This window comes from Schistocerca gregaria, chromosome 2 (assembly GCF_023897955.1).
Source record: "Schistocerca gregaria isolate iqSchGreg1 chromosome 2, iqSchGreg1.2, whole genome shotgun sequence".
In the NCBI taxonomy this organism is placed as follows: domain Eukaryota; kingdom Metazoa; phylum Arthropoda; class Insecta; order Orthoptera; family Acrididae; genus Schistocerca; species Schistocerca gregaria.
The window spans coordinates 447,063,358-447,351,715 of NC_064921.1; the positions used below are offsets into that span (position 1 = coordinate 447,063,358).

At 39.9% G+C, this 288,358-nt stretch overlaps 2 protein-coding genes across 3 annotated transcripts; both read right to left on the minus strand.

Annotated features, from left to right (window-relative positions):
• Positions 1-3,078: 3,078 nt before the first annotated feature.
• Positions 3,079-174,532, minus strand: LOC126325488 (mitochondrial ribosome-associated GTPase 2). The gene is made up of 8 exons (XM_049995197.1): positions 174,443-174,532; positions 60,866-61,022; positions 54,690-54,836; positions 47,665-47,781; positions 33,313-33,534; positions 20,280-20,418; positions 3,389-3,618; positions 3,079-3,275 (listed from the first exon to the last, which is right to left on the minus strand). The coding sequence occupies exons 2-8, from the start codon at positions 60,989-60,991 to the stop codon at positions 3,141-3,143; spliced, it is 1,116 nt and encodes a 371-aa protein (XP_049851154.1). The 5' UTR covers positions 60,992-61,022; positions 174,443-174,532; the 3' UTR covers positions 3,079-3,140.
• LOC126325469 (semaphorin-2A) lies at positions 128,526-152,296 on the minus strand. 2 transcript variants are annotated; one of them, XM_049995177.1, is made up of 2 exons: positions 152,150-152,240; positions 128,526-131,618 (listed from the first exon to the last, which is right to left on the minus strand). In XM_049995177.1, exon 2 carries the CDS (start codon positions 131,579-131,581, stop codon positions 129,488-129,490), a length of 2,094 nt encoding a protein of 697 aa, XP_049851134.1. In that variant the 5' UTR covers positions 131,582-131,618; positions 152,150-152,240; the 3' UTR covers positions 128,526-129,487. The 2 variants fall into 2 exon arrangements, with proteins under 2 accessions (XP_049851134.1, XP_049851143.1); XM_049995186.1 differs by lacking the exon at positions 128,526-131,618 and adding an exon at positions 137,353-142,443 and having other exon boundaries at positions 152,150-152,296.
• Positions 174,533-288,358: the final 113,826 nt, after the last annotated feature.

Genomic DNA, 288,358 nt, shown 5'->3' on the forward strand with positions numbered 1-288,358 from the left:
CGTTAGGTTCAAAATATTTACCAGTACAATTTTCCACATTCTAAATCCTTTATAGTGAGAATGAAAAACATTACATGTGGAGATGCACACTTTTGAACTGATTAAAATGAGTTGTTGAAGGAGGTTGTATGATAAATAGTTCATCTTCACCCATAATTAATAAAATAACAGTGGCAAAAAATCATAATTTAAAATTCAAAGTTGCACATCATCCGTACATAAAATTAACTGCTCCTTCCACTGGTGCAATCAAATTTGGTTGTGCTTGCACATTCAATAAAGCTATTATGTTTAGCTGTTGCAAAAAATAGCTCTTACGTTATAAGAACATCTGTCAGTGGTTTTGTCTTATTAATTTAAAGAGGCTTCACCTAAGTATAAATGAATTTTGAAGAGTGCCTGATGGAGCCAGTAAGATCCTCAACCAAACCCTGCCTACTCTTCCTTTCCATTCAATTAGTTAATTGATACTCCAATTGACTTATATTTTTAACCAGAAAGTTGTGGGCCTGTTTTGATTTATTTCATTCTATATGTTTTTTGGTGTACTCAATCGAATTCTGATGTTTGCCAGCAAAATTTCGTGTCAATATGTTGAAAAGGATATAAAAAAGGTAAAAAATCTCATTTTTGGCAGTTTTTTTTGCTTATAATGCAGAAACTATCAACTTCTAGTAAGGCAATATTGATTTGATTTTCCTTTTGTACGACGAAGATACATACTACCTGTATTTCAAATCATTCAGGCTAGTTACATGTTCTTTTCCTTATAGTACATGAGATTTGTATACAGTACATTGAAGATTTGTGTATAGTATGTTTCACAATCAGCAGTGAAAACTGACACGGGTGAGAGTGTAATAGTGAAGAGGGCACCAAATGATAAGTCACTTTTGTGGAAAAACATTTTCAAACTGGCCTGGTAAAGGGAGAGAATAAATAAAAGGAAAAGACATACAAGGCAGCAATATATTTGCATAGAATTGAAATACAATGGGAATATGAAAATGCTTTATTTTATTTTATTTATTTATTTTTTTTAATACTGGAGTTGGCATAACAGATCAAGCCAGCCTACATTGTATCCAACTTGCAAATAGTAAGAATTTATTAAATTACAGTTTTGTTGTGGAAAAAGTGGTGTTTTGTACAAACAGCTGAAATACAGCAATTTTCAACCAGCACTTGAGTCCCAATATTTCATGGGAGATTTGTTGGAAATTTTATAGATTTTCATTTTGATTATTTATGAAAAGTTGATTTGTTTCCCAGTTATAAGCAAAAAATGCCAAAAAGAGATATTTTTTACATTTTTTGAATTTTTTTTTTTCAGTATTGCATCATGAAAGTTTTGTTGGCAAACCTCAGATTCACACTAGCATAAAAAAGAAAAAGAACAATAATGACTTATAGACCAAAAGAAATAAAAAGTAACTCACAACTTTATCGCTGGGGCCCTCCTGAGCACAAATTTACTGTATTATGAAACATCAAAGAATTTATCTATTCATCATCGTTCCACAGAACCCATTAAGGAGAACTTTCAGGTATGTAGAACAGTTTTTAAGGTGTACTTTAAAAGACATGCAAATCACTGAAATTTCATGTGTATACTGTAGTAACAATAAACTAACAAACTGCTTAGTGTTGTTCATGCTTATGCCATTTCAATTAAATCAAAAAATTAAAAAAGAAGTCAGAAAAGGGGGGGGGGGGGGGGGAATCACATGCTTACACTAAATAAGCTTGATGTGCATCTTCATGTTTTCACAGTGTGAAGAATGTTCCATAAAGTTATGGGCATGCAGCCCAAAGAAGAAGCTGAATTTACGCACCTGCGTGCCCAAAACTTTATGGAACTAAATAAGCTGTTTGTCTCTGATTGGTGCCTTAATATCCTCTCAATTACACAGCTATTTTTCAAAGAAAATAGTTACTCACATCTACAAATAACAAGCCCTGTTTTCTGTACTTTAGTATCACCACTAATCACTTCATCTTGCTGGAACGGAAAAGATAGTGAATAGTGAAGTTCCTGTGAAAAGCCTCAACAGAAAGGACATTCTCGATGATGAGTGATGCAAAGCTGATGTGAACCAAGTGAAAAATGTGTTACCTTTCCCTTTTGTCATGTGAAGATGCTATAGGCAATGATTTTCTCAATAGTCATAACACAGCTCCTCTACTGAAGAGATTTTAATGCAGATGTGACGCAAAACAGCTTTGCTATTTATGTCTGCCAGAGACTTGTAGAGTTAAGAAGTTTAAACAGGCAGAAAACTACGTTTACTGGACACCCAGGAAAATAAACTCTTCTGCAAGGGATTATTTTCAATCTTCAAGCACTCATTGTGTTACCCAGTACTTAGTGACACCACACAGTGGGATGTAGTCCACACTTCAGTGACATTTCTTAGTTTTATCAGCATATCCTCAAGAAACTGTTGATGAAGTTAAAAGTTGATATGATATACTCAGAAAATGTGGCAGCTATGTAAACCAATCAATATACTCCATGTTGTAGTGAAAAACTGTGGAAGTTGTAAAGTGTCATTTTTTTGTGAGTGGTTAAATTGTAGAAATGAATAAACAGTAGTGAGATTAGAGTATTGAACACTAACTTACACTTACTATGGCAGTGAAAGACATTAGATACCACTTATTACAGAAATCATTTGAAACTTCACATATGACAACTTGGCAACACAGTTTATATGTGGATTTCTTACTTTGGGTAAGGAGAGACCTCACACTATGCAATAAATGACAATGTGCTAATCTTCTTGGCAAGTTAATATTATGTTCTAGAATATGATATGACTATAAATCATTCCCATCCACAGATAATGCTGGCAAATGACCACTTGCTGCAGTCTGATTCAAGCTTCAATGTTCTATGTAATCCAGATCTTTCTCAAGCTAATCTTCATATTTTTGGATACTTGGATCACTGACTTTTGTTCAGCACGCAATTATGAAAGCAAGTAGTTGGACATAACAGGACTATTACCAACAAAAAATTCATATAGGATAGAGATGTAACAGATTAACTGTTCAATTTAGTATTTTAGAATGAAATTTAATACAAAAACTTTATTCGTTTTGTTTATAAACAGACAGCTATTAACAAGTAAAGGTTACTACTCATTTTCCTTCACATTTTGCTGATATATTTCTCGCATTATCTCCAGAACCAGTGACAAATTTATTCCCAGTTTTGCAGATATGGGTATTATTTTTTCACCAGTTTTCTGCTGAAACTCCTGAAGATTACTCTGCAAAAAGAATTGCATCCAATCAAATTGCACACTGTGATATTTAGCACACAAAAAAGGATTTAAGGTCTTCTACAAAATGCTGTAGGTGGAACACATATTACTAGCATTACCTTTGATTCTGGTAGGTCTATTTTGTTGCCAATAATAATTTGAGGCCTCTGAGCAAGATCGCGGCTAAACTGGCTCAGTTCATATTTCAGAACTTCCAGTTGATCCCAAGGTCCACTTGACAGGTCAATCACCATTAAAAGTGCTGAACATCGTTCTGCATGTTTTAAAAATGTGATGCCTAAACCACGATTCTTATGAGATCCTGGTATAAGACCAGGTAAGTCTGCAACTGTAAAAAGTATTGATAACAGTAGCAGTAATTTCTTAGTTACTATTCAGAATAAGAACACAATGAACATAAAAAGAAACCGTAAATGTTATGAGAGATTTTGTACTGTAGCTTTTAGCAGTTGAGACATTAAAGGCTTCAATTCATTTCAGATAAACAAGTTTGCAAATATTATTGTACTCTTACCCTTCTACTGTCTGCAAATTACTTCCCTCTTTCAAGATTTTTCATGCTCTTTTGTCATCTCAATCCAACATTTACTTTCCATTTCGCTGGCTACATTCTTGTTTCATATTTGTTCTTTTTTTTTCAAGCAGACTTTACATCAAAATTTTAGCTGATTATTCCATTGGATAGTTTCCCAGACATGTATTTCCTTTCCATCCTGGTGCAACATGAGTATTTTGCTGCAGCATACTGATACAGCACTACATGCACATCTCATTTTGCAGTAGCATTACCCACAATGCGAGACTACTACCCACAATGCGAGACTACAAACTAAAATCCTCATTTCTAGAATCAGGTAACTTAATATTAATGTTGCCTAATGTTTATGAGGAAGTATTTGAAGGACTGCTGCATGATAGTGAATAACAACTACACTCTCGGGAAAAAAAGTTAAGCACTCAAAAGATATGGTCAAATGTCAACATAAATTCATGCACTCGTACATCACTAGTGGATATATACATCATTATCATCACAATTCCCTATGACAGGTAGAACCACCACCAGACTGCATAAGTCTTATTCACGTTTTGTGTTGTTACCAGGCCAGGTAGGCTGTATATGGAGTGAGAACAACATCAAATGCTGACTGCTCTCTGTGAAGGACACAGAAATTCTATGTGCTCATGTGGGAGCATTATTAGCTCCAAATAGAGACTGAAAGAGGCCTCAATGTGGGTCTCCATTTAGCTAGATAGCCAAATCACGAAATATCCAGATATGTGCAGCATTCAGATGTGGCAATGGCCCAGTGCTGAACTGCACGGGAATGTGAGACACTCGTACTCGTCATCAAATTTTCAGTTGACCACATCTGATCATCACAAGGGAATATCATGTACTGTGCACCAAGCACACTTCAACCTCTACACATCTGTGTCTGCCATCTGAGAACAACAAATGGACTCCCTGCAGCATTCTGTGTCACCCCACACTATTGGTTGGAGATTAGCAACAGACATTCTTGGGAATTACTGCTCCATAAGAGGCTGCCTTTAACACTCCAACACAGAGAGCTGCATTTCAAGTGTTGCCATGACTGGGAAGCAAGGACCGCCAATGAGTGGCATCACATTGTGTTCAACGATGAATCACGTTTCTGGACTACCCCAGATGACCATCACCAGCTAGTATGGTGGCGACATAGGGAGGGTTCCTGTTCTTTCAATGTTTTGGAGAAGCACAGCTATGTTACTCCTGGTGTCAAAGTTTGGGGAGCCATTGGGTCTGACTTCAGGTCACAGCTGGTAATATCTGAAGGAACTCTGATGTTACAATGCTGTGTCACACACATCCTTTGTCTTCATGTGTTACCTCTTGTGCGGCAGTATTGTGGCACCATTTTTCAACAGGACAATGCTTTCCACACACAATATATGCCTTTATCAACTGTCTGAATGATGTTTAGGTACTCCCATGGCCAACAAGATCCACAGATTTTTCCCCAACACAACATGTGTGGGAGCAGCTACCACAGTTGTGGACCAGCTTGCCTCAGGAGAGGAAACAATGGCTTATGACACCATTTCCAATGGAATCAGTGCATGCATCCAGACCAGAGCACGTTGACTCAATTTTGTAATCACAGAAATAACATCACATACCATTTCAACCCGCAAAGATTCATTTAGTTTCCTTGTCCCTTCTGGGTGCTTCACTGTTTTTTTACCAGGCACTGTATTCTAATCTGTACTACATCAATGAGTTTCAAGAAATGCAGCAGTAATTTTATTTATATATGTACATACACATTCTTTACATTCAATGATTCTTTTATGAGATGTAAAATCAAGTTATTGTTTTGTTATTTATGCAAGAAACAGCAGTGGCTGCCAGACTCTGCTACAGTAAACTAAGTGCCATTTGTCTTTGATTCCCTGTCTCAAAATACTGAGATTGATCTCCTCTATAATTAGCTTTAGCATTACCACAGAGATCTGGGATACAATGTATAAAGGCTACAATTACAAAGTTCAAGAAATGTAAAAGTTCAAGTCCCGATCTGGCTCACAGTTTTAATCTGCCAGGAAGTTTCATATCGTTGCACCCTCCACTGCAGAGTGAAAATATCATTCTTCAAGAGATGTTGTCACAGATTTATGTAAAGTTACAATACTGTTTCTTTTTTAAATGAATATTATAATTGTATTCTGGACTCAGACTTTAACTTCAATATTTGGCTTTTGTTGACGATGCGCTTCACACAGGCACATTTGAACATTCATTCATCAAAAGTAACTCAAAGTTTACGTCTCACAAAACCACACTCCACCTATTCAGATTCCAGTTTAGCACACAGTTTTAATCTACCATGATGATTAATTTCAACAAAAACTGCTGCAAATTGAAAGATTTTATTCTGAATTGCATCTCAGTTTCATTATTTCATAAATGGGTACAAAATATTTGATTCTGAAACAAATTACTATTTCCTTTTACAATGTCAATTAAAATATTACAGTTGCTTTGAGAGCTCTGATATAGCACAAAATACTGTTGAAAATCTCATACTGGTAGGACAACCAATTAACTGGCATATTATGTTGCTTCTTCCAGCGAAGTCTACCCAGTTTTCAACAAACTCATAAGAAACAGACTGAAGATTACACTGTCGTTATTTTCATAATTTTTGTTTCTCTATGATTATTAGCTCTGTTTTTAATTTCAGTCCATCCACCATTGCCTCTATTGCAAAGACAGCAATCTGATCTATGCTTCAGTTTTTGAAGCCATTTACTGCTCCATTAAAAAGAGAAACTTAAAAAGACTGAAATCTCTAAAATCATGCAGACTGAGACACACTTGACAGAAATAAAGGGGCACTACAAAACTGAACACATATTAGAAGTACACATTAGGGAAGCAGAAGTGGAAAGAAATGAAATGGTTTTGAGACTGTTACAGTCAAAAATAAGAGATAAATAATACTGAAGGCACTACCACTGTTGCTGTTATTGAAGGTTCATCTGTCATAGAAAAACTTACTCTGACATGACAGCTCGTAAGTGATGAGTGTGGCTAAATTGTGACGCATCTCCAAGAGACAAAGTTCAATGTGCTTTACCATTCAAAGGACTAAGCACTCACACAATATAGACTTACTGTACCAATTAATGTACTTTCTAATGAACTGAAAAGGTTTTTGACCAGTACAGTACAGAAAACTGTTTTAAGAATCCATAAGATGCACGAAAGATTAACACAGATAACAATTTGTAAGTGCAAAAGTGATATTTGTTGTAACTAGTAGTCATTTAAGTCATTATTTTATGTTTTATTTGAAGTGCAAATACACTGTCAGGGGAAAAGACCAGATACAATTCACATAGTTTAGATAAGTGCACAAAAGAGAATAAAACTAAATGATATTCACCCAGAATTGGGCAACAGCAACTTCACCACCCTAAGCCCTCATCAGCACTGCATGACTTGGCATGGACAGTGGCACAGGTAATCCATATCTGTTTTTCCACAGTCATGTTGTTCTGTGCCTTTGAAATATTGTAGTGCTTTGAGAATTTCTGTGTAAATTCTAGAACCACTTGGCCTTCCTCCATCTTTAACACATGATATTTTAAATAGAAGTGTGAGAGAGATGAATACAACCTACTGCACATTGCATGTTTGTGTGTGCAAGTCTAAAAACAGTCACGAGCAAATTGTGGACACGGCGGCCGACAAGTATCTGCTGTATGATCCACAGAGTTTCAGTGTATGTGTAGTAAATAACAAGGAGTGTTTATGTATTACTCTGTGCTTTAAGTGACTTTGATGATTGGTAAGAACAAATGAAGAAATGAGGTTAGACTTTCAAGTAATTCATGTGTTGGACTTGCTAGAAGAAAGACATGTTCATAAATTACGAGTGGTTCTTAAACCAACTTGCTTATGAATGTTAATTTAATGCGTTTCTAAAGCTCGAAATACAAGAAGACAGAGATATTTACACGTGAAATACGAGAATGTTATTCTGCATACTCCAATACATTGTTAATTGGCGAAAACATAAAATTTGCATATTTACTCCACACGTCTATCATCTAAAGCATTAGAGCATGGTGGCCAGTGAAAAGGACTAAAAAAAAAAAAGGGGAATTTTGAGAAGAAATTGAAGAAGAAGATATGATAACAAGACAAGAGAACTGTTTCATGTAATTGGATTATGTCCAAAAATCAAATGGAAAAATTTGTGGTTGAAACAAAAGAGAAGAGTAAGGAAAGAAAAGAAGACCTTGACGTATTTGACGAAGAAGAGATATGACGAGAATAATTCAACTAAGAAGATCCAGTGAAGGGAGTATACAGCTCTCACACACATTGCGGTGACGCCAACACGGAAACAACATCCGACGCCACCGACACCAGTTGCGGTTCACCGGTGCTTACCTGCTTCCACAGTTGCCTACCAATGCCGACGTCGACACCAATGTCTGACACTACTGGCTTGCTGTCCACTGGTGCCAACTTGCTGTCATATCTGCTGTCACATCTACGTTGTGAGAATTCTACAATGGGTGAGTGCAAGATAGAACTTAAGTACCTTAGCACGAAGTGATACAAACAGTAGATTGACTTTTATTGGTGTAGTTATTAGAGTTGATTTAAAAAAAAAATGATTACTACGTCTAAAGATCATAAAAATATGGATCAGGAACAGCAAATTGGAGAAATGTCAGAACCAGGCAAGGCAATGAAAATTAGTAAACAAGGACCAGACTGGTCTGAATTAGTAAACCTAATCAAAGTTCAAAATGCTAAATTAGATGCCCAGAGTGCAGCTTCAACTGCTCAAAATGAAACCTTACGTAAAGAACTAGGCTCAGTAAATTCTCAATTAAATTTGTTAAATGCCAAAGTAGAATCACAAAGCAAAGAATTTGGTAGTCTATGCAAAAGCATGGGGGTTTTAAATACTAAATTTGATTATTTAAACAATAAAGTAGAGGATTTGAAATTAGAATTAAAGAATGAAGTAACCAACTCTTTAAACCTCCATGTAAATCAACTGTTCACTGGCTTTAGTCAGAATCAGAATGGTCAAACCCAGGGTTTGACAAAGAAATTAGAATTTGATATTGAGGAAAAATGTAATATGGTCGAATCAAAATTAATGAAAAGTTAGGAGCATTTGAAAATGTACGTGATGTTAAGTTTGATGCTGTAAAGCATGTGCTACATACTTTAAAAGATGTGACAGCCAGCACGATAAGTTAACGGCAATAATCCAATCACAAATCATAGTCGTTAATACATGAGTAGATAATGTAGAAAGAAACTTCAAATAGAAGTTAGCAAACTCAAACTTAATAAATATAAGTAGTCTGGAGAAACAGGTAGAGAAAATAATTGACCGAAAAGTTACCAAGAGTATAACCTCCAGAAATATTTCAACTATTACTTTGTCCAAACTTAATGATACCAGAAAGGTTATAGGTGACATCAAAGCACCTAATGTTGTGTTACCTAGTGAAGTGGTGATTGTTTTGAAGTGGGGAGACTTTCAAACAAAATTTAACGAGAAGTACTGGTCTGCACTTGCTCAAGTGAAGTTAATATCAGATTCATGGGATCCAGGCAGAGTCATGTATCCCCCAGGGATGTTAACATTCTTAGTTAACAGGAGGAGTGACGACTGTTGGGTCCCGGGTTGGTTTTGGTGTTTCTTCAGTAATAATTATCCTGCACCGAATTCCCCCAAACTCTTAAACTATTCTATCCTCCCACACTTAGAGGTACTGGTAAATACCTTACCAGCAAGAATTTGTTATTACATCATTCAAAATTGTTCCTGGTAATGATTAACTTGTTCCAATCATTTAGACTACTAACAACCTCTAACTCCCTATGAATTTTTGATTGTGTCGTCCTCGGCAGTGAGAGAAACATACCAGTGAGCATTTGTTTTTACATCATCCAAAATTGCTCCTGGTAAGAGATTTTCTTGTTCCAGTCAGTTAGATGTCCCGACTTTGCACAGCTGCAGCATGAGGCGGAGAATTGCACACATGTTGTCTCCGATTACTATTATCAAGCAGAATGTAATATAGTCAAGCCAGGTTCTGCCTTTTTGTTCTACACAAGGTTTCCATCCTCGCTGAGCTGGCCTAGGGCAACTGCATTATTCTTTGACAGCTGTACCCCATAGTCGGTCCAGAGTTCAAATTTATGCTTCCTAACACGTTTGTCTTAATGAACATATGTGAATATCACGTTAGCAGAACATATAATATTGGACGAATAATTAAATAATGATGATACTATAGCATATTGTGTTCTCTTTTGTATAGTATATTTTATACCTTTTATGAGACATGATGTAGGCGGGAGGTTTTGTATTGATTTTGAAAGGGGTGGGTAAAGTAAATAAGAGTATGATTTACACCAACAGATAAATCATGGCTAACAAAGAACACACATCACACCTTTCAAACAAAACTCACAAACAAGTGTGACTGCTTCTTCACCATTTGACATTTCCATAGGGTTGCTAAGATTTTCTTCGGGGACCTCAAGGGTGAAGGTGGGAATGTCCATTCTGTAGGAGACAATTTAACACCATACCTCCTCTGGCTTATCACTCAAGTACTGGTGAGGTAGGGATCCTGGGGAAAGGGGGTGGGAAGGGTTTCCTGTCTTTGGGGTTGTCTTATTTCTCTTCTTCGATCTTAGCAGCCATTTCTAGTTTTTCCTTTCTTACTTCTCTTTTGAGGACCTAACTATTTTTTCCCTCTTTCCATATTCATATACTTCGATTGCAGAAGTCCTTCCTAGTCTCCGTGATTTTCAATACCTACAACTTATTTTCACATAAGAAGGCCAAAGAATCAAAACACACAAATACACTTATGCATATACACAAAGAAATATGAATACACAAATAATGAAGTCACAGTTTAGAAGGATGTAAGAACTGCCAAGGGCTGTAGGGGAGAAGATATACGTACATCTAGAAAGATGCACACATTGTTTTCATTTTTATTATGACTGTTCCACATCACATATTTACATGAAAAGCCATTATATAAAAAACACGTATGTCCATATGTATAGAAAAACTACTATGATCTTACAATGAGTATACATAAGCAGGAAGCATGAGTAATGAAGGAGAACGCAAGCCAGATAGGAGTAAATTGTGATACTTATTTAAGGAAAGACATTGTAGCGAATACTCGGATAAATTGATGAATAGTAGGATAGTGGGGCTTGAACAAAATAGGTAGACATAATATCTACCATGAGTTCAATAATATGTGTAGACACAGTATCTACTAAGATAATAGGAGTTGAAAAGTAGAGGAGGACTCTAGGATATTAAATGAGGTACTAAGAAGTGAGAGTGAAGTGTAAGATAGATTTTTATTTTACCAGGAAATATTTAATTATAGTGTACACAAAAATGTATACTAGGGCAATGAACCATGAGGCCTACTCATGAAGGATAGGGGGGGTTTGTACCTGACAGTTGCTAAGGATATAGGGAAGGTGTACCTACATAGAGATAGGACAACCTGTGGCCTGATGAATAACAATGTTTTATAAAGGGGCATACCTACCAGAGCAGAAGGAGGAGGTGAACTCATGTACCTACCAGAACAGAAGGAGGAGGTGAACTCATAGGATCAACCCACATGTAAGGTATAGGTACTCAATCTAGGGGAAAAGGACAGTATCATGACAGAAGTCACACATTTAATAGGAATTATTTTGGTAAGTTTGAATTCTATATATCACTAGCATTATTATGTTTTATGCGAATTTACAAGTGTCGAAAAGAACACTTTCATTGGCCCAGAGTTTCTCCAGACTACAAACTACTATAAATAACGATACTAGTACATACTAAGGAAAAAATAGTACAAGAAATTAGAATAAAGAATAAAGTACTCAAGTGTAATGCACACCTGGAGCTTATGATTGGAAACTAAAAGTTTAGTCCTCATGATTCCTAGATATAAGAAAATGAACTTCAACACTGATTGAAATGTTCACATTTTATAACTAAAGTGAAATGAAAAAAATAAGAAATTGCTAAATAATAAGAGAAAGCGTATTCATGATTTTTTTTTAAAAGAAAGGTGTACTGTTGAAATATAAATTGTTATTACATGTGATATAAATGTACATAATGACAGTATATAAAATATCTCATTGTCAGTCTGAGGGGGGGGGGGAGGAGGAATATGTAAATTCTAGAACCACTTGACTTTCCCCCTTCTCAAACACACAATATTTTAAATAGAAGTGTGAGAGAGATGAATCTGAACTACTAAGCATTGCATGTTTGTGTGTGCAGGTCTAAAAACAGTCACAAGCAAATTGGGGATGCAGCGGCCGAACGACTGGCTGACAAGTACGTGCTGTACGATCCACAGAGTTTAAGTGTATATGCAAAAAAGAAAAAGGAGTGTTTATGTATTACTCTGTGCTTTTAGTGACTGTGATAATTGTTAAGGACAATTGAAGAAATGAGGTTAGACTTTCAAGTAATTCATTTGTTGGATCTAGAAGCAAGACATGTTCATAAATTATGTGGTTGTTAAACCAACACTATTGTAAATGTGTTTAATCAAGTCTAATGCAAAACGAATCAGTTGACTTGCAAACATTCAAATATTTATGTGAGAAATGGTGAATTTGTTCTTTCTGGAAGTTCAAATATACCAAGACTAAACTAAAAGAATTCTTATTTCATGAGTAGAGAGAGAGAGAGAGAGAGAGAGAGAGAGAGAGAGAGAGAGAGAGAGAGAGAGACAGTCTGATAAATTCTGTTAACCAGCAGTATTCTTCAGAGAAGAAGTTTTTGGAAATTGACGCCGGCAATCCAGAGAAGAAGCTTGGCAGTGCTTACCAAGTAAGTCAACTGATGTGAGAGAGGTGTGAATTTTGCTATCCAACTTCACATTGATTTTTGTCGTCTAGAGCTTTAGAATATCCGCATTTGATAAGGTTGTCTCTGGATCTACCTATACAGGACCTCGGTCTGTTCTATAACCAGCAGATGCACCAATCTAAAGTACCTCAGCAGGCTTCTTACACATCTACTCATAGTTGTTACCTGGCAGTGTATGGAGACATAGTATTGCTAATGAATAGAGGCAACTTCTTTTGCGTTTCAACCTAGGTCTCATTGATTGGTGGCCATGAAGTGGATGTTGATCTAGTTCAGCCTTCTTCCTATCAATGTCTGCAGTTACTTTATGACATGCATCAGGCAGTGCAGTACTTGCTAAGCAATAAATCTGGCCTTCATGTGTCGGTTTCAGACATGCAATAATCAGTCATACCGTTTAATTCAGTGTGATGTCCACTTGCTTTTCTTGGATGGATCTGTACCATACAGGGTACTCATACTCTCCTGCAGAGAAACAGAGTGCCTTGGTGCAGGTTCTGAAGATTTGAGGGTGGGCCAGTTACTGCAAGTGAGTTTCTGAGCGATTTTATTTTGGTGTTGAGAAACTGTTAGTAGTATGTTAAAGACCTGCCTAAGATATTTAGGGGCAAAGCAGTGTACCAACTCTGTGCTCTTCAAATTAACTTTTAGTTTTCTAATTGCCTTTCTGTTTCAAAAACAGAAAGCACAGACTTGCATTTTCTGAGGATTAGGTTTCAGGCGGTTCTTACCATAATACTCAGTGAAAGTTCTCAGCACTGCTGTAAGAGCTTGCTGAACTTCCTTAAACATCTTTGCTTGGGTTTGCTAAAGCAAGTTCATCTGGTTTCTCCAGAGAATTCATCTTCTTTGAATCTCAACAAAGGACCTTTGACTGTGCAATAAAGTGCCGAATATTTCCATGATGCCTTAATCGTGTGCCACACAGTAGATCTTCTTGCACATTATATGATGCTGAACAGTGTCATAGGTTGAAGACAGATCAATAAAAACAGCTCCCGTGATGTCACTGCTTCCAAACCTGTCCTCTAAGTAAAGGGTTATGTTTGCTACTTGTGTTATGGAATTCCTTTGATGTCTGAAGCCTGCCTGTCCAGGTATTAATGGACTGCTGATCATAGGGTTCAAATGGTTCTAAAGACACTTTTCTAACACCTTACAAAGTTGGCATAAGATTGAAGCAGGTCAATAACTTTTATAGTTGGATGGTTTTTCTCCATATTTTAAGATGGCAATTACCTTGTTTTTTTCTTTCCACATTTTAGGGAACAGGTTCTATCACACAAGCAGTTATTAAAGAAAAGCTATGTCATGGTTACTTGTCCAAATTGTTTTATTTGGTCCCCCCGTATATCATCAATGCCAGCTACTTTACGGTTCTTGCATTGTCGAACAGCTTCTTGCAATTCTTCTTAACTAAATCTGTGAAATAGTTCATTAGTTTCCAGCCCTGTTTGTCTCTGTGTCAGATCCAGCATTATGTTTGCTCTTTCTACATTAAATCACAAATGGACAAAAAAATTATGATTACAGGCAACAGTAGACACAGATGCACATAATGCTAACTTTGATAACCAGAGCTTTCTTCATTTGGCAAAAAGAGAGGCAAAGCTTTAAGGAAATGGTCAAATACTAGACAGGGAAATTGGTAGGACTCCAGGTTATGAGGGAGATACAAGGCATGTTCAGAAAGTAAGTGTATTAGATTTTTATATTCTTTTTAGGACAAGCGTGTCAGAAAAAAATACATGATATTGCAGATACACCTGTCGACTATTTTCCCACGTAAAGGCCAAACTGCTCAATGCATGTGATGACTTGTGGCACAAGCTTCTTTATGCCATTCTCAAATAACTCTCTGTCCAGCTCCATCCCCCACTCCACAACCTGTTTCTGCACGTGGTACCAGTTGAAAATTTAGTTCCTCTGATGTGTGCCTTTAGGGAGGTGAAAAGGTGATAATCTGAAGGTGCCAAGTCATATGGGGAATTTGGGGGGTGGTCCAAAACATCCAAACCATATGAGTCCCCCAGAGCACTTTGGAGGCTAAGGCTGTGTGAGGTTCGGCATTGTCATGCAGCAAGCACACTTCTCTTATCAGCATTCCCCTCCTTATGTTTTGAATGCTCCTTTTGAGATTTTTAAGTCTCCACAATGTTGTTGTGCATTGATGGTCTCTCCCTGACGCAGAAGTATGACCATGGTCCCAAAACATACAGGTCATGATGTTTTTGCCTGAAATTATTGTTTGGAATTTTTTGGCAGATGGGGAAGTGATGTGACACCACTGTGATGACTGTCTTTTTGTCTCAGGCTTGTAATGAGCCACACATGTTTCATCTCCAGTCTCCTAGCATTTCTGTGAGTGTCTCATATAAGATAGTTCTTGAGAGTTGTGGCGAAGTTGCAGAAATTTCGCCCACTGTCGGCAGTCTTCACGGACAGTTTCTTTAATTTTTTGCATCTACTCATCAGTCAAAATGGAAGGACTACTGCTCCTCTGTTCATCATAAACATTATTTCTGCCTCCACTAAACTTCCTACTCACCTTAAACACATTCATTCTATTCATAACACCTATGCTGTAAATCATTTTGATTCACAAAAAGATTTTAGTAGGTGTTATTCTTTTCATGAGTACAAACAAGATCGTAGCATGACTTGCATTTGATAGGATTTCTTACTGACATCTTTCATGCAACTAGACTCTAAAACATGAGTTTACATTCTACCATATTCCTGTGATGCTTGCTCTGGTCAGGGGATCCCCCTGTACCACTCAATGTTGCCAGCCCTCATGACAAAACACGACTATTTTATGTTCATAGTACACTTACTTTCTGAACTTGCTTCATAGAAGGATAGGATAATAGAAGAACAAACAATGAAACACTAACAATGGAATCATCTGAAAATTAGGAAACTCAGAGTAAGCAGAGATGACTGTTGACAAGTAATCACACATGCATGAAGCACAGAGTGAAACTAAAACTTACTTCAGTTAAAATTGTGCAGCAATACCCGAGGAGGAAAGTGCAATAAATGGTGAAAAAGGCTGTGGTGTTATATAGTATTCTGGAAGAGCGGTGTGTAACCCTATGCTCACCTTGCTGATGAATTATGCTCACAAATTATAAAATGGCATAATAATTTAATATTTAGTGAAGTGCAACTGTTGTTAATTTTTTGGTATGCATGTTTCACATGTTGAGGCATTTCAAGGGATGATGCATGTCTTTGAGGTGGGACAATGATCACATTAACTCTGCAAGTGAAAGTACGTTTGGGAGTGTTAGTGTACACTCTATGGATCATTGCCCCAAGTCAAAGTGTATTGGCTCTGGGGTGAGAGCCACTGATGGCAATGTGGAAGGCAGCTGAGGCAAGCAAAGGAAGCATACAGAACATTCATAGATTGATTGATGCAAGTAGATGCCAAACTGACAAATACAATCTTACCATATTGTAAAGTTTTGAGTAAAAGAAGTGGCCGTATTTTGCAGTTAATACACAGAGGTTGTTACAGAAGAAACTCTTCATATTTATTTATGAAGTTCCATAAATCTTGAAGCAGTTCAAACTACTGTGTATTCCTGACTGCAGAGACATCAATGTCCTATCATCCTGCACTGACATGGTCATAACATAAATATATTTCATATGCAGAAGTCAAGAATGCAAGTCAACAGAATCAAGTTTGAAGTCAGATATACAGGAAACATTGGGAGGCTTGACCAGTGGAATGAGAATAAAATAATAAAAATTATTAAATAAAAAAATCAGAAAAAATAAATTAATGTCATGCACTGACTATACATGGCAGAAATGAGGGATGTGTGAAAATGATAATGATTAGTTACGGTTCCCTTTTTTCTGTGTTGCTGGTTATTTTTCTCCTCTATCCATCTTGCTGACTTGTTATTTGTTTTTCCTCTCTTTTCTATCTTCTTAGCTTTTCATATGGGGCATGTTGAGAATGTAAATGTATTACATTTTTAAATTTTTTTAGAATAAGTGTATCTGAAAAATTGTTGATACACTTGTGGAGTATTATTCCACATAATTACCATCCCATTAAATGCATATATGAGCCATGTCAAAAGCTTCTTTATGGCATCCTCGTAGAACTCTCCCACCAGCTCCTTCCCTCTCTTCTCAACCTCTTTCTGTACTGGCTCGTCAAGTAAAAAATTCATTCCTCTCATGTGTGACTTCAGAGATGGTAAAAAGATGGTAACTTGAAGGTGCCAAGTCAGGGGAATATGGGGGAAGGGGAGGGATTCAAAGCATCCAAAACAAATGAGTACTTGAGTGCTTTGTTGGCTAAGGCTCTATGATGATGGGTGCTGCTGTGCAACAAGCACACTCCTCTCATCAGCATTCCCCTCCTTTTGTTTTGAATGCACCTTTTGAATTTTTTTAGGGTTTCACAATATTGTCGTCTATTGATGGTCTCACACAGAGGCAGAAATTCAACTAAAATTATGCTTTTTTGGTTCCAAAATACTGAGGTCATGATTTTTTTTGCCTGAAATCATGGTTTTGAATTTTTTGGGGGATGGAGAATTGGTGGGTCACAAATGTAACGATTATCCTTTGTGCTGCTCTGTCAGCTGTTTTGGGACCCAACTAGTGCAGTTTCTCGTATCCCACGACTTCTGTGAGTGTATCATATAAGATAGTTCTGGAGAGTGGTGAAAACATTGCAGAAATTTCGTCCACCATCAATTGGTAGTCTTCAAGTACAGTTTCCTTGATTTTTTGCACCAACTCATCACTCAAAATGGAATTCTTCCACTCCTCTTTTTGTCACAAACATTTCTTTTGCTTTCATTAAACTCCTTACATCAATTAAACACACTTTTTCATGACACTTTTGCTGTAAACCATTCTGATATGTGAAAAAAGTTTGGTCGGTGTTATCACTTCTGCGAGTAGGAAGCGGATCTCATCACGTGGCTCACATTTGATTTCTTGCTGACATCTCTCACACAGCTGGAAACTACAGGGTGGGTTCACATACTACCATGTTCATATGCTGCTTGCTGTGGTCGGGGTTTGTCCCCCCTCTTCCAATCACTGTTACCAACCCTCAAACAATTAAAAACCATAGCCCATTGTGGTCAAAGTACACTCGCTTTCTGAACATACCTTGTATTTTTTGTGTTACCAACATTTCGTAAATGAGTTCAATCTCATTCCGTTCTGCTGTATCACCTTCAATCTAGGGCGCTGAGTGACTTTTCTAGTCCTTCTGTGATAGTCATCTTCTCTTCTACTTTGGAGAAGAAAGGCAAAGGCTACAAAATTAACATTTGTGTTTCTGCTATTTCTGCATAAGTAGAACTTCTTTTCATTTTTATTCCTTGACTGTAGTCAGTATTTGATTTATATACAGGACAGACAATTTAGTGCTAGAGTCATAGCAGGGGGGGGGGGGGGGGGGGTGAGGGGAAGAACACCAGACGAAACTAACTTTTCTCAGAAATTAATTCATTTTTGTAAAATAGCCAATGAATTGACTTCCAAATTTGAATTACAAAAGAAAATGGCTTTTAGAAAATATGCCAAACAAAATTCAATTTTTTGTAAACAAAGTCCTTGTCACTCACAATAAAATTTCAAACAATCGAAAATCCAGGATGGAATGTAAAAGTATTATGAATAGGATAGTTGCCACTCTTCATGTAGCAGAGATGCTGAGCTGCAAACAGGCACAACAAAAAGACTATCACAAAATAAACTTTTGGCCAAGAAAGCCTCTGAAAAAAGAAGAACCACCAAACAAAAAAAACACACACACACACACACACACACACACAGAGAGAGAGAGAGAGAGAGAGAGAGAGAGAGAGAGAGAGAGAGAGAGAGAGAGAGAGAGAGAGAGAGAGTCTGGCAGTTGAAGCCAGACTACGAGCAGCATATCATGATGGGGATGGCAACTAGGTGAGAGTAAGGAGGAGGCTGGGGCGGGGAGGGGGTATGATAGCAGGGTAGGGGTGCGAAACAGTAAAGTGCTGCTGGAAGCAGGAGGTGGAGAGAGGGTAGGGCAGCTAGGACAGCAGAAAAGGAGAAAGTAAAAAGACTGGGTGCATTGGTAGAATAGAGGGCCGTATAGTGCTAGAATGGGAACAGGCAAGATGCCAGATGGGTAAGGACAATGACTAAAGAATGAGGCCAGGATGGTTATGGGAATGTAGGATATATACCAGGGAGAGTTCCCATCTGCACAATTCAGAAAAGCTGATGTTGGTGGGAAGGATCCAGATGACACAGGCTGTGACGCAGTCATCAAGAAGAAAAAGAATGTCATGTTGGATGGCAAGTTCACCAGCAGAGTGGTCCAGCTGTTTCTTGCCCATAGCCATACCCTGGATTTGTTTGTACGTAATTCCTTCAAAGGAGAAATAATTGTGGGTGAGGATAAGGTTGACCATGGTGACTAGGAAGGAAGTTGTTCATTTGGAATCTGTCGGGCATTGGGAAAGGTAAGGCCATGGGCATTAGGGATGGGCATGAATAATAATGAACAGGGGTCGGTGTGGTAAGTAACAGGAACCCTGGAGGGTTTGTGGAGGAAATGGTTGGTATATTTTATATAGGAGGTTAGGTTGCAGATAATAGGCTGAAGGCTGTGGTCGACTAGAGCTGAGATTCTTTCAGTGGGGGCACTATACCTGGCCACAAGGGGGCATCCTGGATGGTTGGGTTTATGGACTTTAGGAAGCTTGTTAATGGTAGGAGTGGTAGGGGTGAGGAGGGAGGTGGACTCTGGGGCAAGGTTCTGGGATGGGCCTAAGGATTTGAGGAGAGACTGAGTGGGGTCACTTCTGCCATGTAATCTTTGCAGTTCAAAACAACAGTAGTGGAGCCTTTGTCTCCAGGTAAGATTACAAGGCCAGGATCAGTTTTTAGGTGGTGAGTTGTAGTTCTTTCTACAGATGTAAGGTTAGTTTGTAATGCTGAGGGATTTGGGGAATAATGATGAAGAAAGGTTCGAGGTTAAGAAATTCTGGAAAGTTAACAGGGGGTGATTTGGGGGCAGCGAGGGTGGATCACAGTTGGATGGAGGACTGCACTGAGTCAGGCAGGGTTCAACATTGATCTTTGGTTGAATCTGATTGGTGGGGTTGGTGGTGAAAAAGTATTTCCACTGTATAAACCGGGAGAAGAAGACAAGGTCTTTAACAAGTCCTGCATGACTGAATTGGGAAACGGGACAAAAGATGAGACCTTTGGAAAGAACTGATATTTCTGCAGGGCTAAGGATTTTGGGCCTGTTTAGGTTCAACATTCTGTGTAGTGGTGGTAGGGAGTTTGGAGGGTGGGACAAATGTAGCAAGTGTGCAAGACAGGGTTTGTCAGCATAAAACTTCATTTTTTGTCAAAGACATTCGGATCTTCTCTGATCATTCATTTTCTCCCAACCCACTTACATATTTTTTTTTTTTTTAAATATTTATCACTAGAGAGAGAACGTAAAATGATAATACTATACTGTAAACATTGCATTACATTTACTCAATAATAGACTTACCTGTAACACGTTCATAATCTATATATTGAACAACTCCTAAATGTGGCTGAAGAGTTGTGAAAGGATATGAGGCTACCTTTGGCCTAGCTCGGGAAATAGCTCTTAGTAGTGTGCTTTTTCCAGCATTTGGAAACCCGACCTGAGAAACAAAATTGTATGTTTTTTTATCAAGATGTTTTCATATTCCAGTTATTCTATTAATATCAGTAACCATCCTCAAATGCTGTGAAATCTCAAATGTGGCTGTAAATTCAGCACCTGCATGACAGTAAACTAGGAGAGGTTGGGGAAAAAAAAAAAAAAAAAAAAACAAAAAAAAAAAACTTACAAATAAAGGCTTATTGGAATCCTTGATCTAAGTTTTGACAATTTCAAAATTGTCTTCTTCAGGAAGTGTAATGACCTTGTTACATATGATGTTGACAAAGTACACTGAATAAAGCCAAACAGGTCTTGCCATATAAGGCACCATTCTTAATAACACAAAAATCACATGCAGCAATGCAGGATCCAGTTGTGAATATTAAATGCAAAGTGTAGGAGTTCCTTAACATAAGGAACGTCTCCAAGTATCCTCAAATATTTTTAATTGGCAGTTTGTATTGATGGGTGTTGGGGGAGGGAAATTCTGTACCATCTAACAGTTCCCCCCCCCCCCCCTTTCTCTCTCTCTCTCTCTCTCTCTCTCTCTCTCTCTCAACAGGAAGGACATGACTCTCAGAAAATATGTTTATGAATATGCAGTTACAATATAGGGATAGCAGGGACAGTAGAGAAAATGTGATTTACTTTGATTTACCTTGTTAATTGAGCTTCACCTGTTCACTTGTACTTGAGGCATAACCACATTTTCCTGGTTGCGTGTTACTACTATACTTACATAAGCAATTATTATTTATTTTTAATTTTATATAACATACTGAGACAAGTGACAAGTATATAGTGCAGTTGAAAGTAGCTAGTTAAATATCTTTTTGCAAACAAATACGTCTCTAGATCGTGGATGAAAAAACAAATCTATGGCAAGATTATTTCTGTGTATTGTATCATGGGTTAAACTCTTATTATTATTATTCATGGCAACATTCATGAATAGATGTAGTGGAAAGTGAATGTACAAGTTCCAATTTTCTTCAAAAGATATGTCTGGGTGATGTGTGATCGCAATTCCATAAACCAAAGAGTGAGAGTAAGGAAAGTAAGCTAACATTCTTATTGTCAAGTAAACACAATGTGATGTCCTTCTAAGTGTGAAACATACCACACTGAGCTTCTTGATTAGTTAATATACATTTTCAACAATGTAGGGAAAGATAGGCTGCTACTTACCACAAAGAAGACACATAAAGTTGCAGACAGGCACACTTAAAAGACTCACATGTAGCTTTCAGCCACAGCCTTCATCAGTAGACACATACCCATGCATGCATACACGCATGCACACGCGCGCACATGCATGCGCGCGCGTGTGCACTCACTCACTCACTCACACACACACACACACACACACACACACACACACACACACACACACACACAATAAAAACAAGCACACCTCATGCACCAGCACCAGCACCATCAACTCCAACATCTCTGGCCTGAGAAGCTGGAATTGGGGTCGTGTGTGTATGTGTTTTGTTAACTGATGAAGGTTGTGGCCAAAAGCTACATATGAATGTCTTTTAATTGTGCCTGTCTGCAACTTGATGTGTCTTCTTTACAGTAAACAGCATTCTATCTTTCCCTAGATTGTTGATGATGTTCCTACCTAAAGTTTCCATTGCTTAGTAACCATTTTTACTAGTTATTTAGACTAAAACCCAAGCTGTGACTCGTTTAGTGTATGAAGGTGTGCTGAAAAGTAATGCCTCCAAAGATTTTGTGTAAAAGCCCTTTAAGATTTTTAAATAAAACAAATGTTACCTATCATTCTACACCCTTATTATTCACATCTACATATTTGTAGACCTCTGTTGGTGAGAAGGCTTTGAATTGCAGTGTAATATGGCAGTGTGTAACATAACTGTGTCAGTGTATGAGAAACAGCATGCTGTAATTTAGTTTCAAATTCGAAGAATTCGTCCCCACATGGAACACCCTCTCCTTCAGCATGAAAATGCCAAAACACACATGAGATCTACAACAACTGAACGCCTTGGATTTACTGTCATCAGTCACCCTCCTTAGTGTCCCTCATTGACCCCACCCAATTTTCATTCGTTTCAAAAACTTAAGGAACACCTTCCAGGACTTCACTTTGACAGTGATGAGGCAGTGCAAACAGAGATGAGGTTCTAGTTCTGTCAACAAAGTCAAACATTCTACAATGACAGTATCAAAAAATTGGTCCCTCATTGTGAGAAATGTTTTCACTGCCCAGGTGGCTATGTTCAGAAACTTTCCTCTGACGACCATGCCTCCATCCTTACTACCATCCCTGTTTACCTTTCCCTGTTCCTTCATAACCTGGGTTGTGAGTAACTGAATCCACTTTCCCTTCTTCCCTTTTTTCCCCTCTCTCCTCCCCGATGAAGGAACAAAGTTCTAAAAGCTAGGAATGTAAATTTTCTGTTCTGTTTTGTGTATCTATCAGCTGTACTGAGCTGAGGTAAGTACTGACCAGCCCCTTTATCTCTTTGTTAGTATTTGTTTCAGAAACAAATACATAGACATGAAGAACAAATATGTGCAATATCAATAATGTTTCTTTCATTTAAAAATCTTTAAGAAGTTTTACATAAAAAATTCAGAGGCATTTCTTTATAGCATGCCCACATGTTGTCATTAATGTGTATTTTTGGTATCATCAGGTCAATTTAATGTGTCTGAAATATCAGAATATGTAAATTTATGAGATTAAGACTTAAATAATGTGGTACCACTTATGAAAATGAAAACAAGGTATTAGAAGGTTCACCTTGTACACTCAATCTGTATGCCTGAGGGTCTTATTTAAGATGTTGAAGATGCTGTTCCAGTAGTCATTATTCAGTATGCAATAAGCAGCTGCATATTGTGGTACATATTGGAATGAACGATACCTGTCGTCCTGTTTCTCACACTACATAGAACTGTCCTCAAAACTGATAGTAGCCTGAAATGAAGCTTTTGCAAGAAGCTAGACTTGACTTCCTCGACTTATTACCATAGGGTAAAGAACTGTAGTGTTCCACATTATAGCTCAGTGGCTGATAAATTATATCAAAGGCTGCTAACAAGGTAACTAACTGTGTGTTGGGAGCATGCAAGGCTTTTTAAACTATGTAACTTTTCATCCAGTCCAGATTATCACAGTTGTTTGAAACACATATGTATTGATGTAAGAACCAAAGAAATGCCCTTTATGGATTGGCATTAAACTCCTGCTGATCAATTGTCCAGGATGTGGAACTCTCCTAAAAAGCTATAAAGGTCACATAATACTGGGACTTGAGATGATGTATTTGTCACAGTAGACAGGAAACTAAAAATTCAATTGGTTAGAAATGGAAACTGTGTCCAAAACCATTTGTGCAAGACTCATTATTAAGGGTGGACATAAATTTAAAATATGCTCTTTTCAAAACTGTAGAGGAAACTTCAGCTCACTAGTAAGTTCTCCAATCATACTGTCATCATAGGAGGATACTTAAATCATCCAACACTCAATTGACATAATTAATTACATTTTGGGAAGTAGTGGGCTTGACAACCCAACCTATGAAACTAAGCCTTTCTCTAAAAACAACATAGAAATGGTAGTTCAGAATCCTACCCACGATAGAAATATATTAGGTATAATGGCCACAAAAAGACCTGATCTCTATGAGGATGACCACAATAAAATTTGTATCAGTGACCACAATGCTGTTTTAGCAACAATGATTACCACAGTACAAAGGGCGACTACAACAAGAAGATTTACATGTTCAGTAAACTAGATCAAGAGTCAGTGGTGTTATATCTTTGGGAAGGACTCATAGCTCTAGAAAAGAGCATGTAGAGGAACTGTGGCTGAATTTTAGAACAATAGTTGAGCAAACACTAGACAGATATGTATTTTTTGTGGTTGTTTCTTTTATTGTTGTTGTCCTCTTCAGTCCAAAGACTGATTTTGTGCAGCTCTTTACACTAGTGTAAACTGTGAAAACCTATTCACTTCTGCATAACTACTGAAACTTCCTTTCTGTAGTCAAGTCTTGGTCTCCATCTACAATTTTGCTCTCTCCACATTGCATTTTACCCTATTACCAAAGAGATGATTCCCTGATGCCTCAGGATATGTCCTTTCAACTGATCCTTCCTTTTAGTCAATTCATGCCATAATTTTTTTCTCCCCCATTTGATTCAGCAACACTTTATTAGTTATCGGATCTTCTCATATAATCTTCATTATTATTCTGCACCATCACATTGTAAAAGCTTCTGTTCTATTCTGATCTGTACTGTTTACTGTCCATGTTTCACTTACAAGGCTACAATCCACAGAAAATACATAAATGACTTCCTAATATTTAAAATGATATTCAGAGCTACTAAATTCCTCTGTTTCAGAAATGCTTTTCTTGCTGTTGCCTGTGCATTTCATATCTTCTCTATTTTGATCACTGTGGCCCAAATTGCAAAACCCATTGACTACTTTTAATGTCTCATTTCATAATCTAATTCCATTACCATTGTTTCACTTTTACTGAAATTCATCTTATAACCTGTTTGCAAAATGCTATTCATTCTGTTCAATTGTTCTAAATCATTTGCCATGTCTGACAGAAATGTGCCATAGGCAGACCTTAAGATTTTTATTCTGCACCACCACATTGCAAAAGCTTCTGTTATATTCTGATCTGTTCTGTTTATTTTCTATGTTTCACTAACTTACAATGCTACACTCCACAGAAAATACACTGTTCAGATTGAATGACATTATGGAGTGGCTACATATCAGTCTCACTCCCTTTTCAACCACCATCTCCCTTTTGTGTTATGTGACTGTTACAACTGCAGTCTGGTTTCTGTACTAGTTACAGATAACTTTTCCGTGCTACCTGTAGAATTTCCAAGAGTTATGCCTGACATCACTGTCACAAACTTCCTCAAAACCTACAAATATTATAAATGTAGGTTTGCCTTTCTTCCCTGTTCCCATTTTGGTGCTGCACAACCCTCTATTGCACCCTCAGTCTTTTACTCCTCTCTCTTTCTGCTCCCCCCACCCTCGCCCTCTTTCTAACCTCCCACCTGCAACTAGCTGCCCTACCCTCTCTCCACCTTGTCCCTGTACGCTCCTGCAAGCAGCATTTACTGTCCCCCACCCCTACCCTGCTATCCTCCTCCCCCCCCCCCCCCCCCCCCTGCCACAGTATCTTTTTTACCCCACGACCTGGTTGCTTCTCTCATCATGTACTGCTGCTTGCAGTCTGGCTCCAGCAGCCAGAGACTGTGATCATGTGTGCACGAGTTCTGTTTGCTTGAGTGTGATGTGTATATTATCTATTTTTGAGAAAGACCTGGTTGGCTGAAAGCTCACTTTCTGACAGTCTTTTTGTTGTGCCTATCTGTGACTCAGCATCTCCACTATATGGTGAGTAGCAATTATCCTTTTCATAATATTGTTACATTCCATACTGGTTTTTCTATTGTTTGATAAAAGGGTTATGTTTACTGACCCAAACAGCAATTTCAGGGGAAACCGAAATGCTAATGTTAAGTAATGGTACCAGCAACCAGATCATGGGGCTGGAAGAAGTTTGTGCTTCAGGGTATTATGAGGGGAAGTGCTATGCTCATTCTTTTGATACAGAATCTTATAGTGAACTAGTAAAGAGAAAAGCACTGTAGGCTAAAGAACTAAGTATAGAAGAGAAGGAAGAACTTAGGCATTTTTATGGGAATACTGTGTTATTTTCAGGGAATGACCTGGAAGGGTGAAAGACTATAAATGCACCTTGAGATTAAAACCCCCTGAACCTTTCATTATAAAGTACTATAGCATTCCCATTTTTAAAAGAAAAGAGGTAGATAGAGGACTCCTAAAAACAAAAAAAGGAAAATAATAGAATGTAGTTGTAGTATCAAAGGCTGATCGAGGCATTAGATTAGTTCTTGACTCAATACATTTGAGAAAACTTTTAGAATGTGAGACTGACCTTCCTGAAAATATAGACAAATTACTTGACAAGTTTGACAGTGTAAAAAATATGACTAGCCTTCAATTGACATCTGAATTCCATCATACTGAATTGGAAGATGAATCCAGAAAATAGCCTGCCTCTCTCTTCAATGGAAAGAATTACCAATACTGTTAGTGTCTTTGGCTTAAATGTGCCTGGAAAGAATTACCAATACCGTTAGTGTCTTTGGCTTAAATGTGCCAGCAGCAGAGTTCATCACAGGGTTGGATTATGTACTCTGTAAAGAACTACTAGAAAAATTGACTACATAAGTAGGTGATATTTTATTCTCAACCAAGGCTTGGAAAGAACATATGGAAACTTTGAAAGAAATTGCTGACAAAATGAGAGAGAGAGGAAAATGCTGAAGCTATCTAAATGTAAATTTGCTTTCAATCAGCTTTTCTAGGACACAGTATCACTGAAGATGGGATTCTCCTTGCAAAGATAAAGTGCAAGCAGTTTCTCATTTCCCTCCTCCTAAGACTTTAAATAGCTTAAGTAATTTTTTGGTTTGGTGGGGTTCTTTTGCAAATATGTGAAAACACAAGCACTAAATGCACTATGTCTTCTTAAAGTGCTTATGCATGTATGGAACAATGAATTCCAGTCTGCACTCCACGACACCAAAGCACAGTTGGTTAGCAGTGAGATATTACATAGACCTGACTTATCCACTCCTTTTTGCCTTACAATTGACAGCAGTGAGTTTGGAATAAAAATAGATGGGGTTAAAGTGCACCATTCAGTTGCCTTCGCAAGTAGAATACTTAAAAAACATGAGAAAAACTACTCCACTTCAGAAAACAAAGTTTTAGCTATAGTACAGGGATTTCAAAAATTTAGGAATTACTTATTATGTCACTATGTAAAGGTACACACAGATCATAAAGTCTTAAGCTATATTCAAGAATGCAAACTCTACCGCACTAGACTGACTCAATGGACTATGTTTCTTCGGCAGTTTAACTTTTCTGTGGAAAACGTTAAGGCAAGTGACGACATTATGGCTGATGTCTTGTGCAGACTACCAGTGGGAAATGTAAATGACACTGTACATGGGAATCAAGAGAAAAACTTCACCATGATGTACATAAAGGTGAAAGATAAAGGGATATCAGAAGAATTTGCAAACAACTCATACATAATCAGAACCATGATGACAATTGGAAATTGGTAAAAAGTTATCTCGAGGAAAAAGGGCCATAAAAAAGTACAACAATACTACACAGTTTTTGGGGGGATTCTTTTTTATAGGTACAGCACTGACAGTCATAGGCAGAAGATTTGCTGGCCTGAGGAGTACACAGACACCTTATACTTTACACTCATACCAGTATTGGTCATTGTGGGATCCTTAAGGTGTACTAAAAAAATACAGGAGTGCATCTATTTTCATAATGTTGCCCACAGAGTGACATGTCAGTTGATAATCACACCTGTAGGGGTCATTTACAGAGTTTAATGCCTAATAAGCAGATGGACCTTGTGGGCACTGATCTGCATGGGCAAAAGGTGGGTATTGCTACATTTTTGTAATGGTAGACCTATTCTTGAAGTTCATTAAAATGTATCCCCCAAGGAAAGCAACCAGCAAGAAAATAATTCAAAAAATAACCCAAGAATGCTTTCATACATTTGGTACACCAAAAGCTTTACAATCATATCATGAAAGCCAGTTCATATCCAAAACCTGGAAGGAGTTTACAAGTGAACACAACATTAAACATATTCTCACCTAAGTCTACGCCCCATCTTATAATCCAACAGAACAATACATATGGGAAATAGGTCACCTGTGCAGGACCTAAGTGTAGTTACATACAGGGTGTTACAAAAAGGTATGGCCAAACTTTCAGGAAACAGGAAAAGAGCATAAAGAAAAGATGTTATGTGGGCATGTGCCCGGAAATGCTTAATTTCCATGTTAGAGCTCATTTTAGTTTCGACAGTATGTACTGCACTTCTTCGGTTAACCGCCAGTTGGCCCAATTGAAGGAAGGTAATGTTGACTTCGGTGCTTGTGTTGACATGCGACTCACTGCTCTACAGTACTAGCATCAAGTACATCAGTACGTAGCATCAACAGGTTAGTGATCATCACGTACGTGGTTTTGCAGTCAGTGCAATGTTTACAAATGCGAAGTTGACAGATGCCCATTTGATGAATGGATTAGCATGGGGCAATAGCCGTGGCGCAGTACGTTTGTATCGAGACATTTCCAGAACAAAGGTGTCCCGACAGGAAGACGTTCGAAACAATTGATCGGCATCTTAGGGAGCGCGGAACATTCCAGCCTATGACTCGCGACTGGGGAAGACCTAAAACGCTGAGGACACCTGCAATGGTCGAGGCAATTCTTCGTGCAGTTGACGGTAACCCTAATATCAGCGTCAGAGAAGTTGCAGCTGCACAAGGTAATGTTGACCACGTCACTGCATGGAGAGTGCTACGGGAGAACCAGTTGTTTCCGTACCATGTACAGTGTGTGCAGGCACTATCAGCAGCTGATTGGTCTCCATGGGTACACTTCTGCGAATGGTTCATCCAACAACGTGTCAATCCTCATTTCAGTGCAAATGTTCTCTTTACAGATGAGGCTTCATTCCAACATGATCAAATTGTAAATTTTTGCACAATCAACATGTGTGGGCTGACGAGAACCTGCACGCAATTGTGCAATCACGTCGTCAACACATGTTCTGTGAATGTTTGGGCAGGCATTGTTGGTGATGTCTTGATTGGGCCCCATGTTCTTCCACCTACGCTCAATGGAGCGCATTATCATGATTTCATACGGGATACTCTACCTGTGCTGCTAGAACATGTGCCTTTACAAGTACAACACAACATGTGGTTCATGCACAATGTAGCTCCTGCACATTTCAGTCAAAGTGTTTGTACACTTCTCAACAACAGATTCAGTGACCGATGGATTGGTAGAGGCGGACCAATTCCATGGCCTCCACGCTCTCCTGACCTCAACCCTCTTGACTTTCATTTATGGCGGCATTTGAAAGCTCTTGACTGCTCAACCCCGGTACCAAATGTAGAGACTCTTTGTGCTCGTATTGTGGACGACTGTGATACAATATGCCACTCTCCAGGGCTGCATCAGCGCATCAGGGGTTCCATGCGATGAAGGGTGGATGCATGTATCCTCGCTAACGGAGGACATTTTGAACATTTCCTGTAACAAAGTGTTTGAAGTCACACTGGTACGTTCTGTTGCTGTGTGTTTCCATTCCATGATTAATGTGATTTGAAGAGAAGTAATAAAATGAGCTCTAACATGGAAAGTAAGCATTTCCAGACACATGTCCACATAACATATTTTCTTTCTTTGTGTGTGAGGAATGTTTCCTGAAAGTTTGGCCGTACCTTTTTGTACCACCCTGTATATTCTCTGATGTCAGACTAATTCAGTCATGGATAAATATTTCACTTGATTTATAATTTACATATTTTATTCTGTAATTATAACATGTTATAGTGTCAATTTTACAAGAATATTTGAGACTGGGCAACATAAACTTTGACTGTATTATTGTTGAAGAAACTTGCTGAAGACATTTTGCCTTGTGTCTGTCAAGTTATTTAGAACACCTGTTGATGATAAAGACACTTTACTTATTTTATTACTATGCTTGACATTACATATGCTGCGTGTTGAAAGAAAATGTATCTTTTAAGAATTTTATGCCTTAATTGACACATCAGACAATTTGTAGCTGATCTTACAATAAAATTGTTGATTAAGAAATTGTTTAGGGAGAATGCATTTATACTTTTGGCAAAAATGCTACGCTTTGATAACTATGATTGTCTATGATTTATACTAAAACACTATTACACTGTTGAGAATTATTTTAAAATACTTAAGATATTTTATGAGAATTTGATACAAACTTTCTCACTTGAGGTTACCGATGTCTAATGAGTGACAGAAAAAGAGATGATTCAGTGCTGATGAAAAATCTTGTGACTTGTGAATTGAAATGAATACTTTGATGAGCAGTTATACTTTTACAATCACACACATTAACACACTATTAGGAACTTTGAAGATTTTGAAGATATTTTGAGGATGTAGAGATTTGATATTACTGAGAAATGCAATGACATATTTGAAGATATTTTGTCACATACCTGTACACACTGCTTATGGTAAATTGAGAGAGAATTGTGTTGGGTAAAAAGAAATGCTGAAACTTATGCTTTTTGTGTTAGCAAGTGATGAGGTGAAGAGAGAGTTAGAAATGACTCTGGAAGTAAAGTTGTAACAGCTAACATACCTAATTTTAAAATGTTTACTTATATTATGCTTGTAAGTGGACCAGATTTTGGGAAAATGCTGTTAACATTACTAGACTGACTACACATCCACACAGATACATATGAAGACATTACCATTATTTGCCCTGAAAACTCTCTGCCAAAGTTATTGACATTTTACTTGTTTTTGTAAGAAATAAAACATTATCAGATGAATTTTGTTGAGAATTGATGTGGAGTAAGATTTTATTTGTAACTTTGACACTGTTTTACATGAAAAATATGGATCAACACTACTTATGTGTGAAAGAGGAAAGACTTTGCCTTTCAGCTTCATAAAGTGCAAACTATTAAATGTAATGTAATTGGATAGATAAAAAATCTACTCACCAAGTGGCGGCAGATCAACACACATACATTTTTTTAAAAAAAAGTTTTATGTATGCAAGCTTTTGGAGCCAGTGACTCCTTCTGGCTGAAGGATTGAAGGGTGAAGGAAAAGGACTGTAGAGATTTAGGAAAAGGGGTAGATTTCAGAAAAATCACACAGAACCCCAGGTCAGAGTAATCTTACTGGATGGGATGAGAAGGAAAGATATTTTCTTTGCTTCTCATCCCATCCAATAAGTTTCCCCTGACTTGTGGTTCTGGGGTAACTTTTCCAAACTCTTCCTCTTTTTCTAAACCTCTCCAGTCCTTTTCTTTCATCCCTCTTCCTTCCGTTCAACTCTTCCCCTAGAAGAAGGAGCCACTGGCTCTAAAACCTTGTGGCTCCAAAAGCTTGCATAATTTAAACTTTTTTTTTTTATATGTGAGTTCTCCTGCTACTGCTTGGTGAGTAGATTCTTTGTCCATCCAATTACATTATATTGTCAAAAATTGATTATTTTCATTGTTAAAATATTAAATTTAAGAATTTTTATTTTCTATAACTATGTATGTATTTGCTTACAAGGAAACATAGTAACTAAAAATCGGATTGACGGTAGATAATACTTTAAGATTTCTATGCAAATATTTTTAAAATTTAAACGAATGGACTGATTCTCTGTGTCTGTGTTAGAATAGGTAGTTTATTACAAAAAGGAATAATTCTCTGAGTCTATGATAAGCTACATGGTTTATTAAGGAAAAGACTGATTTGTTGAGTCTGTGATAGGATTACACAATAATGATTTTTAAATCTTTGAAATGTGCAATCTCTGTGAACAAACTTAGAGACAAATCTTAAGATAACCCCTGAATGTCAACTATCTCAGCCTATGCAACTTTGAAAAGTCAATTTTGAAAAAAGAACCCATGAGCAAACACTATATTTATTTACAAAAAGGGAACCAATCTAGTAACTCTGTATTTCACTGTTTATCTTTATAAATTGTATTAGATGATTTTTCAGTAATTTCTTCCATGCTGTATAATATTTTGATGATAATTCTACACTTTACTACACGTTGTACCTTTTGAAATTTATTACTCTGTTTAGGTTTTTTTGCAAGTAAAAAAAAGTTTTTAGTATCAACCATTTTTTTTGAAACAAGTCAGCTCATTCATGTCAATCAGTTGTTCAATCTTTTAAAGCTCTTAAAAGATTTGCCCAATCATCATATTGTGCAAATATTTTAGGAGGTTTTGTAGCATAGCAGTTGATTTCAACTGTATCTGAAGTCACATATACAATATTCATTTACTAAATACTGACATCCAGATCTGATAAGTATATTGAATTTTCTAGCAAATACATGTAACTGTAGATGCAAACAATACCAAAAGACAATAATACAAAACAGCCAAACATGAGTAAAAATCACCTTATGGAAATATTGTGGGAATAATAACTATGTAACTATGTACTGAAATGTGCTGCTCACATTAGTAGGCATGAATAAGATTATCTGGCTCTTCTAGCATTAGTGAATGTGTAATCACAAACAATGAGTGATGCAATGTAATTTATCAAACAGTACTGTGGTCATATTTGAATGTAATATTAACCCAAATGTATTTCTTTTACACGTTCATAAGCTTTTCATGTGTTCAAGGCTACAAAAAACAAGTCAATATGTTAAAATGGTACAATTCAGAGTGATGACATTATTAAAAAATATAAACAGCTCTGTTCTCAGTTTGTGTGCATACTGTGAAGTGGGACATTTGAAAATGGTTTGAGCTTCAAACCTATTTTTTTTATCTAGACAGTGCATTTCTGAATGTGGTTTCTTCAAGAAGACTTTATCTAATAAGTGCCCTCTGCAACCTGTAGAAGGCTAAAATAGTAATAATGAAATACGCTATATAATGAAAAAGGTCTGTCTCTTGCTTGTAATATATCGTACTTGTAAGGGTATTCTCTCTAGAACGGTTATTTATTCTTCTTCCGCAGTTTGCAGCTCAGCCAGAAGGATTTTATTTCTTAGCTAAACTAGTTAATAAAAAGAATTCCCACCATATATAGAGTTTTGTGATATAGACTAAACTTATGTATCTGGCTTGGTTATCGGAAAGTGAAATTTGTTTATATTTCCTAATAATGTCATCACTCTGAATTGAGCACTTATGAAGGAGGTACAGTAGGGATGAAAAGTAGAAAGTGGCAAGATTTATGACATACCAATCCAAAATTAGCCATACTCTGTAATTCTAGTATATACTTCAGTGCTTCTCCATCAGCTCCATATTCTGCTACTTGTGGTGCCTGCATTGTATCTGATATGAAAAAATGATTTCCATGGCCTCCAGCTCCACCACGTGCTGCCACGAACATAGATCTCTCTTTGTTTAGATCAGCTACAACACACCCACTTTGATCCTTTACAACTGTACCTACAGGAACCTATAATCAAAATTGATCATGATGATGATCATTACAATAATAACAACAATAACAATAATAATAATAATAATGACAATAATAATATAAATACTAGAAACAGCCAGTGTAATACAAGCAAACATAAATGCAAATATGAGAACATATCAACTCTTTCTAACTAATTATGTAATTTTTGATTTTTAGTATCTAATAGTCACTTTTATTATATGTTCTGCTGCCACAGGGACCATATAATATATATATAAATAAATAAACTGATGTAATTATACAAATACAACTATCCATTATAACTTTAAGGTCTGCAAAATAATTTTGGAGTTATAATCAAGACAAGTACTTGGCATTTCAGTGTTAACCGCTACCTTCTTTCCCATCTTTTCTCTGTAAACTCACGCTCTCTATCACCCTCATTTTATGTTACCTCACAATGTATCTTCTTATTTAATTATAACATTTATGAAGATACACAATTAAAGTTCTAGTTAACAACCACTCATAATCCTACTGTCACTAAAGAACTTACATTTTCAAGTAATATTTAAGAACAATCTGCACAAAGAAACTGTAAGAAACTTCTTGATGAAGGAGCTATCAAGTCTGCTAATACTTTACTTAAGGGCATTTTATTTTATATTATGTCATCATCATCTTCATCATCATCATCATCATCATCATCATCTTGTAGTTTCCTGCCACTGGTATGTCTGCTTCCAACACAAGTTTCTACATTTTTTCTAGTCTCTGGTCTCTGTCACTAATCTGACCCAGTCTTCTCTGTCTTTTTAATGCTTTTTCCCACTCCATTAAGTCACTTGTCCCTTGGCTTTCCCCTTATTCTTGCCCTCCATTTTCATCTCGTGCATCTTCTTCATTCATAGTCTCCACATGCCCATACCATTTTAATCTTTATCCTCGACCTTCTTTTGTAGGAGTTCCTAATGCGTTATCTCCCAAACACTTTCATTTCTAATCGTTTTCATTTTTGTTACACCTGTATTACTTTTCAAAACCTTTATTTCACTTGCTGGCATCTTACTTTTCTTCCCTTTCCTTCAAGGTGCAGGTATCATCAACATGGAACATAACTGGTGTATGTAATACATTTGTTACATCACCTTCTTATTTTTCTGGGGAACTTCTTTGTTCCAAATCTGTCTTCTCACACTTCCCAACTTGGCTTGCACACTTACTTGTCTCTTTGTTATTTCTTACCTTTTCCTGTATTATACTTCCCAGGAACTTGAAACATTCTGCTCAACCATTTTCAGCTGCTCTCCATGAAGCATCATATTTGCCATTTGCCTATTCTTGCATCTTGTTGTGACCACCAGCTCACATTTCCTTGCAGTAAATTAGGCCATACTCTTGCAGAACATGTTTCCAAACATCCAACTGCTTCTGCACTTCCTTCTTATTGTTCCCCTACATCATCACATTATCAGCAAACAACATTGTTGTCGTCATGTATCCCATCTCTCTTGCCCCTTGTGTCTGTACCTCAACCATCACCACTATAGAAAGTAACAAAAACAATGCACTTTCTCAATTAAGACCATTTCTGCATATCACTCATTTTCCTCTCTCTTTACTCACTCACACACTGGTACGACTTTTTCTTTAATCATCAATACAGTCTGCCTCTCTATATCTTTCCTTCTTAGTTTCTCCCAGACATTACTTCTGAATAGTGTTTTGTATGATTTAACAAAATCCAGAAAGACTATCATACTTGTAAGGGTATTCTCTCTGGAACGGTTATTTCTACTGTGCTCTTAAAAATCATTTATTCTTCTTCCACAGTTTGCAGCTCAGCCAGAAGGATTTTATTTCTTATTTTCCTGTGTTTTGTCCCTTCAACTTTCTTTCTTTTAGTTTCCATACACATATTCACCTTTCTTGGCTTTTTGATCCTTTTATATCCTTCATTTCTCTGAGGTTCTTAACTAACATCCAATGGTCACTATCAAAGGCCTCTGATAGTGTTACCTTAATATCTGCTGTTTCACATCATTTCATCTAGTAGGATATAATCAAGTACTATATTTTGGAAACAGATTTTAAATTATGAGACAGTCTAAGGGCAGATGTTGACTCTGAGGACAATTTATTTGTTATTAACTGTAGATTAAAACTGAAGAAACTGTAAAAGGGTAGGATTTTAAGGAGTGTAACCTGGATAAACTCAAAGACACAGAGGTTGTAGAGGGTATGAGAGTGAGAATTAGAGAACTATTGACAAGAACAGGAGGGAGGAATACAGCAGAAGAAGAATGAGTAGCTTTGAGGGGTGAAATAGTGAAGGCAGCAGAGGATCAAGAAGGTAAAAAGATGAGGGCTAGTAGAAATACTTTGGTAACAGAAGAAAAATACAAATTTAATCAATGAAAGGAGAAAATATAAAAGTGTCATAAATGAGGCAAGTGAAAGGGGTTCCAATGTCTAAAAAATGAGACTGACAGGAAGTGCAAAATGGCTAAGCAGGCATGGCTAGACGACAAACGAGAGAATTTAGAAGCATATAGCACCAGGGAAAAGAGAAGATGCCGCCTACGAGAAAATGGGCAGCATACACTTGAAATATCATGTTTTCCTCTTGAATGATATTTTGGTCTTTTTCACTCTCTCATTTATTCCAGTTACTTCCTCTTCTTCCAGTCTAGTTCTCAGAACTATACCCAGTCTACTTTTGGCTTCCCCCTTATTACCAGTACAGTCTAAACTCATTACTCAGTTCGCACCTTGGTTCACCACTTCACCTTGTTTCTGCTATCCACAGCACTTAATTTTCATCTTTCCATCATGTCAACAAGTTCTTTCACTTTGCCTTTTATAATTCGTATACTTCACATTCTGAATTATAATCCATGCCCATTGCTGTGTTGTCTATTTATAAATCCATTTTTGTTCTGAGGCTTGTTCCATTTTAGGAAGTTTATCCACTGTTGGCTTGCTGAACCTATCATAGGTTCACCAGAGCTCCAATTTGCCTGCTCTTCTGGGTTCCTGCAGGACCTCCACAATTGCCATACTGCTAATGAGACATGGGTCCTCACTATATTTAACGACCGTACGCAGTCTCTTGCTTCATATTGTTGGCCGTATACTACAACTTGAACAAGGGGTTGAACTTGTATAAAAGTTTTGTGGTTTGGAGGGTTCTGATGGGGTTTAAAGATTTTAAGGAATAATGATAACAACTCACCATAAAGTAGACACAGACTCTGATAGAATCTCTCTCTCTCTCACTCACTTACACATACATATCCATCCGCACATACACAGACACCTGCCCTTTTTTCCCCTTAAGGTAAGTTTTTCCGTTCCCGGGATTGGAATGACTCCGTACCCTCTCCCTTAAAACCCACATCCTTTCGTCTTTCCCCTCTCCTTCCTGAAGAAGCAACCATCGGTTGTGAAAGCTAGCAATTCTGTGTGTGTGTGTTTGTGTGTCTTGTTCATGTGCCTGTCTGCCGGCGGTTTCCCGCTTGGTAAGTCTTCGAATCTTTGTTTTTATTATATTTTTCCCATGTGGAAGTTTCTTTCTATTTTATTTACATTATATATATATATATTAAAAGTTAAAATTCAAATGAAATTTTGATAGGTAGGACTTATTTATGCATTGGAGTGTCACTATTATAAAATTCTCACTTATGTTAAGTGCAAGGACTTTAAAAAGGTTTCCGGCTGGCTTTTGCCACATCTTATTCACACAGTACATAAAATCTTTATTTTTTTCAAGTGGGTTGCAATACTGCATTGTTTCACTTAACCAGCCTAAAGTTGTTGAATACATTCCACTAGGGTTGATTTTATGTGCAGATGAATTAACAGGAGGAGCAACATTTTGCTAAAATATAAGTATCTATCATGTTACACATGAAAATACCAAGTGTACCTCCTGTCTAGGAACAGAGATGAAGAAGACAATCAGGTGCTATGGCAGATGAAGAAATTAACATCAGTGGCTGAGGAGGTAGAAGACACTTCCCCCCTCTCCCCTCCAGAACAGTCTAAGTGGCACTGCCAGCACAAGCACAATGCAGTAACTATGCACTATCAAGCTGAATGTTTGCTGGCACAGACAAAATGCCATAACTGGTGTTATACACAAGGCAGCACAATATTAGCATATTATCTCTATCAAGTATTATTATTATTTCTTTCCTGTCTCAGATGTTATGTCTGGTTAAAAATGGAAAGTGACGCGGACCTTGATCAAGCATGACTTCCTTTTAACTGTACGGTATATGTTACATTGCATTTAGGAACTTTCGGGTAATTGAACATGTATAAATAATTACGGATTTCTGTAGTTGTATATGTAAGCTTGGATGTAGCTGTATTGCATTGATGTACTGGTGGATATTGTGTGGTATGACTCCTGTAGTTGATAGTATAATTGGAATGATGTCAAATTTATCCTGATGCCACATGTCTTTGACTTCCTCAGCCAGTTGGATGTATTTTTCAATTTTTTCTCCTGTTTTCTTCTGTATATTTGTTGTAGTGGGTATGGATATTTCAATTAGTTGTGTTAATTTCTTCTCTTTATTGGTGAGTATGATGTCAGGTTTGTTATGTGATGTTATTTTATCTGTTATAATGGTTCTGTTCCAGTATAATTTGTATTCATCATTCTTCAGTACATTTTGTGGTGCATACTTGTATGTGGTAATGTGTTGTTTTATTAGTTTATGTTGTATGGCAAGTTGTTGATGTATTATTTTTGCTACATTGTCATGTCTTCTGGTGTATTCTGTATTTGCTAGTATTGTACATCTGCTTGTGATGTGATCTACTGTTTCTATTTGTTGTTTACAACTTCTGCATTTATCTGTTGTGGTATTGGGATCTTTAATAATATGCTTGCTGTAATATCTGGTGTTTATTGTTTGATCCTATATTGCAATCATGAATCCTACCATCTCATTGTATATATTGCCTTCTCTTAGCCATGTGTTGGATGCAACTTGATCTATGTGTGGCTGTGTTAGATGATACGGGTGCTTGCCATGTAGTGTTTTCTTTTTCCAATTTACTTTCTTTGTATCTGTTGATGTTATGTGATCTAAAGGGTTGTAGAGGTGGTTATGAAATTGTAGTGGTGTAGCTGATGTATTTATATGAGTGATTGCTTTGTGTATTTTGCTAGTTTCTGCTCGTTCTATAAAGAATTTTCTTAAATTGTCTACCTGTTCATAATGTAGGTTTTTTATGTCGATAAATCCCCTTCCCCCTTCCTTTCTGCTTAATGCGAATCTTTCTGTTGCTGAATGTATGTGATGTATTCTATATTTGTGGCATTATGATCGTGTAAGTGTATTGAGTGCTTCTAGGTCCGTGTTATTCCATTTCACTACTCCAAATGAGTAAGTCAAGATTGGTATACCATAAGTATTTATAGCCTTTGTCTTGTTTCTTGCTGTCAATTCTGTTTTCAGTATTTTTGTTAGTCTTTGTCTATATTTTTCTTTTAGTTCTTCCTTAATATTTGTATTATCTATTCCTATTTTTTGTCTGTATCCTAGGTATTTATAGGCATCTGTTTTTTCCATCGCTTCTATGCAGTCGCAGTGGTTATCCAATATGTAATCTTCTTGTTTAGTGTGTTTTCCCTTGACTATGCTATTTTTCTTACATTTATCTGTTCCAAAAGCCATATTTATATCATTGCTGAATACTTCTGTTATTTTTAGTAATTGGTTGAGTTGTTGATTTGTTGCCGCCAGTAGTTTTAGATCATCCATGTATAGCAAATGTGTGATTTTGTGTTGGTATGTTCCAGTAGTATTGTATCCATAATTTGTATTATTTAGCAAGTTGGATAGTGGGTTCAGAGCAAGGCAGAACCAGAAAGGACTTAACGAGTCTCCTTGGTATATTCCACACTTAATCTGTATTGGCTGTGATGTGATATTATTTGAATTTGTTTGGATATTAAGTGTGGTTTTCCAGTTACTATGTTTAGGAACTGTATCAATTTAGGATCTACTTTGTATATTTCCAATATTTGTAGTAACCATGAGTGGGGTACACTATCAAAAGCTTTTCGGTAATCAATGTATGCGTAGTGTAGTGACCTTTGTTTAGTTTTAGCTTGATATGCCACCTCTGCATCTATTATCAGTTGCTCTTTACATCCTCATGCTCCTTTGCAATGGCCTTTTTGTTCTTCATATTTTGTATATTGTTGGTAGGCATGTTATGGGGCGATATTTTGCTGGGTTTGCTGTGTCTGCTTGATCTTTAGGTTTCAGATAAGTTATTCCATGTGATCGTGTATCAGGGAATGTGTATGGGTCTGCAATTTAACTGTTAAATAATTTAGTTAAATGTGAATGTGTTGAGGTGAACTTCTTTAGCCAGGAATTTGCTATTTTATCTTTTCCAGGGGCTTTCCAATTGTGCATAGAATTAATTGCTCGGGTGACTTCATGTTGCAAAATTATCAATTCAGGCATTTGTGGTATCATCTTGTATGTGTCTGTTTCTGCTTGTATCCACCGTGCATGCCTGTTATGTTGTACCGGGTTTGACCATATGTTGCTCCAGAAGTGTTCCATGTCTGTTATGTTTGGTGGGTTGTCTATTTTAATGTGTGTGCTATCTATTGTCTGATAAAATTTATTTTGGTTTGTGTTGAATGTTTGGTTTTGTTTCCTTCTATTTTCACTTTTTTTGTATCTTCTAAGTCGTTTGGCCAATGCTTGTAATTTCTGCTTCTTTTCATCTAACTGCTCTATTGCTTCTTGTTGTGAGATTTTACCTAACCTTTTTCGTTTTTTGTCTGATATTTCATTTCTTATAAATTGTGTTAGCTGTCTGATGTCTTTTCTCAGTATTTCTATTCTGATCTGTAAGTAGCCTGTGTTGCCATGCTGGTTTTGTGGGTTTCTTCTGTGTGTTGGTTTGTTCTGATCTCTGCCTAGTGTGTATATTTAGTGTAGTGAGTGCTCCTATATAAACCAGTAGTTGTAACTCTTCCATAGTTGTATTTTCATTTATTTTGTTGTGTATGATTGTGTTCATAGTTGTTATTGTTGTTTCGACTGTTGGGTTATTTGGTGGTCTACGCAAGTGTGGTCTAATGTCAGTATTTGTGTCTTTGTATTCTATATATGTTAGCTGAAATTTTTCTTCTATATCTAACATGTGTGTCACTTCATCTTCTATCTGTGCTTGTTCTGGTGGCTGTCTTAAGATTTTGTTTTCCTCTGATCGTTTAATTGATGCGTGGTGTTCTTTGTTTGTTTGCTCTGGGATGTTTGAGTCCATTACTGTATTTTCTTCTTCTTCTTCTGATTGCACATTACTTTGTTCCATATTTGTTGTACTTGTTGTTTAATGTTTTCTAATTCTGACTGTGGTATCCTGTTATTTTTTATTATTACACGGATCTGATCAGCTAGTCGTTGTTCTGTTAAAAATTTTAATTCCGGGTGTCTGATAATAAATTTTGTGTATACTTGTGATCTGTATCCAGTTGTGTTGGTTCCTAAGCTTATTGCTTGGTAATAACAGAACATGAGGTGTCGGTTAACTTCATCAGACCATCTCATCCTCTGTCTGTTTTCCTTCTAGAGTGGTTGCAGGAAGCATATCCTGCAAAAGACCTCTATTTGGATTTAAAACATTTTCCGTGTGGCTAGCAGTGTCGTTACCATTGTGGATGGGCATAGGGTTCAAGCGTCATCCCCAACTATGACAGCTCTTGTCCGAGGCTTCATTAGTTCTGTCCTGAACCAACTAATCACACTAAAAGGGGAGTTATCTCTATTAGTGGTTTGTTCTTTTCATCGCCTTTTACGACTGGCAGAACATGCCAAAGGCCTATTCTTTTCCTGGGCCACCATGGGGATTATTATTATTATTATTATTATTATTATTATTATTATTGATGCCATATCTTTATAGTCTTGCTTTTAAAATTAGTATACTGGCCTTTACACACTCCAATTATGCAATCTGACACTAATTATTCAATTTATTTCTGGATTCATTTACAAAATAGTGATATAACTTGGTGAAGATTCTTCTTTTGTCAAGAAAGTTTGTAAAATCTTTTGTTTTGTAAACTCTTTGGTATATTGTTAGTAGCGCAGAATGTAGAAAGTGGTGGGCATGCCTCTGATGGAATCAGACATGTTTTTATGTTTGGCAATAACAATGTAAATTTCTGTTTTATGGAAGTGGGGATCGTAAAGTCAGTGTGACATAGAAGAATGGAATAAAATAAAAAACTTGTAGAAACAGAGATTACTTTATCAGTTATCTAGTCAACTGTAAACCACAAAGTCAAAATTTCAGCCTCAAGAATCTACTCTTAGATGCGATGAACTGCAGCCAAAGACGAGAAAATGAAATAGTAGGGGGGGAATTACTTGTACATCTTATTCCGAAGGAAGCATTTGAAAAAAAAAGCAGTTATTTTGAAGAGATTAAAAATTTACTGGTGATGTATGGGAGGGCAAGATTTAATTGTGGGCACCATCCAGGATCAGTTGACTGATAATTAGGTTTTGTCTGCTGCAGAAGAAGAAAGCACAGTTATTTGTGTCAACTGCAGTTTATGTGAAATTCGAACCATTCAAAGAAAGAAGAACAAAAGCTGCCTAACAAGGTCGTATCAACAGTGACGAGATACTATCAACAGTGATGGACCGGATGAACTGAAAGAGGACTTTATGACTACGAGAAGGGACATCAAAAAGAAAAGATAAGTACAAACGATTTGTGAATTTTTTTTTTTTTTTTTTTTTTTTTTTTTTTTTTTTTTTTTTTTTTGGACTCATGTTATTGCTAGGAAAATGAATAGAGATGAGAGTAGCAGTGATGAAGTGAAAGCTGTAGGACCCAGCTAGGACATATTTGAACCAAGTGAAAGTGTAGTCAGCAATGAAACACTAAAAACTGATATTTGCACTTCATTTTGTCAAAATTAGAGGAAATGAAAACATAAGTCTGAAAACAATAGTGAACTGGACAGGGTACAATTCAAAATAGACCATCTTTGTAATCAGGCTTCAGAGCTAAAAAAAATGGATTGTCAGGGGGATTAAAACGTGTGAATGAAAAAGTTGATGTCTTAGAAAATAAATTTATTGTTTTGGGAAATGAGTTAGTTGCCCAATCTGCACGACAGTTAAAGAATGCTAATGATATCAGAGTTGAACAGAAGGCCTTTGTCGAAAAAATGGAACAGAACTTTACTAGTTTATCAAAAATTTTTTAGTATTGAAAACAGTATGCAAGCAATGTAAATATTTTAGATAAAAAAAATTCAGCAGTTCAGGAAAACTGTATTCACAAAAATCTGTATTCAAGCAATGGTATTGTGTGGTCCAACATTGCTATCAAAATTTTTCCATCAGACAATTCACATGCAATGGATTTTCTGCATCACTGTAGAGATAGTTTTGTTTCATGCATGAGTGGCAATCAAAAAATTAAATTTGTTAAAAGATGTCTTGAAGTGAAGATCTATCTTGGGTAATACTAAATTTAAGTCAGTGGGAAACATAATAAAGTTTCGAAAAACGTTTTTTAAATAAATTTTGGTTGGAAGCTGAACAGGGGAGAATTAAAAAAACAATGGATTTGTGCACTATGGGACTAAACTTCTGAGGTCATCAGTCACCTAGAACTTAGAACTACTTAAAGCTAACTAACCTAAGGACATAACATACATCCATGCCCGAGGTAGGATTCGAACCTGCGACCGTAGTGGTCATGCGGTTCCAGACTGTAGCACCTAGAACTGCTCGGGGAGAATTAAAAGTGAATTTCTGAATGGTCCTAATTATAGGAATAGGGACAGTATTCGGAAAGAATTTCATAAGAATCAACTCAAGAAATTAACGCACCTTGACAAACCATTTGACGAAATGACATTGATTACAAACCATTTGACGAAATGACATTGATTGAAGCACTCAAAAGGAGATTACCAGAAAGGCTGCAGTGGGATTTAGTACATGGACGATTGTCTTAAACAATTTTTATGATCTGTTAACAGGCTGCATAGGGCAGTAGAAAGAAGCATGTAAAGTAATAATCAAAATGATAGAGATCGCAATAGTAGTAACTACAGAGGTAATGCTAACTTCTATCAGAATCAAAATGGTAACAGAAACAGAAATTTTGAACATCAGCAGAATTGGAATAATGGGGATAGCCATCATAGAGGTAACTATTCAGGAAACAGCATTCCGCCTCAATGAAGGTCCTTAGTTTTGGCAGCCTGTCAACTTACAATTGGACAATAATAACAGTGTTAACAACATCACACATGTATCTGAAGTTGAACAGAAGGAACATCTGATTTCTCATTTATGTTTTGACAAAAGTTTTGGGATACTATGTTTAATTATAGTGATGTAGGTGCTAATCACAAACCAGAATGTGAGAGTAATGAGAATTTTGATGTAGTATGTACTAATGATTTCTTCTCTTGATCAGAAAACAGTGTTAATGATGTATGAAAATCAGATGATGACTGTATTGGATCTGAATTAGGTGGTATTTTTCATATAGATGTGAATGAGAGCCATGAAATAACTGAGACTTGTAAGTCTGAGACTGTTAGCTTATTGCAGATGAATGTAAGTAAGGTGTGTGACTTGGTACTGATGTTGTTGTTGAAGTAATTTTGGAAGAATATTATGATGATGATGATGATGAGTATCTGGTACTTGTGGAGTTTAAAAATAATGATGTTTCAGTGTTATTTGTGAATACAGGTAAGGTAACTGATTTATGTGATGATGTAAGTGAGAGTCATGGAACACCAGTACAGTCAGAGCAGTTTTACATTAACGTCATGCATAGTAATGATCCAAACACTAAAGGCGAGGTATCTGTAAGCCCAGAGATAAAATTGAAAACTTTTTGAAATTTGTTTGGGACCAGATTGATGATAACATAGATAAATGCGTTCTGGAGTAAGTTAGCTGTGGTTAGTCAAAGTTTTTATACAAATTGGTGGAATGAAGTGAAAGAAGATCTAAGCAGGAATTGTACTTTTGACAGTAATATGTTTTGTGTTCCTTCTGTAATAAGTGATGTTAGTAGTTCTATGGAATCCATTCAGTGAGTTCAAACTTTACCTGACAACATGAGTAACCAAAATAATGCTACAATACCAGTCAAGTTGATAAAGCCCTGCAAAAACAGTATGGACTGATGAAATAGTAAGTGATCTTTTACATGAACTGCCTAATAATAGAGACAATGAGTCAGATACTGGATCTCCTTACACTAAGATTAAGATTGATCAGTGGGAAGGGAACTGTTTGACTGATACAGGTTGCCCGATTTGTGGTGCATCTGAACAATTTAGAGACGAAAACCAATATAGTAAGAATTTTGTGAAAATTCCCGTTTCATGTGTAAAGATATGAAGAGCTACTGGTAAGCAAAGCAAATATGTAAGATGTCAAGTACTGTTAACTTTTAGCATAGAGGACAAGACACATGAACATAGATGCATAATGATACCTAATCTAGAGTAAAATATACACTACGTATGTAGATTTCTAAAACTATAACTATAGAACTGAGTTTTATTTATCATGAATGTAGTATGTAAGATGATGTAATTTTTAAAGTTCTATCTTATCCACTGACTGAGTTTAAATCTATTTGTAGATTCATAAAACTATAAAAGTTCAATCAATTATAACCACTACGCCCAATCCAGGGATGCAGAAGTTTGTTGTTTATACTCCAATGAAGGGAGTGACCAATCTTGTTGGAAGAGGAAATCCTTGGGATCAGCAGTCAGTCATGAAAACAACCATAACTGCAAGAGGTGCCCGTCACAGTCTTCTCACAGAAGAAAAATGGCCCTTGTAGCTTCGTGTGTGACATTCCATGGAAAACATTAACCTTCAGTGAATCTTGTTCATGCACCACAATTTCAGGAGGATTTCCAGTACCCCACACCCTCATAGTGTGGTGAATAACATTCCCACATAAATGGAAGGTTACTTCACTATTGAATATCAGCTTCAAGGCAAAATGATCATCCTCAAGTGTTTCCTACATTGTAATGTAAAAATTGGAGGTTGCAGAGATAATCTTCCAGTGTTAATCCTTGCATGATGTGCAGGCAGTACAGTTTGAAATATGCCATTGCAAAATTTTCCACGTAGTTTTCTCTGGTATTCCAAGAGTCTGGCTTGTGTAGATTATTGATATTTCTAGACTCCATACAAAATTTTCCCTCACCTTCTCTATGGCTGCAACTCTTACACTTGGTCGAATGATTCTTTTCTGTTTGGCAGAGACAACCAGTGTCCACAAACTCTCAATTACATGGTCGTTCTTGCCCGTAGTTCCTTGTGAATGCGTGCTACAGGTAAACATCTCACATATTCCAAAACACAACAACCCTTATCTTACTTGGTTACCATTTTGTCAAGGAACTGACTCAATGTGCCAACTGGTGGGCAAAATGCAAACTCAGCGAGTTTATGGCTCTTTTCATGCAACAGTCATATCTGTACATGGAAAAATTTGCAAAATAAAGAATTTTGTAAATGAATGAATCATTTATAGTAGCCTTGTATGTCAGGACTTGTTTTTTATTTTCTAAAAATCACTGATCTTTACATTCCACACTTGAATAATAAGGATTTGTTTATTATAGTAAATTCAATACATCACTATAGTGGTCCAAATTCACTACTTGCTCAATAGACATATGAAAAAAAGGGGTCAAATTTTTCAGTGCTCTGATTCTTGCCAACAGGTCTTCCTTAAATTGAAGTGGTGCCTTTATTCTTTCACCTGTCTAGTTACTTCCATGGCAATTAAGTACCTGACCAATAACAACTGTGCTCATGCCCACTAAGGTGACAATTCCCCTAAGAGTTTGAGCAATCTGTGCGCATTAGCACAGATGAAGGCCAGTGGCCGGGTAGCCTTTAACTATATATGAAGAAGCAACTTGACATTGATGACCATGCAGCTTTTCTAGAATAAAAGATAATTAATTGAAACTGCCATGTAAGCAGGAGATCCTGGGTTCGAGTCCCGGTCGGGGCAAACATTTTCAGCTGTTCCCATCAAGGTATATCAACAACACCTGTCGGCAGCTGAGGGTTTCAATTAATTATCATTTACTGGTTATTGTATTAAACTTTGTGAAGCTTTGTAAGTAAATGTACAGATACCATTATCAGATGATCAATTCAACTGAAATCTAAATAATACTTTACTAAGTAATTATTACTACCATGATAAGATCTGTCTCTGTGAAGACAGAGACAAACTATGTTGAGAAAGTTTACTTTGAAAGTTTCTAGAACTGGCTTTAAGAGTTGAATCTAGGAATTTGCTACAGCCCCCTTACGTATTTTCCCTTAGGGTTCATAAAGACAATAGCAGAATGTCAGACTAATTATAGAATGCATAGAGGTGTTTCAGTAATCATTCTTCCCACACTCCATTTGTGAGAAAAACAAGAAAAAGTCTTAATAATTGGTACAAGAAGACATACCCTCTGCAATGCACTTCACTGTGGTTTATAGAGTATTAATTTAGATGTATAAATTGTAAATAAGAACTTTACATTTCTAGTTCACCAGTAATAATGGATGGGTTAGTTGGCATGAAAGAGTTACTGAGATGCTCACAGATATTAAACAGTAATCTCTGAAAGAAAGGTAACATTCTAGTTATGAGAAGCTGTTGGGTAGATTGTGTGAATCTGTATATTTAATGTAATGACCATAAGAACTAGATCAGGAAGTTTACACTATGAATGGATGCCAGAAACATTTGCTTTTTCATAGCTCTGTTCAAGAATGAAACATTAGGGTATTACAAAATATCCTTTGCCACACGTTGTACAGCACGTAGCAAATTAGCCAAATCCTTAATTTACAAGGGCACAGAGCTTGTTCTTCTGCTTCTTTTTGTTATTATGAATGTCTTGGTCCTGCATAATATTATTACACTAAAACTTTAAAAAATTTACAACTTGTGTGTTATTACAATTAACAAAAATATTCTTGATTGCAAAAACTATGAAGTTCTACAGAACAAACATCATTAGAGGAAGAATATTTTCAAGACTAAATTGATTAACATTTATTATTTATAAAAATTGCAGTACATACGTACCTCAATTACTAAATGGTCAGCATTTTTTCCATTGCAATCTTTGTTATATCCTTTCTCACCATCCTCCGCTTTGAGAACTGATTGAATATGGCCTAAGTTGTTTACACTTGCTGAAGCCTGCCAAGGAGAAAGTTCAGATCTGAATTCATCTAAAAGAGCAGTACACTATACTGAATTGTCATTAATGCACCTTTGCACAGACAGAAAAATAATGCATTGATGGACAGCAAGGGAGTGAAGTAACAAGCTCTCTCTCTCTCTCTCTCTCTCTCTCTCTCTCTCTCTCTCACACACACACACACACACACACACACACATTGTGTTGAGGCATTTTGACTACTGCCACCTTTTAAAAAACATAATCAGGGTACTGCTATTAAAAAAACTGCCATACTGGAAGTACCGAGTGGTCAAAAAGTCAGTATAAATTTGAAAACTGAATAAATCATGGAATAATGTAGATAGAGAGGTACAAATTGACACACATGCTTGGAATGACATGGGGTTTTATTAGAACCAAAAAAATACAAAAGTTCAAAAAATGTCCAACAGATGGCACTTCATCTGATCATAATAGCAATAATTAGCATGATAAAGTACGACACAGCAAAGATGACATTCTTTACAGGAAATGCTCAATATGTCCACCACCATTCCTCAACAATAGCTGTAGTCGAGGATTAATGTTGTGAACGGCACTGTAAAGCATGTCCGGAGTTATGGTGGGGCATTGGCTTCGGATGTTGTCTTTCAGCATCCCTAGAGATGTCAGTCGATCATGATACACTTGTGACTTCAGGTAACCCCAAAGCCAATAATCGCATGGACTGAGGTCTGGGGACCTGGGAGGCCAAGCATGATGAAAGTGGCGGCTCAGCAGACGATCATCACCAAACGACGCACGCAAGAGATCTTTCATGCATTTAGCAATATGGGGTGGAGTGCCATCCTGCATAAACATCGTACATTCCAGCATTACTCATGATTGGCCAGGCTGGGGATGATGTGATTGTGTAACATATGCGTACCTCTCACCTCTACATCTACATCTACATCTACATCCGTACTCCGCAAGCCACCCGACGGTGTGTGGCGGAGGGCACCCTGAGTACCTCTATCGGTTCTCCCTTCTATTCCAGTCTCGTATTGTACGTGGAAAGAAGGATTGTCGGTATGCTTCTGTGTGGGCTCTAATCTCTCTGATTTTATCCTCATGGTCTCTTCGCGAGATATACGTAGGAGGGAGCAATATACTGCTTGACTCTTCGGTGAAGGTATGTTCTCGAATCTTTAACAAAAGCCCGTACCGAGCTACTGAGCGTCTCTCCTGCAGAGTCTTCCACTGGAGTTTATCTATCATCTCCGTAACGCTTTCGCAATTACTAAATGATCCTGTAACGAAGCGCGCTGCTCTCCGTTGGATCTTCTCTATCTCTTCTATCAACCCTACCTGGTGCGGATCCCACACTGCTGAGCAGTATTCAAGCATGGGGCGAACAAGTGTACTGTAGCCTACTTCCTTTGTTGTCGGATTGCATTTCCTTAGGATTCTTCCAATGAATCTCAGTCTGGCATCTGCTTTACCGACGATCAACTTTATATGATCATTCCATTTTAAATCACTCCTAATGCGTACTCCCAGATAATTTATGGAATTAACTGCTTCCAGTTGCTGACCTGCTATTTTGTAGCTAAATGATAAGGGACCTATCTTTCTATGTATTCGCATCACATTACACTTCGCTACATTGAGATTCAATTGCCATTCCGTGCACCATGCGTCAATTCGCTGCAGATCCTCCTGCATTTCAGTACAATTTTCCATTGTTGCAACCTCTCGATACACCACAGCATCATCTGCAAAAAGCCTCAGTGAACTTCCGATGTCATCCACCAGGTCATTTATGTATATTGTGAACAGCAACGGTCCTATGACACTCCCCTGCGGCACACCTGAAATCACTCTTACTTCGGAAGACTTCTCTCCATTGAGAATAACGTGCTGCGTTCTGTTATCTAGGAACTCCTCAATCCAATCACACAATTGATCTGATAGTCCGTATGCTCTTACTTTGTTCATTAAACGACTGTGGGGAACTGTGTCAAACGCCTTGCGGAAGTCAAGAAACACGGCATCCACCTGTGAACCCGTGTCTAAGGCCCTCTGAGTCTCGTGGACGAATAGCGCGAGCTGGGTTTCACACGATCGTCTTTTTCGAAACCCATGCTGATTCCTACAGAGTAGATTTCTAGTCTCCAGAAAAGACATTATACTCGAACATAATACGTGTTCCAAAATTCTACAACTGATCGACGTTAGAGATATAGGTCTATAGTTCTGCACATCTGTTCGACGTCCCTTCTTGAGAACGGGGATGACCTGTGCCCTTTTCCAATCCTTTGGAACGCTTCGCTCTTCTAGAGACCTACGGTACACCGCTGCAAGAAGGGGGGCAAGTTCCTTCGCGTACTCTGTGTAAAATCGAACTGGTATCCCATCAGGACCAGCGGCCTTTCCTCTTTTGAGCGATTTTAATTGTTTCTCTATCCCTCTGTCGTCTACTTCGATATCTACCATTTTGTCAACTGTGCGACAATCTAGAGAAGGAAGCACAGTGCAGTCTTCCTCTGTGAAACAGCTTTGGAAGAAGACATTTAGTAATTCGGCCTTTAGTCTGTCATCCTCTGTTTCAGTACCATTTTGGTCACAGAGTGTCTGGACATTTTGTTTTGATCCACCTACCGCTTTGACATAGGACCAAAATTTCTTAGGATTTTCTGCCAAGTCAGTACATAGAACTTTACTTTCGAATTCATTGAAAGCCTCTCGCATAGCCCTCCTCACACTACATTTCGCTTCGCGTAATTTTTGTTTGTCTGCAAGGCTTTGGCTATGTTTATGTTTGCTGTGAAGTTCCCTTTGCTTCCGCAGCAGTTTTCTAACTCGGTTGTTGTACCACGGTGGCTCTTTTCCATCTCTTACGATCTTGCTTGGCACATACTCATCTAACGCATATTGTACCATGGTTTTGAACTTTGTCCACTGATCCTCAACACTATCTGCACTTGAGACAAAACTTTTGTGTTGAGCCGTCAGGTACTCTGTAATCTGCTTTTTGTCACTTTTGCTAAACAGAAAAATCTTCCTACCTTTTTTAATATTTCTATTTACGGCTGAAATCATCGACGCAGTAACCGCTTTATGATCGCTGATTCCCTGTTCTGCATTAACTGATTCAAATATTTCGGGTCTGTTTGTCACCAGAAGGTCTAATATATTATCGCCACGAGTCGGTTTTCTGTTTAACTGCTCAAGGTAGTTTTCAGATAAAGCACTTAAAAATATTTCACTGGATTCTTTGTCCCTGCCACCCGTTATGAACGTTTGAGTCTCCCAGTCTATATCCGGCAAATTAAAATCTCCACCCAGAACTATAACATGGTGGGGAAATCTACTCGAAATATTTTCCAAATTATTCTTCAGGTGCTGAGCCACAACAGCTGCTGAGCCCGGGGGCCTATAGAGACATCCAATTACCATGTCTGAGCCTGCTTTAACCGTGACCTTCACCCAAATCATTTCACAATTCGAATCTCCCTCAATTTCCTTCGATACTATTGCACTTCTTATCGCTATAAACATGCCTCCCCCTTCACTGTCCAGCCTATCTCTGCGGTATACATTCCAATCAGAGTTTAGGATTTCATTACTGTTTACGTCTGGTTTCAGCCAACTTTCTGTTCCTAGTACTATATGGGCGTTGTGACCGTTTATTAATGAGAGCAGTTCTGGGACCTTTCTATAGACGCTCCTGCAGTTTACTATTAGCACATTAATATTGTTATTCCTTGTTGCATTTTGCCTACTCCTGCCTTGCCGCGTCTCAGGAGGCGTCTTGTCGGGCCTAGGGAGGGAATTATCTAACCTAAAAAAACCCCATGTGCACTCCACACGTACTCCGCTACCCTCGTAGCCGCTTCCGGCGTGTAGTGCACGCCTGACATATTCAGGGGGACCCTACATTTCTCCACCCGATAGCGGAGGTCGAGAAATTTGCACCCCAGCTCTCCGCAGAATCGTCTGAGCCTCTGGTTTAAGCCTTCCACTTGGCTCCAAACCAGAGGACCGCGATCGGTTCTCGGAACGATACTACAAATAGTTAGCTCTGATTCCACCCCGCGAGCGAGGCTTTCCACCTTCACCAACTCCGCCAACCGCCTGTACGAACTGAGGATTACCTCTGAACCCAGACGGCAAGAGTCATTGGTGCCGACATGAGCAACAATTTGCAGTCGGGTGCACCCAGTGCTCTCTATCGCCGCCGGTAGGGCCTCCTCCACATCTCGGATGAGACCCCCCGGCAAGCAGACAGAGTGAACACTGGCCTTCTTCCCCGACCTTTCCGCTATTTCCCTAAGGGGCTCCATCACCCGCCTAACGTTGGAGCTCCCAATAACTAATAAACCCCTCCCCCCGTGTGCCTGCTCGGACCTTGCTGAAGGAGCAGCCACATGTCCACTCACAGGCAGAGCGGGCGATGCCACACGGCCAGCCTCCACATTGACCCTCCGCCTCGTGCGCCGCGAACGCCGCTGAACCCGCCACTCCCCTTGGGGAGAGGGTGGCCCAAACGCGCCCGGTACCCGCGAAGATGTCTCGACAGCAGGGACAGTGGGTGAAGAATGTAACACCTGGGGTGTACCTTGCGACGCACCAGACTCCCCACTGCCGCTACACTCCGAGGCAGCAGCCTGAAGACGGCTGACCGCGGACATCAACACGCTCAGCTGTTTGCGAAGAGTGGCCAGCTCCTCCTGCGTCCGTACACAGCAGCCACACATCCTAGCCATCCTAAGAAATCAATTTACTATAGAGTGTTAATCAGCTTTTAACTAGACTGCTAATTCACTAAAGGCGGTTGATTATTGACTAAACTGTGATTGCTAACCACTTCTTGTAGAAACAAGGAAAATAGCACTACCTGTCTCTGGACGGTATTGAAAACAAACACTAGCACTACTAGCACTATGGCTGACTAAAGGGACTCTCTGACTGTATTCAAAACAAACACGAGATCTATGGAACACTTAATAGCACTCGACTATTAAAGCTTCCTAAAAGCAAAAACACGCAGAAGAAGAAGTGACAAGTAAGAAAAATACAGATAATACTTAAATTAAGGTAGCTCGCTGCACAGAAGACGTGAAGCAGACGGCGGTTAGGGCGACCCATCATGGTAGCAGTTACAAAACCAGAAACACGCATTTCCTCGAAGAAAAAAGGCATAATAACGGTAGATGTGGTAAATCCAACCCATACCGTGACTTTCTTGTCATGCAATGGAGTTTCCCCGACAGTTATAGGATTTTTGGTAGCCCAAATTCTGCAGTTGTGGGCGCTGACAGACCCTCACAGCGTGAAATGAGCTTTTTTGGTCCACAACACATTATTTATTTATTTTATTTATGCATTTATTTTACCTGGCAAGATTAGGGCCTTCAGGCCCTCTCTTACACCTAACCAGGCATACTCAGATTGAACGAGTTACAGTTTCTACAGAACATTAAGGACATATAATGTATTATGCAGTATTGACGTTAAAGAAGAAAAATAGAGATTATAACAGTAGTACAAAGATAACTATAACAATAAAAAATAATTATAACAATCAAGAATAATAATGATAATAATAATAATAACAATAATAATACTCAACCAATTGTCATCTTCTGCCATCTTTTGAAATGCCTACACCGCAAATGCCCCCCGCTTCACTAAATCGCCAGGTAACAGTTCATGATGCTGATAGATTTTGTACGTATAGCATAGGAGGGTATGCCTAAGTGCCAACCAAACAATAGTGTATGGAATGCTGGTGCGAAGTGTGATTGCACGAGCACTGACTTCCCCGTGCATAGACGAACCTGCAACAGTCTCCATTTCTTCCTGAACTGTCTCAGCAGCATTATGCCTTGTGCTCAGTTGGCCACTACAGGGTCTATCGTCTAAACAACCTGTGGCTTCAAACTTCGAAATCATTCTCGCTACAGCTGCATTTGTCAACGGACCTTTACCCATTCGAGTCCCCTTCCTATGGCTATAGGATCATAATGCTGAACTAGCACATTCCCCATTCTGATAATACAGCTTCACTAAAAGCGCCTTTTCAGGTAACGTCACCAAACCCCATGTCATTTCAAGCATCTGTGTCAATTGTTAGATCTCCATCTACATTATTCCATGGTTTATTAAGTTTTCAAATTTATACTCACTTTTTGATCACCTGGTAATGCCAGACTGAAACTTACACCTAGTCTAATCAGGTTAAGGCAGAATATATATGATCTTGACCATACATATACAGAAATGAGACCACATTTATTCAAGAAAAGTATGATCAAGCCAGAAGAACCTTTAAAGCATATCTTCTGTACTTGTAGAAACAGATCAAGAATGATGCAATAGAGTATTCAGTCAACATGGGTAGAACAGGCTAGAGACCAATCAGTAAACATCATAAAACAAACAGCAAGGTGTGAAGTGAACCAATCAGCATTAGGGACGAAGGCCTCTTAGAGAAAGATCTAACTGCAATATATATTTTATTCAATATGCACTTTTTCTCTCCTTTTCATCAAGCCCCCAATTACAGGTCTACAGGCTGACACCAAATAATATGTGTAGGACTAAAATTAGTGGAGGTGAATCAACAAGAGATAAGAACTTAAGCCAAATACTCAATTGGATGAGATGGTCTCTCAAGTATGGTGGTAAAGAAATGTGCCAATGAAATTACTAAACCCTTTATCTATCTTATTAACTGCAGTATTCGTGAAAATATAGATCCAAATGCCTTAAAATGCATGTAATGTAGCCCCACACATTTATACAGAGAGAGAGAGAGAGAGAGAGAGAGAGAGAGAGAGAGAGAGAGAGAGAGAACTGACTTAGTTTAAGTTTCTAGACATCTGTACATACATTCCTGTGTAAAAGTTTTAAGCCTGTCTGACTACCACCACCTTACCTGAAAAATAACGTGACCACCATTTCCCCCGTCTCCTCCATCTGGACCTGCTTCTGCATTACTCCAAAGGCGAAGAAAGGATATTGCCCCATCTCCACCTTTGCCTCCAACAGTTCTCACAACTTTGGCATCTACAAATTGCTGCAACTATGAACAATATTAACAATTATTGTTTATTGAAGCAATTAGTGACAGTCTTCAGCATTTACAGCAGTAGTACATAAAAATATATACAGTTGTACAGTATTTATGGTAAAAGGTAAAAAAAGGATAGGTTAAAAAAAGTCAAACAATAGAAGCTGCAGGTAGGAATATCAACAATGTAGGAAAAGATAGATTGCTACTTACCATAAAGAAGAGATCTTAAGTTGAAGATAGGCACAATTAAAAGACACTTACAGAAAGTTTTCAGCCATGGCCTTCATTGGAAAAAGAGAAACATATACCATTCAAACACACAAGCAAGGTCATCCCATGCACACATGACCACCAACTCCAGCAACTTGGGTCAGAATGCAACTATCATGTGGGATGTGGGATGCAATGAGCAATCTGCAGGATGGGGAGAGAGATGAACACTATCTGGCGGAGTGTGCAGGACTACAATCCCAACACAGGCAGTGGCAGCAGGTAGTGAGCCATGGAGGTGGAGGAAAAACAAGCAAAAAGGGAGAGGAGTTGAGAAAGATGAGCAGGCATGTTGCAGAGGGCAGCTAACAAAGAGGGTGGAACACTTAAATGGGGAGGAGATGATAGGACAGAGGGGCTGGAAACTGTTGGTTGGAAGGTGTAGGGACAGTATGTTATCATAGGTTGCAGCCCGAATAATTACGGGAGTGGAGAATGTGTTGTAAGGATAACTGAGATCTCCGCAGTTCAGAAAAGCTGGTGGTGGAGAGGGGGATACAGATGGTGCAGGCAGTGAAGTTGCCATTGAAATCAAGCATGTTATGTTCAGCTCCATGTTGTGTCACGGGAGGGTTTACTTTGCTCTTGGCCACAGTTTGGTGGTTGCCGTTCATCGTGGTGGACAGCTGGTTGGTACTCGTACCAACATAAAATCCTGTGAATGACTGCAGCAGAGCTGGTAAATGACAAGACTACTTCCACAGTTGGCCTAACCCCTGACGGGGTAGGATGAACTATTAATAGAACTGGAGTACGAAGTGCAGGGTGGGTGAGTTGGGCAGGTCTCACCTAGGTCTTCCACAGGGATATGATCCTTTTGGCAAGGGGTTGGGATTGGGAGTAGCATAGGGATGGACTAGGATGTTATGTAGGTTTAGGGGGCACAGGAATACTACTTTAGGAGGGGTGAGAAGTATCTTGGGTAGGATGTTCTTTATTTCAGGGCAAGATGATAGGTAATCAAAGCAATGGTTAAGGATGTGGTGCAGTTGTTCCAGTCTGGGGTGGTAGTGGCTGACAATGGGGACACTCCTTTGTGGCTGTTCCTTGTGGCTGGTAGGAGGTTGGAGGGTGTAAGGGGAAAGGGCATGGGAGATCTGTTTGTGGACTAGGTCTGGGGGTGGCAACTGAATGTGAAGGCACTGGTGAGACCCTCAGCACACTGAGCAAGGGAGTTCTAGTCCCTGCAGATATACCGTCCCTGGGTGGACAGGCTGTACGGGAGGGACTTTTTGGTGTCAAAGGGATGACAGTTGTCGAAATGTAGGTACTATTGGTGGTTGGTGGGTTTAATGTGAACAGATGTGTGGCTGGAGCTATCACAGTGGGGGAGGTCAACATCTAGGAAGGTGGTACTCTGGGTTGAGGAGGACCATGTGAAGCAGATGGGAGAGAAGGTGCAGAGTTTGTGAAGGAATGAAGATAGGGTGTCGTGGTCCTGAGCCCAGATCATGAAGATATCATCAATGAACCTGAACCAGACTAGGGTTTGGCGTTCCGGGAGACTATCAAGATCTCCTCTAGATGGCACATAAACAAGTCGGCATAGAAGGGTGCAATGTAGGCACCCATGGCTGTGCCATGAACTTTTTTACTTTTTTTTTTTTACCTTCTCTTCAAAGGAGAAGTAATAGTAGTGGGTTAGGATGAAGTTGGTAAGTTGTATGAGGAATAAAGTGGTGGGTTTGGAATCTGAAGGACATTGGGAAAGGTAGTATTCAACAGTGGTGAGACCATGAGCATGAGGGATGTTGGTGTATAGGGAGGTGGCATCATCAGTGACAAGTAGGGATTGAGGGGATAAAGGAGTGAGGATGATGGAGAGTCAGTGAATGAAGTGGTTGGTGTCTGATGTGGAAGGCTATATAACAGGCAGTTGGTTGGACGTGTTGGTCAATAATTCTTTCAGTTGGATCGCAATAACCAGCCACAATGGGGCATCCAGGATTTTTGGGTTTGTGGATTTTGGGGAGCATGTACACTACTGGCCATTAAAATCGCTACACCACAAAGATGATGTGCTACAGACTTGAAATTTAACCAACAGGAAGAAGGTGCTGTGATATGCAAATGATTAGCTTTTCAGAGCATTCACACAAGGATGGCGCCGGTGGCGATACCTACAATGAGCTGACATGAGGAAAGTTTCCAACTGATTTCTCATACACAAACAGCAGTTGACCGGTGTTGCTTGGTGAAATGTTGTGATGCCTCATGGAAGGAGAAGAAATGAATACCATCACATTTCCGACTTTGATAAAGGTCAGATTGTAGCCTATCGCGACTGCGGTTTATTGTATCGTGACATTGCTGCTCGTGTTGGTCGAGATCCAATGACTGCTAGCAGTATATGGAATCGGTGGGTTCAGGAGGGTAATACGGAATGCCATGCTGGATCCCAATGGCCTCGTATCACTAGCAGTCGAGATGACAGGCATCTTATCCGCATGGCTATAACAGATCGTGCAGCCACGTCTTGATCCCTGATTCAACAGATCGGGACATTTGCAAGACAACAACCATCTGCGCGAACAGTTTGACGATGTTTGCAGCAGCATGGACTATCAGCTCGGAGACAACGGCTGCGGTTACCCTTGATGCTGCATCACGGGCAGTGACAGCAGGTAGTGAGCCAGGACTGTGGAGAAAAAATTAGCAAAAAAGGAGAGGAGTTGAGAAAGATGGGCGGGCATGTTGCAGAGGGCAGCTAACAAAGAGGGTGGAACACTTAAATGGGGATGAGATGATAGGACAGAGGGGCTGGAAACTGTTGGTTGGAAGGTGTAGGGACAGAATGTAACCATAGGTTGCAGCCCGAATAATTACGAGAGTGGAGAACGTGTTGTAAGGATAACTGAGATCTCTGCAGTTCAGAAAAGCTGGTGGTGGAGAGGGGGATACAGATGGTGCAGGCAGTGAAGTTGCCATTGAAATCAAGCATGTTATGTTCAGCTCCATGTTGTGTCACAGGAGGGTTTACTTTGCTCTTGGCCACAGTTTTGTGGTTGCCGTTCATCCTGGTGGACAGCCGGTTGGTACTCGTACCAACATAAAATCCTGTGAATGACTGCAGCAGAGCTGGTAAATAACAAGACTACTTCCACAGTTGGCCTGACCCCTGATGGGGTAGGATGGACTATTAATAGAAATGGAGTACGAAGTGCAGGGTGAACGAGTTGGGCAGGTCTCACCTAGGTCTTCCACAGGGATATGATCCTTGTGGCAAGGATGGCGGTATATGGAATCGATGGGTTCAGGAGGGCAATACGGAATGCCGTGCTGTATCCCAATGGCCTTGTATCACTAGCAGTCGAGATGACAGGCATCTTATCCGCATGGCTGTAACAGATCGTGCAGGCACGTCTCGATCCCTGATTCAACAGATCGGGACGTTTCCAAGACAACAACCATCTGTGCGAACAGTTCGACAATGTTTGCAGCAGCATGGACTATCAGCTCGGAGACCACGGCTGCAGTTACCCTTGATGCTGCATAACAGACAGGAGCGCCTGCAATGGTGTACTCAATAACAAACCTTGGTGCACGAATGGCAAAAGTCATTTCTTTTTTTTTTTTTTTCCGGATGAATCCAGGTTCTGTTTACAGCATCATATTTGTTGCATCCATGTTTGGCGACATCACGATGAACACAAATTGGAAGTGTATATTTGTCATCACCATACTGGCGTATCACCCCGCACGATGGTATGGGGTGCCATTGGTTACGCGTCTCAGTTACCTCTTGTTCGCACTGACGGCACTTTGAACAGTGGATGTTACACTTCAGATGTCTTACGAACCATGGCTCTACCCTTCATTCGATCCCTGCGAAACCCAACATTTCAGCAGGATAATGCACAACCGCATGTTGCAGGTCCTGTACGGGCCTATCTGGATACAGAAAATGTTCAACTGCTGCTCGGGCCAGCACATTCTCCAGAACTCTCACCAATTGAAAACGTCTGGCCAATGGTGGCCGAGCAACTGGCTCATCAGAATATGCCAGCCACTACTCTTGATGAACTGTGGTATCGTGTTGAAGCTGCATGGGCAGCTATACCTGTACTTGCCATCCAAGCTCTGCTTGACTCAATGCCCAGGAGGTGGTTGCTCTGGGTACTGATTTCTCAGGATCTATGCACCCAAATTGTATGAAAATGTAATCACTGTCAGTTCTAGTACAACATATTTGTCCAATGAATACCCGTTAATCATCTATATTTCTTCTTGGTGTAGCAATTTTAATGGCCAGTAGTGTAGAAGATGGGTGTGCAGGGTGTCACAGGGGTGAGAAGGGAAATAGATTTCGAGGACAGGTTCTGGAAAGGGCCTAAGGATTTAAGCAGGGATTGAATGTTGTGGTGGACTTCTGGGATGGGATCACTCTGGCAGAGTTTGTAGGAGGGGGAGTCAGATAACTGGAGGTGGTCTTCTGCCAGTTCTGCAGTTCATAACAAAAGTGGTGGAACCTTTGTCTGCACGTAGGATGATTAGATCAGGATTTATATTGAGGTTGTGTATGGGTATTCTTTCTTCTACTGAAAGGTTGATGTTCTGAGCAAGGGACCTGGGGAAGGATGGTGAGGCTACGTTGGAGGTAAGGAATTCCTGAAAGATGACCAGTGGGTGGCTAGGAGGCGGAGAGGATCATGGTTGGATGGTGATATAAACTGGAAGAGGCATGACTGGAACTTCTGTGGAACTCCAAACAAAACCACTCTAATTCCAACACTGAAGCCTGGTTCTTCATACCACCATCCAACTGTGATCCCCATCTAAGGAATATTCTTTATGTGGGGGTGTATCATTTAAGACTAGAAGAATTTTAAGAAGTTTTAACAGTAAGAGTGTGTTTCATCCACTTTCCAAGATCAGGGCACTACTCAGCTCAATGAACGATGATTTGGGGCTTCAGAAGCCTGAAATATACAAAATTCCATGTCAATGTGGGAAGGCTTACATCGGCCGTTCAATTCACGCAGTTCATGGCAAGTGCATGGAACATTGCCGTCATACGAGGCTACAACAGCCAGAGAAATCAGCAGTAGCAAAACATTGCTTAAATGCGGGACATTGTTTGAAATTTGATGAATCTGTGATAGCTGCGAAACTTCCAGTTTTTGGAACAGTCTAGAAAGAGGCAACTGAAAACAGGTTTATGGATAATTTTATTAATGGGGACAATGGGTTTCCTCTTAGCAAGACATGGAATCCCATACTATCCCACATCAGAACAGAACTTCTTCACTGTGGGCAGTCCGAGTGTTCAAAAATTGTCTCTGAGTGCAATATATCATTGCTGGTAGTGTTCTACTAAGGGCGGTGCCACCTGCCCCGTCTTGGAGAGCAGCAACTGTGATTGGCGGTGCATGCACCATATAAGTTACAGCCTATATAGGGCACTGATTTGCAGTCTGGCATCAGTTCGCAGTGGTACTATTGTTAGGAGCAGCATTCTCCTGAAGATGACGAATAGTTGGATTGCCAAAATATTGAATTGAGTTAATTTTAGGAACCGGCAGCAAACTCAAAGAGACTTTCAAGACTTATTACACCGGGAAAGCATACGAAGTCACAACAAATAATAGTCTTTCATAGCATTTCAGTTTTCAACCCTCTGTTGCATTTACAATGCTTAAGGTCATAGTACATTTAACAGAAAACTCAGCTTAAAATAGCTGAATATGAAATTAAGAACAAAGCCAAATATATGTATACAATATAAAACTCAAGTATTCTTCAATGTCATTTGAAGTATTATGCATTACCGTGTATGAATTTTCAGATTTCTTTTTCTTATTTCTGAGTGCTGGTGCCAAATCACTTCTTCCAGTTGCCCTATGACCACGTAATGCAGCAGAGATAGCTGTTGCTGCAAACTTTTTGAAAGACATAATCAGTTTTTGTAAGCCACTGTCATCATATCTGCAAAATAACAAAGAGTCAATTATCAGTATTGCTACAACTGAGAAGTATCATTCAAATTTCAAATGTAAAAGCAATCTATAGTTAGCCCAATAACACTTCTGTAATTGTGTTAGATTTTTCTGTAACACCACTGATAAGTTTTAAAACTGAAGGAACTGAATGGTGACAATATTATAAAAAGGATAGATTGCTCCTCACCATATAGAGGACTGCTATTATTCCATCAGGAATTGAATGGCAATTGAGATATGTAAAAATACAGGATCATTCAAAGGTATAAGTTGTAAATAAAAAAGACATACAATTATATGTAAGCAATTATTTTGCAGATCTCCCTGTAAAAAAATGTTAGAGGGGAATAGATTTGTTAAGTTGTAAGACCATATATCAGAGTTTTTTAATCAAGTAAGTAAACACACCAAAAAACAAAACTGAGATAACTAACAAGTGTACTTGAAACAACACAAAATAATTAACTGACACAAAGATAGCAAAACAGTAGGGCTGTCCTTGACCCTAAGACTGGTTTGAATGTTGCAGTGCCCCACACGCATCGTTCAACTGGCATGCTCCTGTCACCTTACACTAACCCAGACAGTTATAAGGGGATGCACAGTTTAATGTGAGTTCACAACTTTGCGCGTTTCCAGTACCCAAATCATTGACAGTTATGAAAGTAGTGATAAGGGGCAAAAAAATCTAGTTCTGAGGGAGGATTGACGAGTAATCTTTGGATTTCCTGTTTATAACTTATCCACTAGTTGAGCAATCTGCAAAATGACACTAGCCTAAAAGTTTTTTTTTCTTTTTTTTCTGGGAGGCTGAATCTAAATATGAATTCTGTTTTTCTCTATTTACACTACTTTTTTAGACAGCAGTTCTACATTGAATGTGCAGTTCTAAGCTCACTTTGTGGACATCTAAATCACGTATACAAAGACTGGATCCTGTATATTTGCCCTGTTGTTAGCCTGCCATCCAGTTAGTTCCAAGAAAATCCACCAGATGGAGTAGGCATCTTGTAACCCCAGTGAGCTGCAATTCTAGAGCTGAAGTTAATTTGTGAGTCCTGCCATACAGGACACAATATTTGTGTTTATGAAAGAGTTGTTGTAAAGATAACCTAACAGATTCTGTGTTGTAGATTGTTGCATCTGTGTTACTGAACAGAAATAAAATGAGTTCAAGTAGAAGTAGTTGTGTAAATCATCCTGAGGTGTTTTGCTACATATGTGGAGAATACATCTTGAATTTAACAGAAACACAGTTGACTTTTAAAGAGAATTAATCATGGATACGTTGCTGTTAGTCTTGGTGATCAGGATAAAACCCAGGCACTGCATCAGGTCTGAAAAACTTGTACAACATATTTATGAGAGTGGTCTACTGGGAAAAGAAAAAGTATGCAATTAGATGAACTGACAGTTTGGAGAGAACCTAAAAACAACTTTGATGAGTATAATTTATGCATGTTAAATATTACTGGGGTCAGTCAAAACAACTATAACATGTTAATTTATTCTGATTTAATCTCTACATAATGCCCAGTTTCTCACTCATAGGAAGTGTCGATACCAAAGTTTCACCAGTTACCAGAACTCTGCAAGGATGAGTGTTGTCCCCCTCTAATACTAATCGAGATGATAGTGATTATGAGAGGTTGTCATTAACCCCTCAACATTTCAACCACAATGAATTGCATGATTTCACCAAAGATCTCATGTCAAATGAACCTTCTGAGTTACTGGCTTCCAGGTTCAGCCACAAAAGTTTATAGAAAAGCATCTTACAAAATTGTTAAGGCTTTTGTGGCCACTTGTTGACAAACTGCCTATTGGCTCCTGTCTCGGGTTCTTCAGCAAAGAACCCTAGACAGGAGCCAATAGGTAGTTTGTCAGAAAAGCGTCTGTTACCCATCTTCTCTCAAGAAGACAATAATGCATTCTGTCACAAAATAGAGGACTCAGGGAAAAGGGATCTTTCTGAGTATTTTCTAGATGATTGGCGTCCTTATTGACAGCTCAAAGTGAAGTTTGAAATGAGTCCTTCTACACAATGGGAACAAATATGGTTCAATATCAACTGCTCACTCAATGAAAATGAGGGAGCATAAAACCATAGTTTTGCTCTTGGAGAAGATAAAATATTGTGAACATCAATGAGTGATTTGTGTCTAATTATAAATCATAAACTTTCTCCTTGCATAGCAATGTGGTTATATAAAATATCATTGCTTCTTGTGCCTCTGAGATAGCAAAAAGAAAGCACACCACTGTATTAAATAAAGAGTGGCCTAGGAGAAAAAACACTAATAATGGGGAAAATAATATCAATGACTAGCTGAATGAGAGAAAATCATCTTTCTTCCACTGCATATCAAGATATGCAGCTCTGCGTATAAGAGTTGTGTAAGAAAATTGATGAGACTGATTTTTAATCCACAATTTTTTTCCAATAGTAATACAATTCCCTTCAAGGTAGTTCCCTTAGGCAGTTATACACTGGTGGAGTAGTTGTTGTTCCCAGTCTTGGTAGCAGTGCTGAAAGGCTTCAACTGGTAGGGCCTCTAACATGTTGGTCACATTCTTTTAAATGTTTTTCAGAGTCCCAAAATGACATCTTTTTTAGACATTTTTCAATTTTGGGAAAACAAGAGAGTCACAAGGACTCAGATCAGATGAATAAGGGGACTGTGGATCAATAGAAATACCTTTTGAAATAAAAAATTCCATGATGGAGGTGGCCATGTGACATAGGGCATTGTCATGAAAGAGCATCTACTTTTCTGCAATGTCCAGTCTCACTTGGTTCACCCCTTTCCTGACCCTGTCAAGGACATATTTGTAAAACATGACAGTTTGTTCTGGAGGAACAAATTCTTGATGCATGATACGTCAGCATTTTCTTACCTTTTATTTGCTCATTCAAATTTTTTTAGATCAAGGAGATGTCTCAGTGTGCCATTTCTCACATTGCTGCTTTGTCTCAGCATCGTACTAAAAAATCCAGGATCCATCATCTGTGATGACATGGCTGAACCATTCATGGTCATTGGCAGTCCTCTCAAGAACATCAATGCACATTTCTTTGATTGTCCTTCAACCCAGGTGTGAGGTTTTTTGGCACCATTTTAGCACCTCATGACCAAATCTTTGGTCAAAATTTGATGTATGATGAAAGTGTTTAAGTTTAACGGGTCACTCATCATTCATTTTATTAAACCCTTGTCTGATCTCACAAGAGCATGCACATGTTCGATGCTTTCATCGATTTTTGAAGTTGAAGCTGTCCCTCAACAAGTTTCATCTTTGTCTTTTTGGTCTTCCAAAAATGATTGATGCCAGCAAAAGAACTTGTGCTCTTGATAAGGGATGTTCCCCATCCAACTGTTTCAACTTTTCAGAGGTCACTTTCTTGGATTCCCCAAGTTTAACACAAAACTTGATTGCATAACATTGCTCTAAATTCCACTCTTCTATTTTCATAACACACAGCAAAAACACAACTTCACTGACGTTGCTCTCAGATATCATGGAATGGCTGTACAGAACTGAAACTCAGACTAAGCATCTGGAAGAGATGAAAACACCAGTCTACACAAGTAGAACAACAGAGCAGAGCTAGATCACTCACAATGTTGTCAGTCTCATTACTTTTCTCATGCAACTTGTATAGGGAAAAAAATGCCTCAGCTGAATGCATAAATAGTTAAAGCAAGAATATTTGATGGCCCACAAATATGAAAATTCATTAAGGATCCTGCCTTCGCAAATTGAATGACACAGTGAAAAGTCTGGACTTCATTTGTTTCAATTATTGGAAATTTTCTGAGCAAATACAAAGCTGAAAACCATGTTGAACTGGTAAACAAGATGGTTCACATTTTCATATCCTTTGGTTGTAACACAAGTATTATATGAGGAGTAGTCTTCATAGTCACACAGCCTACAACCTGTAGTGGAGGAATGCATCAATCAGTAGCTCTATGAGTGCATCATGGAAGAAAATAGAAGCACACTGGCCACTTCAATTATGACCACTCACAAGAAAAGCACTGGCAAATCCATTGTTATAATGTCAAATTTTAACAAGATGTTAAAACTATGAAATACCACTACCAATGAAGATAGGATATGCACATTATGGCAGGTGACTGTTGAGTTTTTCAAAAGGGATTTTTCCAAAATACAATAAAATATATTATGGAAGAAAAGCTTCCATTGTGTTCAATGACTAAATGGTTTCATTTACGATTTTTCCATTTTTTTGCATATAACAATAAAAGTTCTATGTAATTTTTTACTTGAACCAAGGATTTTACTTAAAATAGTGTATTTCACTAAAATATTAATCTTAGAAATTTGAGCTCCAGGGAAAAAACTACTGCCATATTTGAATTCAGGGCAGCAAACTATGTGAAATCAGGTGCAAATATCCGAGCACCACAACAACTGTTGGTCAGTGTAATTAACTGATACAAAGATGAATCAACAATAATTGAACAATGAAAGAGTTGCAAGCACTTATGATATTGTTCATTATATTTGTAACTGAAATGCAAATTATAAAGAAATGTATAACAACAAAAATAATCAATTATTGATAATATGATGTAAGTGAATAGATAAAAAAAATCTACTCACCAAGCGGCAGCAGGGAAACACACACACAAAAGAATTTGACTTTTGCAAGCTTTCGGAGCAAGTGGCTCCTCCTTCTGGCAGAAGAATTGAAGGGAAAGGGAGAGCGGCAAAGGAAAAGGACTGGAGAGGTTTAGGGTAAAGGAGACAGTTTCGAAAAGTCACCCAGAACTGCAGGTCAGAGTAGACCTACTGGACAGGATGACAAGGAAAGACTGATTGTTGGGGACTGCACCAAAAAAGATTTGAAAACCTGAGAGCTAAAAGGTGGAAGACAGGGTAATATGCAAGGTAGAGATTACTTCTTGAACATCATGCATCAGTTAATATGAGTGAAAAGCTAAGTGCATTGTATGTAACAGAGGTAGGAGGGGGACAAGGAAAAACAGACACGTCAGAAAATGAAAGATGTAGAAAACTAAAATGGAGTAAAGAAAGGAGTGGTAACTGTGAATAAACACTGAGATAGAAGGAATTAATGTAAATTAAGGGCAAGCTGGTGGCAAGAACCAAGGACATGTTGCACTGCTAGTTCCCACCTGTGGGGTTTTGAGAAACTGATGTCTGGAGGAAGAAACCAGATGGCACATGTGGTGAAAAAGGCACCGAGGTCTTGGCTGCCGTGTTGTACAGCATGTTCTGCAACAGGATATTGTGTGTTGCCTATATACACCCTATGCCTCTGCCCATTCATACCGACTGATAACTAGGTGGTACTCATGCCAATGTAAAAGGCCAAACAGTGTTTACATAACAGTTGGTATATGACATGTCATTTCACAGGTGGCTCTCCTCTTGAGAGTATATGTTTTGCCAGTTACATGGCTGGAATAGGTGGTGCCAGGAAGATGCGTGCATAGGGCAACTCTTGCAATGGGGGCAGTCACAAGGGTAGGAGCCATAGGGTAGGGAATGGGGGTAGAAGGAGCATAGGGTCTGACAAGGATATTGCAGAGATTGGGAGGGCGATGAAAAACTATTCCAGGTGTGGTGGGCAAAATCTCAGACAGAATGGTTCTCATTTTAGGGCATGGTTTTAGGAAGTCATGGCCTTGTCAGATGTAGCTGATTAATACATTCCAGACCAGTGTAATACTGAATGACCAGTGATGTGCTCCAAAGTTGCTTTTTGGAGGGATCAGCAGTGCCAGGATTGGATGTGATGTCCCAGAAAATCTGCTTTTGAACTAGCCTGGTGGGGTAATTATGTCCAGTGAAGGCTGAGCTGAGAATGGTGGTATATGGTAAAGAGTCTGCAGCCAAACAAATACGTTTGCCTCGAGTTCCAAGGCTGTATGGGAGAGAACATTTGACATGGAAAGAATGGCAACTTTCAAAATGTAGGTACTGTTGTTGGTTAGTAGGTTTGATGTGGACGGAAATATGTAGCTGGCCTTCAGTGAGGAAGAGATCAACATCAATTAAAGTAGCGTGGGATTCAGAATAGGAACATGCAAAATTTGATTAGGAGAAGGTCTTCAGAGATTCCAGGAATCTTAACAGGTCAGCCCCACCATGGGTCCATATGGCAAAGATGTCATTAACATATCTAAACCAAACCAGGGGCTGAAGACTTAAGGATCCCAGGAAAACACCCTCCAAGTGACCCATGAAAATGTTGACATAGGAAGGAGTCATCCTGGTTCCCATCTCTGTACCCCTGCTCTGTTTGTATGTTTGCCCCCAACAGTGAAGTAATTGTTAATTGTTGGTAAGTGTAAAGTTGATTAAGATCAACAAGAAGTATGCCACAATACTAGAATCAGGTGGGTGTTGACTGAGGAAATGTTCAGCAGCAGACAGAACATATATGGTACAGAGGGAGATGCCATCAATGGTGACAGGCAACAAGAGAGTGGGACGGACATGCATTTCAGACGATCTAGGAAATTGTTGGTATCTTTAACATAGGAGGAAGTCTTTGTACTATGGGTTGCAGATGTTGATCAACTAAGGCAGATATATGTTCGGCACGCCCGTTGAAGTCAGCAGCTATAGGACGACCACGATGATTGAGCATGTGGATATTAGGAAGGAAGTAAAAGGTGGGAGTGCATAGTTTGAGTGTGGTAAGAAGTTCTATGGATTGAGGTGTAAGTCATTGTGAGGGGCCTGAGCTTTTTAGGAGGAAATGGAAGTCAGTTTGAATCACAGGGATGGGATCTTGATGGCACATGCTGTATGTAGAGGTGTCAGACATCTGGCATAGACCTTCACTAACATACTCCTGTGGGTGAAATGCCACAGTGGTAGACCCTATGTCTGCCGGGTGATAATAATGGAATCATCAGCTTTTAGGGAACATATAGCCTGGAGTTCTGCAGAGGATAGGTTAGGGTCATGTTGTATGGGCCGGAGGACAGGTTGTGAAGTAATGCTGGGTGTAAGGAAGTTTTGGACAACTTGATGAGTAGATTTTTTTCAGTCAATTTACATTAAATTATAAAGAAAGAAATAGAGAAATTCATTCATTTGTCATGTTCTGTCTGTACCACTGTGGGGAAGGAAATATCATGGATGTAGAACACATCAAAGATTATACGGTGGTTATAACTGAACTTTCACTATTTGAGAAGGTGACCGTGAAAAACGAGTGATCCTACAGCAATGAAACTTGTGTGAAAATTTGAATAGATATGCAGAGGAAAAATAATGAATAAATCATTGAAAGAAACACATCTTAATTTCCACATGAGAGTGCTACATTTGTTAACTCTGTACCATGTGTATGTTCCAAGTTAAAAACATTGCTCAATGATGACCATCCACATCCATGAGAGTCTGGATCCACATTAAACCATTTCATAATTGTTCACAGCACTTTTCAAACAGTGAACCTGGAAATTTTCAGCTGCCATGATGCAGCTCATCCACTGTGCACATTGCATCCAGCATTCTCAGCCTTGACAACAGTTAACTTCTTCAACAATTTGAGGGGCAATTGGCCATAGCCTCTCTGAGGAGCAATTCCCAATTGCCAGTTAATTCAAACTTCAGAGTCATGTTCTTCAACTCTGGTGCAGAAAGAAGATCTCTCCGTATTCCTCTGCTGCATCAATACTCATATACAGCAACCGCACTATTACTGTTGTTCGGATAAAACAGCTTTGTAAATAAAGCCCTCTTCTCCTTGCCCTGATCCATGATGACTGTATGCAACTGTAATGCACACTGATGCTTGTGTTCCAACTGTCACCATACCAGTACTGACATCTAATGGCAAATCATCAAACTAACACTACTGACAGTGAAAATTCTGCAATGCACAGTCTGAACATAATTCCTATAAAATTGGGTACCTATATGGTAGTTTTCCATCCAAACTGGCTCAAGTAGCAAAAGTTTAATTATAATCACCCTGTACTTTAACTTTGTGAAACTGCTAGAAGCCACATGTGCTCACTGAAGCTGAACTATATTGCCTGAATTTCACAAAACTGGCTGTATGGAGTAGCAGTATGCTACCTATTGTATTTCCACATACTTTTCACCCGCCCCATAGCAGTTGCTGATATCTGGCTGCTTACCTCACAGCTGATGATGCAGAGCGTTGGACACTGCTAACTCTGGGAACAACAGATATTACCAGTCCAAAGTAGACAGGCAGCAATAAGACCTCATTTAGGCAGGGCCCTAACAGCGATGGAGCAGATGCAGTCCAGTCTTTCTCACTGTGTGGTGCCTACATCAACAATTACATACTGCACCTTATACTACAAATGTTGGAACCAACTCTTACTAAACAATCCCTATACAAGTTGCAGAGAGACAATCTAGCACAACCGGAGGACTGAACAAAATTTATAGTCTGAAGTAAGCTGTCTTTGTATGTTGGGTGTCACTCAATGTAATTCTCTGACAGTTTGCCTCACCTAGCTGCTGATAATGACAACAAACTAGAGAAGTCTTGAACCCACAAGATAGGTTTCGCACGGGCTTCATGATACACTCATTCTCCTCCCTGGCAGTGCCTCACTAACTGGATCCAGGGGCTACTACCTCCTGTACCTTCTCACTGGTGGCAGAATCATGATGTGTACAACACTGTGGTCATAAAGCTACGATCAGATGGTCATATTTTCTCGAGATGATCTGTTTGGGCCCCATCCTGTTTAATAATGCAGCCAAGAGAAGGAACTTCTAACAGTGCAAAATGACTTTCTCCTGACTCGCTGTAAGGCATGGCACTCATTATTGTTCCAGCACTCTCCATAACCATTCCATGTTGTCTTTAAAGTCTCTATGGAAAACCAAAACTGTCATTTAAATAAATCATGTGCTGCTTGAGTTTGGTCGTGACACTGACTGTAAAGTGGATGTCTGAGTGTTTCCTTGTTACCAGCATTATGGCGGCAGTTTGGCATCAGCTGTACTGAATTTCTCACAGTCTACAACTTGTAGTGGAGGAATGCATTAATCAGTAGCTCTGTCAATGCATCACAGAAGAAAGCAGGAGGACATTAGTCACCCCAATTGTGATCATTCCCAAGAAAAGTACTGATAGAAGCAAAGCGCATCGGTTCTGATGTGATTACAGGCTCTTGAACCAGTGTATATTAAAAAATGTCTAAATTAACCCAAATATCCTGATGACCAAACACAGTCTAGGGCAATGTCATATTTTATGATGATGGGTCTGTAGAGTCATTACCACCAGTTAGAAGTAGAACCTGAGACTCATCAAAAAGACATTTTTTCCTTCTGTCTGGACATTATCTGTAACTTTGTGCGGCCTTTGGGTTCAAGAATGCACGAGTAAAATTTCAGTATTTACTGGTGACTGCTGTGAAGATTAAAACCCAAGCAGCACAAGATTTATTTAAATGATAGCGTTGGTTTTCCTTAGAGACATTAAAGAGCACATTGAATGGTTATGGAGTGTGCTGGAGCAATGAGTGTCATGCGTTACAGTGAGTCAGGAAAAAGTAATTTTGCGCTCTTAGAAGTTCCTTATCTTGGCTGCATTACTAAACAGGATGGGGCCCAAACAGATCCCCAGATCAAGAAAGTCATGCAGGAATTATATATATCTGCAACAAGGAAGGAATTATGATACTTTATTTGTCTGACCAATTATATACAAAGGTTTGTGTTAAATTTTGTGAAAATTCTGAAGCCACAAACATATCTGTTAAAGAAAGTTATGACATTCCTTGATATCTGGTGTTGTCAATGCATATCCAGTTTATGAAAAGTCATTCATCCTGTCATGTAAGGAAAGAATTATGGTTTTGGGTGCATTCTATAACAAGAAGTATTAAGTCAGGAGCACATAGTGGTTTATGTCTCCATACAGCAGAGAAAAGCAAAGAAAAACTACCAGGTTGGAAAATGTGTTCCCACTTGTAAGTTATGAAAAAAATCTACTTTCACTGTTACCTACATGAGAACAATTTCAAAGCGGTAACTGGCCCTGTAGCATTGAGTTAGCATCTAAATTTGAAAGACATCATCAGTCATTTCTTAAGATAGACATTACAGTTCAGTGAATTTGATTACAAAGTTTTAAATGGTTGAGAGAACAAGTGTGGAAATGCTAGCAGACCAAGTCAACAGATGCGAGCATTTCAGCTGATGAATGGTGCACAGCACAAGTAAATGATCCTGACTGTCAGCAGTTCAAATTGCAACAATGGGATTCTCTACAAGCAGACATGGTCTGGCAGATCTATTGTTGTACTATCAAGTTTCCATGTGGAAGTCTTGTGGTAGATCCATGATTGCCGTTTGTTGGACAAGAACAGCATGGGTCAAGATAGTGCCCTGAGGTGAACCTGAAGTTAATTCTACAGTGATGGAAAAAAAACACCAAAAATTAATTAATGTATAGTAATGAAATTTTGGGAATCCATTTGTGTAGGTAACATATTTACCTGGTTAACACTGCAAGATCAGAGGTCAATGTAAGCACGAGATAAGTCATTGTAAACGCAAAATGCTGGTACAGTCATAAGCGGTGTAACAACCAGAATGTTGAATGCAAGTGTGCAAATGTGTATGCATTGTGTTGTACAGGTGCCAGATGTCAGTTTGTGGGATGGTCCATGTCTATTGCATTTGGTCAGTCAGTACAGGGATGGTAAATGCTGCTTGTGGATGATGCTGAAGTTGTCATCTGGTGGTTTCCCATTATAAGCTCAATTGGAGACAGACATGGTGATCGAGCAGGTCAAGGCAAAAAGTACAACTCTGTAGTGCATATTGGGTTACAATAGTGATATGTGGACGAGCATTATCCTGTTGGAAAATAGCCCCTGGAATGCTGTTCATAAATGGCAGCTCAAGAGGTTGAAGCATAAGACTGATGCAGAATTTTGCAGTCAGGGTATGTGGGATAAACATGAGAGTGCTACGGCTGTCATACAAAATCCCAATACATATCATAGCGGCATGTGTAGGTCCTATGTGTCTGGCACGCAGACAGGTTAGTTGCAGGCCTTCAACTGCAATTCACACACAGTCATCAACGGCACCCAGGCAGAACCAGCTTTCACCAGAAAACACTATAGACCCTCACTCTGCTCTCAATTAACTCTCACCTGACAGCCCTGAAGTCACAAATGGTGGTGGTTTGGAGGTCAGTGGAATGTAAGCTACTGGGTATCTGGCTCAGAGGTCCCTCAAAAGTAAATGATTTGTAACAGTTTGTTTGTGTCACTACAGTGCCAACTGCGACTCAAACTGCTACTGCAAATGCAGTACAATGCACTGGAGCCATATGCTGAACATGATGGTCTTCCCTCTCTGTAGTGCCATGTGGCTGTCCGCAGCCCTGTCTTCTTGTGGAAATGCATTCCCATGATCACCACTGCCAGCAATCATGTGCAGTGGTTACATTCCTGCCAAATCTTTCTGCAATATTGCAGAAGGTACATCCAGCTTCTTGTGGTCCTATTACATGTCCTCACTCAAACTCAGTGAGGTGTTGATAATGGCATCTTTCTCACCTTAAAGGCATTTTTGATTAATACAAACTCACAAACTCCAATCTCAGATGCAACAAACTCTTACAACTGTTACAGCGTGTATTTAAAGCAAACTCGATTTGCATCCTCATAGTGGCGCTACTAGTGCCACTCTTACGTGACTGGCACAAAATTTGAACAGTCATCTTTCAGATGTAGAAACACAACTACCAATTTTCCTTTATGTTGCATAACTCTTTCTAGGTGTTGCTGGTTTACCGGTCAATGATTCTGCATCCAATGTAACATGATGTACCCTGACTAGCATCAAAGAGCATGGCAGGTGCCTGGAATCGCACTCAACTATAAATAACAGTGCAACACCAACAATATTTCACAGTCTGGTTGGAGACCAGGCAGTGGGTACACATAAATACAACTTTCAGCACCTGAATGAGACAACAGGACTGGTCTTCTAAATATGTGCATAATATGGAATCAACAACTTATTGGTAGACTGTAAAGTACATAATTAATTTATTACTGTATTGATTAGATTTCAGCAGGTTATTAAGCTGGGAACTAAGGAATTTTACATGTAACGTTTCATTTAGCATGTCTATTTGTGATATGAGCAGTTCATTTTTAATTGTTTGAAGCTGCATCACGTAAGCCTTCATATGACTGAAACTTTAATTCTTCACTGTTAACTAGTTGTAGCCGTGTTAAGCTTTAATGTAGGCTATGCCTCGTATGCTTCAGTTTGGGTCCTGTATTAGTAAGTTAGAATCATCAGCAGCAAATATTACATTTTTTGAACAGTCTCTTAAGATCGCTATATGATTGTGTGTTGGCCACAGGAATGGACCCAATACTGAATGTTATAGGCTCCACACTTATATTCCCTATTTTGAGTTTAGTTGCATTCCTTTCATGCTGTATGTGACTGTTGGTCCTCTACTTTCTTTCTGCTAGTAAGATAATGTGCCATGCCTGCAAGAACGAAGTCATTACAGATTCTGCTATGAAATGGGGCATGTGAGGGCTCTTGCCTCTGTTTCTGATGTATCACCATGTCTCACACCTGGTGCTGTGACAGTACCATCTTTGGCAATGACCTATCATTTGTCACAGTTCACTGCCTGTATGATTTGTGCTGCTTTATTGTATAACATGAGTGGTACTGAAGAACAATGGCTGTGCATAGTATAGTTGATCACATCATCCTGAGGTTTGTCATGATAAAAATGGACACTAGAAAATAAAATAAATATGTGTATGTTGTGTACATAGTTCCGCGTAGTCAGCGCGTACACAACTTTCCCACTGGAGCGCGCCCCCCCTAAGCACAACAGCGCAGGCACAGCGCTCGTCCGTCTCCGCATTACGAGATGGCGCTGCCTTAGAGACGGACCAAATTCTGGTCCTGTTGATCCGCATATTAATATGTAATGCAGCCAATGAGATTGCTGCTAACATAGAACCTTTTCTCCTCCGCGGATCACACTCGCGCAGTGATACCTGAACGTGCGAGGTATTATAATGAGTGTACAGACCTCTGATAAGTCAGTCTGCATCAGTCTGCATTAGTCTGTAGTCAAGTTTCAGTCTGTGTCTAATAAGATTACCATATTCCTGTACATATCCATGAAGATAAATGAATAGACACTTTGTCAAGTATCAGAGATATGTGAGAATAAGATTAACGTGCCAAGACCAAAGGAACTTCAGATTGTCCATTGTAAATAGCATCCAGAACCAAGTTAAGTTATTTTTATGCTTGTTATTATATTGATAAATGTGTGTGAAAATTAATCACCTTCTGTTTAAAGTTGGTCACCGTCAATCTGATACTCTAAGCATGCAAGTGGCATTTCTATCATCTGACTTAACGGCAGAACATAAACACGCCACGATAAGACCACGAGACACATTGCTGACACTCACCAACTTCGTTAGAGCGACAAGTCAAATAATCTGATGGTGTGTGTACCAAAGGCACACCACAGTATATTAAATACTTAGCATATTTTTACCAGACTTGCTCATGATGAACAAGTTAGGCAAAAGATTAGCACTGCCCAAGCACAAAAATTTATGACATAACAAATGGAATATCTCAGAGATCATTGCAATACATGAGCACCAATGCTAGTTCTACAAAGGCTGAAACTGTATATACCATTTTCTAGTACATGGATATAAACAAAAAAGTAGCAGCAAGAAAATTGACAGATTCAACAAGAAAGTCGTCCACAACACTGAAATAAAATACTCAAGAGTCAATAAAACCTGAGCAGGTTTACACTACAGATTTGAGTGTGAGGGACTTGAAAAGATCACTCCATGATTTCTGAAAGTAACCAGGTTTAAGTTCAAGAAATGAAAATATAGATGGAAATTTTTGCTGGAACAAAGAGATATTGCCTCTTTTAGAGTTTTCAAACAAGTTGCAAATGACTGTCGCAGCCTAAGAAATTTTTACAACCAACTCTTCACAGGTGAGGGCTGGCGTATGGTAGCAAAATCACACATAACAGAATTGAGTGGTGTCAAATCGGATGACCTAGGGAACACTCTCAAGGATCCTATGTCCAACCCACTTGCACCTGAACACTTCATTCAAATATCATCTGACTGTCAGATTGGAATGTATCAGAGCACCATCCTATTGGAACAACATCCTTTAGCATATATGGAGAAGACTGTCTTCCAACAGTATGGAAAATTCCACTTGCAAAAAAAAAAAAAAAAATATGTAAATAATTGTGTTATTGCATTCACCAAAAACTTTTCCTGGTGATGATGTACTGGAATGTAATGGGGATTTCCATATGTCCATTGGTTGCAGCTATGGGCATTAAATACTCCTTCTCTAGGAAAAATATCTTTTCATATACAAACATAATGTAACTGGACAGATAAAAAATCTACTCATCAAGCAGCGGCATGAGAACACACACATGAAAAGATTAAATAAATTTGCAAGCTTTTGGAGGCAGTGGCTCCTCCTCCTGACAGAAGAGTTGATGAGGAATGAGTGGCAATGAAGAAAACTGACTGGAGAGGTTAAGAAAGTGGAGAGAGGTTTCAGAAGTTGATCATAACCCTGGGTGAGGTGAGACTTCCCAGATAGGTGAGAAGGAAAGACTGATGGTTGAGGACTGCACCAGATGGGATTTGAAAACTTGAGAGCTTCAAAGTGGAAGATAGGATAATAACCAAGACAGAGACTACAGACAAATTATCATGCATGAGTTAATATGAGCAGAAAACTATCTGCATTTTATGTGGCGAAGGTGGGGAGGAGGGAATACACATGTCAAAAATTAAAAGATATAGGAAACTAAAAGGGAGTGAAAAAAGGAATAGTTACTGGGAAGAAATGATGAGGCCACATAAAGTAAGGTTGTATGTTGCCAGCGTATCTCCATTCATCCTGAGTGATAACTTGGTGGTAGACATACCAATGTAAAAGAAATGTAAAAGACCAAACAGTGTTTACACAACAGCAAGTAACCAACATGTTTCATTTCACAGGTGATCCTCCTTTTGATCGTGGATGTTTTGCCAGGAACAGGGCTGGTATAGCTGGTGGTTGGAGGATGCATAGGGTAAGTCTTACTGCGGGATGGCCACAGAGGCAGGAGCCATGTTGTTGTTGTCTTCAGTCCTGAGACTGGTTTGATGCAGCTCTCCATGCTACTCTATCCTGTGCAAGCTGCTTCATCTCCCAGTACCTACTGCAACCTACATCCTTCTGAATCTGCTTAGTGTACTCATCTCTCGGTCTCCCTCTACGATTTTTACCCTCCACGCTGCCCTCCAATGCTAAATTTGTGATCCCTTGATGCCTCAAAACATGTCCTACCAACCGATCCCTTCTTCTAGTCAAGTTGTGCCACAAACTTCTCTTCTCCCCAATCCTATTCAATACCTCCTCATTAGTTACGTGATCTATCCACCTTATCTTCAGTATTCTTCTGTAGCACCACATTTCGAAAGCTTCTATTCTCTTCTTGTCCAAACTAGTTATCGTCCATGTTTCACTTCCATACATGGCTACACTCCAAACAAATACTTTCAGAAACGACTTCCTGATACATAAATCTATATTCGATGTTAACAATTTTCTCTTCTTCAGAAACGCTTTCCTTGCCATTGCCAGTCTACATTTTATATCCTCCCTACTTCGACCATCATCAGTTATTTTACTTCCTAAATAGCAAAACTCCTTTACTACTTTAAGTGTCTCATTTCCTAATCTAATTCCCTCAGCATCACCCGATTTAATTTGACTACATTCCATTATCCTCGTTTTGCTTTTGTTAATGTTCATCTTATATCCTCCTTTCAAGACACTGTCCATTCCGTTCAACTGCTCTTCCAAGTCCTTTGCCGTCTCTGACAGAATTACAATGTCATCGGCGAACCTCAAAGTTTTTACTTCGTCTCCATGAATTTTAATACCTACTCCAAATTTTTCTTTTGTTTCCTTTACTGCTTGCTCAATATACAGATTGAATAACATCGGGGAGAGGCTACAACCCTGTCTCACTCCTTTCCCAACCACTGCTTCCCTTTCATGTCCCTCGACTCTTATTACTGCCATCTGGTTTCTGTACAAATTATAAATAGCCTTTCACTCCCTGTATTTTACCCCTGCCACCTTTAGAATTTGGAAGAGAGTATTCCAGTCAACATTGTCAAAAGCTTTCTCTAAGTCTACAAATGCTAGAAACGTAGGTTTGCCTTTTCTTAATCTTTCTTCTAAGATAAGTCGTAAGGTCAGTATTGCCTCATGTGTTCCAACATTTCGACGGAATCCAAACTGATCCTCCCCGAGGTCTGCATCTACCAGTTTTTCCATTCGTCTGTAAAGAATTCGCGTTAGTATTTTGCAGCCGTGGCTTATTAAACTGATAGTTCGGTAATTTTCACATCTGTCAGCACCTGCTTTCTTTGGGATTGGAATTATTATATTCTTCTTGAAGTCTGAGGGTATTTCGCCTGTCTCATACATCTTGCTCACCAGCTGGTAGAGTTTTGTCATGACTGGCTCTCCCAAGGCCGTCAGTAGTTCTAATGGAATGTTGTCTACTCCGGGGGCCTTGTTTCGACTCAGGTCTTTCAGTGCTCTGTCAAACTCTTCACGCAGTATTGTATCTCCCATTTCGTCTTCATCTACATCCTCTTCTATTTCCATAATATTGTCCTCAAGTACATCGCCCTTGTATAAACCTTCTATATACTCCTTCCACCTTTCTGCCTTCCCTTCTTTGCTTAGAACTGGGCTGCCATCTGAGCTCTTGATATTCATACACGTGGTTCTCTTCTCTCCAAAGGTCTCTTTAATTTTCCTGTAGGCCGTATCTATCTTACCCCTAGTGAGATAAGCTTCTACATCCTTACATTTGTCCTCTAGCCATCCCTGTTTAGCCATTTTGCACTTCCTGTCGATCTCATTTTTGAGACGTTTGTATTCCTTTTTGCCTGCTTCATTTACTGCATTTTTATATTTTCTCCTTTCATCAATTAAATTCAATATTTCTTCTGTTACCCAAGGATTTCTAGCAGCCCTCGTCTTTGTACCTACTTTATCCTCTGCTGCCTTCACTACTACATCCCTCAGAGCTACCCATTCTTCTTCTACTGTATTTCTTTCCCCTATTCCTGTCAATTGTTCCCTTATGCTCTCTTTGAAACTCTGTACAACCTCTGGTTCTTTCAGTTTATCCAGGTCCCATCTCCTTAATTTCCCACATTTTTGCAGTTTCTTCAGTTTTAATCTACAGGTCATAACCAATAGATTGTGGTCAGAGTCCACATCTGCCCCTGGAAATGTCTTACAACTTAAAACCTGGTTCCTAAATCTCTGTCTTACCATTATATAATCTATCTGATACCTTTTAGTATCTCCAGGGTTCTTCCACGTATACAACCTTCTTTCATGATTCTTAAACCAAGTGTTAGCTATGATTAAGTTGTGCTCTGTGCAAAATTCTACTAGGCGGCTTCCTCTTTCATTTTTTAGCCCCAATCCATATTCACCTACTATGTTTCCTTCTCTCCCTTTTCCTACACTCGAATTCCAGTCACCCATTACTATTAAATTTTCGTCTCCCTTCACTATCTGAATAATTTCTTTTATTTCATCGTACATTTCTTCAATTTCTTCATCATCTGCAGAGCTAGTTATATAAACTTGTACTACTGTAGTAGGTGTGGGCTTTGTATCTATCTTGGCCACAATAATGCGTTCACTATGCTGTTTGTAGTAGCTTACCCGCATTCCTATTTTCCTATTCATTATTAAACCTACTCCTGCATTACCCCTATTTGATTTTGTGTTTATAACCCTGTAGTCACCTGACCAGAAGTCTTGTTCCTCCTGCCACCGAACTTCACTAATTCCCACTATATCTAACTTTAACCTATCCATTTCCCTTTTTAAATTTTCTAACCTACCTGCCCGATTAAGGGATCTGACATTCCACGCTCCGATCCGTAGAACGCCAGTTTTCTTTCTCCTGATAACGACATCCTCCTGAGTAGTCCCCGCCCGGAGATCCGAATGGGGGACTATTTTACCTCCGGAATATTTTACCCAAGAGGATGCCATCATCATTTAATCATACAGTAAAGCTGCATGTCCTCGGGAAAAATTACGGCTGTAGTTTCCCCTTGCTTTCAGCCGTTCGCAGTACCAGCACAGCAAGGCCGTTTTGGTTAATGTTGCAAGGCCAGATCAGTCAATCATCCAGACTGTTGCCCCTGCAACTACTGAAAAGGCTGCTGCCCCTCTTCAGGAACCACACGTTTGTCTGGCCTCTCAACAGATACCCCTCCGTTGTGGTTGCACCTACGGTACGGCCATCTGTATCGCTGAGGCACGCAAGCCTCCCCACCAACGGCAAGGTCCATGGTTCATGGGGGGAGCCATAGGGTAGGGAAATGAGTGCAGAAGGATCATAGGGTCTGATTAGGATATTGCAGAAATGAAAGGGTACGGGAGGACCAGAGTGGATGGGAGGTGGGGGGGTCAATGGAAAGCTGTTCTAGACATCATAGGCAAAATGTCAGGCAATACTCGGCAGGTGGGAACTGGCATTACACGTCTTGTTGATTGTGCCATGCACCTGCCCCTAATTTGCATTAACGTCTTTTACTTCAGCATCACTCTCAGTAAATATCCCTTTGTCCCCCCCCCCCCCTCCCCCCCACCTCTTACTTTTCTATATGGGTCATTTCATGTCAAGTGGTCTCGGCCTCCCCACTTGACCACCTTGAATTTTGCTGAAACTTTATATGTAGAGTATCACATGTATGAAATAAACTATGGCTATGTTTTAGATTCTGTAGTGGAATACTTGTTTAGATACAGCCATTTGTTTGACCCCATTCCCTGACAACGTACAGTACGACACTGACATTTCATCAACTTTGAGACCTAATATCCCCCTTGTTATTATTAAAAAAAAAAAAAATGAGACTTAGCTAGCTTGTCCAACTTTTTGCATTCTGTTTAATGGTAATAATAATTATTATTTCTGTGTGTGGTGTAAGTGGATAAATTGTGTCAAAGGCCTAAAAAATTGGTGCTCCAAAAAAATTAAAAGTTCAGGGCTACACAGCTCTTTAAATAATTAAGTAATAGATGTCATATTTGATTGTCTACAAGATGTTCTTTTAAAATTTATAATTTGATGTTGCTAGCTCTCTCTGATACTTTACAAATTTAGTGTAAAGTTGATGATTTTTGTAAAGAGGCTAAAAATACACTCCTGGAAATTGAAATAAGAACACCATGAGTTCATTGTCACAGGAAGGGGAAACTTTATTGACACATTCCTGGGGTCAGATACATCACATGATCACACTGACAGAACCACAGGCACATAGACACAGGCAACAGAGCATGCACAATGTCGGCACTAGTACAGTGTATATCCACCTTTCGCAGCAATGCAGGCTGCTATTCTCCCATAGAGACGATCGTAGAGATGCTGGATGTAGTCCTGTGGAACGGCTTGCCATGCCATTTCCACCTGGCACCTCAGTTGGACCAGCGTTCGTGCTGGACGTGAAGACTGCGTGACACGACGCTTCATCCAGTCCCAAACATGCGCAATGGGGGACAGATCCGGAGATCTTGCTGGCCAGGGTAGTTGACTTACACCTTCTAGAGCACGTTGGGTGGCACGGGATACATGCGGACGTGCATTGTCCTGTTGGAACAGCAAGTTCCCTTGCTGGTCTAGGAATGGTAGAACGAGGGTTTCGATGATGGTATGGATGTACCGTGCACTATTCAGTGTCCCACCGACGATCACCAGAGGTGTACGGCCAGTGTAAGAGATCGCTCCCCACACCATGATGCCGGGTGTTGGCCCTGTGTGCCTCGGTCGTATGCAGTCCTGATTGTGGCGCTCACCTGCACGGCGCCAAACACGCATACGACCATCATTGGCACCAAGGCAGAAGCAACTCTCATCGCTGAAGACGACACGTCTCCATTCGTCCCTCTATTCACGCCTGTCGCGACACCACTGCAAGCGGGCTGCACGATGTTGGGGCGTGAGCGGAAGACGGCCTAACGGTGTGCGGGACCGTAGCCCAGATTCATGGAGACGGTTGCAAATGGTCCTCGCCGATACCCCACGAGCAACAGTGTCCCTAATTTGCTGGGAAGTGGCGGTGCGGTCCCCTACGGCACTGCGTAGGATCCTACGGTCTTGGCGTGCATCCATGCGTCGCTGCGGTCCGGTCCCATGTTGACGGGCACGTGCACCTTCCGCCGACCACTGGCGACAATATCGATGTACTGTGGAGACCTCACGCCTCACGTGTTGAGCAATTCGGCGGTACGTCCACCCGGCCTCCCGCATGCCCACTATACGCCCTCGCTCAAAGTCCGTCAACTGCACATACGGTTCACGTCCACGCTGTCGCGGCATGCTACCAGTGTTAAAGACTGCGATGGAGCTCCGTATGCCACGGCAAACTGGCTGACACTGACGGCGGCGGTGCACAAATGCTGCGCAGCTAGTGCCATTCGACGGCCAACACCACGGTTCCTGGTGTGTCCGCTGTGCCGTGCGTGTGATCATTGCTTGTACAGCCCTCTCGCAGTGTCCGGAGCAAGTATGGTGGGTCTGACACACCGGTGTCAATGTGTTCTTTTTTCCATTTCCAGGAGCGTAGGATACTTTCAATCCTACCTAGCACAAAAGTATCTTGTAGAAATGTTTCAAAATCACTCTCATTAGAGAGAGCATATGTGCTGGCATAGAGTGCCCTAAGAGAAGGGCCAAAGTAAGGATCCATTTCTTACAACACCTTTTATTTTAATATTCAAATTCTATCTTTTTTGGTTCAGACTTCTTTTAATACTATTTTTAGTGAGAAATTATTAGTATCCTATTGCATTGGTCCACAGTGACATTGTCACTGCCAGGCCAAGTATTAAATGCGCAAACAGAGTTGACACTTGGTGCACTGGCTGATGGGAGCGGCTGTAAATGGGAAATGCCTTTACAGTCACTCCCATCAGCCACCGTGCCAAGTGTCAACTTTGTTTGTGCATTGCATTGAACTGGCAACCCCATCGCCATAGGGGTCATGCCTAATAGTCGTGCAGTACCAGCAACAGGTGCATTTCTTAGTCCAGGTTTCCAAGAAGGTAATTTGACTTTTTTATTTGAGGGTCCAAAGCCTTAAGTGGGTGTCTGCCAAGTTCCCAAACCAATGATTGGGCAACTTATCCTAGGTTCTCAAGCCTAAACTAGGTATTTTATGTTGTTTCCAAGCTGATGTAGACAGCTTGATTTTAATTTATAGTAACCTTTATTCTCATTCTGTTACATTTACAAGCCACTTCCTTCAGCTTGGTTTCTGGAAATTGATATTGTCGGCCAAAGCAACTGAAGGAGCAGGAAGCATTCAAATCAGGTATTACTCCAGAATCCAACATATCTTGCCTTTATAGCCAATAAAATGAATGCGCAGGACCTGGCAGATGTATAAATTTTTTAAATGCATCATTTTCTTCAACTGAAACTTCAGCAACAATGCCAATCCACCAACTGTTGTCATAGATATAAGCAATGATACAACCAGGGGACAACTCAGGTAATTTCAGATATAGAATAGTGGTGTCGGAAAGTCTGGCAACATAATATATGTCACTGTAAACTCCGCGGACACAAATTGAATTTGAGTCAACTGGTACAAATTGGTGACGCTCTCTAATATCAGATATTGTGCTACTTTCTCAGCATTTTTCTTTTGAAACTTTCTGCTTTCTTCAATTTCAGATTTTGTGACAAAAATATATTTAATTCTGTATATATTTTAATCACCAAAGTTGAAGAGATCGTTTGGTGTCAACATTTAGTAAGAGGAAGGTCTTTGGAGGCTTGCCAATGTAGCCAACCATTTAGCCGTGTCACCAACTCCATCACTGGGAAATTTCCCATGGCTTGTAGCAAAGAAGTTCCATTCAGTCTCAATACTTAAAATCATGTTTATGGTTGCATAAGTTAACAAAGTTATTGTAGTTTTTATATTGAGCTGCTGAGCCATCAGTGAAGTGGTATATTTTGGTAGCATCTGTTCCGAGACACCAAAAATTCGATCAACTTTTGAATGAACATGTGTGCAGACACTGTTTCACGTTGCAGTTTATTGGAAATCATGCAACAGCTGACAACTTGCAAGGTGCCCAGGTGTCCATGTTAATGACACAATAAGCAACAAGATGTACTTTGGCTCGTGAATTATCCCAATGAAAGTCCTGTGCAGCATCTTGGACTACAAATGAGTAGTTTTTGGCAAGTGCATCAGAACTAGCAATTCTCTTTCTTTTAAGTCAGTCTTCAATGACTTCAAGTACTAATTTTGATGTTTTGCAACAAAATGATTACATTAGATTAGATTAGTACTTGTTCCATAGATCATGAATACGACAGTTCGTAATGATGTGGAAAGTGTCAGGTTAATAAAAGGTGTCTATAAAGGATGTTACATTAGACAAAATATTACAAGACACTCAATATTTTTTTTTTTTTTTTTTTTTTTTTTTGAAGATTGGGAAATTACCCACTTACTATATCCAAAAATTCATCTAATGAGTAGAAGGAGTTGCCATTAAGAAATTCTTTTAATTTCCTTTTAAATGCTATATGGCAATCTGTCAGACTTTTGATGCTATTAGGTAAGTGACCAAAAACTTTTGTGGCAGCATAATTTACCACCTTATGAGCCAAAGTTAGGTTTAACCTTGAGTTGTGAAGATCATTCTTTCTCCTAGTGTTGTAGCCATGTACACTGCTATTACTTTTGAATTCGTTCGGATTGTTAATAACAAATTTCATAAGTAAATATATATATTGTGAGGCTACAGTGAATATTTCTAGCTCTTTAAATAAGTGTCTGCAGGATGATTTTGGATGAGCTCCAGCAATTATTCTGATTACGCGCTTTTGAGCAATGAACACTCTTTTACTCAATGATGAGATACCCCAGAATATGATGCCATACGAAACCAGAGAATGAAAATAGGCGTGGTAAGCTAATTTACTCAGATGTATATCGCCAAAATTTGCAATGGCCCTAATAGCATAAGTAGCTGAACTCAAACGTTTCAGCAGATCCTCAGTGTGTTTTTTCCAGTTCAACCCCTCATCAATGCATACACCTAGAAATTTTGAATATTCTGCCTTAGCTACTAATTTCTGATCAAAGTCTATATCTATTAATGGGGTCATTCCATTTACTGTGTGGAGCTGTATATACTATGTTTTGTCAAAGCTTAATGAGAGCCCATTTGCAGAGAGCCACTTAATGATTTTCTGAAAAACATCACTTACAATTTCACCAGTTACTTCTTCTCTGTCGGGTGTGATAGCTATACTTATATCATCGGCAAAAAGTACCAGCTTTGCATCTTCGTGAATATAGAATGGCAAGTCATTAATATATATTAAGAACAGCAGAGGACCCAAGACCGAACCTTGCGGCACCCCATTCTTGATTGTTCCCCAGTTTGAGAAATCACCAGTTTTTTGTATATTATGTGAACTGTTTATTTCAACTTTCTGCACTCTTACAGTTAGGTATGATTTAAACCATTTGAGCACTCATTCATACCACAATACTTGAGCTTATATAGAAGTATTCCATGATTTACACAATCAAAAGCCTTTGATAGATCACAAAAAATCCCAACAGGTGACTTCCGGTTACTCAGAGCATTTAATATTTCATTAGTGAAAGTATAGATATCATTTTCCGTTGAAAAACCCTTCTGGAAACCTAACTGACATTTTGTTAAAACTTTATTTTTACAGAGGTGTGAAACTACTCTACAGTACATTACTTTTTCAAGAATTTTGGATAAGGCAGTCAGAAGAGAGATTGGGCTGTAGTTGTTGACATGAGTTGTATCCTCTTTTTTATGCAGTGGTTTAACAATGGCATACTTCAGTCTATCTGGGAAAATACCCTGCTTCAGAGAGCTATTACATATGTGGCTAAGAATCCCACTTATTTCTTGGGAACAAGCTTTTATTATCCTTCTGGAAATGCCATCAATCCCATGTGAGGTTTTATTCTTGAGAGAGTTTATTATCTTCCTAATTTCAGATGGAGAGGTGGGTGGAATTTCAATTGTAACAAATGGTGTGGATAAGGCCTCTTCCGTTAACTGCCTTGCTTCTTCTAATGAACATTTAGATCCTATTTTCTCTACAACATTTATAAAATGATTATTCAAAATGTTTTCGACTTCCGGCTTCTTGTTTATCAAGTTTCCATTCGCTTTGATGGTGATGCCGTCATCCTGTACTCTTTGTTGTCCTGTCTCCCCAGTAATAATATTCCAAATTGTTTTGATTTTGTTATCAGAGGTATTAATCTCAGACATGATGCACATGCTTCTGAACTTTTTAATAACCTTTCTTAATGTAGCACAGTAGTTTTTATAATATTTGGCTGTTTCTGGGTCATTACTCTTTCTTGTTGTTAGATACAGTTCGCTTTTGTGGTTACAAGATATTTTTATTCCTTTAGTAAGCCAAGGTTTTTTGCATAGTTTCTTATAATTAGATTTAACTACATTCTTGGGGAAACAGTTTTCAAATTCTCTTACAAATGTATCATGAAATAAGTTATATTTTAAATTAGCATCGGGTTCCTTATACACCTTATCCCAGTCTAACTGCTGAAGATTTTCTCTGAAGTTTCTAATTGTTGAGTCATTAATTGAACGCACAACTTTGGAGGGTAGTTTTGAATTACTGAAGGGAGCTATGTCATATACTGTAACTAGCTGAGCATCATGATCAGAAAGCCCATTCTCAACAGGACAAGAATTTATGTTCTTAAACCTATCTTGGTCTATAAAAGTGTTATCTATTAATGTGCTGTTGTCCTTTACTACCCGAGTAGGAAAATTAATGACAGATGTCAAATTGAAAGAACTGCGCAAGACTTCCAGGTCATTCTTCCTATTACACTCTTTCGATGAATCAACAATGAAGTCCCCACAAATAATAATTTGCTTTCCCCTATCTGACAGATAGCACAACAAGGCAGCCAAGTTTTCCAAGAATAAATGAAAGTTTCCTGAAAGGGACCTATACACTGTTACTATTATAAGAGAGCCCTCCTTCAGTTTAAGTTGACAGGCACATGCTTCTATATGTTGCTCTAGACAAAACTTTTTTGTATCTAAGCTTTCTACACAGTGATAACTTTTGACATATGTGGCAACTCCTCTTCCCATCTTATTCTCTCTACTCATATGTGCAGCTAGTTTGTAACCACTGATATTTACCTTTTCCATATCAGACACAATGTAATGCTCAGACAGGCATAGTCAGCTTCCATATCTTGCCTGAGAGGTTTTCAGTTAAGTTCTCCACTCTTAAGACATTAATTTCTAGTGTTTCATGGACAGTGTGAACCCACTGTTTGAATTCAATTGATTCCTCTGCATCTCAGTCCTGGAATATTTCTTCTACGTAAAGCTTAACTGCATCTTCACCAAGACAACCATGACAATGATGCAGCATACAGTCCTTGACACTCGGATTACACACTGCCTTTTCTATTAGCGTTTTGTAGGCATCCTTAATATAGGCACTTTGCAGCAGGAGCTTAACAGTCTGATTTACGGTGCACACACACAGACCAGATGCATGCCAGAAGCACCAGCAGTTACACACCTCTTTGCCTCAGATTGCAGAAGTTGGAGAAACTAATTTCAGCTCCATATTTATTGCAGTACACCACATAAAGCTCTTAAGATTGCACAGCAGCAACTGCTTCTGTTTTTGTAATTTAATACCACCAAGCCAAACTGAAACACATTTTCTTTTTCTTTTTGCCAGAACACTTCCTGCTGTATTCGTCATCTTCATAGAAATTGTTGACTATCAGCGACTTTCTTTGACAATGGTTTGCCAATCTCTGCATCAGGTAATACACCAACACCTTTTTTTGCCTTAACTGTCTGGGCTGTTTTGACTATGCATTCAGAAATACAAAACATCATTTCTGTTTCCTTTCTTGACCAACTTTTTTGTGCCACAGTCAGAAGATGAGCTTTTGTTAAAATATTGCACATTTCATTACACAAGCTGCATTCAGGCCTGGATCTAGATGGTGGTGGTGGTGGTGGTGGTGGTGGTGGGGGGGGGGGGGGGGGGGGGGACAAATAGGGGTATCTGCCCCGGGCAGCAATTTCAGGTGGGTGCCAAATTCTTAGTCTTGGGGGGAGGGGGGGGGGGGGGAACCTCGTTTCACAAAGTGCCTAGCATCCAGCACACGTTGGTCTTTCAATTATTCGTATGATTTTAAAATGCACCCCTGTTGGGTTTTGAGCATATTTGAACACATTCTAAGTTGTTTTCTCAACTAATCATAAGTTGATTTTTGAATGTATGCGTAGAGTATGTGATGTGTCTGCCTAAAGCGCAGTATATACCAAGCTGGACAATTCCCCATTTTGAATCCCAATCCGAGGACAGTGTTGTATACTTTGTGTGGCGTAGAAAAGTGAATCAGTGATTTTTGCTTAGTTTTATTGTTCCAATGCATCAAATGGTTGGGTGTGCAGCTCCAAACCACTCAAATACTAGCAGACATAAGTTCTATCGGTTTCCTTTAGACGTGCCACGGAAGAGGTGTGGACCAACTTCTGCAAGGTGTGGGCCAACTTCTGCAAGGAAAATTAGGCGACAGCTACCAGGTCACAAACTGTTTCAAGCCTAGTTCATCTCTCAGCCAAGTGATAGGGTATAGGATCTTTGTGTAAAGGTTTCACCAAGGAGGATCATGGTGGAATAGTGGGCGAAGCAGGGAACAGTATCGATAGAACCAGGGCTACAGTATTGAGAGTGATCTGGTAAAAATAGCATCAGCAACAAACTGTACCAATGTTGATTTTGTGCCTGTTTTCAAGTAGTACGATCGACCCCAGTGGAACAGCTCTGCGAAGATGGTCAATATGGAGTTGCATCGACTGCTTTGGGCTGGTGCTTGGTCAGGGATTGGTTTGGTTCCTGTTGACACTATTGGTAGGTGGGGCTTTACTTCTCATGGCCTGCGTCTCAATAGAATAGGGAAGGATATACTGACTAGGTTTATAGCAATTTTTTTAAGGGAGGACACTGCAACTCATGGAATTAGTCCTATTTTAGGTTAAGCTCATTATCTCAATATTCAATATTGAAACAAGATGTATTCGAAAATGTTAAGCATAGTACTTATGAAGACAAAAAAAGGTAACAGTAAATTTACTACATCAAAATATCATAAGTTTAAAAAACAAAATCAATGAATTTCAGATCTGTTTAGATGAGCTACAGTCTACAAATTCTGTTGATATTATTTGTATTTCTGAACATCATTTAGGTAGTGAAATTGAAATGCTTAATATGGAAGGGTATACCTTAGCTTCAAAGTATTGTAGAAGAGAGATGGAGTAAGGAGGAGTTGCCACTTACATTAGAAAGGGCCACAATTATAAAAACATTGACATTCTTAAATACTGCAGCATTTTGAAGCACGTGACACCCAAGTAACACACGAAAGAAAACTAATTATAGTCGCAATATACAGGGCTCCAACTGATAATTTCCAGCTATTCACTAAACAGCTTGATGCAGTATTAAATTTCTTAACTTCTAAAAATTATGAACTCATACTAAGTGGAGATTTTAATTTCAGTTTTCTGGAGGATAGTTACTCAAGATCCATACTAGAGTCCCCGCAAAAGGCAAAGGTCCCGAGTTCGAGTCTCGGTCCGGCACACAGTTTTAATCTGCCAGGAAATTTCATACCAGAGTCTCTTACCACTTCTTATAATCTCATTCCCTAAGTACAGTTCCCAACCTGGGTTATGGGTACCAGCAACATTACTATTGATAACATTTTTACAGATATTACCACGCTAGCAAATCATAGTATAAACCCAATATTTAATGGCCTTGCACATCATGATGCCCAGTTGCTTACATTTAATATGGTGGGGTCTGATTCAAATAATAACAGGAAGTGGGAAACTATACGAATAATAAATGAAACATGAATTAAAGGTATAAAAAAACCTGAGGAATACAGACTGGAAACGTGTATACAATTCACCTGGGATAAATGAAAAATATAACTGTTTCTCTCAAATGGTCATAGGTCACATTGAATACTGCTGCCCTAAGAAAGTAATCAAAGCAAATAGATTAAATGTTTCAAAACCTTAGATTACAAATGGAATAAAAGTATCTTGCAAAACAAAAAGAAGACTGTACTTAATGTCAAGGGAAAATGATGACTACAGAACTAAATCACATTACAAATTATATTTTAAAACTCTAAACAAAGTAATCAGAACCTCAAAATGTATTTATTTTCAAGAAAAATAAATGCCTCTAATAACAAGATAAAAACTATATGGAACAAAGCAAAAAGTGAAACAGGAAAAACTAATCAGGCAAATGAGGAAATTATGTTAAATGTAAATAATGGGTTGATCAGAGATACCTCCAAAATTGCAGACAATTTTAACAACTTTTTCCTTTCAGTAGCAGGTAACTTAGGTTTGCATAGTTCCTCAGAAGACAGCTTAAAATATTTTAAAAATGCATTTCCGCAGAAGTTTGACAAAATTCAACTACATCCTACTTCACCGAAAGAGATTTTTAATATTACTTGCTCTCTTAAAAGCAAATGTTCCAGTGGTTATGATGAAATCAGCATAACCATAATTAAATGTTGCTCCTCAGAACTTTGTGACATACTGCATTACTTATCTAATGAATCCCTCCACAGTGGTACTTTTCCAGATAGGCTTAAATATGCTATTGTCAAACCATTACACAAAAAAGGAGACAAGTATAAAAATTCCCTCCCATTTCATTATTGGCAATATTTTCAAAAGTGTTTGAAAGGGTTATGTACAATAGACTTCATAAACAAACAGTACAGAAAAATATTCTCATTCTCAATCAGTTTTGATGTCGGAAAGGATTGTCAACTGATCAAGCTATATACACTTTTACAAATGATATATTAGAATCAATAAATCAAAAGTTATTACCACTTGGAATATTCTGTGATCTGGCTAAGGCTTTTGATTGTTTTAAGTGTGATATCCTTATACAAAAGTTAAAATATTATGGGATAACAGGAGTAGCAGGCTCATGATTCTCATCCTATCTTCTTAATAGAAAACAGTGTGTGCCTGTATAAGGCTTACCACATAACAATAGTCATTCAAAATATGAAACCATCATACAAGGGGTGCCCCAGGGGTCTATTTTAGGTCTGTTGGTGTTCCTATTATGCAGGGTGAGTCACCTAACATTACCGCTGGATATATTTCGTAACCACATCAAATACTGATGAACCAATTCCACAGACCGAACGTGAGGAGAGGGGCTAGTGTAATTGTTAAATACAAACCATACAAAAATGCACGGAAGTATGTTTTTTAACACAAACCTATGTTTTTTTAAATGTAAACCCGTTAGTTTTGTTTGCACATCTGAACATATAAACAAATACATAATCAGTGCCATTTGTTGCATTGTAAAATGTTAATTACATCCGGAGATATTGTAACCTAAAGTTGACGCTTGAGTACCACTCCTCTGCTGTTCGATCATGTGTATCGGAGAGCACTGCAACAAACATCGCGTTCCTACAGAATGATCTGCCAACATTGCTTGAAAATGTCCCACTGGAAACGTGTCAATGTATGTGGTATCAGCATGATGATGCACCTACACATTCCACAATTAACACTAGGCTGACCCTTGACAGGATGTTCGACGGGCGTTTCATAGGACATGGAGGATGCATAAATTGGCCAGCCCGTTCTCCTGATCTTACACCTCCACTGGCATGTGGACGTAATGTGCTGTTCCAGTCTCTTCTGTACCTAAGGTCCATCACCGTTCCCTTTGGATCCCTACGTAATTCGGTGCTCTGATACACATGATCGAACAGCGGAGGAGTGGTACTCAAGCATCAACTTTGGGTTACAATATCTCCGGATGTAATTAACATTTTACAATGCAACAAATGGCACTGATTACATATTTGTTTATAAATTCAGATGTGCAAACAAAACTAACAGGGTTACATTTAAAAAAAACATAGGTTTGTGTTAAAAAACATACTTCCATGCATTTTTGTATGGTTTGTATTAAACAATTACACTAGCCCCTGTCCTCACGTTCGGTCTGTGGAATCGGTTCGTCAGTATTTGATGTGGTTTACGAAATATATCCTGCGATAACGTTAGGTGACTCACCCTGTATATTAATGACATTCCATATGCAGTGTCACAAAATGTAAATTTTGTCTTATTTGCAGATGATACAAGTATTTGTGTAAAAAACAGTACCCATGATCTCACTGAGCAATCAGCTAATGAAATATTTGTATCAATGGGTGGTTCACAGCAAATGGATTGTCACTGAATCTTGACAAGACCTAGTAGACACAGTTTAGTACCTCACAAAGAAGGCCTGACTCTATAAGTATAATGTACTCAAACAATGAAATTAAAGCTGTAGACACTGTCAAATTTTTAGGGCTACAAATTGACCAAAACCTAAATTGGAAAACTCGCACTCTAGACTTCACAAAATGCCTTAGTTCAGATACATTTGCAATACACATGATAGCAGAAACAGGTGATTTAAAAATGAAGAACTTAGTTTATTCGGCCTGTTTCTGTTCACTAATGAGTTCTGGAATCATCTTTTAGGGAAACTCCTCTCACAAAGAGAACATTTTCAAAATTCAGAAATGAGTCAGTAGAATTATATCTGGTGTCAGTCCTAGGTCATCATGCAGAGACTCTTTAAAGAACTAGGTATTCTAACTACTATTTCTCAGTACATATACTCATTGATGTTCTGTTCATTTCCAACATGTCTCTTTTTACACAAAATAGTGCAAAACATGATTATAATACCAGAACCAAAAACATGCAGAGACTCTTTAAGGAACTAGGTATTCTAACTACTATTTCTTAGTACATATACTCATTGATGTTCTGTTCATTTCCAATATGTCTCTTTTTACACAAAATAGTGCAAAACATGATTATAATACCAGAACCAAAAACAATTTGTATAAGGACTATAAAAGCTTAACATTAGTACAAAAAGGAGTCATACATGGGCACTCATATATTCAGTAACTTACCAGAGCATATCAAACGTCTTGTAAGTCATAAAGATTGGTTTCAGAGCGAATTAAAGAACCTCCTGTTGGCCAACTCCTACTCCATCGATGACTGCCTTCACAAGGATTATAGCTCATAACACTGCCTGCATTAGAATTGTACAATAACCGTGTATCTAAGGGGGGGGGGGGGGAAACCTCTTTCCACATCCCAGAATTGACTTTTTTGCTGATATATTAGCTCTTATCTGTAAATAGGATGAAATAGGGAAATTCACATTGTTGGTATGCTAGAACTGCTATTGACACCCAAGCACAAATATTTGCCCACCTTGGGTAATCTTCCATGCTCTGTACAGTTGGAATGACCTGGGTGATGGTCATTATCACAAGGAGAAACCCGAAGCCTTGACGTGCCTTGAGACAATTATGATTATTCATAGAGACAAACTGAGCAACACATGAATGATTGACTATTAACACTGTAATCAGTCATGTTATGGCCATGATACAATTCATATGTGCGTTTTGTAATACATGGCATTATTTTGTACTCTATGAAGAGAGTAAACCAACTTGACATGTTCTTTTTTAAAAACGTGGTCAGAGCATCTCACAAATTTTCAACTTGCCCCATGGATTTCAATCAATGCCCCCTGGCAACCAATGTCTGCAATTCTTTTATGTCTTAATTCATAATGGCTGTGGGATCAAAATTGTGCATTTTCTTTCAGACATGTCTGAAAGAACAGACACCACATACACATATCTTTATGAAATTCCACAGTCATCAGTGTCATTTGCGTGCCCATTTCTCTCAAACGATGGTATACAGCCCTAACAGTGTTGACTGATAATAGCTTTCCATTTGGGAAACGTTCAGCATAACATCGTCTCACACCCACAACACTGCATCATGTTGATCCGCAAACAATGTGAATGTCAGATAGCTAGTTGCTTGTATACCTGTTTGTGGCAGCTCCAGCTTGGCACCACATATGGCAACAAGAGTAAAGAAGCACAAAAACCACTGCACAGCATTAGCATAGTAAGAGAAAGCTGCTCTGATAGATGCAGCCAAACACTTGCATCACCGGGCAAACATCCACGTACATCTCAGTGACTGGCTGTTTTTACATGGCCACAGTTTGAAATGTAACTCTCAGCCATATTTTGAAGCAGAGTTCAATACACTGTGATAGTGTAGCAGCACATACAAGAAAACTTTTCTCTCTGTGGATTGTCTTTTCAGCTTTTGAGCAGTCATTTACAAGAGCATGCTGAAAAGTGATGACTCCAAAGTTTTATGTGAAAAACTCTTCTTCTTCTTCTTCTTATTAACACTACATTTTTATGTGCTGTGATAAAGGTTCTACGCACACAAAAGTTCATTCACACATGGAGCACTCTCTCCTTCAGCATGATAATGCCACACCACACAGGAGTGCTGCAACAATTCAGCAGGGTTCACTGTTATCAATCATTTTCTGTGCCGTTCTGACTTGGCCCCATCCAAGTTTCACGTTTCTAAAACTTCAAGAATAATTTCGAGAGGCCTTCACTTTGATAATGATGAAACTGTGCAAGCAGAGGTGAGGTTGTAGCTTCGTCAACAAAGTCAAACATTCTAGGGCGACAATATAAACAAACTGGCATCTCTGTGGGGGACATGTGTTCATCACCAGGGTGACAATGTTGAGAAATATATATGCAGACATGAAAACTAAGGATGTAGAATGTTAAAAATGTTTATTCTATCTAAAAAGCTTTGAGTTTTCATATAAAATATTTGCAAGCATTATTTTTCAGCACATCCTCTTGTTTTGAGAATATACTTAACATCCTAGGATAATATTATCAGGTTTCACTTCTGTTATTCTGCTATGAAGCAACCACGGTTTTCTTATTATGTTTCTGATATGCTTTTCATTTATCTGTGTTTGGCATTACTGAACTCGGAATGTTGAGAGGTTGGAAACCAAACTCAGTTTTTTCATTTGGCATTGCTTTCTGACTGAGGCATTACAATTTTAGAAGCTATTAGCCTCAACTAGAGGCAGTGATGGTCTCAAATATTCATAATTGATATTTTATGTGCCGCTAGAAGTTAACTTTGCAAGCCCATGTGATTGTAAGGACAATGGATAAATTGGTCAAGAAACTTAATTCAGCAGTTTGCTTTTCGTATGCTCACTTCCGAATACATTTACTCCTTAATGGTTTTTGTTAGACTTTAAAAAATAAGATTTAGCTGAACTATGATTTGCAAAGGCACAATATAAAACAAAAAAATAATTTACAAGAAGACTTTATCTCATTGCCTAAGGTTCAGAGTAGAGGTATGTATTTTGGTGGAAAGTTATTCAACAAGTTCTCATATAGCATAAATTAAAGAAATTGGTAAATTCTACAAATTCAAGTGGAAATTAAAGTGTGCCTCACTAACCACTCCTATAATTATCTGTTTACGAAGGTTTGCATACTGAAAATTCAAATTAGGTATGTGACAAGTAAGTTTCCATTACAAGCTGCTTGGCAAATAGCACCATATTGTAAACAGGATTCTGCTATTTTGAATGTAGGCAACTACTTTCTTTGAAAAATCCCTATGTAATCAAGAAAACATTGTGTCATAAAGAGGAAGTAATTATTATAACCGAGGAAGCAGCATCTTTTCTTGTAAAGCAACAACTTCCCATTTAATTTACTAGGTTACATTTAGTTCACATAAGCACAAAGCCTACTTGCATACGTTGGAGATGTTGAGTCTCAGACAGGCACAACAAAGAGACTACTAAACAAGTTAGCTTTAAACTTTGGCCCAAAGGCCTTCTTATGAAAACACACACACACACACACACACACACACACACACACACACACACACACACACCTACTGTCTGGCTGCCCTCAGCAGCCACAGATTGTGTGTGTGTGGGGTGTGTGTGTGTGTGTGTGTGTGTGTGTGTGTGTGTGTGTGTGTGTGTGTGTTCTGTCTAATTCATAAGAAGGCCTTTTGGTTGAAAGTTTACTTGTTCAGTAGACATTTTGTAGTGCCTCTCTACAACTCAATGTCTCCACTGTATAGTGTGTAGCAATCTATTCTTTTCATAATACTGTCATTATTTGATCCTGAATTTTCTATTTAGTGATAATTTATTGTTAATATAGTGTAAATATTAGTTTTTTCTCATTTTTAATGTATTAGTTGACTTGTTCCACAAACCAAATGGTCCAACAGTATGATTGTACAATTCTCTTGTGTGAATGATTTCTTCAACATGAAATTTAAAACTTAGCTTTCGTTTTGCTATCCTCAGTCATGCCAGTCTAGTCAGCAAGTAACTGGATGGAAGCCTTAGATCCAGTCAACATATGACAGTGGTACTAGTTGTATGCTTCAGGCTTAGATCTTTTCACAGATGCACAAATCTCTACTAATCTTTGCTGGTTGTAATTTGCACATTCTCTTTTGAATTGAGAGTGCAACAGCCTCTGTTTCCTCACCAGTTTCTGAATCTCTTTATCAAACCATGGCGAGTCTTTTCCAGCCTTAATCACTTACTAGGCTCATAATTCTCCAGACTATGATTTACAATCTGCTTAAACAGTGCGTATAATTCCTCTACACCCTTCTCACTGGAACTAAGTGATGTCAGTTCACTGCCTAAGTGATTGCTAACCACTGCTTATCTGCTTCTTTCTTGCAGAAATACTCTCCTAGCCTTCTTGACCAATTTATTAACTTTTGTAAAACCTTGTTGCTTTAATGGTATGATCACTAATCTCTGTTTCTATACAGACATAACTGTCACAGCCCATCTGACATTTAACTTGGTCTCACCTAGAAGTGTTATACACAAACAGATAACTTCACACTCAACTTTGACCTCAACAGAGACAATATTTTTGTCAACTGCAATGAACACTCCTCCACCTATCACCTCTCCAATATACATTCCATGACTCACTAAATATCTCAATGCTTTTACTTCAGGTTTCAGGCAGCTCTTGGTCCCAAGAATAATTTGAGCACAAGAACTTGTGTGGAGGGTAGTAAATTCGAAAAATGTTACGAATACTTTGACAATTTACTGATAAAATTTTGACAATGAAAGTGTCTTTACTCTGAACATGATCTGACTTCCATTGCTGCGTTCCAACTGCCAAGTGTTCATCAGAGAACCTCAAACTACCATCTAGCCTAAAAAGCCTTCATGTCCACTCTACAAGTACACTGCTAGCCAAGTAGCAGCATCCCTGATCTGTCAAGGGGAGGCCTACAAATCCCCAATCGATAACACAGGTCTAGAAATCTGTAGCCAAGACCATCACAGACTTGACGACTCCTTTGGTAGACACACTCTCTTCGGATCCAAAACAGATGATCCCAATCGACTCAAGGAACAATACTGCAAATCTAGAGCTCTGCTTACATTCCATGTCTGATGTCAGCAGTCTTCACCACCTCTGCCAGCCACCTGTATGAACTGTGCATGGCTTCAGAACTTGTGGATGACTGCACCCTGCACACTTGAGATCCTTAGACAAGGCCGCCTCCAGATCTCAGGTGAGGCCCACTGGCAGATGTAACGAGTGCACAATGGCTTTCTTTCCAGCCCTGAATCCTATCTGCCTAAGGCGCTGCATGGCACGCCTCATGTTGTAGCTCCCAATACCTAATAAACACCCGCTCCCCTCCCCCTCCATGTGTCTACTCGGACCCTGCTGAAGGAACAGCCACATGTACACTCATAAGCTGAAGGGGCAAAGCCAGTCACATTGGCTTTCCAATTTGAGTGACACAAAAGTGTTACCACCCGCTACAGGAAAAGGTAAACTCAACTTGTCACTCTGTAGCTGTGCATCTGCCAAGAGCTGAAGCCCCACTCTGTATAAATCTGTGGTTCATTCCTTGTCTTTTTAGCAACAGATGATGCTGGTACCAAAACTTTGTTGGGTCTGGATGCTTTCAATGCTTTTGGTTTTTCCATTTTGAATATGGTGCACCTTGTTTCTGTCCAGATTCCTTACCAGCAGTTAGATTCGCTGTGTTCTGAGTCCTTGTCTCTTTTCTTGGATGGGTTGGATTGGGAAACTAATATCATGGCCCACATTACCTTGAAACCTATGCTGCGGCCACATTTTTTCTGTGTGTGTGACTTATTCTAGTGGCTTTTTGTGATCAAGTGAAATCAGAATGGGACAAGTTGACATTGTTGGGGGGTCATACACCCTATTTCATCAAAAGAGTGGTCTCCAGCCTTTGTGACTGGTAAAAACTGACTGGTCAGCTTAGCCTCTGCACTGGCTTGAAAGTTTTAGTTAATGTTAATCTATCATTAGCAACTACCCTTTGCCCAATTCAGACAAGTTATTGGCTAAACTTGCTGCAGACCAGTTTTTCTCAAAAACTGATTTATCCGAACCTTTTTACAGGTTCCATCAGATGAGGATTCTAAATGGTTCCTTGTGGTTAATAAGACCTTTGGGCTGTTCCAATACCAGCACCTCTCATTCAGTGTGGCTTGCCCCTTCAGTGTGGCTAGTGCCCTAGCGGTTTTTCATAATTTTTTGGAACAACTGAGAATGTCTGTTCCAGAGTGCATCAACTATCTCAGCGACATCACTGTGATGAGTTCGAATACAGAAGAGCATTTATGTAAGTTATACATCTTGTTCACAGTCTTAAGTACTGCTGGGTTGAATGCAACTTGGTAAAGACACATTTTTTCAGCCATCCATTGTGTACTTCGAGTTTGAGATTTCTCAGGCCTTTACATTGTCATGTCACCAAAATCTTGCCCTGCCTCACCCTTCAAAAGTCAAAGAACTCCAAGCACTTTTAGGTACAATTGCTTACTATCTCAAATTTATTGCAGTTCCTTTCCAGTGGACGCCAGCCTGTGAGTAGTGTTCACGATTTTGAAATCTAAATTACATTCAACTCCTTGTTTGGCTACTTTCCATCCTGGCCACTACCTGGTTTTGGTTATGGATGCCTAACAGTAAGGACTCAGAGCTGTTCTTGCACCCTAATATGATGATGGTTCTGAATGCCTGATAGCTTATGCATCAGAAATGCTCAACTTCACTCATTACTGCTACTCCCAACCTGAAAGGGAAGTACTTGCTACTGTCTATGCCCTCAAAAAGTTTTACGTGTTCTTGTGTGGATCCTGATCTTGCATCAAGTTGTTCACCTCATTCAGAACGGTTGGCTGGACAGGCCTCAGGGCAGGGATTCTGATCCTTTGTGTAACTATTTTGCCCTCTGTCACTGAGTTTCAGTATTTGATGGTGGTGTTCTCTTAGTCGCAGATGAGCTGTTGCCTACAGTTGCAATACCTACCACCATATGGTGGGATGTGCTTTGTCTCCTACATCAGGGACATTGGGGGGTTTCGTGTGCCATGCTTTTGGCCCCGCAGCAAGTGCTTCGGCTCAGCATCAATGGTGGCATTGTATGTCTTGTTGCACCCTGCTCTTAGTTTGCCATCCGGGTGATGCTCTCTCCATTGCCCACACCACAGCACCCATGGGAGTGAGTCCATGCTGATTTCATGGGACCCTTCCTGAATTATTCTTGGTTGTCAAAGCTTTTTCTACATTTCCATATGTTTTCCGCTGTCCTTCGATGTCAGTCGCAGCTATTGTTTAGGCCATTTCCAAATTTTTTTCTATTGAAACATTGAGTTTTACGCTTGTGATAGATAACAGCCTGCAGTTTGTGTTTCAGGCACTCCATGATTGTTGTGCCCATCAAGACATTCGCTACATGATGCTTGAACTTTTCACTCTCAATCTAATAGCAAGGCAGAACGTCTTGTCCACATGTTCAAGGTTCTAATGAAGTAGTATATTGTGGACTCATCCACAGACAATGCCTTGATGTGCTTCTAGTGTTCTTACAGGTTTATGTTAGAATCTACTTCCGGTGCTGCCATCATCATCATCATCATCATCATCATCATCATCATCATCTGTAGCAGAAGCCGTAGATATTTTAGTAGTCACCCTAATGTCAACATTGGTGGAGTGCCCTCTCCCAAAGGAGAGAGGGGTCCTATAACCCTGTACCTAATACTTAGGTATGCATTGATGGTGTGCCACATGACTCATGCACATGGTATGGTACCTGTGTACTGTCTACCAGAGTCCTTCGCTTTACAAGTACAGGGCAGCAGACACTAGCCCTCTTATTCTGTTTATACTTACTGCCAGCAACTGCCTGTGTCAGTAGCTACATTGTTTAAATGTTTGGGTCTATGTTCTGTTGTTTGCTTCTATGTGAAAGAAGAATAGACTTTGGTTCATTATGGCCATGCTGTTGTTTGTGCCTTACAATATGATACAGCTATCAACAGCACCATACTACAACTGGATGGTGAAGACCCTCATAAAGCTGGTTGTTTATTATATAAGATTACCAAGCACTTTAAAAAATGTAAAAGCACTACCAATGTTCAGAATAAATGTAAGGGAGTACTTCAAAATAGTATGTTCATGTAGTTTTAAGGAATATTTTAAGACTATTACAAAAGAAGTTGAAAGACATTGTAGCACCAAGATAAAATACTGGGGAACGTGCTTTCTCGACAATATCACGAACTGAATTCTCTTCAATTCATTTGGCTTGAAAGGTTGCTTACTCACTCATTCTACATCTACATTTATACTCTGAAAACCACTGTGAAGTGTATAGCAGATACTATGTCCCATTGTACCAGTTATTAGGGTTTCTTCCCATTCCATTTACATATGAAGCGCAGGAAGAACGACTGTTTGAATGCCTCTGTGCATGCTGTAATTATTCTAATCTTATCCTCACAATCCCTTTGTGAGCAATACTAGACATTTGAAGTATATTTCTAGAGTCATCACTTAGAACCAATCCTGGAAACTTTGTTAGTAGACTTCCTTGGGATAATTTATGTCTACTTTCAAGAGTCTGCAAGTTCAGCTTCTTCAGCATCTATGTGACACTCCCACATGGGTCAAACAAACCTGTGACCATTCTTGCAGAATTTTCTGAATATCTTTGATATCCTCTGTTAGTCCTATTTCGTATGGGTCGCACACACTTGAGCAGTATTCTAGATGGGGTCAAATGAGTGACTTGTAAGCAATCTCCTTTGTAGACTGTTTTATGGATAGAATACTGGGGAAGGGCAAAGTCTTAACATCTTCTCTACCCAGACTCAGCCTATGTCATCATTTCCCTTCATATACCTACAAAGTGCTACACCCAGGTATTTGTATGAGTTGGCCAATTCCAGCTATGACCCACTGATATATTCATAAGATATTACCCTTCTTTTTTTTTGTGAAGTGGACAATTTTACATTTCTGAACTTTTAAAGAAAGTTGCCAATCTTCACACCACTTTGAAATCTTATCAAGACCTGACTGAATATTTATGTAGCTTCTTTCAGACAATACTTCATTATTGATTACTGCTTCATCTGCCAAATTAGGAAGTTACAATTAATATTATCTGCAATATGAACAGCAAGGGTCCCAGCACACTTCCCTGGACCACATCTGAAGTTACTTCTTCATCTGACAATGATCCTCCATCCAAGATTACATGATCTGTCCTCCCTACCAAAAAGTCCTCAGTCCAGTCACAAATTTCACTTGATACCCCATATGACTGTACTTTTGACAGGAAATGTAGGTGTTGTACTGAGTTTAATGCTTTTTGGAAATCAAGAAATACTACACATACCTGACTGCTTTCATCCACAGCTTTCAGCATATCATGTGGAAAAAAGTGTAACTGGGGTTTCATATGATCAATGTTTTCGGAATCCGTGCTGGTTTGCACAGAGGAGATCATTCTGTTCAAGATACCCCATTATGTTTGAGCTCAAAACATGTTTTAAGACGCTACAACAAATCTATGTCAAGGATACAGAATGGTAGTTTTGTGGATCATTATACTACCCTTCTTGTAAACGGATGCCACTTGTGCTTTCTTCCAATTACTGGTAAGATTTTTGTTCGACAGATCTATGAAAGATTATACTTAGAAGCAGTGCTAACTCAGCCACAAATTCAGAATAGAATCTGATAGGGATTCCATCGGGCCCTCAAGCTGTGTTAAATTTTAATGATTTCAGCTGTTTCTCAGCACCACTGGCACTAATAATTATTTCATTTGTCTTTTCAGCAGTACAAGAAATAAATTGGGACAACTGTCCTGGTTTCCTTTGTAAAACATATTTGAACACAGAGTTTGTGGAAGTTGGTGGTTGTATGCCGTTCCTGACTACATGACTCCCCCTAGTATGGACCCTGTGTACCCCATCTGTCTGTCTCTACAGTAAATTACATGTTCTAGTGTGAGAACATTTCTACTGTTTGAATAACTTGTAACTGAGGTGGAATGTGAGTACCAGACCAATATTTACTTAGTTGGATGTGAGAATCCTCCTAAAAACCACACCCAGTCTGGCCAGCTCACCATCCCTTGTCATTAATCTGCGAGGCAGATTCAAACTTCCCAAATCTTGGAAGTGTATTAATTCACTTGCTTATCCAGGTGGTACACTCACTTGGTGACAATAGTAACATACATATCAATGTTGAATCCAAGCAATTCTGCTTGTAAATAAGAAACCCAACTGGCTGTAACTTAAATGTTATTTCTCATGTACATGTTTCCCCAATGGTTGAGGTTATATTAAGTACCAGTATAGAGAATCGAAGGCCAAACTGATTGCTAATTATAACTCTTGGTTAAATGAGACAATAAGCGAACTGACATCTATATCCATATTCTGCAAACCACTGAGATGTGCACAACATAGACTACTTCCCACTGTATCACATAAGAGGGTTTCTTTCCATTCCATTTCCATATGGAGCGAAGATAATTAGTGTAATTTAGTCTTCACATTTGGTAAGGGAGCAATATGTAGGAGGTTCTTTCCACATCAAGTGGACAAATTTTAGTAAGTATACCCACCTGACCACATTAATGTGAATGAAATTTTGTGCAGATGTTCCCTACAGAACAAAAGTAAACTGTAGAAAATTTGAGCTCAAGATACAAAAAATTCACTGTTTTAGGAAGCTTACAGCAGCCAACTGCAAAATGTTGTGGACCTCATGACAGTTTTGGCCAAATTTGAGACAGCTAGAAACTGAAACTAGTAGTAATGTATGCAAGATATGTGGATCACATGCACAATTTCCCATAATGTTCCTACAGCTAAAATTTTAAGCCCGAGTGATTCACAACTTTCAAGCTGCAGGTTGTCGAAGTTCTGGAAAAATCAACAGACAATTTTTCAACCGTTTCATGACTGCAATCACTTTTGAACAAATAAAAGTATTCTGTATGACATTTACTAGTTCTCTAATAAAGTTACTTGTTATTGGCTGTAACAAACTGCACCATTTTACTTGTCAGGATTCTGGATGTTTTCAAGTGAAACATGCCCTGAAATTTTTAAGAGTACTCAATAAACTAACTTTGTCCAAAAATTATTGCAATCACAAAATAGTACAATAACTGTCAAAATTAATTTTTCCCAACTCTGAACCCATGTAGCAGAACAACAATGAATGATACAGCACTGACTTTCAACAGTGTTGAGCACAAACGCTTGTGCATTTGACTAAGATATCTACTTTGGATTAAAACTAGTTTTAATTATAAATTGCTGTGTGGTCTCAGCTCTCACAGACTGCAGGTGTGTGTGTGTGTGTGTGTGTGTGTGTGTGTGTGTGTGTGTGTGTGTGTGTGTGTGTACTGCTGACAAAGGCCTTAATGGCCAAAAGCGTTAATTGTGTGAATCTTTTTATTGTGCCTATTGCGACTCAGCATCTCCGCTATATGGAGAAGCAACTTTCCTTCTCTGGTATTGTTACATTCCATCCTGGATTTTCCATTGTTCAATTATAAACTGTCTCACAACTGGCTAAAACTGTTGTAGACCTCACACATTTTGCAACTCCCTACCGGAAGCCTCCTCAGATCATGTTTACCTAGGGCTCAGATTTTGTGCCATTCAGGTCTATTCCACAATGAACACCTGTACAATATTCATGCAGATTGGAACTTGTCAGATGTGGACCACTTGGTGCAGAAAAACAATGGAAACAGCAGTACATTCCAGGATTCATCACTTAGTACTGGTTCTATAAACTTTTTGAGCAGGTTTTTGCAGAATAGTTGGTGTCCATCTTCAAGTCTCCCTGTCCACGTTTTTTGGCATTTCCATGACACTCCCTCGTAGGTTAATCAGATCTGAAAGCATTGGTGCTGCTCTTCTTTGCATATACGCAATAACTCCTTTTAAGCCTGTTTGGTATGTGTATTACACAATTGAACAATACTATAGGATGGCCCTCACAATGTTTTGTAAGCCATGTCCTCTGCAACAAGTTCTGAAGCCTAAGGCCTGTTCTACTTATGACTGACACTTTCCGATGATTCCATTTCTTACTATAAATCATTAGACCCATTCATTTGTATGTGTTGACTGATACCAATTGTGATTGATTGGTATTGTCATTATACAATATTATGGTTTTTATGTTTTTTGAAGTGGACAATTTTACGTTTCTGAATATTTACCAACCTTTGTGCCAAACAGAAATCTTATCATGATCCAAAAAAATACTTGTACAGATTTTTTACCTATAGTACTTCATAGTAGGTAACAGCCTCACCAGCAAAAAAGTTGATCTTACTATTAACATTGCCTGCCATTTGGAGCTCCCAGAGGCAATGGCCAAGTGTGCTTGCTTGTGTGAATGTTTGTATAGTTTCTTTGCTGACAAAGGCTTTGGCCGATAGCTGCATATGTAACAGTCTTCTAATTGTGCCTGTCTGCAACTCAACAGGTCATCTTTATGGTGAGTAGTAATCTATCCTATTCCTTATATTGTTGTTAATGCAACCTGGAATTTCCATTGTTCGGTTTTAGGACATTGTGTGAGGAAATCACAAAGTTATTTTTGCATGAATTACATTTTATGGAATGTGTGTGTGTGTGTGTGTGTGTGTTGGTGGTGTTGTTTACTATGTCTGAGAACAAGTCGTCTATTAGCTGAATAATCTATAATATTTTGTCTGGCTCACACTCAGTGCCTCATCTATGCAGTGAATAGCATCTATCCTTTTATGTTATTGTGATTCCATGCTGGATTTTCCATTGTCAGGCAACTATAAATATATTATACTGTGATTTTTGTTTTATAACCATTAGGCTGTGGTGTAAGACATAGTTGTCTGCATCCATTCAATGTTTTTTATAGTCAAGCACTGCTATTGTCCATGTCATTTCACCAGATTTGTCATTAATTTTATAATTTAAACGATGGGTTTATATATAAAAAAAGAAACTACCCGTCAAAAGCAAAATCAGTAATAAATATTTAAGGTAGGTATGTAAGGTAGATACAAAACCTTCTCACAGATTAAAACTGTGTGTCAGACCACAACTTAAACTTGGGATCTTTACCTGTCGCAGGCAAGTGCTCTGCCAACTGAGCTACCCAAGCATGACTCAGATCTGTCCTCTCAGTGATAAGATGTACTGTGACTCTTGTGGCGAGCCAAGTTGTTCATTCAGAAACACAAAGTTCCACCTCTTCCTCACAATCAGATGAAAGATATTCACACAAAAACCTTGTTTAAGTAGTTAGTAAGAAGAAAACTTTCCACTGTACTTATGTTGCTTTGATGGATGTACAGAATCAGAGCAAGACACATGAGCACAAAATGTCACCAAGGCACGATGGAGTTGAGAGTCTCCTCCTGTTGTGAAGGGCTTTGCTTGTGCTTTGGTGTTGTGGCTTGGTGGTGTTTTGGAAGGCAGAGAACAAGAAGTGGTGTTGCCAATGACAACACATAGAAAAACAGTTAAAAGCCTCTGAAGAGAAATGTCATTCGCTGTTCTGTTCTAAGAGTCTGTTTGGAGATGGAGTTCTGAGGTACTGCTTAATAAGAATAATTGTTATATCAAAGCAACAAAAAATAGTTACTGAAAGCCATTTACATCATTTAGTAGCTTGAATACTCTGAAGCTCTCTTCCAATCCGCGACCTTATGCACACGGAGAATATGTCACACAGCAAGAGTTGGTGGCACTGCTTAGCGGGTCCATCATGTTAAGGAAATTCAAGAAAGGTGACCATACAAGAAAATAATTAAGGTAAAAAGTATCCAGGATAGTATCAGGGTGACAGATTGTTTGGAAGGTAACACGTCTCCTGGGCTTAGTCCAGCCACAGGACAGCGAAGTCACACTCCATTTTGGCTTCCTAAGAGCACAACATGCTAACAAGAGTGAAGAGTAGAGTATTTTATCAAAAATAAGAATTTTAAAAAAGTAACAGAAGAAAATATGACATTGCCTAGAGCAAATGAGGTGAACAATGAAGGATACATTTTAGTATCACCCAAAGTAATTTGAGAGTTGTTGCATGAAAAGGTAGATTCACAAGCTTAAGTGAAAACTTTCGGCACTTGAGTCAAGTGGTAGTACGCTGATGATATGGAAGAAGTCCAAGTGCGGTGAAGGTACTTTTGTACCATTTACTATTTTTGTTTTAAAAGGCTTACATTGCACCAACTGCCATTATTTTGCTCTAAAAGTGCCAGTTTTGTTACATGTGTTATTTTCAGAACAGAATAATTTCACTAGTTGGTACACCAACAATTTAGAACAAAAATAGTAGGTGGTACAAGGATACCCTGACTGGTAAATAGTTATCCTGATGACTGTACAGATTTCGAGATTACGGGTGCAGCAGTGACTCTGAGAATGTCTCTGTGGCCAGCCGACCATGTCTGGGCAGTACAGCTTGCTATGCATGTGATAAGGCAAGCTGGAAACAGCTGCAAGCTAACTTCTTCTTTTTCTTTTAGTGAAATGTTTCTGAAGTGTTGCAGGTACACTTTCTATTGATTCTTTGTGTGAGCAACAACACAAAATCACAGGAATCCACCATTATTGAGAGTACATTTATTATTGTATGCGCATCACCACACACAAAATGGATAGCAGTTTGTCAGAAGTATTAAAGAAATTGGAAGAACTATCAAATAGTGTTACAAGCCACTAAACAAGAGTCACCTGATATTATGAAAGCTGACAAACAAGAGTTATCTGATGGTATGGAAGCCAACAAATATGAGTTGGCAACTGGTATTACAAATTTAAAAACACAAGGGTAGGCATTAGCTATGAAACTACATTCTTCAAATTGTAAGATTTCCAATATGAATACTACATTAGTAAAATTATTTAAGGAGTTACAGACTAAAGTAGATAAACAATGTGATTTGGCCAGGAAGTTTAAAGAGGCACAAGATAAAATAAAACATACAAAGGGACTGTACATGCGGGAGTTTGGAAGCATGTTGTTGTAGTTGTTGTTGTTGTTGTGGTCTTCAGTCCTGAGATTGGTTTGATGCAGCTCTCCATGCTACTCTATCCCGTGCAAGCTTCTTCATCTCCCAGTACCTACCGCAACCTACATCCTTCTGAATCTGCTTAGTGTATTCATCTCTTGGTCTCCCTCTATGATTTTTACCCTCCAAGCTGCCCTCCAATACTAAATTGGTGATCCCTTGATGCCTCAGAAGATGTCCTACCAACAGATCCCTTCTTCTAGTCAAGTTGTGCCAGAAACTTCTCTTCTCCCCAATCCTATTCAATACTTCCTCATTAGTTATGTGATCTACCCATCTAATCTTCAGCATTCTTCTGTAGCAAGCATAAATAAACAGTCAAATCTAAAACAAGTGAAATCGAGTAGATGCATTAGAACACAATAGGGAATTGGTTGATGTACATGCTTTGGATAGTTTGGAAGGACAGCTACAAGAATTTGTGGAGTTAAAATTAGAAGAAAAGATAGGGTCTGCCAGGGCTACAACAAATTCTGTTTGCGATACCATAGAAAATAATATCAAAAGTTGTGAGAACTGGTAAAGACTCAGGATGTAACAGCGAAATCATAGGCCCATATGCCAAAAAATTAGTTATCTTCACACAAACTATTCCAACGAGGTAATTGTTGTTGAGAAATAAAAAAGGTGTCAGAAGAAGAACAGATAAAACCTATACTAGGAGGAAGAGTGTGGGGAAAACATGTAGATGTTTACTTATTCTCAGGAAGTGAGACTTCTTTGGTATCAAGATTTTTTTGGAGGCAATCAGAAATAAGAGTATTTGCCCGATATTACCAGTCACAAGATTCTATATTGTTGGACTAACAGAAAGTAAAAGAAAAGTAATCAAAGAAGAAACAAGGTTAGTCACTGATATAAATAACTTTAAGTTTGTGCAACCTTTATTAGTAGTTCCTAATGTAAATTTGCAATTACTGTTAGTTATCAGTCAGTTACTAACATATTAGACTCTGCTACCAGCGAACTGTACTAGAACAGGGGAGATTCTAGTTATGTGGTACAATTTATGACAAATTACACAAATGTATTACCAGATGAAATGCATTTAGTTGCTACTGCTTAGGTAGTGAGCAAAGAGGAAACAAGCATGGATTATGAGGAGTTAAATGAACAAATGCAGATTAAAGATTACAAACATAAACTTTTCACGGAAGAACTCATATATCATCTTGTTCAAATATAGCAGGGTATGTGTAATGTAGTGGCAGACAATCTTCACTTAATGACCGAGAGCAGTGGCGTTTGTGTAGGTTTGTCAGTACTAACAGACAAGCAACACTTCATGAAATTACCACAGAAACCAATGTGGGGCTTACAACAAACATATCCATGACAGTGTGGTGAAATCTGGTGTTAATGGGATATGGCAGCAGACATCAGACACAACTGCCTTTGCTAAAAGCACATGGTCTGCAGTCTATCCTGGGTTTTTGACCATATCAGTTGGACCCTAGATGACTGGAAAACCATAGCCTGGTGAGATGAGTCCCAATTTCAATTGGTAAGAGCTGATGGTAGGGTTTGAGTGTGGCACAGACCCCACGAAGCCATGGACCCAAGTTGTCAACAAGGCACTGTGCAAGCTGATGGAGGCTCCATAATGGCGAGGGATGTGTTTCCATGTAATAAACTGGGTTCTCTGGTCCAAGTAAACCAATCATTGACTGGAAATGATAATGTTCAGCTACCTGGAGATCATTTGCAGCCATTTATGAACTTCACATTCCCTAACAATGATGGGATTTTTACGGATGACAATGCTCCCTATGTCACTGGGCCACAACTGTTTGAGATTCTGGGCAGTTTCAGTGAATGATTTGGCCACTCAGATTGCCTAATGTGAATCCAATCAAATATTTATTGGACATAATCAAGAGGTCAGATTCCACACAAAGTCCTACACTGCTATAGATTCAGCAGAGCTCAATAGTTCTGTGTGGGACTTCTAGCAACTTGCTGGATCCATGCCACATCAAGCGGCTGTACCACACTTGGCAGAAGGGGGTCAGACATAATATCAAGAGGTATCCCATGACTTTTCCAGCCACAGTGTAATGCAATGGGTGTTGTTCCTTCAGGAATATCAGACAGAAATTCACTACATAAAAGGTTCACACAATAAAGTTCCAGATGCTTTGTCATGACTGTGATTGTGTGTGAACAACATGATGAAAAAAGGAGGACCAGGGGTTATTTTCTCAATAAATTTTCTAGCTTCAAGTTACACCAGTAATGAAGTAAATACATTATTAGTCTTAAGAATAGGACAAGATATGAAGGTAGACGAAGATTTTAAAAATAAGCTGCCACAATTTGAATGATTAGGGTTACTGTCAGAATAAAAATCTCTATGGACAACAGAAGAAGCAGCAGTACTCTGGAGGTTGATAGGAAGTAAATTTGAATGGAAATAGTGTATTCCATAAATTGTGAAAAAAGATTTAATATGACATGCTATCCAACATTTTTGGGACTGGTGGTGCCATCTGTTGAAAATCTTACCTTTGGACTAATGGTCACCATCACCCGCGAAGTAGTTCCCATCCGGACACACACACCAGTCCCAGCGCTTCTGCCACTGGTCAAATGTTTTCTAGAAGTCCTGTTCTTTGAGGGTGTTTACCACCGCCAGCAATGCTTCTTCAATCCTCTCTAGAGTGTCAAATCAACAGCCTTTCAACATGATTTTCAGTTGTGGGAACAGTGCGAAGTCGCAAGGTGCCAAATCTGGTGACTATGGTGGGTGGGGTACAACCACCATGTTGTTTTTTTGCCAAAAAGGTCCTGGTGAGCAAGGACGGGTGACAGGGCACATTGTCGTGATGCAGCAGCCACTTCCCTTGATGCCAAAGTTCAGGCCATTGTCACCGCATGTTTTAACGGAGCCGTTGCAAAACGTCACAGTAGTACACGGAATTCACTGTGTGGTTGGGTAGAACAAATTCTTTGAGCACAATTTGCTTCGTATCAAAGAAAATGATATCAGGCTCTTCATTTTACTCTTCACCTGTCCCGCTTTTTTGGGTCTTGGGAAGCCTGGGCTCTTCCGCTGGGACTGTTGCTATGTCGCTGAGTCATAACCATACGTCTCCATAGCACTTTTCCCAAGATTCGCACAGAATTTGATGTACACACGCAGTTCTGTTCACGGATCCATCATAAAATCGCCACACACCAAACACAGAATATTACGGAAATCACAGTGGACACACAACACGTCTTCCCAGCTGAATGCCACTCTGCACACTGACTCATCAGATATGCAGCGCTTGCCACCTGGCAGTGAAAAGATCTACTACTCCTACTTTCCAGATGGCAGCACCAGTCCCAAAAAATTTTGGATTCCACCTCGTATGGTTTATCCATAAGGGATATACAGATTTCAGACTGTGTTTTGTGTATTCAACATAGGAATAAGTTTTATTGCTTAAAAAATCTAAGTAGAAAAGGGAAAAGTGTGTTGAGAACACCTGAAGTGTGTCAAACAGTGAAAGAGTATAACTTGAATGTACTACGAAAAGTATGCTCTATAATATCAAAGGCTTTACATGATTTAACTACAGCAGATTTTATTGCTCAACTGCCTAAAGACAGAGGAGGAGTTACTTATGTTTTTGAGCTTAATGATTGTTGGGTCTAAATATATAAAATTATACCCCATTAAACAAGCAAATATGACTACCGTAATAAACTGTTTGAAGGAGTGTTTTACAGATACACAAAAATCTCAATAGCTGCAAACAGATACTGGATCACAGTTCACGAGTACTAATTCTAAGCAATTTCTAGCGTGGGGAGTGTTGAAGATGTGACTATTTCAAAATACTACCTTCAATCAAACCCTTGTGAATGCATAATGAAAGAGATACGGTATTTGTGTACAAATGTATTGTTCTGACAAACAAACTAATTGTGCTCAGATAGTTCACTGACTATTGTTTGGAACTCAGAAACTATCACATGTGTACAGGGTTACCCCTGTTCAAGTTATGAATAAAAATGTTGTTGGAGAACCACTATTAAAATTATTTAAACGGCCGTCTATACAGAAAGGAGAAGCAGATGAATTACATAAGATGCTAGATAACAGTATACACAAATAATCAGAAATTAGAGTAAACAAATACAATGAATTTGCTACTACACCCATATTTAATATATACGACGTAGTACTGCTTATGGACTTTCGTCATATTTAAAATATAAAGAAAGAAACTAGCATTCTTTCTCAAACCACTGTGGCCCATTTAAAATTGTGTGTAAAAATCCAAAAGCAATGTTTTAGGCGGAGCCCACAACAGGGCGAGGAAATGGATTGTATAATATTGATACTATAATGAAATTTAAATCTTCAGAAAAACTTGTACCCCTTTTACACATTCTGTGGAGTGACATCCATCAGCAATCCGAGTTACTGCTTCATTGGCTCATATTTACTTTTGCACAAAGCAGTTCCTTCCTCTTCAAATATCCTATGGTCTGGGACCCATTTCTTACTCCCCTATCCACGAGCACAAATGTAATGGGGAAAGCTTTTTATGCGAGTATAAAGAGCATACATTAGTGAATAACAATTACGTACATTACTTGAGTAAAAGAAATGAATTTTTAATGTTTTGTATGTATTATTTTCTACTTTTCCTTTTCCTCTTATGAATAATGGTCGAGCTTTATATATCTTTTATAGTGTACAAAAATCAAACAATGGAAAATCCAGGATGGACATGCAAGTTGCATTTGCATGTGTGTATGTGTGCCTATTGCTGACAAAGGCCTTATTGGCCGAAAGCTATAATTGTGTGAATCTTTTTGTTGTGCCTATCACGACTCAGCATCTTCGCTATATGGTGAGCAGCAATTTTCCTTCTCTAATATTGTTTTATAGTGTACAGTTAGGTAATATATGATGTTAAGTATGTACTGGAAGCTGTGAACTACAGAGGCACTTATAATCAAATGCACATGTTACACAGTGGTGAAACACTGTGAGTGATCACTGACTTACAGACTGTATATTAAAAGATCAATTACTACTGACAACTGATATTTTGTTACCCAATGTCTACTGGATACTCATATGGGTGTAATTAGCATCAAATTTTGTAGCCTGTACTGGTGAAGATGAGACAATTCCACTCTTTAGGGTATGTTGACCACACTCCATCCTCTGGTGTCTCAGTGAAGTACCCGTCACGAAGGGAATCGTGTGGTGGGGAGTGGTACAGGAATGTGGCTTTGGGGATCTATCTTCTTTATTTATTTGTCCCTAACACACATATTCTTCCCGTTCACTTCGTTCTTCTCCAACAGAAGTATCAATTCTATCTACCCTCTATCCAAATTCATAACGTTTTTATTATTGAAACACTTCTTTTTATTCATGCCACAGAGAGGTGACTACAACCTGTTTCTATAGAAAAAACCAAAAGAGGATTCATGTAATCCAGGATAACAAACATATGACATACTGACACTGACAATTTTTTTGATATATGGTAAGCTAAAGGATAATTGGTTTTTCTGATCTCAGGTTTATGTTAGCAACTTCAAATAAACAAAGAGGATGGGGGGGGGGGGGGGGGTTGGTTGGTTGGTGTGTGTGTGTGTGTGTGGGGGGGGGGGGGGTGTCCTAGGAAGGAGGCTAATACTTGTCCCTAAAAAGATTGTGATGTGCTAACATATAAATGAAAATGAAATAGTGTGGCAAGCAAACTGTTTTGCCACTACCACTGTAAATGCAATTAATGCTTGAATGATATGTAAATAAAAAGGAAAATTTGTTTAGAATATGTAACATGAGACAAGCCTCTTAAATAGGTAGTTCAAAAGAACGTGACTTATGGCATTACACAACAGGATAGTAATGGAACACATGTCTGAAGTGACAAGGTAGAATTAATAAACTATGTAGAAATTTTGTCATTGGAAATTACAAAAGTAAGGGTCATAAGCAAGGTATGTGGTTAAAAATGTTAAGATGGGGTGGAAACAGTTTTATTTAGGTATGGGAGAGAGGATGGACTGACAAACCCAGAGATGGGATGGTCTAATCCATGGTCAGGTGAATCCATGGAAGGAATGGCCTGAACCATTTTTGTATGGAAGGATAAAAATACAATCTCATCGCACTGATGACAAAGTTTGTACGCAGTGTCAGCTAACTGAAGAAAGTGTAATCACAGCTATTAGAAAGGTAAGAAGCTGAAATGTGACTATGAATCACACTCTGCAGTAGAGTCAAAAGCAAACAGACTTACCTGGACAATGATTGAGTCCTTGAAATTTTGTTTCTGTACACATTCACTTACCACAAATCTGAGATTTGGAATAGTGGGGAGTAGTATAGAGTGTAATGTGCGCATAAAACTCCTTATGGTAAACAAAGAAGTAAATCTATCTCAATAAATTTGAGAACCTTTTGCTGTTATGAACACAATTTAAAAACAGTGAAAGTAATGGACTGAGCCTGATCAAATAGGAAAAATATCTCTCACTGATTTTCTTTACCTAAGAAAATCTGACAATATACACAAAGTAATAGTGTAAGATAAAGAGTAACTGTTACAGAGCGATTCACTAGCAATCTGAATACATTATGCGAAGAAAGAAACAAGATTGTTAAAAGGACACTTTAACTAGGCACGCACAAATATGTGCTAATGAAATAACCAAAAAGGAAAACCAATCATTGTTAAAACTAGTGATCATAAATTAAAAAGACTGAACTAAGAAGTAGAATCTCACATGTTGTATTGTGAGGGGATAAGAGATTTTAATTTTGTCAATAATAACAGTCAAACAAAAAGCTAAAGGTTATAAATTCAAATGGAAGGCAGGACAGGCAATGTGTACAAGACACCACAAAAATTATACAAAATGACAATGTTGTTGCTGATAATTCACATGTGGTGAGTACTTTTAACAATCACTTTCTAAATGTAGCAGTAAAAATATGATTTTATGATTTAATGGTTCCATTGAAGAATCGAAGGAGTAAATTAGAAATGTCAATCCCTGAAATGTGAAGCAATTAGAAGTAGCACCAACATCCTTCATTATAGTTAATAGAGTTCTAAAAATTTCAAAAAACAAAACCTCATAATTATGATGATGATGGGATTCCCAACAGAATTTTGGAAAATTGTTGTAACTTAAAGTATGTCCTTGATATATTTAACGCATCACTGCCACACGGAATTTTTCCTGACATTAAAATATGCGATTGTCAAATCTGTTTATAAGAAAGGTAACAACAAGACAGACTTCAACAATTATCATCCAGTTTCCTTTCTGCCATAAGGGTAGTCTCAGATTGAAGTACAGTAGAATCCCTCTGATCCGACCTTGGATGGTCAGTCACTCCGGTTAGTCGACCACACTCAGGCTTGCGAGCCTGTGCCGACTTGGCACTGACTGGATGCCTGTCAGGCCATTGTTGCGGTGTCTATTGCTGTGCATATTGTTAGACTGTACATTATTGTGCAGTTTTATCCTTTGTTGGGACTAAAAACGCCGTCGTTTGCTTCTTTCCGTGTTCTCTTCAGTACTTATTACTGTAGATTCATTTCTGTACAGTTTTCTGTTTTTCAACATGTCTGGATTCAAACATAAACACATAAACTCTTTCACTAAATGAAAAATTAGCAGTGCTACAAAGACTTGGACGAAGGAGAATCGCTCCAAAAAATTGCAAATGAACTGCATGTAGGTGTTACTACAATTAAGGATTGGAGGAAGAATCGTAACTGTACACTTACGATTGATGGTGAAAACACTCTGAAGAGTTGCAAAACATTAAAAAAAGCCTAAAATTGAACTGCTTGATAACGCATTGTGGATGTGGTTTTGTCAAGAAAGAAGGAAAGGAACTCCAATATCCGGGCCAATTCTCAAAGAAAAAGAGATAGTTTTGCACAAAAAAACTGGAAGCTGAAAGTAAATTTGCTGCCAGTAAAGGCTGGATTGATCGTTGGAAAACTTGCCATGGTGTCCCATTTGTTTCTATTTCCGGTGAAAAACTATCTGCCGATGTCGCAACTGCTAAGGAGTTTTCTGTTAAGTTTCAAGAAATTGTAGAAGAAAATGAACTGTTATCCTGCCAAATGTATAACATCGACGAGACAGGGCTGAACTTTAAAATGTTGCCAACAAGAACGCTCGCAGCTTGAAATGAATCCGTGGAAGGAACGAAACTTATAAAAGATCTATAACAGTCATTCCTTGTAGCAACACAGATGGAACCCACAAGTTCCCCTTGTTCGTCATTGGCAAAGCTAAGAAGCCAAGGGCATTCAAAAATATAAACTTATCTTCCTTGCCGGTTTATTACCACAATCAAAAATCTGCTTAGATGGACTTCAACCTTTTAAGTCATGGTTTTCTGACGAGTTTGTGCCATCAGTCAAAAAAGACTTGAAGTAAAAAAAATCTGCCTGTTCGTGCTCTACTGCTGTTTGATAATACACCATCACATCCATCTGAGGAAGATTTGGTGGAAGGGGACATAAAAGCTCTCTTTCTGCCTCCTAATGTGACCTCACTCATCCAACCAATGGATCAAGGTGTTATTGAATGGTTAAAAAGGTGATATCGCAGAAAGTATATCAGCTCAATCTTGGAAAAATCTGAATGAAGTCGTAACTTATTTGAGGCAATGAAATCCCTGAACATCAAAGATGTTATCCACACAATTGCTGCAGCATGGGATGAACTGAAACCTGACACACTGTGGAAATTGTGGTGTAAGTTATGACGGAAAATGAGCATGCCGAAGATGAGCAAAACAATGACGCACTGGAAATCGTTAAAGATCTACAAACTCTGGAGCCGAACGTCCCTGCCAATGAAGTTGAAGAGTGGATCAACGAAAGTGACAAAGACTGTGACACAATTTGAAGAGCTCAATGATGACCAGATTGTTACCGCTGTTAGCCAGGAAACTGTGAATGAGGACTCTGACGGCGAAGACGAACCCCCCACCCAGATTTCACACAATGATGCAAAAAATGCTTTTGACATCACCCTTCAATACATCGAGCAGGATCCGACTTCAACTCCAATCGACGTTTTGCAGATAAAAAAGTTGAGGGACACTGCAGCTAAATCTAGAATAACATCTGCTAAACAAATCTGTATCACTGACTTTTTTCCAAGTAATTTGTTTTCGTTTTTACTGTAAAAACAATGCATACAATATAATCATTTCTTAGTTTATACATACAGTAGTTTATTTCTTTGTAAAAAAATTTCTTTTTTATATACAGTGCTAAAAACATCTTTTAGTTTACAGTATATATCGTTTATACGCTATTAAGTACAGTACAGTACTGTAATTTATTTGTCGTTTTTCCTTTTAAAACCAATACATATTACAGTGTGTGTAGACGTTTTTTAGCTAATATATTGTTTAACACTGTGTAAAAAAACATCTTTTTATATTACTGTAGATGTCTTTTAGTTCTTAAATTGTTTAATTTGTTGTACTAAATGTCTTTTTATATTTTTTGCAATACAAATTAGATTTTTTGGATAATCCAACCATTTTTTCGTTCCGACCATGGTCCCCGTCCCGAAGGTGACGGGTTAGAGGGGTTCTACTGTAGAAACAATTCACTTAGCACGTTACAGTTTGGACTTCAGAATGATTGCTTGACTGAAAATGCTAATTACACATTCACCCACCAAATACTAAAATCCTTAAATAATTTTTTGTGATCTTTCCAAGGCGTTTGTATAGAACACTGTCACGCTCTTAGAAAAACTCAAGATTTATGGAATTGATCGCTTTACACAGAGCTGTTTTGACTGCTTAACAAATGGAATGCAGAAGGTTGTGTTGAATAATTCAAACACCATTGAAAAGATAGAAAGTTTTAATGGATGGGGAGCCATCACAAAATGAATCCCACAGGCTTCAATTTTGGGTCCACTCCTATTCCTTATATGACCCTCCACTTAACATTCAACAAGCAGAACTAGTTCTTTCTGCGGACAACAATAGTATGAAATGATCATATGGCATTGTTGGCCGGGAGACCCCATTCGAGGTTATTCAGCCATCGTATTGGAAGTCCTTTTCAGGCGACACCACATCGGTGACTTGCGAGTCAATGAAAATGATGATGAAGGACACACAACACCCAGTCCCCTGCCGGGAATCGAACCTGAGACCCCTGCGTGGTAGGCGGTAACGCTACCACTATGCTATGGTGGCGGGCAGACAATACTAGTGTTATAATATATCCCATTACAGAAAAAGCTACAGAAGAGATTGTTAATTGCATTTTTCAAAGAACTATTAAGTAGTTCTCTGAAAACGGACCCTCCTAAATTTTAAGAAACAGACTATATTCAATTCTGTTACAACAAATAGTTGTACCAACAGACGTCAGTAAACAGGTTTTTAAGTGTACCTATTAATGGAAGCTTGAACTGAAGACATGTATTGTTGAACTTTCCAAACAATTCAGCTCTTCATATAACTGCTAGTCTTGGAAGCAAATGAATCAACATGCTGACATATTTTCACTTAGTAAAGTCTTACAGATAAATTTCTGGGGTAACTCATCACATGGAATGTACTGATTGCACAAAAGCAAGCAGTGAGAGTGTATATGGTATCCACCTGCAGTTGTGTCTACAAAGAGTTATGCATTTTCACTGCACCATCATAACACATATATTTGCTACCAAAATTCATCATAAATAATCCATCACAATTTGAGAAGAACAGTGATGCCCACACCTACAACACTAGAGGGAAAAAAAATCACCTTTATGACCCCATTATTAAAGCTGTTAGTGGCTCAGAAAGGAGTTCAAAGAGAGAGAGAGTTGCATGGATAGCACTGAAAAATTGCAAATACGTGATACTCTGAAGTATTTTCCAAGTTTGTCTATATCATCACATTTTTTTTGTGTCCTACTATGTGAAAAACTAATATTGTGCAATCTAGTCACCCTATACACTTCACTCTACATAAGCCTATAGTTAAAAAAAAAAAAAAGAGAGTGAGTTTGAATCTATGGGAAATGTAATTTAATTTGTACAGTAGGGGGCCGTTACTGAATGAGTTTATTAATATAAAAATTTAATTTTTATTTTTTCACTATATGTTTGTCAGTGCCTTTTGCCTGGTGATAAGCTGCAGCGTATCAGTCATGTTGCCCAGAACCGGATAGAACCACCCTGTAACTCACGTGTTGAACCATCAGCAGCTAAACTCACGTGTTGCTGACAAGGCAACGCTACCGAACTACACGTCATACGATCTGACCGACCAAGATCTGACCGACCAATAGGCAGGCGTGGAGGTGGTCAAGTGGGGGTGGAACCATGGCCGGCTGCTGGGAGCGGACACACCGTTTGCTCTCTTCTGCTGGCAGCTTCCAAACCAGATGCCCTCCTCTCCTGCTCTCTTGGGCGGTTGTCCATTCAGTCTCGGCAGCTTCTCCAGGCCTGCCTTTCTTTACGGCATTAAAACTTCACAGGTTAAACTATGTTTTATTCTTCACCTCAACGGGTGCCTACTGCTTTCCCCTCCTGGCCAATCCTGACACATTAACAAATTTCATTTTTTTATCATTTATAACAGATACCATGTTGACTTGATTATTTTCCAAATGTATTTTACGTTATGCTGAATGAGAATTCAATGCCCACTAAAGAACCATCACTTTGAAAAAGACAGTTAACTTTCTCACAAACAATGTATATTGATATAATATGTTATTACTGCAACATAAACACAAACCTTTACAAGTGGCATATTTTGAAAATTTTATTCCAAGACTATACAAAAAATTTTTGTTCCTATTTTTACGTTTAGATTTTTGTAACTATAAAAAGATACGATTCTCCTTAAATTTTTTGATATTACAAAGACCAGATGTTGTTATAACATTTAAACTGACACTAATTTCTAAAACATTCTGGAAAACAATGTTAATTTATATATACTGCCAACTACATGCCACAGGATTTGTTTTTGTCTCAATTCTCTGTAAGTACTTGTACATGAAACATGATGCGAAGTATGTCTTTTTTTTTACTGAAAGCTCTCCACAAAAATTTCTCCAATTCGTTAAAAAATTTATGTTGTGTTTTACATTTTATAACAAGCCAACTGTGAGATAAAATACGAAGAAATATGATTACAAAGTATCTTCACTGTCGAGTGAACAATCTGTGGACCTATTCATCCCCTAATTAGATGACGAGTGCTGTATTCTCAACAAAGAAAATTATTTATCTTTCAATATCAATATTCACGAAATTTAATTACAGACAACTTTCCCTTTCTTTGATTTCTACTCCACTAAATCAGCAGATTCAGTGAATGAAAAAGTAGAGAATATTGATAAAAATGGGAAGATATTTCACACAGTTTAGGAAAGACGGTTGTTTCAATCTGGAGGTGTATCTTGTGGTTGACAGAAGGATCCAATTATGAGTTTATGTCAACCCTTGATACTGAGTTTTGCCCAAAGAAGTTGGGAATGCAGTTTCAATTTCTATCCCAGTGGATTTAAGTTTCTTACCAACTGAAACAAGTACACTACTTCCATTTATCACTAACAAGTCCTTTCAATAAACACTACTTAGTCTCACTGCTGTCAGTTTCAGTTTTAAGCAGCATTCTGTACTTAGTATACATGGCGATTAAAAAGTCTCTATTTGACGGCATTTTTGTAGTGTACATGCAATGTAGCTTGACTCCAATGCAGGTATATAAGCACCAATATGTAGGCAAGGGATTAGTGTGGTATTAGTGTCTTTCAAGCATGCATGTGGTAAATGCAGAAACGTGAACTACGGCACTGTTATTATCAAATGTGACCAAACAGGACCAATGTGCTGTTATTTCTTTCTTGGCTGCTGAAGCACAAACACCACCAGAGAATGTAGAATGTGTATAGGGCAGCATATCTGTCGAAAATCACCACTGTGAACAAGCAGTGCTGGTGCTTCATAACGCATGTCCCCATACCCCAAATGCCTTAACGCACGAGTTACACCAACTTTGGAGGGAGACACTTGAACACCTGACCTTAAGCCCCAATCTCTCCCCAAGTGACTATCTCATCTCTGGTCCCTGAAGGGTCAACTATTCCTGTCAGATGAGGACATTCAGCAAGCAGTTACAGACTACTTCATCCAGCACAACATGGTGTTTTACTTAACAGATGCATTGGTACGATGAGTACCTCTATGCCCACAGTGATTTTGACAGATTGGTATATCAATTCTGACCTGTGCAGCCTTCGAACAGAAGCTTTCTGATCATTTCTTATATTACACGAACTCCACTGCTTTTCAGAGGTGCTTCGAAGTATGGAACTTCGATCTGAGTATATTGGAAGCTGATCACTGGAATTTTAGTAATCTCATCTGTGAAGCGCACGTCTTTGAGTCTTACATTAATACTTTGGAGTCTTATACAGCTACCATAAAAGAGTTCACCCTTGGTCTAGGAGTAGCATCTTTGACTAGTAATTGAAACGACCTCGGTCCTGGGTCTGAACATTGCTGCTGCATAAAATTTGAATAAAAATCATCAGCAATGGCAGTGACACTCATTCTGCCAACAGCCTTGTCAAAGAGGGGGAAGCAGTAGAAAGAAGTGAAGGTCACACTTTTGTCCTTGGGACAGGAAACTTTTACTAAAAGGCACAAGAACGACTATGATCAACTGCACAAGAATGCAGAAGGAAATGGAAAACACTGCATTACAGACGCATGATCTTTGATTGCAGGAATGTGGCCTGTAACTGAAAAAGTGTCATAATGCTCCTCCCATCGGCAAAAGATTCTGGACTTGTCCCCCATTTGGATTATAGGAGGGAACTGCCAAGGGGCAGGTGACCGCGAGAAAAACCCCGAATAACCAACGAAAGGATAATGTTCTACAAGTTGTGGCATAGAATGTCAGAAGTTTCAATGCACTAGGGAAGTGAGATAATCTTAAAAGCAAAATGCTAACGCTCAATCTAGATCAGTAGGGGTCAGTGAACTGAAATGGAAAGATTATACAGATTTCTATTCACACAAATATAGGATAATATCAACAGCAACAGAAACGGTATTGAAGGAGTAGGGCTCATTATGAATGGGAATGTAGGACAGTGAGGAAGTTACTGTGAGTATTTATGTGACTGGATTGTTTTCATCATCAGAATTGACAGCAAACCAACACCAACAACAAATAGTTCATGTTTGCATACTAATGTCACAAGCAGAAAATGAAGAGGTAGAGAAAGTATATGACAACACTGAACAAGTAATTCAGTATGTAAAAGAGGATGAAAACCTAATGGGGATTGGAATGTGGTTGTAGAGGTAGGAGTAGAAGAAAGGGCTAAGGGGAATGTGGGCTAGGTAGTGAGAATGTGAGGAAGGCAACTAATAGAGTTCTGCAATAAATTTCAGCTAGGTAATAGTGAATACTCTGTTCAAGTATCACATGAAGAGGAAGTGTACTTGGAAAAGGCTGGGAGATATAGGAAGACTCCAGTTAGATTTCAACATGATCACGCAGAGATTCCAAAATCAGATACTGGATTGTATGTTGCACCCAGGAGCAGATACAAACTCAGATCACAATTCAGTAATGATGAAGAGTAAGGTGAAGTTTAACAGACTAGTCAAGAAGAATCAATGTGAAGAGACTAGTCAGAAAGGATCAGTGCACAAAGAAGTGGGACACTAAGGCATGAAGAGATATGCATGAAGTTCTCTTGAGGCTATAGATTCTGGGACAATGAACAGCTCAGTAGAGGAATGGACATCTCTTAAAAAAAAAAAAAAAAAGAGAGCAAACACATAAGCTGGAAATAAAAACATAAGTACATGGATGGTAACTGCAAGGAAAGCATGGGTAACAGAAGAAATAGTTCTGATGATCAACAAAAAAAGAAAGTACAAAAATGTTCTGGGATATTTGGGAAAACAAAAATATAAGTCACTTAGGAATGAAATAAACAGGAAGTGCGGGGAGCTAAGGCAAAATGGCTGCACAAAAAATGTGAAGAAATCAAAAAAGATATGACATGTAAGGAGTGGCTCCACATATTGAAAAGTCAAAACAGCGTTCAGTGAGATTGCAAGCAAGGGCAATAACATTAAGGGTGCAAAGGGAATTCCATTATTAAATGCAGAGGAGATTGCGGGCAGGTGGAAAGAGTACACTGATGGCCTCTAAAAAGAGGGGGGGGGGGGGGGGGTATAAGACTTGTCTGATGATGGGATGGAAGAAGAAATAGGAGTCAACAGAGAAGAGGTATGTGATTCAGTATTAGAATCAAAATAAAAGTGCGTCAGAAGACTTGAGAACAAATAAGACAGAAGGGATAGTAACATTCCATCGGAATTCCTAAAATGACTGAGGGAAGTGCCAACAAAATGTGGTGAGTAGAATCTATGAGATTGGTGAAAAGTGTGGGAATAATTGCACAATCAGCTAAACAGCTCATGCATCCAAGTTGCGGACAATAATATACAGAATAATGGAAAAGGAAATTGAGGATCTGTTAATGAAGATCAATCTGGCTTTAGGAAAGTGAAGGTACCAGAGAGGCAGTGCCAAAGCTGCAGCTGATAATGGAAACAAGACAAGAAAAAGCACGACATGTTCATAGAATTAATTGACAAGGGAAAAGCATTAAAAATTTTAAAATGATGCAAGATGTTCAGGATTCTGAGAAAAAATAGAGGAACCTCTACAGGGAAAGACAGGTTATATATAATGAATACAAGAACAAAGAGGAAACAATATTGTGAGTGGAAGAATAACAATGAAGCACTCAAATTAAAAAAGGTATAAAACAGGGATGTAGTCTTTTACCTCTACTGTTCAGTCTGTGTCTCGAAGAAGCAATGACAGAAATAACAAAGGATCAAAACTGGAATTAAAATTCAAGGTGAAAGCCAGAGGTTGAAAATACTGCTACAGTTGTTAGAATATGACCGGTTTTGGGCTCTTATACACAGGTGTTAAGCTGAAAATACTGAGAGACCAGCAGAGATTATAATAGTTTCTGCATGAAGTAATACACATAAAAAAAACAGATAAAGTTCCACATTACATTTTAGAAATGGCTGGTTGGACTGGGTGCCATAGAACTTGAGTCAATGGAAAAGTGACACCAGGCAGTGCTGCGGACAATTGCCTGGCCAAGTGCTGCAGTGGCAAGTATAGGAAATCGTGTATTACCAGCGAGCACAGAACATGGAGTAGCGTACGCGAAGGGGAAAGCAAACTGGTACATCTATTGACGGGAAGAAGAATGCAAGGCCACCGACCTAGCCATTCACAACTTGAATTAGTGATTTACATAAAAAAGTTTTTTGTTTTAAATGTAAATCACTGATTCGAATTGTGAATGGCCAGGCTAGTGGCCTTGCATTCTTCTTCCCATCAACAGATGTCAGTACTTTTGCCACTCTGATTTATCAGTTTGCTCCCCCTTCGTGTACATTACTCCAAGCTCTGCACTCACTGGTAGTACACTGCATCCTGTACTCATCCACTGCGGCACTCAAGGTCACAGCATGAAGTGTCAGTGTCCTGGTATTCATTGCATATTTTTTTACATAGGCAGTTGTCCGTAGTACTGTCGGGTGTCACTTTTCCATTGACTTAGGTTTTACAGCACCTAGGCTGACCAGTAGTTTCCAAAATGTTATATGGAACTTATCTGCTTTTTTTATGTGTATTACTGTGTGTAAAAACTATTATTATAGCTGGACTCTAGCTGTTTTCAGTATAACACCTGATGATGGTTGTATAATCGACCAAAACCGGTCATGTTCTAAATAAAAGAACCTTACAACTATAATGGTGTTTTCAACCTTTGGTATAATACTCTAGTTGAGGATGTTCATTCCACAAGATTGTTTCAAGGTGGAGGGTTATCTATGATAACATTTGCTGATGACATTGCTATCCACAGCGAAATTGAAGAAGAATTCCATGATCTGTTAAACAGATGAACACTCTAAGCATAGAGAATACGGCCTGAAGGTATTACAAAGAAAGATGAAAGTAATGAGAAGTAGCAGAAATAAGAATATCAAAAAACTTAACATCAGAATTGGCGATCTTGAAATAGATCAAGTTAAGGAAATCTATCTGCTACAAAGGCATCAAAATAGCCTGTGATGCACCGAGCAAGAAACACATAAAAAGCAGACAACCACTCACAAAAAGGGCATTCCTCAGATAAGTCTACTAGCATCAAACACAAGCCTTAATTTCATGAAGAAATTCTGAGAATGTTGTTTGCAGCACAGCCTTGTATGGTAGTGAAAGATGCAATGTGAGACAACAGAACAGAAGAGAATTTAAGCAATAGAGATACGGTGCTATAGAAGAACGGTGAAAATTAGAGGACTGAGTTTTATATATACATATTTTTTTGCATGCTTACATAAAATCATAATCAGATACCTCTGATGTGTGGTGCACATGACTCATGTAGAGGGATCCAACAGTTCTCATGTCACAGAACCTTAGAAGTCTCTGGCTCAAGCCTTCCATCTGATTCAGAACCAGGGTGGCCACAATCAGTTGTGCAGGCAAAGCTACAGCTTGTGAACACTGGTGAAATTTCGTACACACATCTCGACCTAAAACGATTCTTTGTTTCTTTCAATGTGCGCCATAATCTGCAGCTGGTTGCTCTCTCAATGACCGACAGAACAGTCTCTTAAACATGCTAATGAGTCCCTCGGGCATAAATTCAAACGCACAAGGTGATGCTTCTTATTCCTTGTTGCCATTTCCCTAAGCGGTACCGTTATTTACCATTCATCAGAATTGCTGAAGATTAACAAACCTCTAGCCTTTCGTATTCTGCTTCTTCCTGACATCGAACTCAGCAGGCAGTGTATGGCTGTTTCAGTTTCAATTTGAGACAGTACCTTAAACCTGTTGGTAAGGGGGGGAGGGGGGGGTGAGAGTAATACATCGAGTTCTTTCTGGTTCCCCTGCTCCAGAGCAGGACTCGTAGAACTCTCACTAACTCACCACTCACAGTCTTGTTGTCTGATACGTTCTGGAGAGGAGCCACATAGGAGAACAGATTTTTTGGTACCCGTCATAAGCAACTCTGGGTAGTCAGTCAAGCACACCCACTCGCAGAAGCTTCCAATCCCTAAACAACAGTCAGAGGGATTTCCAGCTGCTTACAAATAACAGCTATCTCACCCTGTAGCCCAAGAACAGCATTCTCAGAGGGGCTGCATTCTGACTACTACAAAGATTTTAGAGCAGTAAAAACCAACATAAAATTAAACTCACTGTTTATTTTTTTAATTTAAATATCTGTTGTATTGCAAGAATTACAAGTACCCATTGGAGCAGGCTGTTCCAACTGAGCTCCATGGAGCCGGAGCACTCACTGCGGCAGCTCGGAGCCGGCGTGGAGGGGAAAGCGTACTCACTGCCCCCTGGCAACATGCAGCCGCAACTGACGCAATCATCCGTGTTCAATGACAGCTATGACTAGCCGCAGGAGCCCTGTACATTGGAGCATACCTTTCTATTCTCTGAGAGGGATGGTCGTCTGCAGTGTATTGTACGTCATAAAGTATTTATTTCTGCGAAGAGGTACAATATACAACGACATTATCCATGTCTTCACGCAGTGCACTACGATCAGGTAGGAGGTGTTGCACGCAGAGAACTGGTAGCCAGGCTTAAGAATGACATACCAGGAGACGTAAGTTTAAAAACGGTTTTGTAATACGGAGGGTATCAAAACATGCAACATAATTCGTGTTCTATAATGTGTTTATAATTTTCAGGTGAACGAGAGCGGTGAAAACACTACTGAATCTGCAATTCAAGCAAGTTACAGGGTTGCTCACATCATTGCAACAAGTGGCAAGCCGTTTTCGGTGGGACCACTCGTAAAATCGTGAATGGTAGCAGTTGTAGAATGTTTGTTTCCAAGGGAGGTGCAGGCAATTGAAGGGGTTTGCTTGTCAAAGCAATGTCTCATCGAATACTGGGCATGGCAGTGGATTTAGAAACACAGCTCACGAAAAAGGCGCAGAGCTTTGTTGCATTTTCGATAGCGCTTGACAAAAGCACCACACATGCTGAGCTTGCATTCTATATTTATTTCCTGAACATTGTATTTCCTGGTGTAGCATGTCACCATGTCTTAGCAGCTAAAGTATGAGGTTGTCGATCTTGTAAGACGCAGCTGGCACATCAAAACGCTTGTCTTGCCACCTGCCTCAGCCAGACGTGCCACTTGCTGGCCCACTTGATGGTCACAGCGAGAGACACGGCTCCCTGGAGCAGGGAGCGCTCCGCGGCTCACAACGGAGCCAACGAGCTGGAACAGCCTGCATTAGAGTTAAATCTACAATGCCCTAGATAGTAGTTTGTTTTATAAATGTGAGGAAAACCTGGGATAAAATTCACTCATTCGGTAAATCAGTACTTTAGTGCATGTTAAAATGTCTGAGCACTATGGCACTTAACATCTGAGATCACCACTCGCGTAGAACTAAAAACTACTTAAACCTAAGGCCATCACACACATCCATGCCCAAGGCAGGATTCGAACCTGCGACCGCAGTGGTCACGCGGTTACAGACTGAAGCGCCTAGAACTGCTCGGCCGCACCAGCCGGCTTTAGTGTGTGTCTGTAGCTTTTGTTTTGTTGAGCTAACAGACTTGGTAAACAAAGTAATAAATACCAGTATTTCAAAACAAACACAGGCAGTATACTATTAAAAGAGGAAACGAACTGCCACATGATAAAATAGTTACAATATGTGCTAACACAATATTTCACCACAATGGTTGACTTTGTATGTGTTCCATTTTAAGTCACGATCGAGAAAAATTCCTAAGTTCACACTGATCAATGAGTGGGAAAACAATTTTCTGGACAAGATATTGTTGCCAGTTTACAGAATACACAGCTGTAGCTCACAACTGCAGATTTATTAGTATATAAACTATGCAAGATTGTAAGCTATCAAAATTTCACAAAAATAAACCTTCATGACATAACTATACACTGACCTCAATGTGAACAATATTCAGAAGCACAACGTAATCGGAAAAATTTGGGGAAAACACAAATGTCATCTGCAACTTGCACTACAGTACAAATTTTATGTGGAATTCATGAATGTTAGAAAAAGATGCAATACATCATGGCCTGCACAAGTTTCAATGCAATAAATGAAAGCTAACAGGGAAATGACATGAATATATGAGAATCTAAAATTTCCAAGTGAACTTATCTGCCATACATGACAGAGCATGTACACAAAGTAAAAACAAGAAGTCAGTACTTAGATGATTTAGAGACAACGTCTACACTAACATACCAAAGATGAACCCTGTAGTATAATTTTATCCCCCCCAAAAACAGCAGAAAATATGGGCAACAATATAGCAGTTCTGCTCATGATGGCTAACAATGTAACTAATTGAAGTATAAACATCTCTCTCATGCACTGAAAGCAGGATCCATAGAGAGCTGATGCTGTCTCTTATGGGAACTGGCATATTACACGGGTTGTGCTGCAATCTACCCATCAGTACGCAGGTATCATTCAAAACCTCATGTACTATTTTATGTGCAGGAGAGGGGGGGAGGGGAGTAAAATTTCCTGTGGATCATAAATTTAGGAAACAACTGAGCTTAAACCTACAGCTATTAATAGACGGCAATATTAATCAATACAATGAAAAAGGGGGGACAGATTTGCATTTGATAAAGATATTTATTTTGTATAAAACACACAAGTTTAAACGTAAAATGATCATAATACTTTAAAAATCAGTACAAATATGTCACTTTTGTTCATTAAACTGAACCACATTCTTTTAACATACACATTTCTGTTCACAATATGACGAACAACACTGAGTAACACACACAATGAATGTACCACTTTCACAGAGCTGTTGTGAATTCAGTCACAAAGTTATAAACAAATCAAAGTTTTTAGTATAAAAACTTCAATATACAACTTAAATACTACTTCACATTTTCAAATGAAACTATAAGACAACAGAAGAGTTCCTTAGACACACACAAAATTATTGTAACAGTATAAAGAATTAAGTAATGACACTTATCAAGGAGCCTCATGCGTGTAACCTTTCCAAAACTTCTCTCTTCAGACCACCTTCAGTTGTGAAATCAGTAATCATGGAATTCCCATTTAACAAACTGATGCAGTATCAACATGCGCAACACACAATGTCAACGTGAACAAGTCTACAAAAGAATGTATTGAGTGCGGTTTTCAGACTAAACAAGAATAATTACCTGGCAAAGATGATAAAAACATACAATGTCATCACTGAAGCAAATTTAGAGTCCCCACTCCCGTCTTTGCTGTGTATATGCAGAAATATCTAGGAATAACTACTGATAATGAATTCTAAGTTCAGTGTCTTTGCATAATTGCACAGTCATAAGTGCATTTTATTCGAAATCCACAGTAAAGACAATAAATAATACTAAATAATTTTACATATCATTTTCCTTCCAGTACCATTAATTTCATACTTTGAATAGACTAATGGCAATCTTTTCCCCTTTTCTTGTTTTGCCATTTCAATTAGAGAAAATGAAGCCTACACTTTCGTATGACAGGACCTAAAAAATGACATCTGATACAGTTCACTCACAGGTCCTGTATTCAATGAACACAGTTTTTTTAAAAACCTATCTTTATTACAATTTGTACCTCACATTTTTGGGCTTTTCTTAGATTTTGTGTGCACATCAATGTTGCCACTTGAAGAATCCATTATACACTGGGAGAAATTATTTCTATGAAAGTGCACTCAAAAAAAGTAAGAAAAAAGTCAATAAAATTTTTGTGGGTCTGTGACCACATTATCAATATGTAAAGCTACACCCTAAAGGTCACTTCTAACAGTGACTGAAATGTTAGTGGTTTTCCACAATGACAGTGCGGTCTCAAACCCAGATAAATTTTTCTGACTGTGACAATGGCTGCGGAAGCCTAAGTTTATAAAGAAAACTTACGTAAAAAATTAGAATAATACTTTGTGTGTGTGAGTGTGTGCATTAACACAATTTCCTTCTTAAATAATGTGTGCATATTAATTGCAGTCTTTTTTTATCATGCCAGATATGAGTAAAATAAAATACATTATTAGTAACACACACACACACACACACACACACACACACACACACACACAGAGAGAGAGAGAGAGAGAGAGAGAGAGAGAGAGAGAGAGAGAGACTGCACTTCACATAAAATACTACAATGCATCTACTCTTTGAGTTAATAATTTATTTCTGGTCTTGATCAGCAACACAAAACCTTTAATAGTTCTTAATGACATTGATGAGACCTAATTTTTGGGACACTACAGACATTGGTCACTGGATTTAATACAGTTAGAATTTAAATCTCTCACATTCAAATTAACACAGCATAAAGTGATAAATGCTTTCTCATCAGGGAAACTGGAAACATTATTTAGTAGCACACTTCTTGTGTTCAAATTGAGTATAATAATCCTCCAACAGTCAGTATGTTGATAAGTACACATTCAAGTTACTTATGACAGATTCAAAAGTTCCATTCTCTTATTAAATAAAAGAAAGCTTTGTTTGCTTTTTACAAGTTGTTGTTGATGCAAGCACACATTCAGAAAGATGATCTGATTCGATGCATTTCACACTGTAAGAACACTAAGTTCTCAACAATGTTAACCAGAAGGCAACACAGAAAGAGGAAAACAAGATCATTTTTCCTTTTGCAAATCATGCTACAGGATTACTGTGAAATATATCATTTGGATGTGTTTTCTGGTTACTGTTGTTTTGTTTTGTGCTACACTGTGCCTGCTTTCTTTCCCATGTTTTCATTGCTATCTTAGAACGTTCAAATTCATGACACCAATCAGAATATATTTTCTGGTAATCATTAGATCTCCCAGGTGCTGAACATCTGTGGGCATCTACTGTTATATTATAGCTACAAAGCAAAGAACCACCTAACCAGCAATCGTAACGACCAGAATCTGAATCTGTAACTGATATTAATACTAAGCCATGCTCTGATGTTTCAATGTATTTGTCTGGCCTATAAACTATAGGGTAACGGCCTTTGTCTTTAGTGTAATGGACCCACGATATTGTCTGACTGCTTAATACTTCTGGTACTTTTAAGAAACATCCAAGATGTATGCTTTGCCCCCAAGTAACAATCAGTTTCTTTTTCATTACACTGTGTTCACATAAGTTTGCACTTGTATTAGTAACATCCTGAAGAAGTCCTGGGGTGTATGACTTACATGAGTTCGAGTCTCTATCCCATCCGCAGTAAGGATCCCGAGCACACTGCAAGCAATTGCTGTAACGGTGATGACACATAACCAGTTCTATCTGACGCACTATATTATCTGATGCAGCATACAAAGATTTGTATTCCTTAGATAAGTGTAGTGCTTGGATTGGCTCAGGTGGTGTGACATCAAAAATATCAACTAGTAGTGACTGAGGCAGCCCACCACTGTCATACCATTGGACAACTTTATATACCTGGCCAGTACTTGTCCCGGCATAGTAAACAATATATTCCATGTTCTTACCCACCAAGTTAACTTTCAATTTATCCACTACTAGCTGCGTAAACAAGACATCTCTCTTATAAAATACTGGTTTTCCACCTTCATGAGATACTGCTCCATCCATTAATGGATGGGAACGTATAAAATTAAGAACCGTATCTGGGAGCAATTCAGTATCATTGACACATTCTCCTGGACGTGGATCTGGGACTCTACTAGGTAGAACAGGCAACCAGGCTGAGCTGCTAGTAGCTTGCTCCTTGAACTTTCCACTGAACACTTCTTGTATGTCTTTCAAAGTGAAAGAACAAATAGCTGAGCCAGTAAGTCCTGTTACCGAAGTACTGAACACTCCGAAAAACTTATCTGTGTTAGGCATCTTATAAACACCTTGTATCTCATTAAAATAGAATGGAAATTCCCCTGGAATGGAACAGTTTAGACGTGCTTTAAGAAATGTTGCCCAATTTTGGCTGAGAATATTCTTTCCACCAACATCCTTCTTGCATACACGGGCAACACGCGAATAAACACTTTTGCCACAGTTTATGTACTCCACTGCAGTCTCTCTAAAAAAGAAAAGCACGTATTCACCTACATCAAATGAACCCACAAAATTTGGATTATCAAGCCACTTTGAGTCATATTTCAGAGTACGTTTGAAAGAATATTCCCGTCGACCAGTTGTGAGATTATAGAGGTCAGTGCGAAAAATGACTGTATCTGCCTTAGTAAACTCTGCATTTGTACCACTGTACAAACCAGGCAAATCACCTGGATTCCCATTCTCTACCCAAACTGCAGTTGAGCTGTCTTCAGGATCGAAAGGACATTTCGCAATACCTACACCAATACCTGGAACATACTCATGTCGCTGTAGATGTGTCAAATTTGAATACACAACCCAATCCTTTGGACTATGAGCATTTGTCCCACAAATATACAAACGACTTCCGTCACCCATTGGCTGAATTACACGAATATGGTTTTTGCAATCAAAGTCTGCTGACTTCCCTTTCGAAACACAATTTGCAATATTGGTTGGTTCAAGGGTCAATGAATCTCTTTCACAATCTGACAAACTTATATTGGTCAAGTTCAGTTTGTACACTTTGTCAAGTGCACCCACATAAAGTGACTCTCGTTTTTCATCCAAATGAAATGTGCGGTAATATTTGTGTCCACAAGAGAACTCGTGGATCAGATCTTGATGCAGCTGTTCAACAGAGCCAACCAGATGGACTGATGCAGCGACCAGCAATAGGTTCCACAATTTGGCAGCCATGTTCTACATCAACTGTTTCTTTATCTGCCTCGTTCAGCTGCTCCATCATGAAAAGAATAAACAGTGTCCTCTCAAAATCTTTTAGGTGTGGGATGCATATTATCAATACTAATATGTTTGTTAGAAGCAAAATTACCTGTACTACAACATTTACAAAGTGCTTCATGCATAAGTTTGGCTGGTGCTGCTTAAAAAATTTTGGCCTATTATACATTGTACTTTTAACAGCACAAAAATTGGCAGGTGGAAATCACCATCAATAATTAATGCTATGGACAGTTCGAAGAAATAATATTATTTAAATACTATGGGAAAACAATACTGACATTTTACACATCTGTAGCAGAAATGATATCTTTATGCCAATGCAATGTGTCTTCTTAGCTACAAGCACACAACACCAGTAACTTACATGAGGTGGGAACGTAGTGAGGAGTTGGAGGTAATCATTCTAATTAAATGTTCAATGTCTATTGTCTACACCCCAGGTCACCCATGCAAGAGTGTATGAAGGTTTTGACTGCAAGAGACAATGAAGACATCCCCAACTCACCCAGTGATTTTGTGACTTTTATGTCAATACACATGTGTGTGCCCCCCCCCCCCCCCATAACAGTAAATGTGACAATGTTTTGGAAAGCAAGCTATGACACACAATATTGGTAGGTTGACTTGCTTCAATCTTCTGTGCATGCTGTTAATAAAAGTAGCAATGAATTCAGAATGAACTAGCAAGGGAGACTGTTATTGTTAGCATAATGAGCTATCACCATTAACTGTCCTGACATGAAACAAGTAGTCACTGCAGTCTTGTGATATGACCTTCTACTGCAGTTTCATTAGATGGATATAATACACCCTTATGACAATTCAAAACACCATGAAAAGATATACACTGGAAAGATTAACACAAAAAATATAATATATGGGGGTTCAAATGAAAAATCTTGGTACTGTGAATAAAATTAACCACTGTTTGGTCACACAGGATAACTTGACATGATGTACTGTAATATAGTAGATAGATAGGATGTCACATTTTCCTTTGGAACTTTTATCCTTTTATGACATGGCAGTGTTGTTCTGCACTCAATAACAATAACAAAATTGATTATTTACAGCTGTAGGTGCTACATTCACTCAACATCATTTGGTGACAATCTAAGATTCAAAGTCAGACAGTTGCATCTTTTCACTTTAGTGCCAGTCACTTTATTCATTATCAGTACATTACTGCTCTTTTGAAGAAATGGGTAAAACTGTGCTGGAGGTGACAGAGGACTGGATAGCATTGAGGAAACAGAGACTTCCATAGGAACAGCAATGGTGCAGGACACTAAGCAAACACCACGACCAAATCCAACCTTATATATGTGGAGTTAATCACACAACTGCAAATTTCAAATCTACGGATATGGTTCAGCATCAGTTTGGGATACTGGGGCATCAGGAAATGGCTCCACAACAAACAATGACACCACCAACTGTTGTGTGCTAAGACCATACAAATTGTAAATATAAATGTAAGGCATTTTGTTGGAATGGTATTTCACAGAGAATGACATTGCTATTTGAATATAGAGGTCTTCAAGTGACCTTTGGAGTTTGAGAAACAAGTCTAGGCCCTATGATGCACTGGCAATGAACATGATTTATGTGGCTGGAGATCTTCTTCTGTTGTGAGAGCAGTTCAAAGTAAACACAGCTCGGTATATGTTACCCGTTACTCATATTCTAAGTAATATCATCCTTCAACGAGTTTAAACACTATATTTGAAGAGGATGATCTGTTTCCAACAAAGCGAATTTCCAGTATAAAAATTAACAATTGTGCATCAGAATTTCACATAAAAGAAGGAAGTTGCTGCTCTGAATTTTCTTCCATAAAATTATGGCCACCTTTATGCTCAGATGGCAAAGACTACCAAATCAACCAGTTAGTCCCTCAACCGTCAGGGGTAAAACTCAATGGAACCCATGGCAAGTAAGGCTAGCAACCTGCTTCCCTGGTACTTAAAATATGATGCTGGCAACAATCAGAGCAAAATGCCTCGGACCTTTGGAGGTGACGAAGTCCCACCTCTAATTGACAAACCAGGGACTCCTAAGATACGACTCGGCAAACGATTGGTAACGAGATGGGGAGCTATTAATATCAATGAGGGCTACTCTGGGAAGAAGGTAGAGCTGGCAGAGGCTGCAAGTAAGATGGGGTTGGACATTTTAGCTGTTAGCGACATTCGGGTAAGGTGTGAGAAAGAAGAGAAAGTGAGAGAATACAAGGTCTACCTGTCAAAGCAGGAATAGCACAATGGGGTGTAGGGCTTTACATCAGGAAAGAAATGGAACCCGGCATAGTTGCAATAAGGTACATAAATGAACGACTGATGTGGATAGATTTGACAGTGTCTAGCAAGAAAATTAGGATTATGTCAGTATATTCGCATTGTGAAGGGACAGTTCAAGATCAGATGGATAGTTTTTATGATGCACTCAGTGACGTAGTTGTTAGAGTAAAGGACAAGGACAGTGTTCTGCTCATGGGTGATTTTAATGCCAGGATTGGAAATCGAACAGAAGGGTATGAAAAGGTTATGGGTAAATTTGGGGAGGATATGGAGGCCAACAGGAACGAGAAACAACTCTTGGATTTCTGTTCCATTATGGGCTTAGTAAACACAAACGCCTTTTTTTAAACATAAGAACATTCACCGGTATACTTGGGAAGTCAGCGGAACCAGAACTGTCATTGACTATATAATAGCAGATCAGGAACTCAGGAAGGCTGTGAGGGACACACGTGTATTCAGGGGATTCTTTGATGACACTGATTACTATTTAATCTGCAGTGAAATTGGTATTGTAAAGCCAAAAGTGCAGGTCAGGTCCATATGTAGGAGGATAAGAGTGGAGAAACTTCAGGATAAGGAAATCAGCCACAAGTACATTACAGTGGTCTCAGAAAGGTATCAGTTAGTTGAATGTAGTCAATTACAGTCATTGGAAAAGGAATGGACAAGGTACAGGGACACAGTACTAGAAGTGGCTAAAGAATGTCTTGGAACAGTAGTGTGTAAAAGTAGGATGAAGCAAACAGCTTGGTGGAATGACACAGTCAAGGCAACCTGTAAAAGGAAAAAGAAGGCCTATCAAAAATGGCTACATATTAGAACTCAGGTAGACAGATAAAGTTATGTTGAAGAAAGAAACAAAGCCAAACAGATAATTGCAGCATTCAAGAAGAAATCTTGGGAAGACTTTGGAAATAGTTTGGAGACTTTGGGTCAAGCTGCTGGAAAACCATTCTGGAGTGTAATTAGTAGTCTTCGAAAGGGAGGTAAGAAGGAAATGACAAGTATTTTGGACAGGTCAGGAAAACTGCTGGTGAATCCTGTGGATGCCTTGGGCAGACGGAGGGAATATTTTGAAGAGTTGCTCAATGTAGGTGAAAATATGATCAGTAATGTTTCAGATTTCGATGTACAATGGGATAGGAATGATGATGGAAATAGGATCACATTTGAGGAAGTGGAGAAAATGGTCAATAGATTGCAGTGCAATAAAGCGGATGAAATTAAGTCGAAACTCATCAAATACAGTGGAATGTCAGGTCTTAAATGGCTACACAGGATAATTGAAATGGTGTGGGAGTTGGGACAGGTTCCATCAGGCTGGACGAAAGCAGTAATCACACCAATCTTTAAACATGGAAACAGAAAAGATTGTAACAACTACAGAGATTTTAATCAACGCGTTGTGGGTAAAATCTTCTCAGGTATTGTTGAAAGGAAAGTGCGATTATTAGTTGAGGACAAATTGGATGAAAATCAGTGTGGGTTTAGGCCTCTTAAAGGTTGTCAGGACCAGATCTTTAGCTTACAGCAAATAATGGAGAAGTGTTACGAGTGGAACAGGGAATTGTATCTAAGCTTTATAGACCTAGAAAAAGGCATATGACCGCGTTCCTAGGAGGAAGTTATTGTCTGTTCTACAAGGTTATGGAGTAGGAGGCAAACTTTTGCAAGCAATTAAAGGTCTTTACATAGATAGTCAGGCAGAAGTTAGAGTTGACGGTAAATTGAGTTCATGGTTCAGAGTAGTTTCAGGGGTAAGACAAGGCTGCAACCTGTCTCCACTGTTGTTCATATTATTTATGGATCATATGTTGAAAACAATAGACTGGCTCGGTGAGATTAAGATATGTGAACACAAAATAAGCAGTCTCTTATATGTGGATGACTTAGTTGTGATAGCAGATTTGATTGAAAGTTTGCAAAGTAATATTTCAGAGCTAGATCAGAAATGTAAGGACTATGGTATGAAGCTTAGCATTTCCAAAATGAAAGTAATGTCAGTGGGAAAGAAATATAAACGGACTGAGTGCCAAATAGGGGGAACAGAGTTACAACAGGTGGACGGTTTCAAGTACTTAGGATGCATATTCTCACAGGATGGCAACATAGTGAAAGAAATGGAAGCGAGGTGTAGCAAAGCTAATGCAGTGAGCGCTCAGCTACGATCTACTCTCTTCTGCAAGAAGGAAGTCAGTACCAAGACTAAGTTATCTGTGCACTGTTCAATCTTTCGACCAACTTTGTTCTATAGGGGTGAAAGCTGGGTGGATTCAGGTTACCTTATCAATAAGGGTGAGGTTACGAATATGAAAGTAGCTAGGATGATTACAGGTACCAGTAGATGGGAACAATGGCAGGAGGGTGTCCACAATGAGGAAATCAAAGAAAAAGTGGGAATGAACTCTATAGATGTCGCAGTCAGGGCGAACAGGCTTAGATGGTGGGGTCACGTTACACGCATGGGAGAAGCAAGGTTACCCTAGAGACTCATGGGTTCAGCAGTAGAGGGTAGGAGGAGTCGGGGTAGACCAAGGAGAAGGTACCTGGATTCAGTTAAGAATGATTTTAAAGTAATAGGCTAAACATCAGAAGAGGCACCAATGTTAGCACTGAATAGGGGATCATGGAGGAATTTTATAAGGGGGACTATGCATCAGACTGAACACTGAAAGGCATAATCAGTCTTAAATGATAATGATGAAAATTATGGACAAAGGAAAAATTGACACATGAGAAAATTAGCTTAGCTCTACAGTAAGGACTAGACTTTGAGACATCACACTGCGTGCCTTTAAGGAGGTAGTAAAATGAAATTAATATACTGCCTCTCGCCCCCCCCCCCCCCTTTTCACATTGATTTCTTTTCTTGTATGGGGTAGAAGGCAGAGATATTACACACATTTGGGCAGGAAACCAAATACTATGCTATTCTGATGGCCCACAATACAGGAACAAGAATTATATCTTTGCTGTGTTAGGGGAGAAAGAAACTAAAATTGTAATATCAAGAGTTTAAATTTCAGCCTGTTGAATTCACCTCAAAAATGCACTTATAATTCTATAGATCAAATGTCCAGCTTTTTGCATGGTTTTTAGAGTGGAAATTTGAGCAAGTTAGCTGAAGAAAGTATATTGACAAATTATACAAACAATTACAAAAATGGCATTCCTTTTTATGGGCAATACTGCAAATATGTTGAAATATACACTTTTAAGTCAAATAGTAAATAGTTTAGGAATCACTTATAGCCATTTTTTGTGCTGTAAAGTACATAATATTCACATACTTAAAAAGCTACAAAATTAATACATCATTAATGCAAATGTTGAACTGCATGTAAACATAGGAATTTCGCATATTAAAATCAGTAGTAGGTACACAATATGAGGTTCTATGAAAGTAGGAAAAAAAAGAAACAAGTTTGATTTATTTATTTGATACATTTCAAACATGATTAAAAATAAATGCCATGACTAAACAGTAAATCAAAATTAACAATTAAGTATACATAACTGTACATGCATTTTAAAGCAGTGAATTCTTTTTTCGTTTTCATCCTATTTATGTACAAACACATATAACACACTTCAATGCAAATAAATAAATAAAAAGACCAGTAAAGCAAACAGTGCTTAGAGTAAAAAAACAGCATTACAAGAAACTGCCCATGCCTCAACAGTTCTTTAGTTGTATACTTTCTCCGTGTTCAGCTACAGGGGAAACTTTATGGAGGGTAAACAACACCAAAAAATTAAGAAAACTGCAGTGTACATAAAACATTTAAAATAAACTACAGTACACAGAAAGTAAATTTTTCCTTTTTAATAATGTGGTATACTAATTGCCGAGTACAAATTCAGTTAATCACCAAACAAAAAGGTTACTCTATTGTTCATACACGGGAAAGTATATTCAGAAATATTTAGCACTATAACAAATATAAATTTATTAATTTGGTTTTCATCCCAAAATATTGCAATTTTCATTAAAAAAAATCCTAGACTACCATGAGGAAAGCACACATTACCATAAAATAACGAAGCATAAAAGGTAAAACAAGGGCTATGAGACATCATTAGCACTTAGCACAATCGACAGCCTTATTTGCAGATGCTATTTATATGCCACTATTGTACCCTCTTCAGCAAAGGTAGCACACATTTTAACAGTTGTAAATTCCTCCAAGCTGCAGCGTGCATATTTATTGGCATAATCATTTTTCCCATTTATAAACTGTATTAGATTTACAGAAATTTTCTTCCATTTAAATACCGTATAGTAGTAGGAATACGTTTTTAAAATTGTTTCTTGATCTACTTTCTGTGCATAGCATTCATCATTGGCACGTAATGCATATGGCTAACATCAGGTTTAATCAAACAATGGAAAGTCCATGTTGGAAAAAGCCATGAAAAGTACAAGTCATTGACATCAGGATTAAATGTTCCATGTCAACAAAACTCATCAAGACAAAGAAATTTCTTTTCTTCTTCAAGAAGGTAGATGAATCAACTGATCAGAAATAATAGAGAGATAAGTCTTAGGGGGAGATGTTTGACACACAGTTTTCTTTGTGTGTTATGTTAATAATTAAAAGGTTTCTCATTTTATGGAGGTTTCGGGGAGGATAACTGCTTGCCTAAGCTAGAGAGGGAATCCAACAATCATGCTTTACCTTGGAGTGGAAAAAACCATCACAGCCAGACATTGGGCATGTCAAAGCCACAGGGCAAGGTCATTTCAGAGTGTTGACATGGCAACCAGCATCAACTCTACATGTATAAAAAATAATGTGGGGGAAAAAATCAACTTTTTATTGTGATACTGAATTTGTTAGTGGACAACACATAATAACTTTTACAATTTACAAATGAAACTTTACATCCAGAAGATAAAGAAACAAACAAAATGGGTTATTAATTTAGAAAAAAGTTGAATACAATGTATCTCTTCTAGGATCAATTTAAAATGGTTTAGTTGAACATTTCTTAAAGTGGAATAATATTGCTATCCCTTTTCTTATGTAACAGATCAATCAATACAACAAAAGTAACTATTTAAAAGGAGTCATTTTCGTTCCTACAAGTATTCTCAGTGCCGAGAAGGTGAGGTGTGCTTTTATGTTCAGTCACAGTACTAGGTCAGGATGATATATAGCAGAGAAAGATACAGCTCACTGAATTTTAATAAAAGTCACTATTAAACTACAAGCAGACATGCAGGGTAGCACCAATGGAGTTTGAAAATGAAGACAGATATAATAAATGAAACTTTTAAGTATTGATGTTGAGATACGCTTAATTTGGTTGGTTGGTATGGAGGTAAGTTGTTAACGAAAGGTGAAGAACCTAGGCTGAATGTAATCCATATACAGCTTTAATTTAGCTATTAGGAAATGTCTGTAATGACAGAGTTGTTGGAGTGACAAAAAAGCTCATAAAATATGCCTTTAAAAAGTGGGAGGAGGTGCTGTTAGGCAGATTACTAAGAAAGATAACTCATATATAACTACTGCACAGAAAGGCACTAAAAACTGTCAGAATAAGATAGTCAAAGTGTACCAGACATTTCTGTTAAATGACAATAATAAAGCAGGATAGAAAAATGTTTCTCCTGCTGTCTTAAGAGCTGTGGGAGCTACAACATCTCTACTGCAATAGCTTTTTAACAATTGTTTAGACAGTTAAAATAAAGTTCTACATGACTGTCACTGTGCTCACTCTTCGGCAGTTGCTAAGGCAGTGTTTGCACCCCCTTCATTCTCAAAGCAGCTGAGTGACACTCATGCTGGATTTTGAGTGATGTTCCCTTCTCTCTAGCCTTCCCCAATCAGTTCCCTTTCCTATCTGAGGAAGGGCACCTACAATTTTTTTTTTTTTTTTTTTTTTACTTATGATTGTCTATCAGCAGTACATTGATTTTTATCTCCCAAAGGTAAATAACTATCAGCCATTCTGTCTCCTTGCAATCTTATAAATGGTGAACCAGAAAGCTCCATGCAGAGAACTTTTGTAAACTCTCATCCTGAGAACCAGTGCTTTAACACTCATCTGAAAATTTTCACAGCTTATTCTTAATCTAGCTTCCATGACTCAGATCTTGCTTTGATCTAGCATATTCTATCTTGCACTCTGCTTTGAAACCCCTATTAAGCCTCCTTTGCAAAGTACGTCTAAGGATTAATTTCCCACAATTCACATCAACTTTGACATTTCAACTTAAAGAGCTATGACTTGTCATTAGTCATAGTACTCACTGTGAACATTTTTTCAATTGTGAGGTTTCAATTTTTCACTAAACATCCTAATCAGTGCTAAAATATAATACCACAAGGTACCCATCTGTGATAGATATTTCTGACTTATATATTACACATGCAGCTTCCACTCTTCTGCAGTATCTCAATGAGTAAAGATAAATCTCCTACATCATTAACACAAAATCCCCAAATTCAATGGCATTTCAGGAACTTTGTTGCTGACCTTGGCACCAATACCAAGGCTTTGAAATTACATTTATTTAATCTTGGCCTACAACAACTTTCTCTGTTCTTGTCATGTGCTTTCATATTAGTCACTGCATATTGTCATATCAATCACCCAGCTCCTTACCTCTCTAACCTGTTGGGCCTGGAGGACAAGGACTTTATCCGATGCTCCCTCACTGTGAATGACCAATCTTCTCATATCTTCTTGGCAATATTTGCTCTGTCCTCCTTTCAAATCATTTATTTCATATTTTTCCTTTTTTCTTTAATTTATTTCTTCTGTCCCTCACTGAAGGATATCTCTTGCCCTGTTCTTGAATTTTTCATGTATAAATTCTGTGGATTCTCATGCTGTTTAATGTTGCTCACCCACACATTAAGTTACTTTCGTTTAGAATCTGCCATCCTTTTTCTAAACTACTGTGGGAATTTACACATTAGAGGGTCTCAGTGTAAGAGAACCTACAGATAGCAACACAATGCTAATGTATTGTAACTTGTAAACAATGTGACAACATTTTACCAACTACATTCTGATGGATATCAATGGCTTTCTTCCTACTTAAGGCTTTATCAAATGACTGATATTCTATTCTGAAACAGTGTGAAGTCCAGCCTTTTGGAGATTCATATGTATTTAATAACTGGACATCAGTTACAATATCACCAACTAGTTGCCAAAGAATACTGTAAAACTTTTTATGGCTATACAAAGGACTCTGTGAAAAGCAAATATCAAAATAATATTTTAAGCCATCTAGACTGCTGACTTTTACATGACTGTTTTTGTACCCAACCTTTAAACAAGTTTCACTGGCATATAAATGTCTCCAAGATGTATGAAACAATATTTCTGATAGTGTATCAGGATACATTAAACAGAATTCAGTATGTATTTCTTCATTTTTGATTGATCCATCTACAGTGTAGTGCTGCAACACAGCATTCGTTGAATCTCTCATAATTTCACAATCTTTAGACAGTAACAAAATGTTTGTTAATTTTACTTCAAAATTCGTATTTTCAATAAAAGTAGGGCAGTCCATACTTTTGTACTGCAACACTGGGCTGCTGTTCACAATCGATGAAGCTTTTAAGTAAAAATGGTCACAAATATTATTTTGCAGTAAATTTTCAAGATAGGCTCTTAAAATATCATGTGAATTGTAACCAAAAAGCATTATTTGATTTGAAACAGGAGCTTGTGAGAAGTCAGATCCCAAATCATGGAATACCATCCCACTATACAGAAGGTAATTTTCATGACACATCCACCAGAGATGCAACGGAACACTAATAATGTCCAACAATGAATGGCGCAAGGGACATATCAAAACTTTGTCTGCAGTACTATCTGATAAACATCTTGGGTCAAACAAGGGCACTTCACTTTCCTGGACACTTCTTACACTCTTTTCACTATGTTCAATAAAGGTTTTCAAACTATTTTGGAAAAACAATGCAACATTGTTTACAGGTGTTTGAATATATTTCTGAAAGTAATATTTTGGGCATAATATTTCTCCAGATGGAATTTTAACACTACAATGCTCTAAACTTTCTTGCAGAACTGAAACTTCCACTGAAGGAAATAGAGGTTGTCTTTTACAAAATATGTGAACAAGTGCTCCATCAGTATGAAAACTCTTATCTGTACCCCGATAGCCTGCACTCTTGTAGTTAGGGTAACTGTCTCCATCAAATGGCTCAACTGCTGTCAAAACCAAATTTCCATCAGCAACCATTTCAACAACTTTCCATGTATCATCCCAACGTCGAATTTGTTTTTCAGCACTGGTTCCACCTTGACCTTTGCAGAGTGATATCAGCAGTTGACCATTTGTATCTAGTAAGTGACAGGCACTCACAGCAAACTGACGCAGCAGTTCCCTGTTTAAATTTATCTTCATTTTACCTCCAACATGTGGAAAATTAAATATGATCTTAGAAAAGCTTTCATTTTTTAATACTGGGTGCTCAGTTAATTTTGTAGCATCTACACCAAATAAAACTCGCACACCTGCAAAGAAAATGTTGCTTGCTAATTCAAATGTCAAAATTGTTTGCAAGAATTTTTGTTAATATCCAATACAGGAACATTTAAAAGTACCTAAAAAATAATATTTCTGATAAACAGATGCACAAAACTGCAAGAGCAGAACAAAAATATAGCAAAATTATTCAGGGCTGCACAAAGCCTACAAAAATATGGAAGATGTAGGTGCTTCGGATGCCTTTTATGTAGTCCTCTACAATTATCAAATTATCAGACATGCTACAAGAATATCACTTTTTTTTGTATGTCTTCAGAAATCTGTCTACAATTCCAATCCTTGAATATATTTTGCATTTCATGTAAGCCATGAAAAAGGCATGTTCAAAAGGTGGGAAAGTTGGCTAGATGCAACAAATGAATACCATATGAGAGTAGCAAAATAAATAAATAAATAAAATAATCAAGGCATTATGTTGACAAGGGATGAGAAATCAAGAAGTAAAACTGAAGCTAAAAACTGTGGAAGTAATTAGATATAAAAAGTGTCTTTTGAGATCAATGAACTAATCACAGTAACTATTAACACAAAGCAAAGTTCACTGAAAATCAAACAATTTCTTATATGCTTCTAACATTGCTAGGTAAATGTGACAAGTCCATAGACCAGAAAGAGAAATATTTAAGACTTGCATTGACAGCATGAGAGCTATGAAGAAACGTGAAGAGAGGTGCAAAAAAACTGAAGAGAGATGAAAATAAAAAATATACAACACTTTGAAATGAGATGAAAATAAGAAAGGCTGGAATGGGAGACGGGGAGAGATATGAATCCTAGGAGCTATTTAAAGCTGACAGCAAGTCAATGTTGTAAACCAATCCATAGTATTCTGTACCTTAGCCGCGATTCACTGTTACTGTTGCTTCAATGGAAACAACAGTATACTTAAGAGAGAGAACCTCACAAACAAATTTATCTCTGTAAAGAAGGACCATTAATGCAGTTACCTTAGCTGGATATTGGATATGTCGACACCAGTGGCAACATAAGTGAGGTGAAAACACTGCCCACTTCACATTATAAGAAATGTTGGGAAGAAAGTTTTACATTTTATTATGCTACTGATTTTAATGTTGGGCAATATACAATGACTTACATACTGGAAAAGAAACCAGACACATTAAGACAAGGACATAAAGAGTTAAATGCAGTATGTCACTGCTAGTTTCAATTTACAATTATTTTGTTGAACTTTTCTAAACGTAGGATAATGTGTTCACCTCCTGTGTTGTGTGTAGTGGGGAAACAAATAAAATGAAAGTAATTACTAATAACGGAGTTATTTCTATGAAGGTTAGCCATTTTTTTTTTTTTTACATTTATTGGGACAAATCTCACAGAAACAATGAGATAACATTAAATATACATTAAATTATTTACTTTATTACAAATAAACATTACTCACTCTTATACAATTATGTCATACACAAATGCAACATTTTTAGTTGATAATACATAGCAATGACTGTCATTTCCACCAAAAACTGAGCTACTGTAATTCATTTTATTATTTTGATTCAAACATATATATCTGCTCTAACTTTAAATATTCAACTGTCTCTCAAACATCAATGTTCGCTTCTTCTGATACAACAGTTTTTGCACTCAAAAAACCAAGTATCATCGTAAGAAGTACAATTATGGTTATTTTAAACTATAACAACTGTAACAAGAAAATTGTAGAACTGGAAGTGATAATCTCCCTTTAATGTCCTCCACCGCTATAATGCGGTAATGTAATATTTCTCAACATGTTTCAGATAAACAGTATTTCTTCATCTCTATATGAAGGATTCAACTTCTTTCCTGACTCCCTTAATCAACTGAAGTGTCACTCATTGTACATATATAAGATTTTGACAGGTGGTGACATACTAGAAACATTTGGTCAGTAGCCATTCTTGGATCGTTACTAGTAAACCTGAGCTACTTCTGGCATATACAATATTCAAATCACTTAGTTAGTTTCATGTTCTGTGGATCAGTTTGCATGATAGATCATAGTAATGTGGAATGAGTCATTTTACATTCACATCGCAAATTAATTAGTACATTCTGAACATTTTTAAGTATTGTCCAAAACGAAAAAAGATGTACAGATTTAAGTTAGTAATTCCTGCCCACACCACCTTTTACACATTACAGTAACAGAAATTCTTCTATGGAATAGAAGGAGCTATCAAGGAGAAACTTTCTCAGTTGGTTTTCAAATTATACTTTGATGTCTGTCAGACTTTTATATCACTGGATCAGTGATCAAAAATTTTTGTTGCAGTATTGAGCACCCGTTATGTGCTAAAGACAACCTTAATGTGGAGTAATGAATGTCGTTTTTCCTTCCAATATTAAATTATGTACATCATTGTTCCTTTTGAACTGTAGTGGACTATTTACAACAAACTTCATGAGGGAATAAATATACCATGAAGCAGTGGTCAAATGCCCAACTCCTTAAACAGTTGTCTACAAGATGATCATGGGTGACCACCAGATGTCATTCTTACTGCACATTTTTGCAGCATGAAGATATTCTTTCTTAGAGATGAGTTACCCCAGAACATTATTCCATAAGACACTACTGAAAGAAAATAAATAAGCAAAATACGTACACTTACTGATTTCTCTCTCCCCAAGCTTTGCATTGGTTCTAAGGGTTCCAAATCGTGCTTGTTCCAGTTTAAATTCCCATCAATACAGACATGTAAGAATTTTGAAGTTTCCACCCTACTTATTGTTTTATTATCGTATGTTTTACTTATCACTAGGAATGCAGAACAAGTAACATGCAAGCAAGTGGTCTTGAAAATAGAGATTGAGGTTTTGCTTTAAATTCTGCTAGGAATCCCGCACTCTCCCTGAGAAAACATTTAATTTAAATTTGTGAGATGTCCCATCACTATACGAGGTCTGTTCCAAAAATTGCAGAACACTGCCCACAAAATTTTTTTCGGAACATTGTCCACAAAATTTTTCTACGCTTACCTTTTAACTGTTGTGCATGATCTACTTCGAAATATTCTCCTCCGCAACTGATACACCAATCTCTTGCTGGATCATGTGAAGCGCCATCCGTGAATTTTTTTTAAAGCTCATCTATTGTTGCAAATTTCATTGTTTCAACAGGATTTTCAACTTTGGAAATAGAAAAAAATCCGCAGGGGCCAGATGCAGAGAGTATGGAGGACGAGGCAGCACAGTTATTTCATTTTTTGTGCAGTAGTCATACACCAACAGGGATGGATGTGTGGGTGTATTATCATGATGCAAGAGCCATGAATTGTCTCATCACATTTCAGGCCGTTTCCTTCTCAAATTTTCTTGCAGGCATCACAACACATCATGATAGTACCATCGATTAACAGTTTGTTCCAGCGGCATAAGGAACTAATCCTTCAAAGTCAAAGAAAACTATTGGCATGGCTTTGACATGTGACCTGACCTGACGAATTATTTTTGGTCTTGGAGAATCTTTCCCAACATACTGGAAGATTGAACCTTGGTCTCGGCGTCATAACCATAGACCCACATCACACTGTAAGTTATGATTCTCTTATGGAACATCTTGTTCTCATTTGTGGGATCCAGAAGCTCATTGCGAGGCAAAGGTCTACTTGGTCTTGACTCATGACCCTTGGGACGAACTTGGTGGCAGCAATGCATCCACCCAAGATGCTGTGTCAGTATTTCATGACATGATCCATCTGAAATGTTACACTCTTCTGCAATCTCTCAGTCAGTCAGTATGCGATTGTCATGCAGAAGTTCGTTGATGTTCCCGACATGAGCGTCACTGATAGACGTTGAAGGGCACCCTGAACAAGTGTCATCTTTAACTTCTCTCCGGCCATTTTTAAACCATATTGTCACAGAAGAAGCTGAGTAGCACTGTAGTGTAGTGGTTATGATACTGAACTGTTGAATGGTGGGTCGTGAGTTCAAAACTCATCTGGACTGCAAAATTTTAATTTCTATATTTGGTTCTAGTACAGTCTAGAATCATTGTACTGGAATATTCTGTAGCTGTATATATACTGTATGTGTTCTGGCCGGAGGTGATTTGCTCCGCGCTCTTGTATGTGCAAGTGCTGAAACCTTCGTTGAGGGAGGTAAGTGTTTGTTGGTCATCTAATTACACCTTCTTCAATGTGACATTATTCTGGTGGAGGCGCAGGGTATCGGAACCTGTGATAGTGCACATTATCGATGAAACATTGGGTCCCATCAGGCCACAACGGAGCCATCATTTACGTGGCGAGAAACCCGAGTTCGAGCCATATTCAACAGATCGCAGTCTATCGGATACAGAAGAAGAAGAAGAAGAGGACGTTACGATGACAGCAACTGTGTGCCACCACATGAGACATCCTTCAGGGTTCTCTGGTGACAATGGCCAAGATCCAAACAAGTGGCTGAAGGTATATGAACATAGAGCCAAATTTAACAAATGAGATGACACCATCTGTTTGGCTAACGTATTTTTCTACTCGGAGTGCACTGCCAAGCAATGGCACGAGAACAATGAGGAGAAGTTCACAAGCTGGGAAGTATTCCAGGCAGAACTGCTCAAGTGTTTTGGTGACACATGACAACAGAAGTGCCAGGATGAAGATAAATTAAAGTGCAGTGTGCAAGTGCCCAGGAGAAACTACAGCATCCTTCATTCAAGACGTCTTGGAGTTGGGTAAAATAGTGGATCCTAGAATGAAGGAGGAAGATAAGGTTGTACATCTCATGAAGGGTGTTGCTGAGGACATGTCTCAAACCCTACTCTTGAAGGAGTTCTTGAAGAATGCATGATACACAGGAGGAATAAATTTTAGAAGATCAAGTATATCCTTCTTGTTGTTGGTTGTCACAGTCCGCCTGGGCTTGTAAAGTATCGCTTGTGTCACTGATGCAAGGCTTTGAAGAGGTCTGCCTAATGTGTGCTTATGAAAATCCACTTCGTGAAGTTCTTCACTTTGACGGAAACTTGATTTAATGGTGGTGGTTAGTGTTTAACGTCCCGTCGACAACGAGGTCATTAGAGACGGAGTGCAAGCTCGGGTTAGGGAATGATTGGGAAGGAAATCGGTCGTGCCCTTTCAAAGGAACCATCCCGGCATTTGCCTGAAACGATTTAGGGAAATCACGGAAAACCTAAATCAGGATGGCCGGAGACGGGATTGAACCATCGTCCTCCCGAATGCGAGTCCAGTGTGTTAACCACGAAACTTGATTTAAACCTCATGGAAAATGGCACTGCCCATTCCAGTTGCATCCAGCTGACTTTTAGCCAATTTAATTGATACCCATCAGTAGCCCTTTTCCTGATCACTGTGCTGTCTAGTAGCCCCTTCATTAACACAAAGTTGTCGTTCTTCATTATGCGAACAATGAAAGGCTTTTTCTTTTTACCTCCTTGAATAATATCTACCCAATCTCCAGCTGAGTAAATATATGTCGTTTTTTGTGACTGTCTAATTCAATCAGACCAAACTCTGCATCACTGGGCACGTTGCTATGACCAGGTATCATAAATTTGTGATTTATTACTTCCACTTTCATGTTTGGGTCTTCATCAAGGAAATTCACATATTACAATTACATTTCTGCCCTGTATATGAATCAGAATATGCAGTTATTACTTTGTACGTCTTTGTGTATTCCTTAAGGTGTTTCACAACCCAGGACAGATCTTGGGAACCTCGACCTCCTCCTGTTTCATCTCACATGTACATTTATCTGTTTCCATCATTAAAAGAATGGCATCCCAGATTATACATATTTAAATTTCTCTTATAGTAGGAAACACACGTCTGCAGTTTTGGGAAAAGCAGTGCCTTTTGTAAATCAAACGTAAACGCATAGTGGTCACTAGGAACTGCTTTTCTGTCTTTGTTTCGACTTTCTTGCTTCTTCAGCCTGCGTTAGATGTTTGTCCTCCTCATTTTACAGCCTTTCTCTTTTTTACATCGTGCTCAGTTGCAATCTTCAACTGCGGTTCATCACATGTTTTACAAGTATCTTTGGATGGAGGCTTGAAGTATAGATTAAATTTTGAACTGAAAACATGAAAGTAATATTTTGCTTTCACTGGCCAGTATTCCTACACCATTGAATATAGAGTTCATACATGTTCTCACTGTGAGGCCTTGGCTGAGATATTGTCGATTGGGATTATCCTTTCTGGTATATTGGCTCCGATAAGATATGTTCTTGAACACTACTGTCGTCTATTTTATTTACAAGTGTTTTTCTTCCTCATGAATCAGTCACAGCAAACATTTCCTCCTTTCCTATACACCTGTATAATCTCCCTTCATTTATTTGATAAGTCCCTAAGAAGTACTTTTATGCGCACCTGTATACTATTATTTTCTACCCTAAGAAAGTATTTGTATGTGACTGCTTCTGGTAAATGAGATCCATCCTTCAACTGTTTTCTTTGTACTTTTCTGGAATGTTCTTTCCACTACGGTATATATACGACTGTCTGCTGTTCCTGTTATTCTTACGGATGTTCCATTTCCATGCATTGGGAGTTTGCATCTTTCTACGCCCCCTGTGCACTTCCTCGGAAACTAAAAGTATGGTAAATAAAGTTCTGTCAAAGACTGCGGTTCTGGGCTACAATACAGTTATTTTATGTTCAGCACACCCTTCAACAGGTTAGGTTAGAAATAGTGTCTTATTCATTTTGGCTATGTGCAGAATATTACTAATTATTATTGGTGTGGCTTATCTGCCACAGTATCATTCATAGGAACATTTTCCTCGCTGTCTGGTGAATATTCAGAACAACACTCCAAAATATGGTCACAACAAGAACCTTCACATTCCATCTGCTACTAACGCACATGGACATACATATGTTGTATGAACAAAGGTGGGAAACAGTTAAAAGCACCAACACAGTGCTGCACTCTATGCACAGATGATGAAACCTCAGAGATATGTACTTATAGCTCTGAACTGTAGATATCCCTCTGTTAATGAGTATCTCTGTAACTCAGTTTCAACGAAAAGTGGAGTTATGCCACTTGTGCTCTGAACCCCTCATTTACATTTATATTTATATTACATGTTAACAAATTCCTCTTTTCACAATTTCTTTTCTTGCTAACACAAGCCTGCATTTTACATTCTCTCTACTCTAATCATCATCAGTTATTCTGCTACACAAACAGCAAAACTCATCTACCACCTTTAGTGTCTCATTTCATAACCTAATTCATTCAGCATTAGCTGATTTAATATGACTTCATTCCATTACCCCTGTCTGACTTTTGTTGATGTCCCTCTCATAATATCTTTTCAAGACAATTCCATTCAACTGCTCTTTCAAGCCATTTGTCATCTTTAACAGAAATATGATGTCATCAACAACCCTCAAAATTGACAGTGGGCTTCCAGGTGGTGGTGTCTGCACTGTTTTCACTATATTTTGACTACCAATCCAGTATGGTTGGAGACCAGGCAGTGAGTACACTCAAGAGCCAAACTTGCAGCACCTGAAGAGGACAGCTGGGTCAGTCATCGAAATATTGTGCAACAAATGGAAACAGCTCAGCAGAACATCCAACAGCATAACCACAGCAATCGAGCCAACAAAACCTGAGGGATCAAACCTAATTTTTTTTATATCTTGTCCCTGAACTTTAATTCCTTTCCTAATTTGTCCTTCGTTTCATTTACTGCTTGCTCAATGCATAGACTGAATAACATCAGGGATAAGCTACAACCCTATCTCGCTCCCTTCTCAACTACTGGTACCCAGTAGAGTCAGTTGATTATTACAAATGCTATCCAATTTATTCGTAAGTACTTACAACTTACTACTTAGTAATTAACCTTTAGCTCCCTGCAATTTATCCGTTCCCCCTTCAAAATTTCAAAGAGTGTAGTCAAATCAACATTGTCAAAGGTTTTCTCTATATCTACAAATGCTACAAAATATGGGTTTATTTAAATGGATAGATAAAAAATCTACTAACCAAGCAGCGGCAGAACACACACACACAAAATACTGTTGAGAATCACAACAGTCTCTTATATGTGTGTTCTGACAGACGCTGCTTGGTAAGTAGATTTTTTATCTATCCAATTAGATAATTTTATCAATAATTGAAAAATCTGGGTTTGTATTTCTTCATCTTATCTTCTAAGATAAGATGTAAAATCAGTATTGTCTCCAGGACCCAAATTGATCTACGCCCAATTTGGCTTCTACAAGTTTTTCCTTTCTTCTTTAAATAATTTGTGTCAATTCTTTGCAACCACTACTTATTGGCGCAAATGGCTCTGAGCACTATGGGACTTAACATCTGAGGTCATCAGTCCCCTAGAACGTAGAACTACTTAAACGTAACTAGCCTAAGGACATCACACACACCCATGCCCGAGGCAGGATTCGAACCTGCGACCGTAGCAGTCGCGCGGTTCCAGACTGTAGCGCCTAGAACCGCTTGGCTACTCCGGCCGGCCCACTACTTATTAAACTGATGGATCGGTAATATTCACACAAGCCTTCTTAGGAATTTGAAATTATCACATAATCCTCATACATAGAGGATATGTCGCCTGTTTCATGTATCCTGTGCAACAGATGGAATGATTTTGTCACATGTGGCTCTCCCACGGAACTCGGTAATTCTGAGGTAATTTCGTCTATTCCAGTGGCCTTGTTTACACTTAAACCTTTCAATACTCTGTCAAATTCTTCTTGCAGTATCACAGCTCACATCTCATCTTTACCTTCTCTCTCTCTCTCTCTCTCTCTCCTCTTTCTATGACACCACCCTCAAGTTTTTTCCCTCCTTATATAGACCATCTACATATTCCCTCTATCTTTCACTTTTCCCTTCTTTGCTTAGCAATGGCTTGCCACCTGAATTCTTGATATTCATGTGGCTGCTTCTGCAAAGGTCTCTCATTTTATTATAGGCAGCATGTATCTTTCCCCTTGTCATCGATGTTTCCATAGCCTTGTATTTTTCCCCTATCCATTTCTGATTATCTATTTTGCATTTTCTGTTAATCTCATTTTTTAAATACCTACTTCCCTTTCTGCTTGCTTCATTTTCTGAATTTTTGCAGGTTCTCCTTTCAACAATTAAATTTAATATCTCCTGTGTTATTCAGGGATTATTCCAAGGCACTTTCTTTTTATTCATGTGGTCCTCTGGCACCTTCACAATTGTGTCTCTCTCACAGCTACCCTATTGTCTTCTACTGCATTCCTTTCCTGTTTCAATCAACCAGTTCCTGGTTCTATCAATTTACTTGAGTATTATCTCATTAAACTCCTACCTTTCTGCAATTTCTTCAGTTTTAAGCCACAATTCAGTAGCAACAAATTATCATCAGAGTCAACATCTCCTCCTGGAATCGTATTCAGGAAAATATCTGCATTAATTGGAGAACTTTAAACCATCCATACTACAGTAAGACTGGGTGACTGGTTCATGCGTTATGATCTCATGCTAGCATATTAGTCAAAGCTCTGTACTGATCATTTAACTGCAATAGTCTACTAAAGTTCTGGAATGAAGAGATGCCAGTGAAATATTTACTCAACTCCTGCACTGTAATGTTAATTATTAATTAATTAATTAATTAATTAATTAATGTTAATTATTTATTAATTATAATTTCTTTATAAGGTGTAAAATCTTATTTTCTTTCACTTACCTAGCAAGTGGTTCACATCCCCAAGACAGCAACTAAAGTCTTTCATTCATGTGAACTTGTGCTAGCGCTCTTTCAGCCCTGAATCTGTCAGTGTCACCCCCTGGCAACAAAACTACTCCAGAAATATTTCTTCTCCCCTTCACAGGTTTAGTTTAGTTTTCTTGCATGTTCTATAGATCATATTTGTGAGAACTTTGTGATGTGCAATACACCAGTAGGTTTATAAATAGGTACATTCTCTAATTTAAAATATTGTTATATGACCATTTACAAAACTGGATCTCATGTTTTAACAAACAAAAATTTGATAAAATGTAACATACCACATGCATACTATCTACTCATAGAGTCATGTATGGAACAGAAATGACTTCAAATTCTTTTTAAAAATTTCACTGTCTGTTGGCACCTTTAACTGATAAGGAGATGTCAGATATTTTTACTGTTGCATACTATGCTCCTTTCTGTGCAAGACATAGTTTGAGTTGTGCATAATGGGGGCCTTTTTGTTTCTAGTGTTGCATTTATAAATGCTAATATTATTTTACAAACTATGGCTTTTTCTTCACTGACTGAATGGAAGTATGCAAAGTAAGCTAATTTTCTAATGTTTTCACCACTGACTCCACAAATTACACATAAATGTGAACTAAGCTTCTGAAAAGATTTATAATACAATAGTGTCAGTAAAACTGCATCATAGATTTTAGCACATCAAACTGTGGTACAAGCTTGGACATACAAATGACTTTAACATTTGAGAGAAACCTATCAGAGTGGATAGGAGTACTTTGGAATTATGCCATATAAATTCTGTATAGGTCCACATTCGTTTCTCATATACATAAAAGGCCTTCACTCTAATGTACAATGAGCAGAATTAGTGCCTTTTGCAGATTACACTTGAATTGTAAACAATTCACACACACACACAGCACTAGAAGAAAGTAGCTAATGTTCTTAAAAATATTATTGAATGGTTTTCTGTGAATGGTCACATTTTCATTATTTCAAAATACACAACATATTGAATTCTGCACATGTAAGTGGTACTATAACAATTGAAAGTGTAATATACGATGAGAAAAAATAACTATGGTGTGAATGACATAATTTTTTGGTGTACATATTGATGAGAATTTAGATTGGGGATGGGGTGGGACATTTTGAAATGCCTAAACCAACATAGTTCAGCGAAATTTGCACTTCGAATCATTGCAAATCTTGGCAAGAGACACCAGAAAGAAAATCTTCACTGCTCAAAAACAAAAACATAACATAAGAATAACATGTGGTGCTCATCCACAATCATCTTGCAGGTGTCTGTTTAAGGAATGAGGCATTTTGACTACTGCTTCACTGTATCTTTATTCCCTCATGAAGTTTGTTGTAAATAATCTGCTCCAGTTCACAAGGCGCAATTGTGTACATAACTACAACACCACAAGAAAAAATGGCGTTCATCATTCTGCATTAAGACTGATTTAGCACAAAAAGAATTGCACAAGGCAGCCCTGGGGTAAAATTACTGTTCTCCCCGATGATATAAAATGTCTTAATAGACAGTGAAGTTAAATTTGAAAACAAACCAAGGAAGTTTCTTCTTGGCAACTCCTCATATTCAGTAGGAGAATTTCTATGACTGTATTGTGAATAAGATGGTGGGGAAGAAAAACTAACACCTGTATTAAAAAAAAAACACCCTGTAAATGCTCAACATGTGAATGTAAAATGACAAGTTCTACATCATTACGATTAATCATGCAAATGATGTATAGAACATGAAAGTAACTAACTAAAAAGATTACGCATCAAGTTTTCATTCAGATACCACATTTGAATGTTAGTTGTCTGTGAGAACGAGAAATGTCTACTGGCATGTATCAGAACCCGCCAGCAGCATGAACATGGTCTATCATGCTAGAAGTTTATTGTTCTGCAATACTGCTGTGAATGTTGGTCAGGATCCCACAACTACCATACAAATTTGAAATTAAAGAGTTCAGGAGAGTCAAACCCAATGCCAAGCATTGTCTCAGTAGCCTCACATGAGTAGTGTCCGAATGACATCTGGTCATGGGTCACCAAGACAATGGCACATCACCATTTGCCAGTAGTTACTATTGTTGAGCTGTGGCACAGAGCCGAAGCAGCATGGATGACATATTTATATCTGTTGACCATTCTCATTTTTACTCTATATTGAACTGGTTTTGAACCACTGTTGTCGCTGGAAGTGGCAGTTCTGTTTGCTAAATTGCACATGCTATACACCTGCAAATCACCTAAGAATTTAATCATCTATTCTTCATCCTTTTTGTGGTACCCTTGTATTGTATTGAACGAAAACTGGGACCTAGAAACGATGGAGAGGCTTCATCCCCACCGTATCCGTCAGTGGTTCACAACAGGCTACATAATTCCACTCACCAAACCGCCACCCCACACTGAACCCAAGGTTATTGTGCGGTTCAGCCCCCAGTGGACCCCTCGGAAACATATCACACCAAATGAGTGTAGCCCCAATATTTGCGTGGTAGAGTAAATGTGACGTACGCATACATGGAGATAGTGTTTGTGCAGCAATAGCCGACATAGTGTAACTGAGGCAGAATAAGGGGAACCATCCCGCATTCGCCGAGGCAGATGGAAAACCTGCCTTAAAAACCATCCACAGACTGGCCAGCAAACCGGACCTTGACACTAATCTGCCGGGTAGATTTGTGCCAGGGACCAGCACGCCTTCCCGCCTGGAAAGCAGTGCGTTAGACCACATGGCAAACCAGGTAGGCTAATGGTACCCTTACTGGGATAGCAATTTCAATGGCCAACAGTGTAGGTGGTTTTCAATTTAAGTTCTGATCAGTATTCACATCATGGAATTTTGAACAATTAGTTTTACATATTTCCATTCCCCTGTACCTTACGACGACGATGATGATATACACTGATGAGCCACATATTATGATTATCTGCGTAATAGCATGTTGGTCCGCATTTGGAATGTAATGCAGCAGTAGTTCTACATGACACAGAGCGATAAGTCTGTGTTAAGTTTCAAGATGTGTGTGGCACTAGATGTCTACACACAGATCTTGACAACTCCACAATCACTATGCGGGGGTGGCTCATTCTGTAAAATAAAACTTTGGGTTAATGTGGTATGACTGATGTAAAGGCAACGTAGGAGGTGGATTCCTTCTGGGAGCAACGGAAAGATGAATGTCATGCAGCAGTACTCTCCTTGATAGTGTGGACATTATTAGAGTGGGCAGTAAACCACTAGACGCTGAGCAGAGGACTGACTTGCATCTACAAATCTGCGCCTGAGATTTTTGGGCAAGTAATAGCTTCTGTAACCAAACCATCAGTGAGTTCATTCTCTGCAATACCCATATGAATTAGCACCCTCAGACAACAGAGCAGACAGTATGACTAAGCTCAGAGTAAAGGGTGACATGAGTAACATCGATCAACAGTCTGGAGACTGCTTATTGAATCATTACAAATTGAAGTGTAGTCGAGGGAGGCATGTTTAATATAATGTGGGACGCTGTTAATGACCATCAGCACCACCATAAGAGATGCTGCGTGTTCCCTGCAACAAATGTCATTCCTGACAGGCAGGAAATGTAAGAGCATATACTTTTCTATTCACAGTTTTGGTGTTGTCAGTGTAAATCACAATAGCACAGTGATACTCCTGAAGAGCTGAATGGTCATGGTAACAACTGAAAATTTAGGTTCTGGAAACAGATTCATCCTAATTTGTTACCTGAGCACTAACCAAGGAGGGTGGAGGGAGAGAGTATGAGGAAACACAAGGAGTACATTCTAAAAGAACAAATGTCTTGGCAGAGGGCACTGAGATGCATTTCAAATAGTAATCCCACTGGAGGCAGGTCATGAGGTTGATGCCGCTTCTACGGAAAAATAATTTGATAAGTTGGATGGTCAGGAAATTATTGAATGGCGCATAAGTGAGCAATAGATGGTATTGTTGGAGCCAAAGAGGAAAGATCCTCACTTCGACAAGAAGGCTACCTATGGGACTAGTCCAGAAGGTGACTGTGTAAAATCTTACTCCAGGATGACAATGTTGTTGTTGTCTTCAGTCCTGAGACTGGTTTGATGCAGCTCTCCATGCTACTCTATCCTGTGGAAGCTTCATCATCTCCCAGTACGTACTGCAACCTACATCCTCCTGAATCTGCTTAGTGTATTCATCTCTTAGTCTCCCTCTATGATTTTTACCCTCCATGCTGCCCTCCAATGATAAATTTGTGATCCCTTGATGCCGCAGAACATGTCCTACCAACCGGTCCCTTCTTCTTGTCAAGTTGTGCCACAAACTCCTCTTCTCCCCAATTCTATTCAATACCTCCTCATTAGTTATGTGATCTACCCATCTAATCTTCAGCATTCTTCTGTAGCACCACATTTCGAAAGCTTCTATTCTCTTCTTGTCCAAACTACTTATCGTCCACGTTTCACTTCCATACATGGTTACACTCCATACAAATACTTTCAGAAATGACTTCCTAACACTTAAATCTATACTCAATGTTAACAAATTTCTCTTCTTCAGAAATGCTTTCTTGCCATTACCAGTCTACATTTTACATCCTCTCTACTTGGACCATCATCAGTTATTTTGCTCCCCAAATAGCAAAACTCCTTTACTACTTTAAGTGTCTCATTTCCTAATCTAATTCATCAGCATCACCCGATTTAATTTGACTACATTCCATTATTCTCGTTTTGCTGTTGTTGATGTTCATCCTATATCCTCCTTTCAAGACACCGTCTATTCTGTTCAACTGCTCTTCCAAGTCCTTTGCTGTCTCTGACAGAATTACAATGTCATCGGCGAACCTCAACGTTTTTATTTCTTCTCCATGGACTTTAATACCTATTCTGAATTTTTCTTTTGTTTCCTTTACTGCTTGCTCAATATACAGATTGAATAACATTGGGGTCAGGCTACAACCCTGTCTCACTCCCTTCCCAACCGCTGCTTCCCTTTCATGCCCCTCAACTCTTATAACTGCCATCTGGTTTCTGTACAAATTGTAAATAGCCTTTTGCTCCCTGTATTTTACCCTTGCCACCTATAGAATCTGAAAGACAGTATTCCACTCAACATTGTCAAAATCTTTCTCTAAGTCTACAAATGCTAGAAATGTAGCTTTGCCTTTCCTCAATCTATTTTCTAAGATAAGTCGTAGGGTCAGTATTGCCTCACGTGTTCCAACATTACTGCGGAATCCAAACTGATCTTCGCTGAGGTCGGCTTCTACCAGTTTTCCCATTCGCCTGTAAAGAATTCGCATTAGTATTTTGCAGCTGTGACTTATTAAACTGATAGTTTGGTAATTTTCACATCTGCCAACACCTACTTTCTTTGGGATTGGAATTATTATGTTCTTCTTGAAGTCTGAGAGTATTTCACCTGTCTCATACATCTTGCTCACCAGATGGTAGAGTTTTGCCAGGACTGGCTCTCCCAAGGCCGTCAGTAGTTCCAATGGAATGTTGTCTACTCCCGGGGTCTCGTTTCGACTCGGGTCTTTCAGTGCTCTGTCAAACTCTTCACGCAGTATTGTATCTCCCATTTCATCTTCATCTACATCCTCTTCCATTTCCATAATATAGTCCTCAAGTACATCGCCCTTGTATAGACCCTCTATATACTCCTTCCACTGCTCTGCTTTCCTTTCTTTGCTCAGAACTGGGTTTCCATCTGAGCTGTTGATATTCATACAAGTGGTCTCTTTTCTCCAAAGGTCTCTTTAATTTTCCTGTAGGCAGAATCTATCTTACCCCTAGTGAGATAAGCCTCTACATCCTTACATTTGTTCTCTAGCCATCCCTGCTTAGCCATTTTGCACTTCCTGTCGATCTCATTTTTGAGACGTCTGTATTCCTTTTTGCCTGCTTCATTTACTGCATTTTTATATTTTCACCTTTCATCAATTAAATTCAGTATTTCTTCTGTTACCCAAGGATTTCTACTAGCCTTCGTCTTTTTACCTATTTGATCCTCTGCTGCCTTCACTACTTCATCCCTCAAAGCTACCCATTCTTCTTCCACTGTATTTCTTTCCCCCATTCCTGTCAACTGTTCCCTTACGGTCTCCCTGAAACTCTGTACAACCTCTGGTTTAGTCAGTTTATCCAGGTACCATCTCCTTAAATTCCCACCTTTTTGCAGTTTCTTCAGTTTTAATCTACAGTTCATAACCAATAGATTGTGGTCATAGTCCACATCTGCCCCTGGAAATGTCTTACAATTTATAACCTGGTTCCTAAATCTCTGTCTTATCATTATATAATCTATCTGATACCTTCTAGTATCTCCAGGATTCTTCCATGTATACAACCTTCTTTTATGATTCTTGAACCAAGTGTTAGCTATGATTAAGTTGTGCTCTGTGCAAAATTCTACCAGGCGGCTTCCTCTTTCATTTCTCTCCCCCAATCCATGTTCACCCACTATGTTTCCTTCTCTTCCTTTTCCTACTCTCGAATTCCAGTCACCCATGACTATTAAATTTTTGTCTCCCTTCACTACCTGAATAATTTCTTTTATCTCATCATACATTTCATCAATTTCTTCATCATCTGCAGAGCTAGTTGGCATTCAAACTTGTACTACTGTAGTAGGCATTGGCTTCGTGTCTATCTTGGCCGCAATAATGCGTTCACTATGCTGTTTGTAGTAGCTTACCCGCATTCCTATTTTCCTATTTATTATTAAACCTACTCCTGGATTACCCCTATTTCATTTTGTATTTATAACCCTGTATTCACCTGACCAAAATTCTTGTTCCTCCTGCCACTGAACTTCACTAATTCCCACTATATCTAACTTCAAGCTATCCATTTCCCTTTTTAAATTTACCAACCTACCTGCCCGATTAAGGGATCTGACATTCCACGCTCCGATCCGTAGAACGCCAGTTTTCTTTCTCCTGATAATGACGTCCTCTTGAGTAGTCCCCGCCCGGAGATCCGAATGGGGGACTATTTGACCTCCGAAATATTTTACCCAAGAGGACGTCATCATCATTTAACCATACAGTAAAGCTGCATGCCCTCGGATAAAATTACAGCTGTAGTTTCCCCTTGCTTTCAGCTGTTCGCAGTACCAGCACAGCAAGGCCGTTTTGGTTAGTGTTACAAGGCCAGATCAGTCAATCATCCAGACTGTTGCCCCTGCAACTACTGAAAAGGCTGCTGCCCTCTTCAGGAACCACACGTTTGTCTGGCCTCTGAACAGATACCCCTCTGTTGTGGTTGCACCTACAGTACGGCCATCTGTATCGCTGAGGCACGCAAGCCTCCCCACCAATGGCAAGGTCCACAGTTCATGGGGGCGACAGGCTGACAAACTGGGTGCAAAACTATCAAATCTGAAGATGTTGCTGAGCCATAAGACTGGCAATCAGAATGAGATCAGGGCCTGGTAAAAGAGGAGGACAGTGGAGTGATCCTCACGCTGTAAGGTGTGGGGAAAGAGGCAGAGAACATTAAGTTTTTGTATGCAGCTAGTTGACAAACATGTCAGTTTTTTTTTTTATCACAGAGGAATCCCAAAAAGTTAGGTCTGAGCAACAACATCCAAGCACTAGGTACCCGAGTAGTGTTCTGGGTCTGGGGATGATTCACCTTTTCACGAGAGAGAACGGGATGGCACGTGAAAGAGTCCAAATGAAGGCCCTTTGGATGGCACCTTGAATCTGGCATTCAGCCAAGGCTACAGCTTGAGAGCTATACTAAAGGCAAAATTTGTCAAATATACAGCGCAGGGGTGACCAGTGTATTGATCCCTGCATTCTTTCATACTGCACTGAATGAGATATCAAGCTTTAGCAAGGAGCCAATTAAAAGTGACAAGGATGGTCTGTGAAGAATGCTGCTTGAGACACTGCAGGGCCCTTTGACAACCCTGAATAGCTGCTGCAATGTTTTTAGTTCACCACAGCACCAGCCAACAGCACAAGAGGCTTATAGAATGAGGATAGTAGTTCCAGCGGGATGGGTGATCATGTTGGAGACATCTTCCACACTCTTGTCAACGCAATCTGATAAAGGGGGGGGGGGGGGGGGAAAGGAAAAGTGACAGCAGAGGAACACAGTTGTCAGTTGGCTCTTTTGAGAGCCCAGCACGGTAAGTGGCCCTTCAGTGGTGACAAGGAAGTGACAGGATAACCATAAAATAGTCACTGTCATGAAGATCACTGCACAGTAACCATTGGAGCAAAGCCACAAGATTGGAGAGAGTGATAATAAGATCAGTAGCTGAAAACATGCCATGGGTGGCTCTAAAATGTGTAGTAGGAGTAGCATCGCAGAGGGCAGAAAGATCAATTTTCCAAAGGAGCTGGCTAATCAGAAGACCCCTACCATGAACTGGAACTTCCTCAGAGAGGGTAGGGTCTACTGAAATCCACAAGTATCAGAAAAGGGTGGTGTGTGTGTGTGTGTGTATGGGGGGGGGGGGGGGGAAGCATAGTTGTTGGATTATGGTGGTCATCTCAAGATAAGTAAGCGCCCTGCCCAGAGGTAAATAAGAGGCTATAAATGGCTATTACTGGGATTGTTTGCATTCACGCTGTTATTGCTTTCAACGTATTTCAGAGGGAAATCCGTTCACTGATGACATCTGTACAAACACCTCCATATGTTCAGCCAAGGCTACAGCTTGAGACCTATACTAAATGCAAAAGTTGTCAACATACACTGCAGGGGTGACCAGTGTATTGATCCCTGCATTCCTTCATACTGCACTGAATGAGGTATCAAGCTTTAGCAAGGAGCTGGTTAAAACTGACAGAATGGTGGTAACCTCGAATACTTCGAGAATGCCCATTCAGTGGTGTCTGTTGGAGCGCAACAAAGATCACAGAAAAAGAGGAATATACTTTCTGTGGTTCTGGCAGGTGACAAAATGCTCATTGCCGTTACACTGGATCATCTGTTGAGAATGTCCTGGTTAGACATCCAGCAGTCACGACAGGTCACACCCCTGGATCACTGCCTGTCACCGGTGGGGGTGTATCAACGCCAATGAACACTGGTTCAGAGTCTGATGGCATGAGGGGGAACTGCTCCCTCCAGGGCCATTGGAGAAGCCCTCTACTGAGATTTCTTCCATCTCATCTTCCACGAATTTTGATGGTTGAGATTCTTGTGTGTGTGCGGAGGGGGGGGGGGGGGGGGGGCTTACCCACAATAGGTAAGGAACACAAAATGAGTGAGCAGCTATGGAATCAATAGTCCTTGACTCCTTCAGCCACTTGCTTGTGTCTGTTAGTGATCTGAGGATTTCAGGGCACAGGGTTCCCGCCCTATCGCCAGTAAATGACGGAGAAAGGTGCTGCTCATCTGGCTAGGTGTTCAGGGTGGCCCTCAAAAATGGTGCTGCAGGAACTATTAGAGCAGAGAACTATCACCTCCAATGGTCAAGTTTATGGAGGTCTATGTCAAGTGAATAAATACACTAGGAACTATTGATGATCTGATCAAAGAAGTGGTGAAGGCTGATATCAGTGGGACTGGATAAAAACAATAGCGTCTTGTCTGAGCTTCCAAATATAAGAGAGAATCTGTGACCATCAGTTTCTGGATTTTGCGTTTCTTGATTGGTGTAGCACACTTGGGGGATCAGGGAGTGTGGTTGCTCCTGCAATTCACATAGACAGGTGGCTGCACACATGGTTAATTTCTGTGAAGCGGCTGGCCACAGGCTCCATAGATCTAAAACACGTCATGTGTATGCATGCCTGAAGTGCAGGTATTTAAAAAGCACCAGATCCGGGGTGAGATATACAACTTCACATTGCAACAGTAAACCATGATTTTTCCAGAGGGAAGCGAACTGCCCTCAAAAGCAAGGATGAAGTGCCTGTGTCAACCTTGTTGTACCACGAATTGAGGCAAGTAATTGTATGCATGCAGGTTGGTTTTGTTTTCCTTCCCCACAGCATGACGAAGGAGGGATATTTCTTACAGTCATGAAGATCAGCACTGAATTGTGATCTGCCTGAAGAGGCTGCTGGAGCCTCGCAGCCATGGGCTGATAATTTTTGCCATATATCCGACATAATGCCACTCTGAACAAATGTTCTCTCCAATGGTGCTACATATGTGAAACAAAGGCTATCTGACATAACAGCCAGTGTTGTGGAGCCCCAATGCACAGGAAGGTGACATCTTGAGCATTGATAGTGTGATTGCTGTGTGATCAGGGGGCTACCACAAACAGGTACCTGATGACCACCCACATGGACAAGCTACCATCCTTGGTTTTAGGCAACCTTCCCTGCATGGCCTGCACATTCTGTAAAAATAATTTTGAAAATGTGGAGGTCAAACCCAGATGTAGGGACCAAATGCAAGTTCAACAAAATATATGGTGTAAAATAGAAGGAACAAACTGTGAAAAGCTGTAACTGACATCCTATGAGTGAGCTTGGTTGTCATGAGAAAATCTGTCCACATGAATACGTCTGAAAAAAGATAGAAAGTAAAAGTACTGCAGTCACTTGGGGGTCAATGCTCACCACACAAACAGTAACAAAAGATTGTGAGCCCCCTGGAGGTGCCATTGGGTCAACATGGCAGAGTCATCTGCTGTGGAGCCCCATTGTGAGATGGGTCTGCTTACAGGGTGGCAAACTTCCATTCTCCACATTCTAGCACAACAGCTCTTATTTACGAGGTGCTCATTTCCATGTGCTGTGTCGTAACAGTCTGCTCTTTGTCAAAGTTACTTATGTCAGGTGGATTTCATCATTTGCAGAAAGAATCCCCATTTGTCTTTGCCCAGCTTTTATACTTCCTTTGCATGTCACATCCAGGCAGCATTTGACCTCACAGTGAGAAGTGGTCATAATGTTTCAGTTTGTCAGCGTATGTTGCCTTGAACATAACTGAGTAAACTGTGCTTTATCTAAATTAAGTGACAGAACAATAACCAAGAATCAATAATATCCTTTCTTTCAGGACTGCTAGTTCTGCAAGGTTCGCAGGAGAGCTTCTGCAAAGTTTGGAAGGTAGGAGACGAGATACTGGCAGAAGTAAAGCTGTGAGGACCAGGCATGAGTCGTGCTTTGGTAGCTCAGATGGCAGAGCACTTGCCCACGAAAGGCAAAGGTCCCGAGTTCGAGTCTCGGTCGGGCACACAGTTTTAATCTGCCGGTAAGTTTCAATAATGAATAACTCTGAATATTTCTTTACTGTCCCTTCTACTGCTGCACCTCTGTTGGGCTTAATTAGACACTTGTATCACAGGTAAAGAGCACTTGTGCTTCATCAATGTTACATGGAAGGTCATTTATAAACAACAGGCACAAGACCGGTCTCTGTACTCAACACTGTGAAGTGCCAGTGGTAATTTCTATCCACTGAGAAGAAGAGTCACTATGACAAATATCTAACATTATCTTTTCTTCGTGTTTTAACTGTAAGTGCGAAGTGAACTACTTGTTCACTGCAGGTCGAATGCAAAAAGGCTGTTGTTATTTGCACAGTAAAATACATTAGATAGGCCACAAAAATTCTGGTAGGTGAAATTTTGTCATTCAGATAATTTAATACATGGGCAGCAAAATGGCAGATAGCTTCCATAGAGAGGCCATTATAGAATCCAAACTGTGATAATTCAGAAGCTTATATTTGCACACAAGCTCAACCATTTTTAAATACATTATCTACTCCAAAACTTCTGCAAAACAAGTGAATAGTGAAAGAAAAGACTACTTATTAATGTGTGTCCTACTAAATTTCTAAATCAGGCATACTTCAGCTTGTCTGGAAAGATACTCTCTGAAAGTGATGTATTAAACATATGGTTGAGTATGGTAGTTGTATAAGAAGAAAATGCTCTAACATTTTGTTTGAGATGTATTCAATCATGTGAGTATTTTTGTTCTTAGCAGCGTTAATTATTTTCTGATGTCCTGGAAGAAATTGGTGTTATCTTGATTTAACTGAAAGCTTGTTGTATGGACTGTCCCATATACTGAAATTCTTTTTCATCTGAGCTAATTGTATCAAGTTTCTCAGTCACATTTAGAAAGTGGCTGATAAAGAGGCTTACTATATGTTTGATGACGTGGGCCATTTGATCTTTATCTTTAATAACTAGATAACTTTGCTTCCTTCTAACTACACCCAACAATGTTTTCATTTTATTTTCAGACTTACAAATCCAGACATGTCATGAAAGTTTTTTGATTTTGTTGCAACACTCCTGAATAAAGTACTTTCTATAATATGAAAGCAGTTGCACACCTATGCTTATCCTAATTTCTACAGTTCTCTCTTTCTGCTACACAATACTTTAATATCTGTTGTTATCAAAGGTTCCTTTGATACACCACTAGAGCCATATTTCAAAGTCTAAATAGTGAAACAGCTGTTACATGCTTAGAGAAATTTACATATATGTTCATTAAATTTAAAATATACACTCATTGTCTCATATACATAATTCCAGCTGCTGGTTTGCAGGTTTCTTCTAAAGAGATGTGTCATGAGTTCATTAATTGTTCTAAAGGTGTTCCTAGTTATGACATAATGTATGGCTGATTCACTGTCATGATGTGACAACTCATTCAAAAAATGGATGAAAACTACACTCCTGGAAATTGAAATAAGAACATCATAAATTCATTGTCCCAGGAAGGGGAAACTTTATTTACACATTCCTGGGGTCAGATACATCACATGATCACACTGACAGAACCACAGGCACATAGACACAGGCAACAGAGCATGCACAATGTCAGCACTAGTACAGTGTATATCCACCTTTCGCAGCAATGCAGGCTGCTATTCTCCCATGGAGACGATCGTAGAGATGCTGGATGTAGTCCTGTGGAACGGCTTCCCATGCCATTTCCACCTGGCGCCTCAGTTGGACCAACGTTCGTGCTGGATGTGCAGACTGCGTGAGACGACGCTTCATCCAGCCCCAAACATGCTCAATGGGGGACAGATCCGGAGATCTTGCTGGCCAGGGTAGTTGACTTACACCTTCTAGAGCATGTTGGGTGGCACGGGATACATGCGGACGTGCATTGTCCTGTTGGAACAGCAAGTTGCCTTGCCGGTCTAGGAATGGTAGAACGATGGGTTCGATGACTGTTTGGATGTACCGTGCACTATTCAGTGTCCCCTCGACCATCACCAGAGGTGTACGGCCAGTGTAGGAGATCGCTCCCCACACCATGATGCCGGGTGTTGGCCCTGTGTGCCTCGGTCGTATGCAGTCCTGATTGTGGCGCTCACCTGCACGGCGCCAAACACGCATACGACCATCATTGGCACCAAGGCAGAAGCGACTCTCAGCGCTGAAGACGACACGTCTCCATTCGTCCCTCCATTCACGCCTGTCGCGACACCACTGGAGGCGGGCTGCATGATGTTGGGGTGTGAGCGGAAGACGGCCTAACGGTGTGCGGGACCGTAGCCCAGCTTCATGGAGACGGTTGCGAATGGTCCTCGCCGATAGCCCAGAAGCAACAGTGTCCCTAATTTGCTGGGAAGTGGCGGTGCGGTCCCCTACGGCACTGCGTAGGATCCTACGGTCTTGGCGTGCATCCGTGCGTCGCTGCGGTCCGGTCCCAGGTCGACGGGCACGTGCACCTTTCGCCGACCACTGGCGACAACATCGATGTACTGTGGAGACCTCACGCCCTACGTGTTGAGCAATTCGGCGGTATGTCCACCCGGCCTCCCGCATGCCCACTATACGCCCTCGCTCAAAGTCCGTCAACTGCACATACGGTTCACGTCCACACTGTCGCGGCATGCTACCAGTGATAAAGACTGCGATGGAGCTCCGTATGCCACGGCAAACTGGCTGACACTGACGGCGGCGGTGCACAAATGCTGCGCAGCTAGCGCCACTCGACGACCAACACCGCGGTTCCTGGTGTGTCCGCTGTGCCGTGCGTGTGATCATTGCTTGTACAGCCCTCTCGCAGTGTCCGGATCAAGTATGGTGGGTCTGACACACCGGTGTCAATGTGTTCTTTTTTCCATTTCCGGTAGTGTATATCATCCTGCCATACTAAAATATTTTCTATTACATTGCTACTGTCCTGGACACTTCTGGCGGAAAAGTTTACAGCTGAGGTTAGACTGTATAGAGTAAAATTTTTATATCTTGTTTTCGGTTTGACTCCTTCAAAAAAGATTGACACTGAAATTACATTTTTTTTTTTTTTTTTTAAGACAGTGACATAATATGGTTTCAAATTTTTCTAATAACTTCTGAAAATTTCCCACTGGGCATATATAAAGTGTAATAATTATTACCTAGCTGTTAGGCAGTATGACTTCATATACAACTGCTTCCACATGTTATCCTGCAGAAAAACTACTTGTTTGAATTTGTGGCACATCTATATTTCTGTCATTCTCTCTTTCTACATTCCAGTGTTTTTTGATGAGCTGTAACTCTTTTGCTTTCTGGCTTACTCTTCCCATCATACAATTTACATCTGTTCATGGTCATTATTTCATTACACTACTCATTTTCTATCACATCCACTCAGAAGATTCTGTGGTTCATGAATGAACACTCCTGTGTAATATTCTGCAATTTTTGTTTTTAAACTAACAGTTTTTTGCTTTTGGTTTGTAACTGGGCACAATAGTAAGATTTATTTTTATACCTGAAGATGACCTGATAGCTGAAAACTATTACGTTAAATAACACATAATGTAAAACACTACACATGTGTGTTTCAGTCATAATGAAATTACTTAACATTACGAGAGAGAACTGTGTTACAATGCTAATTATAATAATAAAATAGTTGTAAAAAATAAATTGGAAGGTTTCTGAGAAGATTCTTTTCAATAAGAGTAGAAGGAACCGTACAACGTTAACATCTTTAACTCAGTCTTAAACTCCACCACATTAGCTAGATGACATTTAATATACGCATGCAGGTTTTGGTTGTCAAAATACTATTCACACTTTTATTGCTAATGTTCCATGACAAGCCACTCTTTTACAGCTTGGCATTAGTAACTTGATCTCTGTGTTCCACTTTCAGATTTCACATTATCTTGAAGCAATTCACTTTCTTTTGGCTAATGGGAACTTACTAGCTTTCTTTCTTCCTTTACAAAAAAATGTTTTGCTTCCTCAGATTTCTTCTTTAGTGGTGGAGAGCAACCTCTAATACTCAACCTTCACCTTCTTGGTACTGCTCTGTATGCATCAACAAATATTATTTTACGAGACATCCTAAAAGCTAAGTAGCTTCTTAAGAACTCAGCTGGCACATCAAAGGAAAGAACATGCTAAAACTTCCAGTTCGTTCATTCATTATGTTCCAGATCACATTATGAGAGAGTATCTTCAGGGATACAGAACAAGCTAGGTTACACACTAACAAAATATAAATATCAGTACTGAATTGTGCTCTTAAATTTACAGATACAGCTGAGAAACCTTCTGAGGCTTTTCCAATAAGAGTAGTTAATTTATCAGAGCTTCTGTCTTCGGCTAATGATGTAGCGATGATGTGGCATGTGATATAATGCATGCATAGACAGAGATAGAATAGAACAGAGGTAATTTTCATTTTAGTTATATATTATTTTTTTGGAATGTAGATTGCAGCACTAGAGTCTGTATCACAGTCTGAGGTCTACGGTTGAAGAGCGGCAGTTTGGTTGACAGATGGTGAAGCCAATGAATGTGATGTCACAAGAAAAAATGATTAATTAATGACACATCATCACAGTAATAGACCGATGAGGTCATCAACATGACAGGCACACTAGCTTCGAAAATCTCTTGCTGAATGACACCACTAACAATAAAATAAAAACATTATTAGCAAAACAAATGTCGACAAACTACAGGACTTCCACTGGAACAAAGGGTTTCTGGTAGGGAAAACCTTACATTCAAATTCAGTAGGTTATAAAATAACAACAATTAAAAATACAGATATATAAGCCTATCAACTGCTGCTAAAATCTCGAATGAAATAAATGACAAATTTAAATGCAATTTTTGCACAAATCAATAAATAACTTACTAATAATCACCACCTCTAATATCTGTAGAGATCTGTGACACAAAACGATCAACTAACCAAGAAACTCTTCCCCTCTCTTATCCACAAATGGATCATCTCCCATAACTGTACACAGATTCACAATCAATGCAACCTACCCCAATTTATCGCCATCTCCACAAGAATTACACACAGTTATAATAAACAACATATTCTAAGCAACCCTCCATTTGATACCTCAGCATCTCCACTCGTACAATAATAAAAAATTTATTCTGCTCACAATTAAGTCAGTCATCTATTCCTAATGAAGATTACACAGAGAGGCATCCAAAATAGCAAAAATAATAGTAAAGGAAAAATTAAAGAAACATATCTTACACTCATACTAAATGATTAACACACACACACACAGTCTAACTTCCCCCTGTGCTCTTTCCATTCAATAAAATAAACCTCAAAAATTAAATTTAATAAAGCCACATGTGCAGAAGACACAGCTTTCAAAATGTAATACAAAACACATTCACCTACAGGTATTCCTCCTCCACATACACTTGCCCAAACAAATTTATGGTTAGCACAATGGACTCTGATTCGGAAGGATAACAGTTCACACCCACGTTAAGGTCACACTGATTTCAGTTTTTTTACAATTTCCATAAACTGTTCCAGGCAAATGATGGGACAGTTCCTTTGAAAGGCCATGGTCAATTTTTTCCCCAATCCTTGAAACAATCCAAGTCTGTGCTCTATCTCTATGGCCTCAATGTTGAAGGGACATTAAACCCTAATCTTCCTTCCTTCACACACTTGCTGAGTAGATCTGAGACTCCTTCCAACAGATCCAATAATAGCAGAGCAATATTCCTCTACAGTAATGGTGCGAACTGGTTTCAAAATTTAGAAACCCCACACAATGATTAAAAATAAAACACTCATAACTAAAAACCCTAGCCCCCACCTCATTAGAAGTCCACACATCCGAATAAATCACATTTCTATCCTCTATATTTCCTTTAATAATATCTATTAGCATGGCAGTGTCTCCTTTTTCATTATCTTAATAGCAAGTCTCATCGAACCTTACCAAACACAAAAGAGCCAAAAACCCTAATCACAACTATCAGCTTACCCTTATTGTATTTATCCTTTCCAAAACAGAACTCATCAACTCCTACCATGAACTCCTAGACCATGCCACATTTTTCCCCCTCCTACTTACTACAACACTACAAACCTCCCACATAAAGGAATCCAATCAATCAGTACTTCCAACTAAAGCACACTTCATTGCATGCAAAATAAACACTGGAAATAATTTAGGACAAAGAAGAAAACTCACTGAGTAGTAGAAGCGTTGAGTTGCTTAACTAGTCTCTCTATCTCTGCTGCTGCCTCTCTGTCCCACATTCCTATCTCCACACCTCCTGCTTCCCTCCGAGCTGTCAGCCATACTTCCCCAATCCCCCCCCCCCCCTTTCTGCTTCTCGCATTCCATCCCTCACCCCTGTGTACCTGACAAACTGCAGACTCAGCACTGTGTGTCAGCTGTGTGTGTTTTATGTTGATATGGGGATGGTGTTTGTATACATGTGTACTCTAGTTCATTAAAATATCCACATTAAAGCTAGCAAAGCTTCCACTCTTTTTTGTGTGCCTGTTAATGGTTCAACACTTCTGTTGTCAGGAACAACACAAATGTAGATTTTTATCAAAACTTAACTGGAACCACTCAAATCACATACTCTTCCTCGTAAACATTACATCGAGATATAGTTACAGCGCGGTAACCAGTTGTTAAGTGCAATAAATTAACTTATTTAAGTCATCCCATCTCTTCCCTGATGAGCCTCACACTTCAAACAAATTGTTAACTGTTTCCTGTTGCAACATAGAAATCATGGAGACAGCGTTGACTGAAATGTGGAAGTTGTTAAGATACTGACTTCATATTCTGGAGGATGGAGTTTTCTATGTCCAACTATCCAAATTTAGGTTATCCTACATCATTTCAGGCAAATGCCAGCATGGTTTCTTCCACAAGACTATGAGGACCACCTTCCCTGTGCTCATAGACATACTTATACATTCTCTGTGTACATATATTGTATGGTGTAACATAACACTTAGGTAAAGTGACGTGTTACCCAACATATATGTAACTGACAAATGCCAGTCATGACATCTTAATTAGTTACATAAATGAGGATAACAAGCTGTTTGGAAGTTTTCATCACCATTCACGCACATACATGGACACGGACAGATGACATTTGTTTTCAAAGTGAGACAGCACTTGCAACTTTACCACGATTTGCAGTACTTGCTAAGTTTTCAGTTAACCCATGCTGTGGTGTCCTGGACTGGAGATACAGGATGCCATGATAATAATGATCATGTCCTCAAAGACAACAGAAGAATCTCAATAACTATCAAATATGTATGATATGCATATTACAGTTGCATCTCGAACTGTCAGCTTGAAATTTTGCATTGAGATTATTGTGGTGTCTTTTATAAAGAGATGGTAATATGAACAGACAGTCATTGTATTTGAGAGCATGAATTTACATTAGCCTACGTTAATTTCAGAAATGTTTTATTTATTTTCAAGATTGGCTATTTTGCTATACTCTTTGACTTCCACTGGAAACTGCATAATTTTGAAATCAAAGTCTGAGCTTTACGAGGTTGCCAACTGTGGAGAAGTAACAAGTGAGCGAATTAACATCCTGAAGCTGTAGCTCATGAACAAACTAACCAACAACAACAAACAAGAAAAACCCAATTGAAGCAACTTATTTTCATTATATTGATAAAAAATCCCCTGGATGAATGAATAAATAAAATAAAGTGACATTTCTCCCTATCTCTGAATCTGTTCCAGAAGAAGGGGAGCTGCTGTGACAAACTCCAATACAATTGGCAACATCCTCCATAATAACAACTCCAAGCAAATTCTATGTAGCACAAATATACAGAACACACATACTGGCAAATCAAATGTGAACCAACCACAATTTTAAAGGCACCACGGCACACACAAGGTCAGGTCAACCGAAGCGCCCGATCCCACGTCGGCTTTGACCCGTGACATAAGGCTGTTGTGGTGTGTGACGTCACGACAATGCGGAATTTAGTTTGTTAGAGTGGTGCGTTTGTAGCTGTCGTTTTGATGTGATCGCTGGTGCTCTCTGGTGGTGTGTTTATGTGTTGGGTGTTAGGTAACGTTTTTGGTTTAGTTTGCGTGTGTGATGTGTGTATAGGTGGCGTATTGTTGCAATTGGTGTTTCTCTCTGGTGGTGTGTTTAAGGGTATGGGGTTCATTTGCGTGGTAGCATTGCACGTGTGTGGTATCAGTAGTGACTGTGCTTTCAGCGGAATATTTTTCAGTGAGTTAACGATTTTGGTTTTGTTATATCAATGTTATTATAGTTTTTTTTCTGTTCGTCGTGTGTGAATTTTGGTAAATTGCTTTTTTTATGCCTTTGGTAGGTATGGATATGACTGGCAAGTTCAACAGTTTTCGGTTGCCGGCGATGATGGAGGACAGTGCATTCTCTCTAATAAAATTTCTTCAACTATTCGGTTTTTTGGATGAAGTCATGAAGTTTTCATGGTTTCGTGAAGAAATGAGGCTTACTAAAATTCGGCGTCTCAGACCAAGGAGTTGTCATAAGGTTAACAGGTCAAGGGAAGTGTTTGATTCCAATTTTGCTGGTTTGTTGTGTTTTTTGAGGTAGTGATGGTTGTGGATGTGGTTTTGGGTTTTATGATTTGGTATCGGTAGTTTCTGTTGACCTATATAGGTCAAGCAAAGTGTTCGATTCCAGAGGATATTGTGTTTAGCGGAATTTGGGGAGTTTTGTGTTGTCAGTTTTTTCCGTCGTTTTGTGTGGTTTGGTATGGTGGTGTGTGTCTAGATTTGTTTATATTTACTTTGTCCCCACCCAAAAACTCTCATTTTCTCACACTTGCCTCGTTAGTTTCATTAGATTTTTTGTGGAACGCGCGTGTGTGTGTGTGTGTGTGTGTGTGTGTGTGTGTGTGTGTGTGTGTGTGTGTGTGTGTGCGGGTTTATTTTCATGTTTGTGGTCATGTTTACGTAATGACATCATAGGCACCATATTGGAGTCGTAGGTTATGGTCGTTTCTGCCATACTTGCGACATCATGGGTCAAGGAGACGGACGGAATCGGACACTTCTGTATTTTCACAAGGTCTAGACACAGTGTTAACAAAATGCCATATAATAATCTCACTGAAACAAAAGTAAATATCACAACTGCCATCTATTTGATCAAGTAAATATCGCAACTGCCATCTATTTGGTATGTGATGACACACTTCGAAAATATATGTGGATGTCTTGCATCATTCATAATACAACCCAATAACTACAACAGAACTGTTTGTTGATAGAAAGTGGTAACCCATATGAGTGTATTTTGAGTTACTGCATGATTTAAGTTTGATTACATTCAAAGACAAGAGCATAAATACAATAACACAAAGAAATTTATTGAGTAGACCTTGTTTTCTAACAGCACATAGAAAACTTCTTGTTACCAGTACATGGTGCATTCATAAAACTCAACAGATTGTGTGATGCGATTAACCTTTACTAAATTACGGGTCAGCATTTTCTTCCAAGCACCTTCTATTCTTGTTATGGAGCATATTATATGCATACAGAAGTCAGATGATAGTTTTATGTCTTCTACTTTGAACACATCATGAGTCAAAGTAGATGGGTGGCATCAGCAGGTTTAATTACATCCATCTTATCTGACAGTGTACAAAGATCAGCAGAATATCTGTGGTTGTGCAGGCAGACTTTAATTGGAAGTTCTAAATTTATTCCCACTGACTCTTATTCTACCCAGTATGAGGTAACTTAACTTTATTTTCAAGCCAAGAGTAGCCTATTTATCACGAGCGAATGTGGAAAACTCGTCCATCTCTCTTCAAAATCATGGAAGACATTCTGGGCCATTTATTTTCTCAGTTCTTTAAGAAACTGACTCAAGGTGAACATATGGTCTATAACCTGCATGGTAGTTACAAAGGATCTTGACAGTTAAGGAAGTAAGACAATTGCGCAGAATGCTGAAACCTTCAATTGTTTTCATCATCTGCAGATATCTCTCTCTATCTTTTGAGAGAGAATGGAGTATGCTGCCTGCCTACACACCTGTCAACAGGTACAGAGCCTGAGTCGGCATTGTATTGCTGAGTCTACTGAATGAAAACAGATGTCTACATATTTTTTGGAAGTGCAGTATCATGTATTCACCAGGGAACCATTAATCACAGCGCTCTCATCATCTCTCAGTCTCTGTAATACTGGCTAATGAGGAATTGACATTCACACGAAATAGGTGAGTATATGAAATGGACATTCCTTGAGAAGAAAAATGCAACGTGTCACTCCAAATAGAGAGGCATTTCTAGAATCAGAACTTTTGATGTGCAAGAAGGAATATAGTGACTAGCTGGCTTACAAATGTGTAGCCTCACTGGTTCAAAAAATGATGAAGTGGTGGTCACTACAGGTCAATCTGTCACAACAACTTGCATGCCAAAAACTAATAGGCCTACAGCAGCAAAACAAACTGTTGCACTTAATCAAGTGTGAAGAAATCAAATTTGTAAATTAGTGACATCTGGAGAATAAAAATTTGTTAAAGTCAGTAGAAATATTACGTAGTTCCTCATAAATTTGTCTCTTGACGAAGTCAGATAAACTGCATTTTTAACAACTACCTTAAAGACATTTGGAATGTAAGTCTCTAACTACAAAAAGATACAATGCAAGTAACGAATGAAAATAATAACACGTATGAACCAACAGCAGTCCTCAAATGAAATTAGTCTTCCACATCACGATGCATGCATAAACGTTATGTTGCCAAACATCTCGCACAGAACACGTTCACCGAGATCAAGTAGATCCCAAGAATGCGCAATAGGAATGATACAATGCACACGCCATTCTCCACTATAATGTCTTGCCTTCTGTACATTTACTCGCCATTAATCCACAATCATCTTTTATTCCCTCCGGTTTAACTTCCCAAACATTCGGTTGGATAATGCTACGTATGAAATATGCCTTCATTCATGTAAATATACAAGAGCTTCGTAAGGAAATATGCAATAACTTCATCTACATAAACGTAATAAAGCAAAGCGATACACACATGCATACAGTAATACATATGAAAACAAGCCAAACCTTTCTGTTTCAGGTAAAGCACATTCTCTTCAGCCTTCTTTGTTTTCACTTCAGTATCTAAACATGACGCCGTGATGTTGACAAATTTCTTTGTTGATACAAGATCAACACAGAAGGAAAAATTCCCTTCCCCAACAAGTAAAACAGTATCATCTACTGTAAACAAATCCAGTCGCATTATAACATTATGGCGGAACGCTTGTGTTATTAACTTCTCTGGACAGGGTCGGTGAAAGTTTACACCTGCTAAACTGGATATCGAACAGCAGCTGTCGGCAAAATATCGACATATTTCGCTTCTTGCCTAATTATAAGATAGCCAAGAAGAGTCATGAGAACGCGAAAGAATACAGCCTCTGATTACATGACAAGAAAAATTTGTAAAGAAGAACAAATTAACTATTTCAAAACTATTTAATAAACACGGTGACAGTTCCATTGCCCACCAATCCAAAGTATAGTGTGATTTTGGTATTAATAATGTTATCAGAAAATTGATTCTATTTTATTTCTCTGTATACTTTACCCACATATTCCATTTTTCAAAAAATGAAACCGTGAGATACAATAGAAATCGATAAACGAGGTAGGCTTGCCATTTTAATCACACTTAAAGGTCTGTATTTCGTAAAGTGAAGCGTCGTAAATAATATAGGAACTTAAAATAAAGCTGGAAGTCGCTACGCTTACAAGCGACATATCTTCCGGAAGACGAAAACCGAATTTCGGAAACTGTTTTTCGCTGTCGTGTTTACAAGGGCTGAAGCAAATTTGCTAGCCCAATCAACTATGGCATCTGGAAACCAGCTGTTGCAGTTTCTGATTTGGTCATCACAATCGCTATTTCTCTTTAATGAAAAATTAGAAGTAGACAGCTTCATGTTCAGTGTAATATTTCTATAACAGAGATCAAACATATGGAATAAAATGAACTCCAAGCTTATCACTCGAAACGTTTCACATTAACCCGTGCTGTACCAGACGGCTGAATTTTTGGTATCTTTCTCTATGTTTTCAATACTCTGAACCAGTGCTATTTGCAGACGACACCAGTCTATTGATTGAAGGTGAAAAGAAAAGGCCCTTAGTCTATATGCTAAAGTCGCAAATGAAAACATTTCCTCACATTTGTGAGGAATAAGCTACCGATGAACCCTCAAAAAACAGTCGCCATACACTTTCACATACTGTAAAAAAAAAATCTATTAAACTCAATCATGTCTATGGAAACAAAAAAATTAACATTGTCAATGAAACAACATTTCTTGGCACTTACTTAAAGACAACTGTAAATGAAATTCCCACATCACATTCTGAAATTATAAACTATCTAAAATGACATACAGAATGAGAATTAAACGGAACAACACAAAATCCGAAACAGTTGGAGTGCTCTATTATGCTTGCATACATTCCCTTTTGAGATATGGCCATATTCTGGGGAAATTGCCCTCGTATCATAGCAACCTTCTACAAACCGAAAAAAGACTTCGAGGATAATGGAAAATGCAAACAGCCGAAAATCATATAAACCATTCTTTAAAGATCTTAGGTTTCTATAGCTACCATTTATCTACACAATTGAGGTTATCATGTGTGTAAAAAAACATGCTAAAAGGAAAATGTATTTATTCTAAAAAAATGTACGTGAATACATACAAGGTCAAATTTTCTTGATTACTACAAGCGCCCGTGTTCTCGGAGTCCACTGCCTGCAACTACAACTGAAATGTAAGTGAAGTCTGGTAGCACAAAAAAATTCAAATAAGCACAGAACATTACTAATAACGCAATCCTACAAAAATGTGTTTTCATATGAGTAACTAACAATATTCAGCAATAATATTTTATTTACATTTTTATTATTACAACACAACTGGCGACGTATGTGCCAGGACATCAGGGCACTAGTTGTGAGTAGTTGTTAACTGTTGTTATAGTACAAAATTTCTATGACATTGTTATGAATCATAAAAACTAATTGTCTAGAGTTTCTGACACAACGGGGAGCTAGTATTGCAAAAAGGCAAAAATTGAGGAGAAATTTAGGAAAGAAATAAGAATTGGATGCAGGTTACACAAAAAAGCTATTTTGTTTGGGGCTGCAAAGGTAGGATGGCTACACTAGTTGCTTGCATGGCTACTCTTGGCAGCACCGCTTTTGAAGTAGATAGAAATGTTTTCCTCATTACTCCCTTTCGTTGAATTTTGAGAAAAATGTACAGAATTTTTTCAGTGTGATATGCATTGTCAGTAAAATATAAAGAATAGTGACACAATAGTTTGCACATCATAATTGATGTAGAACAAGGTTTGACAGTACGTAAATCACAATTGTCAAGTATAATAATTATCATATGAAATTTTAACATTTTTGTGAAATTTCTATTGTTTGTGTATTCATACAAATGGCAGAAAAATATATGTCCATTCTTGATAGCGATAGCGAAAACGCAATCAGCCAAGATGGCATAGAATTGCATGATCGGACAATTGAAGTTCAGGTCCAATGCATGCCTACTGTAGAAAGTTTAAGTAGATCAGAGATGGGTGTTGCAGGTGTGACAAATGATAGCGACACTCCACAGCAGAACAACATTGACGACACGATTTTTGCAACTGATGAGACAATGTCATGCATCTCCTAGATTGACATACCACTCATTGGGGAGCGATTGCAATATGGATTTTGACAACATCTTACAAACACCTCTTAGTCACAACACAATCATTAACTTGGGGAGTACAGCTGACAGCAACCACAGTAGTACAACTGAAGCACTGCTATAACTGTTACTATCTAACATAAATGCGAAATTTGATGATATGAAACACAACATGAACACCAATTTCAGTAATTTCTCACAAGATATGAAGATGATAAAACAGCAACAAAGCACTGTTACACAAGATATGAACACTATAAAACAGCAACAAAATACAGTTACACAAGATTTAAAAGCAATGAAGCAAGAACAAAAACAAGTATTCAAGGATTTGCAAGATACGATCTCACAGAAATTCGATGACTTAGCCAAAAATTTTCGCACAAAAATCGACAAAAAATTAAATGATACTAAAACACAGGAAAGGCATGAAGTACTTTCTGTAGTTAACAGTAGCATTACGAAGTTAAAACAGAAGGTAGACTCTTTACATGACCATCACGATCTAGTAGAGCATCAGATAAAGAAAATCACAGATGCAAACACAAACTCTGAAGCCACACAAAACCAGCTGGTTTTGAGAGTAAAAAAGGTAATCACTGCCATTAAAAACTCAATAAAGACTATAAAAGTGTACCTCTAGCTGTATAAGAGCTTACTTTAAGGCTGGCAACATTAGAAGTCGGCTCAACATGTGCTAAGAAGGAGGGAGACAAAATCAATGAAAATCTGAGTGATATCATTAATCAAGCTGAACCAGGTATGTTAGATAAGGGTAATACCACTGCAGAGAAATTAGGAACCGATTGTAAGTTATACATAGATTTAATAGAAAAGTCTATTCATAAAAAAGAAAATGAAATAATGAACAAGGTAAACATTAACCTACAACCCACAGAAGATAGGATCCACAATCTTTTAGAAGAAAAGATTACCAGATCTCGAAATATGCATGTAAATAATACATTGGCTACAGCAGGGATCAGTGACAGTTGTAGAGTGAAAAATGTAAACATACTCACAACTCCAATACCTGAAAAATCACCAGCCGGAATTACGGTTAACAACTGTAACAACATAAATACGACCGAAAATGCTATGTGTCTATCAACTATTTTTACAGATGAAGGTTTGCTGAGATATGGACAGTTTACTACAGTCTCAACTGAAGGTAAAAGAATGAATCCCGTAGATTATATCAGTGCATTTTGTCATGTATTTGCACGCAACTGGACAGAAGCACAGAAAATGAGATTTATTGTGGGATATACACAATGTGATCTGCTTTTATGGGCAACTGAAGTGGCCAAATGTTGTAGCACTTATATCCAATTTGAACGAGCTTTCCTCCACAAATAATGGTCTGAGGCAGTGCAAGAAAGACTCAGACGCAAGGTTTTCAACCCTGCACCATTCAATGGCAAATACGGTAGTCTACACGTATACTTTGAAAAATACCTGAACCAGTAAAACATGATCTAAACACACAGCAAGGTTGGTACACACAACAGAAAAGTTATCTACCTAGAGGTAACAAGTACAGTAACCGGAATGGAAAATACAAACTATTTCAAAGAAACTTTCAAAGCAACAGGGGTAATTTCAATGCAAGATCGAATTACAGTTCACCACTACAAGACACTATGCCAAACATAAACAGAAACAGCCAGCAGCAGCAATGGCTGACGCATGTTAACAATGTCGTGCCTTGCATTGTACTGCAGCTGACCTTTGGGCACCAGAATAACTGTACGGCAGCTAATGACACAAATTGGCGAAGTATACACACAGTGCAACTCACTGAAATTTCCCCAAGTAATGAACTAAGTCACACTAGGCCATTGGAAAACACCAACTGGTCATAGTTAAGCCCCAGGTTTTTAACCTCTCAGGGAGTGGGGGTGAGGCAGAACTACAAACATGTTTCGTAAGATTTGACGAACGAGGTGACATCAAGGATGATTTGTTTTGGCATGAATTAGATATAGTAGATAAAGTCAAGGAAGAGCAAGAACAAGCAACCTTTAAGGTGAAAATATTTAACATTGACACACTGTTATTTTTAGATACAGGTTCAACTACTAACCTAATGACAAAAGTAATTTTTTGTGAGTTGAAGAACAAAGAAAAATTCTCAACATTTCCTGTCCAGATTTGCAAGGTGCAAACTGCTACAGCAAGACTGAATTGGTTAAACATCAGGCACTTATTCCATTACGAACTGAACATTTCACAGTGAAGTGCAACTTTCTTATAATTTGCGAACTTATAATTGATTGTCCTTTTGGCATAGACATGTGTTCAACATACAAAACGCAGATGGACGTAGGTCAGAGTAAATGCAACTTTTTTTTTGTAAAGGATCATATTTTTTCTATTGATTTAGTCAAAACTCCTGATGAAAGTAACAAAAACAAACCAGAGTCAAATGCAGTATTACAATATTCCTTTCCAACTGCATATTTCACAAATAAATTACGTACTGAACAAGAAGCAAACACTGAGGTTAGTTACGAAATGGGAGAGTGAATCACAGGTAGTAAATGAGATTCAATGACGAGAACTTTCTAACTTGTTATTTAAGTATGTCAATGTTTTCAGTAAGGAGGCACGAGTAATCAAAGACTATGAATATAAATTTGAAGCCTATCCAAATGAGACATTTTGTGGAATGTCATATCCTATTCCACGGGTAAAACGATAGGCTGTAAGGGAAGATATAAATAATTTTGACCAAATGGGAAATTATACAACTTTCATTTTCACGCTATTGTCGTCCAATATTACCAGTAAGCAAACCAGATGGTTCTGTAAAATTAGTTCTCGTTGCTAGAGGTATCAATAAAATTATAATACCAGTACACATAAGACTATACAACTTAGACAAACAGCTTCTAAAGTTTTACAATACAAAATATTTCAGTGTACTCGATCTCAAGATGTCCTACTGGCAAATAAAGCTCCATGCAGAAAGTCAAAAATATACAGCATTTATTTGTGGTCCCAGAAGTTATGAATTCTGTTTCTACCTTTTGGACTGAACAATAGTGCAGGAGTGTTTATATCTGCACTGGATAAGGTTTTTGGACCAGAACTGCTTAGCAAAGCCACTGTTTATGTAGATGACACGCTAATAGCTATACCCATTTGGTTAGAACATATCAGGCTCATTGAACAGCCGCTTCAACGATTTGCAGACTATGGAGTAACAGCCAGTTTCAAAAAGTATAGTTTTGGAAAGGAGGAAGTCAATTTTAAAGACATGTTGTGCAGGAACAAGGTATATTACCTGATCTGAAAAAACTTGATGCCATATGCAATTGTCCAGCTCTAAGGTATAAAAAACAACTAAAAGCCTCTTTAGGACTAGTTTCGTTTTTTCATAGGTTTGTAGCCCAACAACTGACGAACAGAGATGCATTGCTCAACTTGTTACGAAAAAATAGGCCTTGGTTCTGGGATGTTTAGTGCCAGGAGGAATTGAATAACATTAAGCAAGCATTAGTCAATGCAAACATTCTTAGCCACCCTAACATGTCCAAGAATTTTTGTCTATACACAGATCCTCATCTCAAGAGCTGGGGGCATGCTTGTTCCAGATGTGAGAGGAAGAAGGTAAAGAAGTACCAAAGGTCATCACTTTTGCTAGTCGCACATTATCAGAAGCAGAAAGATCTTACTCCGTTTCAGAATCGGAAAGTTTAGCTGTAATATAGGCATTTAAAAAGTTTGAATATTTTTTGTGGAGCGAGAATACCAAAGTTCACTGTGACCATCAGTCATTGTCATTTCCTTTAACATGTTACCACAAGGTATACAGGAATTTGGTGAAATAACAGAGCAGGATGCAGAACTCGGAAAGTTATTAATACAAGGTACAGTACAACAGACTGATTAACATAAGTTTTGGAAGCAAATGAAAAGTGCACTGAAGAAAGAGGAGATGGAGTAAAGTCATGTAAAACCTGAAGTAAGAGGTAAGTAAATGGTATCAGGAGTACAAGGGCATTTTGTTTAATAGGAAACATGAAAAATCTGATCATTGGAATGTGTGTGTATTCCTGAAGATTATATCGAAGAATTTGTGAGACACACATGTGAAGTATGGGAACGTTATGGAGTAGGCCAAAGTACAGAAAAAATACAGTCCTTTTTTATTTTCCAAATTTGAGAAGGTGAGTCCTACAGGCATTAAGAAAGTGTGCAATATATCAAAAATCAAAATAGTCCAGTGTGTCAAAATATACCGAGCTACATCCAATACTCGCAAAGAAAACCCTAGATATATTATCCCTGGACATAGCTGGTCCACATTCAAGAAGTAAAGGAGGAATACGATATGTAGTAGCACTATACAATATTTTCTAGAAACATATCAAATTGTACGACATTAAGAATACAACAGCCACAAATATCAGACAAATGGTTCAAATGGCTCTGAGCACTATGGGACTCAACATCTGTGGTCATAAGTCCCCTAGAACTTAGAACTACTTAAACCTAACTAACCTAAGGACATCACACACATCCATGCCCGAGGCAGGATTCGAACCTGCGACCGCAGCAGTCGCGCGGTTCCTGACTGCGTGCCTAGAACCGCTAGACCACCGCGGCCGGCTATCAGACAAAGAACTGAGGGAGACTGTTTGAGAAGAGTAAGTAAACCACAGGTAATACTAACTGGTAATGCTTCATATTTCATTGGGCAAAAGTGGAAACATTTTATGGTCTTACAGGGTATAAAGCATATATTACTAAGCCTTTTTCACCCAGAAGCGAGCCCAATAGAACGAGTCTTTAACGAATTTAACCAATTTATTAGGATACATACCCCTCACAAACACACCCAATGGGTAGAGTATGTAACTCCCTTCATGCAAGTTGTCAATAACCTTCCACGTTCTTCAATAGGTGCCACACCTCATGAATTGATGTTCTGGAAAAAAGAAATGAATGAGTGGGAGTCGCCCATACCAAAGGTACCCATTACAGATATGACACTACAAGACAAAATCAGACAAGCCATGGTTACAATAGAAAATAGGGCCGAGTATAGAAGGAAAATTTATAACAAGAAACTAAAACGTGTTACATAATTTTTTGAAGGGCAACAAGTCCTCTTATAGATGCACCCTAAATCGATAAAATCTGGCAAACTGAATAAGAAGTGGCAATTACTCTATTCGGGATTATATGTAATTTCCAGAATACCATACACTGGGACATACAGATTAGCCTATGAGAAAACGGAGAGACAAGGGTCTCCACCCTCACAAACATATAAAAGCCTTTGTAGAATGTCAAAGCATAGTAACTTTTTTAATAACAAGATTTGTACATAGTGTACATAATTCTGAGTGTAATTTTTGTTCTGGAGTGTATTTTAAGATAAAGTAATGTGTATAGGCATTTGTAATTCTTTTGATTTGTACACGTAAGCATAAAATTAACAGCAATGAGAAGTAACACACCACTTCATGTGAAGCGAAATTATAAACGAAATTAGCTTATGGCTCAGCTGTCACGCGCTCTGCAATACGTCAGTGGCAGCAGAGGAGGCATTGACCTGAGTGCATGCATGACAGACTGAAAGAAGGTGCAACCAAAAAAGGAATCCAATATGTACCTAACATAAATATGAAGTAAACAGAAAAACTACGCAAATACATCTACTGTCTAAGAACTAAGGAACCTATTGATATATGAGTTGCTTAGATGCAAAACTGTCCATGTCCACTTTTTTAAAAAATTGAGTTGGCAACTCTGGATTATAGAGCACGACATTTTATACATGCTTGAAATGCTATTTATGCTCAAAGCTCTCCATGTCCTATGGAAAACAGCTCACGAAAAGTGTGGTTAGATTAAAAACTGTCCATGTCGATCAGTTGGGTGCAAAACTTGCCTTGTCCCTTTTGACGAATCACATTGAAGTCTGGGGTCATGTGACTGTAATGCAAGATGGCCACCATAAGCATGTAAACATTGTACTTGTGTGGTCTCTTACAGCTGTTTATTCTGAAAGTTGTACACATTTTTCATATAAATAAATTATAAATTATGGAACATAATCAAGGCATTACAGAAAGACAGCCTGACCGTTTTAGGAAGCAAGTACGCCGTGAAGACCAGTGGAACCGAAATATGGCAAAATTGAAGAGGTATGTATTATTTTTGTCTTTACATCAAGCAGTAAATGGTGGAAATCTGACATTAGAATAACAGTTCAGGGTGTTAAGAAAAAATGTGTACCCTATTAATCGTATTTGTGTGAAAGTAATAAATACGTATGTTGACTGTTATTATTGATTTGACCTAACATTGACCCATGAATAACTTTTTGTTTATATGTGTGATTTCAGGTATTCATCAAAAGGGCTTCCTGAGTATCCAAAATGTGGTCATTGAGTCGGATGGGACTGTGCTAGCCTGACAATGACAGATATTAAGTCTTTTCATACCAGCTATTATGTGAAGTGTGATAAAATTTACCAAGATAATTTCCTTTTGAATTACATGAGTATCAAGACACCTTTGAGATCTCGTTGTAGGGGAGAAAGACAAATCAACAGAGGAGAGACAATCTGTTATTTCATATGAAAAAAGTACCTGCTGGGTTAGTGAAAGTGAAAGTATGTTGTGAAACATTATTGAACATTCTTGGTGTTTCAAAAGCAAAAGTGCAAAACATTGCATGCCATCACCTCAAGACTGGAGATATTGCTAAGGAGAGAAGAGGAGGTGATCGCCAGATGATGAAGAATGAGCCCAAACGACAGTAAGTAGTTGCTCATATAAAAAGGTAAGTTCCAACTGAGTCACATTACTGCAGGGAGAAAAGCTGTCGCGCGTATTTACCTGCTACTCTCAACATTAGAAAGATGTGGCGACATTACAATTCCGTGGTTACTCCTGAAAAGCGAGTCACATAGAATTTTTTTAGGAACACATTTAATACAAAATTTAGCATTGGATTTGGGTCTCCAAAAACAGATGTTTGTTCCATGTGCCTCAGAATTTTGGAACAGGTCCAAACAGAAAAGTGTGACTTTAAGAAAGCTCAACTTATGGGTCGAAAGAGACTTCATAACCTTAAACCAAACAGTTTCTATTCACTGTTGAAGGAAAAGCAAGACAACCTTCTGATAATGTCCTTTGACTGCCAAAAGCATTTACCCTTGCCAAAAATACCTGATCAGAGGCGCTATTACAGTAGTCAATTATACCTATACAATTTTGCCATTGTGGTATGTTCCTCTAAATCAAAGTTAACCACTAATAATGTCTTCATGTTCACTTGGCTTGAACATGAAAGTAAGAAGGGGTCAAATGAAATATGTTCAGCTCTTTACCACCATTTGTGCCATACAGACATGAGCAATGTACAAACTTTGAGATTAATTGCCGATGGATACCTTGGGCAAAATAAGAACACAATAGTTGTCTCAATCCTGCGTCACTGGATGTACAAATATGCGCCAGGAGCAAAAAATAGAAGTTATTTATCCCATAAATGGACAGTCATTCATGCCCCCTGATTGAGTTTTTGGGCTCACTGAAAGGCAGTTGCAGAAACGAGGAGTGATATTCAGCCATCGGAGTACCATACCATCTTGTAACAGTATGAGACCCTTCATATTCTAGGAAGAGACTGGAATGTAGTTGACTGGAAAGGAGCCATTCAAAACATCACTAAGCCCACAGCATCATTCCCCTTCCAGACAACGAAAGTAAAACGAGTCATCATCATCGGTGATTCTCAGAATGCTACAAAAGTCCAAGGGGAGCCTAATTATAAATCTGAAATCAACCTACCAGTGTCCGTATGCAAACGTGGGAAGCACTTAGGACACAAACTCGATCTGCATTACTAACACGGTTGTTCCTATTAATGAAAAGAAACTAGAGGATATTTCAAAACTCCTCGAGAAACACTATGGTGAGTCCTGGAGGGAACGTGAATCCCTCTCGTGGTACATGACATTACTAGGTTCCAGCAGGTCAGGGGCATCAGTTGAATCAGAATGCCTAGCAGGAAGAACCCTGGAGATGCTAGAAGATATCAGATGGATTACACAATGGTAAGACAGAGATTTGGGAACCAGGTTATAACTTGTAAGACATTTCCAGGCGCAGATGTGGACTCTGACCACAATCTATTGGTTATGAACTGTAGATTAAAAGGTGGGAATTTGAGGAGATGTGACCTGGATAAACTGAAGGAACTAGAGGTTCTAGAGAGTTTCAGGAAGAACATAACGGAAGAATTGACAGGAATAGGGGAAAGAAATACAGTAGAAGAAAAATGGATAGCTTTGAGGGATGAAGTGGTGAAGGCAGCAGAGCATCAAGGAAGTAAAAAGATGAGGGCTAGTAGAAATCCTTGAGTGACAGAAGAAATACTGAATTTAATTGATGAAAGGAGAAAATATAAAAATACAGTAAATGAAGCAGGCAAAAAGGAATACAAACGTCTCAAAAATGAGATCGACAGGAAGTGAAAATGGCTAAGCAGGGATGGCAAGAGGACAAATGTAAGGATGTAGAGGCTTATCTCACTAGGGGTAAGATATATACTGCCTACAGGAAAATTAAAGAGACCTTTGGAGAAAAGAAAACCACTTGTATGAATATCAAGGGCTCAGATGGAAACCCAGTTCTATGCAAAGAGGGAAAGCAGAAAGGTGGAAGGAGTATATAGAGGGACTACACAAGGGCGAAAGCAGAAAGGTGGAAGGAGTATATAGAGGGACTATACAAGGGCGATGTTCTTGAGGACAATATTATGGAAATGGAAGAGGATGTAGATGAAGATGAAATGGGAGATATGATACTGTGTGAAGAATTTGATAGAGCACTGAAAGACCTGAGTCGAAACAAGTCCCCGGGAGTAGACAACATTACAAATACTGACTGCCTTGGGAGAGCCAGTCCTGACAAAACTCTACCATATGATGAGCAAAATGTATGAGACAGGTGAAATACCCTCAGACTTCAAGAAGAATGTAATAATTCCAATCCCAAGGAAAGCAGGTGTTGACAGATGTGAAAATTACCGAACTATCAGTTTAATAAGTCACAGCTGCAATTAACTAACGCGAATTCTGCACAGACAAATGGAAAAACTGGTAGAAGCTGACCTCGGGGAAGATCAGTTTGGATTCTGTAGAAATATGGGAACACGTGAGGCAATACTGTCCCTACGACTTATCTTAGAAGCTAGATTAAGAAAGGGCAAACCTACGTTTCTAGCATTTGTAGACTTAGATAAAGCCTTTGACAATGTTGATTGGAATACTCTCTCTCAAATTCTGAAGGTAGCAGGGGTAAAACACAGGGAGCGAATGGCTATTTACAATTTGTTCAGAAACCAGATGGCAGTTATAAAAGTCGAGGGGCGTGAAAGGGAAGCAGCGGTTGGGAAGGGAGTGAGGCAGGATTGTAGTCTCTCCCCGATGTTATTCAATCTGTATATTGAGCAAGCAGTGAAGGAAACAAAAGAAAAATTCAGAGTAGGTATTAAAATCCATGGAGAAGAAATAAAAACGTTGAGGTTCGCCAATGACATTGTAATTCTGTCACAGAGCAAAGGACTTGGAAAAGCACTTGAACGGAATGGACAGTGTCTTGAAGGGAGGATATAAGATGAACATCAACAGAAGCAAAACGAGAATAATGGAATGTAGTCGAATTAAGTCGGCGATGCTGAGGCAATGAGATTAGGAAATGAGACACTTAAAGTAGTAAATGATTTTTCTATTTGGGGAGCAAAGTAACTGATGATGGTCGAAGTAGAGAGGTTATAAAATGTAGGTGGGCAATGGCAAGGAAAGCGTTTCTGAAGAACAGAAATTTGTTAACATCGAGTATAGATTTAAACGTCAGGAAGATTTGTATGGAGTATTTGTGTGGAGTATGGGCATGTATGGAGTGTATGGAGTGTAGACATGTATGGAAATGAAACATCAGTGATAAATAGTTTGGACAAGAAGAGAATAGAAGCCTTTGAAATGTGGTGCTACAGAAGAATGCTGAAGAATAGATGGGTAGATCATGTAACTAATGAGGAAGTATTGAATAGGATTGGGGAGAAGAGGAGTTTGTGTCACAACTTCAGAAGAAGAAGGCATCGGTTGGTAGGACAAGTTCTGAGTCATCAAGGAAGCACCAATTTTAGTATTGGAGGGCAGCGTGGAGGGTAAAAATCGTAGAGGGAGACCAAGAAATGAATACATGAAACAGATTCAGAAGGATGTAGGCTGCAGTACGTATTGGGAGATGAAGAAGCTTGCACATGATAGAGTAGCATGGAGAGCTGTATCAAACCAGTCCCAGGACTGAAGACCACAACAACAACAACAGCAGGAGAAGATGAAGACATTGTTCCAGATATAATGTATTAAGTGGGTTGCAGTTTGTTAGTTGTTACATCATGTACCTTCAGAAATATTAAAAGAAATTAAAACTGAATACACAGTTTTATGTTCACCTCACATCTTCTCCTCATGTACAACTAGTCAGGTTCAAAACTGTCCATCTCCATTTCAGTTGCATGCAAAAGTGGCCAGCTGCAAAGTCAGATGCAAAACTGTACAAGTCCATCTTTATTTTGCTTATATCTTACATGCATAGAGTTCCTGATTTTTTTTTCAATAGCCAAAATAGTTTTGTACAAATCCATACTTATGTATACAACATACAGTATTGGGCAGCGTGTATTTACCCAGTGAAAACAGTTTTTCCACTTTTTCTCAAAACCGGTTGTGGAGGACATGGACAGTTTTGCATTTAGGCGACTCATATGTACACAGTGATTTAATTAAATACTATGCTATATACAACATAATTTCAACCAAAAGGAAAGCACTTTGAGAAACTATACAAGACGTTGTGGTTGTTCCTTTTTCATTTTTATTGGTAGTTATATGTTACAAATCGTTGGAGTTAGTATTATTCTGCCTGCTTCACAACTGGAAAATTATTTAGGTTAGTGACTCAGTCGTGATACTTCTCACAGTTAGTTTGCCTGACACGATGTTTTTATATTAAAAGACACAACCAACATACATAATTTCAGATATACAGCTGCATTTATTACTGCAGTTGACTTTTGTTAATTATTTGTTTTACTTTAGTGAAATTGCAATGCTAATTTCAGTTAAGTGGGGATGAAAAAAATTTACTGAAGCCACTTTACTTAAATATGATTCAGTATTGGAAAAACTGATTATTTTTCCTGTTTCAAAGGAGTCAAGAGAATCCTCCAACATTCACATTTATTTTTATTCTGGACCATTATCAATTAGAACAATGACATTTACCTCTGCTACAATGTTCCCCTATAAATTTTGCATAAAGTATTTAAGTCATTCACTTCATTAATATAGGATCTGTTACAGTAGAACTTTAGCCACACATTACAGCAATATGTAATTATATTTAGACTAAATATTACATAAAACTTACACATTTTCGTGCATCATCGCAAAATAGCTTCTTACACTACCAAGGAATAAAAGGGAAGTGAGTGAGACCCTTTTTCAAAAGGAACAGAGATTACAATAACATTCATAGATCATGTTAGTTGATTACATAGTCACTGAGATTTTCCATAGAGTAAATTTCTCTGGAGTGAGCGTTCACATGCGCAGAACAGATTTTATGTTGTCAAGGTACATTGCCGGCCTGGTCACGTGTTCTCGGGTCGTCATGTGTTTGTCCGTATATTATCTGTATATTTAGAATGTCACTGCATCCCTAGTACAGACGTATGCTTTTCGAACGTGTCGCGGATTGTTTATATATGCTGCGCAGACATTTTAACAGTATCCTTTTGATACTGGGAATAAACCAGCTACGTAACTTTTAAGGGCAAGTGATATTACATCTTGCGTCTTTCCGATAGGTGTCACAGTTCAGATGCACTGGATTTTTGGTAGTTTTCGGTATGATACGGCACTTTTTAGTCTTACAGAGTCTGACGCACATTTTTGCCGTGAAAGTCTTGCAAAACGACTTGACAGTGTGGCGTCGCAACTAGTGCGAGCGCACAGTTTTCTATCAAATATTTACTGTGAAATGTAGACAGACTGTAAAGTAGCCATCAGATTAGCATATGTGCTGTAGCGGGCAGATTACCGGTGTCCGTTCGTCTGACGTCACGACCATATGGCATGTCTGTACCGTGAGAATGTAAGACCTGTGCGCTAACTAGCCGCGTGTATAACGTGGAACTTTCATCTTTAATAACTTCTAACTGAGGAACCTGAGGAAATTAAAAGTTAATATACTAGTTTCTGTTATGAATAAAAATAAGTCATCCAAATTTGAGCTTTGAAACCTGCATATTTTGGAAATTAGAAAAATCTTACAGAAAACGCAAATTTCTACAATTTTCGAGTCTAAATAAATACCATTATGTATAGATCACCTTCAGTGACCATCCAACTATGAAACAAAATCACCTTCCGTGCTTTTGTATTTATTTTGAGAATTTTACTTTTAGAAATTCACCTATAACTTTGTTAAAACCATAAATGTTTTGAATTTTTGTGAACAGTTATTTTATATGAGTAGGTGAGAGTGAATGAGTGTGCCTGAGTGAATGAAAGAGGGACATTCGCCATTCTTTGCAAGTGTATAAAATCTAGGTTGGAACTCGCAAGTGTTCAGACGATGTAACCGTGGGAACAGAGTCGCCAGTGGTTCCCCATCTTAGTGAATGTCGGATGTCCAAGAGTGTATGGTATTGTACAAGCAGCCAGAACGTTCGCGAGTATTTAAATAATTTCTGGAAATAAAGTAAAGTCTAGTTTTCCTTTCGGTTTGTTAAATTATACAGTAAATTTTGTGTAACAAGAAATCATGACGTAAATGATTCAGAAGTCATGACTGGTGCGTGCTAGATTTTGGCGCGAGGCGCACCCAAAGAGTTAATTCTGATTGGCTGTGTGATGTGTGAGCCAATGAGATGCGAGGACGGTTAGCAGACTAGGAGAGGGAGTCGCGAGTGGATGAGGAGTCGCGAAGGAACTGTGATCGAGAAGAGACATGCTTGATGTGTCCTCGCGAATAATGTGTAAAATGAAGTCATAAAACGGCTTCATCGGTTCGGTACTGTGCGATTTGAGACTGGAAGAGTCCAGTAACGCGTAGTGTGAGTTTGAGCGAGTTGTGACTTTTCGTTCCGCGAAAGACGCGAGTAACTTTAATAATTAAAAGCGTGGCGGTACTTAGTAAACTTTTACTAAGTGCTTATGGCGAGCATTAACGTTAAAAAACGAACTATTATTGAACATCGACTGCAAACGTGTATGTTAGAAAATCGTCTGTGTTGCAGTTAAGTAAATTCCGTAACTTTGAAAGCTAATTCTGGCGGGGTTTGAGTGTGGATAGAATTGTGAACTGAACTTTCTTCAAACGTAGATTAGCGGGCTGATGATCAGGCTTAAAGACAATAAAGAGCTTAAATAGAATTACCAACTTCGCGTTCTCGTTTGAGTAAACATTTACTACCATTCCAATAACTCAATTTATTTAGGAAGATTGCTCATAGATTGTATTTCAGCAAACATGTATCGCGGCCTCCGGTGAGCGGCTATTAAATTGCAGTTTCTTCAACACTGCTTTTCTGCAATTTTTCCAGTAGCTGCTATCAGGAGAGGCGAGTGCAGCAACTACCTAAGAAACGAGGTAGGTGGATTTTCTTTCAGGGAAAGGAAACTGCGCGATAAGAGCCTGACCCGTCGCAAGTGGTGCATCGGCCGGGAAATAAAAATAGTAAATTCCAGTGAATTTAAAAAAAAAGCAGTAGTGACAATTACCGGACAATACAGAAGTGCTCGATATGTGTAGGAACTGTGTAGCGTACAAATTGATATCGCCACGTGAATAGGAAGGACAGTGAAAGTGTCCGTGAACTGTAATGTGGTACGGAACGGAAGAATTTTTCGGTGACTACGCGCCGATTGGAATAGCAGTCTACGACGGCGTCTGGCAGACGACGAGCTACGGAGACTACGCAGAGGCGACGACAGCAGTGGCAGTTGGCAGCGCTGATTCGAGCGGGGGCCCGGAAACTGGTACAGCATTGCAGTGTATGGTGAACGGATCCGCAGTTTCATCTAGCAGCAACGCAGCACGCCGAAGCACAAAGTTAAGTACAGTGCTTTTGAAAACTTTGTGTGTTTGTGGAGTCAAACTGAGAAAAATGGCTGAGTTTCAACCAAGTGACAAAAAGGCGGAACTAAGTTGTGATAGTGGGATGGAGACAGGGGAAAATGACCCCATGAATTTTAGTTTAGACGTGTCTCAACCCAATTTCAGTAGTAGTTTGACTGATTCATCCTATGTTAATTATAGTTTGGAGTCAGATCCAAATATGTCAGTGCCCAGTGAGTTACAGTTACCCATGCCGGTAGTTAATGTTAATAGGGACATTGTATCAGCAAATGAGGGGGCGAAGGATAATGTCGCCAGTATGCTGATGAATCTATTAACTAAGATGAACGTGTTGGATTCCAATATGTCAAGTAAGATGGATTCCAGTATGTCAAAATTGGAAACTAATATGTCACAAATGGAAACTAATATGTCAAGTAAAATGGATTCAAAAATGTCTAAATTAGGATCTGATTTAAGTAATGAGATGACTAAAATGGGCGCTGATTTAGATTCCAAAATATCCGATCTCAGAGACTGTTGGAAGCAAGATTTAGCAGTGCTCAGTAGTAAAGTAAATGTTGAAATACAGCAGGTTAAACTAGAATGTACAGAAAATATTGTTCAAGTGCAAAGTGAATTGACGACACGAATCGAACAGGTTACTGAGGATCAACAGCAATTTAAATCCCATGTTGATGCAGAATTAGATAAAGTATGTGAGCACATAAAAGTGGTAGAGAATTCCAATGAAATTAATCATGCCGCCTTAGAATGTAAAGTAAATGATACCAAAATTCGGTGTGAGAAACTTGGAGAGCAAGTTGTAAATAAGGTCAATAATTTAGAGACTCACATAAGCCATTTCAGTGAAAATGTGAATGAGCAACTTTGTGGGCATGAATGCAGACTAACCAAAGTAGAACAGTGTGTTTCTAACCATAGTGGTAGTATAATTTCCAGTGGAATAATTGAATCTACCGAGGTTGCGTATGTTACCCACAGACAGTTTTTAAAATTTGACCCAAGTAAGAACATGCACCCCAGAGAATTTTGGAACGATTTTGAAGACGTTTTGCCGAAAGTATGGAGCGATAAACAAAAGATAGGCTTTATCACTTCAAATTTGATGGGAGAGGCCAGAGTATGGGGGAATTTAGCCTCTGAAAAATACGCGAAATTGTCAGAATTTAAATTAGCGTTCTTTGAGGAATACTGGGGAAAGAGAAAGCAGATGGATGTTCTTAATCGGTTCTGGTCGGGAGAGAAGTATGACCCCAAGAGAGAGGGCATCAAACGATTTGTTCAAAGGTGGGTAACAACTCTGTCCTACCTTAGTAATAAGTTAGAAACAGAACAGATCATATTAGGGGTAGAAAATAAGCTACCGTGGAACTGGAAAACTAAGATCATATCTGCGCCCCGAGATAACATTGACAAGTTCGTACAGTATTTAGAAAGGGTTGAATCCGTCCAAAAAGAAGAAGAAAACATGAGGAGGGAGCATCGCCCGCCTGCTAGGCAGAATGACAATCGCGCGGATGTAAACATTAATAGGATGGGTGTTCAGAGAGGCGGCGGATATCGTGGCAGTTCACGTGGTAGAGGAAGAACATATGTTAACAGGTTCAATGAACGCGAGCAGTATGACAGCGGCCGACAGATGTCAGGAGGTGAGGCGGTCAACTGGAGGCATAGTGATGACGCACTGCGCTCGGAAAACCATTAATTGTCTACGAGTGTGCTGGCGATCGTAGGCAACAGCGTTTAAAGTTAAATCCGCTGGCAAAACCATTCATAAGAAAGCAGCCTGAACGACCACCTAACATAAATGTTGTTGCTACAAAATTTAGGGAGGATAACGTAAAACAGACAGAGATAGTAGCTTTAAGTCAAGTGGAGGTTAATGAACCAATTAACTGTAAGAATAATCATAAGAAGCCACTTATTGAAGAACTAAGTACTAGTTATAAGGGTAATAATCAGAAAGACATTATGCACAGTAAAACTAATGAAGAGCTGTCGGATAGGGGTGAGAACAGTAATAATGGCAGGGTTGTGACTGTGCTTGATAAGATAATTGATGTTGTAGATAGTTACGAAGAAGAGGATAGATTAGAGGAGGAGGTAGAGGTTAATGACGACGCCTTGGATAGGGTCGTAGAAAAGGAGGTTAATGAGAAAGAGGGGGAAACATTGGAAAAATGTTTTGACTTAGCAATAGTGGATAGGCTAATAGGAGCTGCCACTAGAATTGAGGGTGATAATAAGCATGAAATAAACCCTGTAAGTGTGAATGTGATTGCCACCCAAAAGACAGGCTTCGAAAGGAGAGAAATTGTGCAAGATTTATTGGAGGAAGCAGAACCCAAAATAAATAAAGAGTACTTAGGGCAACCGATAGTAGAGCTAAGAGTATTAAATGAACCAGTTAAATGTTTGATAGATACTGGATCGGAAGTCTGTGCAGTATCCCAGAACTTGGTAAATGAACTCCCTAACAGTAAACAGATTGTTAAGATGCCAGTAAGTGGCTTGAACATTGTAGTAGCAACCGGTAAGACTAAGAAGACAGTAAAACAGGAAGTGTTTCTACCCATAGCATTTAAGGAAGTAGAAATAAGACAGAACTTCTTAGTTATAAATGGACTGAGTGTAGACATATTGGTGGGGGCTGACTTTTTGAATAAATATGAAGGATGGGTGAATTTTTCTACCAATGATGTTATGGTAAAAATTAAGGGTAAACTAATTACTATACCTTTCATCGGTAAGCAGCTATGTGAGGATCCTGAGCAGAATGATTTTCCTATATGTATTTGTAAAACAGAGAAATTCTTGGAGGGCTATAATGAGTACGGTGGCAAAAAAGTAGAGGATCCGTCTGAGCTTGTGAGTGTCAGAAATAGGATCGAGGAGAAATTACTAGGATTAATTGATATTGATGAAGCTGAGTAGATACCTCAGAGAGCTTTGCACTCTTTGCAGAGCTAAGTGCGTGACGAGCACTAGGTCTCGAGTCGTTTGACAATATTTCTTCCACTTTCTTTTCCGTATTGTCAACCTACCTCTTCTTTCATTCAGAACTAAAATTCTATCGTCTTTCCTTCTTCTCTATCGTAGTTTTTAAGTGATAAAGTGTTTAAGTAATGAGTAGGAAAGAACCTCAGTGCAGTATAGGTTAAGCGTAAGGAATGAGTGTAAGAGAAAATCAAAAAGGATTAAGATACCTCAGATAAGTAATAAGTCTCAGTAAAGTAAATGTTTGGCCTAAGGTGTGAGTAATGCCCTTAGAAAGGTAAAATAACTAAGAAATGTAAGAGCCTCAGAAAATATGGTGACGAACATTGAAGCTGTTTGTTAAGTAACAGAACGATATGTTAAGACGTAGCATTAAGCTAATGTTTAGGAAAGGAAATGGAGCAGTACAGCAAAACTGTCTGTTCAATGAAGTCAGAGCCTCAGGAGGTGATTTAGTGGTAAAATGAGTAAAGGTACAGTGCAACAAGGTTGACTGTCAAAGGGGTAAAGGAAGTTAAGTTAAAGGGACAGTGCAGCAGGACTGACTGTCAAATGAAGAGAAATATGTGAGAAAAGGAGAAAGAATGAGCATAGTGTTTGGCTAGCTCGATATTAGGAAAAAGTGAGGCTACGAAGGTGAGTAAATAAAAAGCTTAATGTTGGTAACCAGAGGTGGCGTTTGTTGGTAAACAGAGGAGATGTTTGTAAACAAAAGGAAGTGAGGCTACGAATGTAAACAGAGCTGAGGCGACGTTGGTAACTCAGGAGGTGGATGTATGTTAGAAAGTATGGGTAACGAGGTTTCGCAGATTAGTAGGAAACGCTTTAACAAATACTAACCTGAGTGTGTGAAGTATGAGTATGAGAGTTGTAAATTAAACCCGAATGTGACTAGAGAAAACCTGATGTTGACAAGAAATTGAAGTAACTCCAGATATGTGAGATGAGGAAAGTACCCATGACATCGATTCCATTTTTGACCAGAGACACACAAAGCTCCCCAAGTTTGTCGTAGAGATTAGTATAAGGATTGTAGTGTGATAAATGAATAAGTAAATATGTATTTTTCAGTGTTTAATTTATGATACAGGACTACAGGAGATTGCCTGGAGACAGAATTGTAATATTGATAATTTTGTGTATATTTTATATTGTTGTGTATTGTACAGGAACTGGAGAGTCACCAGTGCTGGCGGAGATTTATTATGTATTTGTGAACTATTTGTAGGAATGGTTTTTCTTAGTATTTCTTATGTAACCATAACTTGTTTGATTATGAGATGAAGAAGTAATTAAAGGGTAAATGTGCCACTTCGGTACTGCATTAGGAAAGTCAATTCACTCTTCACTTAAAAAAAAAAAAAAAAAAAAAAAAAATTTGAAAATTGTACATACTGTAAAGTAAATTTTATCAAAAATATGAGACTTTAGAGTCAAGCAGATAGCGCCATTTATCGCTGCTGTAGGTTAAGACGTAGCAGTTAGAAAGGGAACTGAGGCCAGCTGATGTTTCAGGTGCGCCGAAGTAAACAGAGGTGGTAGCACGAGACTTGAAATGGACCTCCCAAGCAGGACCCGGTCGAACTACGAGTGCTTTCAAAATCTTAAGTGTAAGTGGTAAAAAAGTGACGCTCACCATAGCGATAGTAGTGTTAGTGTGCGTGTGACGTACATCAAGATAGTATTTAGGTTTGTTTTCTCTTTCAGGAATTTGTAAATAGAATTTTGTAATCTGAAAAATTTTTTTTTTGAATGATGATAAAAGTGCATGTTTAGATATAAGATGTTTTGTAGGTCGTCAGCCCTAGGTATAAGTGGATGATTGATGTACAGGAACTATAAATGTTAAATAGCTGTTTGAGTAAATCTTTAATAGAAATTTTTTTTAGAAAACTAAAAGTTTGTCATGAATGAAAAAATTTAGTTTCCTCAGGAGGTGTGTGGCGTCGCAACTAGTGCGAGCGCACAGTTTTCTATCAAATATTTACTGTGAAATGTAGACAGACTGTAAAGTAGCCATCAGATTAGCATATGTGCTGTAGCGGGCAGATTACCGGTGTCCGTTCGTCTGACGTCACGACCATATGGCATGTCTGTACCGTGAGAATGTAAGACCTGTGCGCTAACTAGCCGCGTGTATAACGTGGAACTTTCATCTTTAATAACTTCTAACTGAGGAACCTGAGGAAATTAAAAGTTAATATACTAGTTTCTGTTATGAATAAAAATAAGTCATCCAAATTTGAGCTTTGAAACCTGCATATTTTGGAAATTAGAAAAATCTTACAGAAAACGCAAATTTCTACAATTTTCGAGTCTAAATAAATACCATTATGTATAGATCACCTTCAGTGACCATCCAACTATGAAACAAAATCACCTTCCGTGCTTTTGTATTTATTTTGAGAATTTTACTTTTAGAAATTCACCTATAACTTTGTTAAAACCATAAATGTTTTGAATTTTTGTGAACAGTTATTTTATATGAGTAGGTGAGAGTGAATGAGTGTGCCTGAGTGAATGAAAGAGGGACATTCGCCATTCTTTGCAAGTGTATAAAATCTAGGTTGGAACTCGCAAGTGTTCAGACGATGTAACCGTGGGAACAGAGTCGCCAGTGGTTCCCCATCTTAGTGAATGTCGGATGTCCAAGAGTGTATGGTATTGTACAAGCAGCCAGAACGTTCGCGAGTATTTAAATAATTTCTGGAAATAAAGTAAAGTCTAGTTTTCCTTTCGGTTTGTTAAATTATACAGTAAATTTTGTGTAACAAGAAATCATGACGTAAATGATTCAGAAGTCATGACTGGTGCGTGCTAGATTTTGGCGCGAGGCGCACCCAAAGAGTTAATTCTGATTGGCTGTGTGATGTGTGAGCCAATGAGATGCGAGGACGGTTAGCAGACTAGGAGAGGGAGTCGCGAGTGGATGAGGAGTCGCGAAGGAACTGTGATCGAGAAGAGACATGCTTGATGTGTCCTCGCGAATAATGTGTAAAATGAAGTCATAAAACGGCTTCATCGGTTCGGTACTGTGCGATTTGAGACTGGAAGAGTCCAGTAACGCGTAGTGTGAGTTTGAGCGAGTTGTGACTTTTCGTTCCGCGAAAGACGCGAGTAACTTTAATAATTAAAAGCGTGGCGGTACTTAGTAAACTTTTACTAAGTGCTTATGGCGAGCATTAACGTTAAAAAACGAACTATTATTGAACATCAACTGCAAACGTGTATGTTAGAAAATCGTCTGTGTTGCAGTTAAGTAAATTCCGTAACTTTGAAAGCTAATTCTGGCGGGGTTTGAGTGTGGATAGAATTGTGAACTGAACTTTCTTCAAACGTAGATTAGCGGGCTGATGATCAGGCTTAAAGACAATAAAGAGCTTAAATAGAATTACCAACTTCGCGTTCTCGTTTGAGTAAACATTTACTACCATTCCAATAACTCAATTTATTTAGGAAGATTGCTCATAGATTGTATTTCAGCAAACATGTATCGCGGCCTCCGGTGAGCGGCTATTAAATTGCAGTTTCTTCAACACTGCTTTTCTGCAATTTTTCCAGTAGCTGCTATCAGGTGAGGCGAGTGCAGCAACTACCTAAGAAACGAGGTAGGTGGATTTTCTTTCAGGGAAAGGAAACTGCGCGATAAGAGCCTGACCCGTCGCAACAGTACGTTAGCACTTTTGTAAGTGTCCGAAAAACACCGAATTTGCCATATTATATCACTGCTAACTCGTCCTTTTTTTTGCTATTTCTGCATATTTATTTTCTTGTTTTTGCGACCTAAAGCACAATTTTTCTTACGGGTGAATCTTTGAAGTATTTGTTTAACGTATTTTACGTTCTTGCTCCTAGTTTGTTAAATAAATAGTAGATCGAGTAAGCTATATGCATAATCGACAAGTCACTGATAAATGCCTGGAGGATAGTACAGATAGTACATGCTGAAACAACTAAGTATTCCCTTTCCTATTCCATCAGCAAATTTACGAGAGGAAACGATTGTTTGTAAGCTTTTGTACGAGCCGTAATATCTATTATATAGTCATAAAATCGTAGAAAAATAGGTCTACAGAATCAAGCCTTAATTATAAGGCGTCTCGAAATTTTTCAAAAAACGGCTCTGAGCACTATGCGACTCGACTTCTGAGGTCATCAGTCGCCTAGAACTTAGAACTAATTAAACCTAACTAACCTAAGGACATCACACACATCCATGCCCGAGGCAGGATTCGAACCTGCGACCGTAGCAGTCGCACGGTTCCAGACTGCGCGCCTAGAACCGCGAGACCACCGCGGCCGGCCCATCTCCCGCTCTCGAAATTTTTAAACATATACAGTGTCTCTTACTAATATGATAACTATAATTATAGCTACATAGTATGTACCCATGAAAAGCTACTATCCCTCCTTTCACATATTTTTCTTTGCATCCATAGCAACAATAGTAATACACCATCGCGATTACACTATTAACAAACATTGAAACACAACAAAAACTCTTGATATTATAAACTTGAAATAGTGCAGAAAGCACACACACACAGCGAAGTCCCGAAAACACGCGACAATTCTGGTTTAATGTTGACAACATGCACAAAACGCAATGCTCACTCCAGAGATTTTTAGTCTGTGAGATTTTTCTGCGATAATATTTATTTCGTTATGACATAAGTTTTGTTATATTTGCAAAGATCTTCAATATTATTTTTTTCCGTTATTTGGCGGACCGCCACATGGGCCTCCTACTGTGGGTGTACGCAAATACACTCCTGGAAATGGAAAAAAGAACATATTGACACCGGTGTGTCAGACCCACCATACTTGCTCCGGACACTGCGAGAGGGCTGTACAAGCAATGATCACACGCACGGCACAGCGGACACACCAGGAACCGCGGTGTTGGCCGTCGAATGGCGCTACCTGCGCAGCATTTGTGCACCGCCGCCGTCAGTGTCAGCCAGTTTGCCGTGGCATACGGAGCTCCATCACACTCTTTAACACTGGTAGCATGCCGCAACAGCGTGGACGTAAACCGTATGTGCAGTTGACGGACTTTGAGCGAGGGCGTATAGTGGGCATGCGGGAGGCCGGGTGGACGTACCGCCGAATTGCTCAACACGTGGGGGGTGAGGTCTCCACAGTACATCGATGTTGTCGCCAGTGGTCGGCGGAAGGTACACGTGCCCGTCGACCTGGGACCGGACCGCAGCGACGCACAGATGCACGCCAAGACCGTAGGATCCTACGCAGTGCCGTAGGGGACCGCACCGCCACTTCCCAGCAAATTAGGGACACTGTTGCTCCTGGGGTATCGGCGAGGACCATTCGCAACCGTCTCCATGAAGCTGGGCTACGGTCCCGCACACCGTTAGGACGTCTTCCGCTCACGCCCCAACATCGTGCAGCCCGCCTCCAGTGGTGTCGCGACAGGCGTGAATGGAGGGACGAATGGAGACGTGTCGTCTTCAGCGCTGAGAGTCGCTTCTGCCTTGGTGCCAATGATGGTCGTATGCGTGTTGTGCGCCGTGCAGGTGAGCGCCACAATCAGGACTGCATATGACTGAGGCACACAGGGCCAACACCCGGCATCATGGTGTGGGGAGCGATCTCCTATACTGGCCGTACACCTCTGGTGATAGTCGAGGGGACACTGAATAGTGCACGGTACATCCAAACCGTCATCGAACCCATCGTTCGACCGTTCCTAGACCGGCAAGGGAACTTGCTGTTCCAAAAGGACAATGCACGTCCGCATGTATCCCGTGCCACCCAACGTGCTCTAGAAGGTGTAAGTCAACTACCCTGGCCAGCAAGATCTCTGGATCTGTCCCCCATTGAGCATGTTTGGGACTGGATGAAGTGTCGTCTCACGCGGTCTGCACGTCCAGCACGAACGCTGGTCCAACTGAGGCGCCAGGTGGAAATGGCATGGCAAGCCGTTCCACAGGACTACATCCAGCATCTCTACGATCGTCTCTATGGGAGAATAGCAGCCTGCATTGCTGCGAAAGGTGGATATACACTGCACTAGTGCCGACATTGTGCATGCTCTGTTGCCTGTGTCTATATGCCTGTGGTTCTGTCAGTGTGACCATGTGATGTATCTGACCCCAGGAATGTGTGAATAAAGTTTCCCCTTCCTGGCACAATGAATTCACGGTGTTCTTATTTCAATTTCCAGGAGTGTATTTCCAATGTTGGCTCTCATTCACTACCAGACCCGATCACTTCATATGATTTTTGAAGTCTTCAGTCACACTAGTCATTACGCTTTATCTTACACCTACAGTATTTGTTTACAATGTGTTTTCAATTTTACAATTATTTTGTAAGGGATAGTGTTTAACTAACTCTTTGCCCTGCATCTGCACATGAAGGCGAACAGTTCGGAGTAACCTATGACGCAATAACAAAAGGCTTATACTCCCCCATTCGAGTAACGGCGCATGGGAAAAACGGGTTGAAAATAATCCCGCCCGGAGTCTTCTAACTGTTTACTTTCTTGTGATGCTTAATGATTTTTCGAATGATACACATTTAAACATACGTTTACACAACAATTATGATAAAACAGTATTTTATCAACAAGAAAGAAAAATAGTTCATGAAGAAGTTGGCTAAAATGCAAATTATTTAGGAAGTTTTTCATTTCCACTGGTTAAGAATGCCCGTGACATATTTTGTCACTTAAGGTTCAAATCCGTAACAAGTTATACTAGTTTCACATCTAAGGCAAAAGTCTTTGTCAGTTTAGCAATGTGAGCGAAGGTTTGACCTTTATGGTGTTTAGTACATGAAGTTCATTTGACTTTACACTCATGAGCAAAATGTTCCATGTCGTGTGAAGTGTTCATGTCAAATCGTAAATCGTCGCGACGGCAGTTGACGACGGTGTCGGCGTGTATTCAGAGTAGGGCAGCGGCATAAGCTGGAATAAGGTGCGCGTAAAGCACGTTTGGTAAACGGTGTATGACATCAGCGAACCAGTGAGCGTTGCCCGGCGCCGATCAGCTGAGCCGTTCAGAACTGCTATGCGCCCGCTCGCCACTCGCGCGACATGAAAATTTACCCAGCGCGCATTAGATTTCTCACCAATAGTGCTACAAAATAAACTGGCTGCAACGGAAATGGTATTAGGCCATACGCTCCACAGTCACACGTGTATTTGTAAGTGTCTGTAGTATGTTGGTCGAGAACAGACAATAACAGTACTTCACTTGTGATTTTGGCTTTTTCAGATCACTCTTTTACTTTAACATAAATAGTGATTTGTAACACACATACTCTCTATGGTTTTCCTGTACGTCACTCTGGTGGGTGTCTGTAGAAGGTTTATCGTTGTGACACTTTCATCAGCCATATGTCACAGGAATTTACGTTCACATTATTATTGGTGCACTTTGGTACAGTTTATCAATGTTTTGTATAGCTACAGTCTGTTTCACTCTTACTTCATTTAAAGTTCGTACTGTGTGAGTATCGTCTTTCCTCATGTCACTATCTGAGTTTCCGGAAAAGTACTTCACATTAAAGGCACACTGAGCACATTTTGATCCTTTTCATTAAAAGTATGTACATAAATACATATACAATCGATATTACATTTTTCGTCGGCTTTACTGACAATAATTTATTCAGTAGTATTCTTTTTCTATTAAAAAATTATCATGTTCTCTGCCAGATCCTCTTATTCATGAAGTGTCAGCCATTTGCCCACTTTAAAACTGTGAGATCAGTAAATTTTGTACATAATATTATCATTTAACACAGAATCATTCTCTTAATGTAGATTCGGCGCTTGCAGCTGCCTTGCATGTGAAAGTGCAACCACAAGTAGTTCCAGCTGTTATTCGCACTAAATCTATCAAGCTGTACTGTAGTGGAAATGAGAAATACAGACGATTCAATGGAACAAATTTTCGAATGCATGCACTGTGCTCAGTGTTAGTATGTCATTTATAGACATGTACGTACAATTCATTTGCTAATAAGTTAATTTATGTTCATACATGATGCACACGTTCAATTCAACTCACTCAAGAATACATATACTTACACACTAAACAAGACAAGTAAATTTACCCACAAAAGTGAACTAAGCACACATAAATAAAAGACATATTCAAACTAACTAAAATTTGTTCAAAGTGTGCTTGTATATTAAATATGAATCTATTTACAATTTTCACTGGCTGATTCTGTATTTCCCTTCCTACTGACCGTCTCGTTTTTTCGAACAAGGGAGAAAACAGGTAGTGCGGCATAATGTATAGTGTGCTCAGACTTCCATATTGTGCTCATAATCTGTGATTATACCGGGTCTTTCGGTAAACACATTGGCAGATTGCTTAAGCAACTGTGTCACTTCACTTTGTTGCTGGTCATTCAAATATGTGGATTCGGCTACCTTCTCGACAATATTTTGCTTCATGCTCCATGACTCGTGCACTCAGCTATCTTCCGTATCATTTTCACTCTCTACCAAGAGATTGTTCACCTCCATTAGTGTGGGACTGTCAGGGAATACTATGCCAACGTGCTGACATTGGTTCGTGCTTGAATCAGGCGTCCTGATTAACACCAATTCGATCTGCTTGTCATGGTATCATCTGCTGATGCCCCATGCCAGGCCAATTCTCGCGTTCATTTCATGCAGAGCATCTAAACACAGGATACAGAGTAAGCCGAGATTTCTAACCACCAGGAATAAGCTTGTAAATGCTTCTTTTTCCAGTGTTACCTCTACATGCACCTGGTTTTTTATTAACTGCCCCTTCCATCCTAGGGTTCCTACCACTCTACAGTTTTCTACTTGTAAAATTGGCACTTCTTGATCTTGTACACCCAATGGAACAATTATTCATCTATCACGGATGTGCTGGCACCGGTGTCCAGAATCAGTGTCATTAAAATATTGTCAAGTTTAGACTGAGAAGCAGCCTGTGTCCATTCCATTTCATCTGTACTTGGCTGTCATGATTCATTTATTAGCTGGTCCTTTAAATGCTGGTCGTGGTTCAAATGGTCCAAATGGCTTTGAGCACTATGCGACTAAAGAGCTGAGGTTATCAGTGCCCTAGAACTTAGAACTACTTATACCTAACTAACCTAAGGAATCACACACATCCGTGCCAGAGGCATGATTCGAACTTGCGACTGTAGTACTTATAACTGCTCGGCTACCGCGGCCTGGAAATGCTGGTCATCATTGTACCTCAGCATACAAACGTTTACACGCCATGCGCCCCCTACTCCTCCACTGCGCCGACCAACTGGAAGGGGCCTACAGCAGTCATCCGGTGTTTGACGGCCTGTCCAGCTGCAGGTGTCTCATCTGTGACATCCACAAATTTCTCACTCTCGTTTGAGCGCAAGACTGACTCTGTGGTCCATACACTTGGGCATTAGGGTTAGGTGGATGCAGCGGTGGCGGCGGCATGGATATAACGTTTATGTGATAGATCGGTACATTATTATTTGACATTTGACTTTGTGCCTGGCAGTTTGCCAGCTCTGGGCGTTGCCAGTGGTCGTTGGCGTGGGCATGTTTTTCTGTGAGAAGTTGGGGTTACCCCCTCCTTCACCTCTCCTTTTACGGTTGTATTGTTCATTGCCGTTTGTACTTGGTACGTAGATCGTGAATATTGGTTTCCTTCCACATGGTTAGGATGCCTATTTCTGTTATTCGGTGGCTGGGTACGTCCCACCTCCATTTATTATACGCTTCACCATTTGAAAAGTCATAATTTTTATTGAACCCGTTCTTTCTGGGGCTGTTACTATTCGACTGTCGTGGTTTATTGTTGTTTTGATTACTCCCCACATTGTCATATTCGTTTTGACATGCATGCTCTTGGATTAAATCCAGAGAATCTTGTGTTGAAATAAATTGTTCTGTGTCTGTGTCTAGGACATGTACGAGTTTTTCTCGAATGGCAGTGGGTAGTTTTCCTTTAAGAATTCTCAATGCATCTCTTGCCAACATTGGTTCATCCCAATAACGCGTCTTATTATGATATTCCTGAAAGTACTTTTTTAAATTCCCCTGGTGGGGGTTGAACAGTTTAGGGTTGTAGACGTGTATTCTTATACGTTCGTGTACTGATCGGGACCAGAGCCTTGCAAGATTTTTGTTTTCAAAATCAGAAAACAGCGCGCACTGTTCAGCCGTTTCTAGTGCTCACAGCGCTGCATCTCCTATTATAAAGGATGTGACAAACTGAATATTTTACCTCGCTGTCTATGAGAGTGGCGAAACGTTCTTAAGACTTTTTATAAAGATGACAGGATGCACAACCTTTTTCTCATCATTGTATATCTGAAACTGTTTATGCTTTACAACGATTCCTTAACTTTTACTTGGGCAAGGGTTGGTAATACACCTGAATCTACAGCAGCAACAATGCCCTTTAAAAGTCGGTGAAGTCTGGCGTGGCTCACTCTCGCAGACAAATTTCTTGTCATGGCGTATATTAACTGGAAAACTGCCGTGTTTCTTGTTTCTCTGCGGCGCATTTCGCATGATGTGTTGCTTCTTCGCAACACATGATGTTATGGGCGGGTCAATCTGCAACTGGCGCACTGCTGAGAGATACACTCGTCAATGCGTTGGTCCAAGTTTAGTGTGAGGGAATAAACTCACTGTGAAGCAGTAGTCAGAATGCCCAACTCCTTAATCAGTTGTCTACAAGATGATTATGGGTGAGTACCACAATTTGTCCATACAGCAAGTTTCTGAGCAATGAAGACTTTCGGCGCATTTCGCATGATGTGTTGCTTCTTCGCAACACATGATGTTATGGGCGGGTCAATCTGCAACTGGCGCACTGCTGAGAGATACACTCGTCAATGCGTTGGTCCAAGTTTAGTGTGAGGGAATAAACTCACTGTGAAGCAGTAGTCAGAATGCCCAACTCCTTAATCAGTTGTCTACAAGATGATTATGGGTGAGTACCACAATTTGTCCTTACAGCAAGTTTCTGAGCAATGAAGACTTTCTTACTTAAAGATGAGTTACCTCAGAACATTATTCCATAATGACATTTCTCAATGAAAATACACACAATTTCATTAATGAATCCAGAAATAAACATACTAAACAGTACAGGGTTGTGCAATTAATAATAGAAATTTCATGTGTGCAAATAATTCGCAATTTCAAATGTTTCTAAAAAAATAATTTTCGGGACATATTCAGAACTAGTACTTATCGATTATAACAGCAAAATTAAAATATTTTATGAAGTAATTCCTTTTCATAAATTTTGGCTTGAAATATAATGTACTGTGTATAAAATTAGTATAAAATACTCCGTATAAAATTATACGTAAGCTTTCAGAAAAGCAGCTGTCCAAATTTGGAAAAGTAATACTGGTACCGACAAGTGCTGTTGAGGGAAAGTAATGCTAGAGGAGGATGTCCTGTTACAAGCTCTATACATAATTTCTCCCCATTCAGAATAACGTCTCTGAAATATACACTACTGGCCATTAAAATTGCTATACCAAGAAGAAATGCACATGATAAACAGGTATTCCTTGGACAAATATATTATACTAGACCTGACATGTGATTATGGTTTCACGCAATTTGGGTGCATAGATCCTGAGAAATTTGTACCCAGAACAACCACGTCTGGCTGTAATAACGGCCTTGATACGCCTAGGCATTGAGTCAAACAGGGCTTGGCTGGGATATACAGGTTCTGCTGTCCATGCAGCTCAACATGATACCACAGTTCATCAAGAGTAGTGACTGGCGTATTATGACGAGCCAGTTGCTCGGTCACTATTGAACAGACGTTTTCAATTGGTGAGTGATCTGGAGAATGTGCTGGCGACGGCAGCAGTCGAACATTGTCTGTACCCAGAAAGGCCCATACAGGACCTGCAACATGCGGTCGTACATTATCCTGCTGAAATGTAGGGTTTCACAGTGATCCAAAGAGGGGTAGAGCAACGAGTCGTAACACATCTGAAATGTAACATCCACTGCTCAAAGAGCCGTCAATGTGTCCAAGAGGTGACCGAGACGTATAACCAATGGCATCCCATACCATTACGCTGGGTGATACGCTAGTGTGGCGATGATGAATACATGCTTCCAATGTGCGTTAACTGCGATGTCGCCAAACACAGATGCGACCATCATGATGCTGTAAACAGAACCTCGATTCATCCGAAAAAATGACGTTTTGCCATTCGTGCACCCAGGTTCGTTGTTGAGTACATCATCGCAGGTGCTCCTGTCTGTGATACAGCGTCAAGGGTAACCGCAGCCATGGTCTCTGAGCCGATAGTCCATACTGTTGCATACGTCGTCGAACTGTTCTTGCAGATGGTATTTGTCCCCGTCTGTTGACTCAGGGATCAAGACGTGGCTGCACGATCCATTACAGCCATGCGGATAAGATGCCTGTCATCTCGACGTTAGTGATACAAGGCCGCTGGGATCCAGCACGACGTTCCGCATTACCCTCCTGAACCCACTGATTCCATATTCTGCTAACAGTCTTTAGATCTCGACCAACGCGAGCAGCAATGTTGCGATACGATAAACCGCAATAGTGATAGGCTACAATCCGGGATTTATCTAAGTCGGAAACGTGATGGTACACATTTCTCCTCCTTACACGAGGCATCACAACAACGTTTCACCAGGAAACGCCGGTCAACTGCTGTTTGTGTATGAGAAATCGGTTGGAAACTTTCCTCATGTCAGCACGTTGTAGGTGTCGCCACCGGCGCCAAACTTGTGTGAATGCTCTGAAAAGCTAATCATTTGCACATCACAGCATCTTCTTTCTGTTGGTTAAATTTCGCGTCTGTAGCGCGTCATCTTCGTGGTGTAGCAATTTTAATGGCCAGTAGAGCATACCTTGAATTACTGACTAAGTACAACTTTCTTCATTCCATTGGTTAGGTGTGACATTATCCATATTTGCCACTGCAACTGTCACATAGTCGATATATATCGGAATATGCAGTCATTGGTTTGTAACTCAGCAAAATTTTCCCAGCATGAGGTTAGTTTAATAAAAATTTGCATACAACAAAAAAAAATGTAGGCCAAAGGACAGTTTACACAGACGCTGGAACACTGTTCCTATCACAAAAAGTTGTAGTCCCTGGCGAAGAAAGGTCATGCAAATTTTTCACCCTTGAAAAACAGATTTTGTGTTCTTGAGTATCTTAATGTAAGGGAAAGAAACACTAGAAGTAAAACCGCCTAACTTAAGTAAGTCTAATGAAAGTGAAATGAGTAAAGTGTGTAGTAAAGCGCTTAGACCAAATGTCAGTGGAAGCCAAAGACGCCATCCTGTAAACAACAAACTTAGTCCTGTGAAAATACACTCCTGGAAATGGAAAAAAGAACACATTGACACCGGTGTGTCAGACCCACCATACTTGCTCCGGACACTGCGAGAGGGCTGTACAAACAATGATGACACGCACTGCACAGCGGACACACCAGGAACCGCGGTGTTGGCCGTCGAATGGCGCTAGCTGCACAGCATTTGTGCACCGCCGCCGTCAGTGTCAGCCAGTTTGCCGTGGCATACGGAGCTCCATCACACTCTTTAACACTGGTAGCATGCCGCAACAGCGTGGACGTAAACCGTACGTACAGTTGACGGACTTTGAACGAGGGCGTATAGTGGGCATGCAGGAGGCCGGGTGGACATACCGCCGAATTGCTCAACACGTGGGGCGTGAGGTCTCCATAGTACATCGATGTTGTCGCCAGTGGTCGGCGGAAGGTACACGTGCCCGTCGACCTGGGACCGGACCGCAGCGACGCACGGATGCACGCCAAGACCGTAGGATCCTACGCAGTGCCGTAGGGGACCACACCGCCACTTCCCAGCAAATTAGGGACACTGTTGCTCCTGGGGTATCGGCGAGGACCATTCGCAACTGTCTCCATGAAGCTGGGCTACGGTCCCGCACACCGTTAGGCCGTCTTCCGCTCACGCCCCAACATCGTGCAGCCCGGCTCCATTGGTGTCGCGACAGGCGTGAATGGAGGGACGAATGGAGACGTGTCGTCTTCAGCGATGAGAGTCGCTTCTGCCTTGGTGCCAATGATGGTCGTATGCGTGTTGTGCGCCGTGCAGGTGAGCGCCACAATCAGGACTGCATACGACCGAGGCAGAGGCACACAGGGCCAACACCCGGCATCATGGTGTGGGGAGCGATCTCCTACACTGGCCGTACACCTCTGGTGATCGTCGAGGGGACACTGAATATTGCATGGTACATCCAAACCGTCATCGAACCCATCGTTCGACCATTCCTAGACCAGCAAGGGAACTTGCTGTTCCAACAGGACAATGCACGTGCCACCCAATGTGCTCTAGAAGGTGTAAGTCAACTACCCTGGCCAGCAAGATCTCCGGATCTGTCCCCCATTGAGCATGTTTGGGACTGGATGAAGCGTCGTCTCACGCGGTCTGCACGTCCAGCACGAACGCTGGTCCAACTGAGGCACCAGGTGGAAATGGCATGGCAAGCCGTTCCACAGGACAACATCCAGCATCTCTACGCTCGTCTCCATGGGAGAATAGCAGCGTGCATTGCTGCGAAAGGTGGATATTCACTGTACTAGTGCCGACATTGTGCATGCTCTGTTGCCTGTGTCTATGTGCCTGTGGTTCTGTCAGTGTGATCATGTGACGTATCTGACCCCAGGAATGTGTCAATAAAGTTTCCCCTTCCTGGGACAATGAATTCACGGTGTTCTTATTTCAATTTCCAGGAGTGTACATGTCTATGAATATACTCAAGAAAGGAAAATGAGGGATATTATCGAAAAGCAATCTTGTCTCTGCCACAATAAACATGGTGCAAAATTTAAAGAGTTGTGCAAAGTTATTCACCAACAGATGTTAATGAAATGGCAGTTTTTCTTTCTTCTACAAACGATGTAGTGTAAAATGAGAGAAAAAGGCTTCTTACTATCATTAATAAAATGTTGCATGAACACAAAGAAACAAAAATCATACTCTTCTCAGTACGTTTTCAGCATGATTTTCCACTCTGGTAACGTGGAAATCTAGAAGGGGCATGACTAAATGAAGAAATTACAAAACTTTGCAAACACTTTAAAATGTCTCTTTCATAAATATAGCTGACATGGGTAAAAGATTTCATGCCAGTCATGGCCTCCATCTGAATAAACTTAGAGAATATGTATGTGAATGATGAAATCAGATATCCGAATAATAATTTTGGCTTAGCACAAATTGATATGTTAGAGTGAATACCAATTAGTTTTAAGAATAATTCTGTTTTACAAGTAACAAAGAAGGTCTGTACCTAGCTGGTTTAACCAGATTCACATTGGAGAACCAGCTTAGTGAAAGGAACATTTCATAAATATCTGTTCTAGGGCCATGAAGATGGTCAGGGAAAACATCAAAGGTCAGAACCAAATTAGGATCAGGGATTTTTGCATCGTTCTTCTCCTTATGAGATGATCAAGTTTAAATAAAGATAGTCATTGTATTACGAAAAATAGCTGGGCTACTGGCTGCCCTTATAATACTCCTTGTGAGATGATCAAGTCTAAAGATAGTCATTGTATTGAGAAAAATAGCTGGTCTACTGGCTGTTCTTATAATACAACTTATTTAACAACTTTGTCGTTTAACCCTTTGATGGTTAAAATTTATTTAGCATTTATTCGAAAAATAAAAGGTCAGAATCTGTCTTCCTTTCTGATAAATGATACACTTTCATTGCCAAAAACATTTCAGCTGACAAATTCTGAAAAGTGAAGTGAGACATATGTGTCCCATGAAGTTAGATATTAAATTAGTGTATATGCTAGTATATCAGCTGCTATGAGTTTATTTATAAATTCTCATTTTTATTTGTATCTCACTGTTGCTATTTTACTTCCATACTGTCATTTAGAGATAGTGAGTAGAGCTGTGGAGGCTACAAAATGGAAGTGCCAAGTGGAGAAATCGGAACATTTCCGACATATTCGGAAAGCCATGGAGGAAGCCAAAAACATTTGCGACATGTATAGGGATAACGGCATTAAATAGAGCATGGCAAGCAAATGATTCTCTCGTTTTAAGGAGGATCATTTCGACTGTAGTGATTCTCATCATTCAGCAAGACCTTCGAGGTTTGATGAAAATTGTTTAAGAATTAATACACAATGTTGTGCATCGGTGTACTCCAGAACTGGTAAATGTGACGAACTGTGATGATTACACCATTGCGTGGCATACGTGTGCTCTGAGGAAGGTTCTAAAATCTCGTGTGTATGGATGCAACATGCTCTAAGCCAAACTCACAAAATGAGTGGGACGCCATATGTGCATCTCTGCTTGCTGGTCACCCGTTAGTTCGTGAACAACACTGGCCATTATCCTGTATCGTTTCTGGTGGCAAGAAATTATGTTTTTATCCTAACATAAGGAAAAGAAAGGAATGGTTCAGGCCCAACAAAGCAGAAACTCCCTGTACAAAGACCTGTGTTCATCTGCAGAGATATTGTTATGTATGTGGTGGAACAGCGACGGTGTGGTGTATTACAAATTGCTTCCTAGAGCGGTAAACCATCGCTACTGACATTTATTGTCAACAACTGAGATGTCTTGCAGGCGCAATCCACGAAGAATGACCAGGGAGCCTGTGAAGTGATGTTACTCCACAATAACGCGCACCTGCATTCTGCTAGATAAACAAAAATGCTATCAAGAGCTGGGTTTGGAATTCATTTTACACCCAACTTTTTCACCTGATCTTGCGGCCTCAGATTTTCACTTCTTTTGCTCTCTATCAAACAACCTTCAAGGAATTTCCTTTCCAGATAAAAATGAGCTCCAAACATGGTTCAACGAGTTATTCGCCTCAAAACCACGTGATTTTTACAATCACTGAAACGAATAGTTACCCCAGTGTTGGCAGACTGTTGAAAACAGAGAAGGAGAATATATTACTGATGACTGAAGTGTCTGCTGTGTTTATCTGTTATCTTTATTAACTCAGATAAGGCTGAATTATTTCTATTTGTATTTTGATGACAACTTTAATTTATTATTTAATTATAACAAAAGTTACACGTTATAGTACTTTTACATCTTTTATTTGTATAGTTTTGAAAAATATATCATCCTTCTGGAAGTAATTGAGTTGTATATGCATGTACTTAAGAGACTGACACTATTTAACCGCCAAATCAACACTGTCTTACTATTTCGTAGGGAACAGTACTTAACAAGAAAAGCTTATCACAATATGCTCAGTTATACATAAATGGCATCATCCAGTTTGCTTCGAGAAAGTGACCAACACTATATCTTGTGTGTGTCTGTTGAATGAACTGCAATAGTCATATAGTTTCGACTGAAATGAGCAATTCCAACTGTGAACTTAAAGTGCTAGAATAATTGCAAGAGGATTTGAAAACATCAAAAGAACCAAAAGAACAAGTCATGCTCCTGGACAGCATGATAAAGGTAGCAAGAATGCTCAGCTACCAGCAAGATGTGAATATTACTGGCATTGTGAAACCTGAAACCAGAATGGAAGAAATCTTGAAAGACTACAGAAACAAAAATCATGTTTTAAAATCAGTGTCTCATGATTCTAGGAGGCGCAAATGATGTGTACAGAAACGAGCTCAATATTGCAATCACAGTTCTAAGAGACACATGAAAAAAATATGCGATCAGAAGCAACTGTGAGAGGCGTAGCTCACTGGCGTGATGTTATAGATCTTCTATTATAAACAAAGAGATCCAAAAAACCAACACGACCTTCAGACAGATATGTCAGTCTGATCCAAATGCTCCTTTCTTCAGCATAGATGATCTGGAAAGAAATCTTTTGACAGCACAAGGCATGCATCTGAATAAAAGGGGCAAACCATTACACACCCAGAAATTAAACTGTTTCTGGAAAGGGTTCATCATAGTGAAGAAAACTGTGACAGTGTTGCACTGCCATTAGAAAAAAAGCATGCAAAGCATCGTACACAGGCAAGTCCATCATAGGCCCACAAAATCCTTCTTTGCAAGCCAATCCAGAGAATAAAGAAGCTGTCATTGCATGCTCAGCTGCACCCACAACCGAAGCAACAACACCAGTAGAAGATATTGGAACATCACCAACACAAGAAGAGGTAACAGCTGCAAGCCCATCAGCTATCACACCAACTACAACAACAGCAGTAGAAGAAGTGGTAATGCCATCAACAGAAGAAGAGGAGACAACTGCAAGTTAAGTTTTTAGTGTAACAAGCAGGCAAAAAATAGTGCATCCATCCAATCTGAAGGATGTTCTAACACCAGGTACAAAGAGCAGAAAAATACCACGAGAAGTAGAACTAAATATTTAACAGTATTCCATCAAAATATACAATCCACAAAGAATAAAGTTAGCAAGTGGAATTAGAATTGAAACACTAGACAGTATCATTGTATGTATCATTGAACATTGGTGTTAAGAAAATGAAACTGTATTTTGCATCTTTATCATATGACCTGGCCTGTTCCTATAGTAGAATATCCATAAAAAGTGAGGTTTCACGTGCTTATGTGAGAAAAGGCCTTACATTTAAAATTAGAAAAGACCTTATAGCATTAAATCAAGACAAACATTTTGAACTGTCAGTGGTTGAAGTAACAGAAAACAGCACGCCAAAAAAAATTAATTGTATTTTGTTTACATAGATCTCCCTGTACTAATACAAACTTTTTTTTCAAAACTTAGTCAGAGCTTAGACCAGATATCTAGTCCAAAAATGAGCGATTTGTGGGGATTTAAATACCAACACAATGAAATCAGATGATGTTAGTAGTACAGTCTTGAATATCCTCTACAGCTTTGACATAACATCACTCATTAACTGTTCAGTTAGATTGACCAAACAATCTTCCTCAATAACAGACCGTCTAGCAACAGACAGAAAGAAAGCACTGTCAGTTACTTGTTCAAAATCTGGGGATATCAGATATTAAAAGCAAATATTTATGTAGAAAAGTCTGCTGAATTGAATGCATATAAATAATCTTTTCAGAATCAAATCTATGTCAGTTCTCACCCAATTACAACATACAAGGTGGGAGGAAGTATATGTAGAAACAATTCTAAACAAAAAGTATAAGTTTATGACAATATTTAAACTAAATTTTGAAAAAGCATTTCCCAAAACATTGCATTCTGTTGGAGCTTCAGAGGAAGATGCAAATGTTGAACAAAAACAACTGGAAACACAACTTAAAAGCAAAGGTGTTCAAAGCAGCAACCAAAAGGAAATAGCATATTTCGTGGATACTTCAGCAAAATTGATAAGAAACTGCAAGAGAAATTTCCAGGTCCATATGTTCTACATCAGGCCAGTCACCAAACCGAGTGGTGCTCCTTCCAGCAACAGAGAAGTACGTGGCCCTGGTAGTACACTGATTAGACAATGAAAATCCATAGGGTTAGAGGAAATCCCAATAGTGTCCTTAAGAAATGTATAAACATACAGACCCAATTAGCAATAATAATTAATGAATATTTAAGATCTGTCTACTTTTCTGAGTACCCAAAACAAGTAAAAGTAATAGCAAAACAAAAAAATGGTGAAACCAAAATGAAAAATACACTAATGAAGTACTTAAATAAATACAGCTTTTTCTTCAAAGAACAATTCGGTTTCAGGCCCACAATAGGTACATGGTCAGTTATAGCATGGTTTACTAAAGTCATATTCAAAGTGCTAGACAAGGGCAAGACTGCAACAGGCCTTTTTTGGATCTATCAAAGGCATTCAACACAGATGACCACAGAATTGCACTTCAAAAATTTGAACTATTATAAATATGGAGTATGGCACAGATTTGTTTTAAATCATACTTGAAAAACTTTGTGCAAAGAGTTGAAAGCAAACATATTTCTAAAACATTGATAGTAAAACATTTACCAGATCCAAAATATTTTAATACAGGGGTCTCACCTGGAAGTATATTGAGCCCAATCCTCTTGCCTATATATATAAATGTTTCCCCACAAAGTTTCACCTTTGCAGAAGAAATGCTATTTGCTGATGACAGCACTGAAGTGATTACAGACAAAAATTCAACACAGTTAACAGAAAAAGCCATTGAAGCTCTTGTAGACATCCCCAATTGGTCATTAAAGAATAGAGTAACTTTAACTGTGAAAAAGGCAATCTGTATAAACTTTCAATTAAATAAAAAAAACAATGATACTACATTGAAATTAAACAATGGTGTACTATATAATGTAACTGATACCAGATTCTTGGGGATGAAGATAGACTGTCAAGTGGCATGGACAGAAAATAAGAGAATTTTTGCAAAGATGCTATCCCAAGCATGTTATACCCTGTGAACACTAGCACCAGCGTGCAAAATTTCATGCCTCAAAGTAGCCTACTTTGGATGTATCTTTTCAAACCTCAGTTATAGAGTAATATTTTAGGAAGTAAGTGCTGGGAACGTACAGACTATTTTCAAGGTACAGGAAAGAGCTGTACAAATAATAACAAATAGTAGTAACACAGCACACTGTGAAGAATTGTTCAAAATGCTAGAAATTCTGACAGTTCCATGTCAACAAATCTATCACAACGTAATATATATAAGATAAATCTTAGTCTGTACACCACAAATAGCACAATACATGACCATAGAACCAAATCCAGACAGTGTTTACATCTAACCAGAAGAAACAAGTCAAAAACTCAAAATAATATATTATACCTCGGAATAAAGTTGTAAAACAGACTGCCACAAAAAATAAAAGATGCAGACAAGTCTCACACCCTTAGCCAAAGGCTAAAAAAATATTTACTTAATAATAGCTATCACACAGTAAATGAATGTTTAACATAACTATAGATAATAACTTAATGTTCATGAACACTGTATTATGGCACAACTTATGACATGTTAAGAAAAGTAGAACTAAGTAACTGTTTGAACAATTTTAACCAATACAAATCATGTTGCATTTAGTCAGTGGATTTTTAATTTATTTATCAATTTCATTTTTCCATTTTGTGAGCCAGGTGTTGGCACCTTCTTTACCATCGTCATTTCTACAATAAAACACTAAATATGCTAAATAAGTTACTGAAACCTAGATGTAAAATGAAGAATGAACTCTAATATCTGTAAATTAGTACCCTACAGAGAAACTGTGAAGTGATTTATAAACTGGTTCAGAAACTTTTCTTTTTTATTCTCTTTTACAATTATCGCTTTCGTCTTTCGCTGGGCACGCTGTGAATTATTGATGTGCACTACTTAAGAACTAGGAATTTTATTTTTGTATTACTTTTACATGTTTAATTAACTTGGGTGTATCTCACTATTTTTATTGTGTCGTTATTATAGGTTTCTTTTACTCTGGCCAAAGACATTAAACAACAACTTACATTGCAACAAAGTCTGCGAGTAAATGATTATTGGGATTCCTAACACCTTAAGTCTCAACAAATGGATCATGTTATTGCTGAAATGATTGGCCTACAGAACATATTGTTTAATTCTGTGGAGGGTACCAGCTATCGCAGAGTAATGAGTGCTGCTCTTCCAAATTAATAGTTGAAAGGTCATAATATTTTTGACTTCGTTTTTGTGCAATAATTTGTACAGTAAGCTGGCAAGAAAATCAAAAATTTACTGTAAGGATTTGAAAAAATATCTTTCACAACTGACATAATTATGGTCTGATCTACATTCTGGTGCTTCACTACTTAGTTTCACTTCTCATAGTTTTTCAAAGGATTTTCACAAGATGGCTATAATTTTGAAATGTGAATACATGACTGGGTGTCCTGCAGGTGACGTAATATCGACAAAATTTGAAGCGATACTTCAAGAATGGGGTATAAATCACCAAGCAGTGCACTGTATTGTTCGCAATGTAATCATTGCAATTGTCTGGCTTTGGTGATGCGAATTTTGAAATATATCGGATAAAACCTTGTATGCCACCTACTGTACAACTTACTGCTAAACTGAAAATATTTGCCACCCATTTCAGTCATTTCTTGGTCGCACCAACAAAGGTGGTAAAAATTCAGAAGGAACATCTTAATCAAGCTGCTTTATCAGTCATTCAGGATTGCCCAATACAGTAACTATTGTAAAATTTACGTAAATGCATTTTAATTTTATGGTACATCTCTAGTGTAAGTACTGAGTGTTTTGTTTTTATTAAAATCCTCTCTGTTCCAGCTGGAATAGCACATTCTGTATGATGGAACGATTTTCAAAGCTAAGGATTCGTTAATTTTGTACTTATGTTCAAATACAGTTACCAAGATCTCCACTGAAGACTGGAAAAATGTTCAAAAATTTGCAGAAGTAATGGAACCATTTGGAGAAATTACTAGATACTTAAGCAGTTCTCAAGTGAGCATTTCATCAGTCATATCGGTAATCAGGTTCTTATTACCACCTTACAGCAAGAAGAAACAAAAACTCATACTTCAGAATAATTCCAAAATTTTACAAGAAAATCATGTGATGAACTGAATTCAAGTACGAGATTTGTGGAACTGGCCATAAACGATAAGTACACAATTAGACGTATTTATATCTGTCATATAAGTTAAAAATTTTCAATGCCATCATCACAGAGTAAGATGTGTCCCAAATACGTAATTTCATGATGGTGAAAGCCAGAGATCCAAACTCATCTCAAGCTGACTGCATACCTACTAGGTCTAAAAGGTGCCGATTTGAAATTGAAAATCAGATGTGGCTTAATCACAGAATCTCAATTAGAAACATAGATACAAACTTTAAAATTCATGTTAAACATGAACGAAGATCAGCCAGACCCGACAATCAAACCTCCTGGAGTACAAAAAGGATAAGAAGACTTCCTGTAAAAAGAATCGGCTAATGTAGGGGAAAGCAAAGGGAATCACTTAGCACTATCTATTGCCAATAGCTCACCAATACTTGTCAGCTCTTCCCAGTACTGTAGCCAGTGAACAATTATTGAGTAGAGCTGGCCCCTGATCTGAAGAACATGGAAATAGATTGCAGGGTGAAAAAGCGGCAAAATTACTTTTTGTTAAATATAATATGAGGGCTGTTCAATAAAGAATGATCATAATTTTTTATCATCATTTACATCTCGCGCTAAAATTTAATGTTCTGATAGACTGTTAGCTTATGTGCAACAAACACGTCGTAGTAGTTTCATTGTTGTGACTCCTGGCTCCCGCCTGTGAGAGGCAGGCAAGGTCGGACATATTCAGTATCGCCTATCGCTGCAATGGAGGTAACACGCGAGGAACAATATGCAGCTTTGTAATTTTGCTTTTGTCTCAACAAATCTTCATCTGAGGCCCATGCAATATTTCAGGAGGCCTATGTAGAGTCTGTTCTTCCCTACAGCACACCTCGAAGGTGGTTTAAAATGTTTAAAGAGGGGAGACAATCAGTTTCAAAGGAAGGTGAACCCGGTGCTCCAGTTATTGCACTTACGGAAGAAAAGATCAATTCAGCTGCTGTCATTGTGCGAGAAGGTCGGCGAATTACCGTAAGATCACTTTCTGAAATAGTGAACATTTCATTGGGTGCTACCCACATGTTGGCGACAGAAAAATTACACATGACACGTGTCTGTGCGTGATGGGTTCCAAGACTGATGATTCTCGAACAAAAGTACATTCGTGTGTGGGTCTGCATGCAGTTAAAGTTGATGTTAGAGGAAGATCTGGAGTTTCTTTCAAATGTAATCACTGCTAATTAAACATAGCCACATCATTTTGACCCTGAGAGAAAATAAAAAAGCTCAGTGTGGAAATCTCCTTCATCATCAACCCCCCAAAAGTTATGGCCATCTCATTTTTTTATATTCATGGAATGGTTTATCAGCATGTTGTATCTGCACACACATCAGTAACTGGATAATACTACAGGGATGTCCTGAAAACATTGAAAGTCCATATCAGGCGCAAAAGACCACATTTCCGTGAAGCAATCTGGATGCTGCACCACGGTAATATGCGGCCAATGTTGTTGTTGAATATCTTACAAAAATCAACGTGAAGAGCATCCCTCACCCTCCCTATAGTCCGGATTTAGCAGCATGTGACTTTTTTCTATTCCCTAACATGAAGAAACGCCTTCGTGGGAAGTATTATCAATCATGCAGTGGTGAAAGCAGCGGAGGCGATTTTGATGGACCTCTCAAAAAATAGTTTCCAGCATGTATATGAAGACTGGCAGAAACGCTGGGTCAAGTGCATCGCATTCATTGGTGACTACTTTGAGAAAGACCATCAAATTTATGAGGATGTGTAAGGGTATGTTGTCAAAAAAATGATCATTCTTTATTGAACAGCTCTCGCATGCCATTGATAAATTTCTAGTATTAATATAATAAGAAAATAGTGTTTGATAGAGAATTGTTATTTTTTTCTCAATATACGAGGGTTGTTTTTTAAGTAAGGGCCGTTCGTGCGTATAGTCCTGTAGTTCGCGCGGACGTCTCAACAAGCCACCGCGCCACTTGCCGGCATCCTTCCCGTTCACACTGATGCAAGTTGCAGCTCTGTAGCTAACGTGTACGCATCGCTGTGCTACTTCATAATGTTTACGATTATTGAATCGCCGGCCGCGTGTGAGATACGGTCAGTGATACGTTTTTTGACCGCGAGAAGCCTATCAGCTGCAGAAATTCATCGTCAGGTAACAGAAGTTTATGGCTTGAATGCAATGAGTGAAGGTAAAGTGCGTCAGTGGGTTAGAGAGTTTAAAAATGGCCGTCAAAACGTCTATGACGAAGAACGCTCAGGCCGGCCCTCTGTGATCACTGATGATTTGGTGGCTGCAGTTGAAACAAAGATTCGTGAGAACAGAAGATTCACAATTTCCGCTCTTTCTTTGGAATTTCCACAAGTTTCAAGATCGGTTTTGTACAAAATTGTGTCTGAAAACCTAAACTTTAAGAAACTGCTCTCCGTGGGTACCCAGACTCCTCACAGAGGACCACAAAGCGAAGAGATTTGCCACTTCATTGGACTTTTTGATTCGTTACGAGGAAGAAGGGGATGACATGTTGAGTCAGATTGTCACTTGAGATGAAACATGGGTATCCCATATCACTCCCGAAAGCAAGCGACAATCGATGGAATGGCGACACACAACCTCACCCGTCAAGGTCAAAGCCAAACAGAAGCTGTCAAAGCGCAAGATTATGGCAACTGTGTTCTGGGACCAGCGCGGTGTTTTGCTAGTGGACTTTATGCCACGAGGAACGACAATCAACTCAGATGCCTACTGTGCAACTCTAAAGAAGCTCCGCAGAGCAATTCAAAACAAAAGGCGCGGCATGCTGACAAATTGAGTTTTGCTCCTGCACGTTAACACTAGGCCTCACACCTCTCAAAAGACTGGGATTTTATTGATTCTTTTGTCTGGGAAGTTTTGGACCATGCACCATGCAGTCCCGACCTTGCTCCTAGCGATTTTCACCTTTTTCGGTACCTGAAACACCATCTCGGCGGGCAGCGCTTCAATGACGACGGTGAAGTGAAAGCGGCTGTGAACTCTTGATTGTCGGCGCAGGCGGCCGAATTCTTTGAAGAGGGAATTAAAAACTTAGTTGTATGGTATGACAAGTGCTTAAATAAACAAGGCAACCATGTAGAAAAATAGGTAAAAGTGTCTAGAATCAGAAAATAAAAGTTTTTTTACAAAAGTATTTGTATCTTTTTTAAAAAATAAAAACGGCCCTTACTTAAAAAACAACCCTCGTATACAGTACATTTCTGCTTCTACATCCGTTTCCATGTCCACTTCCGCTAAAATTGGTTTTTAAAATATGTTTTATGATTCTGTTCCCACACTTCCGTCCCATCACTACTTCCTACCACCTCATATCTGTTAGGACAGCTGCACAAAGTGTTGCTGTCACATGACACTTTGTTTGGGGATTAGCGCGACTTCCAGACTGCGCGCCGCACAAGTCTGACCTGTGTGCAGGCCTCCTGACCTGCATGCATGGCACTACTCGAAGTGGCCAACTCGTCTGTCCTGCGGTCCGTGACAAGACGTGATCAGGAGATTTTCAACATACTAATTACTTGCAGTGAGTTGTATTGACATCATTTTCGTGATTGTAGTACTTATGTGAGTGAAAAAGTGATATATTTAATTACTTCTTTTCAATGTATTTTGCAAGATCTGCATATTCCAAAACAGCAGAGAATGATGAACTTTTCCTGTCAAATACAAGAGAGATCCAACCCCTACGAATTGAATTAACTGACATTGATTTAAATTTCCTGTCATGAGAGCCTTTTTCTCCAGCACAGACTGAGTCTTTTTTCTTGCAATGTCTAGTTGGGGAGAAGAGGAGCTTTAGGGGATTCCCCAGAGGGGGAGGAGTTAAATAATTTATCGAGTTAAGTAATTAGTCAATCCAACTCCTAGAGTGGGATAGGGCTATTCAAATAACTCAGACCTGAAAGTGCGCTTGTAATGGTGAGGAGGGAGGGGGAGGGTTGGAGGTTTCCAGAAGGTTGGGGGAGGTGGAGGAGGAAGAAGAGCAGTACAGGGTTTCTCAGAAGAATGGATTATCCCCATGGGATCATAAACCATTTAACAGAACAATAGGTTAAGGGGAGGGGGAGGAGTTACATGAAAAACCACTTTGCAAAACAGTAGGTTAAGATCATAAAGCAATCAGCTGTCACAGTTTAATTAATTGGCGTATCAATTTGAATCTAAAGTGCACTAGAACGATACTCACAGTGGGGGGTAACAAGCTGCAATGGGTATCCAGCGTGGGTGGGTGTATGGACTCCAGAGAATATGTAAAAGGTAGGATTGCAGAGAGTGGTAAGGGTGATGAGATAAGTAGCCTATTGGGAGAAGTTCTGGGATGGGCCTAAGAATTTGAGGAGAGACTGGAGATCCTGCTGGATTTCTAGAATGAGGTCACTGTGGTAGAGTTTGAAGGCGGACGACTCTGGCAGTTGGCAGCGTCCTTCTGTCAGGTAATCCTTGCAGCTGAAGACAACAGTGGTGGAGTCTTTGTCAGCGGGTAGGATAATAAGGTCAGGATCAGATTTTAGGTTGCAGATAGCAGTTCTTTCTACAGATGTCAGGCTAACTTGCGTATTGAGGTATTTGAGGAATGATGGTGAGGCAAGGTTCGGGTTTAAGAAATTCTGGAAAGTTTTCAGGGGGTGGTTTGCGTGGATCACTTTTGGAAGGAGGAGTGAACTGAGTCAGGCATGATTCAACATTGCTCTTAGGTTGGGTCTGATTAGTAGGATTGGTGGCGAAAAAGTGTTTCCACTGTAGGGACTGGGAGAAGAAGAGAGGTTATTTAACAAGTCTACCCTGAGTGAATTTAGGAGTGGGGCAAACGGTCAGGCCTTTAAAGGTGTTGAGGGTTAAATAAATACTCTGTTTGTACTGCATTAGTCTTTGTATTATATATTGCTGATTAGTAATGTAAATAAAGTTGTAAGAACGATATATGTTATCTTTTCAGTTATTATATGACATGTAAAATGGTGCCAAAACCTGGGATGCTGTAACTGGTGGTGAAGGAACCGGTTGCTAGACGAAAAAGAGAAGAACTAAACGACTTCCGCTTGTTTAACATCCTCAAGACGAGGTAAGAGCGGAGACAGCCTATAACAGAGGAGCCTGTAATCATGTTACTTCATCACACTATTTTGACAAGTATGTTTTTATTGGCAGGTGCATATTAATGAACATGCATATTAACTAATATTCATTAACAAAGATTAATACGCTACAAACAGAGTATCCGTTAAACCCTCAACATCCTTCCCACCCTGGTCGATCTCCAGTGGGATGACCAGTTGCATCAACCAAGTAACATTTTTTTTCCATCTGGGGTTTGAAGAATTAAGGTCCACACCGTTCCATCTCTTCCTGCTCTTGTTTCCATAATCCTGGATCTCATCCACATATTTCTCAGCTGGTTATTCTATTGTAAGAGCACAATGTCTCCTAATTTACATTCAACCAGTTTCTTGTTAGGACGCTGGACTTCATGAAAATTTCTTAATTCTTACAAATATTCTTTCTTTTTCCGTCTGTTGCGACAAATAAAACTTCCAATGGCAAAATGGGCTACAAATGTAATATACTAAACGGCGGAAGGGCGATCAATCTTAGGTACCAACTGGGTTGTGGAGTCAGATTCAGTCCTCTTCGATCACTGTCACATTACCAGTAACTTACAAGATGGATCCACAAGTGCCTGGCAGCTACAGCACACGACAGCGGAATGTTGTGATCCTATTGGCATATTTTCGCCGATGTCCACAACAGAAAAACTCCTCTTTCAATGTACGTGGTGTAAAACCATACAATGGGACGAGATCTTGCCTCTGGACTTAACCCCCCAATGGAATTTTGGACATTATAACTCATTCGTTAGCAATCATGCAGACTATCCAGATGGACAGGATTGCACAGTCAAAAACCACTAATTTCTCAAATTCATGTTTTCTGTGATGCTTCAAAAAGGGCATACTGAGCAGTGCTATACACTTGAACGTCCAACACCAAAAATACATCTGTTCATTTGACTGTGAGTAAAACCAGAGTTTCTACTATCAAAAGTGTAACGTTTCCGCGGCTTGAATTACTAGTTGCCCTACTGGATTCACGCCTTCTGATATATTTCTGCCAGGCTTGCGGATTTGACATCGCAAACACAATAATGTGGACTATTCCAAGGTGGCACTTGGCTGGATATGAAGGGATCCAAATAGTTGGAATACATTCGTTGCTAATAGAGTACCCAAAATCCATGAAATTTTAACGGCGTCGCTGTGGAGACGCTGCCCTACCACAAACAACCTGGCACATTTGCTATAACGTGGAACGTTTCTAGAGATTACAACTTTTCATTCTGTGGAGGCATAGGTCTTCATGGCTAATTCAGAAACCTGAAACTTGGCCTCAACAACTCTTGTGACCCATTAGCAGAGACACGAAAAATGCCCAAACAAACTTTAGCTATTAACGCATGGGTGTGTCCCATTGAAGCATCAAAATACAGTTGTTATTGGAAATTGTTGCACATTATTGTATGGAGTCTTCGTTTCATTGATTATATTACATGCCCAGAAAAGATAAAGGGTAAATTCACAGTCCATGAAGTAAATCAGCAAAACTAAGCTGGATACGGGTGACCCAGCAGGAAAGCTTTCCATCGGAATACAATGCGCTTGAAAACATGACCGAGTTTCCAGAAAAATCAATGATAGAACGTTACAACCCGTTTCTTCAGGATGGACTCATGCGACTTAGAGGACAACTTCATTTTGCGGAGTTGAATATAATGGAAAAGCATCCACTACTCTAACAAGGTTCTCATCCATTTACAAAGTTACTTATTCGACAAACACACATACGCTTACAACCCCCAGGTACTGCTGTAGTATCAGCTGAATTACGGAATAAATATTGGATTTTAAGGGGAAGACAAACACTAAAAGGAGTCATACAAACGTGTCTCCCTTGTAAGACAGTGGAAAGTGTTCTAAGATGAGAGGGAGGACCTCCTGTACCACCTGACCACACGAAATCCTGCACGACATTTGCAGTAACAGGCTTAGATTTCGGAGGACTGCTCTTTACCAAACTTGGCAATTTGTTACGAAAATGTTACACGTCACTATTTACATGAAATACTATAGGAGCTCTCGACCTCGAACTCGTGTCAGTTATGATCACAGATAAATTCTTGGTGGCCTTCAGAAGATTTACTGCAAGAAGAGTACCAAGTACTAGTTATTCGGATAATGCGAAAGTGTTTCAAGCAGCAAACGATGAAAACGCGTAAAACACATAAATAATGTAGAAGTACATGCGAGAAAAATTGCAAAAATACATGAAAATACGTGAGAAAATCACAAAAAGGATGGAATGGATGAAGTATGGGAGAACAAGATGAAATCTCAAGTAGTAGGCCGATAGGGAAAGGCGAAAAAGAACTGAAATTCACGTGAAAATACCAAGGCTCCACCACTGTTGTTTTGAGCCACAAGCATGGCCTGGCAGAAGGACTCTGGCATCTGTCAGATTCATCCACCTATAGACCCTGCCACAGCGATCCCATTCCAGAAATCCAGCAGCATCTCTAAATTCTCCACAAATCCTTAAACCTATCCCAGAACCTCCTCCCAGAGCCTATCTCTCTCGTCACCCCTACCAATCCTCGGTTTACACTAATATTCCTAATGCAAATGACCTAGCTGCTATTGAACACTGCCTATCGCAATGCATGGCACATCCAAAATATACAACCTTCGTCCTGGTCACCATGAGCAACTGCATCCTCACCCACAGTTACTCTACTTTGAAGGCTTCTCCTACAGATAAATACAAGGTATGGCAATGGGTACCATCCTGTTCATGGGCCTTCTACAGGAATCCTTCCTAAGCACACAGAATCCGAAAAATGTCGCTTGGTCTGGAGTCACTGATGACGTTTTCATGATCTGGACTGAGGGTGAGGACACCATATCGACATTCCTCCAGAATCTCAACACCTTCTGCTCCATTCCCTTCACCTGGTCTTACTCAACCCAAAAAGTCACCTTCTTCGACGTTGATGTCCACCTCAAAGATGGCTATATCAGTATCTCTGTCCATATCAGACATACCAACCACTAGCAATAACTCTACTTCGACAGTTGCCACCCATTCCATACCAAGAAGTCCCTTCGATACCTACTATACACCCATGGCTGTCGCATCTGTAGTGAGGAGCAGTCCCTCTCGAAATATACCATGGGTCTCACTGAGGCCATTACAGACCATAGTTACCTCCCCAACCTTGTACAGAAACAGATCTCCAATGTGTTATCTTCAAGTCATGCACCACCTCGCAAAGTCCAACCGTACAGGCACAGAGGAGCATTCTCCTCATGACTCAGTACCACCTAGGACTGTCCACCCCAGCTGAATGGTCAGAGCATTGGAATGCCACACACAGGGGCCCGGGCTGGATTCCTGGCTGGTGTGGGAGATTTTCTCCCCTCAGGTACTGGGTATTGTGCTGTCCTCATCATCGTTTCATCCCTATTGTGGACGCACAATTCGCCCAATGTGGCGTCGCACTCAATAAGACTTGCACTTGGTGGCCGAACTTCCCACCTGGGAACGCCCAGCCACTGACGCCATATGCTCATTTCGTTGATCACCCAGGACTGTAGCAACTGAATCACTTTCTCTACCAGGATTTCGACCACCATTCGTCATGGACTGACATGAGGAATGTTCCACCTACTATCCTCCCCATCCATCTCACATTTGTATTCTGCTACCCACTGAACCTACACAATGACCCTGTCCATCTCTACACAATCCCTGCTCCCAACTCACTGCCTCATGGCTCATAGCCCTTCATAGATCTGTATGTAAGACTAGTCCCATAAATTCTCCCATCACCACCTACTCTAGTCCCATCACAAGCATTGCCTATCCCATCAAAGGTAAGGCTATCTTTGAAACCAATCATGTGAGGTACAAGGTGAGCTGCAACCACAGTGCTTCATTGTATGTGGACATGACACCCAACAAGCTGGCTGACCATATAAATGGTCACCAACAAACTGTGGACAAGAAACAGATGGATCACCTAACTGCTCAGTGCGCTTTCCAACACATTTATCGTTTTAACGACTGCTTCACAGCATGTGTCTTCTGGACTTTTCCTACCAACACCAGCTTTTCTGAACTGTGCAGATGGCAACTCTCCCTGCAATACATCCTATGTCCCCACAATCCTTCTGGCCTCAGCCTTACTTAGCAATTGTCCTTCACCCACCTATCCCCTTCCATCTTCCCAGTCCAGCACTACACAGCCTTCCATTCCAGAAGCGAACCGACAGTCTTTTTTCTTTTCTCCTTTTCCATTCCCCCCCCCTCCCCTCACCCTCTGTCCAACCTTCCAACTGCAGCTAGCTGTGCTCCCCTCTCTCTACCTCATCCCTCTATGCTCCCATAAGCAGTAATTTACTGCCTCCGAACTCTAATCTCTTATCTCCCCCCTCCCAATCTTCTCCTTCCCTCCACTTCCCAGGTTGCTTCTCCTATCATGTGCAATTGCTTGCAGTCTGACGTTGGCAGCCAGAGAAAGTGGTCGTGTGTGTGAGCTGCGTTTGTGTGAATGTTTGTGTGTGTATGCTATTTCAGAAGAGAACCTTCTAACTAAATGCTTACATATTTAATAGTTTTCTGTAATGCATGTCTGTGACTCAGTATCTTGAAACGTGGCAATGTGCTGTGCACAAATGACCACGCTTCAGGCAAGCAATAATTTTAAGAACTTCATGTGATACCTGAGAATATGAGATGGCTTCCGAAAGGAACTTGGTTGTTGTACAGGCAATAAAACTTAAGTTCTAGCCTTTGTTTTACTAAGCGAGAGCTGATTAGAATGCAGTGGGATGGCATACAGATAGCCAGCCAGAGCACAAGCTGAGTCGGGCGCAGTAGGCCAGCACAATGATTTGCAAGAACGTGAAGGCGGAAGCACACAGGAAAGCCAGGGGTAGCTTACATGCAGCATCTACAGGCAGACACCCCTTGAGGATGGAGAAGGTAGACTGTTCGACCGGGGGCTGCCGAAGGATTAAAAAGTAGTGTGTTTGAAAAAAACTTTAAATTAGAGCTGAGGGCCTGAGTAAAATTTGCAGAAGAGTGTAAATAAAAAGTGTATTTGCGCAGAAAGCAACAGGGAAAGTAAAAGGTAAAATGTGTGTGGTTTAAGGGAAGAGATGGCGGCTGACATCACAAGCGGTTTAGTGGGGGAGAAGGAGTGCACAGCTCACCATTGTTGAGGATTAGCGGTTAGACTGGAGAGCATTATAGATGGCTGGCCATTGTGCTCTGCAAGCTTGCCAACAAAGCTTAGCTTTTTGGCTAAATCTGCATAAGACCGTGACAAAGGAACATTTGCGTAGGTCGTGAAGTTATTTTGACTGTGATTGAATGTTTATCTTAATAAGTGACAATTACTGGGGTATGGATGCAAATAGTTAATTGAGCAAATCGTAGTGCATGCAACAACATGACAGTCATTGAACACGGTAAGTCAGCTGCTGTGCTCGCTCCTGCTGTTGCAATTCTGTTTTTGTTTTCTGCCAATGATCATTGTGACCAATTGGTTATGGTCATGCTTATTTTTATCTGAGGTATCAAGTGTACGTAAAGACTGAGTTCCGTGCCATCCAGTAATACAAGATCCTGGCCTTGTGCTCTAAAATAACCCGCATGGCATCTGAGTGAATATATTAATACGATCACAATAGGGATTAGCTTGATTGAGACAACAACCAAATGCAGTTGGCATCCGACAGTGGCCTTAATCCCACTTAGTGAGGCATATCTGTCTGACCGCTATCTGGTAGGATTTTGGCGTGCAAACTAAGATTTTGTAACTTGTTTGTAACAAGTTGTATCAAAGGATTTTGAGGCCAGTCTCTCTCTGGAATATAATTGCTTTCATCAGAACTGCGTTGAATTATTTAGTAGCACCGGAATTTCTCTCCAGAACCTTAGTTCTACATATTTGCTAACTCCAAAATCCACAGGGTGCTGAATAACGTATGAGCGGCTGAACTGCAGGTAAGGGCAGGTAAGATTACAGGTGGAGAAAGTGCGGAGTCTGACTACGCTGCCACTGTGCAGGTAAGTCACAAAGAGGACATGCCATGCATACCTGTAAATCTACTGCTTACCATACCAGACAGTCCAAGGGGTCCAGTACCTTATGAGTTAGGGTTTGTCATTACGCAGAGGAGGTGTTACAAAAGTGGTACATCGGCCTTGGGAATGTTACAATCTCCACTATATTTTGAGTAGCAATCTATCATTTTTGTAATACTGTTATTATTCCATCCTTGATTTTTCATTTTTAAATAGTACATAACTGAGATAAGAAATTTATGAAAGACATATGTGTTAGTGAAATTGCGTGTTTTGCGTGCTTTACTTTGCCACAACAAATACCTAAAAAGAGGGCTAACACTGTGCTAACCTGGACTGATCCCATGAACACCTGGATGACTGCAGTTCAATGTGTGGAAGAGGGATGTACTTGGAAGGCCCTACAAGGCATTCGCTATTGATGTGAGCACACATACACATTGTTTACATAGCAGTTGCATTGACTGACTGTTTGTTGTGTCTGCACACCAGTAATTTCATCAACAATCCCTGGTATACAATACAGATTTAGTTGTCAGGACAGACTGTTAGATACTTGGTGCCAAAATTCAAATGATGTGATCAAAATGAACGCCCATTGTAAGCTCAATGTAAACGATGCAAAGACCAATGACATATAATATCAACTGACATCCATGGGCATTTGCCTTACCTTTCAAAGAACAGTGAAAAATCAGGCTATTTACTTAAATCAAAGAAAAACAACATTTCCTCTTTATACAATAATACTTTATTTCTGTCAATGAAATTAGTGCATTTTTAATTCATGTATGTGATGTAATGCATTGTGTGAATTCAAAGACAAAGGATGTTAAAAGTCAGATGATTTATGAAAAACTATGAATATGATGTAATGGCAACATGTTAATAGCGACTTGTTGAATGGTGTTGTCAAGTTAGTGGTGGAAAACTGTGCCAAAGGGATTCAAGGAGGCTGTAATCTCACATTTTATCATCATCACTGTTTGCTGATTTAAAAGCTAGCATGAATCTTATTTATGTTCTCTGAGTATATTTTCATTAGTGGCTTGTTTTGATCACAACTGCTGATGCCTCAGCATCATGTTTTCTTTCTTGCTTGGTCACATTCCTCCTGAATAGATGGACTGGAATGTTGTGTAATTTTATGATGTAAAATTTGAATTAAATTACAATATTACAAATGTTTACTTCAGTAGTGTGTGATCTGATTCATTTTTTGTCGTAATATGTACTTTTTAAATGTGTTTCAGAAAATTGATTGTTCTGTGTCATTTATCTTAATATGATGATGCAAGTAATGGACCATTAGTGTTGCAGCAATAGCAAAGTTATAACTTTCAATTACTTTGATATTATCCCCATGAAGTCCAATATTATTCTGAAGAGTCATTCTTCCACAAATTCCTTGTAACACAGAAATTCTTAACATTCTTTTGACAGTCACACATCAATATGTTAAAGATGGGCCACCAGTACAGATTTTGCCAATTTTGATTGCTTCCATCATCAATATAATCAATCTTTCTACCTTTTGCTTATCTTATTCCCTACAACCAAGATTTATAAATTTAACTCTCAGAAGAAGAGCGAACTGCCACAAATGTTCACTAGTGTGGATTGATGAGATAGCCATACCTAACTTCATTTTTACCTCAGGAAAATAATAATATGAGTCGAAATTAGAAGGTGGCTAACTGATTGATTAATTGATAGATATATTTATTCATCTTAGAACAATTCAAATTCTATGGATGTTGTCCACTCTTGGTGCAATTTTTCTTATTAAATAAACATACATGGATTCCCTGAAGTTCTATGATTATAAGCTTTCTTACCATGTTTACAATAATTTCATGCAATATTTTTTAAGGTGTGGGGAATTCATGAATATCAACTGGCTATCTATAATTATTCTAAATATTCATTTACAATGTAACAGCTCTGATATTAAAGATGTTTTTAACTTTCAGATAAAGATATTAAGTTCATTTACGCCTTTAATTTTCTGTGGCAGCCTGTTGTACAGTTTTAGGTCATTACATAGCATCATAGCATACTGCTCTTTGTTTTTTACTTGTTTTTCATGTTTAGCTATAAGTCATGACTGGATCTAGTTTCATGATCTGCACAATGCTTTGGAGTCTACATTAACTTACAAGTCATTATGACTGAGTGAGGCAGTTCATAGGGCTGTGCCTGAAATACACTTGTGAGTCAGTGAGTGTTTTAGATGCTCAGACTGAGATACTTGTATTTAGCAATTTGCAAAAAGAAACAAAACAGGCTGATGATCCTGAAATAATATAACTTTTCTACTGTTTTCTGACTTCAGTACTGTGTGCATAGCTGGTCCAGCTATGTCCATAAAGCATGTTTTACAAACAGCGCATTTTGTAAACATTTAAAAGAAGGATAAAAAGTGACTTATCGATAAAATAAAAGAATCAACATTGTGTTTTTTCTACAACACATAAAAACTACATGGCAGTGCCCATTTATGGAGCAGAAAATGCCAAGAATGTTACATATACCAAGAAATCACAATTTATGGCAATAGATTCTCTTATAAACTTCGGTCAGAAGAATTACATTAACAGATGGTGAAATTGTTATTTTATTGTCACAAAACCGGTTGTATGACCTAAAGCCACATATCAGGTGCAGCCTACATAATAAAGAGTGATATACAGTGTGTCAGCTTTCTGTTATTACATTACAATTAATAAAGGTAATATCTAAAATATACTCACACAGTTAAAAGGTCATAGGTGTACCCATTATTCCTAGTCAAGATAAATTATTTAGTGAATACTTTCTAAATTCCATTGGCGAATGTGAGGTAACGAAGACATGATATATTAACTTCACAAAAATTGCTGATGGGCAGATCATGAAGTTATGCACTGAAGAGCCAAAGAAACAGATAAACCTGCCTCATATGGTGTAGGACCCCCGCAAGCACGCAAAAGTGACGCAACACGACATGGCATGGACTCGAATAATGTCCAAAGTAGTTCTGGACGGAAGTGACACCATGAATTCTGCAGGGCTGTCTGTAAATCCGTAAGAGTACAAGGGGGTGGAGATCTCTTCTGAACAGCACGTTGCAAGACATCACAGACATGCTCAATAATGTTCATGTATGGGGAGTATGGTGGCCAGTGGAAGTGTTCAAACTCAGAAGAGCGTTCCTGGAGCCACTCTGTAGCAATTATGGACGTATGGGGTGTCGCATTGTCCTCTTGGAATTGCTCAAGTGCGTCAAAATGCACAATAGACATGAATGGACGCAGGTGATCAGACAGGATGCTTACGTACGTGTCACCTGTCAGAGACGTATCTAGATATATCAGGGGACCCATATCTTGAACAGTCCTCTGCTGACATGCAGGGACCATCGGTTCATGATGCTGTTTCCATAACTGTACATGTCCATCCGCTCGATAAAATTTGAAACGATACTCGTCTGCTGAGGCAACATGTTTCCAGTCATCAACAGTCCAATGTCAGTGTTGACGGGCCCAGGCAAGGCGTAGAGCTTTGGTCGTGCAAACATCAAGGGTACACAAGTGAGCCTTTGACTCTGAAAGCATATATCACTGATATTTCGTTGAATGTTTGGCAAGCTGACACTTGTTGATGGCCTAGCATCGAAATATGCAGCAATCTGCAGAAGGATTGCACTTTTGTCATGTTGGACGATTCTCTTCAGTCGTTGGTTGGTTGATTTGTGGGGGTTGAAGGGACCAGACTGCAAAGGCCTCTTCAGCCGTCGTTGGTCCCGCTTTTGCAAGATCTTTTTCTGGCCGCAACGATGTCGAACATTTGATGTTTTACCAGATTCCTGATATTCACTTATACACTGTGAAAATCCCCACTTTATTGCTACCTCGGAGACGCTGTTTCCCATCCCTAGAGCAATAACTATAATACAGCGTGAAAACTCACTTGACAGCCTGCCATTGTAGCAGAAGTAATGGATCTAACAACTGTGGCAGACTCTTGTTGTCTTATATGGGCGATGCTGACCGCAGTGCCATATTCTGTCTATTTTACAAGCGTCTGTATTTGAATACACTTGCGTAGACCGGTTTGCTTAGTATTTCAGTTTATTATTGTCCAAGTTGCTTCGATGTTCGATGACCTTGTATGTGCTTCTTTCACATGCCAGTTTTTACAGTAATATGAAATGGTCTTTCAACTGTAGTAACACACAATTTTGCCTTCACAAACAAAAAATTATTCTGATTTATGTAATTGTATTGCATAACTTGTGTCTTATGACATTAACTTCATACAAACTGATTTCTTCCTTTGTACATATTTTATATATTCATATTTCAATAATACAATCAAACAAACGTGTTTCAGTAAAACAGTTATAGTTTACATGCCTGAAACAGAAACAAGGAAAACAAGTATGAGATTACCATACAGATATATGTTCTCTTTGGATGACGTATTGGTGGTTACAGTCATAGGCTGGATCAGGAATAGGTTGGGTACTTGTGCTACCCTTTGATTCACCTGCGAAAAGGCCTTCAAAGCTCAGTTTTCTGGTACCCAAGACTCACCATGGTACACCATGCTTTTGAGGAATGTCCACCTCTTTCTTAAATGATAGTTCAATTGAAACAAATATTTTACCACAAATTAAATAATATCTTATATTGTATACATATAAGTAAAAATACTACGTTCTCCTTTATTACATCACCATTTTATTCTCGGTAATCTTAGGTCTGGGGTGTCTCGAGATTTCTCCTTTTGTGTTAACATATGAGGTTTTAGTGAGGATACATTTATTTCTTTCTCTACAAATTCCTTTAATATGTACTTGCATAAGTGCCTTTGTGAAGCTCCCTTCGTATTTTAAAATTCACATTGTCCCTATGTCCGATGGGTGACAAGAATGCTGGCGTGTAATGAGAGCGATTTTTATCTCGTGGTAATTACTAATTCATAGTTTCATCCCTTAATACAGACATTAATAATATACTAGACAAGTCTAGAATAGAGAAGATTAATTAGCTATTCTTTCGTTATTCCTTTGCAGTTAGTGTCATCTTCACATAGACAGCTTTACATTTAAGAGTGTACAGTTTGTTATTCTCCTACTAGGTTCACTGTATCCACCGATCTTGTTGTGTCAGCTATGTTTGTGGCTCATTTCAATTTCATTGTGTCATTTACTTACCTTAATGATAAATCACCTTCCACAGTTTGTTGCGTAGATCAACCTATTAAATAAAAATAGTGTGTGCTAAAGCTGAGCTCTTGTCGTGCTACATATATTTATGTTTCTTCATTCGTTTCTGTGCTTCTGTCAGAGCACCAATGAATGTTAAAAATGTATAAACGTTTCGGTCCTCCCCCTCACTACAAAACAAAGTTCTTTGCTGGTTTTTCTCAAGTGGTTTGTACTTCTACTGTTCTGAAAGTTAGAAGTGGTTTTTCCCTCCAGTTACAAAATTAGACTTGAGCTCTCACATATTTCTTTTAAATATAAAGGTGAAATTAAAATAATGTGCTTAACAGTGTCCATACTTTTGGTATATGTACCGAACAGTTAGTCCTTATTAGCATCAAGATTAATATTTACATTGAAACTCTCATGGATTACGTTTATTTATGCAAATACAAGGAAAGATCTACTTGTATTCCTTCCTATATTCCATTCCTGTGTGGAGGTAAATTTTTGTCCCATCCCTTGTCCACTCATCTTGAGCAAGCTGTGGTAAAATGCGTTGCGAGGCCTTTGCCCATAGACCTTGGGCTCCTCTATTACTTAACCTAATCTACAGTGATTAATATACTATTTTACCTGAAAATTACAATGAGGTGTACAGATGGTAGCAGAACCAGGATGGGGAAGGTGTAGGCACATTTAGTTGGTCCAAGCCTTGTTGGCACAAATTTATTATTTAACAATACATCAAAGTTAATACAATTAACAGTTGAAAAGAAATTTTAGCCCAAAAAAATTTCTTTTCTTTTTTTAAAAATATTATCCAGAAGAACATGCAGCCCCACTCTGAAACATTACATAAAGGCACTGTTAGTAAACGTTATATCATATATCATGTGCAGTCATCAAGATCTCAAGAATACTGTTTTGGTTCGGCATAAGGTGAAAACACTAAAAATGCAGATCTTCAAAACAACTTAGAAATAAATAATTTAACACATCACTCACAAAACCACACGAATTATTTCACACATACAGTCTATTACGAGCTCAACAGTCATTTCTGCCAGCTGTGTGATGCCTGAATTTGGTTGCTACAGAATAAACACAGCTCAAACGAATGATCTTCCAACATACTATAAAACAACTTTATAATAAAGATGACTTCTTTTCTTCCATTCAAATTTCTGCATAACAGTTTTTTATACTAACAAGCTGCAGTTGCTGCCTCTTACCTGGTACAGACAGACAAACACATCTGTCAATAAATTATTGATTAAAGAGGTGGCAATTCAAAGTTAGCAACTTCTTGTAACAACTGATTCTCAAATGCTACCACGAAAAACATTCTACAAAACAAAATCACACACATTAAAGTTCCACTCCCTACAAAATCCACAAAAACACACAATATAAATAACAATGGAACTGAAAAACATTACACACTCAAGTGTGCTTCTCACTCACAACAGTCATTTTAAGTGCATACACAACACAGCTCAAAATCTATATCCCAAGCAATATTAGTAAAATTAGGAAATTAGAAATTTAAATGCATTAAGTTATTCCAAATCACAAAGTGTTGGCTACAAGTACCAACCCCCATAATAAGTAATGGTCATGTAGTATAATAAAAGTATATGAAAATTTCGGCCTTAGCCAGGTGACGAGATTCACACCAATGCAGTTTCCTGTTACACTCGAGTGCTAGGCCCAACAAACAAAAGCTGGTCATGGAGAACCACGCTAAGCAAGCGAGCATTCCGTCCTCCGCACATTCTCGCAAACAGCCATCTTATCGCAGTCCTTAAACGGCAGGCACCAATTGACTCCCAGCCGCTTTCGCCTTGTCGCCATCCGACGATCAGCCAACCGATCGACCAACGGCCTTCTGTCTGCGTCGACCACAGCCCCGGGGCGTACTTGCACAGTGCGGAGCTGCCTGCTGCTGACTGCCAACTTGTCCAACGGCGGAGTAACGACGAACCCGACTCAGTGGACAACCCAACAGCGACTAGTGCTTAGAGCCAACCAACTAACATGCGAGTGTTGCCTTCTGACTGACTCTGTCGCCTCACTGCACCGACTCCCAGACTGAGCGACTAACCAATTGAACAGACTCGCCGAGAGTGACTGACTGACCCTCTCACCATCTCCCGACCGACCGTCCTCCAAAATTGTTGCTTCGCACAACAGCGCTCAGTGATGATGCCCCCTATCGCTGCGGCGAAAACAAGTGAATAATCTCGTGGGTAAATCAAATGAGCTGAGCCGTGACACGGCCCATACAAGTACATTTCTTTGCTTCTTATTTTCTATCACAGATGTATACCAGTCCAACTTCCTTTTCATAATCCATGTGAGTGTACAAATTTATTGTTTTACTTAATATTGTGTAAAAAATAGAATAGTGTCAGTATGTTTGTGTTGCTGTGATTTTTGTTCTTTAATCTTGTGCTCCGGTCTAAAGCCTTACTTTCTTCTATTTTTTGGTTTTAGTATTACCTACATAAGCATTTAATCTGCTGTAAGTTTTCCTTACGTTTTTCTTAATAGCACACACACACACACACACACACAGACACACACACACACACACACACACACACACACACACACATATATATATATATATATATATATATATATATATATATATATATATATATATATATATATATTGGCCATTAAAATTGCTACACCACAAAGATGACGTGCTACAGACGCAAAAATTTAACCAACAGGAAGAAGAAGCTGTGATATGTAAATGATTAGCTTTTCAGAGCATTTACACAAGGTTGGCGCCGGATGCGACACCTACAACGTGCTGACATGAGGAAAGTTTCCAACCGATTTCTCTTACACAAACATCAGTTCACCAGCGTTGTCTGGTGAAACGTTGTGATACCTCCTGCAAGGAGGTGTAATGCGTATCACCACGTTTCCGACTTCGATAAAGGTCGGATTGTAGCCTATCGCGATTGCGGTTTATCGTATAGCGACATTGTTGCTCGCGTTGGTCGAGATCCAATGACTGTTAGCAGAATATGGAGTCGGTGGGTTCAGGGGAGTAATATGGAACGCCGTGCTGGATCCCAATGGCCTAGTATCACTAGCAGTCGAGATGACACGCGTCTTATCCACATGGCTGTAACGGATCGTGCAGCCACGTCTCGATACCTGAGTCAACAGATGGGGACGTTTGCAAGACAACAACCATCTGAAAGAACAGGTCGACGACGTTTGCAGCACCATGGGCTATCAGCTCAGAGACCATGGCTGCAGTTACCTTTGACGCTGCATCACAGACAGGAGCGCCTGCGATGGTGTACTCAACGACAAACCTGGGTACATGAATGGCAAAACGTCATTTTTTTGGATGAATCCAGGTTCTGTTAACAGCATCATGATGGTCACATCCGTGTTTGGCGACATCGCAGTGAACGCAAATTGGAAGTGTGTATTCGTCATCGCTGGCGTGATGGTATGGGAGTAGTAGAGCAATCTCGTGTCAGTTCACTCTGCATTGTTGCCAAATTTATTCAATATGGCGGCGATGACGTCATCCAAGATGGCGCCATGTAGACTTGGCAACAGCACATGACATCATCCAAGATGGCCGATTTCGGCGGGAAGAGAGGCCAATTGTGCTTTGTCCACTAATCCAACACCAGAAAAAATGGTGGGATTTTTGAATTATTGAGTGAAAATAGGTCAATTGGGCTACGTCCACTAACCTAACAGTCCAGAAGAAATTGGCACCAAATTCAAATTCCAACAAGATAATGCATGCATAACCGTACTTGTCTTTATTATTATTCATTATTATTGATTATTATTTATTAACATTCATTATCATTTATTATTATTTATATCATGCACGTGTGCATGCGGTCCAGCTGTGTTAGTTCATACCCCTTCCACCAGAGAGCGCCGTCATGACGTCATTCCCAGAACCGATCTCGGTCCTCTGGTTTGGAGCTGAGTGGAAGGCTTAAACTAGAGGCTCAGACGATTCTGCGGAGATCTGGGGCGCACATTTCTCGACCTCCGCTATCGGGTGGAGAAATGTAGGGTCCCCCTGAATAGGTCAGGCGTGCACTACACGCCGGAACCGGCTACAAGGGTAGCAGGGTACGTGTGGAGTGCACATTGAGGTTTTTTAGGTTAGAGACTTCCCTCCCTAGGCCCGACAAGACGCCTCCTGAGACGCGGCAAGGTACGAGTAGACAAAATGCAACAGGGAATAACAATATTAACGTGCTAATAGTAAACTGCAGGAGCATCTATAGAAAGGTCTCAGAACTGCTCTCATTAATAAACGGTCACAACGCCCATATAGTACTAGGGACAGAAAGTTGGCTGAAACCAGACGTAAACAGTAATGAAATCCTAAACTCAGATTGGAATGTTTACTGCAGAGACAGGCTGGACAGTGAAGGGGGAGGCGTGTTTATAGCGATAAGAAGCGCAACAGTATCGAAGGAAATTGACGGAGATCCGAAATGTGAAATAATTTGGGTGAAGGTCACTGTTAAAGCAGGCTCAGACATGGTAATTGGATGTCTCTATAGGCCCCCTGGCTCAGCAGCTGTTGTGGCTGAACACCTGAAGGATAATTTGGAAAATATTTCGAGTAGATTTCTCCACCATGTTATAGTTCTGGGTGGAGATTTTAATTTGCCGGATATAGACTGGGAGACTCAAACGTTCATAACGGGTGGCAGGGACAAAGAATCCAGTGAATTTTTTTTAAGCGCTTTATCTGGAAACTACCTTGAGCAGTTAAACAGAGAACTGACTCGTGGCGATAACATATTTGACCTTCTGGTGACAAACAGCTCCGAACTATTTGAAACAGTTAACGCAGAACAGGGAATCAGCGATCATAAAGCGGTTACTTCATTGATTATTTCAACCGTAAATAGAAATATTAAAAAAGGTAGGAAGATTTTTCTGTTTAGCAAAAGCGACAAAAAGCAGATTTCAGAGTACCTGACGGCTCAACACAAAAGTTTTGTCTCAAGTACTGATAGTGTTGAGGATCAGTGGACAAAGTTCAAAACCATTGTACAATATGCGTTAGATGAGTATGTGCCAAACAAGATCGTAAGAGATGGAAAAGAGCCACCGTGGTACAACAACCGAGTTAGAAAACTGTTGCGTAAGCAAAGGGAACTTCACAGCAAACATAAACATAGCCAAACCCTTGCAGACAAACAAAAATTACGTGAAGCGAAATGTAGTGTGAGGAGGGCTATGCAAGAGGCGTTCAATGAATTCGAAAGTAAATTTCTATGTACTGACTTGGCAGAAAATCCTAAGAAATTTTGGCCTTATGTCAATGCGGTAGGTGGATCAAAACAAAATGTCCAGACACTCTGTGACCAAAATGGTAATGAAACAGAGGATGACAGACTAAAGAACGAAATACTAAATGTCTTTTCCCAAAGCTGTTTCACAGAGGAAGACTGCACTGTATTTCCTTCTCTAGATTGTCGCACAGATGACAAAATGGTAGATATCGTAACAGTTGACAGAGAGATAGAGAAACAATTAAAATCGCTCAAAAGAGGAAAGGCCGCTGGACCTGATGGGATACCAGTTCGATTTTACACAGAGTACGAGAAGGAACTTGCCCCCCTTCTTGCAGCGGTGTACCGTAGGTCTCTAGAAGAGCGAAGCATTCCAAAGGATTGGAAAAGGGCACAGGTCATCCCCGTTTTCAAGAAGGGACGTCGAACAGATGTGCAGAACTGTAGACGTATATCTCTAACGTCGATCAGTTGTAGAATTTTGGAACACGTATTATGTTCGGGTATAATGACTTTTCTGGAGACTAGAAATCTACTCTGTAGGAATCAGCATGGGTTTCGAAAACGACGGTCGTGTGAAACCCAGCTCGCGCTATTCGTCCACTAGACTCAGAGGGCCATAGACACGGGTTCACAGGTAGATGCCGTGTTTCTTGACTTCCGCAAGGCGTTCGATAAGGTTCCCCACAGTCGTTTAATGAACAAAGTAAGCGCATATGGACTATCAGACCAATTGTGTGATTGGATTGAAGAGTTCCTAGATAACAGAACGCAGCATGTCATTCTCAATGGAGATAAGTCTTCCGAAGTAAGAGTGATTTCAGGTGTGCCGCAGGGGAGTGTCATAGGACCGTTGCTATTCACAATATACATAAATGACCTTGTGGATGACATCGGAAGTTCACTGAGGCTTTTTACAGATGATGCTGTGGTGTATCAAGAGGTTGTAACAATGGAAAATTGTACTGAAATGCAGGAGGATCTGCAGCGAATTGAAGCATGGTGCAGGGAATGGCAATTGAATCTCAATGTAGACAAGTGTAATGTGCGGCGAATACATAGAAAGATAGACCCCTTATCATTTAGCTACAAAATAGCAGGTGAGCAACTGGAAGCAGTTAATTCCATAAATTATCTGGGTGTACACATTAGGAGTGATTTAAAATGGAGTGATCATATAAAGTCGATCGTCGGTAAAGCAGATGCCAGACAGATTCATTGGAAGAATCCTAAGGAAGTGCAATCCGAAAACAAAGGAAGTAGGTTACAATACATATGTTTTTGCGTAGGGTCCGTCTTTAGCAAAACAAAGTTTTGTTTTATAACCTAAACATGTTCTCTGCAGTTGCAGCATCCTCAGTGGCCTTTTATTTTCCATCTGTTAAAGATAAAGAACGTTCTTTGTTTTTCTGTATACATGTAGCTATTAGTTTTTAAAAAATGTAATTATAGATATTTGTAAAAACACATAAATTATGAAAATCCATACCTTTTTACCACATTGTGTGGTTTTTCTGACGTCTTGTGTTTCTACAGTGACCATTTGTCCCACAGTTTGTCATCTGCAACCACTTATAGCTTAAAGTAGATAAATTGTTTAAGCCAAAATTACGATTTGAAGAACTATGTTATTATTATGCCTGAAATTATTTAATTCTATGTGTGTGTGTGTGTGTGTGTGTGTGTGTGTGTGTGTGTGTGTGTGTGTGTGAGTGTCTATTTACATGGTGTTTCACTTACTCTTTTTTCGTCTTCATCACTGTCAAACACTGAATATTGAGTTGCCACTGCCACTGTCACTGTCACTCACTGTTTCACTGTTTATCAGCTGTAAAAACAAAACATGGCTGACAGTGGAACAGCTGAAGGTGTAAAAACAAGATGGCTGACAGTGGAACAGTTGAAGGTGTTCCTGGCGGTTGTTTTGAACCTTTCAGAGTTGACTGAGATTTTTTTTTTTAGTGTGTGTGTGTGTGTGTGTGTATGTGTGTGTGTGTGTGTGTGTGTGTGTAAAAGGGGGAGACAGAGAGAGAAAGAGAGGGAGAGAGAAAGGGAGAGATTTTAGGTTTCAGGATTTTTTTTGTGGTGTGTGGGGGAGAGGGTTAAGATCTCTATAGGTTGGTTTTGTCTGTTAATTCTTTGAGGGCAGAGAACAGAGTGCCATTGCAGAGAGCTGTGTGTTCATTTATCATTTGTTTGCCTTCCACTATGGCTTTTTGTATCTGGTAATTTTCTTTGATTATCAGTTTTTGTGAGGGGCTGTTGCTGCATTTGAGAATTTTCAAATCCGTATTGATGTTTTTTGGGCTATGTTTCTTGTCCATGAGGTGTTCAGCAAATGTGGTATGACAGCTGTTACTTTTTAATGCTCTTTTATGTTCTGTATATCTGGTATTAAAGTTTCTGGTTGTCTGTCCTATATAAACTGCTTTGCAATCCTGGCATGTTAATTGGTAAATACCAGATGTGTTGTGTTTGTCTGTGCTTGTGTTGGTTGTCCTTAGTTTTTTCTGTGTTGAGTTGTCTGTCCTGTAGGCTATTTTTATCCCTTGTTTTTTTTTAGTATGTTGCCTATTCTGTGTACTGTTTTGTTGTTATAGATGAGAGTGAACCACTTGTTTGTCATTATGGGTGTTTCCTGTTCATGTGTGTTCATTGGTGGGTTCTGTGTGTTTGTAGGTTGAGGCTTTTGTTTTTGTTTTTGTATGTTGGGTGTCCTTTATAATTTTGCTTTAATTTTGTGGTTTAGTTTATCTATAGTGTTTGTGTCATATCCATTCTCCACTGCTATTTGTCTGATTGTCTGCAATTCATTCTTGTAGTTGTTATCAGTGAGTGGGGTTTTGTTTAGTCTGTGTAACATATATTGGAAGCCGGCTAGTTTGTATGTAATCGGATGATTAAAGTCTTTGTGAATGGTTGTGCTAGTGGTGGTCGCTTTCCTGAATATAGAGAATTGGTGTTGGTTGTTGTGTCTGTATATTGTGAGGTCAAGGAAGTTTAGCCTTTTGTCGTGTTCTGTTTCTATGGTGAATTTTATTTTTGGGTGTACTTTGTTTATATCACTGTGGAGTTGTTGGATGCGACTTGGTGTTTCATCTATAAGACATATGATGTCATCTACATAATGGTACCAATATATTATCCGGTATTGTTTGGGTCTAACTGTTGTTTCTAATATTTTATTTTCAATGTGATTGAGAAAGATGTTGGCTAGGACTCCACTGACTGGTGACCCCATTGGAAGCCCATCTTCTTGTGATTAAAACTGATTGTCAAAGGAGAAGTAGTTTTGTTGTGTGATAAGTTTTAGGATGCTAACTATTTCTTTTATGTGGGGTTCAGGAATTTTGGCTTGTTCTTCTAATTGTTGTGTGATGATGTTGATGGTTTCAGTAGTGGGGATATTGGTGTATGTGGATGTGATGTCAAATGATGTGAGTGTGGCTGTTGTGGGTATGTTGATGTCTTTGATTTGCTGTACCAGCTCTTCAGTGTTGCGTATGCTTCTGTTATTTGTGTATATGTAATGTTTCTGTATGTATGTGTGAATTTCTCTGGCTAAGTGGTATGTGGGTGCACTTCTGAAATTGACTACAGGGCGTATAGGAATGCCATCCTTGTGGAGCTTTAGTAGGCTGTTCAGTGTGGGTGCTTGGGGGCTCTTTTGTTTCAACCATTTTGCTTTCTGATTTGTGAATATGTGTGAGATATTTTTTAGGAGTGTTATTGTGTTTTTCTGGTATATTTGTGTTGGGTCACTGGTTAGCTTTGTTATGTTGTTGTCTTCCAGGAATTTTAAGGTTTTTTGCTTGTATTCATCCTGTTTTATTATTATCATGGTGCTGCTCTTGTCTGATCTTGTGATGAGTGCCTCATTGTTTTTAAGTTTGTCCTTTATTTTTCTAGAGGTTTTTTCTTCTTCAGTTTTTGTTCCTGTCAATATGTTGTTTTTGTTTTCTTTTATTGTGTATCTTATTTCTTCTGCGACTAATTCTCTTGTCAGACCTGCATTGAAGTTTTGGTTATTGTTTCTTTCTTGTTGTTTTATGATGTACTCACTTTCTGTGATAAGATTCTCCAGTGTCTTGTGTGTGATGTGTGTGTTGACATTGTATTTTGGGCCTTTTTCTAGAAAACTTATTTCTTGGTTGGTTAGTGGTATGTCAGTAAGGTTTACCAGACGTTTGTGGAATGTGTAGTTTGCTTGCTTTTTATTTTTATGTGCAAAAGCTTTGTTTTGTTTTAAAATAGTGTTTAGTTTTTGTTGTTGTTTATTCCATTTTGATTTTATTTGTGTTTCTGTGTTTTGTTTGACTGTATTTATGATATCGTTGAATATTTCAGAGACTTTAATGTGGTTTCCTAGTTCTAGGTGAATTTTGAATAGTTCAACATTGAGTTCTTGCTTTTTTGTATGTAGGTTTCTAATTTCTTGCTTCAGCCACTCAATTTCAGCTTTGTGTTTGGCATGACGAGCTGCAGTACGCTTGTTCGCCCACTGCTTGAAAACTGCTCAGCAGTGTGGGATCCGTACCAGATAGGGTTGATAGAAGAGATAGAGAGGATCCAACGGAGAGCAGCGCGCTTTGTTTCAGGATCATTTAGTAATCGCGAAAGCGTTACGGAGATGATAGATAAACTCCAGTGGAAGACTCTGCAGGAGAGACGCTCAGTAGCTCGGTACGGGCTTTTGTTAAAGTTTCGAGAACATTCCTTCACCGAAGAGTCAAGCAGTATATTACTCCCTCCTACGTATATCTCGCGAAGAGACCATGTGGATAAAATCAGAGAGATTAGAGCCCACACAGAAGCATACCGACAATCCTTCTTTCCACGAACAATACGAGACTGGAACAGAAGGGAGAACCGATAGAGGTACTCAGGGTACCATCCGCCACACACCGTCAGGTGGCTTGCGGAATATGAATGTAGATGTAGATGTAGACTCAAGGTAGTTGTTTTTGGCAGGAAGAAAGCCAATTGTGCTACCTCCGCTGAACTATCATTACCGTTTTCCTACACATTCAGTCTTTGCTGAGCTGTCGTTATCAAACCATCACCACCAGGAGAAGAGATCATTGTACGCTTGCATCTAAGACGAGATGGGGATAAAGTATAAAGCTAGCACACCAAGCTCACAACCCGTTAGTGCATCGCAGAAGGGCAAGGTGATAACAAGCCTTAATTACGAATTCCTCATTTAAGCAGTTTTAAAACCGCAGTATGACGTCGCTCAACGTAACTCAGTCAGGAGAGTATGATGACCGAATTAACATCATGAATACCACTCACACAAACCCTACGCCTCACGCACATTTACCAAAAATGATGAAATTAGGATTGTTATCCAGCATCAGGATGCAGTAACACTGTCTTGCAAGAGTTTCCTGTTTCTGGACTGCACATTTAAGAAAGCTGACGCGGCTGCGGTAGAGCTCTCGAAGCTCAGTAGAAATGCTGTAGGATTCCTGTTTCAAGAGATACGTTATGAACTTAACGGAATTGAACTCGACCAGACGCGCATTGTCGGTATTATGTCAACCCTTACGACATACGTTTCAGCCTCACACAGCCGATATACCGCGTGCGTACCACTAGAAATGCTTATGGGTTATTTTGAGGATATCCAGCGAATAATTATCAATGCTAAACAGGAGCTTATTTTGGTGCGGAGCGCAAGTGACGCGAATTCATTCTCTCAAACAGCTGCAGAGAATGTTCAAATCGAAATTAATAATGGAAAATGCCTCATATCACCGCTGCTGACGAGGATTGCTTGAAGCTCTTAAAAGTTCTGAATGCTGGCACCTACCTACCACTAACCTTCCGATCATGGGTGCTTTTTGAGTACCAAGTCCTCCCTACAGCATCCAAACATACTTGGAACATAAACATCAGTCAGTTGGAAGCATCTTCATTCATCATACTCGCATTTAAAACTCAAAGGCGTCGTAATGTATCAAAGGACTCAACTGAATTTGACCACTGCAAGTTAACTAACGCCAGAGTCTACTTGAACTCAGAATACTACCCATACGAGAATCTACATCTTAAATGGGACAGCAATGTATACAGTCTGGCATTTGACATGTATGTGAGATTCCGGGCATCTTACTATGAAGGCGTTGAAAATGAAGGATGCCTACTCAGTCCACAGAGTTTCAAGAAGGCACCAATAATTGTGATTGATTGTTCAAAACAGAATCAGATAATTAAATCAGGGCCTGTAGATGTACGGATTGAACTGGAATCTTCAGCCAACTTCCCTGATCAGATTTCGGCGTATGCTCTCTTTCTGCATGATCGTCTTGTTAACTACTGCCCGCTCACCGAAGTAGTGCAACGAGTTGTATAAATTAATAGACACTATGCTAGCTCTATAACAGATCACGATGTTACCTCAAGGATGAGGTCATAGCTGATATTCAGGGATTTTTGTGCCATGACCACAGGCGATTCATAATTAAAGACTGTGCGTTAACAGCATTCAAGCAAAGTGATGGAGTAATAGGAACATTTGCATCAAGAGTTGAATCGCCGAAACCATTCAGAGATGTTAAGTGCAATAAGACGGTTAGAAGTGCGATGTGGTTAACAAGATTGTATCATGGAATTCACTGGGATGACCCTGGAATCTCTTATAAAGATTTTGTGCAATTGCTGCGAGTATTTGATCACAAGGAGATAATCATCTACGTTAAAGGCGATGAGATCACCTGGCTGTGTCCAATCTTCAAGTAAGCAGCTATTCAGAACATGGAATACTACGATTGTCCACCTCTTCATCAACTTAGACGGCGAATGTGTGAAGAAGAAAAAGAAAATAGTGTTGTCTCTGCGTGTGAAAAAGTAAAATTACTTTTAAAATGGCTCACAAATAAATAAATAATTTTTGTTTCTCCATAAGAATTCTTGTTGTTTTCTTTCAGTGACACCTACATCGATAGAAGTAATTTTTTGGTGATACTGTGTGTGAAGCGCATTCCACTGGAGCTGTCTGAGCCGCTTTACCTGCTTCCACCTCACCTGATCGGCGATGCAAGTGACAGTACCTGAAAGAGGGAAAGTGGTAGGGTCCACTTCGTCAGATGTCTGCCGTTTAAAGTGACAGGACCTGAAAGATAGTGCTGTTGTCTGTTTGCGACCGGTGGACGAAGTCCAGGACTCATAATTCAGAATTCATTTCTGTCTTTAAAGCAGTAAAAACATTATACCTCTCTCTGCATTGCACTGTGGCTCTATCTGCATTTTGCATATATTTATCATTTTTTTAATAAAAAAGAATGATCATGATTGAGGGTGAAATAATAAGAACATTAGAATTTTTTTACAATAAAATAAGTTAGTTTATTATTGAATTCAGAGTTTTTTATACAGTGTTTTCGAAATATCAGTACAATCATTGAGTTTTTTTCACGTTATGTGAGTTTACAGATAGATTATTTCTGTTCACGTAAAATATGAAATTTCTGATCTTTTCCAGATACATGTTTTACGTTATTCATAAACAGTGTGCTGAGATAACTATATGTATTTATTACAGCTAAAGCAGAGGTATCACAAGCTAATTACAGTATCTTACAAAATAAATAATAGTATTGTTAGTGAAGTTCCATGGGAAAGACATTTTTTCAAATAATGGCAAATGTATTTTTAGTTCAAGTTAGTAACTCTAAAATATTTTCGACTGCAAAGACCAATTGAAAATACATTTCATTCAAGTAAGTTGGTCTAAATATTTTTTTTCCACTACAATAACCAGGTGAACATATATGTGTCGCATCGCTAGTGAAGTTCCATGGGAAAGACTTTTTTTTAAAGAATGGCAAATGTATTTTTAGTTCAAGTTAGTGACTCTAAAACATTTTCGACTACAAAGACCAACTGAAAATATATTTCATTCAAGTAAGTTGGTCTAAACATTTTTTTCCAATAAAACAACCAGGTGAACATATATGTGTTGTTATAAACATTTGATCCAATACAATGAACACACACACACACACACACACACACACATAATGAATGTGTATAATGAAATTAATTTGTGGAACTCACATACTTAAAACTAATTCTGACTGGATGGTTAGTGGCAGGTGAAACTTACAAACTAAAATCTATAACAACTACTCAGATAGAAACAGATATGAACTGCACAAAATTGTATTTTCTTTTTCTTCATTATAAAAGGAGGAATTGAAGGTCTAAAATTTTATCTTTTTTCTCATATATACATTAATTAGTAATACTCATCAAGAAATACACTCCTGGAAATTGAAATAAGAACACCGTGAATTCATTGTCCCAGGAAGGGGAAACTTTATTGACACATTCCTGGGGTCAGATACATCACATGATCACACTGACAGAACCACAGGCACATAGACACAGGCAACAGAGCATGCACAATGTCGGCACTAGTACAGTGTATATCCACCTTTTGCAGCAATGCAGGCTGCTATTCTCCCATGGAGACGATCGTAGAGATGCTGGATGTAGTCCTGTGGAACGGCTTGCCATGCCATTTCCACCTGGCGCCTCAGTTGGACCAGCGTTCGTGCTGGACGTGCAGACTGCATGAGACGACGCTTCATCCAGTCCCAAACATGCTCAATGGGGGACAGATCCGGAGATCTTGCTGGCCAGGGTAGTTGACTTACACCTTCTAGAGCACGTTGGGTGGCACGGGATACATGCGGACGTGCATTGTCCTTTTGGAACAGCAAGTTCCCTTGCCGGTCTAGGAATGGTAGAACGATGGGTTCGATGACGGTTTGGATGTACCGTGCACTATTCAGTGTCCCCTCGACGATCACCAGAGGTGTACGGCCATTGTAGGAGATCGCTCCCCACACCATGATGCCGGGTGTTGGCCCTGTGTGCCTCGGTCGTATGCAGTCCTGATTGTGGCGCTCACCTGCACGGCGCCAAACACGCATACGACCATCATTGGCACCAAGGTAGAAGCGACTCTCATCGCTGAAGACGACACGTCTCCATTCGTCCCTCCATTCACGCCTGTCGCGACACCACTGGAGGCGGGCTGCACGATGTTGGGGCGTGAGTGGAAGACGGCCTAACGGTGTGCGGGACCGTAGCCCAGCTTCATGGAGACGGTTGCGAATGGTCCTCGCCGATACCCCAGGAGCAACAGTGTCCCTAATTTGCTGGGAAGTGGCGGTGTGGTCCCCTACGGCACTGCGTAGGATCCTACGGTCTTGGCGTGCATCCGTACGTCGCTGCGGTCCGGTCCCAGGTCGACGGGCACGTGCAACTTCCGCCGACCACTGGCGACAACATCGTTGTACTGTGGAGACCTGACGCCCCACGTGTTGAGCAATTCGGCGGTACGTCCACCCGGCCTCCCGCATGCCCACTATATGCCCTCGCTCAAAGTCCGTAAACTGCACATACGGTTCACGTCCACGCTGTCGCGGCATGCTACCAGTGTTAAAGACTGCGATGGAGCTCCGTATGCCACGGCAAACTGGCTGACACTGACGGCGGCGGTGCACAAATGCTGCGCAGGTAGCGCCATTCGACGGCCAACACCGCGGTTCCTGGTGTGTCCACTGTGCAGTGCGTGTCATCATTGCTTGTACAGCCCTCTCGCAGTGTCCGGAGCAAGTATGGTGGGTCTGACACACCGGTGTCAATGTGTTCTTTTTTTTGATTTCTGGGGTGTATATACAGCGTGTTCTGTTACAAAAAGGTACGGCCAAACTTTCAGGAAACATTCCTCACACACAAAGAAAGAAAATATGTTATGTGGACATGTGTCCGGAAACGCTTACTTTCCATGTTACAACTCATTTTATTACTTCTCTTCAAATCACATTAATCATGGAATGGAAACATACAGCAACAGAACGTACCAGCGTGACTTCAAACACTTTGTTACAGGAAATGTTCAAAATGTCCTCCATTAGCGAGGATACATGCATCCACCCTGCATCGCATGGAATCCTTGATGCACTGATGCAGCCCTGGAGGATGGCGTATTGTATCACAGCCGTCCACAATACGAGCAAGAAGAGTCTCTACATTTGGTACCGGGGTTGCGTAGTCAAGAGCTTTCAAATGCCCCCATAAATGAAAGTCAAGAGGGTTGAGGTCAGGAGAGCGTGGAGGCCATGGAATTGGTCCGCCTCTACCAATCCATCGGTCACTGAATCTGTTGTTGAGAAGCGTACAAACACTTCGACTGAAATGTGCAGCAGCTACATTGTGCATGAACCACATGTTGTGTTGTACTTGTAAAGGCACATGTTCTAGCAGCACAGGTAGAGTATCCCGTATGAAATCATGATAACATGCTCCATTGAGCGTAAGTGGAAGAACATGGGGCCCAATCAAGACATCACCAACAATGCCTGCCCAAACGTTCACAGAAAATCTGTGTTGATGACGTGATTGCACAATTGCGAGCGGATTCTCGTCAGCCCACACATGTTGATTGTGAAAATTTACAATTTGATCACGTTGGAATGAAGCCTCATCCGTAAAGAGAACATTTGCACTGAAATGAGGATTGACACATTGTTGGATGAACCATTCGCAGAAGTGTACCCATGGAGGCCAATCAGCTGCTAACAGTGCCTGCACACGCTGTACATGGTACGGAAACAACTGGTTCTCCCGTGGCACTCTCCATACAGTGGTATGGTCAACGTTACCTTGTACAGCAGCAACGTCTCTGACGCTGATATTAGGGTTATCGTCAACTGCACGAAGAATTGCCTCGTCCATTGCAGGTGTCCTCGTCGTTCTAGGTCTTCCTCAGTCGCGAGTCATAGGCTGGAATGTTCCGATCGATTGCTTCGAACGGCTGTTGCCCCGTGCTAATCCATACATCAAATGGGCATCTGCCAACTCCGCATTAGTAAACATTGCACTGACTGCAAAACCACGTTCTTGATGAACACTAACCTGTTGATGCTACGTACAGATGTGCTTGATGCTAGTACTGTGGAGCAATGAATCGCATGTCAACACAAGCACAGAAGTCAACATTACCTTCCTTCAGTTGGGCCAACTGGCGGTGAATCGAGGAAGTACAGTACACACTAACGAAACTAAAATGAGCTCTAACATGGAAATTAAGCGTTTCCGGACACATGTCCACATAATATCTTTTCTTTATTTGTGTGTGAGTAATGTTTCCTGAAAGTTTGGTCGTACCTTTTTGTAACACCCTGTATATCGTTAAATTGTTAAAAAAGTATATATATATATATATATATATATATATATATATATATATATATATATATATATATATATATAATACAGAAAAATTTTAAAAAAACCAGAAAAGACTTTTTTAACAATTTTATTTTTAGTTATTGTTGTTGTCTTCAGTCCTGAGACTGGTTTCATGCAGCTCTCCATGCTACTCTATCCTGTGCAAGCTGCTTCATCTCCCAGTACCTACTGCAACCTACATCCTTCTGAATCTGCTTAGTGTACTCATCTCTCGGTCTCCCTCTACGATTTTTACCCTCCACGCTGCCCTCCAATGCTAAATTTGTGATCCCTTGATGCCTCAAAACATGTCCTACCAACCGATCCCTTCTTCTAGTCAAGTTGTGCCACAAACTTCTCTTCTCCCCAATTCTATTCAATACCTCCTCATTAGTTACGTGATCTATCCACCTTATCTTCAGTATTCTTCTGTAGCACCACATTTCGAAAGCTTCTATTTTCTTCTTGTCCAAACTAGTTATCGTCCATGTTTCACTTCCATACATGGCTACACTCCAAACAAATACTTTCAGAAACGACTTCCTGATACATAAATCTATATTCGATGTTAACAAATTTCTCTTCTTCAGAAACGCTTTCCTTGCCATTGCCAGTCTACATTTTACACTCCTGGAAATTGAAATAAGAACACCGTGAATTCATTGTCCCAGGAAGGGGAAACTTTATTGACACATTCCTGGGGTCAGATACATCACATGATCACACTGACAGAACCACAGGCACATAGACACAGGCAACAGAGCATGCACAATGTCGGCACTAGTACAGTGTATATCCACCTTTTGCAGCAATGCAGGCTTCTATTCTCCCATGGAGACGATCGTAGAAATGCTGGATGTAGTCCTGTGGAACGGCTTGCCATGCCATTTCCACCTGGCGCCTCAGTTGGACCAGCGTTCGTGCTGGACGTGCAGACTGCGTGAGACGACGCTTCATCCAGTCCCAAACATGCTCAATGGGGGACAGATCCGGAGATCTTGCTGGCCAGGGTAGTTGACTTACACCTTCTAGAGCACGTTGGGTGGCACGGGATACATGCGGACGTGCATTGTCCTGTTGGAACAGCAAGTTCCCTTGCCGGTCTAGGAATGGTAGAATGATGGGTTCGATGACGGTTTGGATGTACCGTGCACTATTCAGTGTCCCCTCGACGATCACCAGAGGTGTACGGCCATTGTAGGAGATCGCTCCCCACACCATGATGCCGGGTGTTGGCCCTGTGTGCCTCGGTCGTATGCAGTCCTGATTGTGGCGCTCACCTGCACGGCGCCAAACACGCATACGACCATCATTGGCACCAAGGTAGAAGCGACTCTCATCGCTGAAGACGACACGTCTCCATTCGTCCCTCCATTCACGCCTGTCGCGACACCACTGGAGGCGGGCTGCACGATGTTGGGGCGTGAGCGGAAGACGGCCTAACGGTGTGCGGGACCGTAGCCCAGCTTCATGGAGACGGTTGCGAATGGTCCTCGCCGATACCCCAGGAGCAACAGTGTCCCTAATTTGCTGGGAAGTGGCGGTGCGGTCCCCTACGGCACTGCCTAGGATCCTACGGTCTTGGCGTGCATCCGTACGTCGCTGCGGTCCGGTCCCAGGTCGACGGACACGTGCACCTTCCGCCGACCACTGGCGACAACATCGATGTACTGTGGAGACCTCACGCCCCACGTGCTGAGCAATTCGGCGGTACGTCCACCCGGCCTCCCGCATGCCCACTATACGCCCTCGCTCAAAGTCCGTAAACTGCACATACGGTTCACGTGCACGCTGTCGCGGCATGCTACTAGTGTTAAAGACTGCGATGGAGCTCCGTATGCAACGGCAAACTGGCTGACACTGACGGCGGCGGTGCACAAATGCTGCGCAGGTAGCGCCATTCGACGGCCAACACCGCGGTTCCTGGTGTGTCCGCTGTGCCGTGCGTGTGATCATTGCTTGTACAGCCCTCTCGCGGTGTCCGGAGTAAGTATGGTGGATCTGACACACCGGTGTCAATGTGTTCTTTTTTCCATTTCCAGGAGTGTATATCCTCTCTACTTCGACCATCATCAGTTATTTTACTTCCTAAATAGCAAAACTCCTTTACTACTTTAAGTGCCTCATTTCCTAATCTAATTCCCTCAGCATCGTCCGATTTAATTTGACTACATTCCATTATCCTCGTTTTGCTTTTGTTAATGTTCATCTTATATCCTCCTTTCAAGACACTGTCCATTCCGTTCAACTGCTCTTCCAAGTCCTTTGCCGTCTCTGACAGAATTACAATGTCATCGGCGAACCTCAAAGTTTTTACTTCGTCTCCATGAATTTTAATACCTACTCCAAATTTTTCTTTTGTTTCCTTTACTGCTTGCTCAATATACAGATTGAATAACATCAGGGAGAGGCTACAACCCTGTCTCACTCCTTTCCCAACCACTGCTTCCCTTTCATGCCCCTCGACTCTTATGACTGCCATCTGGTTTCTGTACAAATTATAAATAGCCTTTCGCTCCCTGTATTTTACCCCTGCCACCTTTAGAATTTGAAAAAGAGTATTCCAGTCAACATTGTCAAAAGCTTTCTCTAAGTCTACAAATGCTAGAAACGTAGGTTTGCCTTTTCTTAATCTTTCTTCTAAGATAAGTCGTAAGGTCAGTATTGCCTCACGTGTTCCAACATTTCGACGGAATCCAAACTGATCCTCCCCGAGGTCTGCATCTACCAGTTTTTCCATTCGTCTGTAAAGAATTCGCGTTAGTATTTTGCAGCCGTGGCTTATTGAACTGATAGTTCGGTAATTTTCACATCTGTCAGCACCTGCTTTCTTTGGGATTGAAATTATTATATTCTTCTTGAAGTCTGAGGGTATTTCGCCTGTCTCATACATCTTGCTCACCAGCTGGTAGAGTTTTCTCAGGACTGGTTGTCCCAAGGCTGTCAGTAGTTCTAATGGAATGTTATCTACTCCGGGGGCCTTGTTTCGACTCAAGTGTTTCAGTGCTCTGTCAAACTCTTCACGCAGTATCGTATCTCCCATTTCGTCTTCATCTACATCCTCTTCCATTTCCATAATATTATCCTCAAGTATATATATACTTGTAGGAGCGATCTCCTACAATGGCCGTACACCTCTGGTGATCGTCGAGGGGACACTGAATAGTGCACGGTACATCCAAACCGTCATCGAACCCATCATTCTACCATTCCTAGACCGGCAAGGGAACTTGCTGTTCCAACAGGACAATGCACGTCCGCATGTATCCCGTGCCACCCAACGTGCTCTAGAAGGTGTAAGTCAACTACCCTGGCCAGCAAGATCTCCGGATCTGTCCCCCATTGAGCATGTTTGGGACTGGATGAAGCGTCGTCTCACGCAGTCTGCACGTCCAGCACGAACGCTGGTCCAACTGAGGCGCCAGGTGGAAATGGCATGGCAAGCCGTTCCACAGGACTACATCCAGCATTTCTACGATCGTCTCCATGGGAGAATAGAAGCCTGCATTGCTGCAAAAGGTGGATATACACTGTACTAGTGCCGACATTGTGCATGCTCTGTTGCCTGTGTCTATGTGCCTGTGGTTCTGTCAGTGTGATCATGTGATGTATCTGACCCCAGGAATGTGTCAATAAAGTTTCCCCTTCCTGGGACAATGAATTCACGGTGTTCTTATTTCAATTTCCAGGAGTGTAAAATGTAGACTGGCAATGGCAAGGAAAGCGTTTCTGAAGAAGAGAAATTTGTTAACATCGAATATAGATTTATGTATCAGGAAGTCGTTTCTGAAAGTATTTGTTTGGAGTGTAGCCATGTATGGAAGTGAAACATGGACGATAACTAGTTTGGACAAGAAGAAAATAGAAGCTTTCGAAATGTGGTGCTACAGAAGAATACTGAAGATAAGGTGGATAGATCACGTAACTAATGAGGAGGTATTGAATAGAATTGGGGAGAAGAGAAGAAGAAGTTTTGTGGAACAATACAATATGGATTATCGGCCCCTTAAGAAGACGTGTTGAATTCATTAGCTTGGTACCTAATTACTTCATATGGATCGCAGTCCTCCACCCAATAGATGAAACTATCTGTATCCATATTAAGTAAGTTAGGATCTGCGAAATGGGTTTTCGCAAACTCATAATGAAAGCGGTACATGTGGAGTTTGGATACCTCTAGTATGCGCATCCCCACATAGATAGGTTTACTACTGCAGTTTTAGCCATCTCCACAGCAACAAAGTTCTAATTGAAAATGGTGACCCATTTAAAATTTGGTCTGGCAATGCATTTTCTTATCCCATAACGCCCATCCCATTGAGTTCTAATAAAAATTTCGCATCGTTCCCTCAAATTCTCCATAGTTTTAGCAAAAATTGAATTTTTCATTAATTTATAAAAATCTTTCTCAAAGTCACACGACGCAGAAGTTCTCTGTCTCGTATTCAGATCACTATACTCCTTGAACCAAGGGGACTGCTTGAAGGAGATGGCCCAGGTGATTTTAACCAGCTCCATAACCAAGCTGAGGCATTGCTGGAGGTTACGATAATGAATAATATATCTCTGCTTGTCCCCCAGCGTTGTCATCAGTTTCGGTGTGGAGCCTCCTTGCAGAGCTAGTTGCTCTGGACACAGCAGCAAATCGGTATGCGTGTCATGCAAACTAATAGGGCATATGAGTTCTGCCTCCACAACATACCGTACATCAGAATCGACACCATACCCCGCTGATTTTTCCACCTAATCCCTTGCATTCATCTTCGGACAGCCACTTAAACTCGCCAATCGGTAGCGATTGCATCATAGCGTGCCCGTATAAATTATTGATGTCTAGATACATTATGTAACTTGAATCAAGGGATGCTTTGAACCTGTCACCCATCCGTGGGTTATTTGCTTTCGCATGTCTGTGAATGCATTGGCAAAGCCCCTCACGAATCCCACGCTCGAAGAAAAGAAGCATGTCAGGATCGGTCAATAATTCGATACTGCACTTCGTTTTCTTGAGCATCACGTCCCAAGACAACCCAGGTGCCGTGTAATAAAACGCAAGGTCCAGAGGATATGTGGTCATACATAGACTCTGGAACTTCTCGAAAACGTCCGCAAGCAAGCACATGTCTGTGTCCATGCAAAGACGTGCATACTCTCCTAAATTAGAAATATTGAATTCCTGCCAGACATTCATGGCATGCTCATACTCTTCATTCGTTATGGTGTCGCCTGTGAGATTGCTGGAGAATGCAGTTATGTCGGGTAGCCTGGTTTCATCGAGTTTGGCCATACTATCCATATACACGTATGGGAAAACCCCTTTCCTAGTCGCAAGTTGAAACTTTTCGTCGTCGGGAAATGCAGCTCGAGTGATATGCATTTCCCCACGAGGTAGAGTCTCAACAAGTTTCTGTAGCGGCGCCTGCATAAAACGTAGTGTACCGAGGAAGCGCAGCGTAATTCTTGGCGTCATTCGTTGGGAGAATTAAATATACTTCTCAACGCTCTCAGGTAGGACAATCACCTGATTTCTCTCCCAACCGAAACCGGCCAAGTGCTCAACTAGAAAGTGAGCGCCATTCCCACTTTAATTATGGAAGAAAACTGGTATGTGCCTAGGTAATTGGTACTTCAAATTGCATGCATTGTGAGCTGTTCCGCGGAATTTCCCTGTAAGATGACAGTGATGCCTACGAGAAGTTTCCGCTTTTCTGTCTAACAGCAGCCCACAAATATGACACTCGGTGGCGTTATTATACAAATCTTCATTCTCCTTCGATTTGGTCATGGGAACATTGGCGCTGTACAGCATATCAACTTCATGTAAAAAATTTTCAAGCATAGCTAATAACAGTTCAGATGAGGAATAATTGAGGCACCTAAAACAAACATGTTTTACATTGTGATCAGCTGATAGTTGGGAGGAAAGGAGTCGGGACATGTCCTTGATCCAGACATAGTGATAATCGTCACCTTCAGAAAAGAGAAGCATATTTACATGCAGCTCTCGCTCACCGGCAAATTTTGAGAAATGGAGGGGGCCGACTACCATGTGCTTGTCTTGCTCGTCTCACTTGTTTTTCTTCTCCAGGCCATAAACGTGAACTGATATTATGGTATTTTGTGCCTCAAATTTAGGTAAGTCCTGGATCTTGACGGGGAACTCAATACCATCAAAGTTATAATATGTGTTAATACCACTGACTTTGTATGTACCCGGACGATAAGTGCGATCTCCATAATTATAGTTTCTTTCGCAAGCCAGGTTTAACCATGCAAAACAAGCCTTATCTTTTCTATTTTGGACATTAATGCACGCCCTCTTGTTAGCTATATCTTGAGGGAGATTAATATAGTTGGACCCTCCATTTAACGGATCTCGGACATGTATATGGATGTCCAGGTGTATAATTCGGCTGAGTGCCTTAGCTGAGCCGTTGACTTCCATCTCGGAAAACCGGCCCAATATGACACTCAAGGTGGATATACGAAACCTCTTGGCGATTGATGTGCTCCGCGTTATCACGCCATTATTCCTCCCCCCCCCCCCCCCCCCCCCAAAGATAATGGATGCTGGTCTCTCCATCACCAGACTGAACTTTGGGAGGATGCGATAATTCGATAAAGAGAACTGTACCACATTGACGGTGTGATGACGCAGATTATGGACAACGTTGAGGAGCTCGGTTTCCAGGACAGGGAGGCACACGTTCAAAACTCCATCAGGATCGCGGTACTCCCCAGCCGGGTTTTCAATCCTAGAGATCGAGTTTCGCTCCTCAAAGGCGTCCACAATCGCCGAGTACTGTAACTGCAGTATGGTGTCACCGACCTGATCTACTTCACTAAAAGGGTGGGTGGGAGAACTGCCACTAGCTACAGGAACAGGATGATCACTAGTACTACTGCTGTAACTAGGTGAGGTGTGCTGTACCTCGCATGCTGGAGGTGACGCACGTGGTGGCCACTGTGAGGGCCCAGCTGGCGTTTCCCAGTGTAAGTAGCCGGGGGCGGTGCCCGTGGTCTTCGTAGCTGCAGTGGGTGGAGGTGGAGGTGACGCACGTGGCAGCCGGGGCTTCCCCTAGTGAGAGCAGCCGGGGGTTGGCTCCGTGACCTTGGCGGCAGCTTCACGCACAGCGACCAAGGGCGCTTCCACCAGCGAGGCACGTCACCGCGGGTGCTGCTGACCGACCGGTTTAGCCGCTGCGACAGGCACGTGCGCAACCAAGTGCTGAGAGTAGATCTCTGTAAAGATAAAGTAAATAAGTACATTGTATACGTAAGTGAATTCTAACGATCACAAATATGGTTATAAGTAGAGGGGTTAATTACCTTTCTGGCTATGACTCCACAGCATGAACAATTCATCGGGGCAGTCTACCACCCTCTCAAAAAAACTCATCAAAGCCGTCGTCCATTAAGTTGATATAATCATCTAGAACAAACAAGATATTTTATAAATGGATTTGTTAGAGAAAAATAAATAAGTATATTAATATTATTAGAGATAGGTATTAAAAAAAACTTACGAGTGGGCTGTTGTTGTTGTTGCTCTAATTGCCGTTGAATAGCCTCAATCTCCCGATCAAAGGCCATAAGATTATCAATCGCGTTTCCTGTAACAGAACGAGATAAAAATTTTAGTTATTTTGAAAAAAGGATAGCTAGAGTGAAAGAAGATTTATTTTTCAGTATACTCACATGAGCGGCGGTGTTCTGGAGCTGGGAGATGAATCCAAGTATGTAGGGGGCTATGTGGGACAGCCCCGAGCTCTGCTTCTAACTCAGGCTGGAATTGGCTTAAGTGATGTAGAAAAAAAGAGATATAAAATAAGAAAATATTTTTTAATGGTTAATATAAATGAGTAGCACATTAAATATTATGCTCACAAGGCAATTCCAGCTGTGAGTCGAGCAAAGGAGCCTGTTGGACTCCAGTCCACCCCTCAGATTCTAAAATGAAGTCCGTGAGGTCCACTATAACAATGAGAGATATATATAATTAATAACCGGAATATATATATATATATATATATATATATATATATATATATATATATATATATATATATATAAGATATTCAGGAAAACTGATAATGAAAAATAGAAATTATTTACTTACTCGGTAATGGTAAATCATATAGTCTAAGTCTCTTTGCAGCAGCATAGCAGACTCCTGGCTGTTGAATCTCTTCATTTTAATACACACAGATGCACCATACGGCAGGCAAGTGAAGAGTGAGAAAGATGACCTAGGAGATGACTCCTTATATAAGTGTGATGACGTAGTATCACGTGATCTTAGGATGAACGAATGGGTGTTGAGAATTCTGTGGGGGTGGTGAATGAGTTCACTAGCGCCCCTAGTAGCTGAAAGCTGCACTAGTCAGATGGTTCCAGAACATGGTGGAGGGCTGAACATTTTATAATTTATAAAATTATATACAAATAATTCATAGTATGAGTGAAGATCTTATTTAGAATAGAGATAAGATAATAGTGAGCTCATTATGTGTGTGTGTTAGGATGAATGATTTATTATTATTATTATCATTATTATTATTAAAGGTATGTTGTATAGGTGTAATTCGAGGTTGATGGTATTAAGAATGGCGCTGAAGCAAATGTTTTTGGAGATGAGCATTGTTAGCTATTTTTATTGGCAAAGAGTTTATGGTAGGGAGCGAATTTATTCTGAATGAATAAAGGGAAGGTTAAGTATTCGTGGGACAATATAGAATTTGAGTGAGTTGATAGGTATGTGAGTTGAGAAGTTTGCTAGGAGCGTGCGATGGCTCCTGCATGTCCACGTAATATTGAGTTGTTATTTTTGATTTGAGTTGCAATCTTTGTGTTTGATTGACTTGCGGATGTGTGTACCTTGGCGGGAGCGACGGTTCACGTGTACGTGTATGTTTTCGCAAGACATTGGATTAGGTAATCAGACCATGTGGGTTGAATAATGAGACTTGTGTGATCAATTAACTTAGTGAAAGCATTCTTTGTGCCATGTAACAGAGCCACGCGGTCGATCACATGTTGTTTTGTCAAGGAAGTTTACAACTAGATAGCAAACACTCCTTGCGAGCGTGTTGGTTCGTGACGGTGGGGAAATTCCGAACTTTAGAGCAAACATGGCTTTTTGCGGGTCACTTGATAGAACTTTGGGGCAAACATCTTGGACCGTTGTGTGACGTGAGGGAAGATTGGAGTGTCCCGAAAAACAGCTTTGGCGTGAAAAGTCTTCTTTTGTCCGGGACTCAGACACGTGGTGGAATGCGGACCGATCGGCAGCTGTCTGGCGTGAATATGGACCTGTTCGAACCTGTCCAGAAAACCAAATTTGCCGCCAAAACTGCGAGAGTGCGTTCTCTGTCCACCGCATGCTGGATCGAATGGCCGACCACTTTGATGTAGCCATGGACAGGTTCCATCCTGTCCAGCATTAAGTGTTCGCCCAAAACATGTATACTTAAGGTGAATGGTGTGGCGGACACTGCGAGGCCAGTAGCCGGAGGCTGGTTGCTGCCTACCTGGTGCGGGGGGGGGGGGGGGGGGGGGCTAGAAGAAAGCGGGGCGCCTCAGCAGGCCGCGCGTACGTCAGCTGTGCTCTGCAGTTCCTGGTGTGGGCATCTAGAGGATGTTTATTAAGTGAGTTGGGACACACCTGCATGACCATAATGCCTGAAATAGAGAGTCCTTTTCCCACCTTGTGACTTAGCGCAGTACAAGTGAAGAGATTTTAATAATTTAGCGGCGGAAGCGTAAGTGACCACGAAAATTCAATGAACTAACACAGTTGGACTGCAGACACACGTGAAAGATATGAATAATAATAAACGATAGTGAATGTTAATAAATGATAATCAATAATAATGAATAGTAATAAAGACAAGTACGGTTTTGCACTCATTATCTTGTTGCAATTTGAATTTGGGGCCAATTTCTTCTGGAGGGTTAGCTTAATGGACGTAGCCCAATTGAACTATTTTCGCGCCAAAATTCAAAATTCCCGCCATTTTTTCTGGGGTTAGGTTAGCGGTCATAGCACAACTGGTCTATCTTCCCGCCAAAATCGGCCATCTTGGATGACTTCATACGCTGTTGTTAAGTCTACATGCCGCTATCTTGGATGACGTCATTTTCGCCATATTGAATAAATTTGGCAAAATGCAGAGTGAGCTGACACGAAGGTTGCTCTAATACTTATGGGGTGGCATTGGTTACACGTCTCGGTCACCTCTTGTTTCATTGCCGGCACTTTGAACAGTGGACATTACATTTGAGATGTGTTACGACCTGTGGCTCTACCCTTCATTCGATCGATGTGAAACCCTACATTTCAGCAGGATAATGCACGACGGCATGTTGCAGGTCCTGTACGGGCCTTTCTGGATGCAGAAAATGTTCGACTGCTGCCCTGGCCAGCACATTCTCCAGATCTCTCACCAATTGAAAATGTCTGGTCAATGGTGGCCGAGCAACTGGCTCGTCACAATATGCCAGTCACTACTCTTGATGAACTGTGGTATCGTGTTGAAGCTGCATGGGCAGCTGTACCTGTGCACGCAATCCAAGCTGTGTTTGGCTCAATGCCCAGGCGTATCAAGGCCGTTATTACGGCCAGAGGTGGTTGTTCTGGGTACTGATTTCTCAGGATCTATACACCCAAATTGCGTGAAAATGTAATTAAATGTCAGTTCTAGTATAATATATTTGTCCAATGAATACCCAGTTATCATCTGCATTTCTTCTTGGTGTAGCAATTTTAATGGCCAGTAGTGTATTACTGATAACGAAGTGTTGTAGATGTTAGGATAAGCGAGTAAGTATGCTTTGAATGGGTAATGTACTTTGAGTTTTCGCAAGGTATGAGTAATATTCTGCTCAGGTTTGAGCATTTGCTTTTTGTTTTCTTCAAATTCTGCTTTTGATCTGGTCTGCCACTCTACGCAAAGGCTTAATTTTACCCAGTAGCAGACAATGTAATTATGTTACCAGGCCAGAATTGCATGTAGGAAGCTGACAAACGAATATAAATATATACATTCCTAACAGAAGGTGTAAGTATACATTTATTTTGCGAACAAATTGCCTAGATTGCCTGGTTATATTATATTGAAAATCTTGGAACCCATGTGGGAAATTGGAAGAGCATGGACTATAAATAATGTAGTGATAAACTGTTATGGTGAAATACGACTGCAAAGGATTAATGTGTTAATAAATAGGATGAAATATAGAACAGTGACGGATATGTACTATGTGAAAATTCAGTGGTGTAGTTGGAACAGTACAGTGTGGGATTGTGTTATTATGGACGATAAAGTGAAGCATTGATGTATGGTCTGTGCTGGGTTTTGCACTTACCGTATCATGGACTTAGCAACACACTAACTACGTATAGTATCATTCAGAATAATGGAAGCTGAACTCTGTGTGAGTTGTGGCTGCTTTTCTAATATATCAAAAGCACTCACTTTGGCATCCCACACAGCTGTCGACCAAGAGGCAACAGTATACTGGCCTGAGCTAACTGCTCTGCATGGTGTGACATCATTTCTGATTGTTGGTTTCTATACTTGGTGCGCTGTCATTATTGACCTGAATTATAGATAAAACCTTATGAGGTTATTTAGCAAAAACTCTCACAATGTGCATGCTAAGGCATTAATAAAAAAATATCTTGACTAAACGAACTTGTAGAAAGTGGGAGACTGTGGTAATGATAAGCCACTGACAGGGCAACACACCTGGATCACGAGAATACTATGTATTAAACATAGCACTGGTACAGACCTTCTACTCAATCACGGTGTCCAGCTCGCACTGAAATTGCACAGTGTTGTACCAAATAGCATCCACACTGCTTATGCCAAAGACGGGCAGTTGCTTTAAGACGTATGTCTCCACAGACCCTTTCCCCCGCACCCCCAACATCACTGGGAGTATGTAGCACTGTGGGTTATGACTACCAGTTTGCATCAACAGGTGCGAGACTGCCAGGCAGCTTTGCTGTATGTGGTGGTGCAGGTACATGTGATTAACCAGGCCACATGCAAGGTATGCAGAGGATATGACTAGACCATTTCTCATGGAGCGTCATATTTTTGTGTGATTTGGACATTTCTCACACAGGAAGAAGTAGTGAAGCAGATGCTGTAAAGGTGGCACTGCGCTAGGTGGTGCGGCAGTCGTCTGATGTGACTGCACCATGACAACGGAGGTGTGGCCAGGTGAGTTTGCTTTTGTGGAGCGTTGCAGTATTGTGTAGCTCTTGTGGTGGCTGAAGTGCTGCAATGAATGTGTCGGTGTTATGATTGTCAACGTGGACATCATCGTCATTCAGTGATGATGGAAGAGGTCTGTCTTGCAGTATCAATGCTGGTTTGAGACAGTTATGGGAGACGGTGGTAGGTGTCTCATTAATCAAAATGTCAAAGATATGTGTTCCACATTTGAGCATTTTTTAGGGGCACAAATTAGGAGTTTGCAATGTAGAATGTATCGTGTCATGACATATCAACTTACCGCCGTGCTCGAGATCTGTACAAACGAATATCTGTAGCATGGAGTGTGGCGACAGTAGAGGGATTGGTGTGTGGTTGACGTGATTTTCGATGGATTGTACCAATTGTGGAAGGTCGAACTCATCAGCATCGGTGGCAGTAAATCTACAGTGAGTGCAAGGGGTTCTCCAAACACTGGTTTGGTGAGTGAAACCGGAAAGTCCTCTTTATATGCAGTCCATTTGCCCAGTGGAACCTATGAAAGTGCATCGGTCGATGAGCCACCGTGGCACATGTGTGCTGCTTTCATTGTTTTATATCACCTCCCCACCAGGCCGCTGTTTTGTGGGTGGTAAGGAGTGGTGTGCATGTGGTCGATCTCACAGTGGTGGCAACGAGCATTGAAAAAGCCTGACTCAAACTGTCTGCCCTGATCGGTCATGATAAATGTGCAATCCGCAGTTTGACAACAGTCCATGTGATGAGGTTCATTGTGATATCTTGGAAGAGGGGAGGGGGGGGGGGGTGACTCCACCCAGCAAGTCGTTCTATCAATGGTAGAGAGAATGTAACAAAATCTTTCAGTCTCCGGCAGTTGCCTGACAAAGTCAATATGGACATATTTGAAATATGCTGTCAGGATGGGAAGGTTGCTTAATATAGGTTGACACCCAGTTTTTCTTTGTTGGCAGGGTAAACACTATCTTGCCAAGTGGCGACAGTCACGTTTTACATTAGACTACACAAAACAGTCTGTAATAAGTCGTGTCGTTTCTCTGGTGCCAGGGTGGCTGAGGATGTGAAGTCTGTCAAATACTTTGCATCACGTGCTATGGAGATAAAGTGGCCATGGTTTCCACAGAGAGAAATCACAGAGTTATGTGGTGATTGTCGAAAGCAAAGTGCATTGTTTAATCTGAAGGCTCGTATTTCCGTTAGTGAATAGTTGAGTGATGGCAGAATCATTTGTTTGTTCTTGGGCCTTGCATTCATAGTTGTATTGTTGGGAGATTGCAGAAAGCTGAGAGAAATATTTGGCAATGGTATTATCAGCTCTGTGCACAAGCCGAATGTTGGTCGTGTATTGGCCAATAAGATCCAAGTGGTGGAAATATGGGGTGGTGGCGTCTGTGGATGGATTGTGAATGGCGTTGACTACGGTTTATGATTTATAAATACTGTTGCAAGGGATACCTCGATGTCTTCATTGAAATAATGCACAGTGGAGTAAGCTGCGAGTAGCTTGCAGTCGAATGTTAACCTTTTCGATTATGTGGCTGAGAGCGTCTCGGAGAAAAATCAAAGTGGTTGGGGCACACCATCAACAATCTATTGAAGAACTGCTCCAATTTTGATGTTGCTCACATCCATTGTAAGTGTCAACTGCACATCTGACTGTGGATGTACTAATGTAACAACTTGAACCAGGCAAATTTTAGCATAGTGCAATGCTTTCTTCATTTCTGGAAACCAAGGAAATTTCTGTTTCCAATGTTTGTCTTTGCCTTTAACGCCCTCCTACAATGCGGCTGGAGCTTGTTCTCAGTGCCAAGAGTCCTTGTCTGTGGAACGCGAGAAGATGAATATGTCATCGAGATACAGATGTGGTAAAAGTGGAAGCAGAACAGGAGACCATCAATGAACCACTACCAAGTCTGTGAACTATTTTAAGCCCATATTGCATAAAGAGATACTCAGATAGTCTAGACAGAGGTGTAATGGCAGACTTCTGGACGTCGTTGGGGTGCATCAATATCTGTAGGTAGGCAAGCTTTCAACTGCAAAATTGTAGCGCCTGCGAAAGCGTAAGTAAAGTCCTGTATGTTGTTTGGGGAGTAGCTGTCATATGCTGTTCAAGGATTGTGGACTCTGTAATCACAGCACAATCTGGTAGAGCTGTCTTTCTTAAGAGTGAGCTTGATTCTGGGGGCCCAAGGACTATGTGAAGGGCGAACAATTCCTGCTTGAAATATTTCATTAACTGTGGCTTTGGAAAGTTGTACATCTGCTGGTGTTAACTGTCATGGTTCATGTCAAACTTGGAGTCTGTCTCTGGTGATTATGTGATGAATGTGTCCGCCACAAACAGCACAGGGACATGTAGATATGCATCAGTTGGCAGGGTTAGGGACACTATTAACAGACGCTGCACGCTGCTGTTTACTGACCTTGGGGTGGCTGTCAGCGGCCATTGGCACCTGTGTTGGCGTGGTGAGTGCTGGAAGGAGAACATGCACATAAAAAGAAGGTGGGTCTGTGTACGGCTGTTTGTTGTCTGCTTTGTCGAGTTGCTCATGTGCTGTTGCTACGACCATGATGGCATCAGTGATACTACATCGAAGCTTTTCGTTTTCTGTATAGAGTGATTGCGTCTGTGCGTTGCAAACAGTATAGTGTCGATGTGTGTGCAGAACGTCCATTGAAAGTTTGGCAGATTTGCAGAGAACGTCATGGACATTTCAATCAGGGGAGTGCAAATGGAGCTGGTTGTGGAGGCACAGAAGAGGCAGAAATAGCTTGCGCTCGTTTGCCTGAAATGTGGTGAATAGACATAGACTTTAAGATATCGGGCAAGAGCTGGTGTTGTTGTAAAAAGTCGATTCTGATGACTAGTTCTACAAAATCAGTAACAGGGAAGGTCCATGGACAGTGGAGTGTATCCAGCAGGTGCACAAAATATGTGACTGTGCTATATACACTAATGTTGGAGTCACAGGCAACACGGAGCATCAGGGCAGTTGAAGGCTCAAAAATCAGAGCAGAGAAGTGTGTAAGTAAGCCAACGTCAGGGCCTGCGTCGATAAGTAGATGTTGATTTGATACTTTGTACAAGACAAAGAGACATCCATGAGCAACATCTGAAGTGGGCGTGGGTGTGTTAGATATTCTGTTAGGTTGGAGGTTGCTAGAGCAACTGTTGTGACCTGCTCATAGAGTATGGGTACCTGCAAGGATCTCGACATCTGTGTGAAGCATTGCTGAATTGCCTGTGATACCAGCAGGGAGCAGGGCCTGGAATCTCTGTGGATTGCCTGACACTGTCGCTATGTGTAGCCTCAGGCGCTGCTGTGCATTGCCGCAAACGTGGCGAGGACTGCTGGGGTTTTTCATGATCGTGGACATTCATGTTCGTTTGGCAGTGTTCGCGCTGGGGAAGGGGCGGTGTCTGCTTCGTGTGTCACTGAGCTGAACCTTGTGACACTGATACTTTTTGACTATGGTGAATGACTGAACATTTTGTCATCCATAGCCAAGTGCCACCCAACTTGTCTCATTCACAATCATGGCGAGCTATAGGTCTGTCGGCAGCTTAATCAACCATAAAGCCTACAGAGCGGCCTCTGATATAAGAGCTGGATCGGTTGAGGTGCAAAGGTGGCGCCGGAAATGTTACAGTGTACTATCACCCAGTTTGATCTCGTACATGATATCTTGAAGCTGCTGTTCCAGCGTGCAGGATTGACTCTGTAACAACATCGTCTTGAATATCTCGTATCTGTTCTCTGCCAGAGGCAACTGATGATGTCGGAAAGAAGTTCAAGTGGTCTGTCAGGTGGCTGACAAATGCATATACTTCGTCAGGTCATCGAAAATGCCAGTTGTCTGGAAAGTGCACTCGATGATCGTAAACCGAATGATCGGATTATTGACGTCTAAATGTGATAGTTTGACATGGGCACCGATGAAACATATCAATTAGCGGTGGTCGAACTATGCCCGTGTAGTGTGTAAGGTAAGATGGCTGCAGATTGTTCACGCGTAGTTGGTTGTTGCATGGCGAAATGCGAATGTTGAAATACGTTGCGCAGTGCCGCCACTGTTAATGCAGTGTCATGCTACTGTTGGCTAGGTTTAACAGAAACATATTATTCTCGCACTCAGTTTTCACAGTCGGATCCACAGGCAGTCCACACTGACCATGCACCTTCGTGTGAGTGGCATCCGTTGATGTAGGTACGGTGCCCAGTGATGTGGTGTACAACGTCCATGTTGTCACTACGTGGTAATCACGATTGAGCTTGGAAATGAATTTGCTCGTATTCGCGGGTGACACGGGGTCTCCAATGTAGGAAGTGGGATACTGCAGCGATAGGGACGACACACTAGTATCAAGAGAATACAGTTTATTAAACAAAGCACAATGTCCAGCTCGCACAGAAGTAACATTGCGCTGTACCAAGGAGCTTCCACATTGCTCATGCCAAAAATGATTGGTCGTCTAGGACGAATGTCCCCACCAAATTGTCTAGAACCAGTTGTGACAACACAAAACAAAGAAGTTATGCTCTAACAGTAGAAGTTCCAGATATTTCCCACATAAAAACACACACCCATTCGATATAATAAATGTTTATATGCATTTGTTCTTCTACGTAAAATGCGATTTGCGCACCAGCAGTGGCTCTGTCTTAGTATGTCCTGCTTGGGTCGTTCACTACTCATTAGTAATCATGCGATACAGTTGTTTCATGCACATAGAAACCGCTGACCTGACTGAGGCTACTTTGGGATGCTGGGCAAAGTGAACGGATGTTTCCTGCCTATTACTCCGGCCCATGACTTTCGTCAAGAGGCTGAGTACCAGAATGGGTCCTAGCACAGCCGAGTGACATTGTCTGTGCCTCTTCTTTCGTTTCAACATTTCCGGTCATTGTTTGCTGCAACGTAAGTCCGATCCTGCAGTCCGACGCCTTACGCAGTGGAACACTTATTGTTGGTATCACAAGAGAGCATTAATTAGATATGGATAGTAACCACTTTGTATTAAGTCACTATAACTTTAAAACAGAAGGACATTAAAAGTGATTACCAAATATTTAAAGCATTTGTAATCAACAAAAACTGCATTTTAAGCCACAAAGTGCAGTGGATTATGCTAAGTCTTTGATCATTAAATGTTTTCAGACTGTTTTTTCCATATACACTGTTTGCAAAAGCTTTGTCTGAAAGACGTTTAAAGCAAAATGTAATGAGTGTTTTATCTAACTAACTATAGTAGTAAGTAACATTGTGCGCCGCAATTATTTGAATTGGTAATACAAAAGTGGAACCGAAATAACCAACCATTAACCAGCATTTGTTGAGCAATATGACTACCATAGCTAATTGTACGTAATCTTTCGATGTCTCATGAAATGACCCCCTGAGAGAGTATCTGAATGACTATTCCAACTTGTTAAACCCTTGTTACAGCCACTCATGGGAGCAGGATAATAAATTAATTTTTGTCGTTTAATTACTCAGTAGAGATATATGTATATCCTTGATCTCGATGTATTAGGGTCAATGGATTAATTTGATTCTTCTTTATATGAAACAAACGAAGTCTCTTAGAATCCTACTTACTTCCGAACCGCTTCTTCTCTCTAGATCATGTAACAACCCCATATTTAAGTCTTTAAGTTAACTGCGAAAAATAATCTTGATATTGAGTTAAAATGACTTACTATTTATCGAATATGTACCTTAAATATTACCACATCTACATTATTAGTCTGCAATTCATAACTAGGTGTCTGGCAGAATTAGTCTACATTGCTTTTTTCATTCGCTTATGTCGTATGGTATTATGTTTTGGGGTAACTCTTCCCATTCGAAAACGATATTTTTGGCTCAGAAACGTGCCGTTCCTTTACTGTTGTTTCTTGTTAACGATATCAGCTTATTCCCAGAAATAAGCAGTTTTCACTCAGTTGATATTCGGCAGAAATCCAACCCTCGTTTCGATCGAATTTCCTTAACTCTTGTGCAGAAAGGTGTGCAGTATACTGCTGTATCCATTTTCAATAAGCTGCCACAATAATTAAAAAATCTTAGCATAATCCATGCGCTTTCAAATCGAAACTGGAGTTTCCTCATGGGTCACTCCTATTCTGTTGTGGAGTTCCTTGGAAAATTAAGCTGATTCTTATGTTATATTGTTGATTGAGTTTACTTAAACTTATGGCTTGATCTTTTTTGGGTTCATAAATATTTTATTTTTATCTGTTATTACTTTTGTGTTGTAATTACATGTACTGACACGTTCCATGATCTTGGAGATATGCTCCTCAATTTGGTCCTACGGAACTTGACGTGTAAATAAATAAAGATAGAAATCTTTGAGCTGTTTATCTACCGTCCCACTCTCGAAGGGCGCGTGGGAAAAATGAGAACTCAAATCTTTCTGTGCGAGCTCTGATTTCTCTTATTTCATCATGATGATCATTTATCGCTTTGTAGGTGGGCGCCAACAAAATATTTTTGCAATCGGAGAAGAAATTTGGTGATTGAAATTTCACTAGATCATTCGCAACGAAAAACGCCTTTGTTTTAGTGATTGAGATGTCCATGCACTCTCTTCCGTATTTCGCAATAATACAAAACAAGCTGCCCTTCGTTGAACTTTTTCGATGTCCTCCGTCAGTCTCATGTGATGCGGATCCCACACCACACAGCAACACTTCAGAAGAGGGCGGTCAAGTATGGTGTAAGCAGTCTCTTTAGTAGACCTATTGTACTTTGTAAGTGTTCTGCCATAAAATCGTAGTCTTTTGTTTTCTTTACCCACAACATTATCTATGTGGTCGCTCCAGTTTAATTTATTTGTAATATTTTTACTTGAATTCACAGCCTTTAGATTTGTGTGATGTATCGTGTAACCGAAATTTATCTCATTTCTTTTAGTACACATGGGATGTCCTCATACTTTCCATTATACAGAGTCTATTGTCACTTTCGCACCATACAGATATCTTGTGTAAATCATTTTGTAATTGGTTTTGATCATATAGATAATAAATGACTGCAACATCTGCAAACAATCTAGGAGCGCTGCTAAGAGTGTCTGCTAGAGTTGCTCAGAGGAACAGCAGAGGGCCTATAACACTTCTTGCGGGACGCCGGATCTTACTTCTGCTTTACTCGATGACTTTTCTCGGTTACTGCGAACTGTGATCTTTCTGACAGAAAATAAGAAATACAGACACATCACTGAGGCGATACTCCATAGGCACGCAATTTGAATAGAAGACGCTTGTGAGGAACGCAGTCGAAAGCTTCCTGAAAATCTAAAAATACGAGAGTAATTCTAATTTATATGTACAAGTTTGTTGTACGGTTCAGCAGCTTAATTCCTCTGTGAAGCGAAAGTCCGATGTTGCGACGGTTATGTGCAATCAGCGCGCTATCACCTGCATATCTACCTCTTTTCCATTAGAACCTTAAGTCTAAATTGTTTGTCATTCGAAGTCCGATTAATTTTGTTGTGCACTGCGCATTGTGCTTCATTTTAACAACTGATCACTCTCCTACAGCGACTTCTACGTCTGGTTCCATGGAAAAGCGAAAAATAATAGTAACACGAGCAGAATCAGCTACAGTGGGGTTTTGTTCAAAACAAAATCTTAACTGAAAACTAAACAAAGTCATTGTCAATCCCGCTGCAGCCTTTGTGATTTTCCTACCCCAGAACAATTAGTATTCTGAGGCACAACGTAATCTAGCATTCCGTCATTATTCTGACTACATGTTTTCAATGGGAAATATTGCAGGAAACAAATGCTTTGAGGTTTGTCAGTAATATTGTAATTCTGTCAGCGATGGCAAAAAACACGAAGGATCGGCTGGGCAGAATGGATGTCTACGAAAGAGGCTTTCAGGTGAATATCAACTGAAAGAAAACCAGTTTAATGGAGAGTTGTCAGATTAACTCAGGTGATGAAGAGGATATTAAATTAGGAAACGAGGCACCTATTTGGGCAGTAAAATACCTGATTACGGCGAAGTAGAGAGGATATAAAACGCAGACCAGTGATAGCAATACAATCACTTCTGGAAAAAAAATATTTTGTCATCTAATATAAAATTAAGTGTTAGGAAGTCTTTTATGAAAGTATTTGTGCAGAGGGCAGCTTTATATGAAAATAAACAGTGGATGTTAAATAGTATGGCCCAGAAGAAACAAATAGGTATTGAAATGTGGAGTTACAGAGCAGTGCTAAAGATTAGATGGGTAGATTGGATAAGTAATGAAGAGGTACTAAATGTATCTGAAGAAAAAAGAAATGTGTGACACGACTTAAAGAAGAGATTAGTTGATAGAACATATCCTGAGGCATCAAGGTATACCGATTTTGGTGTGGTGTGGTGTGGTGGTGTGTTGGGGCTTATGGGCGCTTAACATCGAGGTCATCAGCGCCCTGACACACATTAAAAGGAACGAATGTGGACAGACCTAAGAAAACTAAAGCACACACTCAAAGAAAGCAGGAAAAGTAGGAAAATTCTACATAAGAAAGTAAAACACAAGGAAAGGCGAAACATGTCACAGGAAATTGTTATTGGCTGGCCACTTACATAAAATATGGGTGAGCTTGCCACACAGTGAGCAAATTAAAATCCTCTCCCTAAAATCTTTGCAAAAACATTTGACATGGCACAGAACTTTAAAACTTTAGCCACATTCGTCCGAGTGTTGCCTAAAAGAGATGGTAGGTCCACTGGCAAGTCAGCCGCGGCCCGCTGGTCAGAAAATAAAACGCAATCCAATAAAACGTGGCGCACAGTGACCTGGACGCCGCAAGCACCACGCATTGGAGGGTCCTCTCGCCAGGGCAGGAAGCCATGCGTCATAGGGCTGTGTCCTCTTCGAAGCCGAGTGAGGAGAATGTCGTCCCGTCGATGGGGCTGAAAGGAAGTACACCACACACGCGTTGTGGGCTTGACTATACGGAGCTTATTGTCAGTTACTTCCACCCACTCATCCTCCCACCGACGCATAACCCGTGAGCTCAACAGCGAGCTGAGTGCGTGCAAGGGGATAGCACACTGAGATACTTGTGGGGCGAGACACGCCTCCTTGGCTGCGAGATCTGCCGTTTCATTCCCAGCAATGCCGACATGCCCCGGAACCCAGCAGAAAGCTACAACCTTCCCCAGTCGCTGTAGTCGGAGGAGGGCATCCTGGATAGTCTGGACAATTTTGTCTGCCGGATACAAACGTTTGCAATGAGTGAAGGGCACTGAGTGAATCGGAACAGACAAGAAATTTAGGAGAGGAAGAATGTCTCATGTGCTCCAGTGCCCGCAAGATCGCAGACAATTCTGCACCAAAGACAGTAAAAGTCTGAGGCAGTCGGACCTTGAGGACACGATCCGAAAAAACAACTGAGCAACCAACAGAATCCCCTTGTTTCGACCCATCCGTGAAAACAGCTAATAGTCGTGGTGCTCAGATAAAATGGCTGAAAACGCTGCATTAAAAACGGTGGCAGGAGTGCAATCTTTCTTGTACTGCAGTAAATCTAAAATCACTCCGGGCCTCTTCAGTAACAGGGTGGCAGGCGGTTAAAACCCTGGATTTGGGGTTGTGCAGACTCCACACCGAGGGACTCTAGTACAAGTTGCACACGGATCCCAAACGGCAACGTAGCCCGGGGACGGCGGGAAAAAAGGCGGCCCAGAGGTGGATGGGCAACAAGATGGTGAGCACGCGAGCTGGGAGCTGCAAGAAACTTACAAGCCTGGTGCACCAGCAGGAGCTGCCGCCGGATGGTAAGTGGCGGTTCCCCAGCCTCAGCACAGAGGCTGGGTATGGGACTAGTCCGATAAGCACCCGTGGCCAGTCGAATCCCAGCATGGTGAACAGCGTCAAGGATCTGCAAATAAGAAGGCCTCGCTGACCCATATACTGTGCACCCATAGTCCAACCGTGAACGCACGAAAGCTCGGTAAAACTGAAGGAGACGCACCCTGTCCGCTCCCCAAGACCTGTGGCTGAGGCACTTGAGGATGTTGAGTGCCTTCAGCGTTCTGGCTTTCAAGTCGCATAGGTGTGACAGCCATGACAAACTAGAGTCAAAAATTAGGCCCAGAAACCGCACTGTGTCTCTAAAATGTAGGACAGTATCCTCCATATGCAAGGCAGGCAAAGTAAAAAGAGGACGAGAACGATTAAAATTAATACAAACACACTTATCGGCAGAAAACCGAAAAGCCGTCTTTGAAGCCCACTCATCTAACCGCCGCACTGTTAGCTGCAACTGACGGCTCACGGTTGCAACACTGGAGGAGGAACAGAAAACAGCAAAGTCGTCCACAAATAAGGAGCACCCGGACTCCTCACTGTAGACGTTATACTGTTGATGGCTATGGCAAAGAGGGTAACGCTTAAAACACTGCCCTGGGGGATACCGTTCTCTTGCTCAAAGCGATCAGACATTGTGTTACCAACGCGGGTCCAAAAAAACCGCTGAGACAGGAAAGACCGAATGAAAATCGGGAGGCGGCCACGAAAGCCCCATTGATGCAGTTGTGCAAGAATACAGTGTCTCCAAGTAGTATTATCAAAGAAGATACAGATACAGTGATGCTGACGGAGAAAAGCCTGCTGAACAGCCGTCTCCAGGAGGGTCAGGTTGTCGACCGTGGACCGAAATTTTCGGAATCCACACTGAAAGCGGCTAAGAAGCTGTCTGGTCTCTAACAGCCAGACCAGACGCCGGTTAACCATCCGTTCCAGGGTCTTTCCGACACAGCTTGTCAAGGCGATACTACGATAACTACCGGGACATGTGCGGTCCTTTCCTGGTTTGAGGAGAGGGATGAGGATTGCCTCCCGCCACGAGGTGGGGAACACTCCTGTCTGCCGTATGAGATTTAAACATTCGAGGAGGATTTCCTTTGACGCCGCTGGCAGGTGTCGAAGCATGGAGTACCGGATGCGGTCGTAACCTGGTGCTGTGTCAGAAGTCTCAGTAAGTGCCGATTCAAGTTCCCACATGGAAAAAGGGGAACTGTAGGGCTAAGAACTGTTCGACCGAAAGTCCAAGGTCGCTCTTTCGACAGTCGCACGGTAGCGACGAAACGCTGGATCCTGATTTGCAGTGGCGGTACTTTGTGCAAAATGCTCTGCCAGCGTCTGAGCAATGGCTCTGGGTGTCGTTTGGAGGCATCCATGGTTCAGGACAACAGCTATTGGTAAACGGCTACGTTTACCGGAAATCCTCCGGATGGCTTCTCATACTTTTTTGGAACAAGTGGAACGGTTGATGGAGTCCAGGGACTCCTGCCATGACCTTTTCTTGCTCTCTTTAATGACACGGCGTGCCCTGGCTCTCGCGATTCGAAAGGCGGTAAGATTGACCGCTGTTGGGCGGCATTTAAATCGGCGAAGAGCCGCACGCCTGTCCCGGATGGCTGAACGGCACTCTTCTGTCCACCAAGGCACAAGGCGCCGCTTAAGAGTGCCAGAAGACAGTGGTATGGACAGGTCAGCAGCATGATGGATCACAGGCGTGATGTGATCGACCCATTCCTGTACGCTATTGTGGCGGTCAAAGACAGCCAACCGAATGAACAGTGGCCAGTTAGCCCTGTCAATCATCCACGATGGTGGCCGCTGCTCCAGCAAACACCATCCAGGATATGAATGCGGATAGGGAAGTGATCGCTGGAAAGAAGGTCGTCAATGACCTCCCAGTGAACAGAGTCGGTGAGGATTGGAGAGCAGAAAGATAGGTCAATGGCTGAGAATGACCCTGTAGCAGTAGAGAAATGATTCGGAGTACCTGTGTTGAGGAGGCTCTCCAAAATTCGACCTCGAGCGCAAAGAGAAGTGGAGCCCCACAGGACATGATGGGCATTGAAATCTCCCAGGAGGAGAAATGGGCGGGGGAGTTGGTCGATAAGATCTGTGAGAGCGTCTAAGGTCATTGCATCCAGAGGGGGTAAATAAAGGGAGCAAACGGCAAGCATCCGAGGTGAATGAATTTCAACTGCAACTGCTTGCAGGTCAGTATCCAGGGGGAGAGCAGAGGAGTGGTGGTCATTATTGACAAACACAGCGACTCCGCCTTTGGCCCTTTCTCCAGTCAGGTCATCTTTGATATATGACGTATAGCCCTTAGTACAGGAGCATCAGATGGTTTTAAATGCGTTTCCTGTAAACACAAGCACAGGGGGCGTTGCCGTGCAAGGAGGTTCAGTTGCTCCACATGTGCCCGGAATCCATTCATGTTCCACTGTATAATGGGAACCATCTATCAGGGTGGGAGTACCTTCATTCTCACTTTCTGTCGGGGAGGAGAGCCCACAAGAGGTGGAGGATCAGTTTTGGGGCGAGATGATTGCCACAGTCTTACATCAACCTCCATCGCCTCAGAAGAGGAGTCGAGAGAGACGTCAGAGAGAATGACATCCACATCAGCAGACTGTATGACTTCAGTCTCCTTTAGTGGGCGAGTCTTCACCTTCGTCTTTGGCTTCGATGTTCTGGCCTGAGGTGGCATTGGAGCCAAAACCTCAGAAGCAGTACGGGGTGTAGCAGCGCTGGGCAGTGCACAAGACTGGACCCGGGAAGGGGCAGGAAGTTCCATGATGTCAGCTACTACGACCTGGTCAGAAGGCCGAAGGGGAGCAGCAGGCTTCACAGGAACGGCAGCAGCACACGTACATTGACAAAGGCAGGCGCTAGTGCTGACAGTAGCAACCTCCGTTTGTGTAGCGGCATCGGTTTTCAAGACTGGCTGTTTGAGAATGGAAGAAAAGGAAGCAGCGAACGTGGGCGGCTCCATGGTCTTGTACATTTTCTTCGCCTCACCATACGGGATGCGTTTTGTAGTTTTAAGTTCCTGGATCTTCCGTTCCTCAAGGAAAACTCTGCATTCCCTACTCCACACAGGGTGATCCCCAGAGCAGTTGACACACTTGGGAGGAGAGGAGCAACCAACTCTCTCACGGGCGGCTTTACCACAATTCCTGCAAGTGGCTTCCCCTCTACAGCCGAGAGTAGTGTGTCCAAAGTGTTGGCATTTAAAACACCACATGGGGTTGGGGTACTAAGGCCGTACACTGAGACGTAGGAAACCTGGCTTCATATGCTCTGGCAATTTGGTGCTGTTAAATGTAAGGTTAAATGAGTCAGTCTTTACGAGAGCACCATCCACTCGTTTCATAATGTGTTGCACGTCGACAATTCCTTCCCGGGACCATTCAGCCTTCAGTTCGTCTTGGGGAATGTCAACGAGATCTCTGCAAGTCACAACACCCTTGCTGTAGTTCAACGTGTTGTGAAATTCAGTCTCTATCGCAAACTCCCCAAGAATGCCTTCTGAAGGTTCTGGACTTGCTGGAAGCTAGATGTTTCAACCAACAAGGTGCCATTTCGCAAGCACTTTACAGACTTTAATGTGCCAGCAATACCTTCTAGGCCCTTCTGGATATAAAATGGCGAAACTTTTTCGAAACTCCCATCTTTTCTTTTAATTGTGAGAAACACATTCTGCGAAGCGGTTTGCATTCTGTTACGAGTAACTGAATCAGGAGGACTGGCTACACGAGCCCCCTTGTTGGATTGGGTGTTAGAACCCCTCAGCGGTCCACCCTTTCCGCTGGCAGGAGAAGAATAAAAGTTCTAGTGTTCCATTTCGGTCCCACGAGCAGCTAGGGAACTAGAAGTCCACCTAGACAGAGCCCCGCGTGCCTAGGTAAGCCTTATACAACAGGGGTGCGGCAGGTGCCCCAGAGGTTGCCCACTTGCGACTGTTCCACCCCAACAGCCATACATCTTATAGGCGAGCAGCACACCGTAAGATTGAGGGGTTTTTATAGAGGTTTACCTTCCTCGCAATCCAGGCGGTCAAGCCAAGATTACCATTCCCCGCAGCACACAACATTCCACCGCCGCGCCATGCGGTGGTCGCTGAAGCATGTCCGGGGTTACGGTGACAGGAGACTGGCGGCGCTGACCAGTCCGCAGCTCAGGACCCCGGGGTCGCCAAGCACGTACTCAGCAAATGAATTCTGAGCTCCTGGGGGGCCCATTTTGGTAACAGAGGCGAGTGTGTGTGTGATATTGAGAGTGGGCATTAAAAATTGTGGAAGGAAACAGGCTTGACTAAAGTAAGCAGTTTCAATTGGATGTAGGTTGCAATAGTTATAAGGAGATGAAGAGGCTTGCACGAGAAACACTAGCAGTGAAGCGCTGCATTAAACCAGTCATCGGAATGAAGGCTGCCACAACAAATATGAGTAGTTTCTGAAAATGCGTTAATTAATTAATTGAGAAATAAGTAGTCTGTATTTCACAAAGAACTTGGACATCCAGTTTCCATACGTCTACTGGATTCCCCAATATCACGATATGTTTTAATCCGCCACTGGGCAGTGCGCACGGAATGCCTTACTGTGTCAAAGCCTCCGACGCCGTCAACTGTCATTCTCCACAGGAGCAATGACGTGGCTCACAAAGTGGAGGAGCCGGTCGTGCGGTTCTAGGCGCTACAGTCTGGAACCGAGCGACCGCTACGGTCGCAGATTCGAATCCAGCCTCGGGCATGGATGTGTGTGATGTCCTTAGATTAGTTAGGTTTAATTAGTTCTAAGTTCTAGGTGACTGATGACCTCAGAAGTTAAGTCGCATAGTGCTCAGAGCCATTTGAACCAAAGTGGAGGACTCAAAACGAGGTTGTTTAGGTATCTAGTCTTGAACGATGTGCTATGATTAGCTATTATACTCGTAGAACGAATGATACTATAGAAGACATAACACACTACGGTAGACTGTCTAGTCAATAGGCCTACAGTAGGATATTGTCACCCCATGCGGGATAGCGTGTAACACGATAAATTATTCCAGAACGTTGTTCCCTTTGGGTAAGGCGGTTCCAAGAGGAATTTAACCAGTTTAATCTCTCTTAATGTGTCCACACTGGATTTAGGTCCTTAGGCCTTACTTTTCGAAAAAATCTGAGAGAACAACAGTCGTCACGCTTGAGCGGTTTACTGCTTTAAACTGCATAGTTGGTGCAGGGATTACAGTCTTTAACGACCACGGCCTTGAGGTTTCAGATCCCCACATTTAGACACTTTTTTATTTTTCACGTAATTAAAAATATTTAATAAAATGTACATTAATTTTACTTTTTACAGTAATTACAGAATAATGTAATACGTACGACTGATACAGTATGCTGCTATATATAATTGTAACAGCCATAGTTTTATATTACCAGTCAGGCAGCCTCTTAGCATTAATTAATGCTAGACGCATTTTGATCAAACGTTTAACTGTAACGCAAACGTGATTCCCACTCACTCAAAACCTCAAAAGGCAGACCTAACTGTCTTAGGCCGTGCAGATTGAAAGCTTTCATTATTCCTGCATTTCCTAATTATGTTTTTGTGTGTAGCCTAACGTCAGCTTGCATTATTCCTACATTTCCTAATTATGTTTTTGTGTGTAGCCTAACTTCTCAACCGATACTTGCAGCGCGAATAACCATTCTCGAATGGAGAGTGGTCATTGTAGGAGAAGGTCGGGCCATCTAGCGGTCCCCCCTCCTGTAGTTCTGGTTGCCCAGATTTGAAATAAGCTGGGACGTTACATAGAACCGTCACGCAGTCAGCAGTATGACTCCCTATAAATTAAACAATGGGTTTTTGTCCGAATTTTCGTATCCAAACGAAGATTTGGAAATGGACAAACGGGGAATCAAGCAAACCACCGTAATATATTGTTTACAAAAAAAATTAATCACTTGAAAGAAATCAGTGTAATTAAGAAACAATTAGTGATTTGCGTGAAAACTGAAATATTTCAAGCACCTATGTAAATGAAGAGTGAAGAAGTTTTGCTCTTCAAGGCATAGCCATTCTTCACATGAAACGTTGCATTCGTGTGATATTTAACAGCCAAAAACGCTTCCTTCGAATCAGTTACTAAATTTAGGAAATTTCGAGAACAGACGTCGCTAGGAAGGCAAATGAAATATCAAGAAGCTCTTCTCTACAAGACCACTCCGTGCGTCAAAAGTTGCTTTTGTCTGATATTAAACTGTCTCAGTGGCTTTCTTCGAAGCGAGTACTAAATTAAGGATGTTTTGAGAACAGAAGCGATTTTGAAAATATCTGTATAGTAACACTTACGTGGAGTCGCAGTTGTGTAGATGACTACTGTTTCTCCTGCAGCCATTATACTCTGATAATAATTACTGTGTGGTTGACAGCCTGCAATGCAGGGAACAGTGTTGCCGTCGCGCACCCAGTCTCGCTTCACATGACATGGCACACAGCCTACGTACAAAACAGGCAACACAGCGTGAAGGTGACGCTCGAGAAGTAACGACGATTGGATGGCGGTTGACCCCGGCCACTCCACTCGCTGAAACGTCAATCAAAAGGTAATTTTAATCAGAGTACAGCGCTTCACAGTTGAAAGCTGGCAACAGCGCTGCTAGCTGTCAGGGGTCTGCTTACGCTGACTCGACTAAATGTCTCTACCATCATCTGAGGGGTGCAATTGTGGCCGACCACCAAAGACGCCTGGTAAATGAGAAAAGATCTTCCACAACACTGAAGGCAGAGAAGCGTGTGAGAAGTTCTGGGAATGGCAAAGATTGTCCAGCAGTGCGGATTTACCTGAAACAACAGTGATAAAACCGATAGATTTTTAAATACACTCCTGGAAATTGAAATAAGAACACCGTGAATTCATTGTCCCAGGAAGGGGAAACTTTATTGACACATTCCTGGGGTCAGATACATCACATGATCACACTGACAGAACCACAGGCGCATAGACACAGGCAACAGAGCATGCACAATGTCGGCTCTAGTACAGTGTATATCCACCTTTCGCAGCAATGCAGGCTGCTATTCTCCCATGGAGACGATCGTAGAGATGCTAGATGTAGTCCTGTGGAACGGCTTGCCAAGCCATTTCCACCTGGCGCCTTAGTTGGACCAGCGTTAGTGCTGGACGTGCAGACCGCGTGAGACGACGCTTCATCCAGTCCCAAACATGCTCAATGGGGGACAGATCCGGAGGTCTTGCTGGCCAGGATAGTTGACTTACACCTTCTAGAGCACGTTGCGTGGCACGGGATACATGCGGACGTGCATTGTCCTGTTGGAACAGCAAGTTCCCTTGCCGGTCTAGGAATGGTAGAACGATGGCTTCGATGACGGTTTGGATGTACCGTGCACTATTCAGTGTCCCCTCGACGATCACCAGAGGTGTACGGCCAGTGTAGGAGATCGCTCCCCACACCATGATGCCGGGTGTTGGCCCTGTGTGCCTCGGTCGTATGCACTCCTGATAGTGGCGTTCACCTGCACGGCGCCAAACATGCATACGACCATCATTGGCACCAAGGCAGAAGCGACTCTCATCGCTGAAGACGACACGTCACCATTCGTCCCTCCATTCACGCCTGTCGCGACACCACTGGAGGCGGGCTGCATGATGTTGGGGCGTGAGCGGAAGACGGTCTAACGGTGTGCGGGACCGTAGCCCAGCTTCATGGAGACGGTTGCGAATGGTCCTCGCCGATACCCCAGGAGCAACAGTGTCCCTAATTTGCTGGAAAGTGGCGGTGCGGTCCCCTACGGCACTGCATAGGATCCTACGGTCTTGGCGTGCATCCGTGCGTCGCTGCTGTCCGGTCCCAGGTCGACGGGCACGTGCACCTCCGCCAACCACTGGCGACAACATCGATGTACTGTGGAGACCTCACGCCCCACGTGTTGAGCAATTCGGCGGTACGTCCACCCGGCCTGCCGCATGCCCACTATACACCCTCGCTCAAAGTCCGTCAACTGCACATACGGTTCACGTCCACGCTGTCGCGGCATGCTACCAGTGTTAAAGACTGCGATGGAGCTCCGTATGCCACGGCAAACTGGCTGACACTGACGGCGGCGGTGCACAAATGCTGCGCAGGTAGCGCCATTCGATGGCCAACACCGCGGTTCTTGGTGTGTCCGCTGTGCCGTGCGTGTGATCATTGCTTGTACAGCCCTCTCGCAGTGTCCGGAGCAAGTATGGTGGGTCTGACACACCGGTGTCAATGTGTTCTTTTTTCCATTTCCAGGAGTGTATATTGTAAACCATGGTTTCTGAACAAAATTTCTAATTACAAAAATTAAAAACTGGTGAAATGTTTCATGAGATCATTTGTCTAAAAGTAAAAAATAAAATAGTTGAAAGAAACATTTGACATGTCTGAATGATGTTGAAAATCATGTACTCGGGGTGTAGCAAATGACGCGCTGATTGAGAATTTAAAGTTCAGTATTTAACATTTGAGCCGCGCGGTATTAGCCGAGCGGTCTCAGGCGCTGCAGTCATGGACTGTGCAGCTTGTCCCGACGGAGGTTCGAGTCCTCCCTCGGGCATGTGTGTGTGTGTTTGTCCTTAGGATAATTTAGGTTAAGTAGTGTGTAAGCTTAGGGACTGATGACCTTAGCATAAGATTTCACACACATTTGATTTGACATTTTTAACATGTTATTTTAGACTTTTAAAGAGTACTGGACGGTATTCGTCTGGTGCATTAAGTAGGCCGTGCAGTCTGCTGTTGTGTGGACTTGTCACATTTCTGTCATCTATGCTCGAAGGTGTAGAAAAGTTGCAACAATTTTTCAATCTTGAAAACGTTCTAACAGAGAGTGCTTCAAATATCAGGAAATAAAATGCGTGTGGCACAAGAAGTAATGTCTCCCTAGCAAATGCCGTCGTCATCAGTGTTCTTGCTCACTCAATTTTGCTGATTAAAGAAAAGCGCCCCTCCCTAGTCTACTTTGTTTCTTACTTGTAGACAAATCATTTCACAAAGAATTTAACCTTTGTAAAAAGAATTATGTTGGATGTAATTCCAGATTATTTTCTAGTGACTATTGGGCAAAAGAGACGTGCATGAGCCAGAGTTCCTTTATTCGATATGTATACTGTAGAAGATTTATATGTTTTGTGCTTTTATGACATTGTCACTGCAATGGCCACCAGCCAATATCTTGAAGCACATCGCCATAAATGGATTATCAGTTGTGGTCTCCCCTTTGCAAAATTCCATAAAATAATCGTACGAGAACGACAGTTTTTGTGCTACTGCCGTTGTGTAAACTGAATAATCAGGTTTTGATGATCTACGTCCTTCTGCTGGAGAATGATGGAATTAATTTATTATTACTATTATTATTATTATGGTCGTTGTTGTTTGGATAAGTTAGAGCCATCCCATATGGGTGGGATGATAGCAATGTTGCCGTCACTTTTATCATACTCGCCAGCGAGCTTGTTGCATGAATGAAGGGGAGCAGGTTGAGGGGGGTTTTGATTTAACCTCCAAAACAAGGTAGAAGAAAAATTCTTCTCCATATGTAAAAGGCAATGTCATAGCTTACATTCACTCACTAGCTCATCATCTCCCAACCCAAACCTCTAGGGATAGAAACTTGAAATTTGAGGAGGGTATTTATCTTATACTGTAGGCGTTGTTTAAGAGGGGTTTTCTTGAAAATTAGTTGCTATTGTGGCTATTTTGAGCCTAACATGTGATTTCTCGATCAGAATTAAAGTAAGTAAAGAAGTACGAGTTTCAGAATTTTTGGAAATTTAATCTCTAAGGGAGTGACAGAGTGACTGAAATATTTTTTAAATATAAACCGTTATAAAAGAACTCCTGAAGTATTTTTAAAACTACATCTATGAAATTTAGTATTTGTCTTCTCGGACAAAATACGTGTTTTAGTGTTCTTAGAAATTGAACCCCTATGGATGAGCAAAAGTTGATAAATGTTTCCTGAAAATATTTCATTATGAAAGCATTTTAAAGCTAAATCTGTGAAGATTTGGATATGGTTTCTCGGCAGGAAATAAAAAAATACGTATTTCACTATTTCTGGAAATTCAGCCCCTATGAGTGTGAACTAAATGAAAATTTCTACGGAAATCTTTTATTGTGCTAGAATTTATGAAGAAAATTCGATGGAAATTTCTCTTTGTCTTCTCTGTTACAAACGAAAAATACGAATCTCACTATTTTTTACATTCATCCCCTAAGAGGTTGAAATGGGGGGCGAAATATTTTATGAAAATATTACAAAGTGAAGACATTTTTGAAGTTAAATCACCGAAAATTGGTGTTTGGCTTCACAGTTATAAACGATAAAATGTTTGTGTTTCACTGTTTTTGGAAATTCAACGCCTAGGGGAGTGGAATAGGGCCAGAGTGATTCACTGACTCATCATGAAAGGGTTTTTAAAGATATGTCGCCAGTAAGGCAATTTTGAAGCTAGAACTATGAAAATTGGTATTTGGTTTTTCAGTTAGAAATAAAAAAATACATATTTCAGCATTTTTGGAAATTTAATAGCTAAGGGGATAAAATAGCGAATGAAAGTTGGTTTGAAAAGGAACTGCTAAAGGATTTTTAAAGCTACACCTATGAAAATTGGTATTTGACTTCGTGGTTAGACACAAAAAATGCATGTTTCAATGTTATTGGGAATTCAGCGCTATAAGAGACTTGAATTCGGGATGAAAATTTTTAAGAAAATATTTCGTTATATTTAAAAAAAATTAAAGCTATGAGAATTGGTATTTCACTTCTCGGTTAGATATAAAGAGATGTGTGTGAGGCGATGAAACTTTCTATGGAAATATTACCACACGAACGCAATAGGTATGACTAACAAAAACTTTGAACTCAAACTACCAGAATCGCTTTTTGGTGAGAAGTACATTCGAAGAAGATCATGCTTCTGTGGCCTTCATTAGTGTAGAATTTTTACAAGGTGCTACAATTTTCGAACAACAACAAAAATGTGATTAACGAAAAAAAAAATATCTTTGCATGGCACATAATTTATGCGAACGAAGGAGCAGGCGTCTTCGTTATGGGTAAATTTGGAGAGGATATGGAGGCCAACAGGAACGGGAAACAACTCTTGCATTTCTGTGCCAGTATGGGCTTAGTAATCACAAACTCCTTTTTTAAACATAAGAACATTCACCGGTATGCTTGGGAAGGCAGGGGAACGAGATCTGTCATTGAATATATAATAACAGATCAAGAACTCAGGAAGGCTGTGAGGGACACACGTGTATTCAGGGGATTCTTTGATGACACTGATCATTATTTAATCTGCAGCGAAATTGGGATTGAGAGGCCGAAAGTGCAAGAGGTCAGGTCCGTATGCAGGAGGATAAGAGTGGAGAAACTTCAGGATAAGGAAATCAGGCACAAGTACATAACAGTGATCTCAGAAAGGTACCAGTTAGTTGAATGTAGTCAATTACAGTCATTGGAAAAGGAATGGACAAGGTACAGGGACACAGTACTAGAAGTGGCTAAAGAATGTCTTGGAAGCAAACAGCAAACAGCTTGGTGGAATGACACAGTCAAGGCAGCCTGTAAAAGGAAAAAGAAAGCCTATCAAAAATGGCTACATACTAGAACTCAGGTAGGCAGAGAATGTTATGTTGAAGAAAGAAACAAAGCCAAACAGATAATTGCAGCATCCAAGAAGAAATCTTGGGAAGACTTTGGAAACAGGTTGGAGACTATGGGTCAAGCTGCTGGAAAACCATTCTGGAATGTAATTAACAGTCTTCGAAAGGGAGGTAAGAAGGAAATGACAAGTATTTTGGATAGGTCAGGAAAACTGCTGCTGAATCCTGTGGATGCCTTGGGCAGATGGAGGGAATATTTTGAAGAGTTGCTCAATGTAGGTGAAAATACGATCAGCAATGTTTCAGATTTCGAGGTAGAATGGAATAGGAATGATGATGGAAATAAGATCACATTTGAGGAAGTGGAGAAAATGGTCAATAGATTGCAGTGCAATAAAGCAGCTGGGGTGGATGAAATTAAGTCGGAACTTATCAAATACAGTGGAATGTCAGGTCTTAAATGGCTACACAGGATAACTGAAATGGCCTGGGAGTCGGGGCAGGTTCCATCAGACTGGACAAAAGCAGTAATCACACCAATCTTTAAACATGGAAACAGAAAAGATTGTAACAACTACAGAGGTATCTCTTTAATTAGCGTTGTGGGTAAAATCTTCTCAGGTATTGTTGAAAGGAAAGTGCGAGTATTAGGTGAGGACCAATGGGATCAAAATCAGTGTGGGTTTAGGCCTCTTAGAGGTTGTCAGGACCAGATCTTTAGCTTATGGCAAATAATGGAGAAGTGTTACGAGTGGAACAGGGAATTGTATCTAAGCTTTATAGGTCTAGAAAAGGCATATGACCGGGTTCCTAGGAGGAAGTTATTGTCTGTTCTACGAGATTATGGAATAGGAGGCAAACTTTTGCAAGCAATTAAAAGTCTTTACATGGATAGTCAGGCAGCAGTTAGAGTTGACGGTAAATTGAGTTCATAGTTCAGAGGAGTTTCAGGGGTAAGACAAGGCTGCAACCTGTCTCCTCTGTTGTTCATATTATTTAAGGATCATATGTTGAAAACAATAGACTGGCTGGGTGAGATTAAGAACACAAAATAAGCAGTCTTGCATATGCAGATCACTTAGTTATGATGGCAGATTCGATTGAAAGTTTGCAAAGTAATATTTCAGAGCTAGATCAGAAATGTAAGGACAATGGTATGAAGATTAGCATCTCCAAAACGAAAGTAATGTCAGTGGGAAAGAAATATAAACGGATTGATTGCCAAATAGGAGGAACAAAGTTAGAACAGGTGGACGGTTTCAAGTAGTTAGGATGCATATTCTCACAGGATGGCAACATAGTGAAAGAAATGGAAGCGAGGTGTAGCAAAGGTAATGCAGTGAGCACTCAGCTACGATCTACTCTTTTCTGCAAGAAGGAAGTCAGTACCAAGACTAAGTTATCTGTGCACCGTTAAATCTTTCGACCAACTTTGTTGTATGGGGCTGAAAGCTGGGTGGATTCAGGTTAGCTTATCAATAAGGTTGAGGTTACGGATATGAAAGTAGCTAGGATGATTGCAGGTACCAGTAGATGGGAACAATGGCAGGAGGGTGTCCACAATGAGGAAATCAAAGAAAAACTGGGAATGAACTCTATAGATGTCGCAGTCAGGGCGAACAGGTTTAGATGGTGGGGTCACGTTACACGCATGGGAGAAGCAAGGTTACCCTAGAAACTCATGGGTTCAGCAGTAGAGGGTAGGAGGAGTCGGGGTAGAACAAGGAGAAGGTACCTGGATTCAGTTAAGAATGATTTTGAAGTAATAGGTTTAACATCAGAAGAGGCACCAATGTTAGCACTGAATAGGGGATCATGGAGGAATTTTATAAGGGGGGCTATGCTCCAGACTGAACGCTGGAAGGCGTAATCAGTCTTAAATGATGATGATGATGATGATGATGAAGCAGCAGGCGCTAAACTAGTACTTTTATAAATCAGTTTTCGAATAGCTCTGCTAACTTTCGGTGCATAAAATAGCTTAAAACGAAGAGGCTGCAAATGCCAACGAATCCTTGATGTTAGAAGCTACGTTTAATACGTGGTAATTTGCAGGTGTCTGCGCGATGGGCTGGCCGCGTGTTTGGACTTGACCGATAATACTCTGGCCAGGCACAGGCGCAGAACAGACGGCGCTACCCGCTGTCAACAACAAACCTGACACACTTCTCAGATTCACCGTTAGAACCGTCAAACCACAGGATGTTGAGTAATAGAAGACAGAAAGGAAAAGACCCTCCACTAAGAGACAACATAGAACTAAAGTAAGTAAAACGGAAAGACCGATTTTCCGAATGTAGGTGAAAACGACTGGAAGAACAGCATTTCCCTCACTTACACGTTCTTATGGCCATAGTTTCCAAACCATTTTTTTTACAGTCGTCAGGATCAGTGAGCACATTTCGATATTACTGTATGTTGTGTGAATTATGACGTTAACAATGTTGTGAGTTATACACTACTGGCCATTAAAATTGCTACACCACGAAGATGACGAGCTACAGACGCGAAATTTAACCGACAGGAAGAAGATGCTGTGATATGCAAAACTGGGTGCACGAATGGCAAAACGTCATTTTTTCGGATGAACCCAGGTTCTGTTCACAGCATCATGATGGTGGCATCCGTGTTTGGCGACATCGCGGTGAACGCACATTGAAGGCGTGTATTTGTCATCCCATACTGACGTATCACCCGGCGTGATGGTATGGGGTGCCATTGGTTACACGTCTCGGTCACCTATTGTTCGCATTGACGGCACTTTGAACAGTGGACGTTACATTTCAGATGTGTCACGACCTCTGGCTCTACCCTTCATTCGATCCCTGCGAAACCCTACATTTCAGCAGGATAATGCACGACCGCATGTTGCAGGTCCTGTACGGGCCTTTCTCGATACAGAACATGTTCGACTGCTGCCCTGGCCTGCACAGTTTCCAGATCTCTCACCAATTGAAAACGTCTGGTCAATGGTGGCCGAGCAACTGGCTCGTCACAATACTCCAGTCACTACTCTTGATGAACTGTGGTATCGTGTTGAGGCTGCATGGGCAGCTGTACCTGTACACGCCATCCAAGCTGTGTTTGACTCAATGCCCAGGCGTATCAAGGCCGTTAGAGGTGGTTGTTCTGGGTACTGATTTCTCAGGATCGATGAACCCAAATTGCGTGAAAATGTAATTACATGTCAGTTCTAGTATAATATATTTGTCCAATGAATACTCGTTTATCATCCTCATTTCTTCTTGGTGTAACAGTTTTAATGGCCAGTGGTGTACTTCTTAAAGTAATTGCTTGAAACATGTACTACTCAGATTTTCGGACGTTTGCTTTCAATAGGCTGTATTTTTGTGAACTTCAGTTCATCGCATATTATGCTAAAACAATATACTATTCGCTTATGTAAACAAATGATGGTTACTGAACTGAACTCAAATTGTTATACATTTTATCGTAATTGAACGAGTTATTACTAGATTAAAATGTTTTACATATTTTATTATTCTTATTATTAAAATAGTACAAATACGTGGCAGTTTAAAGGTGGGAGGGGAGTTGTATTTGTGAGGTGTAGGGAGGGGGAGAGAAGTATTAACCAACCGTCACCTGCTCGTCCCTCCTCCGCCCTCGTCCCTAGCACCGAGACTAGCATTTTAGTGTATTTAAAATTAAAAACAGAGTCCTTTATTTTACTATGTTAAGTCTGCTTGGAATAGACCTACAAGTCAAAAAATGGTTCAAATGGCTCTGAGCACTATGGGACTTAACATCTATGGTCATCAGTCCCCTAGAACTTAGAACTACTTTAACCTAAGGACATCACACAACATTCCGCCGGGAATCGAACCCGGGCGCGGGAAGCTAGAACGCTACCGCATGACCACGAGCTGCGGACACCTAAAAGTCAGACACAACCTTTCTTTGCAGTATTTCAAGTAATAATTTCTCTTCCACATGTTCTTAGCGTAACCTTGTAAAATTGGCATGTTGCATTTCTTTCACGTCAAAAATGTACCGGACTTCTTGCCACTTTCTGGGCTCTCAAGTGCGCGTAGCAATATTTTCTCACTACTTCGTTACAGAACGCTACTTGAGACAGATGTTCAATGCAATCACTTTTAGCACAACCGATAAACACCATTTCTTGCAATTTAGTTCGTACGGATCACAAACGTGACGCAGAAACGAGTTTTGTTTTCCTGCAGCTTATGTACAACGTCGAATCCTAATATGAAGTCGCTGTGACTTGCGCAGCAGACGCTCCCCGACGAAGTATACCCGCGTTATTGACCCTACGACCACGCTAAATAATTGAGTCACAATGGGAATTTCCTCAAGCGTCAAAAATATCGACCGGCGGACTCGAGGCCGCTTCCTTCGATACTGTCGTGTCCTTTACCAGACGGCAGCCTGCCACGACGCGACGAATGCTCCCGGAAACAATTTGTTAAGAACCTGGGCGCTTTTCACTATTGTTTCGTAAGCCGCACATTATCTGTTAGTTCGTGTACTGAAGAAACAATCTATTGGAAAGAAAAAAAGCAAGACTACTGACAGTTTTTTTCCTATGTGTCATACCATTCTTATGAGTGAAAGTTGCAAATAGATGTCTCAAATCACTGTTGTAAATATGACGATGAAGGTGAATAAATCAGGGATGTTGTTGTTGTGGTCTTCAGTCCAGAGACTGGTTTGATGCAGCTCTCCATGCCAATCTATCCTGTGCAAGCTCCTTCATCTCCCAGTACCTACATCCTTGTGAATCTGCTTAGTGTATTCATCTCTTGGTCTCCCTCTACGATTTTTACCCTCCATGCTGCCCTCCAATGCTAAATTTGTGATCTCTTGATGCCTCAGAACATACATGGCTACACTCCATACAAAT

Coding starts and splice junctions, on each gene's coding strand:
- LOC126325488 (XM_049995197.1), bottom strand. CDS start 60,991: ATGTCTTTCAAAAAGTTTGCAGCAACAGCTATCTCTGCTGCATTACGT. Junction 47,782..54,689: donor GTGGTCACGTTATTTTTCAG/GTAAGGTGGTGG, acceptor TCTCCTTGGCAG/GCTTCAGCAAGTGTAAACAA. Junction 3,276..3,388: donor TAGACCTACCAGAATCAAAG/GTAATGCTAGTA, acceptor TTCTTTTTGCAG/AGTAATCTTCAGGAGTTTCA.
- LOC126325469 (XM_049995177.1), bottom strand. CDS start 131,581: ATGGCTGCCAAATTGTGGAACCTATTGCTGGTCGCTGCATCAGTCCAT.